This window comes from Lissotriton vulgaris, chromosome 6, assembly GCF_964263255.1.
Source record: "Lissotriton vulgaris chromosome 6, aLisVul1.2, whole genome shotgun sequence".
Taxonomy (NCBI): Eukaryota; Metazoa; Chordata; class Amphibia; order Caudata; family Salamandridae; genus Lissotriton; species Lissotriton vulgaris.
Genome location: NC_141694.1, coordinates 1,846,861,355 through 1,847,149,712, shown reverse-complemented (window position 1 = coordinate 1,847,149,712; position 288,358 = coordinate 1,846,861,355). Strand labels below are relative to the sequence as shown.

At 47.9% G+C, this 288,358-nt stretch overlaps 2 protein-coding genes across 5 annotated transcripts; one reads left to right on the top strand and one right to left on the bottom strand.

The window, feature by feature from the left end:
- Nucleotides 1–54,753: 54,753 nt before the first annotated feature.
- On the bottom strand, nucleotides 54,754–60,358 carry LOC147709634 (E3 ubiquitin-protein ligase TRIM39-like). The gene is made up of 2 exons (XM_086925526.1): nucleotides 59,961–60,358; nucleotides 54,754–55,919 (listed from the first exon to the last, which is right to left on the bottom strand). Exons 1-2 carry the CDS (start codon nucleotides 60,354–60,356, stop codon nucleotides 55,005–55,007), a joined length of 1,311 nt encoding a protein of 436 aa, XP_086781652.1. The 5' UTR covers nucleotides 60,357–60,358; the 3' UTR covers nucleotides 54,754–55,004.
- Nucleotides 60,359–61,226: 868 nt separating this feature from the next.
- Nucleotides 61,227–250,176, top strand: DNAJC5G (DnaJ heat shock protein family (Hsp40) member C5 gamma). Of its 4 annotated transcripts, none has more exons than XM_086928152.1 (6): nucleotides 61,240–61,389; nucleotides 191,550–191,668; nucleotides 214,721–214,934; nucleotides 223,630–223,780; nucleotides 236,659–236,739; nucleotides 243,620–250,176. In XM_086928152.1, exons 2-5 carry the CDS (start codon nucleotides 191,556–191,558, stop codon nucleotides 236,733–236,735), a joined length of 555 nt encoding a protein of 184 aa, XP_086784278.1. In that variant the 5' UTR covers nucleotides 61,240–61,389; nucleotides 191,550–191,555; the 3' UTR covers nucleotides 236,736–236,739; nucleotides 243,620–250,176. The 4 variants fall into 4 exon arrangements, with proteins under 4 accessions (XP_086784280.1, XP_086784278.1, XP_086784279.1 ...); XM_086928153.1 differs by lacking the exon at nucleotides 61,240–61,389 and adding an exon at nucleotides 101,399–101,434; XM_086928154.1 differs by lacking the exon at nucleotides 236,659–236,739 and having other exon boundaries at nucleotides 61,227–61,389.
- The last annotated feature ends 38,182 nt before the right edge of the window (nucleotides 250,177–288,358 follow it).

The following is a 288,358-nucleotide window of genomic DNA, read 5'->3' as shown; positions in this document are numbered from 1 at the left end:
AGGCCGTTGGTTGAGCCTATACCTGTTCACCGAAGAGACTGCGTGCAGTACCGTATTCTCTCATCTCAGAAACACTTTGAAGCCTCATTAGCGATTCAATGAAGTAATTGCTGACTCACAGACTTCGTATCCAGGAGTATTGATTTGGCTTTTGGAAGCCTTATTACGTTTGGAACATTGTTCTACTGTTTGTTTTGTCCATCACAGAACAAGTCCTTTTTTCAATCCGGATTGTCAGTCTGGGATAAGAAATCCTTTTGAGACAGTCTTGGCTCATTTCTTTTACTCAGACTTGTTTTCATCGCTTTTGGTACTATTTTTGTTTACATTGCATTGTGGAAAGGGGAATGGTGTGTATGAGTTTTCTTGTTCCTATCGTATACGAGATGTGAAAATGGGAACAGGTGGAGTTGTAATTGTCTTGTGCTTTATTGCAGGTGTTGTAACCTCATGGTGAGAGAAGGTATCTTACCAATTAGAGAGGCTTTCTTCATTAGCGAGATTATATGAGAGTAGCCAGATTGTTCATGAACCTAATTATGTTTTTTTTGTTACAGGTATCCCTTCCCAGCTGCACCTACCCTTTCCTATCCCTTGCCTGATCGCCTCAATACTCTAGTTATTTTGTAGTTAGAGTTGAGGATGTCAGGAGGTGGACCCCTTTGAGCATTGCCCAGATCCTGAGGAGTCCTTGGACATGACAGAATCACGCACCCACGAACTATACTCCTCCCGGTCTGGGTCATTCGCAAAGATGGCGTCTTTGGACAATGTATTGCAGGCTTTGTTAGTGGTGCAACAGGAGCTGGTTGCGTCCAGAGCTGAGACAGAGGCTTTTAGTGAGAGAGTGGATAGACAGGCTAGGAATCCATTTGATGCTTCCATGGCAACCCCTCATATTCAAGTGACTGTTCCGCCTCCCATACCCTTGGCTAGTCCAGAGAGGTATTCCGGCAATCCCATGAAAATCCAAAAGTTCTCTACTCAGGTAGCATTGCACTTGCCGGGCTACCACATTTAGTGCAGATAGAGAACTGTTAGAGCTTCGTCAGGGTAAAAGAGACCTGGTATCCTACATGACTGACTTTAATCGTCTGGTGGCAGAAACAGCATGGCCGGTAGAAAAGAGAAAGTCACTCTACTACCAGGAAATGGGGGACAACATGAAGGACGTTCTACCGCAAATAGACCCACGACATGCACTGACTTAATCAACCTCTCACTGAGATAAGACCACAGGTTAGCGGGGAGGGGAACATAGAAAAGGTGAGAGACCTATGGTGGGTTTGGAACAGGACAGTCGTTCTGCTGCTGCACCTACGGAATCAGGGCCAGAACCCATGGATTTGGGAGCGATTAGACCACCGCTATCTAAAATGGAAAGGGAAAGTCGTACAGCCCAGGGTCTCTGTATGTACTGCGGAAAGAGGGCTCACTATGTGAGAGACTGTCCATTGAAACCTAAGAAAAGGAACACGTATTATACCAGCAAGAAGGTGGCGATACTAGCGGTGCGGTCTTCCGATAAAGGAGTCCTTAATGAGACAGAGAACCCCATAGTCGCACCGTAAGAAAGGGAATGGAAGTTGCCGTCCCTAGCGGTCACTTAAACAAAATGCACGGAACCACACATAGTGTTGTCAATGATCCTTCGGGCAGGTCAACAAAGACACCACATATGCACCATGATTGATTCTGGAGCCACCAGCAACTTTATTGATTGTGACTTAGTACAAAGGGAATATGCTACTTACCAGTATGCATCTGTTCTTGGCATGTTCGGCTGCTGACATTCATTTCTTGTGCATAGATCGCCGCCTAGTGTTGGGTCCGGATGATTGCACTTTGTTGTCTTCGAAGAGTCTTCGAAGTATCACAAGATAGGTGACTCCTCCCTTGGACTACAGTGCGCATGGGCATCTTCTCCATCCTCAGATTGTTTTCCGCCATTGTGGCAGAGAAGGAGATAGTAAAGTAAGAGATGGCCATGCCAGAGATAATACTGCAGCTGCTACAGGCACCGGGGAGGAGGGCGAGCAATATGAATGTCAGCAGCCCTACATGCCAAGAACAGATGCATACTGGTAAGTAGCATATTCCGTTAGAGGCATGTGGGCTGCTGAATTCATATCTTGTGCATAGACTGTATAGCAGTATCTCCTCTAGCGGTGGCTACCTGTGCCAGCTGCAGCAGTTTTAAAAAAGAGTTTTGAGGACAGCTTGGCCTACCGCAGCTTGCTGTTTTGCTTGCACGTCTACACAGTAGTGTTTTGTGAACGTGTGTATGGTGATCCATGTGGTCGCTTACAGATATCTTCAAGAGGAATATTTCCCAGGAAAGCCACGGATGCCCCCATTTTCCTTGTGGGGTGTGTTCTTGGGGGGACGGTTAAAGTGCGTTTTGCCTTTTGATAGCATATTTGAATGCATTGAACTATCCATCTGGCTATTCCTGATTTTGAAATTGGATTCCCTTTGTGTTGTGGTGCAAAAGCAACAAACAGTTGTTTTGTCTTTCTAAAGGATTAGTTCTGTCCACATAATAAAGTAGAGCTCTCTTCACGTCTAATGTGTGCAGGGCTCTTTCAGCTACTGACTGTGGATTTTGAAAGAACACTGGCAGTTCTATTGATTGGTTGATATGGAAATTGGATACAACTTTAGGCATGAATTTAGGGTTTGTTCTAAGAACCACCCTGTTGGCATGTACCTGCATGAAAGGTTCTTGAATTGTTAGTGCTTGTAATTCGCTCACTCTTCTGAGTGATGTGATAGCAACCAAGAATGCAACCTTCCACGTTAAGAATTGTAATTCGCATGAATGTAGAGGTTCGAAAGGAGGCCCATGAGTCTGGTAAGCACTATATTTAGATTCCGGGAAAAGGGTGCCTAGGAGGAATCACTCTTTTTAAACCCTCTATGAAGGCTTTGATTGCTGGTACTCTAAACAGTGAAAGGTGTTGCCTGTTTTGAAGGTATGCTGCTATAGCAGCGAGGTGTAGTTGTATTGAAGAGTATGCTAAGTTACATCTATGTAGATGCAGGAGGTAACATATAATGTTTTGTATTGAAGCGTCTATGGGGTTGATTTGATTATTGTTGCAGTAAATAACAAATCTCTTCCATTTAGTTGCATAGCACGCTCGTGTGGTTGGTCTTCTTGCCTCCCTAATGATGTTCATGCAATCTAGGGGCAAGTTAAGGTATCCAAACTCTAGGACCTCAGGAGCCAGATCGCTAGGTTCATTTGATTGGAGGAGTGTATTGAAGGAGATGGGCTCCCCAGCCTGTTAGTGATGCATCCGCTGTCAGTACTAGTTGTGGAACCGGCTCTTGGAACAGTCGCCCCTTGGAAAGGTTTTGTGGGTTCCACCACTGCAGTGAGTTGTGAGTGCGGCTGTTTACCAACACTAGGTCTTTTAGTTGTCCTTGAGCTTGGTTCCATTGCCGTGCTAGGCATTCCTGTAATGGGCGCATTTGAAGTCTGGCATGGGGGACAATGAATATGCAGGAGGCCATCATGCCTATGAGCTGCATGAAGACTTGAGCCGGCAGAGAGTGTTTTGGCAGGAATTTGCGAATGAGTGTCTGCATTCTGGCTATCCTTGCTGAGTTTGGGTATGCCTTTACCACTGAGGTGTCTAAAGTGGCTCCTAGGTACTGCTGTTTGTGGGACGGTTGCAGATGTGATTTTGCGTAGTTGATTTAAAAGCCTAGGCTGTGTAGCAACTATATGGTTTGAGACGTGTGTGCTGCGCAGTTGGTACGATTTTGCTTGTATCAGCCAATCGTCCAGATAAGGGTACACATGGACGTGTTGCCTTCTGAGATGTGCTGCTACGGTCGCTAAGCATTTTGTAAACACTCTTGGAGCCGTGGTAACCCCGAAGGGAAAAACCTTGAATTGGTAGTGTTGACCTTCTATTGTGAACCTGAGGTATTTTCTGTGGGATGGATGGGTATGTGAAAATACGCATCTTTGAGGTCTAGGGTTGCTAGGAAATCTCCTTGTTGAAGCAACGGGAGCACTTGTTGTAATGTGATCATATGAAAGTGCTCCGATAGTATGTATTGATTTAGGGGTCTGAGGTCCAATATTGGTCTGAGGGAACCATCCTTCTTGGGAATAAGGAAGTATAGGGAGCACACTCCTGTCCCATGCTGTTGGAAAGGGACTTGTTCTATGGCCCCCTTTTCTATCATGCAGTTCACCTCTTGTTGTAGCAGGGTGATGTGTTCCCTGGACATTGGACGATGTCTGGGTGGTATGTTTGGTGGCGTGGAAGTCAGTTCTAGGCAATAGCCACACTGGATAATTTCTCTCACCCACCTGTCTGTGGTAATTGCGTTCCAGACAGGCAGGAACTGTTGGAGTCTGCCTCCGACCGGTGTTAGGTGGTCTGGAGCTAGCGTAAAGAAGTCACTGTTTTGTGGCCGTGGAGGCTCTGGTGTTATTGCCTCCGCGTCCTTTTCCCTTATTGTTGTTTCCCCTGTACCCTCCTGTTTGTGTTCTTGTTGAAGGAACCTTGTTTGTTACTTTTGTATGAGGCAGATGTTTGTGAGGTATTTCCTCTTGTAGTTGCTCTGTATGAGGAGCGACGAAATGAGCCTCTATGTTGCTGAAATTGCAATGCCCCCATTGATTTTGGGGTCTCTGTGTCCTTTTTCATTTTATCCAAAATGGTGTCGACAGCAGAACCAAATAGAAAATCCCGATTCACAGGCTGGTTAAGAATGGAGGATTGCACCTCGTTTTTAAAACCAGAAATACGCAGCCATGCATGTCTGTGTAGTAGGACGCTAGTGTTGATTGGCCTAGCTGCCGTGTCTGCTGCGTCAAATGCACATTTGATGGAGGAGTTTGTTATGAATTTTCCCTCTTGTATAAGATCTTGGGCTTGTGCTTTGAAAGGCTCAGGTAGGTGTTGAATTAGGCTTTCTAGTTGATCATAATGCGCCCTGTCGTAACGAGCCAGTAGGGCTTGTGTATTAGCAATCCTCCATGAGTTGGAGGCTTGTGCGGCTACCCTTTTGCCTGATGCCTCTAGTATTTTTGACTCCTTGTCAGGAGGAGGTGCTTCCCCAGTGGTTTGGGAGTTGGCTATTTTCCGTGCGTTGGCCACTACCAGGGAGTCTAGTGGTAACTGCCCTCTGATGTAGGTAGGGTCTGTAGGAGCCGCCCTATACTTCTTTTCTATTCTGGGGTTAATTACCAGTGCCCTGGCTGTATCCTTAAATATGTCAGGTGCATGTTTCAGAACTCCCTTTAACATGGGAAGTGTTTTGACACATTTTTCTGATGTAGGGAAGGTGTCAAACAAGAAGTCTTCCTCAACCGGGTCGTTATGCATATCTACGTTGTGGAATTGTGCAGCCCTGTCTATAAGTTGATTAAAGACTATAGTGTCATCAGTAGGTGACGGCTTAGTAGGATAAGAGGGTATATCAGGGATGGCATGGGTGTTGTAAGGGTCTGTTGGCTCTTCCCATGGTTCCTCTTGTTGTTCAGGATCTTGTGGGAAGTCATATTGAGGCTGTGGCTCATACCCCGGGTTACCTTCATTGTCCCCGTGTTGAGAAGGAGAATAAGGAGAGTAGGGTATAAAAGGTGTAGTAGGCATGATAGGCTGAAAAGAAATGAAGGGTCTAGAGGGAGAAGTCCCAAAGTCCTTTTTCTTTAATGGAATAGGGGACTGAGGTTCAAAATCCAAAGGCCTCTTTTTTCTATGCAGGATGGTATCTTTACCAGTCTCTGGGTTAATGTATATCTTTGCCTGGTCATCAGAGGGATCTGGGTGGAAGAGTTCTTCCTCTACAGTCCTGGGTTGATTGTTAGATTTTGGTTTTTCAACGACTTTTGGCTTAGTAACAGATTTTTTAGGCTCGGGCCTTTTTTCGGGTCGACCGGAACTTTCGGTTCGCCGCGTTTGTTGTGCTCCGTAGATTTCTTTGGAGGAGTGTCCTTTTCCGAGTCTAATGTTCTTTTTTGGATCGTCTGGTGACTTTGGCTTTTTTGGATTAGTGTCCTTTTCAGAGTCAATGGTATTCTTTGGATCGACTGGTGTTTTTGGAGCCGGTGTCTTCGGGTCGACAAGCTTTTCCGGCCTTGGCGCGGGTTTCGGTACGGCACCCTTTGCCGGGTCGACGGATTTTGGAACAGTAGACCTGTTCGGGTCGGCGACCTTTGGTTGTGTGCCTTTGTTCGACAACCTGTCTTGGGCCGACAATTTTTGGCTTTGCGGCCTTCTTGGGGTCGACAGTCTTTTTTGGCTCGACGCTCTTTGGCTATACGGCCTTTCTCGGATCGATGCCCTTCGGGTCGACGACCTGTTTTGGCTCTGGAACCTTCTTTGGAACTATGGTACTGGACCCTGGGGTCTCAGTAGGATTCGGTTTCAATTTCGTAGCCGAGCCGGATGGCGGGGCTTGCGAATTATTTTTCTGATCTTGGCTAAGGCCTTTTGGCGATGCCTTGACCGGAGCCTTTGGTAACTGGGTAGTTGGTGTTGGGGCAGGGTACTCACGATTTGCCCCGGTGGGATGTCGTCATCGGAGTCAGAGTAGTCCTCGACGGTGACGATTTCCAGGTCCGAGTCTGGAGCTTCCTGTAGATCCTGGTCATCATCGAAGATGCTGTCCGGGTCCGGTGCCTGTCGCTGCATTTCTTGATCGATCGATCGATCGAAACTGGGCACAGGCTGGACAGGTTTCTTTTTTATGGTCTGGGGAAAGGCACTTGTTGCATACTGAGTGCTTATCAGTATGTGGGAACTTTGAGTGGAATTGTGGGCACCTTTTAAACAGGCTTCTTTCCATCGATGGTCAATTCACGTGGCGTCGAAAAGGCCCAACGGCTCGCGTCGACGACCGATTCGAGATGGAAGGCTGGATCGAGTAGAGAGGTACCGAGCGAGAACAATACCGTCGATTCGAAGACCTTTTGGCCTTTAGAAAAGTTTCGTTTTTGATTCCAAAGTTGGAGTATAGGAGTTAGCATCCGAACCCAATGGCGGAAAAAAACAATCTGAGGATGGAGACGATGCCCATGCGCCCTGTAGTCCAAGGGAGGAGTCACCAATCTCGTGATACTTCGAAGACACTTCCAAGACAGCAAAGTGCAATCATCCGGACCCAACACTAGGCGGCGATCTGTGCACAAGATATGAATTCAGCAGCCCACATGCCTCGAACACTTGGATTACAGAGAGTACCTAGCGCGAAACCGGAGGTGTTGGCCGTAGACAGCACTCCATTGAAATCAGGTCCTATCACTGGAATTCGTTTTGAGGGATGATCCCCAGGATCCTGTGGAGGACATTACATAAACATTATTGAGGCACCTCAATATGACGTTATATTGGGCATGCCATGGTTGTGGCAACATAACCCAACCATGGATTGGAGACTAAAGACCATTAGCTTCCACTCAGATGAGTGTAGGATTAACTGTTTAAGAAACACCTGTGTGCACACCTTGGCACATATATACCATGTTGCGACTGCAGCATGGAAAGAAACAGTATTGCCTTCAGAGTATGCCCGATATAGGGAGGTTTTCTGTGAGGTGAAAGCAGAAGTCTTACCTCCTCACCACGACTACGACTGTTGGATAGACTTGGTTGCCGGAGCCACCATTCTGTCATGCAGAGTCTACGCCCTGTCTGAGCCCGAGACCAGACATTTGCACGAGTACTTGGATCATTTTTGTGTAATCGGCTTCATTAGACCCTCTCACTCCCCAGCCGCTTCTCTTTTCTGTACGGCGAAGGCCAATGGAGAGTTGAGAACGTGCATAGTATGCTGACTGTTAGGAATCGGATTTAAAGGCACATAGACAAACCTTGGTTTAGCCGGTATAGCGTTTCCACTCCCCATTCGAAGCCATGCAGACACTCCCTAATGAACACTCTTGTATAATCAACCAGCCCTTGCAGTCTTTTGGGGACGCTCCCTGAGACTACAAAAGACATGCCTTTGTGATGACGAATTGCTTGGTTTACTGGTTCCTGATCCGACCACGTCTCTTTCCTATGTTTCCTGTCCTTTCCAGAGTGTCTGTAGACTCCTGGCGTTCTTCGTGCAGATTACGGGTGAATACTTTCAACCTGTCTTTACTTCCCGTATTTCGAAAGTACGTGTTCCCTTTTTGATGTCAGAGATTCTGAGTGCCTCTAAAGGAGGGTTGATCGTTCAAGCTTCCTATCTGGCATTATTTTTGATTAAGACCGCGAGTGGCGATTATTGTTTTTGGGCCACTTCAGCAGTCTTCCCCTAGACGGGTTCCCGTCAGGGAAAGCTTCCGTGAGGGCACAAGTGTTCCGCTCCTTCTCCCTCTTGGAGCCGGACGACGCGCCTCACGAACGTTCCCTGTGTTTAGTTTTGAACGAGTGGTTGTTCCGCCACCCCCCTTTGGCCGGGCAACACAGTTAATTATATTTTAGCAGGAGTAGTGTACTGTTCCGCTTTCTCGCCCCCTCCCCCCCCCCCCAGGAAGCCGGACGGTCATACTCCCTGATTCCCATTTGTGTGCAGGGTGAATCCCTGTTTTCTCCTTCGTATTTGAAAGTTTGTCACTTATTCTTTGGTGGCAGCATTTTGCCAGTCCAGCCCTTCCCTTTTTTTTCTCCTCACGTTACGCCTGTCCTTTCCCGGCAGTTCTTGCTGTGAGTGAGTCAGTCCTTCACTATATTTTCTTCTTGTTATTCAATCGCTGGAGCCTCCATTCCTCCAGCTTGTCCAGAGGAGGTGTATCATTTGAGTGTCATCGCAAGTACTTTGGGGTGAGTGAAGCGCTGTTAAAGGTATATATCAAGGTGTTAGATTGTCTCCAGTTAGAGCATATGATATATGTTGTGGTGCTTCTTTTTGTCCCCCACAGTACCAGACTTCTGCGACCAGTCCAGTTCAGCTTGACTCTACAACATCAGCTGGGGAGAGTGGTGGTCACTCTGATTTATTACCCCACATTTTTAGTGAAACAATAATTTGCGAGCACGTCTTCTTCTGTCCTCCAAGTATTGTTTTTCTGGAGGTGTGTGGGGACTTTCCTCTTCGCTCCCGTGGAACCATTGGGTCCTTGACACTTACCAAAAACACTGTGAGGAATCGTGTGGCCTTTCAGAGAAACTCACGGGAACAGTTAGTGGGGTGAGACTGGGTTTTATTGACTTTCACACCCTTTTTTTTCTTATGGTGCTCCTATAATAAGGTAGGGTGAGTTCAGCTTCTTTTTTCTCCGGGGAACAGTGAAGCCCCAGTCGGTCAGGACCTCTTCTCCTCCACTCCAGTGTTGCGTGTGCCGGGATACCCAGAAAGAAAAGGAAATACCCCAATTAAGGCTTTATTCTTTGGCGTATGTAGTACAGGGAAAAGGGAGTGAGGATACACGCAGTGCTCTACGACCTGTCTCTCGAGTGACGATACAGTGCTCAGGGGGGGGGGGGGGGGCGGAGAGTGTAGGTAACGTGAGTCGAGTGTATTAAGGTGGCTCCTTCGCGCCCACGCCACGATGCGAGCCCGTACCTGGTGAAGCCACACTTCCCTTGAAGTGTGGCTCGGGGATTCACCTTGTCGTTGGCCTCCTGGATTCACTGCGCTCTCGTCAACCCGGACTGGTGCTTCTCTTTCTTCCGTCTCCTTAGCCACCTCCGCTCTCTCTCCTCCGTCGCCTGCCGGTGTAGAACACACCGGTTCCTCTTTCCTAGTGTCTTTTCCGTCCTCCATGGAAGCCACGTCATCAGAGGGGGCGTGACCTGGGTCAGTCAGCCCAGTTAAAGAAACAGTGCTCCGAAAGGCACATGTTCAGGCTCTCGTCCGAGAGTGACCGCTTCACCCCTTCATACACCACCACCCCTGGATTCTCCCGATCGGGGAGAGGTAAGCGAGATAGGAAGTCTGCGCTAGCATTGTCGGTCCTTTTCCTGTGACATACTGTAAATGAGAATGGTTGTAGGGATAAAAACCACCTCATCACTCTCGGATTCTGTGAAGCATTACGGCTCATCCACTAGAGGGGAGCATGATCCGTGTAAAGAGTAAATGGGTGACCCTCAAGGTAATACATCAGTTTGTCTAGAGCCCACTTTATCGCAAGACATTCTATTTCTATGGTGGGATACTTCACCTCCCTGGGAAACCGTTTTCTACTTCTGTAAAGTATGGGGTGCTCTATACCGTCAGTAGATTTTTGAGATAACACCGCACCCACCCCATAGTCGGAGGCGTCTGTGTGAACTATAAAAGGTTTGGAGAAATCTGGGGAAGAGAGCACGGGACTGGTGGTGATGTTTTTTTTTTTCAATGTGTTAAAGGCTTGCCACATCTCTTCAGTGGGACTTTTGTAGGAGAGGTGTTTGAAGGACTGTTTGAGTTTCGGTCAAAGGGGCTGCTATCTCGGAAAACGCTGCTATAAATAGTCGATAGTACCCAATTAGCCCAAGAAAAGCCCTCATCTCTTTTTTGCTAGTCGGGAAGGGGGTGTCTGCAATTGCCCTCACTTTTTCTATTTGGAGTTCAATCATTCCATGCCCGAGGACGTAGCCTAGAAATTCGACTTGTTGGAATCCCATCCGGGATTTTTTTGAGTTGACATGTAAGCCTGCTTTTTGTAGTGCTTCTAGAATAATGTGTAGGTGTTGTAGGTGCTCCTCCCACGATGAGCTGAAGATAATGATGTCGTCCAGATGTGCCGAACTATAGGCCAGATGGTCTCTTAAAATTTCGTTCAGTCGTTGGAACGTAGCAGGCGCCCCGTGGAGACCGAAGGGAAGAACTGTAAACTTATAAAGCCCGTCTGGTGTTGAAAAAGAAGTCTTCTTCCCGTAGTGGCACTTGCCAAAATCCTTTGGTCAAATCCAAGGTGCTTATATACTGGGCCTCTCCTAGCTTTTCTATTAATTCGTCAATTCGAGGTATTGGATAGGCGTCGAATGACGAAACGGAGTTTAGTGCGCGAAAATCCATACAAAACCGGGTACTGCCGTCCGGTTTAGGCACCATTACGATTGGCGAGGACCAATCACTCCGGGAGGGTCGGATAACCCCCAAGCGTAACATCTCTCTGACTTCTTTCTGTACTGCTGACCTTTTCGCTGCTGGAATTCAGTAGGGACGCTGTTTGACTAGAGAACCCGGTTTTGTTTCAATCCGGTGTTCTATCATATCAGTCTTTCCTGGTAAATCCGAAAAGATTGGAGAGAACGGTTCCAATACCTTAGGGAAGCCTTCTTGTTGTGGTTGTCGGAGATCTTCATTGATCACCAGGTCATTTATCGTTGAGGACCAAGAAGATGTTGTGGGTAAAGTTAGGGTGACCTCTTTTGGGGGTGGACCAATCCATTTTTTAAGTAGGTTGATGTGATATAAGAGTTTTTCTGGCTGATATCTGCACTTTATAGCTGGTTCATCCCACGGCATCTACTACTTTATATTGTCCCATCCATTCAGACTGGAATCTATTTGTAGAGGAGGGTAACAGAACAAGTGTCCAGTCACCCTTCTCTAGACGCCTCCATTTCTTCCATTTATCATAGTACGTCTTCTGTTTGGTTTGACTCTTTTCTAGATTGGAATATGCCAAGTCCATGATCTTGCCCAGGGTGTTCTTAAGGGTACTACTGTAGTCCAGTATGCTTCGGTCCTCGCCCTGTTTTTCCGCCTCCCGGGCTTCTCTGGTCATTTCTAGCAATGATCTTGGTTGGCGTCCATAAAACATTTCAAAGGAGGAACACCCCATGCTACTTTGTCTCTTTCCTCTTATTACATACAACACCATGGGAAGGAGTAAGTCCTACTCTTTTCCGTTTACAGAAGGCAACTTCTTGAGGGTGACTTTTAGAGTTCCGTTATAGCATTCAACCATTCAGTCTGTCTGAGGGTGGTATACGGACGTCTTGATTTGCCGGAGATCCAACATTTTGCAGACCTCTCGCATCAGGCGGGACACAAACGGGGTGCCTTGATCCGTAAGGATCTCCTTTGGGAACCCGACTCTAGAAAAGAGTTCGAGAAACTTTTCAGCTATCACCTTGGAGGTAGGGGACTTTATTGGGAAAGCTTCGGGAAGACGTGTGGCGTAATCCACTATAACCAGTGCATACAGGTTTCCCCTTTTGCTCTTCGGTAGGGGCCCAATCAAATCCATCCCCACCCTTTCAAACAGGGTCCCGATTATGGGGAGAGGTTGTAGGGGCACAGCTGCCGGTTTGTACAAGCTCTTCTTCTGACATACCTCACATGCCTGACAATGCGTTTTGATATCTTGGAAAATCTCTGGCCAATAGAAATAGCGTAGCACGTTTTGGGTGTTTTTTTCTGTACCTACGTGGCCTGCTAATAGGTGGGTATGGGAGTAAAACATTATCTGTTCTCTGAAAGAGACCGGGACCAACAATTGTAAAGGGTCCTCTTGTTTTCCTTGGCGATACAAGAGTCCTTCCTTAATCAAAAAACGGGGATAGTTGGGTGTAGGTTTGTCTTGGGTAGAATGGGCTAGTTCCCAGGCGTTGAATAAGGTGGCATAGTTTGCTTGGGTGAATTTGAAACTCCTATCTAAGGCCCACGGATCTGCTGTCACAAAGGCAGGGACACTAGTCTTACTTTGGGGAGGGGGCAGTTTGAGGGTTCTGGTGAAAAGGTCAAGGAACTGGGGGTTGTCGGTGCCTAGTCAGGCAGAGTCTCTAGAACTCCTACTCTGACCTCCTGGGACTTCCCGTCTGTTAACTCAAGGGGTATTTTTGCTAGGGGTATCCCCTTATGTCACCATGAACACACTTTATGTATACCAGGGTTTCTGGGATTACTTGATTGGACTGCACGAACTCCCCTTGTATTACAGACTGTTTACAGCCAGAGTCTAAGAGGGCTTTGATAGGTTTCCCATTCACCCACACTCTTACATGGTACGTGTAGGAAGGTACCTCCTGACTATGGTTGCCCCCAACTTTTTGCCCTGTGTTTTAGCTGGTTTTGGACATAGTCGACCTGGGACCCTGCCAATCAGGACCCCAGGCCTACTGCTCTCTCTTTAAAATGGATTCCATGTACCCTAGGTACATTTCCAATTGGTACTGGGCCACCCTATCAGACCCTGTAACTCAGGGCATGGGTGTACCCAGGGCTGCCAGGGGCTGCAGCATGTATTATGCCACCCCTGGCTGGCCTCCTAAATTTGACACAACTGGCTGCATGACAGCTGGGGCAAAGTCGTGTAATCACCCTTTGCTGTAGGTGTAGTATACCTATACCTAACCCTAAAATGGACACACAGATTCCTATCAGTCACTCCTATGGCAGGCCTTGACAATCCTGAAGGCAGAGTGCTTGGAATCGTGTGAGATGGTGCTCTGGCATGAGCTGAGCCCGTCTGCAGCTTGCGGAACCTAGTCCTAATAGCTGTTCCATGATATCGCATACCATATACTCTTAAGTGCATTATAATCCTCGCGGTTAAATGCTAACTTTGGTATTGCTTTATCAAAACATGTCAAGTAAGGTGTCATACGAATTGGAATACTAACCCCTCGCCAATTCTGGCGACGGGGTTAGCATTCCACCCTTCTAGAGGGACACGACATGTATGTAACTGTGAACCCCGGTTAAAGTTAACTGAAGCCTCAGCTCCACAAAATGGATGCTGCCACCACAGACACGAGTCTGACCCCTGCAGCTGGGAGTCCTTCCAGCGAGGGGAGCCTGGACAAAGGGTTTCCTGTCCGGGGCGGTGCTAGCACCGTCCCAGACATGGTTTTGTGTATCCTGGGTAGGCAGGGCTTTACAGGAAGGTGGCTGCTGAGTGGCACCCCGGTGCTCACTACGCATAGGCCGGTCAGAACCAGTTCCAGGGGCACACCAGCCCCTGGCCTGGGGAAGTCCGGCATGGCAGAGGGGTGTAACCACCCCCCTCCTAGTCCCACCCATAGGCAGGACCTAGTCACCGGGTCAGCCCCCTTTTTTAGTATAAAGATGGGAGCGGGCCCCCTGTTCAAATTAGATCATCTTTGGAATCAAGACACGACTTTCTGCGAAAGGACTTCAAGATTTCCTTCTTCAAGATTCTCCCTTGTGGCTAAGGAGTAGTCACCCTGCATCCGCAGGCACCATCCTAAAGAACACTGCGGTCTGCTGCAAGTCCTTCATCACGAATCCAACGACCCAGCTCGACGAGACCCGGCTTCCCTGGCACCTCTGACCTCTACTCACCTCTACAGCCAAGCTGAGAACCGTGAGTGCGACGAGACCTCGAGGGACCGACGATCGCCAAGACTGCACGACATCTTTACTGCAAGCCCACCGTGTCCTCCACGGGTGAGTGCTTTGGGGTCCGAGAAGCCCCGACCCTGCACAGTTCCAGCACCCAAGATCAGCCTCCCTGCATCTCCACGATCTGCGTGGGGCCCTTCTGCTGTTTGCTGTGCACCGCGTTGTTTGGCTACTAGCCGGCTGGCTTGTGGCCCTCTGAACGACACCCGACGACATCACTGCTGCTGGTCTGGTTGCTCCAGACTGGCCCTTGCTTCCTTCTTGAAGAGAGGCACCCCGGACCCTCCTGGTCCACTCCAGACGCCATTTTAGGTCCACCGCGTGGGCTTGAATTTGCCAAGGCTTTGTTGCCCAATCCTGGGTCCAGCGACGCCGACAGCTTCTATCTTCGTGGGACAGCTCGATCCTCCTTCCTGGTCGCCGACAACGCCTCCTGGTCCGTGAGATCTCCGAGCCCAGCGTCACCCACACGCCTTGTCGAGGTGGCTACCATCCGGTGCCCTCCTGGTGCCTACTGGCTAGTAGTCTCGAACTTGGTCCCCTCTGCTTTCAGGTGTCATCTTCCATCGATCCAGGCTTGGATCCACCGAACTTTCTTCACTGGTCGCCTGCCAGTAACTTCTTTCTTCCAGGCTCCTGGTCCGTCAACGAGGATTCCCGACGTCTTTTGAGTCCTATGCAGCTGCAGCCCCTGGGCTAGGTAACTTCGGCATTTCGGTGCCCCAGCATAGCCTCACTATCCAAGGGTCAGAATCTACTTTCGTTTTCTCCCTACCAGGTCGGGTTCGCCCGAGAACACTAACTTTGTCATTACTAGCTACCATAGACTTTGTCCCGCATCTCGCGTGAGAGTGCACACACTGCACCCGAGTCCCCTGGGTCTCCTAGAAGTAATCTAACGATTCTATAGTCAAGTCCTAGCGATTCCTAAGCCTATTAGTACTGTACTTACCTGCTAGTAATTTCGCATTCCACTTTTCAAGTATATGGTTTTCCGTGCCCCTCGGGCATTTGTATATACTGTGCTAACTTAAGTATTTTGTAAGAGTTTTGGTTTGTGCTTAGTACCCTGTCCTCATAAAGAGTACAGGGCTGTTGTGATTCTTAATAAATAACTGTTTATTTTCATAACACTTGTGTGGTGTCCTTTCACTTGGTGTTCAAGGGGTATATGTGGTATAACAGCTGGCTTAACACACCCTCTCGAGTCTTTAGCCTTAGACTGCTCGTATCCACGCTACTAGGATAGCTGGTCTATAAGGTTGACTTACAACCAATCATCAATAAGGGTTGCTGGACTGATACATAGTGTTCACTAGAATAGTGACCACTGCATATCAGGCCACCTTCTCACAGTACGTTCCTCCTAACTCAGCAGAGTAGAGAACCGTCTTTGGGGGATACCCTACTTCCATCTGCTCTTCTGGATGTTTCTTTTGTGGACAAAGCCGAGCAATATGTCCCCAGGCCCCACACTCGAAGCATTGAGGTCCCTTAAAACTCTGTATTTCCGGTTTAGGGGGGCGCGGAAACAATGTCTCTGCAGGAGCTCTTGGCTTCTTCCCTGCTTTCACCGGGGGTTTGGTGGGTTTATCTGGCTCCCACAGGAATAAACGTGGCTGTGCTCGTGTGAAGGTGGAAGCCATCTCGATTGCTTGAGCAGTTGTCAGGTTAGAATGCTGTCCCAACCATTTCTGTGTTGCATAAGGAAGTGATTCTAGGTATTGCTCTAAGTATATTTTGTCCATTATTTCTTCTTTTGAACTGACCGCAGGGGTCAGCCATTTATCCACGGCAGCCTTTAACCGGAAGAAAAACATTTTGGGCATTCTCTCCCGGCATACCTTTTTCTTTTCTAAAACGGACCCAGAATGCCTCTGCATCGAGTCCCAAATGGTTCAAGATAGTAGTATTGATGGTAGCATAGGGCACCTGCCCTGTTGCATTGGCTACTTGGTAGGCTGCCTGGGCCTCCCCTGTTAGGAGGGGTGCTAAAAAGAAAGGCCATTTCTCTAATGGCCAACCACTTGCCAGGGCGGCTCGCTCAAAATTTAGGGTTCTCCAGCCACATACTTTTGAAGGGATATCCCTGATGGTGTAGGATTGTGTGGAGGTCAAGGCTCCCTATTCTGGGGGTTAGCGGTGGAGTCAACCATTAGTTTCTGCAACCCCTCTATTTTAGCTGAGACAGTGTTCTGGAAGGTTCTCTGTCTGCTTTGGCCGAATTGAGTTGTTGCTCCACAACCCATCCCAATTGTTCTTGTCCTTTTACAAGGTGGTTCAGAAGGTCTTCCATCTTTGGTTCACAGATGGTTATCGAATTGCCAGCATTCTCCACCACTTGTGGCCTTTCAGAAAAACTCACGGGAACAGTTAGTGAGGTGACACTGGGTTTTATTGACTTTAACACCCTTTTCATTCTTATGGTGCTCCTATAATAAGGTAGGGCTAGTTCAGCTTCTTTTTTCTCCGGGGAACAGCAAAGCTTCCGTCGGTCAGGTCCTCCTCTCCTCCACTCCAGTGTTGCGTGTGCCGGGATACTCAGGAAAAAAAAGGAAATACCCCGATTAAGGCTTTATTCTGTGGCGTATGTAGTACAGGGAAAAGGGAGTGAGTATACACGCAGTGATCTAAGACCTGTCTCTCGAGTGACGATACAGTGCTCGGGGGGTTGGGAAGTGTAGGTAACGTGAGTCGAGTGAATTAAGGTGGCTCTGGCCCCCTCCTTCCCGCCCACGCCGCGAGCCCGTACCTGGTGAAGCCACACTTCCCTTGAAGTGTGGCTCGGGGATTCGCCTTGTCGTTGGCCTCCTGGCTTCACTGCGCTCTCATCAACCCGGTCTGGTGCTTCTCCTTCTTCCGTCTCCTTAGCCGCCTCCGCTCTCACTCCTCCTTCGCCTGCCGGTGTAGAACACACCGGTTCCTCTTTCCTCGCGCCTTTTCCGTCCTCCATGGAAGCCACGTCATCAGAGGCGGCGTGACCTGGGTCAAAGTCAGCCCAGTTAAAGAAACAGTGCTCAGTTTCTTTGTTGCCTCTGTACAGCGTTGGGATCTCCTTGCTCCACGCCCCGCCTTGCTGCATAGAGAGACGAAAGGCTCATGTTCAGGCTCTCGTCTGAGTGACCGCTTCACCCGGTCACAAATCGATACCCCCCACTTCCGCTTATTCCTGTTATTGGACCAAGTGAGGGAGGCCGCCATTTACACAAGACTTGATCTGAGAGGAGCCTATCACTTGGTACGAATACACAAAAGAGACGAGTGGAAGACGGCGTTTAAAACGCGTTTTGGGTTGGTCGAATACTTGTTTATGCCGTTCGGGTTGTGTAATGCCATTCCAGTATTTTCTCAATGATGTGCTAAAAGAATACATCAATAGAATAGCGATTGTATATATCGATGACATCTCAGGAACAACACGTCAGCCATGTGACACTGACCCACAAGAGGCTACAAAAACATAGCTTGTTTTGTAAGCTAAGCAAATGTGAATTTGGTGTGACAGAAGTTGAGTTTTTGGGTGTCATTTGGAGTCCGCAGGGCTTCAGTATGGCTGAGCGGTTCGGGAGTGGCCTATTCCCCAGAATGTGAGAGATGTGCAATGCTTTTTGGGTTCCTCCAATTACTACAGGAGATTAATTTCTCATTTTTCACATCTGGCCTCTCCGGTGACTCGTCTGTTGAGGAGCCTCACTCAGGTATAGTTCATATGGAGGAGTGTTTTTATTTCATATTATACTGTCAGAAGACGAAAGACAACAGGACTCTCGGGGTTCCGAGATGGCAACACTAATTGTTAGCTCTTGACGCTCTTTCTTTCCTTGTCTGGCCAGTTTAGGTCCTTTGGTAGCAGGGGTCCATGTTTCACTCAACAGAAGGCATCAAGGATCCGAAGGTACTCAAAAAGAAGGTAAAAGAGAACCTTGGTTACTGGCGCTACCAGGACTCCGGTCATGAAAGAAGGGGGGCGGGGAGTGAGGGGATCACCAGGGACCGTTACCACAAAGTGAAAAGTAAACTCCACAGATAAGCGCTCGTGTGTACTCAAACGGGGGGTGCGATACGGCTCACACATGCATGTCCTGTGACCACCCTCAACCACACCTGTGAGAAGTTGGCCCGATATGCAGCGTTCGCTATTCTAGCGACCACTATGTATCGTTCCAAATGACCCTTATGGTGATTGGTTGTAAGTCAACCTTAGACCAGCTATCCTAGTAGCATGGATACGAGCAGTCTTCGGGCTAAACTCTAGAGGGCGTGTTAAGCCAGCTGTTATACCATCACATACCCCTTGAACACCAAGTGAAAGGACACCACACAAGTGTTATGAAAATAAACAAGTTATTTATTAAGAATCACAACAGCCCTGTACTCCTTATGAGGACAGGGTACTAAGCACAAAACCAAAGCTCTTAGAAAATACTTCAAGTGCACAATTAAAACAAATGCCCGAGGGCACGGAAAGTTCTAATGGTCTTGGGCGGACCCGATAAGGCAAGTCGGAAGCGAGGGACTCAGGACCCTAGAGTAAGGAGGCTATGTGGACACCGGAGTGCCGAAGTTACCTAGCCACGAGGGCTGCGGCTGCACAAGTCTTACAGGCGTCGGGGTCTTCGCTGACGAGCAAGGAGCCGGAAGAAAAGGAGTTGCTGGCCGGCGACCAGTGCTGAATAGTTCGTAGAGATCCAAGCCTGGATCAGAGATCGTTGATACCTGAAAGCAGAGGGGACCAAGTTCGTACTACTAGCCAGTAGTCAGAGGGTACCAGGAAGGCACCGGATGGCCGTCACCTCGACAAGGTGAGTGGGCGACGCTAGGCTCTGCAGTCTCACGGACCAGGAGGCGTTGTCGGCGACCAGGATGGCGGTGCGAGCTGTCCCACGAAGATTGATGCTGTCGGCGTCGCTAGGCCCAGGATTGGGGCAACAAGCCTTGGCAGATTTCAGGGCCACGAGGTGGGCCTAAAATGGCGTCTTGAGTGGACCAGGAGGGTCCGAGGTGCTTCTCTCAAAGAAGGAAGCAAGGGCCAGTCTGGAGCAACCAGACCAGCAGCGTTGGTTGTCGGATGTCGTCAAAGAAGGGCACAAGCCAGCGGCTAGTGACCAGACAACGTGCTGAGCGGCGAGCAGAATGGCCCCACGCAGATCGTGGAGATGCTGGGAGGCTGCACTTCGGTGCTGGAGCGGCTCAGGGCTTCTCGGACCACAGAGCACTCACCAGAGAATTGCTTCGATGGTCGTGCTGTTTAAGAAAGCGTGCAGGTTTTGATGATGGCCGGTCCCTCGAGGTCTCGTCGCACCCACAGATCTCAGCTGAGCTGACGACGTGGGTAGAGGTCAGAGGTGCCAGGGAAGCCGGTTCTCGTTGAGCTGGGCCGTCGGATCCTTGAGGAAGGACTTGCAGCAAACCGCAGAGTTCTTAGTTGGTGCCCGCTGGTGCAGGGTGACTACTCCTTAGTCACAAGGGAGAAATCTTGAGAAGAGTCTCGAAGTCCTTTCGTAGAAAGTATTCTTGATTCAAAGATGATCTGATTTGGAAGGGTCCCCGCTCCGGCCTTTATCCTAAAGAAAGGGGTGGGTACATGACTAGGTCCTGCCCTAAGGGTGGAACCAGGAAGGGGGGTAGTTACACCCCTCTCCCCCTGCGGGACTTTCCCCAGGTCAGGGGCTGCGCGCCCCTGGAACTGGTTCTAGCCGGCAGATGCGTAGTGAGCACCGGGGTGCCACTCCGCAGTCACCTTCTCGCAAAGCCCTACCTACCCAGAATACACAAACCCTGTCTGGGACGGTGCGAACACCGCCCTTGACAGGAAACCCTTTGTCAGAGCTCTCCTCGCTGGAAGTAATCCCAGCAGCAGGAGGTCAGACTTGTCTGTGGTGGCAGCGTCCATTTTGTGGAACTGAGGCTTCAGTTAACTTTAACCGGGGTTCACAGTTACGTACATGTCGTGTCCATCTAGAAGGGCAGAATGCCAACCTCGTCGCCAGAATTGGTGAGGGGGCAACATCCCGATTCGTATGACACCTTACTCGACATGTCTTGATAACGCGATACCGAAGTTACCGATATGATACGCGTTATCATGGAACAGCCATTGGGTCTTGGTTCCGCAAGCTGCAACCGGGCTCGGCTCGTGCCGGAGCCCAATTCACACGGTTCCATGCACTCTGCCTTCAGGATTGTCAAGGCCTGCCATAGGAGTGACTGATAGGAACCCGGGTGTCCATTGTGAGGTTAGATATAGGGATACTATACCTAAAGCAACGAACGAATACGCTATGTTGCCCCAGCTGTCGTGCAGCCAGTTGTGTCAGTTTTAGATGGCCATCCAGGGGTGGCATAATACATGCTTCGGCCCCTGGTAGGCCCTGGGTACACCGATGCCCTGAGTTACAGGGTCTGACGGGGTGGCCCAGTTCCAATTGGGTAATGCACCTAAGGTACACACATCAATTTAGTGAGAGAACAGCTAGGCTGTGGGTCTGATTGGCAGGCCCACAGCCCGAGAAAGTCGTAAACCAGTGAAACAAAAGCAAAAAGTCTGGGTGATCATAGGATTGCAGACCCTACTCTCCTACATGACCCCCCCCCCCCCCCCCCAAACGTTGGGACAATAAGCTAACCTTGACCAGGTGAGTCTTCTTGTTCTAAGTGGAAATACCTGGAGAGCCCATCTGCATTGCCATGATCAGTGCCAGGTCTATGCTCCACTGTGAAGTCCATCCCCTGTAGGGAAATGGACCACCTAAGCAGTTTGGGGTTTTCACCCTTCATCTGATTTAGCCATAGGAGGGGCTTGTGGTCGGTCTGAATTTTGAAATGAGTGCCAAACATGTATGGCCTCAGTTTCTTCAGGGCCCACACCACAGCGAAGGCCTCCCTCTCTACAGCTGACCAATTTTTCTCTCTGGGGGTCAGCCGTCTGCTTATGAAAGCAATGGGCTGGTCATTACCATCGAAATTCAGTTGAGATAGAACAGCTCCCACACCCAACTCAGAAGCATCTGTTTGGACAATGAATGGTTTGGAGTAGTCTGGACTCTTGAGGATAGGTGCCGTGCACATGGCCTGTTTTAGGTCATCGAATGCTTTTTGACAGCTCGCTGTCCACTGAACCTTTTTTGGCATTTTCTTACTCGTCAGTTCATTGAGCGGAGTCACAATCGATCTTTAATTCCTGACGAACTTCCGGTAGTAACCAGTCAGGCCCAAGAAAGCTCGAACCTGAGTCTGGGTGGTTGGAGGAGCCCAGTCCCTGATTGACTGTATCTTGCTCTCCAGTGGTTGAACTTGGCCTCCACCGACAAGGTGGCCCAAGTATACAACCTGTGTCTGCCCTATCTGGCACTTGGTGGCCTTGATAGTGAGACCTGCTGCTTGCAGAGCCTCTAACACTTTCCGCAGGTGGACCAGGTGATCCTCCCAGGTGGAGCTAAAGACAGCGATATCGTCAAGATACGCCGCACAGAAGTCATCCAGCCCAGTGAGAACGTGATTCACCAACCGTTGGAAGGTGGCAGGTGCATTTTTCAAACCAAAGGGCATCACCACGAACTGATAATGCCCACCAGGGGTAGAAAATGCTGTTTTGGGCTTAGCGTCCTCAGCTAACCTGATTTGCCAATACCCAGCGGTCAGGTCAAACGTACTTAGGTAGTTGGCCGAAGCCAATCTATCAATAAGCTCGTCTGCCCTTGGTATTGGGTGGGCGTCAGTCTTAGTGACTGCATTGAGACCCCTGTAGTCTACTCAGAACCTCATCTCTTTCTTACCGCCCGGGGTGTGAGGTTTCGGCACTAGAACTACGGGACTAGCCCAGGGGCTGTCCGAGGGTTCAATGACTCCCAACTCCAACATTTTCTGCACTTCACTCTTGATGCAGTCTCTAACGTGATCAGGCTGCCGGTAGATTTTACTCTTGACGGGCAAGCTGTCGCCAGTGTCAACCTCATGGGTACACCAATTGGTCTGACTGGGTGTTAGAGAGAACATATGCCGGAAGGATTGAAGAACCTGTTTACAATCCTCCTGTTGATGTTCGGAGAGGCTGCCACAAAAGACAACACCATCTACCGATCCATCGTCAGGATTCTGAGTGAGCAGGTCGGGGAGAGGGTCACTCTCCTCCTCCTGTCCCTCATCTATGGCCATGAGCAAGCTCATGTCCTTCCTGTCGACATATGCCTTGAGCCTGTTGACATGGAGCACCCTGTGGGGGCTCCTGGGAGTTCCCAGGTCTACCAGGTAGGTGACCTCTCCCTTTTTCTCCAGGATGGTGTAGGGTCCGGACCATTTGTCCTTGAGTGCTGCTGGGGCCACTGGCTCCAACACCCACACCTTCTGTCCGGGCTGGTAAACAGTCAAGACAGCCTTTTGGTCATGCCAAGTTTTCTGGAGTTCTTGGCTGGCCTTAAGGTTTTCGGATGCCTTCTCCATGTATTCGGCCATCCGCGAGCGGAGACCAAGCACATAGTCCACTATGCTGGTTGCAGGCTTTTTGAGAGGTCTCTCCCATCCTTCCTTCACCAAACACAGGGGTCCTCTTACAGGATGCCCGTACAAAAGTTCAAAAGGGCTGTAGCCAACCCCCTTCTGTGGGACTTCTCTGTAAGCGAATAAAAGGCAGGGGATCAGGACGTCCCATCTACGCCGAAGCTTTTCAGGTAGTCCATGAATAATCCCTTTCAGGGTCCTGTTGAATCTCTCAACAAGCCCATTGCATTGTGGATGATAGGGCGTAGTGAACTTGTAGTTGACACCACACTCCTTCCACATAGCAGTTAAGTAGCTCGACATAAAGTTTGCACCTCTGTCGGAGACGACCTCCTTAGGGAAGCCCACCCTGGAGAATACTCCAACTAGGGCTCTTGCCACAACAGGCGCTGTAGTGGTCCTAAGGGGACTAGCTTCAGGATACCTGGTGGCATGATCCACTACCACCAGTATAAACTTGTGCCCTGATGCTGTGGGTGGTTCCATGGGACCGACAATGTCAATCCCCACCCGTTCAAAGGGCACCCCCACCACAGGCATTGGTATAAGGGGGGCCTTTGTCGTGCCACCTGACTTACCACTGGCTTGGCAAGTGACACAGGAGCGGCAAAACTTCTTGGTATCTTCATTCATGTGAGGCCAGTGAAAGTGTGAGACAAGCCTGTCCCACGTCTTCGTCTGGCCTAAGTGTCCTGCTAAGGGAATCTCGTGGGCCAAGGTAAGGAGGAAACCACGCTGAGACAAGGGGACGACCAGCCTCCTGGTCATGCCAGGCTTGGGGTCTCTTGCCTCAGTGTACAGGAGTCCATCTTCCCAGTATACCTTGTGGGTACCTGTGGCGTTCCCAGCAGCCTCAGCAGCAGCCTGCTGTCTGAGGGGTTCAAGAGAAGGGCAGGCTAACTGGTCCTTCCCCAGGTCCTCTCGTGTGGGTCCCCCTGAGCCCAGAAACTCAACTTGATCAAGTTCTTTAGGTTCAGTTTCCCGCAATTCCTGGAGGTCAGCCTCCTCTGAGACCTGATCCTCGACCTGGGGCAAGGGGGAAGGCGAAGCCTTAACCCGGCTGCTCTTCTTCTTGGGAGGTGTCTGGTCCGTTGTTCCAGGATCCAGCACCTGTTCAGTGGGGCATCGTCTGACCTGTGACCTGGTCACAGCAAACACGTGTGCTGGCAAGCCTAACATCTCCATGTGAGTCCGTTGCTCCACTTCTGACCATTGTGATAACTCCAAATCATTGCCCAACAAACAATCCACTGGGAGGTCTGAACTAACAACAACCTTTTTCTGGCCATTTACCCCTCCCCAGGAGAAAGCAACAATCGCCATACTATGACTGGTAGTGACGTTGCTGGCATTGGTCACCAGGAAATCTGTACCTGGCATGATCTGTCCAGGGTCCACAAAGTTAGGCGTCACCATGGTGACGCTGGCACAAGTGTCCCTATAGGCCTGAGCCATTCTTCCATTTATTAAAGGCGTCTGTCGGTATTTGCCCTGGGACTGACATCAGGGGATATGTCCACATCCCCTGTACAGACAAGGACAGCCTGAGTGAGCGTACCAGCTAAGCTGTCACACCGCTCAGAACCCAAGGTTAACCCAACTAGTCCCTTGGGAGGCGCACTACTACTGCTGGCTGTACTAGGGGGCACAGGTGCCTTAGGGGCTGCAGTAGCAGGAGTCTGCCCTCCTTTCTTGGTGCACTCACTAAACCAGTCAGTTTTACTTTTACAGTATTGGCACCACCTTTGATTGGCCTTCTTGATTCTTCTGTTTCTGGGAAGCCTGACCCCCCCCCCCCCTCTTTGGGTTGTTGGGGACCTGTCGAAGACTTCTGGTCATTTTGTTCCCCTTTCGAATCTTTACCCTTCTGGTCTGCTTTCTTCTGACCACCCTGGTTCTGGCCCTGGTTTTGCTTAACCCTTGTTCTGACCCATCTGTCTGCCTTCTTTCCCAATTCTTGGGGAGAGGTCAGATCCGAGTCGACAAGGTGCTGATGCAACAACTGGTTCTGACAATTGTTTAAAATTTGTTCTCGCATGATCAAATTATACAATCCTGTGTAATCAGTAACCTTACTGCCCAGCAACCAGCCCTCCAAAGCCTTAGTGGCACAATCAACGAAATCAGACCAGTCCTGAGACTGAGTTTTCTGGGTATCCCTGAACAGCAACCTGTACTGCTCAGTGGTTAGGCCGAACCCATCGATCAGTGTGTTCTTCAGGACCTGGTAATTGTTAGCATCCTCCACTCTTGTAGTGAGGAGCTTATCTCTACCTTTATCTTCAAAGGAGAGCCACAAGATAGCTGCCCACTGACTCTGGGGGACGCACTGTACAGTGCAGGCTCGCTCCAAAGCAGTAATCCATTTGTGGATGTCGTCCCCTACTATCTTATTCAGGTGCTTAGTGTCTAAACTCCTGGGTTCCCGTGGGGGAATGCTGCCACCAGTGGGAATTGTCCCACTCAACTCTTGCTCTCGAGCAAAGGCGAGTCTCTCTTTGGCTAGGGCAAGTTCTTCCCTTTCGATCCGCAGATTGACTTCCCTCTCCTTTGCTTCGTACACTCTCCTCTGAGGTGATGTCATCCCTCTTCGAGCAGAGCCTCGAGAGCCATTGGTTCGAGCGGATCCATTAGAGCCTCTCGACAGAGACCTAACTCGTCCGTTCCCAATGTTAAGCTGGCCCGAGAGAGGGCCCAGGGGTCTCCTAGTACCAATCTCGTGACGGCTTAAGTTGTCCTGAGATAGCTGACTAACTAAGACTGGACCTTCGTCTGCCTCTTCCCCAGATGTCTCTGGTTCCTCGTCCTCCTCTTCGCCCTCGGCGGAGAGATGGATAAGGTCAGGGTCACCTCGGGTTCCCTCGAGGGGAGGCATATCCACTTCTGGATGAGAAGGGTCGGTGTTACCCGCCCTCCTGGCATAAGTCTCCAAGAGACCAATCAGAAACGGAATGGTAGGGTTTGCACCCTGTTTTAGCTTTCGAGATGTACAGATCTGTTGCATCTCGTGGAAGCTAAGTGCAGCATATCTGGAGGTGACCTGTGGAAGGTCGACTGACACAAGGGGAGACTCAGAGTTTCCTCCTTTGTCTGACATGCTGCTTCTAGTGTGGTGTAAGTGATGCACCTACCTACACTATGGGTTTACCTACTGATCCCTTGCTAAGAGTTGTAGCCAAGGTGTGCTAAGCCTTGAGGAGCTACAACAGCTGGTTCAGTAGAACTCAGAGTATTCTAAGCTAAGTTATATGTACCTGGAGTACTTATGCGATCTTTCACAAGATATTCTTAGGATACGCGTGGTAAAACAACAGCAAGCTCAATTCCCAACCGCTGCTCACCAATGTGAGAAGTTGGCCCGATATGCAGCGTTCGCTATTCTAGCGACCACTATGTATCGTTCCAAACGACCCTTATGGTGATTGGTTGTAAGTCAACCTTAGACCAGCTATCCTAGTAGCGTGGATACGAGCAGTCTTCGGGCTAAACTCTAGAGGGCGTGTTAAGCCAGCTGTTATACCATCACATACCCCTTGAACACCAAGTGAAAGGACACCACACAAGTGTTATGAAAATAAACAAGTTATTTATTAAGAATCACAACAGCCCTGTACTCTTTATGAGGACAGGGTACTAAGCACAAAACCAAAGCTCTTAGAAAATACTTCAAGTGCACAATTAAAACAAATGCCCGAGGGCACGGAAAGTTCTAATGGTCTCGGGCGGACCCGATAAGGCAAGTCGGAAGCGAGGGACTCAGGACCCTAGAGTAAGGAGGCTATGCGGACACCGGAGTGCCGAAGTTACCTAGCCACGAGGGCTGCGGCTGCACAAGTCTTACAGGCGTCGGGGTCTTCGCTGACGAGCCAGGAGCCGGAAGAAAAGGAGTTGCTGGCCGGCGACCAGTGCTGAATAGTTCGTAGAGATCCAAGCCTGGATCAGAGATCGTTGATACCTGAAAGCAGAGGGGACCATGTTCGTACTACTAGCCAGTAGTCAGAGGGTACCAGGAAGGCACCGGATGGCCGTCACCTCAACAAGGTGAGTGGGCGACGCTAGGCTCTGCAGTCTCACGGACCAGGAGGCGTTGTCGGCGACCAGGATGGAGGTGCGAGCTGTCCCACGAAGATTGATGCTGTCGGCGTCGCTAGGCCCAGGATTGGGGCAACAAGCCTTGGCAGATTTCAGGGCCACGAGGTGGGCCTAAAATGGCGTCTTGAGTGGACCAGGAGGGTCCGAGGTGCTTCTCTCAAAGAAGGAAGCAAGGGCCAGTCTGGAGTAACCAGACCAGCAGCGTTGGTTGTCGGATGTCGTCAAAGAAGGGCACAAGCCAGCGGCTAGTGACCAGACAACGTGCTGAGCGGCAAGCAGAAGGGCCCCACGCAGATCGTGGAGATGCTGGGAGGCTGCACTTCGGTGCTGGAGCGGCTCAGGGTCGGGGCTTCTCGGACCCCAGAGCACTCACCAGAGAATTGCTTCGATGGTTGTGCTGTTTAAGAAAGCGTGCAGGTTTTTATGATGGCCGGTCCCTCGAGGTCTCGTCGCACCCACAGATCTCAGCTGAGCTGACGACGTGGGTAGAGGTCAGAGGTGCCAGGGAAGCCGGTTCTCGTCGAGCTGGGCCGTCGGATCCTTGAGGAAGGACTTGCAGCAAACCGCAGAGTTCTTAGTTGGTGCCCGCTGGTGCAGGGTGACTACTCCTTAGTCACAAGGGAGAAATCTTGAGAAGAGTCTCGAAGTCCTTTCGTAGAAAGTATTCGTGATTCAAAGATGATCTGATTTGGAAGGGTCCCCGCTCCGGCCTTTATCCTAAAGAAAGGGGCGGGTACATGACTAGGTCCTGCCCTAAGGGTGGAACCAGGAAGGGGGGTAGTTACACCCCTCTCCCCCTGCTGGACTTTCCCCAGGTCAGGGGCTGCGCGCCCCTGGAACTGGTTCTAGCCGGCAGATGCGTAGTGAGCACCGGGGTGCCACTCCGCAGTCACCTTCTTGCAAAGCCCTACCTACCCAGAATACACAAACCCTGTCTGGGACGGTGCGAACACCGCCCTTGACAGGAAACCCTTTGTCCGAGCTCTCCTCGCTGGAAGGACTCCCAGCAGCAGGAGGTCAGACTTGTGTCTGTGGTGGCAGCGTCCATTTTGTGGAACTGAGGCTTCAGTTAACTTTAACCGGGGTTCACAGTTACGTACATGTCGTGTCCCTCTAGAAGGGCGGAATGCCAACCTCGTCACCAGAATTGGTGAGGGGGCAACATCCCGATTCGTATGACACCTTACTCGACATGTCTTGATAACGCGATACCGAAGTTACCGATATGATACGCGTTATCATGGAACAGCCATTGGGTCTTGGTTCCGCAAGCTGCAACCGGGCTCGCTCGTGCCGGAGCCCAATTCACACGATTCCATGCACTCTGCCTTCAGGATTGTCAAGGCCTGCCATAGGAGTGACTGATAGGAACCCGGGTGTCCATTGTGAGGTTAGATATAGGGATACTATACCTAAAGCAACGAACGAATACGCTACGTTGCCCCAGCTGTCGTGCAGCCAGTTGTGTCAGTTTTGATGGCCATCCAGGGGTGGCATAATACATGCTTCGGCCCCTGGTAGGCCCTGGGTACACCGATGCCCTGAGTTACAGGGTCTGACGGGGTGGCCCAGTTCCAATTGGGTAATGCACCTAAGGTACACACATCAATTTAGTGAGAGAACAGCTAGGCTGTGGGTCTGATTGGCAGGCCCACAACCCGAGAAAGTCGTAAACCAGTGAAACAAAAGCAAAAAGTCTGGGTGATCATAGGATTGCAGACCCTACTCTCCTACAACACCTACCTGTTCCCTTCCTGTGAAAAGACAAGTACCCTTAATCTGGCCCGTACCTTGTGGAGCCACACTGCTCCGGATGCGTGGCGGAGCGTTGTCTCGTTGGACTCCCAGCTTTCTCTCCTCCTGGGGCGATGCAGCTTCCAGGTCCGCTCTCCTCGATTCCTGGGGCGATGCAGCTTCCGTGTCCTCTCTCTGCTGGACACCGAAGTCCTCTCGAGCTCTCTGGACGTCTCCTCCTCTCCTGTCCCGGTCTCGCTGTTCTCTTCCGGGTGCCACGCTATCAGCTTCTCCGTGGCTCCCAATTGGAGGGAGGTCGATGACGTCACCGGCGGAGTTCCCTCCTCTGGGAAGGCCCACACTGCCTTAAAGGGACCATGTCTGTCCTGTACTCGGGGCGGAAAGGAATACGGGTTAAAGTCTTCACCCTGCCCATGGCAGGCAGGGACCCCTGACACATCCCTCCCCCGGGATTTCCCCGACCGGGGGAAAGAGGGAATCGGGACAAAAAGTCAGCATTCCCCTGTTCCAGACCTTTTCGATGACGAACCTCAATCTGAAAGGGTTGCAGAGCCAGAAACCATCTGAGGATGCGATCATTGTGGCCACGGTTCCTTTGAAGCCAAGTCAGTGGGGCATGGTCCGTATACAAAACAAAAGGCCTTCCCTCCAGATAATACCCGAGTTTGTCTACACTCCAGTGGACTGCATTCTCTGGGGAACAGTTTACGGCTGATAAAAAGAACCGGTCTTTCCAACCCCTCAGTCTTCCGGAGGCATTCGTCTGGAGGATGAAGGGTTTTGTGAAGTCCGGAGAAATCAAAACAGGGGCCGTGGTAAGGAGAGTTTGTAGTGCCTGAAAAGCATTGGTTTCTTTGGGAGTAGGGGCTGGTAACCTAGGAGATGACTTTTTTTTTTTTTCAACAGATCCGTAAGAGGTCCAGCTATATCCGCGAACTGAGCAATAAACCCCCTATAGTATCCCACCAGGCCCAGGAATGCTCTTAGATCTCTTTTGGTCTTAGGATAGGGGACTTCTAGGATAGCCTTCACTTTCTCTGTTTGTGCTTCTATCATCCCATTACCTAAGACATAACCTAGATACTTCACCTTTCTGAAGGAGACTCTAGTCTTTTTGGCGTTTATGTGGAACCCTGTTGTTCTTAGACTAGTGAGTATCTTCAAGATGTTTCGTATGTTCTTCCCACATCTTACTGTAGACAACTATGTCGTCCAAGTAAGCGGAAGAATATTGTTGGTTGGAAGAGAAGATTGTATCCATTGCCCTTTGGAACGTCGCCGGAGCGCCGTGCAGTCCAAACGGGAGAACAGTGAAATGATAGTAGCCAGAGGGCGTAGAGAAAGCGGTTTTCTCTTGGTCTACAGGGTTTAGGGGAATCTGCCAATATCCCTTGGTGAGGTCTATAGTTGTGATATACCGAGCTTCACCAAGGCGTTCTAGCAGTTCGTCCACGCGAGGCAGTGGGTAAGCGTCTTGTTTGGATACCCTATTCACAGCTCTGAAGTCGATACAAAAACGAATACTACCATCTGGTTTGGGGACGAGTACTACTGGAGAACACCAGTTGCTGTGTGAGGGTACAATCACACCAGAGCGCAATATCTGGTTGATCTCGTCTTGGAAGGCACTTCTTCTGGCTTCAGGGACACAGTAGGGCTTTTGTTTAACTACCGTCCCGGGAGAAGTAGGTATGGAATGCATCGCTATGTTTGTTTTTCCCGGTTGGTCTGAAAACACATCTGAATAACGGAGCAGAAGAGATAAAACTTCTTCTTGTTGTGCTTTTGTTAAGTCTGGGTTTATAGGGGTATCATGAACAGTGTGAGTGGCAGTTGTAATGGTATGGACTGCTTGAGGAGGTTTTCTTAACCACTTTAACAAGTTTATGTGGTACATTTGTGTCTTATTACCCTTAACCCGCAGGATATACGTGGTTCTACCAATTTTCCTGAGTACCTCAAAAGGCCCTTGCCACTCTTTCCTGAGTTTATGCGTTGAGGAAGGCAACAATACTAAAGCCCAGTCACCGACGTCAAGTTCCCTCCACTTTTTTTCCTTGTCATAAAACGTTTTTTGTTCTCGGCTATGGCCAGATGGTCATGGGCCATGGTTCTAAGTTTATGGAGTCTGGTTTGTAGTTGTCGTGTATAGTCTAGTAAGGTTTCTGCCTCGTGTGCTCCTTCCCTTTCCCAACTGTCTTTGGCGATTTCCAAAAGGGTTCTTGGGGTCCGACCAAACAGCAATTCAAAAGGAGAGGTGCCTAAACTGGCTTGTTTTTGGCTCCGAAGGACAAAAAGAGCCAAGGGTAGCAGCTGATCCCAGTTCTTACCATCTCTAGACAACAGTTTCTTTAAGGTGAGCTTCAGGCTACCGTTGTATCACTCGACCAGTCCATCTGTCTGGGGATGATAGTCAGATGTTTTAATATGAGTGATTGAGTAGTTTACAGACCTGTGCCATTAAGCGCGAAACAAAAGGTGTTCCTTGGTCTGTAATGATTTCGCGAGGAGACCCCATCCTAGAGAAGACCTCGACTAGCTTTTGAGCTATGGCTGACGATGTAGCTGCCCGGAGGGGATATGCCTCTGGGTAGCGAGTGGCATAGTCTACTAAGACTAAGGCATACAGATGACCCCTAGCAGACTTAGGCAACGGGCCTATAAGGTCCATTCCCAACCTAGCAAATGGTTTACTTATGATAGGTAATGGATTCAGAGGAACCGCAGGTGGAACATAGGGGTTTCGCCGCTGACAGATCTGACTTTCTTGACAGTAGCGTTGTATTTGTGCATACACCCCCGGCCAGAAGAAGTGTTGTAAAATTACCTGCCCTGTCTGTTCTGCACCTGAATGTCCTGCAAGTAAATGTGCGTGGGCAAAACACAGTATCTGGTCCCTGAAGGCTACAGGTACCAGAAGCTGGGGAACTGCATCGGGTTTAGCCAACCTATATATCAACCCATTTTTTTCAATGAAAGTAGGATAGGTTCTATGTACAGGGTCCTGAGATGAACGGGCTATGTGCCAAGCGTTTGTGAGAGAGGCATCGTTTAGTCGTGCGGTCCTGAAGTGGGTATCCCTAGCCCATGGCTCGGAAACAAGAAGATTGTCACGTGGAGTGCATTGTAAGGCGTCAGACATAAGGGCGATGAAGCCCGGATTGTCGGTTCCTATTATCACTGGTTCAGGAAGCGTAGCCAAAACCCCAACCACTACTTCTGTTCTAGTTCCTGCGGCAGTACAGAGGCTAATGGTAGCCAACGTATACTCCCTAACGTCCCTATGTGAACACTTTCCTGGCATTAGGCAGGATGAGGGAACCAATTCTTGTCCTACTACTGAATGTCTACATCCTGAATCTAGTAAAGCACTAAACCCTCCCATAAAATGTTCACACTCACATAGAAAACTGGTCCGGTCTCCTGGCCGTATAGAAGAGAATGTGGGGCGTAGCTCACATCCATAGGTTCTTCTTTCTCCTTTTATTTTTTTCCGGCAATACCTCGCTATATGGCCCCACTCGCTGCAGTCATAACATTGAGGACCAGGGTTAGGCTGAAAGTCTGGTTTGGGTAGACATGATCGTAGAGGTTCTATCAGTAACTTTGGGTATTTCTTATCGAGCTTTCCAGGAATATTTTTACTGGTTTTCTCTGGTTCTCTTAAGGGGGGCGTCCTTGGGCCCGGGCATAGGAAGTAGCCATTTCTTTTTTTTTTTTTTTTTAAAACCTTTATTAAGCTCTTCGTACAGTACAAATACGGGCCCACAACCATCCGGCCGGCCACGACACTTCTGAAGCTTGATAGCAAAGTATACGTCCACTCGGTGGCACGGCAGCACAGAAAAGCATACGACCCATGTTACAACAATTCTACGTGCACCGAGTGGCAGGAGACATTAAGGTTAATTTTAAAATAATTTTGTATGTAAGGAGATACAGAAGCAGTACGGATCAGTGTACAGTACAGACGATCATATGATAAATGGGTAACAGCCAACAGGAGAGTCCATTAACAGTAAACACATCTAAAATGGCGGCACGATACTGTAACATCAGGATATAGATACGCAGCGAGATGTGCCTCCCAACCACTACCCTTCTAACACCAGTCCCCACCACTGACCCTGGAAAAGACATAAGAAAAAGGACGGAGAAAGAAAAAGAAGGCCCATAGAAATAAAAACTTACTGAAGAAGACCCCCCACCCTACACGCATGCCGAGGCTATGGCCTACCCCCCCCCCTAGCTACGTGTCTGTCGCCCCAGAAGAACCCGAAATGTAGAAGTAAGAAAAGAGAAGGAAAAAGGACCATAAGATCACGATTGAACCCAGGGAGAAAGAAAGAGTGCACCACCCTACTACTCCCAGGAAAAAGAAAAGCGGGGAGGAGCCCACCCAACAATCGAACTCCCGGACTCCCACGCCGCCCATATATCCTGCGCCAAGCACAATACAGTATCAAGGGACCCCCGTGAACCCGGTGGTCCCGAATCAATACCACCCAACACCTCAGCACTTCACAAATCCTCGACCCGACAGAAAAATGAAACAGGAGAGGAGATCACAGCGACATGTAGCAAAAACACAGGATATCAAAAAACTACTCAGCCAATATTGCAAAACGTGTGTCAGTCCAAGTCCCCGCCAGCCAGTCCAATCCAAGCGACAACGGTCATGTCGTCACCCCTGTCCGGACCGGCAGATGTGATGCAGGTCCGTCCATTGCTGCGAGTCTCCTCCAGCCAGGACAAAGAGGCAAGATGGCCGCTCTCGAGGAAGGGGGACAATGAAAACGTTTCGCTCCGCGGGGCCCCAAACACAGCAGTAACATGCCACCGAAGTTCCACCAGTAGGTGCAGCCAGGGTAACATCGGGCAAGTGACGTGGAAAGTCAGGTCTCGACAGGTAGCTCAGAGGCAAGGTCACAGCATTCAAAACGAAGGGTGTCTCCGCAACTGTATCCGTGTCGATAGGGTGACGCGATACAATGTAGCCAAGAGGACTCCGCACCACCATCTCTCCGCTCTGCAACAGTGTGTCACCTCCAGAAGAATGCATGGGCGGCGGGGGATCCTCCAGCCGGGGACGTCCCGTTGCAGACAGTGCCTCATCGAGTCTCCGGGTCAGCGCCCGGCCAGTACTCTGCATCTCCGCTTTTAAAGCCACGAGGGCGGCCAACACATCCCCACAGGTCGGGTCTCTCAGTGCCGAGCTACGATCCGCACGTTCCCTCTGCTCCCTCGATGCGGCAATCAGCTCCGGGGCACAAGGGCGCGCAGGCACTGCGGAACCAGGGGCAGTCCGCGTCTCAGCATGATGAGCAGGCGCCATTGTCATCTCCGATGCGGACGAATAATGGCGAGTGAAGAAGCCATGTATTCCGGAGACACTAGAATACAGTCCCCAAAAAACTCCGTGCGCCACTCGGAAAATGCACAGGGCGAGAGCGCCCCACGGTTACATGAAAGCCAGCAGTTCACCGCAAAGGACACCTCAGAATGGAGTCCGCTCGCTTCTCGTCAGGGTGGCGGAGGAGAGTTATTATTAGAGGGCTCCAGCGTCGTCTATGCCACCGTCAGCACGAGGGGGGTCCGACCCGGGTGGAAGGGTACGATAACAGTCGCACAGCCAGCGTTTTCACCCCCGCGATCACCCACAGTACTTCAGCCCAGCGCACCGTCCACAGCCCTCGGCATCCGGTGGCGACCATCTACGCGGGGACCAAGGGAAGCGTCGGAGGTCGAGGTAAACACCGAGTCTGCTACCAATCCAGCCTACCAAGGTGTCAGGAGAACGCCGGTCGCTTCATTGCCGGAAATCCACGGCGATAGAGCGGCGCAGGACAGGAGAATTGTTCAGGATTGTCGAAGAAAGCCGGACGGTCCACGGAGCCGGGAGCTCAAACGTCCGTCCCAGCCGCCATCTTGGCTCCTCCCCGGAAGTAGCCATTTCGATGGCATGTTCGAGAGTCAGCCCTGCATGTTGCTTCAGCCAACGCTTAGTCCCATAGGGAAACACCTCCAAAAACTGTTCAAGATTGATCGCATTCATCACCTCTTCCATATTCCCTTCCTGTGGCTTGAGCCACAGGTCAGCAGCTGCTTTTAGCTTGTGAAAGAGGGTCTTGGGAAGATCTCCTGGAGTTCCGCGTTCCTGTCGGAATTTAAGTCTGTGGGTCTCTTCATCCACCCTCAGACGGTCGAGGATATACTGTTTAACCACAGCATAAACAGAGGTGCCGTCCTTATTGACCATCTGGTAAGCGGCCTGTGCTCACCCGTCAAAAGAGGGGCGACGTAAAAGCCACCTGTCACCGGGCCAAGCACTGGCCCTAGCAGCTCTCTCGAAATTCAAAAAGAAAGCCAAAGGATCATCCCCTGGTGTGAACTTTTGTAGAGGGACGACCGTTCCTGGGGGAGGGGCATTTGTTCTTCCTTGTCCCAATACCACCATGAGTTGGTTTTGACCCTCGGCCAACTTCAAGAGATTTTCTGACTGAGCTTGTATGGCAGTGGTGAATGCCATACGGTCTGCTTCAGCCTGGGTGGATGTTTGTCCTATGGCCCATTCAAGTTTATCCAGGCCCTCCTTCATCTGCTGAATGAGGGTCTCCATCTTGTATCAGAGGACAGTTATGCTCCTATCTGGCTCGCCACTTGTGATGGACACACAGAGGGGCGGGGGGGGGGCGTAGATTAGAAGGAGCCTCACTCAGGTATAGTTGATATGGAGGAGTGTTTTTATTTTATACTGTCAGAAGACAAAAGAAAACAGGACTCTCGGGGTTCCGAGATGGCAAAACTAATTGTTAGCTCTTGACGCTCTTTCTTTCCTGGTCCGGCCAGTTTAAGTCCTTTGGTAGCAGGGGTCCACGTTTCGCTTAACAGAAGGCATCAAGGATCCGAAGGCACTCAAAAAGAAGGGAAAAGAGACCCTAGGTTACTGGCGCTACCGGGACTCCGGTCATGAAAGAAGGGGGACGGGGAGTGAGGGGATCACCAGGGACAGTTACCACAACGTGAAAAGTAAACTCCACAGATAAGCGCTCATGTGTACTCAAACGGGGGTGCGATACGGCTTACACACGCATGTCCCGTGACTACCCTCAACCACCCATACCGTTCCCTCCCTGTAAAAAAAGACAAGTCCCCTTAATCTGGCCCGTATCTTGTGGAACCATACTTCTCCGGAAGCGGGGCGGAGCGTGGTCTCGTTGGCCTCCCGGCTTTCTCTCCTCCTGGGGCGATGCAGCTTCCAGGTCCGCTCTCCTCGATTCCTGGGGCGATGCAGCTTCCATGTTCTCTCTCCGCTGGACATAGAAGTCCTCTCGAGGCGCTCTGGACGTCTCCTCTCCTGTCCCGGTCACGCTGTTCTCTTCCGGGTGCCGCGCTATCAGCTCCTCCGTGGCTCCCGATTGGAGGGAGGTCGAGGACGTCATCGGCGGAGTTCCCTCCTCCGGGAAGGCCCACGCTGCCTTAAAAGGGACCGTGTCTGTCCTGTACTCGGGGCGGAAAGGAATACGGGTTAAAGTCTTCGCCCGGCCCGTGGCAGGCAGGGACCCCCTGACAATATCTTTCTAGAAAATTGTTTGCAGTCGAAACCAATTATACGGTGGCCGAAAAAGAGTTGCTGTCCATTAAAAAGGCTTTTCAAGAGTGGAGACGCTACTTGTGGTGAGCACAACATTCCATCACGATGTACTTGGATCATAGAAATCTTCAGTACATGAAGATAGCTCGACACCTCTCACAGAGACAAATGAGGTGGATTCTGTTCTTCGCTCAATACCATTTCACCATCAAGTTTCGTCCAGGATCAGAAAATAGAAAAGCATATTCCTTATCCAGACAGGAAAAGAGCAATACACCCCACAAGAACTCACCGAAGCTATCATAAAGCCTGAAAGAGTGCTGTGTGTGGTTACAGTGGATCAGTTTCTCTATCAAGTTACCAAGCATCACACCATCGACCAATGGCAGCGTTGGGCAGAACAAAGCAATCACCGTACTCTTAAACATGGAGTTCCGTTGTATGAACACAAACTCTACCTACCAGGAACTCCGATTGAAAGCCTTCAAGCTGGTCATCCTGGATATAAGAAAACGTTGCTCTTGATCTAACTACATTTTTGGTGTGACAAAATGGCTAAAGACGTTGTTCTTTGGGTTTCACAATGTGAGACATGTGCTTGTGCTACCGGAGAGCAAGGAAAGAACAAGGGAACACTGAGGCAGTTGCCAACACCTTCATTACCATGGCAGACAATCAGTGTGGATTTAATCCTAGGCTTTCCAATGGACCAGGGATACAACACTATTCTGGTAGTAATAGACAGCCTTACTAAAATGGGTAATTTTATCCTTTGTAAGAACCTTCCCACTGCAGTACAAAAAGCTCAGTTACTGTTGACACAGGTAGTTCGCTTACACGGACTTTCTAGTGTCATCGTGTCAGACAGAGGACCCCAGTTCATCGCGTGGTTCTGGAGAACGTGGTGCAAGACTTTACACGTGTAAGCAGCTGTCAACAAGTTTTCATCCGCAAACCGTCGGTCAGACGAAGCGACTGAAACAGACCCTCAAGAAGTTCTTGCGGCGCTATTCCAATGAAAGAACCGAGTCATGGGTGTCCTTATTATGGTTGGCAGAATTGTCATACAACACATGGCATAGCTCAATCAAGGAAACACTGCTCAGGGCCAATACAGGATTCCATGCAACAACCCTACCTCTGGCTATACCCAGTGAGGTACAGAACCATCGTACAGTTCTGGCACAAGTTAAGACTCTCCAGAAAATGCACAGGAAAATACAGTCCAACTTGGACCGAGCCAAAAAGACCTACAAGACATGGGCAGACAAGAGGCGGCAGGAGGGTCCCACGTATCAGGTGGGGGATCGTGTTTGGCTATCTACCAAGAACATCAGTTTTCGAATGCGCAGCATATTTAATCCCAGGTTCATTGGTCCGTACCCTGTGCGACGCCAAATCAATCCGGTGGCATATAAGTTGAAATGGCCCGCTTCCTTATGGATCCACCCTGTGTTCCATAGTAGCCTGCTGAAACCCGCACTGAACGCCTGATGCAGGGCAGTGCCTCCGGTGACCAGGGCCGGTCAGCCGGAATACAAGGTGAGAGTTTATCCTAGACTCCTGATATCGCAGAGGGCAGCTTTGGTATCTTGTGTCCTGGAAGGGGTATTCGTCAGAGGACGACTCCTGGGAACCCTGCACAGGAGTTCCACCCCGCGGGCGGTTCATCTCTTTTATGTCCATAAACCTGGATGTGGAAGGCGCTTGGGAGGAGGGCGTACTGTCAGGATGTGACTAATGGCGCCTACCATGTGTGTAGCACGGAAACAATTGGGGGAAACTACATCTCCTAGAAGACCGTACTTCTGGGAGGGATTTACCAGCAGTTAAAGAACACATACATCACATAGCGCGTCGTGCGTGATTCTTTGTACTGGTTCCGGATGTCTTTTGTATCGGAACGGCGACTCTGTATCTCCGAAGAGCCCCTACCTTGGTTGGAATTAGCCGGGGCGCCTCCCTCAGATTTGGCAGGGATAAGACTTTGGAACATCCGCCTTGGAAACATCTCTCTTTGACGAGAGAGAGCATCTTGCAGCATTTTTCCTGAGTAGCGGCTGCGGCCGGAGGCCGTTGGGCAAGCCTATACCGGTTCACGGAAGAAACAGCATTCTCTCAAAGGAAAAGGACACTTAGAAGGCTCATTAGCGAATCAATGCAGTAAGTGCTGACTCAGACTTCATATCCAGGAGTATTGATTTGACTTTTGGAAGCATTATTCCGTTTGGAACATTGTTCTACTGTTTGTTTTGTCCATCACAGAACAAGTCCTTTTTTCAATCCGGATTGTCTGGGATCAGAAATCCTTGAGACAGTCTTTGCTCATTTCTTTTACTGAGACTTGTTTTCATCGCTTTTGGTACTATTTTTGTTTACATTGCATTGTGGAAAGGGGAATGGTCCTTTGTAATTACAGTTTCTTTTCTCTATAATGGATGTCTTACGTCAGCTACCGGTCACCACAGCCCCTTCTCAGATTGCATAGAAACACCACACTTTTAGAATACCTACCTTAAAAAGAGATAATACTGATAGCAAAAAATACTATATATCATAGCTCCGAGGATATGTATAGCACCACAACATCTTCAGACGAACAACGCGCATCTGCACGAGCAAGGCACCTGAGTACGAAAAGCAAAGTCTCCTGACGAACAATACGCACCTGCATGAGCAACGCACCTAAGTACGAAAAGCAACGTCTCCCGACGAACAATGCGCACCTGCGCGAGCAACACCTTCCGGTGAAAAGGAGTACATACCTCTTACACTAGGTTGAGATAACCTACCTGGAATTTGGGTACTCCTGCTTGGAGTCAGTTTCCCTTCCGTATCTACAATTACCCATTAGAGGGGAATCACCCATCCCTCTGTAAGTATTTGGTAAAAAGGGGCACAACCTTCCTCCACAAGGAATAAGGACAAAGTATATACTCCAAGGGTCTTTATTACATGATAACAGAATGACAAGGAAGAAGAAATAACTAAATATCACCATAAACATTTGTAACAATCACCAACACATACATAAAACCTGAAAATGAAAGCATGGTTAGATAAAGTTAGATATACATGGAACACCTCACCATATTCTTAGGCATCTTTGCAATCCGAAGAAGGGTCCGGCTCTCTTTCCCTCTCTGGTTGGGTCAGGACTCTGTTCCACAAACACGACTGCACCGTGATGTTTCACCAGACCACCAAACCACCATCTCACCCTCACTTGGACCCACTTTCTCTAATATAGAAAGTCTCGAAGCTTCTAGCAAACTCCGCCTACCGTTCTCACAGGATTCCTGTTCCACCTCGTACCGAGCACACAACAGCAGCTGGCCAAGCGTTTGTTATGGCTCCATCGTGAAGAGAGCACATTCCACTGATAAGAACCGGTCCTCTGGTTCACTTCTAGCGAACAACACATGGAAACTAAAACATTGCCTTTCACCTGAAGAGGCTCGGCAAGATGGTGTCGGAAAAGAACATGGCATCACTCGAGCATAGGCCTTTAGGCCTGCAAAAGAGCAAAGACAATATACATATATATGAAGACATAAGATCATGTTATGTTATGTTAGGTTATCCTGATTTATTGAGCGCACAGATGCCCCAGCAAAGGGGCGTCCTGGCGCTAGTGCAGAACAAAAAACCGGACAGGAGGTGAAAACACAACACAACAGCAACAGAACTAAGGAGCTACGGGGAAAAGAAAAGTTTTGGCATACAAGTAGGCATACAACAAAAAGGGTCTTGACTCCTAAACTCAGCAAGGCTGAGCCAATATAAAATGAAGAAACAATACACTTGCCAGTGCTGAGGATCTTACTTTTCAAATCAACTTAAAGAAAAACAGTATGCATGAATATAACATGGACACTTGCTTTATGAATTGCAACTTTTGCTTTTAATTTTCTTTTGAAGATTATTTAAGTTTTTAGTCAATTTTTGTTTTGTGCATGGGAATATAAAAAAAGGTCTATATACATTTATATACAAACAAATGCAAATGGGTATGTACAATAAATCAAACAGACTCACAAAAAACACTCTTGGCCATCCATTCATACTACTCCACATCCATACTGGTCCCGGTGTCAAAGAACCTATATCCACAAAGCTTGAAAAGTCTCCAGCTTTTTTGTCGTTATTTGCAATGGTTTGTAAAATTGAAAGAAAAGCAAACAGTCTTTCTGTAGATTGCCGTGAAAATTTCAATATAAATTCAAAGAGGTGATCCAGGACCGGGTCGGTCGACGCGTTTCAAACCCTGTTATTGCCAGGGTTCTCCTCAGGACCAAAAGTAACTAAAAAGTAAAAGGAAACCATCATAAATCTTATGTTTTAAAAAAATAAGAGAAGAACCTAGTTCGCTATCTAGCTTCCCTCAGCCTACCTCTATTCCTGGGTCATGGCTCCAACCGTAAAACCAAAACAATTGTATTCCAAATGAAGGGGAGAGGGAGGTGCTGGAACACAAGAGAAGACAAGTGCGCTTTTAAGTACTGCCATATTCGGTCCATCACTTGTTGTTTTTGCAATTGCCGCCCTAAGTGCGCTGGGGATGCCCAGACGTGGGTCCCAGGCACTCCACACCACCTGGAGTCAAGCTAGCCGGGCTGATGAGAGGTGTTACCTCGAAACCGGTCCGGTCCTCGGATGCTTGATTCCGTTCTGGGAAGGACATGGCTTTTGTAGTTCGGACTGGACCCATGGGGCAACAGGGTCAGAGCTGATTTGCATATCGCCATTGTCTAACCCAGGGTGGTGTGGAGTGCAAAAAAACGATGGATTTGGGCCCAGATCTTTTGACTGGGGGAATGTGTGACATTGATCCACATTCGGTCCATCACTTGTTGTTTTAGCAATTGCTGCCCTAAGTGCGCTGGGGATGCCCAGACGTGGGTCCCAGGCACTCCACACCACTTGGAGTCAAGCTAGCCGGGCTGATGAGAGGTGTTACTGCGAAACCGGTCCGGTCCTCGGATGCTTGATTCCGTTCTGGGAATGACATGGCTTTTGTAGTTCGGACTGGACTGTTCCCATGAGGCAACAGGGTCAGAGCTGATTTGCATATCGCCATGGTCTAACCCAGGGTGGTGTGGAGTGCAAAAAAACGATGGATTTGGGCCCAGATCTTTTGGCTGGGGGAATGTGTGACATTGATCCACATTCGGTCCATCACTTGTTGTTTTTGCAATTGAATACCTGATCTAGCAGCTCTCTCTGGCGGAGACACCAGGTGAATTGTCATGGGGTATGCGTGGGCAGGGCCAGCTCCAAACAGACTGGGGCGTGGTCTGATAGCGGTTTGGGCATATGTTCCAACAAATTCCCATGTGCAGACACCTTGAGTAGTTATCCAGAAGTCTGTTATGGGTCATGGAGATACATGTGCCTTCTCTGCGTCCTGGGTGCCATACATCTGTCATTTCATACACCTCCATACCATCTTGAAGTGCCTTAGCTGACTGTTTCCCATACTTCTCGTTACCCATGGACCTGTCCTGGGTGTAATCTAGACACGTATTGAAATCCCCCTCCCAATATTATCACGGACGTGGGGAGTGCACGCAACGTAGCCCAGATTTGTGTAAAAAAAAAAAAAGGATGGGTCACCTGTGTTCGGTCCATAGGTGGTTACTAGAGTCAGGACCGTCCCTGAAGCAGGACGTACCGCCCTTGGTCATCAGTGGACGAGCATATTAATGTGAAGGGTTGGCTGCGCCTGTATGCCTGTCAAAGGAGGATATTGAATTTGCAAAAGAAAGAATTATCCTGTCCAAATTGGGAATTATGGACTAAAATTGTTGGAAATCATATTCTTTACTGTACAAAGTGAATCATGATCAAATTGCCTCATCCTTTTGGTATGATTGTTTCTCATTTTTGACCATGTGGCAGGTGGCCATTTGAGGTGGGCAATAATCACTAGTCAAACTTGTTACTTTGTGCGACTATACTGGGTAGTGCAGAAACTTTTAAACAGCTGCCACTCAGTCTCCAGTTTTTCTGCACTTCCTGCCTACTAAACCCAAGAAGACTAAAATGACAATACCACAACTGAAGAAAGAAACTGCTTTGAAAGTTTCCTTGCAGCACAGCTGTAACGGTTTAACTGCTATCTTACAATACATGCAAGCATTCTGACTTTGCTGTGCCTCATCTCGGTCATTCATGGGGCACTTACTAATGGACAGTAGCTAGTATACCTCTCGCAGGCATGGGGAAGCGATCCTGCATTCGTCAGTTTCCTCCCGCTTGGACTGTGGTACACAGCTTGATAGTTTAAAGAAGACATCAGGGCTGCTTCCCATCTTGCGAGCTTAGTTTAATATCGATCAAGGTTTCAAACTGGTTGACAAGTGTAGTTGTGTTGAACTTCAGTTTGAGCTTTCTCAGAACCTGCTTGTAGTCCGAAACGGTTGTGTAAAACACTATCTGCTTGGTTCATTAATCAAGAGACAAGCTTAGCTCTGGGTAGAATTCAGGAATCAGGTGACCTACCATGGGGTACAACTCACCTTGGAACCTGTGGAGTACTCATATTGGCTCTTCTTTATCTTCATAGTGGAAGGCTCTGTTCTAGAACTTTGAGGTTTTTGTACTTTTAAAAAGGGACAACACCAAACAAATTGCAAACACAAACTAGTCACAGGTCATGTTTTTGCAAAATAAATTTTTATTAACTAAATGATTATATAAAATACATACTGGTTACTAAAACATAGCAATAAAAATAAAAAAAATACAGAAATGTGATGGCAAAAGAAGGTAGAATTATAGCAGCTGTTAAGAAGAAAAGGAAAGAAGTACACTGATGCAACCCACCACAATAATTGAAAGAGCAAAAGAACGGACCCAGTAGGCAAAGAAATCTTACTAATTGGTGCTGATACTGGTTTACTTCTCTCAGCAGGCTTACAGTTATCTTGGCAGATGAAACAGTGAGACCACAAAGTTACAAAAAAAAACCTGCAGGATGTGTGCAAAAATATGGAAAAGCCACCTGGGAAGTGATGGGCTAAATAAGTCACCGGACAATCAGTTGAAAAGGGAATATGGCTTCATAGGGCAAAAACAAAATCAAAGAGGACAGGGGAAGCAGATAATTCTGAAGCAAAGTATGGTGCCTGAATCATATCCTTTTACGTTGTGGCCTGGTTACTTAAATTTGAAACCTCCTGTGGAGGGGAACATTTTTGGTCATGTAGATGGCATACAAGCAGCATGGTTGGGTATTAGATATGACAACATTAGGAGGATGGGGAGGTGTTGCTCTAGGTGTTGAGCAGTATGTGATGCGAAAGTCAGATGCGGTGTATAATTACATCTCAGTAGTGACTGCTGCAGATGTTTTTGAAAAAGATGGTCACTTTCCTAATAAATTATATTTATAATTTGGAATGGCCAATGGGCTACACAGATCTTAATCTCTCGCATTCCGCAAGGAGCCGCAGGCATATGCTCGGATCACAGAGGTGCCCAGCCAAAGTTTGCTGTGCCGTACCCGCTTATGCGAAGGGGGGGTAGGAGAGCCCCCCAGACGGGGCCCCAAGAAATTATATGTTTCAGTAATAAAGGGCAAGGAATATGACAGTCAGTGCAAATGCATGCACGGTTATGGAACACTTCTGACCAGAAAAAAAAGTACTTTAAAAAAGGTGAGCAGTGGAAAGACATTAAGCAGGGAAGCAGTACTCCGGCATGGACATGGGAGAGCCAAATACAAGAAGAGAATTAAAGCCAGCATGCACTAACCAAAGAAAAGCAAGCAGATGAGCGTTATGAAGCCATTTAATGATAGGAAATGGGCGGCCTTTAAGCAAACAAAATGTCTTGTAAGCAATGGGGCATGCATTGTCTCATGCAAGAATTTAAAGCTACAGCCAAGATCTCTATAATACCACAAGACAATGACATTTGACACAGAAAGACAGCACGCGAGGCTAAAACCTATTGGGAAAGCCACTAGTTCTCTAGTAGGAGAGCCTATGTTGTACAGCAGCACGGATGAAAGTTAGGGGGGAAAAAGTACTATGACGCAGCCAGCACTGACCATCTCATATCCCTTTTTTCCACTGGCTGGACTGAAGAGAGAGCGAGTGTGGCCAACTAAGAAAACGGAGCAGTATAGAATCAAGCAACACAGAAAGGGAGATGGGACAGAATACCAAAGAGGATGGGGAGAAGAGACCGCACAAATTTAGGAAAAAGAGTTGGACAAGACCGAAAACAACTGAGGTTGGGGGGAGGGGTTGCTTCAAGCAACACTGAGTACACCATTAGGTGGTGAGGACCATGCTACAAAACAGAATGGGGCGAAAGCGTGGGTGGGGGGGGGGGGAAACAGAGCAGGACGGTAAGCCACAATACACCATGATGCAACAGACCACACTTGCAATGTCTAGAGCTCAATCAAAAAAAATGTTTTTTACGCCAGGGTATTTTAGGCACATGGTTTAGACACTGAGGCTGTAGTCGAGAGTTGGTCCCCTAATAAAATATGAACAATGATCTTTCTTTTATCTCTTGTTTTACCTCATTTCACATTTGGGTGATAGTGCTTCAACATCAGAGTTCCCCAACATTAAAATGCCACTGGTGAAGTTGGCAGATACCTACAAATTGGGTTTTGTCCATTCAGTGTGTGTCATGATAGCCTAAGTATTTCCCATCGGAGGTCAAATTAAGCTCTGGGCCACTTTTAAAATGTATAAACTCAATTTACTACCAGTGCATGAGATATCAATATCAAACAGTTTTACACTCAAGGAGGTTGACCTCTCAAAGAAAAAAAACCTGAACACTACTGGAGAAGTGCAAATATAAAGTACTGCTGGATGAGAGATGTAGACAGACAGCAAAAATGCATGAATTGACTTGTGACCCACTCTGTATTCGCTAGGGGCGCGAGGAGTGGGAATCCTGCTTCGCAACACGTTGCCCCTGGTTGTGACTAGCATCTAGGTAGACGATGCACGGTGCTGTGCCGCAGTAGCGTGTAAATGGGAGGGGTGATCGGTTATATTGTGTTCAATTTATATACCCTCGGGGTTATACAACATTCTTTGCGAAGGTCAGTTTGTTCCCAATTGCACTGCCTATGGGCATGCTAAGAGGAGGGGGTGGGGGGAAGGGGGAGGGGGGGGGATGGGTGAGACGGGACATAAACACGGTTGTGAATCCAGAACTAGACCGGTTTGGCACCCAAGTGGGACAAAAGGGAGAGCAACCTGCCAGGCTTTCTGGAGATCCTAGGCCTAGAAGATCTGTGGCAGGTATATAACCCGTCTGAACTGTAGTGTCAAGCATCATAGATCCTTCTCTAGGCTAGATCACCTCTTCACACGGAATAATAGGGTGGGAGAATTTGCAAAACCAAGGCATATGGCACAAGGCATCCCGGATCACTCACAGGTGGGGGATGACAATTAGCAGCCCGCTCCTAGACAGGGCTGCATTCCAGAGAATCGACCCCTGGCACCTGCAAGATCCAGCACTAAGACAAAATCTGAGAGAGCTCGGAGCTATACTTTCAGGAAAACGAGGAGACAAACAACTCTATGGGAAGCCTACAAGACTGGGTTGAGTGGGCAAACACAGGCATTAATTGGAGCCTAGAAGGACGATACTATACAAATCAGGTTATTAGAGCAGGAGAGAACTCCGATGGAGGCAGCGGCTTTGTGACAACACTAGAGACCCAGTCATTGACTGGCGATGTGCCCACATGACTTACAAGCCATGGCTGAAAATGAAGCGGGAGCATATGCCCTGGCAACTCAGCATTGCCTATATGATGTAGGCGACAAAGAATCAAGATTCCTAGCGTGGTTGGAAAAGCAAGTGATAGGGAACAATCATGGATGACTGAGGTGCGTGACAAAGGGGCACTGACAACAATGAGTACTGATATAGCAGATGCATTTGCGGTGAGTTTTGGAGGAGGTCTATGCACCTGTATGCACTAGATCCAAAAGTGACTTAGCAACTACATAGATACCTCCCCGTACCTACGCCAACCAAGAAGCGAGTGAGACCCTTGAGGCTGAGCTCACAGAAGAGGAATTAAGGGGGCCCTAGGGATGGCAGCGGGTCCAAATGGACTCCCTGTTGAGATCTACAAATGTCAGGCATCCATAATACCATAGCTCTCAGACATGTTGCTAGAGGCACAAGAACAGGGGCAGCTCCCACCGGATCAGCGGGAGGCTACAGTGGTAATGACACAGAAGGAAGGGAACCCACCGGACCAGTGCGCCTCCTATCGCACAATCTCTGATCAATGTAGAGGTGAAAGTGTTAGCTATGTTTCTAGCGAACAGGCTGGTGCTGGTCATCTCAGCGATTATACATGGAGACCAGAGGTATTGAATCTGTGGGGCGCGACCCCCAGGGGGGCCTTGGAGGCATGGGAAGGGGGTCATGCTATTCATTTGCTAAAGGAAATGGCCCAGGCGGTTGATTTCGTTAACATGTTTTCTCTTGAGTGTGTTTCAGGGACTCTCCTGTGCTGGGAAATCAAAGCCAGACACACAGCTAAACACATCTTTCTACCACTGTTGCTGGCCAAAAAGGTATGCAAATGTGCACAATCAGTTAATCTGCAAATGTAAAGTATTTGCAGATTAACTTGTTGTGCGCATTTGCATTTCATTCAGGCCACCAGCACACTGGCATAAAGGTGTGTTTAGCTGTTTGCCTGGCTTAGATTTCTCTGGACACGAGAGTTCTGGTGCAGTTAATTGATCAAATCACTTTTTTGAGAGGTAGTGCAGCGCTTTCTTTTAATAGTCATTGTATATACATAGTGCTCACTATTCCTGAGAATGTGTTGAAGGGACAGTTCTGTAAAACAAAAAATGCATTATATTGGGTATGGTTATTACTAGAATCTATGGGTCTCATTTCCAATGAAATGGTGTAGGGCAGCTCTGCAAGTATTTTTGCTGTGCTGCCCTACCTATGCCAATTCAAAAGTACAGGAATGGACTGTATTTATAAGATACAGTGCACCACTGTCCTTTCTGCTGGCACACAATTTGCTGCCGAGCGCCAATGCAGGAACCCTTGAACCATGGTGGAAGGGTGTTTGCATTGATGGCAGGATTGTTTGTGTAGGAAGACCAGCCTTCCTGCACAAAAACAACCCATGGAGGTCTTTTCCTTTCTGTGTGTGCTACACATAGAAAGAGGAAACAATTGAAGAGATATAAAGATAATTATCCTGGTTATGCATCCCCTGGGGTAACGTGCAGTTTTGACCCATCCCCAGGTTTACAGATCCTTACAAATCTGGGAATGTGTTAAAACGCGTTGGAAAACCCACTGCAACGCCCGTGGAACCCCCCCACACAATGTACGGCAACGCACCAACTTGCACTGCATTGCTCAGACTTGCGCTACATTGCCTTACACCATATCTAGGAGGCCATGAAAAGCCACCCAAAAGATCATTGTGAGACCTCCCAACCAACCACGATTTAATTCAGTGGCTCTCTCCTTTCACACAGACTCTTGCAATGCATTACCTAATAGAGGTTTCCTAAATTATTGTATTGCATTTTCCATTGAGTAACAACTTTTTAAAATGTATTTATTATTCATTGAAGCTGCCTGTTATTTTTTATGTAGCTACCTGACGGTGTATCAATTATGATGAATGATGTTCCGATATCTCCAGTTACATGCAGTTGTAAATGCCAAGCTGTCAGCGTCCCATGAAATATAGCATGGCTTGCCTCTGATGTCGTGCAATAAAGTTGCAGCCCATGCATTTCAGCTATTATACCAAGGGCCACTGGAAATATGTAATTGTGCGGCCACATCAATTTTATCATAATTATAGATTTGCTGCATTTGCCACATAATCCTTCATCTGGCGCATAATCTGCAAATTTTACCACAAATTATTCTTTTTACTCAAATGGTTTAAAAGTTTCTAAAAAGCAGAAACCAGTGTTGCCGCTCTGTAGAAGGCCATTTGTAAAGCTGATCTGGGCACATTTCTGGTGCTTATTGCCATAATTGGGTGTTAAACTGGTACTAATGAGGTGCAACCACAGATTGACCATTTCTCTGGAGAACATTTGTGGTTGTCAATGATAAGGACTACCAGGTTCTAGATTTTTTTTCCCAGGAGGGTGTCCTTACGCCTACAAAATTTTGATTTGGGGGGGGGGGGGGGGGGGAGGGCCTTGACATCAAAAAGTTTGAAGACCACTGATGTAGACAAATCGGGCTTCATGCCAAGTAGAAGCACTTGCCACAATCTCCGGAGGTTGTACGGAATGCTCCATATGACGCAGGAATCCGCTTTTCAGCAGACAGCATTGATGGTTTTAACACATCAATGGCTTTACATAGTGGCCCTACTTGTTCATGGTACTGCACAGGTTGGGCTTTGGCTCCAACTTTTGCAGCTGGGTGAGGCTGTTGTACAGGGAACTGTAGGCCCGTGTTAAGGTAACGTTGTCCAGACCCTTTTACCTGCAGAAAGGCTCTAGACAAGGCGGTCCTCTGTCCCCTTTGTTGTTCGCCCTTGCACTGGAGCAGCTGGCACACAGGATTCGGAGAGACCCAATGATCTGGGGCATAGAGGAGCCTGGGGGGGTGGGAGGAGAGAGTTTTGCTTTATGCAGACAAAATCCTCCTGTACCTAGCAAGACCATACCACTCCATGGCATGAGTCCTCCATATTTTTGAGTTGTTCTGGAGTTACTCAGGATATACGATCAATTGGACCAAATCAGTGGTTTCCCCCATTATCGGGCCCTCGCAAAGGACAGATGCGATGCGCAGCCCCAGTGGTGGGAGAGTGATCGGAGTACTTATGCATATATATATATATATATATTGGGAGACCACAGGAAGTTTCTGAAGAAAAACCTCGAACCCTAGATCGGCTGAGTGCCGACGTACGCCACTGGTGTACTCTCCCATTGTCTCAAAGGGGCAGTGGCCCTTTTTTAGGTTTCATGGGGGTGGCAGGGCAGAGCCTTGCTCCGCCTCTGTGAGAGATCTTGTAAATACAAGGATTTATAAAAGGGACTCCATCCAAGCCCCACCCCTCTTTTCCATTGGGTAGCGTCTGCGTTTATGTTAAGCGTGGCTTCCCAATGGCAAGGAGTGTTTTTGTGTGCCACCCTGTCCGTTTTTCGGACAGCCCCTCCGGACACCATGGCCTAGTTTGTGGCTGTCGTGAAGACTTGTATCTGCTTGTTTATTTTAACAAGCAGATAAGATCATTCTTCAGTACAGCCGTGAAGCAGACGAGCTGTTCCGAGCACTTCCCCCCCATCTCTTCTGTTGGGAAGGGTCCTTAAAGACCTGCGATGACGTCAGCAGTTGGGAAACTGCATCAGCGCTGCTGAAATGTATTACATTTCCATCCAAACTGCTGGGAAAGAAAACAAATCTAATGAAGGCTGAGGCGAGGGGCAGTGGATGAGGGGGGGCATTAGTCAGTGCCCGGCCGGGGCGAGGTTGTACAAATGAACGCAGCCTCTGCCAACTCCGGGGATTTCTGCCTCAATTAGCCAAGGATCCATGTCCACGCGCTGTCCTCGGATGACGTGCACACACGGACCGCCGGGGGGGGGGGGGGGGGGGGGGGGGGGACTGAGGACGTTGCGACTAAAGCTTATTAGCTGCAGCGGACACCTGACCACGTGCAATGAGAGGCCTGGAGGAGCTCCGAGCACAGAGGCAGAGACTGCACCTAAGCCCGCCCGTAGGGCAGGCTCCAATTTCATGGGCGATTCTTCTCAGTAAAAATAATAAGATGACATTTTATTAAACACTAGCGGGGGCAGGCTACGTGTAAAGCTCCGAAGGGATTGCTTGCATGGCAAGAAGGGAATCCAGTGTGCATTCAGCCCTTGACCTCTCCGCTGGAAGGATGGGACCATGCCCATTCAGTGCATAGCCACTCTGCTGGAAAGATAAGGCCTTGCTCCGTGCATAATCAGTTACTAGCCTCTGCATACAGGGTGCAAGCCCTTTAAATACTTGGCCTTTGTTTAATGTGGTGCCCTATGCAGGCGAAAGGAGTGGAGTCTGCTTGCCCATTCAGTCAATGTCCTCTTGACTGGGAGTGTGGGGGAAGAAAGTGCCAGATTACACTGAGATCTATCCTTTTAAATCAAGCCGGCACGGTATTGCGTACAGTGGATCTGAAAGCTGCTTTCTTTGTACGTGTATTTCAGGATTTGTGTCGGATCAGTGTTGGATCCTCGGTTTTGACCTGCACAGCGCTGCGGGGTGAGACCCTCTGTTAAGGCGCTCCGCTAACCAAAGCCCACAGATGGTCATCTAAGCACTCGAGACACAGGACTGGTCAATGTCTTCTACCTTTCAGTGCAGGCTTTGTTTACACAATCCGGAGTGAGGCTGGCACCGCCCACATCCTTGCTGATTGGCCACTGGCATTGTTGATAAACACTCTGCCGATCCTGACGAGAAGGTAGCACTATGGGAATTTGCACCAAGCGGTCACAATAGTGCATTCCCCCTGCAATGGTTTCTGAATGTTACTAGGATCTGAGTGAAAACTAGTTTAACGCTATAGAATAGATACAATAATAAATGCGGTTAAATAAGCGCAGTGTGTACTTGTGCTACACATGGTCATTTCTTATTTGTAGCATCCAGTGCCGGCCTGATGTGGCCCAGCGAGCTGCGGTGTCCCACCTGGCTCCAGGCACATCCAGCCCGACGTGAAAATACAAACACGGTGCCGGCTGTACACCCGTCTAACTGAACATGCATGACGGACTAACGGCCCGTGTCAGAACGCCTGGCACTTCTTGATCTTAAATCCAGACTGTCACCAGCGGGGGCTCGCGAGCCACTGGCCTCAATCCGGATGCAATTGCATGCGTTTATTGTACTGCCTTGTTTTGAGTATTTCATGGGTGCCTCAAGTGGTCGGCGAGCGTGAATATCAATTTTTGTTGTCAAGAATATAACAATAGAGCACCAATCGAAAACAGTGCATGGGGTGAAAAAGTCATGAGGTACAATATTTAACTTTTGCATCCTCCAACTTCCACAAACTCTTAGCCCCGCCACTGGGCTTTGCAATACACTCTACTGAAAGGTGTCGGCAGTGATGGTTTATGAACGGCGAGCAGTTCACACAGGCTCTGGTTGCAACGTTTCTTGGTCCGAGCCTTGAGCCCCTCACGGTGGAGGAGGCTTTAGGACAATCCTGATTGGCTGAGAAGCCCAGCCCCTGCCCGAGCACGCCGGCCACAACCGCCCCCGTAATGTTAGAATTTGAAGAAAAATGGTGGTAATCCATTTGAATCCTCAGTTCTCAGAAACAGAATGAAGCAAGACATTGCAGTGTTTAGGCGACAGATATTTACCTTTCCGTCTTTTGACAGCCTAGCACCTCACGCTTTGTTGTGGATAAGATGTGAAAGTTTAATTATTTTAACCCACCAGACGAACACAAAACACTAGCATCATTTGCTAAAAAAAAAACCTGCTGTCGGATCGGCGTCGCAGCTTTATGCAAAGACTCCTCGTGGGAAATGCTGAATCCGCGCGCGCATCCCCCTCCTCGGCTCCTGTAAAATCTCACCCTGCGCACCTTCTCGCTGACTGGATCTGAGCACCACCCATCTCCCTCCCCAGTCTGCCCCATCACCCCTGTGTCTCCAGATCTCCAAAAACTATTGCTGGTCCCTTAGTTTGACCCCTCCTCACCTTGAACCCCTGCACGGGTTCACAGCCTCTCTCCCTGCAGCACCTCTCGCCTCACCGTAACCCGAGCCTGTGTGGTCTCTCCCTCTCTCATCACGAACCGTCTCGCCCACCGACACTCCCTCCCTGCAGTTCGACAGCCTCACATCCTTCCCGTGTGCAGCCTGCCCCCTCAACCACCCAACTTCAACTCCTCCGTCACCCACCCTGTCATACCTCCCATCGCCCCCTCCCACCTCACCCGTCAGCCCCTGCATGCTCTCACTCTCCCCTCATAGTCTCGCGCCCTTTCCATTGCATCTCTCCCCTGCCTCACCCCACCCTGCATCTCAACCCCTCATAGCCTGCATCACACTCCTAGCGGCTGACCCCATTCACGCTGACAGCTAGCAGTGATTGACCCCTTCGAGCCCTGCCTGTCGGTGCTGCTGGGCGCCATGCCTGCCCTCCTCCGGAGCAGATACCTCACTCTGCCCTACACATCTACCCTTTGGGACTGCCCTTGTACTCAGCACCACTGCCCTGCACCTTCCCACAGGGGGCAGCAGCACCCCCGACGCCCGAAGAGCCCTCGGGAGGGTAAATTGACCAGAGAGAAACTTTTCATTGGAGGAGGGAGGTGAGTTTAAAGGGCCGAGCATGACGTCACGTGGGAAGCTGCGGAAGGAGAGAGGGGTGCCGGTGGAGTACAAGAGCCAAGTCAAGGGTGACTGCCACCCCACTTGGGGTAGGTGTGTGTGTTTGAGGCCTAGGGAAGGGGGGGGGGGGGAGCTGTGGTGTCCATGAGCAGGAAGAGGCAGACATCCATATGCTGCGAGGTCCACACACCCCTCTCAGTGCATCTCCCCCCTGCTGCCAGAGACTGAGGCCTTATACACCTCTCTGTGCATTACAACCCCCAGCTGCCAGAGAACTGTGGTCTACACAGCTCTGTTAGTGCATCTCAAGCACTCTACTGCCAGAGTCTGAGGTCTACACCTTTCTCTCAGTGCATCTCCTCCTGCTGCCACAGACTGAGGCCTTATACACCTCTCTGTGCATTACAACCCCCTGCTGCCAGAGAACTGTGGCCTACACAGCTCTGTTAGTGTATCTCAAGCACTCTACTGCCAGAGTCTGAGGTCTACACCTTTCTCTCAGTGCATCTCCTCCTGCTGCCACAGACTGAGGCCTTATACACCTCTCTGTGCATTACAACCCCCTGCTGCCAGAGAACTGTGGCCTACACAGCTCTGTTAGTGCAACTCAAGCACTCTACTGCCAGAGTCTGAGGTCTACACCTTTCTCTCAGTGCATCTCCCCCTGCTGCCAGAGACTGAGGCCTTATACACCTCTCTGTGCATTACAACCCCCTGCTGCCAGAGAACTGTGGCCTACACAGCTCTGTTAGTGCATCTCAAGCACTCTACTGCCAGAGACTGAGGTCTACACCTCTCTCTCAGTGCATCTCCCCCTGCTGCCAGAGACTGAGACCTTATACACCTCTCTGTGTACAACCCCCTGCTGCCAGAGAACTGAAGCCTACATATCTCTCTTAGGGCGTCTCAAGTTGCAACACCTATTGCATTGTAACCCGTGTACCAAGGTGTGCATATTAATGCACATCTTGTAGGTTTTGTAAACACAAAGTTAAAGCACTGTAATTACAATGAAAATAGCTCTCAACATCTTGGAAATAAAATATTTATTACAGTTACATAAATGTATGCCATTGCATTAGAAATCCATTATATTTATGTTAAAAAAAATTAAAAATAATCACATTAATAAAAGCCATTACCAATAGATCACACTCGTGTAAATGCAATAGATTTTGCATTTACAAAACTTTTAGCTATTAGCATTTTAAATTACAAAGCCTTTTATTGATAAAGAGAAACACTGGGTGAGGAGTAAGATGTGTAGGCTATGTCTTGATATAAGAGTGGAGGTGGAATGTTGAACGGGGTATTTCGCTTTCTGCCTGTGGATGTAGTGTGGTCAACCTACCTGTGCCTTTAAAGCTACTGAAAGTATGTCCCTCCCTGCCGGTCACTTATGGAATAGCTGTGATGTCGGGGCTGCACCATGTAAAAGACTGCATGTGATCGATGTAAAGTATGGTCTTTTTTTGTTTGAACAATGTTAATAAAAAGATTATTATTATATTTTTCAAACGCATGAATTCTCATGGAGTGCTTACTACTAAAGAACAAAATAGTGCTTTGAAGGCAAGCAATGGAACCAGAGATGCATGCCAATCAAAGCGCTGGTAAAGGAGGAACGGCCCATGTGATGCCCAAGTACAAGTTTGACAAGCTGGGGCACCAATAAGAAGCAGGCGAATGACTGACGCAATGATAGCCGAACAAGGATAACTATAGGCGAACTCCCTACCCTTCTTCAAGCGCCTTGAGACCCTCTGGGTATGTAGCGCGCTATACAAATCTTTTGACTTGACTTGACATCTATGTTCACACTTAGCTCCAATACAGCTCGCAACAGACAATATACGCATTGTCTAGACACTGGACGAAAAAGCTTCACATATGAACTCAAAACACAATGGCAGCATCTTTGATGCTCACGATAAACTTCTTGTGTGAATTTACAGGGTTACTGAAAATACTTTTTTGGGAAATAAGGTCAATTTGTTGATACTCGTGCGTAACCACTTTCCACTGAGGGACCCAACTAAAGTGTCACATTGATAACGGCATACTCTCCAAAAGAACATTTTCAAATGTTTATTAGATACATAAAACCATGGTCTACTGCAACATACAATGCATTAGCTCCAATATGATTTTAATCAATCATCTATACACCTTAATACTCACGTAGATTCCCAAAAGAACAGAGCCCAGGAAAAAACGCGCCCTTATATGGGGACTGTTTGCATAGCAGGTGTTACCCAACAACAAAGTCCACCGAGCACACGTAGGTACGAACTCGGGTCAATGGACGGAAAGTATCCTTTCACCCCCTTATTTTCTCTGTGTACTTAAATGCTATAAAAGAAAAAAAGTACAATAACAATTCATTCAAGAGATTAACGAGCCAGATATACATGAACATTAAATAAGAGATAAAGCCACAGAAAGGGGCTGCACTGTCTCTATACAAGGCGCAGATCAGCATCGTCACCTGTAAGGAAGAACGGGAAGACCGTGCCTGCAAAGGAGGCATCGAAGAACGTGTAGAGGTGCTCCATGGTGTCAGGATTGAATACAGAAAGTCTGCCTTGCATGTAGTCTAGATACACTCCCAGCTTCCTTGGATTACTGCGCAGGGACAAATCTGTTATTTTAGGGTAAGTGTGAGCCAAGTAGTCCCCGTTATCTTTACCAACAACCCAGACTCCTTTTTCAGGTGGCCATGTAAATCCTTCCTCCCTGCTCACAGACTCCTCCATTAGCCCAACAAGCCACCCACTTCCATCCTGCAGCACTTCCACCTCCCAGTAATGCCTCCCTGATGTGAACCCTTTGACCCCGAGCACGCAGGGGTAACAGATGAATCTCTTGGGTGTGTTTGGTATGGGCAGTTCTTGTGTGATACCTCTCACCCGCTTCCGTCCCTCCGACAGCACAAGGCAGCGATTGGCGGTGCGGGCATCAAAGGTGACCGCGCCTTTGTAACACTTGACCTCCAGTTTCAGATTCTGAAACACCACCTCCCTGCACCGCTTCAGGGTTCCTTCAATGTCCCTCAGGAGTTCCCATGCTGGCTCTTTACACTTCTTTTCCAGCTCCGAAATCAGGGTACTGAGGGAGGCAGCCCCATTAGACAGCTTCACCATGTCTGTACTCTCTACCTGGGTTAGAACTCGGTCTATGTCTGCCATGATACACTGTAGTTTCTGCTCTTTGTCTTTCAGGAGGAAACGGAGGCCCTCAATCTCAGACACGATGTCCAGCTTGCTGACTTCCAGCTTCTTCATCTGCGCTTTATATTGTTCGCCGTTGCGTTTGGCCTCCAGCAGGCCTTCCATCTCTTCTGACAGAGGGCCCAACCATCTTTCAAATGTTTCCTTGTAGAAAAGTAAACACAGTTAAATAGTGTACACACTTTACCCAAGAGAATGTAGCAGATGCGCCCCTTTAGTACAGTTCAGCGATCCACTTTTTAGTCGGTGTAGTACCAATGGGACCATTGGCGCTCTTCTGCTGCACAACATTTTCAATAATTCTAGTACTTTAAATAATTACATGCAATAAAGGGTAAAAATACCCGGTTGACAACAGGTGCACTGCTCGTGAATATTTAAATAAGAAATAAAAACAGCATTATAAGGAGGCGGATCACATCTAAGGGCAAAGTAGTCGAATTTAATACACTATATTGTTTGTGTGGAGCCATAGCCCAAATGCATATCAAATAGCTCGAATCGGACTTCCAGTACGAAGAATGCCAGCAAACGTCAAAAGACAGAACCCCAGCGATAAGAATGCTGCACTGGAACCTAGTAGAAGTCTTACAAGCGCCACCCCATTTCCAATTAGCCAAGAAATGAAAGCGGCGAGATACACTACATGTCAGATAAAGCACTAAATCTAAGACTGCATTAAAGATGTGACAAGTGGTCTGCAAAAGAAAAAGATACATATAAAAATGTTAACTGGTATGTTACTGGAGGATTTATCAACAAGGAGTAAACTAGAGTCGATATAAAGTCACTAACTATCTCTAAGGAAACATACTGTAAAAAATGAAAGTTAATACTGTATAGCTCATGAATCAAATGCCCCAGCTTACAGCTCACCATATTGTATAAAAACAACTCCTGATTATATTCTACGAAAAGAATGAATGTCGTGAAGCATTATTACTGCTTGAAGTTAAAAACCACTTCACTAATGAAAGATGTTAAAATTTAGTCATTTGCAGTTTTAATTACACTGTAGGACTAGACCATTGGCTGGTTATCAGATTATATGAAGATCTGAGCTTTTATTTATCCAAAGTACTGTAATGAAAAGAGCTGACCAAAAGCATTGCTATGTATATATTTAAACTGGATTTTTTTATGGGAGGGCCGAGGTTACAGGACGATGAACAGACCGCTTAAAAGGTATCTAGGTGAGTCTTCAAAATAGTGTTTGGTCCTTCCATAGCAAGAGAATAATTGGTGGCAAGTAACATTTTAAATAAAATGTGCCCAAATTAAATTCTCTTTCACTACTGTAATTTCGTATGCAACATAAGTTGTTAAATACCTACATAGCTCACAGAACGTGTTGCCTATTTTCCATTGGATATATATATATATATATATATATATATATACATACACACACACACACATATATACACATACTAAACTGCAGTCTAATTCTAGTGGGTATGACAGCCGTTAACTACATCAGAAAAAGTATTTGCAATGCAATCGGTCTAGTCTTCAGGACCTTATATGCATTTAGCTATGCAGCACATTAGCCCGGGTGCTGAAACATCTACTGCTATTTAAAATGGGGAGAAAGTAAGCACCAAACTGCAGAACACGCAGGTATGGGAACACATTTAGAGAAATACTGCTTATTAGCAGGAAATTGTAATGTCCAAAGTTCTATTTTTAAAATAAAAATCAGCCCCTCGGTGGTCACATCACTGAAAATACAAGATTTGGAGAAAGAAAATAATGTATTGTCTACTGGTGCTCATTGAATACAAGTTTCTATGGCCTGGAATCTAGGAAATGCTAAAGCGATTCTGGTATTTTACCAACCCCTACTGGTCGTTGTCTATCAAGACCGTTAAATAAAAGCAGTTGAACAGTAAAAAAAAAATAAGCTACGGTAGAAGCAGACCAGTCCTAGGGTTAATCTCCAGATGCCACAAAGTACATACAACAGCTCTTCCAAACAGTGCAAGCGCTGTCTATGCTTGACCTAAAAAGGGGATACCCTATGTGAAAAATAGATGGCTCGCCGAGAATTTGGTAACAAAATAATTCAACAAAAAAATCCTCTTGACCTATACTTCTTTCTAGCAATATATGTAGTCAAATGCCTACTGAGAAATCGGATTCTAAAAGTCAACCAGGTAAAGCATGCGCTCAACTTCATGTACTGACGTAACGCTGCGAAAATACCTTTTCTGCTATCTCGTTCAATTTTATTGGCTGCTCATCATAAGCGCATTGCTCATATTTTTAGTGTTAGTGTTTTGAATTACGGTTCTCCAGTGCATTCATTTTAATGTTTTATAAAACAATTAAAACCAGAGATTGAAGAAAATCTAAAATACTTTAAACTGCATCCTGTCTTCCAAAATGTTCTTAGAAAAAACAAACCACCTCGCCTGTCCCATAGCAGTACTTTAGTTTAAATATCCCACTTTCAAAAGATAAGGAACATTTAGCTTCGATGGAAAATCAAGTGGAATCCCAATTAAAACTATGTAAAGTGATAATGGATAGTAACTTAACTATAAAAAAAAAAGTACTTTGTTTGCTCCATAGGCATTTACTGCAAGTCTTTATGAAGCACAGAAAACAGTCTTGTGTGAATTCTTTTCTCGTGTCATTTGCCATGTTAAAAGGGGCTCCTAAAGTGCACGAATTTATGGTCTAACATCTTCATGAACTGCATGAGACAACTTTCTCGTGACCGTGTCGAATCATTCTATAGTTGGTGGGCCATTACAGAGAAGAGTGGATTACTGGAAGTAACTGTATCTGGACCTGCATGATCTTATGCCTCATCTGAAATACAAGCACCGGCTCCCAGTCAGGCAAGGATTCCCTTTTAAACTCTTTTAGGTCGAGTCTCCTACACGGGTTTGAGCAAAACCATAGAGTGTATTGGAGCCCACCGACGACTCCCCTTTGGTCTGCTTTCTTGGTCACTCCTTTTCCCGCTTCTTTAGTGCCCTAGCTCGTCAATCTTGGGCTGTCCCTCCCATGGAACATTGCCTCTTTACCATCAATCTGACTGGCATTTCTGCTTTACCTACTTGCTTTTCACGCTGAACTTTGTGCAAAGCACCCCATGAGGGCGGCTTTCTGCCGTTTCAAACCAGCATGTCTCTCCTCCCAAAGTCCACCCTTCTGCGCTCGCCTGTGCAAGACTCCACTGTATTTCTCTCCATTCTCTCGCGCGGACTGTAATGTTGTTCCCTTCCGTTACTTGGCGGGACAACCCCTGTTTTCGCCTTCCCACCCGTGTTGTTGGCACGTTACCCAATGTGCCACCCAGTCCCCCATTGCATACATTTCCCTCTCGCAAGCTTTTCCTTCTTTTATTTAAATTCGGATCGGTAACAAAAAAGCTAGCATGCAGAGTAGCCGGGAGGGGGGGGGGATTATATATTCGTTGTGTTAGTTTATAGGAGTGATGCGAGCGCCTACGAAATAACGGGGATGTATTCAAGTAAGGGGCATCGCCACAGCTGATCAGAATGGCTAATCGGTTAGAATGGCGAGGCCCATTGAGTCAGTGCTTGTGCCGTTTTTGGCCAGTCAGTCTGACTGGTCCCATGTATATTCAGCACATTTCTGCTGCATCAACGCTCTATACTTCTCTCTCTCCAACAGCTAACAGTACACATGTTCCGCTCCATGGTAGTTGAAAAGAGTACCTTCTCCCCACTTGTAAGTGTGTATGCCATTTGCGAATCGGGGGTGTCACAAAGGTCTAGGGACCTTTTCTCGTTTGAAACTCCTGTATATTATTCCCATAAGATCTCACATTGTTTACATGTATAGTCGCTTCCTCGAAAGGATTGCAGTCACCTTGAACCTACAAGTGCTGGAGGCAGACAGAAGACATGGATCTTTTGGTGCGGCAGGGAGGGCTATCCATGCACAGGATAACAAGCGTCCACGGTTGCGATTAGGACCAGGAATACGAATATTTTGTCGTTTTACTCCGCTTCTACTGCAGAGCAATCACGCACATCATTTTGGCACGTACGCCAATAGTTTATTTAAATGCTACATTTCCATTACCTCTTTACAAGATCAATCTAAACAAACAATGCGGTAGGGCATTCCTTTGAGGAGCCCGGCCGGCCTACAGCCCTCTCATGCCTGCACTGGACCCCTCTGGCCCGACACGACCACCCTCATTACCTTGTAGGCCCTGGCCGCCTCGCCCGCGGGGCGCACGCAGTGGGACCGGTGCTCCCTGCACCGTACGCACCCGGCGCAGACCAGCGCCTGGTCCTCCTCGCAGAAGAGCTGCAGCGGCTGCCCGTGCTTCTCGCAGCGGGCCTCCTCGGACACGCAGCGCCGCTTCACCATGTTCACGATGTTCCCGAGCTCCCAGTTGGGCCGCAGGTCCCTCTTGTAGGAGGCCCGCCGGCAGCGGGGGCAGGGGAGGCACCCGCCGGGGCCCTCCTCGCACACCTCCACGCAGGAGCGGCAGAAGTTGTGCCCGCAGTCCACGGACACCGGGTCCCGGAAGAAGTCCAGGCAGATGCAGCAGGTGACCTCGGCCTTCAGGTCCGGGAAGCCGTTGGACGACATTGTGGCAGGACCAGGTCACAGATCCACCGGTGCCCGCTCTGAGGCACTTAATACTCGTGGGTCTCGCGCCCTTTGTTTATAAAGTGGAGCTGCGAAGTCCTGCTCTCGCGAGAGGCTAGCGGGCAAACAAGCGCAACTTCTCTTGAAAAAAAGATTGACCGTTCCTTTAACACCCCCACCCAATCGTGTTCCACTTGATGTGCAGGTCTTTCCCTCTGTATAAATGCATTTCCTGTAAGAAACAGCATACATAAACACGCCTCTGATTGTTTAAGACGTTGTTCACCCACAGCATATGTTAATTAGTAACTTGTTCCAGTTTGTGGGCAATAGAATTGATTGGGTTGACTTTTCAAGTTGTAGGCGTTTCTTCAATGTTGAGGAAAGGATTTTAATATTCCGTCAAAAATATTTAAAAGCTCATAGCAGAAATGTTACCCAACCGACGAAGCAGCGTTCTTCTCCGTGAAGGGTTTAAGGGGTGGTAAAAACGTCATCTACAAGCCATGATGCGAGGCGTGTACGCGTGTCAGTCCTCTTTTTATCTCTATTTGTTCCTTCTTTGCCGTCACCTTTTATCAGGCTGCACGCACCACGGTCCCTTTTATGCGTTCATGGTTTCTTGCTTAACTACCAAGGTGAGGTGCGCAATGGTAGTCGGGAGCGTGAGCCAGTCCTCCCTCGACGTCTAGCGCACCCTGCCTGACTTTCAAAGGCCGCTCTATTTCCTCAGTCCCTTCTTTAGTTCATGCTGAGCAGGTGGACTGTGCGCAGGCGTAGTGAGCGCACCCTGCCTGGCCCATGGTGTCAACCTGTATGTGCGCAGCCGTAGTAAGCGTCCCCGCCTGACTTACGTGCCCTGTTATACTTCCGCAGTCCCTTCTTTAGCTCATGCCGGCCTGAGGGACCTGTCAGTGTGCGCAGGCGCGGTAAGCCTGTGCCGGAGCTCGCCGCACTCTCGTTCCTTTCACCCGTGTCCGGGCGGAGCAGCCTTTGGGGAGGAAGGAGCCGAGGGTCCGCCGAGAGCACCGAGGTGAGTGTGGGGGCCGGGACGGCAGCGGCAGTGGGAACACTCGGCCAGGTCCTGGAGCTGGGCTCGGGGCGGCTCTGCTTGGGTAGTTTCCAGGGGGTGGAGGGTCCTCCTGTCAGCATCTCGGGGGTGCTCGTGGGTAGGCCGGAGCTGGGAAGGGGCAGTCGTGACGGGTCTGTCCACGGGTGGCAGCCCCTCTCTGCCTCGGTGGAGGGTGACAGTCGGTTCCGTGTGCGTTGTGCAATGAGTTCCCAGGAAGTGTGTGCTCTGGGCTCTCCCTTTGACTGGCTAGTATTGTAATTGCATTTATCGCTTATTGACGCAAGAGATTCAGGAAGCCTGTAAGGGATTAGTGGTGAATTAATATGGTGAAATGTGAAGTTATTTCAGTGGTGGATATTAGTCAGTTATTTGGAGTGAGAAGGATAGTGGAGGGATAAAAGGGAAGAAAGGTTTGCATTCATATAGCACTTGTTACCCCTGATGGGTGTTGAAGCGCTTTTCTGGCTAGTAGCACGCTACTCCGGAACCCATAAAGGATTAGTGTTGAAAATGAGTATAGTGAAATATGAAGTAATTTGAGTAGTGGATATGTTAGTCAATTATTTGGGTAGAGAAGGGTAGGTGGCGGGATAGAAGAGGGGAAAGGTTTTTATTTAGAGCTCACATGTATTATTATTTCCTTTGACTTGGAGAAGGGAAAGTAGTCTCTCCTCCCTGGTGAAATGTTTCTCGACCTTTCAAGCGCTGGCTACTATCTTCTCTCTTTAATTATCTTAATTAATGTTGGGGCCCAGGGAAAGATCTATTTTAGGGCCAACTGTTCAGAACATATTTGAATTTTGCTACACATTTTATGCTAATCAAAGCCCACATGATGCCAAACATTAAGGGATTATACTTTCAGAAATGGAATCATTCTAAAATAGCTAAAGTACTTCTTGCACTGGGTCACACAAATCTTTAGAATTACACTGTGTATAGGGAGGAAGAGTGAGAGGTAGATGTTAGCAGAAGAGGGAGAGTGTTTGTGAAAAGGCCAGGGCTTGAGTTTGGGTACCACGCAGGTGGAGGTAGATGTTAGCAGAAGAGGGAGAGTGTTTGTGAAAAGGCCAGGGCTCGAGTTGGGGTACCACGCAGGTGGACTGCGTCCCCCCACTTATTTTACAGGGAGCTCGATAACTGGAGCCACACATTCACTGTTTTGCCTCTCTGGGGCAAGATCGAAGCTCATTCAGAAAGCTGCTCACGCGCTGGCTACTCTGATGCAATCGCATCTAAGGGGTTGAGCAAAGGGAGGCAATGAGTCTGATGGTGCAAGCCACCTTTCGTAACGTCACTTCCTGTTGTGACGTCAGCATCCCCCCACTTCTTTTTTTAGGGCTTGTGCCCTAGGATGAGGCAATAGACAGGTGAGGTAGAGAAAAAGATCACTTTCCCATGGTGCCCTTTGGATGGCGGGGCTCCTGTTCCTTTTGTATTTGGGTTATTTCTTGACTTCCCCCTCGTTTTGTGCTCTGGCTGCTTGCCAGGCCCTTCCTCCTTTCTGCTCTCTAATCGTTGTGAGTCTGCCTCTAGAGTGATTTGACTGCTCCCCCTGTTCCGAGATTGCCTTTTCCGGACCATTGTACCCTTCCTCTCATGGCTTTCAGTCCAGGTGTTGGGTAGAAAGATGGAGGATGTGTCCTGTATTTACTCCAGGTTTAGTCTGGGCTAGAACCTCTCTTAAATATGTTTTTTTCGATTTTCCCCCACTGGACTCCTTGGCCCAAGCAGCAGTGATGTGCTTCACTGGTGTGGGAAAGCTTATAAATCCAAATCTCCACTTTCTCCTTACTTTAAGAAAATAAAGAAGGGCATTCCCAAGTTCCGTTTATACGTGTGACTATATTCTTTTAAACAGTCCTTGTCAGCAAAAATGGCCATATGATTTCCCGACGCATTCAGGAAAACATCGAATTTTCCTGTAACGTGCATTAAAACAAAATAAAGTTTCTATAGCTGTTCCAAGTACAATTGCCTATTAGGAAGCACCTTTACTGAGCTATTAAAAGTATATGCACTGGTTATTTTTTTATTTTATATTGCAAGCTTATGGTTGTCACATTTAGGCTGCAGCTTCTATATATTTTTTTGTGGCATGCATTTGTAACAAAAATAATTAAAACCTTGCACCAACTTGCATGGCCAGACCTTTTAACCACTGTTTGTATTAGTGTGGCTTCGCATAGAGTAAGACCTGCAGTAGAAAGGCAGAGTCACAGTGCCGCAAGTGGCAGGCATATGTGACCATCATGGACCAACAGGCTGGTTCTTATTTGTGCTAATACCTGCGGCAGTGAGCCTCAGGGTTGGGTATGTGTCTCCCATGAGGTGCAGGTTGAGCCAGTTGAACTGATCCAGTGTAAAGCTATTTAGACAAGATTGTATCTTTATGTATAGTTTCACTTCTGTATGTGTTCACCTTTTTGGCCAGTGTTGTGCTGTCCCTTTAAAATGTTGTTGTATTTGTTTTAGGAATTTCTGTATGTCTAGCATGCACACGCACACAGGTGTGTTATCCAGTGCTTAGAGGAGAGGGATCCCCAGACTCTTCTTGGTATCATGACTTTGTCGACCAGGGAGTTTATGTCCAGTTGGGTCCCTGTTTGATAAACAATGTAGTAATTGTTAGGTGCTACCCAGATGTGATCCAGCGACTCCATACACAAGTGTGATTCTGTTTACTAGGTCCAGATAGCTTACAAGTGTAGTGATTTTCCAGAAAGCAAAGAGAGAAGTAGTTGTAATTGTGTAAGATATGCCTATAACAAACCTCAATAGGGTACTGCAGTGAGTAGACGGCATAGCAGTTTTACTACTGTCTGACCATGGCAGAGAAACATTTTCTAGTGTGATATTTTGTGGGTATTTCTGAGTTGTGCTGGTCTCCTAGACTCCAAACTCTGATAGCTGTGGCTGGTGGTTTAGTCTGCTGTCGGACCACAGGCAGTTTGTCTGTTCTGGATGGAATACTCGCCCAATATGAGGATTTCTTTCTAGGTGTTAAGTTCCAGTCATTTGATTCCTGTCCATCTCTTGATAGTTTGGCATGCAATGCCCTGATAACCCTTCCTCGACCCTTACTTGGAAGTAGAATGTAACATTATCAGAGTATATTTGGAAGTTGATGTTGAGTCTGCAGCTTTGTATGTTAAGTTGTAGATGTTCCATCGGTGCTAGATTCTTTTATAGTGCCTTCTTGAAGATCACAGATCTGTTTCAGCATGACATGGGTGTACCTTCTTTCTTATAAACAATTTTCTGTTACAGTTGTAGTTACAGGTGATGACTTTTTTCCATTTCTGTTAGTTGGGGATCGTTTGAGGCACTTACTCTGAAAGTGGGCACCTTTTATTCTTCCTAATACCATTTCCTTTGCATCTTAAATATGGAATCTCTCAGCGCAGAGGTTTGAAGTTTGTTCTTTTTTTTTCTTTATTCCCCATGTGCTGCTCTGGCTGTTTGTCATCAGCAGTATTTGAATCTTAGCTCTTGTGCGATTCTTTCAACATCTTTTAGACAATCAGAACACAGTCGATGGAGAGCGATTATTTTAAATTGAAAACTAAAAGGCTTATTGTAAGCAAGGATCTTTAAGACATCTGGCATGTCAGTCTTGATATTCACTAAACTGAAAACATAAGTACAATCTCCATCTCTCCATGTAGTCAATGTGTAGGTTCCTTAATTTAAACACCAACCTTTTAGGCCTTCAAAAGGATATAACAATCCATTTAAATGACTGCAGAGTTTAATCAGTCATTTGTAAGTCAAGTCAAGTCAAAGGATTTATATAGCGCGCTACATACCCGGAGGGTCTCAAGGCGCTTGTAGAAGGGTGGGGAATTACTTGTCGAAGATCCAAGTTTTAAGTTGCTTTCTGAATGCTAGGTGGTTCTGAGTGAGACGAAGGTGAGTGGGGAGTGAGTTCCAGGTTTTAGCTGCGAGGTATGAGAAGGATCTACCTCCCATGGTGGTTTAAGGCCGGTCTTGAGCTTCTTTCTAAAGTCTGCCAGGGAAGGTGATGATCGGAGGTGAAGGGGCAGGTCTTGGCAGCGATGTAGGAGAATATGGCCCGGTACGGCCTAGATCCCCTCTTCCTTTGATCTGCAAAACCCCAGTGGTTTGGGGAGGTCTAGCATGAGTCTGGCTGTAGTGTTCAGTATGACATGGAGTCTTAATTCATAAATTGTGTCAGTGCTGTGTAGACGAGAAAAGCGGCTCATACTTTCACAAAACACTGAAAATAAGTTTAAAGCTATTCTCTGAACTCTAGGATGTAGTGTAAATGTGTTCTGTTAACTTTACACGCAGTAAAGTACTGTAGTCTTCTCTTTGCTGATTTATTTTGGTACTTTTGTCTGCAGAACGGACTGTTGTGGTATTTCTGAGAAATCCACCTATATGACTAAGCATTGCTTAAAAACACATGTGCTGTAAGCCATCGTCATCATGTAGTCCCTCTGGAACCATTCGCCATGATCTCAGCTCTTTCAGCTTCCTCCCTTCTGAACGTTTTCCCTTGGCCCCTTATTTGATGCCTGATCGTGGCCTTGTGTTGTCCAACAGACATCTGTAACATTTAAACTTCCTGTTGTGCTCTGATGGTGTGTATTTAGAAATAATGGTTCAGTTATTATTTAATACTTCTTATTTTCTTTGGCTTCTTACAGGAGTTGCATAGAAGGGTCAAGTCAAGTCAAAGGATTTATATAGCGCACTACATACCCGTAGGGTTTCAAGGCGCTTAGGAAGGGGAGGAGAATTACTTGTCAAAAATCCATGTTTTAAGTAGCTTTCTGAATGCTAGGTGGTTCTGGGTAAGGCGAAGGTAAGCGGGGAGAGAGTTCCATGTTTTAGCAGCCAGGTATGAAAAGGATCTGCCTCCCATGGTGGTCTTGTTGATGCGAGGTACAGTGGTGAGGGCTTGGCTGGAAGAACGTAGTTGGCGGGAGGGGGTGTAGAAGGACAGTCGTGAGTTGAGGCATTCTGGACCGATGTCGTAGAGTGATTTTGTGTGCGTGGGTAAGCAGTCGGAAAGTGATCCTCTTATTGACGGGTAGCCAGTGGAGGTCTTTAAGGTGACCAGAGATGTGATCGTTGCGTGGGATGTCTAATATGAGTCTGGCTGAGGCGTTTTGGATTCGTTGGAGTTTCTTCTGGAGTTTTGCGGTAGTACCTGCGTAGAGGGTGTTTCCGTAGTCCAGTCGGCTCGTGACCAGAGCGTGGGTGACTATTTTCCTTGTTTCGGAGGGGATCCAGCGAAATGTTTTTCTGAGCATGCGAAGAATGTTGAAGCAGGAAGAGGATACGGCGCTGACTTGTCTGTTCATTGAGAGTGAAGAATCCAGGATGACGCCTAGGTTCCGTGCGTGGTCTGTCGGGATGGGTGCTTTTCCGAGGGCTTCCGGCCACCAGGAGTCGTCCCATGCAGAGGGGGATGTACCTAAGATGAGGACTTCTGTTTTGTCCGAGTTCAGTTTCAGACGGCTTTGTTTCATCCATTCGGCAACTTCTTTCATTCCTTCGTGTAGGTTGGTTTTGGCGGTGCTGGGGTCATTGGTGAGGGAAAGGATCAGTTGAGTGTCATCCGCGTACGAGATGATGTTGAGGTTGTGATGGCGTGCGATGGCCGCGAGGGGGCTCATGTATACATTGAAGAGGGTGGGACTGAGTGAGGATCCTTGTGGTACGCCGCAGATGACTTCAGAGGCCTTGGATTTGAATGGTGGAAGGCGGACTCTCTGGGTTCTTCCGGTGAGGAACAAGGTGATCCATTCAAGTGCTTTTCCTTGGATTCCGATGTTTCTGAGGCGCTGTAGAAGGGTGCTGTGGCAGACTGTGTCGAAGGCTGCGGAGAGGTCGAGGAGGATGAGGGCGACTGTGTCTCCATTGTCCAGTAGAGTTCGAATGTCGTCTGTTGCTGCGATGAGGGCGGTCTCAGTGCTGTGTTTTGCTCGGAAGCCAGATTGTGAGGGGTCGAGGGATTTGTTGGCTTCGAGGAAGGCGGCGAGCTGGTTGTTGACAGCTTTCTCGATGACTTTGGCCGGGAATGGGAGAAGTGAGATGGGGCGGTAATTTTTGAGTTCGGTGGGGTCCGCTGTGGGTTTTTTCAGAAGGGCGGTGAGTTCAGCGTGTTTCCAGTCTTCCGGGAAGGTGGCGGAGTTGAAGGAGCAGTTGATGACGTCTCGGAGGTGCGGTGCTATGACGAAGTCTGCTTTGTTGAAGATGTGGTGAGGACATGGGTCTGTGGGGGATCCTGAATGGATGGAGTTCATCAGGCGGATGGTGTCCTCAGTGGAGATTGGGTTCCAGTCGTTAAGGGTGTTCACGGGGGGAAGATGATCAGCAAATGGTAGGGTGGGTTGGTTTCCGGGTTGGTTGTCAAAGCTGTTGTGGATGTCTGCAATCTTGTTGTGGAAAAATGAGGCTAGGGAGTCGCAGAGGGTTTGAGAGGGGGTGATGTCGTTGGAGTTGGCCGAGGGATTGGAAAATTCCTTGACGATGTTTAAAAGTTCCTTGCTGTTGTGGGCGTTGTTGTCAAGTCGATCCTTGAATGCTGTTTTCTTGGCTTTTCGGATTAGTTGGTGGTGAGTGTTGGTGGTCACACGTGGGTAAAGGACACATATTGCTCAAGAACCGCAGTAGGTGTGACTACAAATCTGTCTCTTTGGTTCTAAAGCGGACATCTTAGTAACTAAACATCAACAGCTTGTGTTCACTTTTCACAGTGGCCTTTGATAAAGCACTGCTCGTCACTTTGAATCGAGGCACAATGACCACAACTTGGTAATGTGGGAGAGCCAGGTCTTGAGGGTTAAATGGGTAGTCTCTTGGCCATAAACGAGGCCTGATGTCAAAATAAATCTGTTTCCATGTGTACGCCTTTGATGCGTATTACATGCATATTGTTTAATAACATGATTTTCCCCTAAGTTAACTCGGTGAGCTAGATGTGAATGTCACAAGGCTAATCTGCACAGGAGCTCAAAGCCTTTTTGCGATTTTTGGTTCACCTTCAATAAAGTAAAATGCATTGTGCTTTCAAGTAATCGCACCTTCTGTTAAAGCAAGGAGAGAATATTTTATTGTTACTGTCTACCTTGTGTGTAATCGTTACTATTTTTGATGGATCGGAAGGTGTGCTTTCCATCACCCAATCCAAGTTCTGTATTGTTCCTGACGTTTTTTGCTGTTGCATATTTCACAATGTTTTATTAATTGCTCTGCTGTTGAGAAAGAATACAGAGGTAACAGGCGCAGTTGCCTTTATTACTTGAGGTTTGCTTGTATTTGGTTCATTTTGCCTGTATCACCTGAACCAAAGATCGGTATAAAACACAAGCATTTGCAATGGAATAGGGCTCGCATTAGTAAAGTTAGAGGTATTAGTATTGTAAATGACACATTTTTTATTAATGTTTTTGTTTTGAAAATAGCGAAATTAATAACTTTGTCATTTACAATGCCAATAGTGTTAACTTTTGCAAACGTGACACCTATAGCATTTGTAATGCAATGTGTTGTATTTACATAACTTAGATGTATTAATATTAAAAATAACAATGGGTTGTATTTTTTCAATGTTTAATACTTAAATAAAAGTTATTGTAATTTATAATGGCAATAGCTTAAACTTTTGCAAATAACTTTTTGGAAGATTGTTTAGTGTATTTTATTGTGATGAAAATACAAGAACAGAAGTGAAATATTAACATTTTTTTTGTGACATTTTGTAATAAAGTTTGAAACATTGAGAGAACATATTTGAATCAGTAGTTGTTGAATGGTTGCACAGATTGATGCTGTGGCGGCGACGAGTGATGCTGTGGCGTTCAGTGATGCTGTGGTAGAGCATAGTGATGTTGTGGTGCCCCTGAGTGATGCTGTGGTGATGCGATAGATAGATAGAGGGAGGGCGAGAGATAGAGGCAGGGCAAGAGGGCGAGGGATGGATTGTGGGGCGGGGGAGGGATGGATTGTGGGGCGGGGGAGGGATGGATTGTGGGGCGGGGGAGGGATGGATTGTGGGGCGGGGGAGGGATGGATTGTGGGGCGGGGGAGGGATGGAGTGTGGGGCTGGGGAGGGATGGGGTGTGGGGCGGAGGAGGGATGGATGGAGTCGGGGGGAATGGATGGATGGATGGCGTGCGGGGATGGATGGATGGAGTGGGGGGGATGGATGGATGGATGGAGTGGGGGATGTAGTGCCTTAAAACGGATCTTCATTTGTGATGCGTGGTGTGAGCATAAGACAAGCAAACATGCGCAAAAGTAGTCTGGATGGATGGAGTGGGGGGGATGGATGGGGTGGGGGGATGGATGGGGTGGGGGGATGGATGGAGTGAGGGGGGGATGGATGGAGTGAGGGGGGGATGGATGGAGTGAGGGGGGGATGGATGGAGTGAGGGGGGGATGGATGGAGTGGAGGGGGGGATGGATGGAGTGGAGTGAGGGGGATGGATGGAGTGGAGGGGGGGATGGATGGAGTGGAGTGAGGGGGATGGATGGAGTGGAGGGGGGGATGGATGGAGTGGAGGGGGGGATGGATGGAGTGGAGGGGGGGATGGATGGATGGATGGATGGAGTGGAGGGGGGATGGATGGATGGAGTGGAGGGGGGATGGATGGATGGATGGAGTGGAGGGGGGATGGATGGATGGATGGAGTGGAGGGGGGATGGATGGATGGATGGAGTGGAGGGGGGATGGATGGATGGATGGAGTGGAGGGGGGATGGATGGAGTGGAGGGGGGATGGATGGATGGAGTGGAGGGGGGATGGATGGATGGATGGAGTGGGGGGGATGGATGGATGGAGTGGGGGATGTAGTACCTTAAAATGGATCTTCATTTGTGATGCGTGATGTGAGCATAAGACAAGCAAACATTATGCGCAAAAGTAGTCTGGCATGAGAAACACAATGTTTTAGCTTCAGAGCGCAGTAGGTGATGTAAGAGGAGCCAAAAAGAAAGCTGTCTGTGCTGCAGAGGAAGATGTGGCTCGCATTTTAACTCCCATTTTAAAATTATTTCCAACCTTGTGACCTCCAACTGGAAACTTGAATGGACCAGATGCATTTTTATTTGCGACGCTTAAAAGACAAGCAAACCTTTTAAATCTAGATGCAGCAGTGAAGTAATGCACGGTACTGGAAAATACAATTAAGTGACCGCTCTTTGCATAACGGCAGGACAGTGGGGGATGTAGTGTCTCCTCTCCTTATCATTCAACTCACTCTGGGGTCAAAGGTCCAGAGCCAGCTGTCAACAAGGAATGTAACAAGCTCTTGTCATTGCTGTTGGGAGGGGGGGGAGGAGAAATGCGAGACACTGCCTAGTGGCAGTGAAAAGTGTGACGCAGGGGGCGGGGGAGCCCTTTGAAGTGAAGCTCTTGGTGGCAGGCGGCTCAGGCAGGCCAATGTGATACTATGAGGACCTACAAACACTGGAGACGAGTGCCTGCTCCCTAACCAAATGCGGGGATCCCCTGGAGTGCACAGAGCGAAGATCCTCCACACAGCGATGAACAGAGTGACTACGAATTTCAATAGTGTAGTGTTGGACCTGTCCAGGCCTGGCTTCAATCCCCACTTGGAATCACACATCAGCTTTGCATGTTACAGCTAGGCAACCCTTGTACATGGTGCGTGAGGGTCATGCAAGCTGAAGTCTGAAGTGACTTCTCGGTGTAATGCACTCCTATCATCTGCCATATACATTCCACCGTCCGACTGAATTCGGACTGCAGGTAGTGACTACCGCTCTTGAGCCATGTCAGCCTCTCCCGAAACATACGCTGTACAGTTTTCCTAATCAATATTGTATCTGCCATTCACGTGAGTCTCTCCAGCATAAACTCATGTTACAGAGTTTCAGCAGACTCGTACTCCGATTCAGTAAAAAGTAATCTAAATAAAGACTAATAAAAAAAAAACACAGCTTCAACATTATGTTTATTGTGAGTTATACAGTATGCTAACTCAACTAGGGATATTACCCCAGTTCACCTTCCAAGATAAGCCTTGACTGTCACCTTAGCCTCTCCCTAAAAGTCAAAGCCAAAAGAGATGATTATTGGTCATTCGGTGATAACAGCAATACTCATTACAGGGCCACGAGAACTGATCTCAACTTCTGTTATGCTACAAGTGTCAAATCATCACTTACCACACAACGCTGCTGAATTTCCCGAACAATGCCAATATGTCACTGCGTTCTTGAACAATTTGCATAAGCAGAATATCAGTCTAAACATAATGTATAAATGTTTTTGTGCCCCACTGACAGCACTGCTGGGTTACACTAAACAAATTCTAAATCCAGTGAGACGTCTGCTTGGAGTGCTACTGTTATATCCGAAAGAGAACCACCAGTAGCGGGAAAACAAGGTGCCGGTCCAGGAAGTGTGCGATCATCGTGGTGAGATCGGACTGCGCCATCTTGGCAGAAAAGAAAGGTTCAACATGGGAAAACTTTATTAAAGACTGAAAGAGGGACAAAGGCGTGTGAGTAAGGCAGCCGGGAAGTGTCAATATTGTTAGGTAGGCGGGGACTAGAGTAGTCAGTGGAAATAGAAGGGCTGACTTCTCTCGGATGATCGGGAAGAAGAGGGGAGACAAACTAGACAGCCACACTACGAGACTGAAGCCCGAAAAATGTGCCTTGACTGTTGCACACGCCTGCTTGAGTAGGGCTGCCACCGGACAGGTTTTCTACTGCTGTTCAGTCGGTCGATGTTCCCCTTATCTAGACGCTGCGTTGGCTCAGGTGCGCGTGCGTACGATGATGCGCCTGCCTACTGATGTGTCTTGGAAAACCTGTTTCTTAGCTCCTCTCGTGTGTGCCAGTCAACCGTCTTGTAAATCACTTCACCAAATTAACTTCAGCTTTGCGTGTTTTGATTCTGAGAAGCGTGTTTTAAAGATGGAATGCAAAAGAAAATGATACAGATGAAAACAATACGGAATGTAGTGAGGAGCGAGACTGAGGAATGGAAAAGAATGATGTAACAGTGAAATAATAAAACAAGCCCTCGGCATTCCTGTGGTGGGGAGGGGGGGGGGCGGGGAGAGGGAAGAATAGGGGAGAGTAAGGGTGACGAGACGCACGGGTAGCAGCAGCCTTTGATGTGCCGGCCGTGGGCAGTGAATAATTAGGGGAGGAGAAATGCCAGAGCGCACGCTGGGGGAAGCTTGTGGGAGGGAGGCTGGTGGCTTTGATGCGTGCACGCGCTTTTTTCACGGGCACAGCATCAAATCGCCCGTTTGGTTAAGCTCTCGTTAAGCCCCAATATGTCTCGACATCTGCACGCGCATTGGCAGAGGTCGAGCCCTAAAAACCTCTACAAAGTGAATTTTTTTTTGCGTACTTTAATCTAGTCTTGTTTTATGTGAAGAACTCTGGGCCCTTGTGACTAGATACATGCATACCTTTTTTTGAATTCAAAATAATATCGCCAACGTCTCCTCTCCCCAAAACTAAATATATCTTTCCTGAAGGAGTGAATGTGGACTTCTTTGGTTACTCGTGTGAATGGGTTTGTATAGTGCATCTGTATTCATTGAATCACTTGAAGGCACTTTAGATTAAGAGCATCGTATTTATGGAGCTGACAGAAAATGTAGGACTTTTTTTTTTTTTTGAAGAAGTACTCTTGGAGCTGCTTAATGAATACATTTGTGGCAGGGATAGTGAATCATTCAGTGTTGCCAGCTTTGTTCCTTGGAGCATCTAAAAATGCCAGTCTTTTTGTGGCCTTCAAGCACGTGTGGATGTGAGATCTAGTATGTCCACCACCAGTGCAGATTGCAATTTACATGAAGTGATGCTCTGGGTAGTTTAAGAATGGAGAGGCTACAAAACCAGGAGCCGCAAGTAGGGAGCTCTGTTCAGATTCAAGCTGTTCACGGGTGCTCCTTGGTGTGGCTGTTTGGGTTGAATTAATATTAGTATCAGCAATTGCTGTAACTTTGAGGAGTCGGGCATTGAATCTGTAGGCTGCACCAAGCTGTTTTTGCTCTTAGTTTGAGAAACTGTTCAGTGAGATGCAGACACACTTTATTGTTGTAAATCACTGGAGAGGCCATCATTGTAGTACAACTGTACACGGAGGTGCTTTCCTGCCAACCTGACCCCATGGTGTCCATTGAAATTGCCATATCATGTGCCTTATTGATAACTCCTAACAGTGAAATCTACTTATTTTTTACTAAAAACCCAGTTGTGTTGAAACCTTGGAGGTAATCGTATGATCATACATTTGTTTGCACTTTGTGCAAAAGTAATGTCAAAAAATGTCTCTTCCTTTGTATCTGCTGCACTTAACAACAAGTTTTGAAATGCTGACTCTGAGGCGTCCAAGTTTGGTCCAGGAAGGCTGGATCCTTGGCTGGTGTTGGGATAAGCACAGACTGTGTAATGTGTTCCATTTCAGACTCTGTGGATGTGCATTTATCTCGTACCCATCACCGTAAAATGTCTGCATGACTATGGACCTTTAGTTTAAGTGTTGCCTGTTGTCAATATTGGGACGTACTGGTAGCACAGTCGTGCTCTGTCTGGCATGCATGTTGCCCCATAGGTGGCTGAAGCGGAGCCAGGCGGGGGTGTGGAGCCTACTTGAGTGTGGCTAGCAGTGACTTCTTTTGGCGATCCGATCGTGTAGAGCACGAGGTCCATTGAAACTCACTCATCCAGACCTGATCAGAGAGAGTGTGAGTGCTAATTACTTCCGGCATTGATTTCTGCAGAGGACCAGAGGGAGCTGTTGAGCCCTTGGGAGCAGCTGTGCCCGCTGCCTGTCCAGGGCCTGTATCCGGAATGTCATTGTAGCCGCTGCTTGACCTCTGTGGTAAAGGCCGCTCAGTGTCGCCCCCTGCCGGAAGAGCATACAGTCTTTGGGTTGAAGTGAGCCCTGATCTGAAGCAGGAGTGAACACAGCCATTGAAGCTGTTCGACATGAGAAACAATAGTGTCAACAGCCCGCCTCCCCTTCCCCCCCCCCCCCCCCCCCCCTTGAGGGGCGTGGGACACAATAGGGTGAGGGATCCTTAATAACGATGGTTCAAATGTAATTTATCTGACGCCAGTAAACCTGCTTCAAAGGGTGTGACTGGGCCCTGAAACCTCTCGGAGCTGATAGCAGAGGTACACAGCTGCCCGCTCCGACCCTTTGCTGGCCTGAGGAGCACCCCTTGTCTGCTTCCCCTCTGGGGTTGGTCTGACTATCAGAAATGAGAGCCGTTTGGTTGAATCTGTGAACCCCCAAGCGCGGTTTAAGGCGACTTCTATACAGCATGGGTACATTCACGTGTAGTTCTGTGTTTGGAATACTGTTGGATCCGATTGTCTGTTGCTTTATTGGGCGAGTATATGGTGTTTGGCGATACACAAAACGGGCCCTTTATTGGCAATGTATGGTTTGCTTAGAAAGGGCGACATTGAGAGGCGACGCTGTGAAACTAAAATGTAAAGCAAAGTCCTCAGTAGTGTGGGAGGGAGGGTGCAACGAGTGGCCGCCCGTGTCCCCATCTCCTCGTTTGGTACTCAAATCCGCTCTAACTGGGGTATAGGAGGCTACTAGGACCCGGTGCCCCTGCACCTGCTGCACCATCGACAGCCACGCCCCTGGTTTAAAGCATAAACCGTTCATCCGCAGTAGAAGACAAAGTACGAATGCGACTATTGCTTTTCGAATAAGTGTTTGAGCAGTTGAATGGATGCAACTGTCGAGGAGAACACAGCATGTGTCCTGGAGGCGCTGTGAAGTCCTCGTACGTCTTTTCCTAGTTGTAAAGCGGCGGGGGTGGGTCGATGGCTCTCTGCTCATTGGGTACTCTGGGTGAAGAGGAGGTTGAGGTCAGCCTCGGGGATGGGGTGCTCTGTAGGAATCTTTAATGGAAAACTCTACTGAAGGGTGGGTGCTTCCTGGGACGTCTGTTAGCTCTGAGCCGCTGATCCCTTTAGGTTAGCTTTGGGCTGTAGGGGTGGGATCCATAAATAACTTGACAGGCTCTGAGTGCCTGGGTAAAGCCGCGCAGGTCAGCAGGACTTTGTCCTCTCATCAGATCTGTTTCAACGAGCCGGACAAACTGTTTCCGGTGCTCCTTCATGCGGGAAGTCCCGCCTCCGAGCATGGCAGCCCCAGACTCGGTTACCAAAGTTTCTCCCCAGACTTTTAACACCGGGCTTTGTGGATGTGCGTCTGGGAGGAGAGGGTAGCTCACGCCGGAAACCCTTCAATGCACCTCTCAGCCCCCTGCAGCTTTCTCCGAATCCCTGTAATAGGATTACGGCGCTCTTGTTCCTCGGCCAACCCAGGCAAAGTGTCCTCACCATTAATAGACTCGAGAGTCCATTTGAGCCCGTGCACACATGTTCACACGGTGGCTGGGCCGCCTTTGTTTTCTTGAACTCGTTTCTGATGGGTGCTAACTTCCAGATCACACGGTTGAGTGTTGCGGCGCTGTGAACTCTTGGGGTGCAGGACCAGGTACTGATTAGCATGCTGCGGCCAGACCTACGTGTGTCCACTCCCTGCTAGAGTCCGGCAACCGAGGAAGACCAGGGCGTGTGTGGACATCAGAATAAAACCATGCAAGATAAGCCTCTGACTGTGGACACACTGCCTGTTAGCACGGGTCTGTTGTGGGGCCAGTACATCGGCGTGTCTTGGGGGCAATAATGGGGACGCCGGCGTACGGACCCACACACACACTCGCACTCTCTCTGAGGGCCTACAGGGCGGGTGGGCTGCCCCTCCCCTGCTCCTTTGTGCCCTGAGCAGCGGGCCCTGAACTCCACTCCCTGGTCATCATTACCATTGACATACAGGCGGCTTTATTTGCTAAATACCAAAAAGGGTCAAGGCAGCAGACCAGGTCAAGCACTACTAGTTCTGTGTTTCAAAGTTCTGGGTGGTGCAAACTTCTTCCTACACCTGCTACCAATAGGTGTTTAGGTCAAAGATACAAACGCAAAAGTGGAAGGTGCACACAATTAGAGTCCAAAGGAAAGAAAATGTATTGTTTATCTTCTTCTTTATTAGCAGTTTTTTTCAAATACAGTCACAGCCAACGCGTTTCGTTCCATTAACCTTGTGGAACTTCGTCAGGGCGAATTGATTCAGTTTTGGGATTGGCATAAATTCAAAAAGAAGAGGTCACCGGGACGCCGCCACGAGACGTTACACGAAATTGGAGCACCCGACTGCAGGTGCTCAGTGGTTATTACCACGAACACTGAGTTTTACCACGGACCGGTGACCTCTTCTTTTTGAATTTATGCCCGTATTGGAGCCTGACACTAGAGGGAATAGCAGGAAACTATCGTTGCGAATATTAGGTTGCATGCCTTTGAAAACCCAGAATCTGCTATTGTGTGATCCACAAGGTGGGTCTGAATAAATTCCAATCCCAAAACTGAATCAATTCGCCCTGACGAAGTTCCACAAGGTTAATGGAACGAAACGCGTTGGCTGTGCCTGTATTTGAAAAAAACTGCTAATAAAGAAGAAGATAAACAATACATTTTCTTTCCTTTGGACTCTAATTGTGTGCACCTTCCACTTTTGCGTTTGTGGCTTTATTTGCTAAGGCGGGGCCGGTGCGGGTGCACACCATTGTGTAGATCTGTTTGCATTTCAGAGGTGCCGGCTTCCCGATCGGTTTTGCTTTTAGCCAGTCCTGAAGGTCGAGAGAGACTGAGAGGGCCACAGAGAGATGGAGGTTGAGAGTGTGAGAGAACCGAGACAGGCCGACTGAGCCCTGTGTGCAGTGCACGGGCGGGTACCTACACGGGGTGTCTGTAGATGTTAAGCAGTACACTACTCTCTTCCTGCCCTGTGTGCAGTGCACGGGCGGGTACCTGCACGGGGTGTCTGTAGATGTTAAGCAGTACACTACTCTCTTCCTGCCCTGTTTGTAGTGTATGTGAGGGAACCTGCACGGGGTGTCTGTAGATGTTAAGCAGTACACTACTCTCTTCCTTCCCTGTTTGTAGTGTATGTGAGGGAACCTGCACGGGGTGTCTGTAGATGTTAAGCAGTACACTACTCTCTTCCTGCCCTGTGTGCAGTGTATGTGAGGGAACCTGCACGGGGTGTCTGTAGATGTTAAGCAGTACACTACTCTCTTCCTGCCCTGTGTGCAGTGTATGTGAGGGAACCTGCACGGGGTGTCTGTAGATGTTAAGCAGTACACTACTCTCTTCCTGCCGTGTGTGCAGTGCACGGGCGGGTACCTGCACGGGGTGTCTGTAGATGTTAAGCAGTACACTACTCTCTTCCTGCCCTGTGTGCAGTGCACGGGCAGGTACCTGCACGGGGTGTCCGTAGATGTTAAGCAGTACACTACTCTCTTCCTGCCCTGTGTGCAGTGCACGGGCGGGTACCTGCACGGGGTGTCTGTAGATGTTAAGCAGTACACTACTCTCTTCCTGCCCTGTGTGCAGTGCACGGGCGGGTATCTGCACGGGGTGTCTGTAGATGTTAAGAAGTACACTACTCTCTTCCTGCCCTGTGTGCAGTGCACGGGCGGGTACATGCACGGGGTGTCCGTAGATGTTAAGCAGTACACTACTCTCGTCCTGCCCTGTGTGCAGTGCACGGGCGGGTACCTGCACAGGGTGTCCATAGATGTTAAGCAGTACACTACTCTCGTCCTGCCCTGTGTGCAGTGTATGTGAGGGAACCTGCACGGGGTGTCTGTAGATGTTAATCAGTACACTACTCTCTTCCTGCCCTGTGTGCAGTGCACGGGCGGGTACATGCACGGGGTGTCCATAGATGTTAAGCAGTACACTACTCTCTTCCTGCCCTGTGTGCAGTGCACGGGCGGGTACCTGCACAGGGTGTCCATAGATGTTAAGCAGTACACTACTCTCGTCCTGCCCTGTGTGCAGTGCACGGGCTGGTACCTGCACGGGGTGTCTGTAGATAAGCAGTACACTACCCTCGTCCTGCCCTGTGTGCAGTGCACGGGCGGGTACCTGCACGGGGTGTCTGTAGATGTTAAGCAGTACACTACTCTCGTCCTGCCCTGTGTGCAGTGCACGGGCGGGTACCTGCACGGGGTGTCTGTAGATGTTAAGCAGTACACTACTCTCGTCCTGCCCTGTGTGCAGTGCACGGGCAGGTACCAGCACGGGGTGTCCATAGATGTTAAGCAGTAAACTACTCTCTTCCTGCCCTGTGTGCAGTGCACGGGCGGGTACCTGCACGGGGTGTCTGTAGATGTTAAGCAGTACACTACTCTCGTCCTGCCCTGTGTGCAGTGCACGGGCAGGTACCAGCACGGGGTGTCCATAGATGTTAAGCAGTAAACTACTCTCTTCCTGCCCTGTGTGCAGTGCACGGGCGGGTACCTGCACGGGGTGTCTGTAGATAAGCAGTACACTACCCTCGTCCTGCCCTGTGTGCAGTGCACGGGCGGGTACCTGCACGGGGTGTCTGTAGATAAGCAGTACACTACCCTCGTCCTGCCCTGTGTGCAGTGCACGGGCGGGTATCTGCACGGGGTGTCTGTAGATGTTAAGCAGTACACTACTCTCTTCCTGGCCTGTGTGCAGTGCACGGGCAGGTACCTGCACGGGGTGTCTGTAGATGTTAAGCAGTACACTACTCTCGTCCTGCCCTGTGTGCAGTGTATGTGAGGGAACCTGCACGGGGTGTCTGCAGATGTTAAGCAGTACACTACTCTCTTCCTGCCCTGTGTGCAGTGCATGGGCGGGTACCTGCACAGGGTGTCCATAGATGTTAAGCAGTACACTACTCTCGTCCTGCCCTGTGTGCAGTGCATGGGCGGGTACCTGCATGGGGTGTCCATAGATGTTAAGCAGTACACTACTCTCTTCCTGCCCTGTGTGCAGTGCACGGGCAGGTACCTGCATGGGGTGTCCATAGATGTTAAGCAGTACACTACTCTCGTCCTGCCCTGTGTGCAGTGCATGGGCGGGTACCTGCATGGGGTGTCCGTAGATGTTAAGCAGTACACTACTCTCTTCCTGCCCTGTGTGCAGTGCACGGGCGGGTACCTGCATGGGGTGTCCGTAGATGTTAAGCAGTACACTACTCTCTTCCTGACCTGTGTGCAGTGCACGGGCAGGTACCTGCATGGGGTGTCCATAGATGTTAAGCAGTACACTACTCTCGTCCTGCCCTGTGTGCAGTGCATGGGCGGGTACCTGCACGGGGTGTCTGTAGATGTTAAGCAGTACACTACCCTCGTCCTGCCCTGTGTGCAGTGCACGGGCGGGTACCTGCACAGGGTGTCCATAGATGTTAAGCAGTACACTACTCTCTTCCTGCCCTGTGTGCAGTGCACTGGCAGGTACCTGCATGGGGTGTCCATAGATGTTAAGCAGTACACTACCCTCGTCCTGCCCTGTGTGCAGTGCACGGGCGGGTACCTGCACGGGGTGTATGTAGATGTTAAGCAGTACACTACTCTCGTCCTGCCCTGTGTGCAGTGCACGGGCGGGTACCTGCACGGGGTGTCTGTAGATAAGCAGTACACTACCCTCGTCCTGCCCTGTGTGCAGTGCACGGGCGGGTATCTGCACGGGGTGTCTGTAGATGTTAAGCAGTACACTACTCTCTTCCTGGCCTGTGTGCAGTGCACGGGCAGGTACCTGCACGGGGTGTCTGTAGATGTTAAGCAGTACACTACTCTCGTCCTGCCCTGTGTGCAGTGTATGTGAGGGAACCTGCACGGGGTGTCTGTAGATGTTAATCAGTACACTACTCTCTTCCTGCCCTGTGTGCAGTGCATGGGCGGGTACCTGCATGGGGTGTCCGTAGATGTTAAGCAGTACACTACTCTCTTCCTGCCCTGTGTGCAGTGCATGGGCAGGTACCTGCATGGGGTGTCCATAGATGTTAAGCAGTACACTACTCTCTTCCTGCCCTGTGTGCAGTGCACGGGCGGGTACCTGCACGGGGTGTCCGTAGTGTTAAGCAGTAAACTACTCTCTTCCTGCCCTGTGTGCAGTGCACGGGCAGAAACCTGCACGGGGTGTCTGTAGATGTTAAGCAGTAAACTACTCTCGTCCTGCCCTGTGTGCAGTGCACGGGCAGGTACCTGCACCGGTGTGTCTGTAGATGTTAAGCAGAAATTTACTCTCTTCCTGCCCTGTGTGCAGTGCACCCAGGACACCCCCCACGCCGCACGGCTCGCCAGCGGTGCCCCTCACTGCTGCTCGGTCTCCCTGTTCCGTTTTTGCGGGCCGATCCTCGTGCTCACTGTAAACATTTCTTATTGTGTGGTGTTCTTCTGCCTTTGTAATTTGTGTAATATTTGTATTTTTCCTGTTCTTGTGTTTTTTTTTAACTTCTGCCTTTCCTTCACTTGTGCCTGATTTTAGCGTGCCTCGCCACTCCCTCGGGTGCCCTCACCCGCTCCCCGCCGCTGCTCCATCGCGGCCCGCCCCCTTTCTTCTTCTGTACCCGATTGGCCCCCACTCCCTCCTTCCAGCTGCTCCGCCCTCCCACTTCGCCTCATATGGAGCCCACGCGTACGCGCAGCAGTCACGCGCCATGGGCGCGCCGATTGTGCGCCAAAGGCAAGCTCGTCTGCGCCCGTCCGCGCCTGGACCGCGCCCACCGCCAGGACCCCTGGCCCCCGTGGACGTCAGCCCACAGACAAACCTATGACGCCGCCACCCTCTACGCACTCAAACCTGGCCGGAACCCGCCTGCTACCGAGCCACCCCGAAACGCACCCATGGACCCTTGCCTGCATCCGGACCTGCACCGCACCCGCCCAGCCGAGCACCAGCAACAACCACCTCAAGTGCATCCTGCTCAATACCCGCTCCGGCAACAGACACGCCGTCGAACTCTGGAACCTACTCGACATAACATCACCAGACGTCGCCTTCCTTACAGGATGAACGCCTCCTCAGCGCCTGACATCTCCATTGCCCTTCCCGGACTGATACAAAATCACCCGGAAGGACCGCGCCAACCAGTCTGGAGGAGGCATCGCCATCGTACACAAGAACACCATCCACATCACGACCAACCCCGACGACACCTTCACCTCCGCCGAACACCTCCACTTCCAGATACACACCAATCCCAAGACCCCCGGGACCACGCACACAATTCAGCGAAGACATCATCAGCCCGTACGCACTCCCCTCCGCTGACTACATCCTCCTAGGGGACCTCAACTTCCACCTGGAAAACCACAAGGACAGCAACACCACCACCCTACTGGACAACCTTGCCAACATCTGACTCCAGCAACTGGTGAACACCCCCACCCACTAAGCCGGCCACACGCTTGACCCAGTCTTCTCCTCCAGCAAGCACATCTCCTTCAGCCACGCCACCGGACTCCACTGGACTGACCACAGCTGCATCCACTTCAGCTTCAGAAGAAAAACGACCCACCACCACCCGCAACAGATTCCTCGCAGAAGATGGAGCAAGATCACCACCGAGCAGCTCACCACCTCCCTCCGACAAAACCCTCCCGGCAGCACAACTGACCCCAACGAAGCAGCCAACAATCTCACACAGTGGCTCACCAACTGCGCAAATGACCTCGCACCACTGAAGAACCCTCCAAGCAGACCCGGCAGCAAGAAAGCCTCCTGGTTCACCAACTAACTCAAAAACTCCAAGAAGAACTGCAGCACCCTCAAAGCCTGGCGCCACGACCAGACCACTGACAACATGACTGCCCTCAAGCACGACACCCGCAAACACTACCAGCTGATCCGCACAACCAAGAAGACAGCATTGACAGAACGACTGGACAAGCACGCCCACAACAGCAAGGAACTCTTCAGGGTCATCAAAGAGTTCTCCAACCCCAGCGCCGAAAACGACATCACCTCTCGCCAGACCTCTGCGACTCACACGCCTCGTTCTTCCACCGCAAGATCGCGATATACACAACCGCTTCGGTGCACCTACCACGCACCCAACCACCGAACCAACGCCCCCCACCACCACCCTTTACGCCTGGACCCCGGTCAGCACCGAAGACACCACCCGCACAATGAACACCATCCACTCCGGATCACCAACCGACCCCCACCACGTCTTCAACAAGGCAGACTCCATCATCGCACCCCAACTCTGCGACGTCATCAACACCACCTTCAACACGGCCACCTTACCAGAGACCTGGAAGCACGCCGAGCTCAGCGCCCTCCTGAAGAAACCAACTGCAGATCCCACCGACCTCAAGAACTACCGCCCCATCTCGCTCCTCCCTTTTCCTTCCAAAGTCATTGAGACGACCGTCAAGTCAGCTTGCCGCTTTCCTCGAGACGAACGGATCCCTCGACCCCTCGCAGTCCGGTTTCCGAGCCAACCACAGCACCGAGACGCCCTCATCACAGCCACTGACTACATCAGATCCCTGCTCGACAACGGGGAAGCAGCGGCCCTCATCCTCCTGGACCTCTCTGCAGCGCTAGACGCTGTCTGCCACCGCACCCTAGTGCAGCGCCTCAGCAACATCTGAGTCCAAGAGAAGGCACTAGAGTGGATCATCTCGTTCCTCGCTGGAAGAACCCAGAGAGTCCGCCTCCCCCGTTCAGATCCGAGGCCACTGTAGTCATCTGCGGCGTACCACAAGGATCATCACTCAGCCCAACCCTCTTCAACGTCTACATGAGCCCTCTCGCAGCCATCGCACGCAAACACAACCTCAACATCATCTCCTACGCCGACGACACCCAGCTGATCCTCTCCCTCACCAACGACCCCCGCCACCGGCAGAACCAGCCTGCACGAAGGGATGAAAGACTTCGCCGAGTGGATGAAGAACAGCCGCCTGAAACTGAACTCCGACAAGACGGAAGTCCTCCTCCTGGGATCATCGCCCTCCGCCTGGGACGACTCCTGGTGGCCCCCTGCCCTGGGCACCGCTCCCAAACCAACGGGCCACGCACGCAACCTGGGCTTCATCCTGGACTCCTCCCTCTCGATGACCAGACAAGTCAACGCCGTCTCATCTTTATGCTTCAACACCCTGCGCATGATCCTTAAAATCTTCCGATGTATCCCCACTGAAACCAGAAAGACGGTCACTCAAGCACTCGTCACCAGCCGTCTGGACTACGGAAACACCCTCTACGCCGGAACCACAGCCAAACTTCAGAAAAGACTCCAGCGCATCCAGAATGCCTCCGCACGACTCATCCTGGACGTCTCCGGACACAGCCACATCTCCGGCCACCTGAGAGACCTGCACTGGCTCCCCGTCAGCAAGAGGATCGCGTTCAGGCTCCTCACCCACGCACCCAAGACCCTCCACGACCTGGGCCCCAAGTACCTCAACAACCACCTGGCTTTCTACGCGCCCACCCGCCAGCTACAATCAACCAGCCTCGCCGCCGTTCCACGCATCAGCAAAGCCACAGCCGGGGGAAGATCCTTCCCCTACCTGGCAGCCAAGACATGGAACTCCCTCCCCATCCACCTTTGACTGACCCAGGATCACCTTTCCTTCAGGAAGGCCCCCCCCCCCCCCCCCCCCCCCCCCCCAGCGCCTTGAGACCCGACCGGGTGAGTAGCGCGCTATACAAATGCCCATGATTGATTGATTGAACCTGCACAGGGTGTCCGTAGATGTTAAGCAGTAAACTACTCTCGTCCTTCCCTGTGTGCAGTGCACGGCGGGTACCTGCACCGGTGTGTCTGTAGGTGCTAAGCAGGTGTTAACGGCTAGGGCGCTCGACCTCGACCTCTGAGCTGGGGAACTGGGTTGAAGGACTGGGTTATTTAAGACCCAGCGGTGCCAGGGGACAACACCTGAAACCTTCGTGGGTAACCTCTTCCGGCGTACAAATGACAGACACGGGACACTTCCTTCTGCGTCAAAGATTCGAGGTTTATTTACTGCAGGAAACACAGAAGTCACGTGAAGTACACAGCCGGTATGTTCGCGGGATCTGATTCCATTTACTACTGTGGATCGCTCCTTTTTATACAGTTTTCTCCCATACGTTAACATGATACACAAAGGTTTACAACTTAGTTCCCATCGTTATCCCCAAAAGGGGTCGCTTTGATGTATTCAAGGTCCGGAACATAAGTACAGAAACATTCGGTGGTTCCCAACTGTAAAAACCCATCTTCCCACCATTAGTACATTCCAATCGGCAGTAAACAGATCGAAGAAGGAACAAGGACAGGTGCAGAGGAAGGCAGAAACAGTGGGGAGATCGGAAAGGGTGTAAAAGGGGTGGTATCGGGAAACACTAGCTGCAGGCATCAAAAGGACGTGCCTAATGAGATGCACGGCTGAGACAATAGACCGGCACGGCAAGATGTGCCTCGAGCGGGGCCATCTGCCTTACTGTATCATCCCCCTCATCATAAAGACACTTTCAAAGGAAACGTGTCTTCCGCAAAAGTCTTGGGAATCCCAGGGTCGCGAAGCGGACAGCGTCCGTTCGCTGGCTACTTGAGGGCAAGAGACAAAATGGATGCCATATCTAAGATGGAACCCGTGGGTACAGATAGATAAACCCACGAAACAAACGAACGGTTCAGGTTAGCACAACGAAACTGCGCACACCCACTAAACTCGTCATTTGCGGTTCATAGATACCAGACTCGACCATATTCGTGCGAGTTGAAAACACCACTTACGATCCTCACGGAACCTCAGACTCTCCTTTTGCCCTCATGTAGGCAAGCACTAGTCAGACTCATATTCGATATTCATCAGACCATCTAGATGTTGCTGCAACATAACTCTGTCCAACTGAGCTCCTTTGGTAACTGGCGGTTGTCTTATACACGTCTTAGCACAGAGACCACATAAGACAGGACCACACTGCACACAAAGGCAACACGTGAACAGAAACGCCACAACAATTCCGATAATCATCAGAATCTTCCAACCCAAGGTCGACATCAGGCCCCAAAACCACCCAAGTAGCGTCCAATCCCCTACGTCCACGTGTATGGACTCAGATCTTATGCAACTTTGAGATGGCTTGATAAACAGTCGGAGCGTTATCTGGAATGAAAATGCAGCAGCTCGAATGGATCACCTTACATACTCCACCTCGATCTGCTAAGACCACGTCTAAAACCATACGGTTTTGTAACATCATAAGCCTATCCGCCTGAAGTTCTGTGGTGATATTACCAAGGGCACTGGCAGTGATATTAGCTGTCGATTCCACCACTCGAGTCAATTGTCTCAGGTTCCTACTATTAATCATAGGTCCCTAAAACGGGAGGAAACCCTTGAAAAAGTCTCCTGCCTCTTGACCGGCAGTGTCCTCTTCGCTAATCACGCCTCTCACAACTCTAGTCTTGTGATAGTCTGCATCAACAGTGAACGTCGGAGGCAACAGATTTGCGATATAACATGAGCCCACAAAGTCGGAGGGCAACCACGTATACGCACGATCATGGCAGACAAAGTATGTACCCTTGGCAGCCAGAAACACAGGGGACGAGACCATCGGCAGGATATAAGTCTCGGAGCAAGCACTCTCTCCAAGACGAGCTCTCTATCTTCGGCCACGACCCAATAGACAGAAGTTACCACGGTGGGGTACGACCCATATCGGAGGCGAGCTCCTAAGCTGCTTTTCACCAGTGAGCGCACTATACTCGACCTTACTCAGGACCCTATAGGCTTGTACCTCTTCTTCTGGAATGAGCGACGGTTCATAGATATCCCTATCTAAATCATCTATCGCTATAGCCAAAGGCTTGTGATACGAACCAGGACCAGAGTAGGAAGAACGTGGCTCTCGATTGGGGTAGGAATCTAGTGCGCTTCGAAACATTGTTTGGAATGCTCGAGCTGAACCCTGGGAACTATAAGGAAGAACCAGATATGGAATTCCCTTATCCGTGGTATGTGGCATTAACCCGCACACCCAACAATTTGTAGTATTAACCACTAACTGATGCTGATGAAGGAGCTGAATAAAGGAATTATTTCTGAATTCCGCACGTCTAGCCTGTTCGTGTTCGGGTAAGATATGGAAAGAATGAGGGGATGCAGTGGAGGTAGATTTAGGTTCAGGAGTAGGATTAGGTAAAGCAGAGGGTAGGAAGTACAGTATCATATAATACACCCCACCCGCCAATAACGAAGACAGAACCATAAACAGAAGGAAACATTGAAACACAAAACATTTGGTACGAGTTATCTGCTGTAGTTTGAATCTTTGCGCCTGAGCTTCTTCCAAGTCCATCAGCTTTGAAAACGCCATCCCCTAAGACCGTCCGCAACGTTTCTTGACGCACTTCGTTCTGTGTAGCAGTAGTCAATCCCTAGGAGTTCCCAGGAACTGACGGTCTTTGACCTAGTGTCAAGACCTACTAACCAGAAGGAAGTACACGCGCGGCCCTACAGTACACCTGGATGCAAGGGATCTTTATTCACAAATATTTATAAAGTCTCTTAGCTGTGGAAGTAAAAACACACATATATATATATATATATATATATATATATATATATATATATATATATATATATATATATATATATATATATGGAACGAAACTCAATATTTACAAAAATAATCACAATTATACGGGTGTTTAGACTGATCGTGGCAAATGGGATAATGCAGATGTCGAGGGACGGGACAAGAATTTATTAGTCTTTGGTGCTGGATCGCAAAAAGTATCGAGTTTTCCCAGGACGTATCTGTTCATCAAACAATGGATCCGATGAGGGAACAGAGTTTTGTTGATCAGTCGATTTGTTCAGATCTTGAGTCTTTTGATGACGAATGTTCAACAATGTCTTTCTGCTGCACTGAGGATTCTCCAGCAGGTTCAGCGTCGCTAAAAGGTACAAAAGTCTGGAATTTCTCCGTTTCAGATGAAGCAATGCCTTTCCTCACCCACGAGTCCGCCGGTAAAGGTATAGGTACCTTCTTCGTATGGGTTGGGTGCACCCAATTTTTGCGTCCTTCCAAGTGACAGCGGTTCTCGTGGCAAGGAGGACGTGAAAAGGTCCAGTAAAACGAGGTTCAAGATTCTTCTTGCGAGCAAAATTGCGAGTAACCACCCAATCTCCTGGTTGGAGCTGGTGGCCTGGACCCTCAGTCTGCGTCGGCAGTGCTTTGTAAACCTGTTGGTGAATTAACCTCCGTTTAGCAGTCAGATCATGAAGATAATCAATCAACATTGGGTATTCAAGATTAGAAAACACACTTGGTCTAGGGACCCCCCAAACATTCGCAGGACGGCCGAACACTATTTCATAGGGACTGAGCCCTACTCGGGAGTGTACGGTCACCCTTGTTGACAACAAAGCTAGAGGCAAAGCGTCAGGCCACGAAAGACCAGTCGTAGCCTGAATCTTAGCCAGTTTGAGTTTAAGGGTGCCATTATACCCCTCAACCAAACCTGCTGACTGGGGATGATTGGCGCTATGGAATTTTTGATTAATTCCAAGGCCCTTACACACACTCTTCATCACACTCCCCACAAACTCACTTCCGTTATCAGACCATACAATTCGGGGCATTCCATACCGAGGAAAGTATTCCTTCAGCAGGATTTTCGCAGTAGACAGGGCTGTATTGTCTTTAAGAGGATAGGCTTCAATCCATCGGGAGAATGCGCAAACCACAACTAAAACGTATTTCATGTTATTGCATCGCTCCATATGGATGAAGTCTAGCTGGATCACTTCAAAGGGATTTGAAGGGGGAGCAAAATGGCCGGGAGGTGTAGGGGTTCCCTTACCAGGATTGTACAACATACATATCATGCAATTCTTGACCAATCTCTCAGCACATTTCGTAATACCATCATTCTTCCACACAGGAGACAACAGCTTACAAATACCTTTCGCACTAATATGTGCTAACCCGTGTGCCATCGTCACAACAACCAGCACATACGCATCTGGCAACATCCACCTCTTATGCTCCGACAAATCGACCCAACAACCATTCGCATCCAACTTTCCCGTACTCTTTCCACTTCGTCTTTTCAGTATCAGTGGCCTCATTCTGAATCGCTTTCACACTTTGGATAGTATCCTCACACATACTAGTCTCTGTAGGCTACCTAACCGAACTCGTCACATACATTCTAGTGCTAAGGTTCCGGGCAGTCTCCTTAGCAGTCTCATCCGCAAACGCATTACCACGACCAACATCATCAGTCACCTTACGATGCGCACTACATTTAACAATCGCTACCTGCTTAGGCAACGTAAGTGCATCCAAAAGATCATTCACAAGCTGTCCATGCTGAATCTTTGTACCATGCGACGTCATAAAACCTCTCTCTCTCCACAACCGTCCAAAACTATGCGCGACGCCAAAAGCGTATTGGCTGTCGGTAAACACATTCACTCGTTTCCCTTTCGCCAACACACACGCTCTAGTTAAAGCAATCAGCTCTGCAGCCTGGGCAGAGTTCTGATTCAATCTCGCAGCTTCCACAACAGTGTTCAACGTTACCACAGCATACACAGTAGTCACATCACCATTTGGCAATTTTTAAAACATGAACCATCCACATACAAAGTTCCATCGGGATCTTCCAAAGGAGTGTTTTTAAGGTCCACTCGACCTTTTGTTTCCTCCTCAGTCCTTAAGTAACAGTCATGCGCTGCTACTTCATCTGACTCTGCACTAATTGGCAATAAGGTCGCCGGGTTTAGAACATTACAACGTTTTATCTGAATATGACTTGTCAACAGCGTCAATTCGTACCCTGACAACCTCGCACTCGTCAAGTGTTGGGTTTTCGTACGATTCAAAAGAGTGTCAACTGCATGTGGCACCATCACCGTAAGCATATTACCCATGACCAATCCTGCTGATTGTCGGATGGACACCGCAGCTGCCGCTGTTGCTCTCAAACAACTCGGCAATGCTCTAGCTACCGGGTCCAAGGTCGAGGAAAAATATGCACATGGACGTTGCTTATCGCCGAAGGGTTGCGTTAAGACACTCAATGCACAACCTTCCCTCTCGTGAACGTATAGTGTAAACGGCTTGCTGTAGTCAGGGGTACCTAACACAGGGGCCGAACACAATGCGTCACGCAGTTCAGAAAAACTTTTCTGACATTCTTCCGTCCATGGTAAAGGAGTTGGTACATCTTTGCACGTAAGAGCCACCAATGGTTTCGCTAGCAATGAAAAATTTGGAATCCACTGTCTGCAGTATGACGTGATACCTAGAAAGGCACGCACATCTCTTTGGGTGGTTGGCACAGATATTCGCGCAATCGCTGCAATTCTCTCTGGGGTCAACCGTCTTCCCTCCTTTGACAATAAGTGACCTAGATAGGTTACTTCTTGACAACAATATTGAAGTTTAGAAGGTGACACCATGTGATGTAAGTCTCAAAGATGTTGCAACAATGACACCGTAGCAATTTTACAGATGTCCTGAGTATCTGCAGCCACCAATAAGTCGTCGACGTATTGGATTAAGGCTGCACCAGCCGGTAACACAAAGGCATTGAGTTAGCCCTTCAAGGCTTGACTGTATATCGATGGACTCTCACAGTAGCCCTGAGGAGCACGTTTAAACCGGAAGCTACGACCACCAAGAGAGAAACCGAAAAGGTCTCTGCTTTCTTCAGCAATCGGAATACTGAAGAACGTATTCTTCAGATCGATCACTGAAAACCATGACGCCGAGGCTGGAATCAGAGTCAGTAGCGCCGTGATGTCAGGCACAACCGGGAACTGAGGAATCACAATTTTATTTACCTCCCGTAAATCGATAACAAAACGATAAACAGGTGGTTTGGAAGGATCGGTACGTTTCAAAATAGGCAGTACAGGGCTGTTGCACACGTTTCCCCGGGTCTCCTCAATAACATCTTTCTCGATCAGATCATAGATGATCGCCAACAGTGCTCGTTCACCGTCAAGAGATATTCGGTACTGGGGAATACGTGGCAACCGTACATTAGATTTCAAGTGAACAACATAAGGGGAGATGTCGAGCAGGCCCACGTCATTGGGACCTGTTGCCCACAAAGATGCAGGAAGAGAACTCAATTCCGGTGGAAGTTTATCGAGAGATAAGTACATTGGAGAGAGAACTCTCTCACCCAAAGTAAGCTTTACTCCCGCAGGAGAACAGTACAGAGTCGCATAGAAACGTTTTAGCAAATCCAGACCCAAAAGATTTTCACCACAACCAGTGGTCAAAATCAACGGAGCTTGCAGCTCACGAGGCCCAATTGTAAGTGGCAAAGGGCACGAAACCGGATTGCTAACAGGGGCGCCAGAGAATCCAACGGAAACATTTGTTAAGCCAGACAAAGGTGCGCCAGGGAGTTTCGAATGCATGATGGAACTTTTCGCTGCACCAGTGTCCAACAGAAAAGGCTCAACGACGCCCGATGTGGCAACTGCGACGTAAGGCCCTCTCTGATCAACCGGAACTGATACTACTCCCTCTCCTTGTCTATGGCTGTCCTAGTAATTACCGTCGTCAGTTCCCTGATCGACGTAATAGTCATCTACATTATACTGCTCAGATCGTCCTTGCGATGATCCACGTTGATCAAAACAATTGTTGGAATTTGACGAATTGTCTGAACGATCATTTTGAGCACCACGACCCCTACCACGTGATGTCTGCTGAGCACCACCACGACCTCCTCTAGACGAATTACCACTGTTACGCTCATTTAGGACTGGACAGTTGAATTTTAAATGTCCCTCCTGTCTACAATAGGCACACTGATTGTACCCTAACGAAGATCTCTGCGAAGAAGAGCCATTTCGCGATTGCGACCTATTAGATTGCGACTGTGATCTATTACGTTGCTGCGAATCATTCTGAGTCGAACGCTGAGGATACGCTTGCTGCAACAACACTTTAGTTTTGAGTTTTTTCGTCTTTTTATCAGCGCGGTCATTCTCTTCTTTCTCCCTATTCTCATAATATTGTGCCGTAGCCAATATTTGAGCAGATGTAGAGACAGCCCACGCACTCTCTCAGAATTTTTCAATTTATTGCTCAAGTCGGGCAATAGGTTAGAGACAAATGTATCCACAAACAACCGCTGACCACCCTCAGTACTCATATCCTGACCACTGTGATCGATGAATGCCTCCTCAAATCTCGTAAAGAAGTCAGAGACACTCTCGTCCTTCTTCTGTCTACAAGCTGACAACTTGTCCCAGTTCACCCTCATAGCTGGCATAAGCGTTTTCATCAGGGTAATAATTCTCTGAGGGAGAGCAGCAATAAGCTGTTCAGGCTTAGCCCCACCAGTTTGTCGCGTATCTGCCGCAGTAAGGGCAGCCCAATCACCACCTAATTCATTTGCGTGATCTTCCTGACGAATCTTGGCCCATACCGGTTGCGGTACGACATTGCCAAACAGCATATCGATATCGGCAAGATTCATTATCGTCGCATCTACGAGCTGCGACAACTCCTTATAATACCCTGCAGGATTTTTGCGAGGGTCAGGCAAAGATTGCTTCACCTGTAAAACTTCTGATCGTTTCCATGGGAGATGTATCCATACTCTCTGGAAATGTGGCAGGATAATAGGAACAGCAGCAGCATCACCTGGCATCCACACTGGTGGAACTTCACGCATGGGAAACTGACCAGACGCATCTAACTGTCTCTCAACATCCTCAACGAACAATGCTTGAGGCATCATAGAGGGGCGAAGAGCCAATAAGTTCTCGACAGCACGTCGAACATTAGTACCCACCACCATTCCGCTCGAAAACTGGAGCTGTAGATTGGTTAAAGCAGTTAATACATCGTCCGATGCATCTGCCGATATTTGATCACGCAAAGCCTTGCACTTTTCCTCAAAAACATATCATTGTGTCGGTATATTGAATTGACTAAACGTATTAAATACCGAACGTGGTGGATTCCTATAGGGGTGCAGCATCCATGACATCGCCATATTGTACAACGCAGCACGTTCCCTATTACCGGGAAGCTGACTACGTCTTTGTGGACCGTCCGAACCAGCGGACTCAGAAATAGGTCCAAGAGAATTAGCAAAATTAGCAGCAACTAAAGGAGTACGACGTCGGGTAGATGGGAGAAGTATACGATAGAGTGGAAACAAGAGAAGAATCGGGAACAGAAGAAACAACAGGAGTAAGTAAAACAGGAGCAGTAGCGGGAACAGGAGTATGAGGAAGTACAGGCGGGGGAGCAGTAGGAACAGAAGCGGGCAAAGGAATAGGAACAGTCGGAGGAGCAGGTTGAGGAGCAGGTACAGGAGGAACCACGGGAGCTGTGGTACCCTGTGCGTACGGAGGTGGTGACTTCATAAGATAGGACATTAAGGGATCCTCAACTAATTCCTCCTTCTTATCCGACTCCGTTGGCAAAGCGGGATAACATTTATCTATAGTCATACGTTGAGGCCTATCAAAAACTTCCTTTTCCTTTTCCTCCTTATCACGCTGAAACTGCTCTGCTTTCTTTACAATGGTAGCAACACCATCTCTATGATTACGTTTTGTCTGTCTGATCTCTTTCTGTCTGGCTTCTTTGCGCCATAACCGAAAGGCATCAAACATGGCCGGCCTTGACTTTTTCTTAAACAATTTAGCCTCAAGGTTATCTAAAATCGGGGTCTCGAAACTACCATGAGGTGGCCAACTAAGGACACCATCTTTTTTGGTATAACGGATCCAATATTCATTAAAGGTAATCGGACCTAAACCATGCTTGCTGTAAAGCTCATAAGTGGGAGTTCCAACCGGAGGTATCGGACACGAGTCCTCCAGCCGGGAATCCGTACCACAACGTCTGAAACAACTAAACAAAGTACTGCCACCAGGCATCGTGCACACTAGCCGAGTTTCACAAACTTCAAGGGTTACGGGATTTACCAAGTCCCTGCAAAGAGCAAAAACACTCGGTTTTTGGCGGCTGCAGTCGTCAAATATCACAACAAAGAACCAAGTACGAAGAACCACAAATGCAATGGAACCATGCAACCACTAAGCAACCACAACCAAGGACTCTGGGAGCGACCCACAAATACTTAACTCAAAGATCGATGGCGTCACCAGGAAGGCCCGTCCATCGTCTCGCTGTACCAAGGTCTACGCCAAGCGCCAAAACAGGTCTACAGTCAGGGCAGCAGTCCGTCGCAGCCGTCAGGAGGCGGGAATCTTCGCGGGAAAAGTCGTCGGGCCACTTATTTCGACAACAGGATCGATGAAGCGGGGTGCACCTTCCCTCGGAGATTTCACATGAAGTTCCTCACGATCGTCGGGCTTGGACCGGTACCACTGATGCAGCCCCACGTGGGGCGCCAACTGAAGGACTGGGTTATTTAAGACCCAGCGGTGCCAGGGGACAACACCTGAAACCTTCGTGGGTAACCTGTTCCGGCGTACAAATGACAGACACGGGACACTTCCTTCGGCGTCAAAGATTCGAGGTTTATTTACTGCAGGGAACACAGAAGTCACGTGAAGTACACAGCCGGTATGTTCGCGGGATCTGATTCCATTTACTACTGTGGATCGCTCCTTTTTATACAGTTTTCTCCCATACGTTAACATGATACACAAAGGTTTACAACTTAGTTCCCATCGTTATCCCCAAAAGGGGTCGCTTTGATGTATTCAAGGTCCGGAACATAAGTACAGAAACATTCGGTGGTTCCCAACTGTAAAAACCCATCTTCCCACCATTAGTACATTCCAATCGGCAGTAAACAGATCGAAGAAGGAACAAGGACAGGTGCAGAGGAAGGCAGAAACAGTGGGGAGATCGGAAAGGGTGTAAAAGGGGTGGTATCGGGAAACACGAGCTGCAGGCATCAAAAGGACGTGCCTAATGAGATGCACGGCTGAGACAATAGACCGGCACGGCAAGATGTGCCTCGAGCGGGGCCATCTGCCTTACTGTATCATCCCCCTCATCATAAAGACACTTTCAAAGGAAACGTGTCTTCCGCAAAAGTCTTGGGAATCCCAGGGTCGCGAAGCGGACAGCGTCCGTTCGCTGGCTACTTGAGGGCAAGAGACAAAATGGATGCCATATCTAAGATGGAACCCGTGGGTACAGATAGATAAACCCACGAAACAAACGAACGGTTCTAGTTAGCACAACGAAACTGCGCACACCCACTAAACTCGTCATTTGCGGTTCATAGATACCAGACTCGACCATATTCGTGCGAGTTGAAAACACCACTTACGATCGTCACGGAACCTCAGGGTTCGAGTCTCGGTAATGTTGCTTAAACCTGCTGTGATTCTGGGCACATCACTTATTCTCCCCGTGCCTAACAAAAATGAAGGTGTCCTCATGTAATACAACTGATGCTATGTAAAGCGCTCTGATACCCAATTCGGGTTAAGTTTGCGCTATATAAAACTCTGCAAAAAAAAAAAAACTACTCGCTACCTGTCCTGTGTGCAGTGCACGGGCTGATACCTACACTTGGGTGTCCGTAGGTGTTGTGCAGTAACCATTAAACTACTCACTACTTCCCTGTGTGCATTGCATGGGCAGGTACCTGCCCCGGGTGTTCATAGGTGTTGACCTGTAGCCAGTGAATGCCCCCTACCGGTCACCCCACTTTGCCCTGTGTGAAGTGCATGGGCAGGTACCTGCCCCGGGTTGTCCTTAGGCCTTGAGCAGAAGCAATTAAATGGGCGCATCCCGCCGTCTCGCCGCCCTGTTAAACATTTGTCTTCTTTGGGCCTTGCTGTGGAGTCCCAGGGCTGTCCAGGTTACTGGGCTCAGGTTGTTTCAATCTGAGTCTTGGAGCCTTTTAATATAGGTGTCCTGGGCCGGCTTCTTACTGCGGCATCCCAAACTGAGCCCTTTAGCACTTCATCCTCCGGTTTGTGAGTCTGGGAGCTGGTGTGAGGTTGGAGAACAAGATCTCCATAAACAACCAATACCAGTTAATAATTTAATGTCTAGCCAATGCGTATTCTTTCAAAACATTAACATTATTTTACATGATCCGTGCACACTGAAATACTGCACATAGTGTTCCAGAAGCAAACGATTCTACCCAGGAGTACGAATACCCTTCAGTAACTACTGGGGGCCCTGCCTTTTTGGATCCTGTAACACAACCTCATGGGGTACAGTACTCTGTGTGTGTGTGTGTGAGAGAGATCAGGTTTCGGAGCCTCCCTTGGAGGGCTCTATTATCTGAGTGCAACCGTTTTGTTGGTCATGACGTTGAATATTTGCCCTCCTAGTTAGAGATCATTTCTCTCTCCAGCCCCCACTTTAGATTTCTCCTGAATGTGCACAGTACTTTTTCTGTTGTCTCTCAATGGGTGAAGCAACCGTAGATCCATTGTGCTTGGGGTCCGTGATGCTCCATGAGGTGTCCACTGCATGACTCGTGAGCGGGAGAAGCTGTGATTCCACCTGGTGCATGAGCCCCGCACCTAGGTCACAACTGTCCACTGCATGACTCGTTAGCGGGAGAAGCTGTGATTCCAACTGGTGCATGAGCCCCGCACCAGGTCACAACCTGTCCAATGCATGACTGGTGAGCGGGAGAAGCTGTGATTCCAACTGCTGCATGAGCCCCGCACCAGTTCACAACCCGTCACAAATATTCCTTTTTGCACATGCATGATCATTGTGTCTATGTCTTTGGTGTGATTTACTCATAACATGGAATTTACACCGCTATTAGAGGGGACTGGATGGCTCAAAGCACAGCCATCAAACTTCTTATCGATTTTAAAACGATTTGACTTACAACCCTTAGACACCGGCGAGTTCCATTCCACTTCTGGGGCCTGATGGAAGAAGAATTATTAAGACGGCAGCAAATGGGTGTAATTGAGCAGGTATCTGGCTATTCACCGTCGGTTGGGGGGTGGCCTCTTTCTATGAGAAGGACTCCTCATAGTGCTGCAAACATTGTTAAAGTGGGTCATTTAGCTTGCACGCTAAGGGCACCAAGAAGTTGCCAAGACTAAGGCCCATCTCAGGGTAATGGTGTGTTTTTCCCAGGGATGGATGATGCAGTTGCTGAGGCAGTAATAACTTGCCATGCCTGCCAGGTGGAAGGAGGGGCAGCCCAGCCTGCTCCTGTTGTGCCGGAAGAGCCATGCCAAACACCCTGGAGCAGTATGGATTTCAGAAGCTTCCCAAAGGCTGAATGAGGGGCATTCCTAGTTCCCAGTTGTGGAAATTGTCTCTTCCATAGTGTTCCAGAAGGTACACCCTTTGTTTAAAAAGACACTTGCCACATTTGGGCTACCGGTAGAGCTCAAAACAGATAGATAAATGACCTCCAAAGTCAGGAAACTGAATTCAAGGGCTACCAAGACCGCCTAGGAATCGAGCACTGGAAAAGAACGATGTAGTGGCCATAAGCCCCTAGGGAGGTGGAATGGTTTGAGGACTTTATACCAGGCCCTCTGCATTGGTGAGGAGCTAGGACTAGATCTTGATTGGTGTTTACAGTATTTCCTGAGAGTCTGTCGTAACGGCCCACAGCTTTACCCAATGGTCTCCCATGGCCCCCCTGGTTAAGTAATCCTGTGGGGAGCGTCGATTCAACGCTCCACTCCCAGATGCGCTGCATGACGTGGATCGCTGGTCCAACCAATAATTCTCCATTTAACCAAGTTCAAAATGAATCTTGTTTTGTCCATAATTCAAAAGCTGGTTAAGTGACCCCACCGGGCAGGTTTCCAACTGGACCCACGTGGCCCATTGTGGGCCTAGATGTCACCAAGACCCCAACAAGAACTCGAAAGGCCTGTGCAACCCAACTTCAAGTGGGGGACCAGGTGGTTTTAAGACCGAAACCCAGAGTGGAAATTTCATAGTCTCTTTGAGAGCAAACCATTTTGTATTTATTTTTATTTATTGCAGTTTTGATGGCACGAACTCGACCCAGGGGCATCGAAGTGCTTTTCAGGAGTACCAGTTACGATTACACGAGGTCAAACCTTGACAGGTGCGGTACATTTACAAAAGTAAGTCAGTCTGTCCTCGGTCCGTCGACCTCGGGGCCTGAAGGGCGGCGCTCGCAGTCCCTTTAGCGGGGTGACTCGTGGGATCCGATGCTGCATACCCGATGCCCATGTATACCCGATGCTGGGTCCCGAACTAGGAGCTAGGGGCGCAGGTGGCGTTGTTTGGGGTCGGGCTCGGGGCCCCCAGAATCTGCCCTTTTCGGGGGGAGCGGCGAGGCGGGTGGGACTAGCCTGGGGTTGGGGGTAGTAGAACCCGCCTGTGGTCTAACACTAGATAGATGGACGTAATTTTGCCAACTCCACCGCCAAAGAAATGAATTGACAACAGGGAGAAGTGGCATCAAAGCTGGTGGCTGACTTTATTTGTCAAAGGCACCCCGTTAAAGATGGCTCAGTGGGTGACGGCACCTGCTGCACACATGTGTATCCGGCAGGGCTCGGAGCTTCATACTGGTAACATGGCTTGGGTGCTCGGTGAAGGGGTCTGTGTGTGAGATCTCGCCGTAGCCTTGAAAATAATGAAATAGATGGGGGGGAGAAGGGGGGGGGAGAGAGGGGCATGACGTGAAACATGCATGACTCCATTCCAGTGATGTTGTCAGTGTGCGGCGATCGGCGTGAGTGTAACCTGCAGGCTCGCACGTTCACTGACTGGTAAAACAACTCCTTGAACCCGTGCATGCATCCGTGCGCCTCGAGGCGCCCCTGGCCAGCTGCTCACGCTTTGTCTCATTACTTCATTGTTCTGTGGGTAGGAGGCCTGCATGTGAATGGTGTGGTAATGACGCATCCAATTTGCAAAGTTTGATTAGTGGGCGGGTAGCTTCCAGCTGCTGGGGTCGTGCATGCATTACATTGCATACCTTGAATATACACAGAGAGCTGGAGAATGAATGCAAATAGCGCCTGCCTCGGTCAGCAGTTAAATGTAAAGCAGCGGGCGGGGTCCTTGCTCCCCCCCTAATGCACCCCTGAGTGTGGGGAGGGGCGAGGCGGGTCCGGCTTTGTTTCCAGTGACCCCTGGCACTGCTCTGATAACAGGATTACTCATTGCTTTCTTATCGGGTTTTGGGAGGGGGTGGGGGGGGGGGCAGGTGGGGTGGGGGAAGAGATCCTGCTGCGGCAGAGGGCACATTTCAGGTGATAGGGTGTTGTGCCTCAGCGCCGCTGGGACGGGTCCAGCCTGTCCGGTCTGCGTGTGCGAATGCTAGTATCTGAAACCTAACGTAAAACCAGCATTTGCAATGCAATGGCTCTCGCATTAGTTCCACTTTGCGGTATTAGCGCTGTAAATAGCAATGTTTCTTTATATACAAGTTGGCAATTAACCAGTGGCGGAGGTCAACGCTAATGCCTGCCAGACAAAGTAAACTGCGGCAGCTTGTCGACTCTTAAGAGGGGGGGGGGAGAGAGAGGGGGTCTTTGAAACCAGCCTCGATGCCCCAGAGCCAGCGAGCTTTGGGGTGCGGGCAGATGGGGCAACGATGCAGTGCTGTGATGGTTCAATGCGCCCTGGCACCACGTGGTTGTAGATGGGGTCCTGGTACAATGGGGGTGTTGGGAGGTGGGGGGAGCAGGGAGGTGATGGTTTTTAACTGCGCTGGGCGGCCGAGCAGCAGCGCTCATTGAGCTGGCTTTAGCCCCGTGGCGTGAATACATGAATGCAAGCTGGACGTGCTTACAAGAACATGCCTGCCGGTGTGCCCCTACTCCAGCCAAGGAAGCGAGCACAGGGTGGACTGCGTTGGAAAGTAGAGGGAGGGGGGGGGGGGCGCGTTTCGGCAACCTTGGCCAAAGGACTTCCAAGAGTGGACGGGGCTGCCCGCGAGGCAATGCAAAGCAAACTTGGCATGCGCGTGCGCGGCCTTCCTCAGTTGCTGAATGATGGATGAATGACTGGGTGAATTGAACCCGCTATGCCCTTTATGTCCCATTTGCAGGCTTGAGCCACGACTCGAGAATGGATGCATGCATAAATGAGCGAACACGTGGATAGGCTGAATAATGAATCGACGGATTAACTGAATCGTTGAATGAATGAGTGTACTTGTGGACGAAAGAATGCATGCATGCATGCATGGATGGATGGATGGATGGAATCAATACAAGAATGCGAGGCTACCATGAATGAATGAACACATGGCTAGGGGTTTGATACATGCATTCAACGGATGAGCGCGTTGGCCCCCTGAAAGCTGAGGCTCTCACAAATGAACCAACGCAGAAATGAGGGCATCAATGAATGGATTAATTGAACCTATTCATACCCTTGCCTAATGGAAGTTGAGGATACTGGCCATGAATGAATGAATCAATCAATGAATAACTGTTGTCCCACAGTAGCTGCATCTAGGGAGATGAAACGTTCTGTCATTGTTGGTCCTGTTGGCGAGGCTGGTCAATTTGATTGTAAAGCTGGCTTGGTGAATCAAATGATCGCCAATGGCACCTAAACGCCACGGCTCATACTTCAGGCAATACCAGCTCCGCGCTTCATCCTTCTAAGGTGGACGAATCCAATACCATTACATTTGGTGGCAGTAGCACATAACAGAAGAGACTTGTTATAAGGTGCAATTTAACGTCGAATTGTTAGAACTGCTGTGAACGATCCGCAGAATTTTAAGCAGGGGCGTAGCGCCAGGAGTGGCCCCAACCTTAAAGAGGCCCCGTTAAAAAACATGGAGTTGGCTTAAGGAGGGGTAAAAGGGCACACGAGTGTGGCAGAACGGGGGACTGCCAGGAGTGGAATGCGCAGCCGAGGCGCACTTGATGACTGATTTTCCAGCTACTATTTACATGTGGAAACACCAAGTGCCTATATTGACATTTATGCGGTACACTTTGCATGCCTGCGGTGCCCAAAAGGCTTTCCTCCCCCTCCTCGTTTTATATATTTAAATAACCTATTTATATTATATTACATGCTTGCAGCACTCCAAATACTCTTATGGTGATGTTTTTTTTATGACTGGCGATTAGTGCCCTAGTCGTTGGGTTTACACTCCCAGTTTGATTATGAATCCCATCTGTCGGGCAAGTGACTGTTATTACTTTGCGTTACTCAACACCGTATTTCGTTGTAGTCATGACATGCTCCAAGTACCCGACTTGGAGGTACTACATCTGTGGATACTCTTCTTTATACCACTAATACATTATTATTATTATATATTTTTTTTTAAATAAGCTCTTTTAATTTCAACTAGAGACCGCTTTTGGCTGTCTGTTGTCGATGACCTTTTGTTTACACGGGCAATACTTGCAGTGGGCGATGGGTCAGCCCATTCCTTACCATTGGTTGGCTCCTTGGCAGTCAGTGTTGCTTGCTTCTTATTTGGTGGCTTTCCTTCGTTGTCTTTTGCTTCCCCCTCCCTTGGCGCAGAGCTTCTTTACCGTTCTTTTGAATGGGCGAGCTGCATCCTACCACAGCTCCATATTCGAGATTTCTTGTTCTTCTTTCAGCATTCTATGGTAGTGAATAGTTTTTGTTTTTTCCCTTGTATACCGCTTCCCTGCGCTCTGTGTGGGTTCCTCCACCCCCACCACAATTCTGCTTGGTAATTTTTTTTCTTTTATTCACCTCCCCTCCTCCCCCCCCTCCAACGCACACACACACTCCCCATACTGTGTTGCCGGCTCCCTCTTGTTGCAAACACACAATTGTGTGCGAACTCCCTGCCAAGCGTCCTTCCTCCACCACATTGTGTTCTCTCTCACTCCCTGAGTTTTGCTCTCCCTCGTGCGTTGCTTTTCTCCTTCCTCTTCCCAGTTTTCCCGCCTGTCGTTTAAAAAAAAAATGTACGGGGGCGGTAGTCCAGTGAGGAAATTGCTCTTTCATACTGCTGCTTTTTAAAAATGTTATTCATGGATCCTGCTCGCATCGGTGAATTATAGTCATCCATGTCATTTCGTAAGCGCACACGTTTACCTTTGGGCATGCTGTACAAAGCATCGCTATATGCATTGGCTGAGGCAGTTGGTTACAAAGGAAAGACCGGTTGACTTTGCCAGTGCTTGTTTTTAATTCTGCTGATGCTGTTCAGCATTATCAATAATTTTTTCTGTTCTTGCAGTTGCTGAACAGGATTGACAGAAAGCAAAGCTGAAAGGTGAGGCCTGTGTTTTGTTTGGTTATAATGGGGTCTATCAGACAGCTGCTCTTCCAAGCTGGTCTAAAAACACGTCTGAAATAAACCTAGTGTGCTTTGCCTCTGTTCACAGGAGTTTCTTTTACACCTTATACAATTGACTGGTGAATCATTCCGTCTGCCTGGGAGTGCTTCCCCTGCAATGCATCAGTGACCGGTGTAAATCTCAAAAGTACACTGAATCCTCACACCCTTTTTAGGTTTCGCCTAGCGGAAGCTGCGCTCTGCGCAGCTTTTCCGCGCAGGCGAAATCCTGTTGAGAAGAGTAGTGTGGCTTTTGTTCGGCCCTCGTCCTTGATTGGCTGGCTCCGTAAACGGAGCCTTGCCATTGGACGAGGGGCCTGTCCGTCAATGCCGGACCAGACACGGGGGCGTTCCCGACATTCTTTGGCTTTTGCCGACGTCACGGGACGCCGGGAACGCCCCCGTGTCTGGTCCTGGCATTGCCGGCACTCGAACGGGAAGGCGGCAATTAGCGGTGTTAAAAGTAGCAGCGCCCGAGAGCCGGCCGGCTCCGGGCGGAGGCTGCCAGCGGGAGCGGCAGGTAATTGGAATGATTCCGAGCACGGACTGCTCACACTTTTCCTCGTGGCCCGCCTCACGCATCCATTTACAGCTATCCGCGCCAGGGGCCGCACCCACTTTCCTGAAACGAGAGCTGCAACCGGTTTCGCAACACTGAGTCTTGCTGTTCCTGTGAGAGCCAGGGACTGCGCTGCACAGGCCCGCCGAGTACAGAACAGGGCATCGCGGAACGCATACAGGTAACGAGCGGCAGGAGCACCGTGCACCAGCCGCCGGGAAAACAAACAACGCCATCTTACTGCTTGGAAGTGTGCGAGGCGCCCCCCTCCGTTAAAATGGCGACGGCCGCGGGGGCGCAACTTGTGTTCCATGCCCAATGAGCTTTGTGAATGGGGTATCATCCCGGACAGAGGGAGGTTGTTTACTCCATGTGTAGTGTTTTGGATGTGTTTCTTCCTCACCGCAGCTTACCTAACACGACTTGGCTGTTGAAAAACAAACGACGCCATCTTACTGCTTGGAAGTGTGCGAGGCGCCCCCCTCCGTTAAAATGGCGACGGCCGCGGGGGCGCAACTTGTGTTCCATGCCCAATGAGCTTTGTGAAGAAAGACCCGAGCTTGTGGTTTGTCTGGCAACATTTCATCTCAAACGATGAAACTTAAAAGAACAGATCTACTTTCATAACCAAGCGAACGTGTTAATGTAATCTTCATTCATAGTAAAACCTACACGTGCTCGTACACAACACCCTGAAAAGCAAGACGCCGGTTGCATATTCATGTAGCGGCGGGGATCGCCCTTTTTACGCATCGGCAGAAAGGTCGTGGCAGAGGTCATCCTCCGAGGGTCATTGCGTAGAGGGGGCAGAGGGACCAGCGGGGGCTGCCGGCCGATCAATGGCTGTCACTCACCAGCAGATCTCTGCGGTAGGCAACCTCGGGCGCGCCTGCAACTGGGGCAGCGCCGGCCGAGGGAGCAAGTGGCACAACTGGTAAACGGAAGGGGGGCCCCAGGGGAAGTAATTATGAGACTCAGACAGACGCTGTGGGGAGGGGGTGGGGGGCTTCGGAGGATCCCGTGGCGAGGGCTCAGTGACACGCCTTGAGCACGGAGACTAAACCCCCAGTGCAAATAGATTTAACAAAACACAGAAAACAAAGAACAATGTGAGTTGAAACAAATAGACCTCCGTGGGGCAGGAATACTTTTTTATTACTAGTTCAATAAAGCTTAGCAAATAACCCAAGTTCAATTTTTAAAATATACATTGCAACAGAAGGTGGGCAATCTACATGTAGCTCGCCCATGTCACTAAATATAACTGAGGCACGCCCGATGCCCGCCCAAGGAATGGCCAATGGCCTGGTCCATGCAACATATTTTGTCTGTCCATGCTGATTAATCTATATACAGTGAATCTACATAATGTGACTATGGTGAGAACTTGTCAAGGATCAGAATCAACCTTGAGCATTCAACGAAAAAATCTTCAAGAAGGGAAGATGCGCTAGAGATGCCCGATGAGACAGATCTAGCAGATGTGGAGTGTGAACGTTCTATGACGTAAAAAAAACAAATGTGATGATGAGCAGGTCAAGTTTTTGCTTTACGTTGTTAGAAGGCAGAACAATGGGATACGCGGCGAGCCGGGTATTTTTAGGGACGTCACGCCGTTCGTGGCAGGTGACATGCGCCGAGATGTAATCTGCTGCAAGGGTTGGAGCCCTTTTGTGTTTATTTAGCAATGCGCAGCGATGACGTCATTGTTACACGCGTCACTATATCTGAGGTGACCTAGGGAATACGAGCACTTGTACAGGACTCGGTGTACTGTTGTGTCATTAGAGGACACCGTGTACCTTTAAGTACGGTTATTACTTTGACAAATAAATAGAATAAGTGCTGGGGCCCAACGCATTTTTTTAGTAGTCTGCTGCTGGTGCCGAGGACTGAAAAGATTGCCAACTTGTTTTTTTTCACACCACCTTCCACCTGGCCCCTCGCTTTTGATGGTGTATAATGCCAGGTTAGCCTCTTCCAGGTCTCCGTCTACCAGCTAAAAGTTAAAATAGAGCCCTTTCCTTATCGGGTGACAAATTAATTAAACAAAAAAAAGATTACATATTTTTACACTGGTGTAATACTAGAAGCAGACAGCGATGCAGCAGCATCAGTGGAAACCCTCTAATACTCTTTATCGCATCTTACGCCCACTAATAAGGGCCATGTTCCCAAGAAAACTATTACTGGCTGTTTGACTCGTTGAAAAGACTGAAGGGTCACATCACAGGTCTGAAAAGATTAAACCAGCTTTGTTCCTACCCATTGACTTGATGAGTCTCACTTCTTGCCTAGTGCTACTTTTAGCTGACTTGGGTATCCATGGAAATACAACTTGTATAGGCAACTTCAAGATTGTTTTCGTGCCTCTGTTGCCTGCTTGTGACCCTGTTGCTTGCTTGGGACCCTGTTGCTTGCTTGGGACCCTGTTGCTTGCTTGTGACCCTGTTTTCGTGCCTCTGTTGCCTGCGGGGGGGCTCGCAGCGAGCCCACAGTGTGTGGGGTGGGGCTCGCAGTGTGTGGGGGGCTCTGTGTGGGTGTGTGTGTGGGGGGCCTCTGTGTGGGTGTGTGTGGGGGGCTTTGTGTGGCTGTGTGTGGGGGGGCTCTGTGTGGGTGTGTGTGTGTGGGGGGGGGTTTGTGTGTGTTGGGGGGGCTCTCTGTGGGTGTTGGTGTGTGTCATTTGCAAGAGATAAAGCTAGTGGCATTGTAAATGACAATGCCATTTATTTATGTTAAAAAAAAACATAAATAAAAATAATGTCAAGAGCAATGCCAATCGCTCTAACTTTAACAAAGGCGAAACCATTGCATTGTAAATGCTTGTTTGTTGTTGTTGTTTTCAAAAATGCATTATAAACAGTAAACCACCATTTTGTTTAATAGAAGCAATCTGGTAGGTTTTTAAAAATTTTATTTTTAGGTTTAAATTTTTTTGTATTTTTATTTTTTTTATCCAGCAGTTTTAATATGGCAACTAGGCATGCAGAATTGCTTTTTGCCCACTTTCGCGTATTAAAACCTGACCTATTGGCTTTGCCAATCCTCATTCTTTTTTGGTCTCCACATCGAAGTTCAGTAAACTGTTCCTGTCTGCAGCAATAGCTGTTAAAGTGCTGGCACTTGCCTCACTATGTATCCAAACACACACTTACCTTCTACAAGGATGCTGCCTTTCTATGCCAAGAGAAGGCGAGAGGACTTAATTAGTTACCTAGAGTCTTAAAGCAGTGGCCTGGAAATCTCGCTCCGTCTGGCCAGTAGCCCAGAATTCCGTAGCTGTTGGAAACTATTGCATGTAAACAAGCTGCATATTTTAAATATCTTGGTAATTCTAGCCTGGGGTCCACTTTTACCAGCTTAATATGGTGATATTACTTGCAGCAGTAGTGTTGTTTCGCTCAGCGCATCAACTTGTTCGCAGCTGGTTGTCGTATACCCTCTCTGGCCCACGCCAGCACATTAAGTGAGATTGAAGTCCATACTGTGAAGTAGGTACAACTGGTGTGAGCTTCTGCACACCGTGCAGCTCCTTTTCCATTTCCGGAGGTGGTTTGGCATTGGTCCACATAGGTTGGCCGTGTGTACTGTGCTGGCGCCTCGTTCCTTTTCCTTTCCTAAGGTTATCCGCTAAGCTGCTTAGCCTCCATGGTTGGTCACATGGCTCTTGTAGCTTCCACTGTTTGATGCAGGAGTCCTGGGATACTTGGCGTGCATCCAGCCTGTGCCTTCATGCAGTCTACGAATGTAGGCCACAATCTGTTGGGTCAGTGTTGGTGCACTGCATGTATAGTTGACTGCCGAAGAATTAAAGAGCACTTCTGGCACTCTGAAATAACAGGATTTCAAAAGGATTTTGTTCAGAGCGCCTCATTTTAAGCACAAAATGTATTCAGCAAAAACTCACATGTAGCAAAATATAAATGTAAATCTTTGAAAGATGTAGGTTTGTGAGTTAGAGCTAGGTATATGTAAAGATGGTAATTTGAGCAATAGGTTTACATTTTTTACAATTGGGTATTTTTCAGTGCCTTTAATTCAGTGCACGACTGGAAAACCTTTGTATTTTTGGTGTCTTTTATCATAACGCTACCAGGTCGTTACTTCAGGGCAGCTTTTTCCAAAGAAAAGCAGCCAATGCTTGTGGCCTTAGAAAGCTGTTGCAATGGCAAGCTTTCTTTTTTTATTGCAAGTGATTGGCCTCCAGGTGAAAATGCCAACACGTTTCAACCTTTGTAATAGGACCAAACATTGGTTAGATTGAAGGTCTTCATCAGGGTGGAAACGAGTTCTTGTAGGACACTGCAGTTTTCCTAAAGCGAAAATAATAAAAACAAGCATTGGCATAGCCAATAGGTCTCGCCTTCGGGACCTTATAAGTGTTTAGTTATCCAGCACAATATCCTTGGTGCAACAACATCAAGTGTTGCATGGCTAAACACTTATAAGGTCCCAAAGGCGAGACCTATTGGCTATGCCAATTCTTGTTTTGAGTGATTGGCTCTTGCAGGTATGTCACTGTGAGGTAGAGATGCTGCGAGTGCTTTTGCAGGAGCCCCTGTGACAGGAGCCTGTTCAAAATGTATCTTGGGTCTGGTGAAATACTTGTAGCCCCTATTCCCGCACCCAATACATCCTTAAATGTAACCACCGCTATCCAACCTCGACACACAGGTTATCCGAGCGCTGTACAACAAAGCCAGCTGGTAGGCTGGTACAGGAGGACGTAATAGATAGCTAAGCTTATGCAGTAGAAGAACAATGGAGATGAAGTAGAGATGTAAACAGTTAACTAGATGAAGATTGCATAGTAGACAAGGGAATACAGGATTGTAGGTCAACACCATTAGTTTGTAAGGCTACAGAACTATTGTCACCTGTACCTATTTCAGTGCAAACCTTTGACTTCTTTTCTAAATGCATAGGTCAAGGGATTCATTCTGATTTCTGGCGGGAATCTATCAATTATTATCCATTAAGTGTTTTTAGTTTTAGTGAGTGGTATGTGGTAGATGTGCAAAATGGGTGAATGTTTGCTTGATGTTGGACTGAGTGTGGGAATGACGTGAAATGCAATTATTTGTAAGACACATCATGAGGCTGAGTTATTGCAGGTTCTGCTCGCAGTTCCTTCCAGGTCCAAACAGGCTGTCTTCACCCCTACGTGGGGTTGCCGGAGTGGTGGGGTGTCCTGAAGAATTGACTTGAGTAGAGAGGAGAAAGTAAATGACCGATGGAAACCCGTGATATTACTTTATGTAGAAATGGAGGCTGAGAAATGAGTGATGCCAGTTGCCTAGAGATAGAAGATTTATCTGAATGATTGTTCAGTGATCGTATAAGTGCTTGGTCTAGGAGTGCATCACTGAGTTCTATGGCTGCCTTGTATCCTGATGTATGAATGCCAAACAACCATCCTAGTCAACGTGTGGGACCAAATTGCAGGCGAGTCTCCATTGATAGACCTCCTGCCACTGAAAGAGTTCTAATGCATCCCAATCTATTAGAGGACAAAAAAGTAATAATGAATAGTGCCTTTATCTCTGCCATTTGTCTTCTTTTTCTCACAACGGCAGTGTACTTGTACAATGCAATACAAAATTGGAATTAGAGACCACTAGGTTTTGTTGCAGAAGGACGTAGGGTAGTGAGGACAGTTGTTCGCTCCTGGTGTGTGAAAGGCGGTGATCAGTGGCTTGTGTGAGTGTAGTAGATTGCACTGGGAGTTTGGGTAGGTGCCTCCAAACACTTTTAGTTGCCCTACCTGACCTAACATGGCCACTCCTGGACCTCCCACTGTAGTTCTCTTTTCTACACATGCTTTGTTCAGACCTCCTTCTGTAATCGTTGACTTGGAGGAAATCATTTTTAGAGCTTTTGGACATCTAGCCCAAATTTTCAGAGAATCAAGCCATTGTCTGCGATTTAAAATAAAAAAAATATATAATCTAAAGGTATGCAGATTAATTTCACAAAATTGAATGAGTGTTGCTTCCCCCTCAAATGAAAAGAATATCTATTGCTGCTGAAAGGAACTATCATCGCTCAATACGACCCACCAGGGTAAAGGATTTTTTGCTATCCTTCTGAAATCTGAGCCAAGCACAAGAAACCTATTCCTCTTTCATATTTGCAGAGGCATGTACCTGCAAATACCTACCTCTACTTCCATGTCTGTCCACAAACAAATTGGAAGTATTTGCAGCCTTCTCCTCCGCTCACACCACACAGTGGCAAATCCTGAGGTATTTGTCCCATCCACCATTGAAACCGAGTAGACCTGTTAATGACTTTGTGCTTCCCATCAGCTGCCTGATCTTTTGCCCGAGGGCTCTTCATGCTGTTGCGCTTATGCTACTTTACCACCTTCAGCAGGAGCACAATACTCCATTCTGGCCCTCGAAGACTGAATCCAATTGAGAATGCAATTCCTACGTTGAAATGAAGCGTTGTGAGAAAAAATTGCTTAGATTTGATCTTCTAATATACTGATGTGGTGTAGTCATTGTATACTGTTTCTGAGTACCCATGTGATGGAGGATTTTATGACACCATATTTTGGCTAGAGTAGCGTGTTAAAAAACAAGTGTGCAGAGGGTCAAAAGGGGAAATAATTTAACGACCTGTCTACTCATGCCCATATACTGATACAAAACACAGAAAGAGGAGACCAGGTCAGTTAGTGGTGTGCTGTCCTACATAGAGAACAGGAATCGCGAGGATACCCGTGTGGAAAAGTGTATTGGGTCACACTGGGCTAGAAAAATCCCATCAGACCACCCTCGTGGCAGCATATCATCATGTGGGGGTGGGCAGTCGCTCCATGTACCGCCCATTTGGCCGTGCGGAGTTGGAAAACGGCGTATTTCGCCACAGTTGTGCCCAAAGTATAGTGCAGAAAAAAGTGCAGTGCTATGAAGAAGGTGCTTATTACTGTGGCAATCCACCTATTGTATAATCATTGAAAAGGGGTTTGATTTAGCCCCTACATCTAACACAGGTGCAGCCTAGCATCGTTACCCTGCTGAGACTGGATGCTCTTCACAATTTTTAATTGTAATACCATCGTTGTCCCCAAACAGCCTCACGCATGCGCGAAGATGTAGTGCTCTCTGAAATTGCTGTCTTGAGCACTTCTGCGCATGCGCGCTGGGATCAGCGCCGGATCCTATTCCCTCGGGCTCATTTCCTGATAACGCAGGTGAGCTTGCTTTGTTGTTTGAGCCATACAGACTTATTTGGATTCGCAATCAAACGGTCTCAACATTGGTCACTATTGACTGAAGGGACAGGAAGCCCCGTTATTTAAATCTAACGGGTGGTTCCGTCGGTGCCTTCCCTCCCGCTCGGCTTCGAGCGCCAGGCACCGACGGACAGGTTAGTATGGAGAGGTTGCAGGGTTTGCTTCCGGGCAAACAGTATGTGTATAGGCAGTGCTGAGAGTGAATAGTCTCCACTAATTTGGAGATTAGTGTCCATTGTTTAAGTGAAATGGTTTTTGACTGGTTTCCCCAGTCGTTTAGTTCGATACTAGCAGTGCCATTTAGGACAATTCCTTTAAACTTGGGCAGTAATTCGGGTCAGCAGCATTCTTTGGCAGCCACCCTTGAGTGTTTTTTACAACATGAGTTAAGGGGCCACCAACGGTCACTACCGGCATGACCATCACCCTAGGTGCAGGGTTATTTATTTTCCTTATATAATCTATGTTGGCTCAGTGGCAGAGTTGGGTAATGATAGGGTAGTCAAGAGTCTACCACACGTCCATTGGGTTTTTGTGTATAGCGATTGGGCTGGACACATTTGAGTTGTGCGCTAACTGTGTCCTTTCTTTACACATCGGAGCGGGGCCTGAATTTCCCGAGCGGTTGCCGGGTGAGGCGAGGTTTTCACCCACATAAAGCTGGGCGAGTATCACTGCGAGGAAATGCCTCTTTGTGATGAAGCTAATATGCTTATTTGTAATGCGGAACGTAAATTGTTCTCGTAGGTGTGTTCTGTTCTGTTGGTGAATGTGGGGTTATGTGGATTCCAGTGTGTAAATGCATACATGGTATTTTTTGTTTTTTCGACAGGTAGAAGAGTCCTTTCCTGTCTTAAGTGGACATAGAGGTTCCAAGTCTTGGGGTGATACTTGTCTTCCTTAAAGTACACTGCACAATTTTGATGTAACTTATGTTTTTTCATATTTGTACACCCTTTACACCTTGTTGCAGTAGCTTACCATCTCCAAGGTCCTGATGAAAGCTGGAGTAATACTCCATCTAGCTGAAACTAGTTGACCATTCTGCACAGCGCCATAATGTAGTTTTACTTACTTACTACCAGGCGTGTTATTAATCTTGACACCTACACTTATCCCGGTAAGCAATCACTTTGGTCTAGGTAGTCATTTTTAATAAGCACCTTCTTCATAGCACTGTACTTTTTTCTGCACTATACTTTGGGCACAACTGTGGCGAAATACGCTGTTTTCCAATCCCGCACGGCCAAATGGGCGGTACATGGAGCGACTGCCCACCCCCACATGATGATATGCTGCCACGAGGGTGGTCTGATGGGATTTTTCTAGCCCAGTGTGACCCAATACACTTTTCCACACGGGTATCCTCGCGATTCCTGTTCTCTAGAGTAGCGTGTTCCCATGGACTCTAGATTAGAGTCTCGAGTCTCGTGGAGGTTTTTTAATTAGCTTGAGTTCATTAACTTGCTTTTATTTGGTTTGAGATCCATTTTTAATGAGCAAAGAAACTACAACATTGTGTACTTCAGTGCAATGTGACTAAATCTTTCTTGGTGTTTAGCCACAGGCGATGTCGGCTTATGGTTCTGGCCTGAAGCAGCTTTGTATAAGAAAATGTTGTTTAAAGCTTCTGCAAGATCTGAAAAAACAAAAGCCTGATGGCGGGATGGTGTCCCAATATAACATCCTCTATCCTTAATTGAGGCCCACATTTTCGTTTGTCTGATTTAAATGTTATTTTCCAGCTTCTTGAAAAACATTGGATGTCATTATTGCATTTTCGCTCTGTGATTCATTGTTCCCATTTACTGCAGATGCTTATCTGGTTTTGATTGCTGGAGTGGGTGAAGCAAAGAATTTTGAAATTAGGCATTGTCTTGTTGGCCGCCCAGTCACACTCCTGGTGAGGTTAAGCCTGGCGCTGTTTACTTCCAATATTATCTATGCTAGTCTGTGGTATTACGGCACACCAAACGCAAGAGTGGCCACAATAAATGGCAGACGCCAAGCTCCTGTCAAGCCTGCTGTGTATCAGGACTGCCAGGGAACATAGAAGCCTCATCGTTGTCGGGATCCTGCCATGTGATACACCATCATCTGCTGCTCAGCCAAATAGTGAAGACCGCCCCGGTGTCCTGATATCGTCATATGGCACAGCTATCTAGACCAGAAGTTCAGGTCAACAAGACTTGTGGCAGCCTGGATCTACTTAGAACTTTTCCGTATTTTGTGTTTGTTCACTTTTCTTGGCACTAGTCCTGAATCCACCTCTCTTCTTGCATTACAAAATTGTATTTATTTGCCACAACAACAAGAAACATGTTCCTTTTGAGAATGAGTATTTATGAGATTTCCAGGAAAGGGATGTGTCTTTTTCACCTGTGATATTTAATGCCTGTCCGTTTCCGTCCTAATCCACTTCTTCCCTCGAAAGGTGGACTGTGTTATGCACCTCCAATCTTTTGGGGGTACTCTGTTTTTCTGTTACTTCGCAGAACAGAACCAGTGTTGAATATGATATCTTCTTCTACCCAAAGTGTTTCAAGGATGATTTGTCTATGCAGGTCCCCAACACTAGGACTGTAAATTTGATTATCTAGAACTCAAATGGAAATTTATTTATTTTTAGAAAATTTGTTAGGCGCACAAATACCCGAGGGTGTCTCGGCGCTGAGTGTCCACTATGCTGTCCATGAAGTGATTACTGTTTAAAAAGCCAGGTTTTTATCTGTTGGCGAAAGGAAAGGAGAGAAGTGCAGGTTTTGATTTGTCTAGGAAGACTATTCCAAAGTTTGGTGGCGGTCACTATAAAGGACCGGTCACCCCAGGAGACTTTCTTAGTTCTTGGGACCTATACAAGACCGGCAGTAGATGAGCGGAGGGATCTGGCAGGGGTATAAGGGCAAAAAGCATCTTTTAAGAAAGCAGGTCCCAAGGAGTGAGTTGCTTTATAGGCAATGCAGAGTGCCTTAAATTTAGTTCTTTTCTTTACTGGCAACCAGTGAAGTTGTTCAATAGTGCTGGAAATGGGGGTGAACTTGGGGGTCGCAGTGATCAGTCTGGCCGCAGCATTCTGCACCAATTGTTTTTTTTTTTTATGACTCCTTCCTGTGCATTGACTAAGAGCGCGTTACAATGATCAATGCGAGATGACTAATGCACTGACCAGTGAAAAAGTGAGATTGAAAGTGTTTTGCTCAACTCAAATCAGGAAGCTCATGTTGTAGGATTCCTTGGAAGTTGTATATTGCAACTCTGCAATGTGAGATGTTGACACACCCCATTGAGTATGATGAGGTGTCCATCAAATACAGCCGTAGATTTGGTTTGAGGTGGTTGCATCCATTCCAAACTATTCTTTGATGCTCGTCCATTGTAACCCTTGCAGTTAGGCCCACAAACACCCAGAGGAAAATGCCCAAACCTACAACCACAACAGTAAATTTGAGCCGGACGTAGGATGGTGAAAATCTTCTGTTCTACCCAGTGTAAAGCTGTAGATTTGGAATTCGGAGTAAAAGCCCATCTCATTATGTCTCCAGCTGAACGCAAAAAGACGGAGGTTATGATCTTCGGTAAACAAGCAGAACTCTGGGGCGACTCGTGGTGGCCTTCTGAGCTTGGTCCCACCCCGACTCCGGTTCCCGAGTTAAAAAATCTCGGGGTGTGGTTAGATCCCACTCTCAGCTTCGTCGGCCACACCAAGCGCTCTGCTGCCTGCTGCTTTGGCGTCCTGCGCAGCTTAAGACCGGTGTTAAAAATTTTCGATCCATCGACCAGGCAGCTTATTGTGCAGGCGACGGTGATCTCTCGGCTTGACTATGCCAGCTCCCTTTTTGTAGGGTTAAATCAGGCTGAAATCACTCGTCTTCAACGCGTGCAAAATGCGGCCGCTAGAGCAGTTGTGGGGTTGCCCAGGTTCTGCCCTGTCGCGAACACCTTGCGTTCTCTCCATTGGCTGCCGATTAAGCAGAGGATCCATTTCAAAGTACTTTGCATATCTTGCAAGATCCTCAAGGGTTCCCCGGCTCAGATTCTTCTGAATCTTCTGTCTCCTTATGTCCCAGCCCGCTGTCTACGCTCTTCAGATCTGGAACTGGCAGTTGTCCCCCGGTTCAAGCGCAGCCGTGCGGGCGGCCGCTCCTTTCGAGTACGTGCCGCGGCTTTGTGGAATTCCCTTCCTGTAGAGATACGCACCCTGGGCGTCCTGTTTGCGTTTCGTAGAGCCGTTAAGACTTTCTTATTCCCCTAATCTGTTTTTCCTCTGGTTCTTCCTTTTTTAGCTGTGTTATGTTGGTATCTTGTCAGGCGCCAGGACGCTCCTTTGCTGGAGCAGCTGTGCGCGTAATAAATAATTATAACATAACATAACATTATCTCATGTTTTCTAAATTGGCCATATAAGGTACTTTTTTGTAGAGTGAAGGGTTTATTAAAGGGTGAAATGTGGGACTGTAACAGTCGACCTTATGTATAAAGGAATTAGTAATGCTTCTGCTTAAACGTACACGGGATAAAAACGTTTCTTGTTGTCTTACTGTTCCTTAAATGTGAACTATCCATGTCTTCACCTAGTCACGGAAAGGTTGTTACCATTGGAACTCCTGCATTTGACTGCCCCCTCCTCCCCTCCATGAATGATTAGCTTCATTCTCTAGCTGAAGCCCCCCTTGGGCATTAACAGTGGTCAGAGTTCAACAGTTCGAAGGAGATCTTAATTGTTAACTAAGCTCAAGTTTACACAAGCGTATAGGTTATTTGGCCACACAGATACCTTCTAACCTTAAAGAATCTATTTCCAAGTAAGCCGTTTCAGAGGGATGCAAGACAAGTGAGATTACTAAAATTGCTGACTTGCATTTCGGCTGTGGTGGAAATGGAGAATGCCTTCCCCTCTTCAATGATGCTCCAGTTTTAAAGCCTTAACTGAGCTAGCTCGTTACTCGTTGTGGATCTGGCTAATTGCAGGGGTAATGTGGATGAGCTGCTGCAGGTGCATTCAGAGCCTTCTGACCTAAGGTGACTTATCTATTGAGGTAGGAGATGATAGAAAGAAACAAGTTAAACACCTTAAAAAGGACCCCAGAACTGGCTTTTGGGTGGCTGTGGACTCTGAATACAACTGAAGCAGGGAAAACTGGTTTTGATCCAAAACTATTGTGGGAAAAGACTCAACTGGTGAGAGCACACAGGGGTAGAGGCATGTTGTATGCAGTTCTGGTGCACACATCTCTGAATACCATTTACATTTTTTTCTCTGCTCATTTGACTCCTTTAGAACACTATAGATGATACTCATTGGATACTTCCATGTGCAAATATTTTTGGGAATTGAATACAAGAGTCTCCAATCTTTTGATTCACATGCTTGAATCTTCCCAGGCGTCTTTGTGTGAGCCCTACAGTAATCCTAACAAGCTGTGTGAATTTAATGCATTGCACAGCAAGCCTAAACAAGAGACATTGTTATCCAATTCGCATCATTTAAAAAAGAGCCAAACCTCAGCTAGTCAGTAAACCCCTCATGAAGAACTCCGCCCCATCTAGGCCCATCATACCTCAGAATTCTAACCGCATGTCATGTGAAGGGCTTCTCCCTGAGCTCTGGTCAGTTTATCTGTTATACAGCTAATATTTGTAAATGTTTGACCACTTTCTTCAGTTTCATTTGGATACACCCCAGGTACAAGTTACATCTAGTCAGTGTAAATTCTGATAGAAAAACAATGTCTGATACTAAAAGAAAAAAAGGGTTTTAGACCTTGTGGATCATGTGGTAGGGTTAAACTCTAGTCCCAAAATGTCTGTATTGATTATCTTCTGCATATATCTGAAGACTATAAATACTGTTCTTACTGTCTCACTGAAAACTCTTCAAAGACAGAGAACGCAGGCTCTTGTCTTGGCTTCAGAATGAAAAATCTAAGGAAGATCCAAATCAAAGGACCCACATTTCAGGGAACCTCTCGTAAAAGGGCTCAGAAGAGGAAGCGAAACAGAGCGAATTTGATCAGAAACCCTCAAAGAATATCAAAAACTATAAAGATAAGAAAGCCCTGAGCCCTGCCTCCGGAGTAGAAAGGCAGGGAACAAGAGACCACTCTTCTTCCTCAGTAAGAACAGAAGAAAACCGATCAGGGCCTCCTGCACGTTTTAATGAAGATATCAACGTCTGAGGTAGAAAGGACGTCGACGGACCCCCTCTACTAGGAAGCATGTGCTGACAAAGAAATAGTTGACGGACCGCCGCTGACTGCGTTAACATTAGCGGCAGTAACAATGAAGTCCATATAGTCATGGAGTACATCAATGGATGTCTAGTCTAAGGAAAAGGTACCATTGGTGATGAAGAAGACTGCATTGACAATGCAGATTTCTGAAGTTTCATTGGAGGAACCATCCACATTCTTTTAGCACTGCAGATTAAAAAGATTTAGTTTTGATCACTGACCTGTTCCTATTTTACCAGAGCAAACCTCACCCAATAAGGTCTTTCTTCTGCTACCCTCACACTTTATTCGCAACAAGTAGTGGAAGACAAGCATGAGATCATCAACAATGTACATACAAAGCATACAAAGAGTCAGGTGTAGTGCAGTGCAGCGGCATACAGAGAATGTCCAGGTTGCATATGCAGTAGGTGAAACACAGCGGGCAGAAATGGAGTTATGGCAACAGCAGTGGCCTGTGGCGCAATACATCATTACTAAGCAAATAAACAGATCAATAACATGAATAACAAGCAAATATCGCTCAGGAGAGGAGAGCTGCGGCAGGGCCGCAGGTACGTATTCACAGTGCAATAGTCCCCGATGTGAGGCCCCATAAGCAACACCACCAGAGAGAGGGCTGTAAATCCCCGCTCCCCCCGCCGGTGGCCACAGCATATTCCCCGTATGAAAAGAAGCAGCAGTGTAAATAGAGGAATCCACACATCGTGTAAACGGAACGAGTGGCAGAGAGGCTTGTAAGTCCAGCAAATGAAGCCCCATTAACCTACCCCAACCCGATCAGCACTGTCCGAGTCAGAATCCTGCACAGCCCTGGTAAGGAGGTACACCTGCAGCGGGCTCCAAAAGTCTCTGGGTCTACAGCGCACAGGCATCATCTCTGCGTAAACATTATATTGGTCCTGACAATAAATGACATCCTTCAACCAGTCATCGAACTGCGGTATCCTGCCTCTCCCCCAGCAACAGGCCACCCGCCTCTTAGCTAGAAGCAGAGTTACATCCACAAACCTACGATATAGCGCCGGCACCGCCTTGGTATAACCCAACAACAGGACCATAGGGTCAAGTGGTACTCCATTGTCGGTCATAATCTGAAGGGCATCATGGACCTGCACCCAGTACTCCGAAACCACCCTACACTCCCACGCCAGATGAAGAAAATCGGCACCTGGCATATGACAACGAGCACACCTATCATCCTCCGCTAGCCGGAACTTGAGTTTCCGAGCCGGGGTGTAGTAAAAACGCTGTATGAACTTGTAGTGTATGATCTTTAGGCGGCAGCTAGAGGAAATGTTGGCGGTCACACCACAACAATACTTCCACTGATCATCGGTGATGGAAATGCCAAGCTCAGCATCCCACTGGGCCCGCGCCCGTCCAGGCAAAACAGCACGTTGTTTCCTGATGGCACCATATAACCTAGACACCAAGTGACGTCCATCAGAAAGTAATAGCACATGAAGCGGAAGAGTCACACCCGGCTCCTCAGGGAACTCAGGCAACAACGATCTCAGGCCCTGTCGCAGCCGGACATAGTAAAACATTTCAAGCGGGGAGTACGCCCCACTCCCGAAGAACTGCTCCAGGGTACGGAAGGTGCCCTCATGAAACAGGTCACCCCAGGTGAGTATCGCAAGACGACCACACAGGCGCTGGAACCCAGTTTCCTGCAGAAGAGACAGAGCAGGGTGATAAACCAGAGGCAGCGCAGGCGAGTAAAGAAAATCAACATCCAGCGCCTTTGCAATACGCTTCCATGCATCAACAGTGCAGGTAACCGTCGTATGATGTGTGTCAATGTCCCCAGCATTACCCAGGACCATGCCCTCCAATGGGAGAGGATGAGCAACCCACTGTTCAGCGGCCACCTGAGGCATAAACGGCGTGGGGCGCATCCAGTGGTAGGCGTAGTGCGCTTGAGCACTGACATAATACAGTTCAAAGTCTGGGACGTCGAAGCCCCCGTCGACATAAGGCAGCGTCAGCGTAGCCCATGCCACTCGTGGCTGCTTGCCCCCCCAGAACAGCCGAAGCAACTCCGAACGGAGACGTGCAAAAAAGTAAGCCCCAGGATAATACGGAATGTTTTGAAACATATATAAGAAGCGGGGTAAGACCACCATTTTAATGAGAGAGGCTCTGCCTGCCATGGACAATGGCAAAGACCTCCACCTCGTGATGCTATCTGCTAACTTAGTTATAGCCACACCGTAATTAAGCCTCAGCGTCTCCTCTTTGAGCAAGGATACAACAATACCCAAATACCGCAGTTCCGAGTCACACCACTCCAGGGGGTAGTCAAGTGGGAAGCGATGAACCGCTGCAGTGAGTGGAAAGAATTGGGATTTCTGCCAATTGATATGAACTCCAGATATACCGCCAAAGACAACAAATTCTCGTAACAACGCATTAAGATTCAACTGCGGATCCTTCACGTAAAGGGTAACATCATCAGCATAGAGGGATATGCCAATCTGCCGCTGAAGACAATTAAACGCGCTTTGTTGATGCAATTGCCGAATTCTACATGCAAGGGGCTCTATAGCAATGGCGAACAAGAGGGGAGAGAGCGGACATCCCTGCCTGGTCCCTCTCGTGATCGGGAACGGGGAGGACAACACACCATTCACAATAACTCTGGCCATAGGGTCAGTATAAAGTAATTTGACCCATGAAATAAATATTCTGGGAAAGCCCATCCTGCACAGAACGTCTATTAAATAACCCCATTCCACAGAGTCAAACGCTTTTGTCGCGTCTAGAAAAACAGCAGCCACAGGGAGCTCCGGGGATATGGTTGGAATCAAGGAAAATAACGTACGAAGGTTATGGGACGTCGCTCGTCCAGGCACAAAACCTGACTGGTCAGGTAGCACTATAACGGGCATAAGTTCAGAGAGACGAGTCGCCAACACCTTGGCCAGAATTTTAACATCGCAGTTGAGTAATGAAAGTGGCCTATAGGAGCCCACGTCTAGGGGATCTTTTCCGGGTTTAAGCAAAGAGGTGATAGCAACTTCCCTCATAGACCTTGGCAGGCGCCCTACCTCAAGGGATTCCTCGAAGACTTCCCGCAACACCGGAGCCATAATATCCACGTAACATTTATAAAATTCGGCGGGGAGACCATCAAGGCCTGTAGCTTTACCATTATTAAGAGACATGATGGCACTCCTGACCTCGTCGACCTCCAGGGGCCTACCCAGAAAAGCCCTATGATCGTCAGAGAGCCAGCAGAGCGACAACTCATCCAAAAACCCCCCATATCTCACATCTCCTGAGTGCTGGGAAGTGTATAAGTGTGTGTAGTGTTGCAGAAAGGTGTCCCGAATGGTCGTCGTGTCCGTACAGCGCGCACCATCAGCCAGGACCAGTTCCAAGACATCAGAGCTATGCCTCTGGTGTCTCGTAAGAGCGGCCAGCACCTTCCCCGGTCTTTCACCTTCACAATACCGTCTAGCCACCCAGTATTTTCCCCTATGTTTCGCTTCCCTGGCCGCTTCTTCCTCGTATTCCGAAAGTTTACCTCTAAACTGGTGTAGGAGATCAGGGTCAGAGCCAGCAAGCAGTTCACGCTCCAGGCGTCGTAGGTCGGTTTCTAAGTCAGCAAGTGTACGAACAATAGTCCTGAGTACCCCACAACTTTTGGAGATTGTGACCCCCCGGATCGTAACTTTGAAAGCCTCCCATATCACCTCCACACTGTCCACGGACCCCCTATTTCTCGGAAAGAAAGCCTCAATTTCCTCGCCTAGCTCTGCCTTAAAGACGGGGTCCAGAAGGGCCGATAGGAAGAGCCTCCAAGGCGGGCGCGGTCGGTGCAATCCAGGCACCGATACCACAACCCGGACTGGACAGTGATCAGAGTATGTCCTGGGGAGATGTTGCACCCCATGCAGTCCAGCCACCAGTCCTCTAGAAAGGAAAACATAATCCAGTCTCGCCCAGGTACGGGACTGAGTCGTGAAATGCGTGCCCTCCTTAACAGTGGGGTGTACATAACGCCAGCTATCTACCAGCCCCGCCTCCTCCACAATGCCTCGCATGACATCCCTGGCCTGAATGTTGTACTGATGACTCTCCTCCGATCTGTCCTCATGAGCCCCCATTGCCAGATTAAAATCTCCCCCCCACACAATATGGGAAGCGTCTACAGCAAGTACATGCCCCCACAGTGCAAGGAAAAAAGCAGGAGTATCGACATTCGGTGCATAGCAATTCACAAAAAGCACAGTGATTTGCCCAACCCTCCCCCACAACAGTACATATCTCCCGTCAGAGTCTAAGTATGATCCCATCTCCTGTAGGGCAAGTGATTTTTTAATCAATATTGCAACCCCCCTTGCATAAGAGGAGTACGATGAAAATTTCCTCACAGTGGCCCACCTCCCTCCAAACGCATGTGCCGGTGACCGGCGCAGATGTGTTTCCTGCAGAAGCGCCACCTGTATGGCATGTCGGTCAAGGTACTGCAGCACATTGCGACATTTCCTGGCATCATTGAGCCCACGCACATTCCAAGAAAGAATCGATATCCTATCCAACACTTCGACCGACATTACTCACAAGGAATATGCGCCAATAAACCCCGAAATCCCGCAGCAGGCACACCACACGAGCCAACACAGTAGGCCGTTGCCGCCACACACTCACTCCACCTAGTGACACGAAAAACACAACCATACACGCCGTCTTCCAAACCCAGAACCAAGCCCCCCCTCCCAGAACCAAACAGAGCACAACCGTGCAACAGGCACGCCGCGCCACACGTGAACATTCCGACCGCAGCACATCCAGCAAGTGAATGTAAGATCACCAAAGTGTCCCAGCCTCCCATCACCCACCTGACCAACCCCAACCTGTCAGGGCCCCCTACCACCCCCCCTCCCCACACCCCAGGCAGCCATCCATCCGCACAGAAAAACAGTCGTACAACAAAGTAAAGCGTAAACATAAAAGGGGGGTATTCCCGTTGGGGGTGCCCACCAGAGGTGCACTTCACCACCCTCTCACACAATGCCGCCCTTCCAGCCGATTAGGCAAAGAAACGAGGCAGGCACCGTGCTGGGGGTGGGTGCCCGGAGCTAAGAATAAAAGAGTCCACCCATCGCCACTCCAATAGTCACAACATACAGCCTCTCGGAGCGGTCCGGAGGTCCACCTATCCGCCCACAGTAGTACATATCTATGGAAAAAAACAGCTGTTAGCGGCAGGTGCCTCAGTATCAATATGAAGTATTCAACACAGTCAACATGTCATCAAAAACCTGATCAGGAGTCCTCCTCCTCTCCCGCCGATTGGCGATCATCCTGATCCAGTCCATCCTGGCGGCCAGCAGCAGCCCGTTCCCTCTTCAGCCGCTTCACAAAGTCTTCCGCCTGCTGCGGGTTCGTAAAAAAAGTTTGCTTCGCCTGATGAGTAATCCTTAGTTTTGCAGGGTAGAGCAAGGCGTAGTCCACCTGGAGGTCCCTAAGCTTTTTCTTAACCGCTAAAAATTTACGCCGTTGTTCCTGCACCATCGGAGTGAAGTCCGGGTATATGGTGAAATTAACCCCCTCGAAGGAGAGTGAGCGGGACGTGCGAGCCGCACGAAGAGCCGCATCACGATCCCGATAGTTCAGGAGGCGAGCAATGATAGGGCGCGGAGCCGCACCGGGGGCCGGTCGCGGTCCGAGCGAGCGGTGTGCCCGTTCCACAATAAACTGGGTAGAAAAGGCTTCCGCCCCAACTGCCCCAACCAAGAGCCTCTCCACATACGTTTCCATCTTTCCAACATTCGTCGTCTCTGGCACACCTACTACGCGAATGTTGTTGCGCCGACTTCTCGCCTCCAACTCCTCATTCTTGGCGGCTATCACTCGCAGGATATTGTCCATCCTCGCCAATTGAGTGGTATGAGTGGTCGCAGTGTCGTCGTGATCCGAGATTCGCTGTTCCGCCGTAGTCAGGCGCTCTTCGTGGACATCCAGTTTCTGCACCACCGCGTCCATGCGGGAGGATAGCTTGTCCACCTTGTCCACTATGGTGGCGAAGCCCTGTCGCATCTCCAGCATCATCTGCTGGAAATCAGGGGTGGCTGGCTGCGAGACAGCATCAGCGGCAGGCGGAGGCGGAGATCGTGAGGCCCCAGTCTCCTGTACCAGGCGTGCGCCCCTTCTAGAAGCCGCCGAATCAAAGGAGAGTTTAGGCTGCTTATTGTCAGGTTTGCCCATGGTGATACACACTCAGCCTGCACTACTGGCGTGAATAGGGAGGCAAGGGGGTCGATCTCCAGGAACAAGTCCACGGTCAACCCAGTAGTGTACTCAACAGGAGATGCGACGCAAACAACGTCAAAAGTGGGTCGCAGAATGCACACCTCCTCACAGCACCGCCAGCACCCCCAGCGCGGGCACAGCAAGCTGACACTGCCAACAGGGCAGCCGCCCTGAAGAAGATAGGACGCAGTACAGTAGGGCACAGTAATGACCCCGTCCACCTCACCACAAGGTAGAGAGGATAGTGCCACTTACAGCCCTCGGACAGGGACAGCGTGCAGGAGTCAGCTCCAATAACGAAACGTAGGGTCCAGGGTGATGCAACCCAGGATCACCGGGCAGAGCGGGCACAGCAGGGGTCAACCGTGGGCTATAGCAGGCGCATGGCGCCAGTGTCGCGGCATCTAATGGAGGGTCTCGCCGTGAGCATCGACATGGCAGGCTCCACAAGACAGCGGCTGTTGCAATGAAAAATGGCGCCAAATAGGAAAAAGCCTAGGTCCGCTGTGCCACGCTACGCAGCATCATCTGTAGTTCCCAGTGGACACACCAAGCTGCAGCTTCCAGGAAGGCAAGTACATTAACATCAAGCAAGGGGGGGTGCTGAATGAGGATAGCCGCGGACCGCCACGGCACAGCACAGCACAGCCAAGCAAAGGTAGCGCTGCTTACCGGGTATGACGGGATTAATGCGCAGGCCTTAGCAGCTATGTCGGTCACCTAGAAGCAAAGCTGCACAATCCGAGACAGAATCACCACAGGGGGTGCCGGTGGGTAGGGCAGGCGGAGGGGTCCGGCACTACGATAGTCAGCATAGCGTCCCGCTGCAAGCCTTCACTCAGCAGGCTCCGCCACACAGCAGCCTCCGCAGCGGTTATGGCGCCAAACGAAGCAAAAAAAGGGCTCCCAGTAACGCGACCAGCAGGACCTCCCTTAGACCGTACCTTCAGTCACGGTCCGCCTCCGGTCCCAACAAGCAGCGCCAAAGCGTCCAGGGATGTATCTCCGACTGGGGGCACGAGCAGGCAGACTTGCCCCGCCACTCCCGTCCGTGCAGCAGTAATGTCCCAGCCCCGGGGGTGAGATCGGTGCCCCCGCCGCAGCTATGCCTCCGCTGCACAGGGTAGCCTCAGTATCGACGTTGTGCTCTCACTGCCCCTGAGCACTGGCCACCGGAACAGCAGTCGAGTAGGTCCGTAGAGTCCCTGAGGGGGGAGGGGGATCAGGCCTCCACCCCACGTGTGAGGCAGCGGTCCACAGTAGTCAGAGTCGCCGGGTCGCAGCGCGCCTGCCCTCCAGAGCGCCTGCCGGTGAACACTCCGGACCTCCTAACTCCGGATAGGAACCACCAATCAGTCCAGGAGTTAGACCGAGTGTAGTGCGCAGCCCTCCTAGAAAGATGCCAGGGTCAGACTAGGGATCGGCGAAGGTCAACAGGATAAATGACCGGATGAACGCTCCGGGCAGCAGGAGCCTCACGGCAGTGCGGCCATGCTGCAGTGCGCCCTCTAGCGCCCCCCTGCTACCCTCACACTTACTGGATGTTGGAGTCCGACAACTATGGTCCTTTTTGGACCTCCATATAGTCCCACTCAACTCCATGTCAAATGTTAGGACATTGATGATGCTGATGAGACACATTTGGAGGGTGAATACTCTTTTCAAGACTGACCTGAATAACCAAGATCCAAAGAGGCTTATTCAGAGCAATGTGCCTCTGATGCTTATGATTGCCAAGACCAGAAGCCAGTGATGTCGGAACAAACAAAACTGGTCACAGATCTTTGACAAATGCTGGACGATTACTATATGAGATTTTTCAGAATAAGATAGCACTCCGCAGCTGACCACCAACTCCTGCTCCTAAACATACTGTTTTGCCCTTTACTCCTCTCTTGGTTCACAACTTAGGAAGTATTAGTTCTCCTGCTGCGCAGGTGTCCCCTGCCCAGAGCACTCACCCATTTCCATAAATGACTATACTGATGAAGATGGCCCCGAAGAGGATGATGTAACTCAAGACACACCTACTATTGCTGGTAAAGAATAGGATAGTTGTGTACAGTTATCTGACCCACCTATTCCACCAACAGCTAGTTCTCCTCCTGATGACCTAGGAGCATTTCATGCTCTTTTGAAGTGAGCTTCTAAAATATGTTCTCTTCCTAACCCTATAACGTAGTTGGACTGTTTCCTTTATGGCTTTAAAGAACCAGTGTGAAGACCAGTAAAGGCTACAGAGATTGTAGACTACATATGGGCAGAGGGTTAGAAGCAAATTAAAACATAGCGACGATATCTGCTGTCGTGCCATGTCTAGATAAAAATATATATATATATATATATATATAAGGCCTGTGTGATTCACTAGCGTGCCTGATATGACATCTGCGGCCAGATTTGGTGGTTATGCACACTGCCAGGATGACACATAGGAACACATCCACACCTTGTTCCACTTATTGGCAATGCAGTGACCAATGTAAGAGCATCTAGTGCCCTAGCCATGTTGGGGTGATATGATAGACAGATGTGGTTAATGTAGGAGCCTAACTTGAATTTGTGCTAGCAGATAAGAGGCTTGAAGCAAGGGTGATTATTTAAGAGGGGCAAAACACGTCTGCTGAAGTTTTAGATGTATGCAAAAGGAACAGATGATGGACGGAATGCTGAACAAATCAAACGTTCATCCCCAGTCACATATCTGGGTTTAATCCTTTATTTTTCTGCTCACCACGTCACTCTGGTTTGGACCCAGCCATAAGCAAATTCGTGTTGACCCTGCTTCACATGGGAAAAGCCAAGCCTGAACTGTTAAGCCATGTCCTCCCTGGGCCAGAAACACACATCACAGGACCGGTTTCGGGGTATCGCCACTCATCAGCCAGGCTAGCTTGCATCCAGTGGCTTGGGGAGCAAAGGACCGAAGTCTGGGCATACCCTTTCCGCTTAGGGCAACACTCATTTCTGTGTTTTATTGCTTTCCCACTATACCACTGGATTCAAGCTAGCCTGGCTGATATGGGGTGATACCCTGAAACTGGGCCCACGGTGCATGTTTCCTGCTCCAGGAAGGACATTTCCTGACAGTTCGGGTTGGACTGTTCCCATGAGGTGCAGGGTCAAAACTGATTTTTCATATGGCCAGATACAAACTGGGGTGGCGAAGTGAGCAAAAAAATGATGGATTTAACCCAGATCTGTGACTGGGGGTGAATGGTTGATTTTGTTCTGCATTCCGTCCATCATTTGTGTGTTTTTTGCTTTGAAGTTACTGATATGGTCCTGGATTGTCGTTATTACTGATTAGTGCCAGCTAGGCGGACCGGTCATCTTTAAGAATACAAAAATGGTTTAAAGCGACCTCCTTTAGACCTGAAGTGCAGACAAAACTTTGATAATTTTATAAAACAATGGTTCGGAGTAGGCCTTATGTGGTCCTTAAAGGAGAACAAAGGGTATTAGCGAGTATTTAATAAGTCGCTAGGGAGCATTGGTAGTAGGAAAAATTTGGAATTTTTTATTTTTACTCTTTTCTCATAGCAAGACACAAAATTATATATATATATATATACACAGTATTTCAGGTGCTCAGGTGAATAGTACGGTGCAGGACGTGACATAGGTGATCAAAGTGAACGAACTGTCACACACAACAAGGATAAACACACACAACAATTATATACAATGGTACAAGTGAAATTCCTTGGGTAGGTCGACGGCGTTTCGATCTATATTATTTTAGATCTTCATCAGGACAGTTGAGCCTCCTGAAACTTGCCAGTGGGGAGGGCAAGGATGGTCATTCGCGTAATACTGTCGGGCGGATGCCGCAGCTTTTCACGGAATACAAGATTGGTTAGAATCCAGGCATTAAATGGGGGGTTCAGACAGCGCATTCGTCGTTTTTGTAGAAGGAGCGACCTGAAATTATTTTTAGCAGGTCGGTGCGGCAAGCAGGGGGTCCGAGTTCCTCTTCCTAGAAGCTCACGGTGAGCGAATGCGCTGTCTGAACCCACAATAATTGTTTTCAGACAACCTTCCCTACCATAGCGACGACTGCGCCTTGGCAGTGATACTGATCATGTTTTAACCTTAATTTTCTCAAGTATTTTCCCCACATTGAAGTAAACAGCCACTACCTGAATCCCCATTTAATGCCTGGATTCTAACCAATCTTGTATTCCGTGAAAAGCTGCGGCATCCGCCCGACAGTATTACGCGAATGACCATCCTTGCCCTCCCCACTGGCAAGTTTCAGGAGGCTCAACTGTCCTGATGAAGATCTAAAATAATATAGATCGAAACGCCGTCGACCTACCCAAGGAATTTCACTTGTACCATTGTATATAATTGTTGTGTGTGTTTATCCTTGTTGTGTGTGACAGTTCCTTCACTTTGATCACCTATGTCACGTCCTGCACCGTACTATTCACCTGAGCACCTGAAATACTGTGTATATATATATATATAATTTTGTGTCTTGCTATGAGAAAAGAGTAAAAATAAAAAATTCCAAATTTTTCCTACTACCAATGCTCCCTAGCGACTTATTAAATACTCGCTAATACCCTTTGTTCTCCTTTAAGGACCACATAAGGCCTACTCCGAACCATTGTTTTATAAAATTATCATTCTACCCCAGGTTCTACTGTATGGGGTCCCCTTGTATATAACAAACAGACAAAACTTTGGGCATGCCATACTGGTGAGCCTCATTTCGCAAACACATGCACGCGCCTTTCAGTTTATAAAATCTGAGACTGTAAGATGTTTGAGTGTTTTTCAACAGCGCTGGTTTTAGTCCTTTTGTGGTTTGAGGAAGAGGGAAATTGCCATATTAACGAAATGTCCAGCTATATAGATATCAGGCGTACTCTCAACAGGGTTACAGTTAAGATAACTTACAACAGCAGTAAAATGAACTACCACTGGTAGTTTATTAAAGGCATCCTCCATGCAAAAAAAGTACAGTCGCACAGAGGATAAGACTTGTCTAGGCGTTGGTGGCCCATTCCCAGCACTGATCGCCTTAATTCCCCAACAGCATGTGGGCGGACAAATCTCTCCAATTACATAGATGGCTGGATAGCTATCACAACATATCATTGGGTTTTGGATCTTATTAAGTATGGCCACTACTTTGAATTTCTCCAAAACCCTTCTCGAAATCCACCTCTGAAGAGGTTTTATAAACATCTGTTAAATTTGGAGATTTTTTCACTCCTCCAGAAACAATTCGTAGAGGAGGTTCCTTCCCATCAACGCAACTCAGGCGTCTACTCTGGTTTCTTCCTGATCAAGAAGAAATCTGCTAAATGGAGGCAAATAGTCTGTCTTTGGCAGCTGAAAATAATATTTCAGCAAATAAAGTTGTTCCGGAGGTATAAGCCAGGTATATTTCATGATATCACTAGATTGCCAAGATCCTTATTTTCATATTACTCAAGTCCATGCCTCGTATTTTAACCAGAATCATGGCTCTTGTTGCAGCTTATCTGAGGAGAAAAGGTCCTCATGGTTTCCCCGTATCTAGATGAGTCTTCTAAAAGGTTCTTCGTTCCGTGTCTTGGAGAGCTTGACGAAAATAGTTCTTAAATTGTTCAGATATCTAGGTTTAACTCTTAAGGGAAATTCTTGCCTTCTACCCAGCAAGACAATAGCATTTCTAGGAGCCCTGCTAGATACAGTCTCATGCAAGGCCTTCCCTTCAGAGCAAAAGATACAAAAAATAATAAAACTAGCCACTTACCTTTTCCAAAAAAATACAGTTTTAGTTTGCATGTACGAATCATTACTGAAAATGATGTCAATCCCCAGCACTCGCCACTAAATCAGGCCACTTCAAGAGGAGATATTCAGAGTGGATTCCTAGCCAGGGTTCTTTCAGGGCCGACTTGCGGATCACTTCCAGTATGTAAACCGCCATGACAGGGTTGATGCACAGTCCCAATACATTGTCTAATTTTTCTCAATTCACCACCCAATTTTAATAACCACATATGCACGGCTAACAGAATGGGTAGCAACTTTACAAGAACTAAAGATTCAGGGAAAATGGTCACAGCAGAAAACCAAACTGCACAAACCTTCATCAGTTAAGGGCAGTTACCTTGGCGCTCCAAACCTTTCTACCAAGGAAAAGCTCTTATTCAGTGCTTGTTTACAGGCAATAGGAGAATAGGGCAGAACAAGGTCACTGCTGTTGTCAGTACAAGCCCAAAAGATATGCAAATGTTTTTGCATCAGCCGTTCATATTGAAAGTAGAACACGTGCATAGAAAAATCATAGTGGGCAGACTATTTGAGCAGAACACCAAAAGACTTGTCATAATTGAGAATTAGACAACGGTCAGCTAACTGTCTTTTTTCGGACCTGGCGTATCCTAAATTTTCTGAATACTACTGTGCTGTCATTAAGTATTTGGAAAAATTGGATCCTGTGCCTTCCATATTTTCCCTGGTGTAAAATTACGAAACTATTCATAGTTCTCATGTTTTGAATAAGTGATAATGTGCAATTGGAATCATCGCAGCTTTACAGTTGGTAGCAGTGGGTTATTTCATCCACACACCTGTCGAATGTAAGGCAGTACAGGAAAGAGCACAAGATGCAGTGGTAAAGAAACTTTATGTATATGGGTGGTACGCCAAACTGCACCCTTGCTACTTACAGATTGCACCACGAGGGTGGGCGTCCTATAAATTCCAGGTCCGAGCCACAGCAGTTGTGACCTTGTTACTGCAAGTCCGCCCAAATTCTGTGTGGGGCAAACCGTACTCAAACTACTCCTTGGAACTACAGCATAAAGCATTTCATCAACTCGCCCTAATTGAGATTGACAACTTGAATTTCATAATTTCTTCTTAAATGTCCATTTGTGAGACAGTCTTGAAAAAATTGCGTAGACGAAACGCGTGTTGGCTGTTTTTAGGTCGAGGGACCTATAATCTCCGCAAAGCGCAGCTTCCGGTCCGGAGATTTAATGTTTCTTTGTAGGGCTTTAGAACCCGCCTCCCTGCCCTGTCTCTCCTTCATTGGCTGGCTTCCTAAACGGAGGCCAGCGATTGGAGGAGAGATGCGTCACTCCGATTTAGCCCCGTCTTTTTCGGATTTGGGGGCGTAAGTTTTGCTGTTCTTTAGACAGTGACGTCGTCCGTCACTCAGGACAGCAAAACACGCCCCCAAATCCGAAAAATGTTGTGTGGTTGAGGCCGCCATTTTGCTGCTGGTCAGGTTGAGGTAGGCTGCTCTCGCTCTCGTTGTCTTCCGATCAATGGTTTTTCTTGGTTGCTGAGACAGATGTGCTGCTAAGCCCCATTAATGGTCTTTTGCTCCAAGCTCCTATTGCGAAGCCCTCTGCTGCCTTCGGGTAAAGTCTGCGCCACACAAACACGCATAAATAAATAATTGCTGCGCATCTAGTAGAGTAATGTGCAACATCTAACCGGCCAACCCTCGCAATGAGCTGGGCGTCCGTGGAATTCCCCCTGCTGACCCTCTCATCGGCCAGGCCGTCCTAGAGCTAGACATGCTGCACAGTAGTCGCCCATCTCTACAGCCCCCGGCCTGTCTCACCCAGGGGAGGCCTCCCCGCCACCCCTCTCTCCGATCTTCCAGGCCACACCCTGTGCAACCGTGCCTCGCCATCCCTGCAACCGCAACCCTCGACCAGCTCACCCACCACTCGAATCCGGCCCCCCTTCTCAAGCTCTTATTGCTGCGTACTTCGCACCTACCCTTCCTTTGATCGCCCTTCTCCCCTCTGCCACTGTTGGCACCTCAGACACTTACAACAAATAAGAGTACGTTCTTGCACCAAATCACACTGACAGTGGCCCAAAGAAGGCATTGCGACAGCGCCTGACCCCGCATTGACCCCCCCAGCGCTCGCAGCACTGAACCCCATCCCAATCTGCCCCGGAAGGTTGAAGGGCCTGTGCACGACACCCCCCCCCCTCCGCAAACCCCCCCCCTGCAACCTTCTCCCCGCCCCCCCACACCCCCTCAACCACTGCTCCTGGGCATAGTAGACTCTGCACCCCGTTGGCAGCTCCACTCTCAGATCTGCCCTCCCCCTACTGCCTTAGGTTTCACTAGACACCCTAGCAGCCCTGATCCATCTTGAGCGACGTCCTTTCATGAGCCCTCCTTAGGCATCCTCCTATACTAGCTCTGCCTGGACCCATCCCCATTTAGACCTCCGAGGCCCCCATTCCACTGTTATCCGTCTTCCACCCATTATACATTCTTGACTCCGTGGATGCCCGGAGCCGTGGACTGTAAATCACCTGTTGACAGCCGCCTGCTCCAGTCCATTCTTCCGACCAGACCAGATATCGCTTCCCCCTGGGCCCCCATCCTCATTTGTGTGCGGCACGAGACCCTAGTAGAGCAATGAAGCGTTGAGGCCGCCAGCGGTGTGCCATGCTTGCCCAACCTCTCTCTACCCACTCTTGTGCTCACTTTAACTGCCCATCTTTGTCCCCCCGCCCCCGTGAGCACATTGCTCGTGCCATTGTCCTAAATGCCCCCAAACACTCTTCCTGGCAACACTGCTTCCGAGTTTTCGCTTACTGCGCTCGCCCCGCCGATGCCAGGAGTGGGATCTTCACTCTATTGAGAGGCCGAGGTCTGTCACTAACAATTCCCACATGAACCTCCTAACTAACCACTTGTTCTGTAGCCATCCGTATCCCTGAAGCAGGCTCCGCCCCCCTCCCCCCCAATTCGCCAGCTCTTAGTACCATCGGCGGCCCTCCCTGTTCTCCTCATCTTACAAATTCCTTTCATTTGAAGACTCCCTCTTTCCTGTCACTAACCCCTTACGCTGTGTCTTCCCTGGCTGCCTGCGTTGGTGCCCCATTACGCCCCCTACCTTTTGGCGCCCTTACCGTCTACCGCCCCCCTGTTCGCTTTTGCGCCCTGCCAGCCTACCTTCCCCCCAACCCAAACCCACATGAATTTCACCGGGACCGCGCCTGACATTCTAAGCATCCTTCGTTCAATTTATTGTTCTCCCTTCATGGCCAAGTAAAACTTGTTCCTGTTCACTCTGCTAGGAGCCCCCTAATGGCCACCAAGTTCCATGTTGACACAATCTATGCCTAATTCTTGTAGTATACCTTTAGTGCCTATTCACCACGAGTGCCCTCCAAACAATATATGCTGTTGCTACACATGTATAACTCTTCTTACTTCTGCTCCCTTTGCATCGGAGGCCTATTCTCCGAATGGCACCAAACTGTGCCTCCCTAGCCCGCGCCCCTAACCCTATTTCCCTACATTCCTTCTCCTGGTCGGCCTCCTCCCACCACCCCATCCCTCCCTCACCCTGCAATCCTTGAATGCACGTTCTTGCGCATCCCATAATCACTCCGCACCTTCCTTATCTACCTTACTGTTCATTATACTGAAGAGGTGACATCGCCCTCTTACTCGAATGACGCTACCTCTCTGTGTAACTGCAACCAAGACCTCTGCAGGCAGCTCTTGCATACCCATCCCGATCCCTTGATTTGTAAGCACTTTAGTATTAATTCAGGCAGGGAAGTTCCTAGTACCTTATTCCAGTGCCGGGTTCAGATAAGGCCCATAAATAAACTGAGTAACGTAGTCTACCTATGCAATATGCTTCTGAGGAGCGCATTTCCAGTTGCTAGTAACATATTAAAGCAGTGTCCCCGTGCCATTTGGACACAGAAGAAGGAAGCAGCCGCAAAATCAATCTGTGGGCGGAGTGCCAGCCTTGTGAACTGCATAGTTCTGAGTCAATCAAGGGCTGTGTCAGCCTCTCCTCTTTCTGAGGTCGATAAAACAAGTATCCTAGTGTAAAAGTCTCCCATTCAAGGACCTAGCTATAATTCAGTTTGTGACTAAATCAGTAGATATGACTTATAGTTATTAATATTTGAAAAGCCAAAAACATGGCATGTTTTTAAATAAAGCTGCAGTGATACTTTCTGATGGGCAAATATGTAGAGGACGAATCTGCATAACCATATAGATATTGGTGTTTATATAGATCTTTGATTGTGTGGGTGGCTCTATGTGAATGACTATGTGTGGGTGGCTCTGTATGTGTGTGTGGGTAGTTTTGTGTGTGTGGCTCTGTGTGGGTGCAAATGCAATAGGTCTTGCATTTGCGAGCGATTAAGCTATCGTTTTCTTGCCTTCTGCCCCCTGATTGCACTCGTTTTACTTGCCTTCTGCCCCCTGATTGCACTCGTTTTTCTTGTTTTGTAGGTGTCTCTGTGTGGGTGGCTCTGTCTGTGTGTGGGTGGCTCTGTGTAGGTGGCTTTGTGTGTGTGTGGGTGGCTCTGTGAATGACTGTGTGGGTGGCTCTGTATGTGTGTGTGTGTGTGTGTGTGGGTGTGGGTGTAAATGCAATAGGTCATGCATTTGCGAGCGAGTAAGCTATTGGCATTGCAAATGACAATGCCATTTATTTAACGATTAAGCTATTGGCAGTGTAAATGACAATGCCATTTATTTATGATTTAAAAAAAAGTCATGAGCAATGCCAATAGCTCTACTTTTAATAATGCCGAGACCATTGCATTGTAAATGCTTGTTTCCTTTTAGCATGCATTCTACTGTTTACACATTTAGTCTCAGAACTGTAAACGGTATATTGAGAAGTCTTCCGTTGCATCCTGTCGCTGTATTATATTTCTGGCTGTGCTTCTAAGTGAACTCTACATGTATATACATCTACACTAGCTATGGACACTGGGTTTATTTGAAAACTCGATTTCTTGAAGATGTGACTAGAAAGTTAAACTTGTACAAGATTTGGGCAGTTAATAAGTTACTGATACCGCCACTTTGGACTCTGAGTTATCACACCTGATTTCCTGGTATTTTTCACTTCTTCCGACTAGTTTTACTCTTGTAAATGTCTTGGAAACATGTGTTAATTTGTCACATCTTGTAATATCTAGACAGCCTTATCCCGACGTCGCCCCCCTCTCTCTCTCTCAGGAGGATTTGATAGCTCTTGCCTTGTAGTTTCTTTATTAACATGTCACTCAATGGTGAGGACAATGCTTTGATAGTGTATTTGAAATAAATGTTAGTTTTGAGCTGGGATGAACACTCCATTGCAGCAGAACGGAACATACTTGAAAGTAGCACCCTGCTGTTCCAGAAGCAGCTCTCCGTTGTCAGACAGACCTCTTTGTTTTATGTACTTTGCATGGAAACTAAGTCTTTGTGTGCATAGCATTAAGCCTGGTTTGGGAGTCAATTCACTTTTACTAATGTGCTGTATCCGTAGGGGGAGGGTTCACCATTTTAACAGAACAACGAGGGCTAATGCGAATCCCCCTTCGACTTCCAAATTCCAGGTGCCAAAGAGACTATAAAATGCAAACCTGATGGGTGTAATGCTTTCAAAAGTCTCAGCCCCTGAGAGTCACTATGCCTGCATCCCAATCCATGTTTCTTTGCCCACTACGCCATTTTAGTCCGGCACCAGCTGGACATGGACCAGTAGGAACAGCCCAGGCTGACATGCTGTACCAGGTCTCATCTGTATGGGAACACCAATACCCCCGACTGGTATTGGTCTTGTTGGACCTAATCGGTGAGGTCAGATGCATCTTGAATCTTTTAGCACACCCTCTCCATAAAATATATTGGGTGGAATACTTGTGAAAGTGTCTGCCACTGGTGACTGTTTAGGGATGTGTAAATTCCATCCTTGGAAAAGGACCAAGAAAGATTTACACACTGTTGGAGTCTGTGCCCAGACTTGTATAATGAACAAAAACATGGACTAGAATGCAGCCAAAACATCTAGGGACTTTTCAATAGCTACTGGGAATCTCCTATATGAAGGGATAAAATTATGTTCTTGTTCTAGCCCTTTGACTGCTGCCTCCACCCTTCATTCTCTTGCATAATGGCTTTGATTTCTAAAGCTTATCAGCACAGGGCTGTTCACTGGAGGAGGGAAGCTTAAAAGAGCTTTGTTTCCAAGGGCATTGTGCAGTTAAGGTCAGTAACCAAGGAACAGGGGAGAAATATGATCCCTGGTTGCTAATGTTCGATCTCATACGTTGCCATAACCTGTTACCACTGAGGTTTCTGGGGAGGTGGCATCCTTTCTGGATTTCTGGCATAACTACTGGCTGCGTGAAGGAGTTTTATTAAATGTAAATATATCCTACATGGATATTCTGAATGTCTAGCGTGCATCTAAAGCTTTATTGCACACCCTTATTTCACAGTAAATTCACCCCGGTTCGTTTAATATTTTAGTTCCCTTTATATGGCCTGGCTTGACAGCGCAGCTGTTGCCAGACAATTATGTGAGCATCACAAAGAGAGGCTTTGGCTCTGCCTACATGTTTGAAGCCAGGAGTACGTTTTGATTGGGCAGAAGTTGTGCATCCACAAAAAAAGTACTTGTCCTCCACACAGCTGATATCATTTTGCTTATTTATCCGGCTGCCTGAGCTTTGACTTTCAGGGCACACACATGACATTGTAATGCTAATAAAGTGGCCTAGACAACTAGATGTGGTATGGTGTTTTACTTCCCATCTGCAGCACAGATGGGAGGAAGGCAGTCCTTGATCTACCTGGATTTTTAAGTCCGGCTTGACAGTGTAACTGTCAAGTGACCTTTGAATGTACACCATTGTTGTTCTATAGTTCTTTGCTTTTATACAAATATATATTTATTCTCCTACAATATGTGGGAAATGCTTAACATTACCATATTGCTTTTCTTTAAAGTCTGACCTATTGTTGCCATTGCTTGTTAAACGGAGATCTGGGAAACTTCAGTGTTCTTCCTAGCGTGTGTTGCCTCAGGGTGCAGATCTGGACGCAGCATACATCTTTTCAGCCAGAAGACTGTATTCTGCTGCTTTTGGGCAGAGTTGGGCTGTCAGAGTCGGGGAGATGCCTTGTATCTGAGTCGGAAGCAAGCCCCATGGGCACTTCTGGAGGCTGTGGACAGCAGCTCTGCGAAACGTTTTACGAATTCTGAAGGAGCCGTTTGAGGAAGTAAGCACGGTCTGCTCTCTGGGAGGCCACACAATGTTTTGCATGTCTTCAACAGTGTTATATGCAACATTCCAGCAGTGAGAGCGTTATTAGATGCATCTGCCCTCTTCAGTCACCTCTTGCACTTCAGCGGCTTGAGGCACATCAAATGCAAAAACAGTTGATGGACAGAATGCAGGACAATGTCATACATTCACCCCAGAACAGAGATCTGGGCCTAAATCCATCGTTTTTTTGCTCACCATGCCCCGAAACCGGTCCTAGGATGCTTGTTTCCAGTCGAGGGAGGACCTGGCTTGGCAGTTCGGGCTCGACTGTTCCCAAGAGGCACAGGGTCAAGCCTGATTTGCACATGGCCTGGTCTAAACTGGGGTGGCATGGTGAGCAAATGAATGATGGATTTAACCCAGATCTCTTGACTGGGGGTGAATTTTTTGATTTGTTCTGCATTCCGTCCATCAATTGTGTGTCTTTTGCTAGAGGCATATCAACCTTCATTGAAGATCTACTCTGCAACTGTGGAAGTGATTTGTTAAACTTGCACCCCTCCAACCCATTATGCATTGTAGGCCTGTTCTAAGACCAAATAAATCCACACAGCAGAATCTTAAAGTAGTGCATAGTAAAGCTGCAAGCCTGGGGCAGCTGAATTTCCAAATGCACAAAAACCCACCTTTCACTTGAGTAGGACTTTAGTGGAGGGGTTGATTGAGTTGTACTGGGTTTGGAATGCTGTGATTGGCTTGCCAGGCGGAAATGCTTAGAGGCTGAGCTGAACTGCTGTTTGCTAGCATGACTAACTGAAAGTGTGAAGTGGGGGATATAGAGCAGATCGGCCCAGTTGGCCTGTGTTGGGTAAATGTATGAGGACCATGGTTATCAATTTGACTTAGCAGATGCTTGCTTTTTGATACTCTTGGACAGCCCTGATTGCCCCTGTGCTCATGAAGGCTATGGCACAGAAAGTAAACATCCCTCTAGCTGCCAGCATTGTGTTTTGTAGTTTTTGTTGATTCCTTTTTGTTCGCTCCTTGGCAGCAAGTAAGAGTCAGTGTAGTTGCTTAGAATGCGACACATGTTCAAACCTGGATGTCATGGCGGATCAACATGTGCATGGTGTCACTACCCCTATGCGTGTCATTTTGAGGAATTGGCTTTCATAGGAAAGGCTTCAGCTTGATCCATAATTACTTAATGGGCACTTAACCACGATTAACTCCCTCTGTAGAGGGACTATTACGTCATGAACATTGGACAGTAACACAGATATTGTGATTTTAGTTCAATTTAGAAAACCATATTGGGGGAGAGGATGTAGCCTTACTGCTAGAGCAGTCGATGTCGAAGCTGGGGAACCGGGATCGAGACTCTGTAACGACGCTCAACATCCTGTGATTCTGGGCAAATCACTTAATCTCCCCGTGCCTAACAAAAATGAATGCGTCCATCTGTAACAAAACTGGCGCTCATGTAAAGCGCTGTGATACCAGATTTCTCGGGTCTAGTCAACGCTATATGAAACTAAAAAAAATAAATGCAGAATTATGAGCCCAGAAACACATTTTTATTCAACTTTTCTCAGATCTTGCCCTTCCTTCTGCTTTCATTGCATTGGATTCTTCTCTGTTGTGTGGAGAAGTAAAGCCAATACTCGTATAACAGACTCCGCTGCGCACTAGTGTTAGAATTTTTTTACCCAGAAGGGATGAGATAGTCAGTCAGTACTGCTAATCGAATCTAACAGCCAGACTCAAATGGACTCTGCTCAGAAAAGCGCTCCGGTACCCGCAAGGGTCAAGTTTGCACAATAAAAACAATCAAAAACAATAAACTACTTTTGGAATCTTAACCCCTTCCATGTGGCCGCGATTCCCCTGGTGTGCTGTAAACAGCACGAACAGGGGCGGGCCGTGACGAACCCCAGCCGTCATCAGCACACGAGCACCGTAGTGCATGACGGCTGGGGTTCGTCATCAGCATGGAAGGGGTTAACGACCAATCTCAAGAGATAAACTTCATTCAGCCGGAAAGCCCCGACTTTTACGGATACCGATCCCAGGACATGTTTTATTAACTGAAGGCCAGACTCCAACAGATACACTCCACTAAGTAGTAGTTTTACAATCTAAAGCCCCAGACTAGACCAGATGGCCTCCACTCAGTACTAGTGTTAGAATCTAAAGCCCCAGACTAGACCAGGTGGCCTCCACTCAGCACTAGTGTTAGAATCTAAAGCCCCAGACTAGACCAGATGGCCTCCACTCAGCACTAGTGTTAGAATCTAAAGCCCCAGACTAGACCAGATGGCCTCCACTCAGTACTAGTGTTAGAATCTAAAACCCCAGACTAGACCAGATGGCCTCCACTCAGTACTAGTGTTAGAATCTAAAACCCCAGACTAGACCAGATGGCCTCCACTCAGTACTAGTGTTAGAATCTAAAACCCCAGACTAGACCAGATGGACTCCACTCAGTACTAGTGTTAGAATCTAAAGCCCCAGACTAGACCAGATGGCCTCCACTCAGTACTAGTGTTAGAATCTAAAACCCCAGACTAGACCAGATGGCCTCCACTCAGTACTAGTGTTAGAATCTAAAACCCCAGACTAGACCAGATGGACTCCACTCAGTACTAGTGTTAGAATCTAAAACCCCAGACTAGACCAGATGGACTCCACTCAGTACTAGTGTTAGAATCTAAAACCCCAGACTAGACCAGATGGCCTCCACTCAGTACTAGCGTTGGAATCTAAAACCCCAGACTAGACCAGATGGACTCCACTCAGTACTAGTGTTAGAATCTAAAACCCAAGACTAGACCAGATGGACTCCACTCAGTACTAGTGTTAGAATAACAAGCCCCAGACTAGACCAGATGGACTCCACTCAGTACTAGTGTTAGAATCTAAAACCCCAGACTAGACCAGATGGCCTCCACTCAGTACTAGCGTTAGAATCTAAAACCCCAGACTAGACCAGATGGCCTCCACTCAGTACTAGTGTTAGAATCTAAAACCCCAGACTAGACCAGATGGACTCCACTCAGTACTAGCGTTAGAATCTAAAACCCCAGACTAGACCAGATGGCCTCCACTCAGTACTAGCGTTAGAATCTAAAGTCCCCAGACTAGACGGACTCCATTCAGTGCTAGGGTTACAATCTAAAGCCCCAGATAAATTCCATCCAGTACTAGTGTTAGACTGTAAACTCCACTCAGTACTAGGTTGATTGTAAAGTGCACTCAGTACCAGTGTTAGAATCTAATCCAAATGCTTCACTAAGTGCTTCTCTTTACATTTTGCATCACACAAACATCAGCATCAACTCTAGGCAAAACAAGCTCCTCCTTTTGCTACCTAGTGTTGTGTAGTTTGTTATAAGCTTCTTTGTTCAACCAGGAGTATATTTTAGCCTGGTTCCTTTTCTTTTCAGGACTTTTTTCATTATTGCGAGGAAAGCCAGTATTTCTGGGCACAATCTATTTATTTGTGAGAGTTGGACAGGTCGTGTCATTGCTGGTGTGTGGAGAACTCATGTCTGTTTTTCTGTAGTACGCAGGTTTGAGTGATGGGGTCACATTTTCTTAAAGATGTGAAGTCTGGTTGTTCCAAGACCCGTTTAGGGAATAGGTAATGTGTGATCTTACTTTTGAGTCACTAGATCTTGCCTCGCACTGTGTAACCACTATTAATTGCCTGCTCATTTGTGTTGCTGTACACAGACGTGTTACATTTCCGTGTGAAAACCTGAGGTGAGCCACTTGGATTCTTAGGACACGTAACATAGTTCTTAGGCTTGTGTTATTAGTGAGCTTGATGGAACCGGAACAAGAGGGGTGTGGTGCTTTCTAGTTTGCTTGTTTAAGGAACAAGCCTCTTGCACAGTCACATTTTTGTTTGTATCTCTTGGAGCTCTGATTAATGTGACCTCCGCGTATGTATAGATATAGTTCTTTTTTCAAACACTGTATTTAGGTGTTAAATCCAGGACCGTTTGCTTACGTTATCATGCTCCAATACAACAGGGCAACAATCAAGCATCCACAAACAAATGTGTCCGAGTATAGATCGATAATACAAACATTTGTACGCTCTCACATTATAGCACCCCACTGATTCTCTTAATTATTGTGTATGAGAACCTTGTTTTCATTCTCCTCGTTCTCTCATGACGACAACACCCCGATACGAGAAATACAGAGTGTCTGGCATTTCATGGGCTGACTGCTCTTTCACTCTTGACACGTCTTGAATTGCAACCATATTTTATCAAACTTAAACATGTTATCCGATATTCTGGCAGAAACGCTTTCCATTACAATCATATGCCATACTTTAGTCCACCAAAATGAGATTCCAGGAGGGAGATGCCCTTTGCAGGACTCGGCAATAGTAAGTCCTGCTGCCACCAGAAAGTGGGTCAACAATTTACCTCTAGGTGTGATGAACGGGTATTGGCTCCCCATAATTTGTTGTTGTTTGTTTTATAAAGCATAAACATGACTGGGGGGGGGGGTTGTTATCAGAACCCTGTACATAACTACCAGATCCTGTTTCACAACATTAATCATAAGCTTGATAGATCTTGTTTCATTTCAAACCAAGTTCTTGCAAAGTAAGTAATCCACTCATAACGATCACATTTTTGTGCCAACCCTTATGGCCGACATGATAGCTCACGCTAGCTGAAATAACAGAGCATGAGGGTCCCCTGTGGGTGAGGAGAGCCTAGACCAGAAACTTGTTACAGGAATCTGTTAAGCAAAATCCTTTTGACCGCTTTCTTGAATGTGAATGTGGATGTCGATGGGCTTGATCTGATCTCTGAAGAGAGGGCATTCCAAATTCGCAGTGTAGATCTGGGGGAAGATGTGGGCATAGGTCTTAGACTGGAACCTTCCAGATCCCGGGAAAATAAATGAATCCGTTTTCACTCTTAAGGAGCCGCTGCCCCCTAATATGAGATTATTTGTTGGGTATCTGTGTGTATCTTGGTGAAAGTCTTTGTGTGTCAGGCACACTTTTGTGAATTAGATCCTAGCTTCTAGTGGGAGCCACTGGAGAGAATTTAGGGTGGGGATGTGGTTGAATCCCTTCTTTCCTGTTCTTAATCTCCCTGCAGCTTTAAGGGTTGCCTTTAATGGTGCTGTGTGTGATTGTGGTGGTGGTGGGCCAGTTAAGGTTGCACTCCTGTAGTCTAGTCTGGATGCTACCAGGAATTGAACTGCGATCTTCAAGTTTTGTGGCAGTACGAAAGCTTTCACCTTCTTGAAACACACTGCTTGTGGATAAGCTGATGTGTCCTTTAATATCAAAGTGTGTACGTAGTGTTTATCTCAATTGATTTTGTAGATTGGCAGTATGGTGGCCATCCCCAGCCTCTCATCTGAACACTCCCAAAATGTTGGCAGAGGATACAACTGAAGAAGCTGCAATTTAGTGCTGGGTTACCTGGTTCGGAAGAATGTGTCTTTGTTGCTGTAGTACCTCTCCCCCAAGTGAAACCTCAAGAACATTCATTGATACCAATCTAGAACCTTTAAGATTAAGGGCACCAGTTCAAAATAAAAAAATAATTTTCACAGAATGACAGCCATGTTTTATTTTAGTGCTGAGTTTGAATATTCAGTTTCTGTAAAACACATGGACATATACCAGTTGGATAGATCTCGGTGCTTCTCAAAACTATTGAATATTTCAGCAGGGAAAGTTAACCTGACATTTTTCTGTTGGTTTTCTTGTTTGTACGTTTTCTTTTATGTATGTATGTGCTACTTTTATCGCACAAACCTAGCTGAAAAAGAATCCGAGACACTGGCAGCCCTAAGGCAAGCATGAGCAGGGGATGGTAATTGCTTTGTGAAGCAGTGTTCTTTAAAGTGGAGGGTCTTCAAATCTTCCCTAAACTGGAGAAGTGTTGGGGTGGTCCTGATGAAACAGAGATTTATCCTGGATACGTATGTGGGTGTAGAAGGCCTGGATATGCAAGAGGGGTAAATATTTTTAGACCTAGGTTTTACTTCCCTTTCATTTAATGAAACCAAACACTACGTTTGATCGATAACCATATGACTAAAGGATCCTGTAGGCCACCCGCTAACTAACCTTCTGCGTATGCATCAACTCTGTATCTTACTCCTCATCCTAAACTAGCTCTCGATAGAATCTGGTATAATGGCTCTATTTATTTGTTTTTAATCATTTTGTAATCTTTATTTTGTTGTCGATGTGAATGCTCTTTGTGACACCGGTTAAAAAGTGAAGATCCCTGTGCCAACAATTGTTTGTTGCCAGGAGTAATGTGACAGCCATATGCTAATCTTTCCTGACATTAACATTTGGAAAAGAAAGATGGAAAGAAATATTATCCGGGAGTAAAGCAATACTGCAACTTTATTTCTAAAATCTGTCGCTTTTCCGAAATGTCGATTTTTATAGTAAAGGACTCATTAGGAATAGTAGCTATAAGCCCAACTATTTTTCTACTTAATAAGCTAAAATGTGGGGTTCATACCATCCAGAAATCTGACCTATAATATCAGGACAGTGTTAGGAACCATCTAACATGTCAAACAGGACGTACCGGCGGTGGTGCTTTTCCTGGACATGGAAAAGGCGTTTGACTCCGTGGAATGGCCGCTCCTCCTACAGGTGCTGCGACGTATGGGACTTGGCGAACTCTTCATACAAATGGTGGGCGCTCTTTACGAGGGTCCTTCGGGTGGGTGCGTGTGGGCAATGCGATCTCCCACCCCCTTTACATAGGCAGGGGTACCCGTCAGGGGTGCCGATTATTTCCCCCCCCCCCCCTTGCTATATGCGCTAGCAGCAGAGCCCCTGGCCTGTGCGCTTAGAGAATATCATAGCCACGAAGGTATACGCTTCCCCACGTACAAAATAGTGGTGTCCATGTATGCGGATGATACGCTATTATAGGCACATGACCCCGCTACAACGCTCCCCCCACTTCTGAGAGAGGTGGTACGATTTGGAGCGCTATCAGGCCTCAAAGTTAACTGGGCAAAATCTGTGGTGTTGCCCCTGACTCCGGTGACCAAACAGGTGGAGACAGAGTTCCCTATCCAGTGGACTGAGGACCCGATCAGGTACTTGGGGATTCAGATCCACACAGACCCGGACCTGCTCATCAGCCAGAACTACGGTAGAGCGGTCAGTAGGTTGGGGGACGATAGAGATCTGGAGTAAACTGCCTCTTACACTAATGGGCCGTATAGCCATTATGAAGATGATAGTGCTTCCGAGGTTCCTGTTTCTTTTTAACGCTCTGCCTGTAGTACTCACCAAGGCCTTCTTTCAACGCCTGACGAGCCTCATGATAAACCTGGCGTGGGCGGGGAAACAGCCGAGAATCAAATAGACAACGCTCACCCTACCGTACAGCATGGGGGGCTTAGCAGCTCCGGACCTTGAACTGTACTACAGGGCGGCCCAGGCATCCCACCTCCACACCTGGATCCATGGCAACAGACTAATCCCACATGTCCGAATGGAATGTTTATTTACGCATCCGCTGCCACTCCCGGCGACTGTCTGCAAGCCGCAGGACCGGCGAATGGGAATTCTGGATTCCATCTCCTCTACCAATCACGCTTGGCATTCTCTCCTGCTTCGTCAGGGAGGGGCGACACTATATTCGCCGGAGATGCCGATGGAATGGATGCTTTGGCTCCCACCCATGGCTGAAAGGGCGGTCATACAGGAACTAGCGAAACTAGGGCTCAGTAAAGTGGGCGATCTATTTCACGACTGTATAGTCAAGACTTGGGAACAGGTGCGAGGGGATGGAAGTGACCCTCCGCTGCTCCAACGCTTTCACTTTCATAGAACCCGGAGTGCCCTCATGGAGATTTTGGGCCCGGACATGGCGGAACCTCTGGATGTCCCTGAATTGTCATATGTCATTAAACTCCAGGAGCCCAAGAAGCTCCTAACAAACATTTACAGAGTGGCCTGGTCACACGGTGAACACCAACTCATGAAAGCCAGATTGGCCTGGCAAAGAGACCTAGACGTCACTCTGGATGATGCAACATGGCGCTATTGCTGTGAGAACACGAAGCGAATCTCCCTTAATGGGAAAACCTAGGCTAATACACTACAAATTCCTGCAACGGATGTACTACACCCCGGAGAGGCTTCACAGATATGGTCTACGACCAGAGACGAACTGCGAACGTTGCCATGTGGCTGACACAGACTTCCTGCATCTAGCGTGGGCCTACCCGGGGGTACAGGCATTCTGGCGCGCAGTCTTTGTTTAAATGAGCAAAATACTGGAGGTTGATTTGGACATGGATCCAGGCATTGCACTCATTGGCAACTCCAGGGGGCTCCCGGTCGCGATCCGTAGGCTCACGGACATGGAGATGCTAATGGCCAAGAGGGTGGTAGCCCAGTGTTGGATGAGAGGTCCTTTACCAACTAAGACTAGATGGGCTCGGGATATGCTGTACTGTAGTACACAGACGGAGACGTACAGCGAATTACTACCCCCAAAAAGCCGCCCGAAAAACTTCTGGGCCTTATACCAGACATACCTACAGGGATAGCAGACGGAGACTACAAGCATCACAGATAATGAATCTCAGGGATAGGAGATACATGACAAAATTGACACTACAAAGTGTCTGCTAGATGGAGTGTTGTGAAGGGAGTGGAGATGGGAATGCCTCTATTGGGGAGGGCAGTTAAGGGGTACGAACTGAGTGAGGGGCGGCACAGCGGGATGACACTATTAGGAACATAACACACACACAGCCAGGTTGAGACTCTACCTTGGGTATAGGCAGATAGACAAGCCGAACGCAGTTGAGATACGATCCCTTAGGTGTAACACATGAGTGGGAGAGGGTGGTCGGGAGTCAGGTTAGGCTAACACAACATTGGACACATTGGAATAGCATAGTAGGTCCTTCTGAGGCAAAGAGTGGGAGGGGGGTGGAATATTGACTGTACTGATGGGTTGACGTCAGTTTGTTTTAAAACGAGCTTTCAGGCCTTGTTGCTAGACCGATATCAGTAACGGGAGGGTAAAGAGAAATACAGAGGGTGAAAAGCTAAAAAAAAATGCACAGGAATAAATGCAACTGGCAATGCTGGAAAATACATTTGATTTTTGGTTCACCATCATCTGGAAAACGCCGCCGGACTCCCGGGTTGTCGACCGACGGGCTGTGTAATATAAGATCTAAGACCTGCCCGATATGCTTATGATGCGGCCGGCCCGTGAGGTTGTAGGCCTGAAGCCGTGTGAATTGAGTTTTGTGCAATAAAAAAAAATTCGCTAAAATTACTGAATAGTCTCTGTACAGGATTGTGGCAAATGCTCCAGGTTCGAGATGTAGTGAGAGTATTTACTCCCTATATTAAAAAAAAGCTTACATTTTATTTTAAATATGTAATAGTTTGCTAGTGGTGCAAACTCTACTTATAAAAAACTATTTTAAATTAGTTTAAAATGCTTTGTTTGCTCTTGTACACCATTGAACCTTTTTGAAAATAAATCTGTGCACCTTTGCATTTTATGGGTACTGTGCAGCCACAGAACCGACAGTTGTCACTGAGCTGCCCTTGTCTAGAATTTAAAGAGCTGCACCTTGAAGCCCAAAACCCCCTGATCGTGGCAGTCCAATAGTAATGTATAGATCTGGTTTAGAATATGGAATCCAGTTTTTTAGATGCCTTCTGCAAAATGCATATGTTTTGTTGCTTTTTTGCACAGATCATTCTGGTGACTCCTAAGAAGACTGGGGCTATGGCTGTCACTCGCCATTTGGTGACTAGTTAATACAAGCATTAGAAATGCAATAGGTCTCGCAGCATTAGAGTTAGTGCTTTTAGAATTGTTTATGGGTTTTTTTGTAAATCTTTAGCATGAGGTTGAGGGTGAGTGAGGGTGAGGGTGAGTGAGGGTGAGGGTGAGTGAGGGTGAGGGGTTGAGGGTGAGTGAGGGTGAGTGAGGGTGGGTGAGGGGTTGAGGGTGAGGGTGAGTGAGGGTGAGGGTGGGTGAGGGTGAGTGAGGGTGAGGGTGAGTGAGGGTGAGTGAGGGTGAGGGTGAGGGTGAGTGAGGGTGAGGGTGAGTGAGGGTGAGGGTGAGTGAGGGTGAGGGTGAGTGAGGGTGAGGGTGAGTGAGGGTGAGGGTGAGTGCGGGTGAGGGTGAGTGCGGGTGAGTGAGGGTGAGGGGTTGAGGGTGAGTGAGGGTGAGGGTGAGTGCGGATGAGTGAGGGTGAGGGGTTGAGGGTGAGTGAGGGTGAGTGCGGGTGAGTGAGGGTGAGGGGTTGAGGGTGAGTGAGGGTGAGTGCGGGTGAGTGAGGGTGAGGGGTTGAGGGTGAGTGAGGGTGAGGGTGAGTGCGGGTGAGTGAGGGTGAGGGGTTGAGGGTGAGTGAGGGTGAGGGTGAGTGAGGGTGAGGGGTTGAGGGTGAGTGAGGGTGAGGGGTTGAGGGTGAGTGAGGGTGAGTGAGGGTGGGTGAGTGAGGGTGGGTGAGTGAGGGTGGGTGAGGGTGGGTGAGGGTGGGTGAGGGTGGGTGAGTGAGGGTGGGTGAGGGTGGGTGAGGGTGGGTGAGTGAGGGTGGGTGAGGGTGAGGGGTTGAGGGTGAGTGAGGGTGAGGGGTTGAGGGTGAGTGAGGGTGAGTGAGGGTGAGGAGTTGAGGGTGGGTTAGGGTGAGGGGGTGAGGAGTTGAGGGTGGGTTAGGGTGAGGGGGTGAGTGTGGGTGAGGGTGAGGGTGAGTGAGGGTGAGTGAGGGTGGGTGAGTGAGTGGGGGTGAGTGTGGGTGAGGGTGAGTGAGGGTGGGTGAGGGTGGGTGAGTGAGTGGGGGTGAGTGAGGGTGAGTGAGGGTGAGGGGTTGAGAGTGAGTGAGGGTGAGGGGTTGAGGGTGAGTGAGGGTGAGTTAGGGTGAGGGGTTGAGGGTGAGTTAGGGTGAGGGGTTGAGGGTGGGTGAGGGTGAGTTAGGGTGAGGGGTTGAGGGTGGGTGAGGGTGAGTGAGGATGAGTGAGAGTGAGGGTGAGTGAGGGTGAGGGGTTGAGGGTGAGTTAGGGTGAGGGGTTGAGGGTGGGTGAGGGTGAGTGAGGATGAGTGAGAGAGGGTGAGTGAGGGTGAGGGGTTGAGGGTGAGTGAGGGTGAGGGGTTGAGGGTGAGTGAGGGTGAGTTAGGGTGAGGGGTTGAGGGTGGGTGAGGGTGAGTGAGGGTGAGTGAGGGTGAGTGAGGGTGAGTGAGGGTGAGTGAGGGTGAGTGAGGGTGAGTGAGGGTGAGTGAGGGTGAGTGAGGGTGAGTGAGTGAGGGTGAGTGAGGGTGAGGGAGGGAGGGTGAGGGAGGGTGAGGGAGGGTGAGGGAGGGAGGGTGAGGGAGGGAGGGTGAGGGAGGGAGGGTGAGGGAGGGAGGGTGAGGGAGGGAGGGTGAGGGAGGGTGAGGGAGGGTGAGGGAGGGTGAGGGAGGGGTTGAGGTTGAGGGTGAGGTGTTGAAGGTGGGTGAGGGTGAGTGAGGGTGAGGGGTTTTGGGTGAGTGAGGGTGAGGGGGAGTAGTTGAGGCTGAGTGAGGGTGAGTGAGGGTGAGTGAGGGGTTGAGGGTGAGTGAGTGAGGGTGAGTGAGGGGTTGAGGGTGAGGGGTTGAGGGTGAGGGGTTGAGGGTGAGTGAGGGTGAGGGTGAGTGAGGGTGAGGGGTTGAGGGTGAGTGAGGGTGAGGGTGAGGAGTTGAGGGTGAGTGAGGGTGAGGAGTTGAGGGTGAGTGAGGGTGAGTGAGGGTGAGGGGTTGAGGGTGAGTGAGGGTGAGGAGTTGAGGGTGAGTGAGGGTGAGTGAGGGTGAGGGGTTGAGGGTGAGTGAGGGTGAGTGAGGGTGAGGAGTTGAGGGTGAGTGAGGGTGAGTGAGGGTGAGGGTGAGTGAGGGTGAGGGGTTGAGGGTGAGGGTGAGTGAGGGGTTGAGGGTGAGTGAGGGTGAGGGGTTGAGGGTGAGGGTGAGTGAGGGGTTGAGGGTGAGTGAGGGTGAGGGGTTGAGGGTGAGGGTGAGGGGTTGAGGGTGAGGGTGAGTGAGGGGTTGAGGGTGAGTGAGGGTGAGGGTGAGTGAGGGTGAGGGGTTGAGGGTGAGTGAGGGTGAGGGTGAGGGGTTGAGGGTGAGGGTGAGTGAGGGTGAGGGGTTGAGGGTGAGTGAGGGTGAGGGTGAGTGAGGGTGAGGGGTTGAGGGTGAGTGAGGGTGAGGGTGAGTGAGGGTGAGGGGTTGAGGGTGAGGGTGAGTGAGGGTGAGGGGTTGAGGGTGAGTGAGGGTGAGGGTGAGTGAGGGTGAGGGGTTGAGGGTGAGTGAGGGGTTGAGGGTGAGGGGTTGAGGCGAGACCTAAAAACCTGACGATCGTAGGGTTTAGCAAGATTTTGGGGGTGAATGTAAAGAGGCTTGATGTGTGCATAAGTGCCTCTCAGGCAATACTTAGCATGAGCCCCTTCCCCTCCAAGAACACACCCCCACAGAGTTATTTTAAGTTTGCACAGCTGCATTTCATGTCCAGATGAATACTGAGAATGATAATTTTTCATCACTGAATAGAACTGATGTAGCTTATGAAAATAACACACAGTATTGCAACCCTGCATATGTAAAATGAGAAACAGTGTTGCAAGAATGTATCTGTGACTTTGAGACTTGAACCCGTTTTTTTTTTTTAAATATACTTTTTGGGTTGTTAAGAAATGAGCATAACAAAAAGACAACTGTTTGGCAGGGTTATGACGTCACTTCCTTAAGCTCACTAGAGCAGTCCAGGCAACCAGAACAAAACAGTGTGTTTTTCAGGCGATATGAGAAGGGCGACACATAACGAGAGGCACATGTCCGCGCTGATTGGGCGGAGGTTTCCGCCCATCACGTGCCACCGCAACATCCGAACACAGGGCTTGCAGTGCTTGGCGCGCGGCCGGACATGGTGTCAAGCAAAGGGCGGGCTGGAGCTGCGCAGGGAGAGTGCAGAAAAAAACATAACCCTGCAGGTTTATTTTTTTTATTTAAACTGATGTTGTGGAGCTATATTTCAGCTCCTGCGTCCAAAAATCTTCTGGCACGCGGCCAGCTGTAATGAGGAGCAGTTGTGCGCTTTGAGCCTGCATGTTAAAACTCCTCGTTAACAGACACCACAAATGTCGAGCAAACAGAGTGTTTTGCAACCTCCGGATCAGCTTTTCTTACATCGGTGAGCTTGTCGTGCAGGCAGGCTCCTCCCCAAAAAAAGTAGTTAAAACCATAATGTGTTTACCAGAACACAGCTGAGAGAAAAAGTGCTGAATAGCAGGGCTGGGGAATGACATGGCTGAGAGTTAGTATACACAACACTTTAAAAAACAAGCCTTTCACCGTAACACGGCGGGCAGGGGAGGGGGCGGAGAGGGGAGAGGTGCGACACGGCAGGCAGGCAGGGGAGGAGAGTAGGAGGAGGAGGGGGGAGGAGAGTAGGGGAGGCACGGCCTAGCGGCAGGCAGGCAGGGGAGGAGAGGAGGAGGGGGGAGGAGAGTAGGGGAGGCACGGCCTAGCGGCCGTGCAATCAAGTAGTGAGGGGGCGGAGCTGGGGGAGGCTGTGAGAGAGAGTAGGCAAGGCTAGCGGCAGGCAGGCAGGGCAGGGGAGGAGAGGAGAGGAGGAGGGGGGAGGAGAGTAGGGGAGGCACGGCCTAGCGGCCGTGCAATCCAGTAGTGAGGGGGCGGAGCTGGGGGAGGCTGTGAGAGAGAGTAGGCAAGGCAGGCGGCTGGGGGCATGTGCACGCGCATTTAAGCTCAATGCGCATGCGCATTGAGCTTAAATTTCTCGTGCACTGCAAGGAATCGCCACGATTCCTTGCAGTGTGGATAAAGAGCGGATAAGTGCCAATACTCTCGCCTTGCTCGATGCGCATGCGCATCGACAGGCGAGACCTAAAAATTGGTAACTAGCATCCATCAGAAAGATTAACTTGGGTTTGAAACATTTCCATGATGGCAGGAGTTTTTATTTTAAGAGTTAGCCAGTGCTAAATGTAACCTACCTTCTTCTGCACTCTAGTTATTACATATTTGCCCGACTGGACTGGTTGATTAAGATTTATATGCTGTGGTCGAGGATGGTGTTGTGTAGCGCATTCTACGATGTTGTCTTTTTTATATCCTGCCCTCCAAGGGATCTGTGTTGTGAGTGGTGTGTAATGCAGGAGGTTGGAACTATAGTAGAAGGGTGTTGTGGTCTGCAAGGTGAAAGCTCTCCAGAAGATGATGTTCTGGTGGGTACTGAGCGAGTGGTAGCTTCGTTGGAGCTTAAGGTTCAGGTCTGCATTGTTCTACAAGGGTGGTCAAAAGCATTAGTGTCCCAACGCAGAATTGTGAAGGCTGAATCATTGCCATGATATCATAATATTCACATAACCCAAATTAAAATATTGTAAATGGGTCAAATGTAACTTGTTCATTGTTGTCCTGGTAATTTGGTAGCGATCCAGCCCTCATCGACCTGCAATGGACGCCCCTGGTCTGAGGTGCTTAGATATTTGCTGCGATGGTTCTTGGCTGTTCGGGGCTTGTTTCACTCTCTGCTTGCTCCTTGCACTGAGGTGATCGTATTGTGAATCTTCTGCACCTCTGCTCGTGCATCAGATTCTTCGCCAAATGTGGCCCTCCATTCTGAGACTTCTGAAAAACAGGATTCGGTCAGCAGCTGGAGGTTAACTTCATTTCATTTGTTGAAAAGACCATACATAACGGTTCTCAAACGTTTTTCCATCCTAATGGTGACCTTAAAGCATCATGTTTGAAGCGCCCACGATGCACATGGCTTCAAGACTAACTGGATGCATAATATACCAGAGTGCACCCCAGCGATGGACATTCATGGCATTGGCCACTAAATCCGCACTTACTATTAGTATTAGTAGTATTAGTATTATTAATATTATTAGTATTCGTATTATTATTTTTCCTCAACGCACTTGGATTTTTTTGTAGGCCATTGATCATCATTACTCCGGGAATTGACTTTTCTTTGAACTGTACACTGTTTCTAATTGGAAGTTATCTTGTCATAGAAGATACATAAACGTATATCTTTAGATTTATATTGTACACGGTTATGCTCCCTACAGTGATGTGTGAAGCTTAATCTATACTTCTTAAATGGAAAGAGGTTGATAAAGGATGTCTCGTTGGGACACTACTGCTTAAAAAGATGTTTTTTGTTTTTGGAAGAGAAGGTATGTTTGACAGGACAGAGGCTTCTGGCATATGTAGGTAGGAGCTGCCTTGCCTAGGTATTTTGAGCAATGACTTCAGAAGCTTTTGTGGAGGAGCAGAGAACCTGTAATTTTATCCTGTGGACGATTTAAAGGTTGTGATCACGTGTTCTTTTCTTTCGATTTAAGCACCTCCTCGCGGCTTTGTTTGTAGCCTCTCACTCCTGGATCTGGGGTTTTTAACAGGTTTGTGTCCATCATAATTCAGTAATCTGCTCTCTAGAGGATTGATGTGTTCATAACCATTGTATCTGGTCCGTGATCTGGGTAGTGCACTTCTTTGTCCTCCACATACGGTTGGTTTGGGGTCTAATTTGGCTTAAGTGATGGGCGGCTTCACGGAAGCGCTGTGGGTCTATGCACTGCACTGGCTGATGGCCTCAGTGGTATGTGTGGTGGCTCTTCAGAGAGCTATTGTGCTGAGCCTGTGTCTCATCACTTGCTGTGTTGCAGTTTGTTGGTGATGGCAGTGCTCAGGCTGGTTCCTTCAAGTTGTGTTTGGGCTGTTGCCAGGCTGCGGCACGTGTGGTGTGCTTTAAGGCTTTTTTTGTCTCCATTCTTGGTTGGCTTGTTTCATGTCCTGACTGGTAGGGTGTTGATTTTTAGAGGCGAACAAGCCCGGACAGGCACAGAAAGGTATACAATTTAGATGTGATTAGTACTGCCAGAACTGACATGTCTAGACTTGATAATTTTTGTGCATGTTATGCTACTCAACCGATACAGAGAACTCTTAATATATTATTTTTCTTTCTTTGGGTATTTAATAAAACTCCATAAAATACAAATGCAATTCATGATTTAATATACAGTGTTTCCATCATGATTGTGTAGATTGTTCCTTACCCCATCTTAAAGGCGAAATGCAGTATTTTCTGTTCTATTGTAGTGTAGGTATTTTATTGTTCATCTCACTGTTGATTTAACCATCTCTGTGGACCTAACGTGCATGTGTATTCTGACCATCAGTGCTGAGCACTTTCGCTTATCACCCGTACCTACTTACTTGTTGAAGTTATATACCTTGGTTGTTGTAGTGTGGTGCTTCTGTAGAACTTGTGTGCAGTGCAGACTGATAGTATTTTATTTCAGGTTTTAATTGCTTTTCTGTGGACTTTGGGTGTGACACTGTCTTGGTGTTCCTTTTCATACAGCTTGATGTGAGCCATATGGGTCAATTATGCTGTCCAACAGTCTTGAAATTCTGGGAGACTTGTTGCAAAAGCGACTCCTTCCCTGTTCAGGCCCCACAACTTTGGCACACTTTCCCTTATTAGAGTAAACCAAAATAAAATACATTTCTACCCTAAACCACTTTCGCCCAATTTACTCCTGGCTCCCAACATTTACTCCTGGCTCCCAACATGGGGACGCAGCTCAAGCCTCTCTCTAGTGATCCTCTCATAATTGTCTGTCGACAGACAATTGCAAGTTGTGCAACTCCTGAAATTCTGTGAGACCCGCTGCAAAGCCAAACCATCCCATGAAGGAGTGCTTCAGATGTTTCAAAAACAAACATTAACTATTCACACCAGACTTACCCAACCTATGAACCATTCGGATGGGAAGACCTGTTCAAAGCAGCCCTTACTTTGTAGGCTATCTTTAAAAATAATCAACTGTAATTCTATTTCAGCCTCATCACTGCCTATTGTTTGAGCCACTCCTACAAGTCAAAGGAACTTCTTGGGACAGCAGCTCCTCTTTAGTAGTTGACTTTCTGATAAAGCGTAAGATTGCAAACTTCAGTGTGGTTACCAAGATTGACTGTATTTGAAGTTCAGTGTGGATTAGCTCAGCTGTCCTCCTTGGACTTATTACCCGATCACAAAGCTTCTTTAGAACTACCAATCAACTCAATTGAACAGTCCCGTCAAATACATGTCAATACAGGTATGGCAGAGGGAGCAGTATTCTTAGGTTTGAAGGTACATTTGGAATTCGTCATTTTTTACGGACACGAAACCTGCTTTTGTTTTGTTTTTTCTTTTTTTTTTTTCTTCTTGGACTTTCGCCTTGTTGTTTATGCATCCAGCCGGGAAATCTCTCATTGACCAACCACAGAGTTTGCTCTATAAAACGGCTACTAAACATCACACAGGAATTCCTGGGGGCGAAGCATAGTAAACCCTGCACAAACCGAGTAGAGGGTGGGTAATGCGTCCAAATGTGTGCTGCCTTCTAGAATGAAAACTTGTTTGACACTTGTGACTAGACTTTCTGTATTTCATTTACTACCAAAAGCTCCCAAATCATCAATAACTGCAGAATTCAATATTTTTAGATCTGCGATAATTGACGAGTGTACAATTTCTGACGGTCTCCTCATGCAGCAACTCTACTGGATGTAGTGTGCGCGCTTCGGCAGTAGCAGTCCGGCTCCAGGGTGGGTCCAGCAGGCTGCTGTGTAGAGCTATCCGGTTCCAGTGGAGGGACTAAAATAAGGCTGGATGTTCCAAGCAGGGCTTTATTTCACAGATGTCGAAGAGTGCTGGCAAAAGCAAGTCTCCTCCTGATCAGATGGCTCTGGGGACTGCTCTCAAGAGTGCTCGGACATGTGGTCTTGCTCTGATTTCCCATGAAGGTCAGTGTTTGAGATTGAGATGCCTTTTGTTTAAATTGTCAATTTTAGCTTCTTAAAGTTTCTCTGTGATTCAATTTTTTGAAAACACAGAAGGGATAATGTAAGAGTTTTTCAGTACACTGATTTCTCAAAGGTCTCCCGGGCTACACGGGTCCATATGTATTTCTTGAAGGGCGGCACTGAATCTGTTCCCACCAGAGATCAGAAGCTGGCAGTGGAATGACATTAGCTGGCCAGTGATTTAACGCACTTTCCCCTTTCTCCTCCGGATTTCTGCAGACTGAGGGCGATTGGTGAATGATGAGAGAGACCCTCCCATCCGCTTCCAGTGTCTCGCTTTGTGGGTCAGTGCAGGCCTGTGGCATATGGTCTTTCTAGTTTTTCTCTGTGAATGCAGCAACTCTGACAGAAAAGCTGCCTGCGAATCTGAAAGCCCAGCCCTCTGGGTGAGCGAGAGAGGAAAAGCTGAAGGGAGTGGACTGAAAGTGGCAGGCACCAGGATTTGTGTGTATGAGAAGTGGGTGGAGCCTGAGGACAGTGGGGTAGGGGGTAGGGTACAGGAGGGCATGTGTGTGTGGATTCTTCATGATCCCTCCATCTGCACAGCTCATCCAGGGGATCAGCCTGAGGGAGGGATTAAGGGGATTCTATCAGTGTAGCATGGCAGCTGTCCGTAACTGGGAGGGTTCCACCTTTCCATTACAAATGATCGCTCTACCTTCGTTCTCTTTGTCTATGATGCCTCTGGATTTCTTTGAATGTGTACATAGGTATGTACATCTGCAGAGGACCGCTAATACCAGCTGTGTGCATTAGTTAAATCCTCCTATGTATGTGTTGTGTTCCACTTACAATACTTAATAACCGCCCACCTCTTCGAAGAGCAGCCTAGATGGTTGCCAAACCTGACCACGAAGCCTGTGAAGATGAATGCTATGCATTACATCTGTAGGGTATTGCAGGTACAAGAGAAATGGATGAGATCTTTAAATAAAGCGCAAGGGGGATGGAAGCATACTGCAGTAGGTGTCATTCTAGGATCCAGAACGATATAAGACCTGTTGCAGCAAAGTCCTGGAGGGAAAAGGATTTCACAGAAGGAGTGGTAATATTTGGAACTACTTTCCAGGTTAGGATATTGTTATTGGCCGAAGAACATCTGCCACTCGCTTCTGGGGCCCACAACTCCGACCGATCATCCAACCAGGACACTAGTCTGTAGAGTTGAATAAAACACTCACTGGGGTGGAGATAACGCTCGAATTGCAGCTCTGATAGTGCTCAATCATGCATTTGCTATCAAGCAGTATGACTTCTGGCTAACATATCGCCAGCTGTTTATGCCCATTTCCTGTGGCTCGTTAGTGAATTGTTACTTTCTCCCTAGTGTTTGATGATAGCTGTAATCCCTGCTCCCATTCACCGGTGCTGGATAATATTTGGATAAAGTACCTCAAAAGTAATGACGTACCACCAGTGCATAATTGATGTTACCACTGTTGAAATGATTGTAACTAGCATATGTAGCCTATACATTGTGCATTAAGCATGCCCTCATTCAAAATGGCTGCATGCTTTCATAGGCGAGGTGTGGCCTGTTGGCTTTGCCAGTGCTTGTTGTTGATGCATCCCCTCACTGGTAGCCTCTTTCATTAATAATGGTTTTCTTTGATTGCTTTGTAATCAACACCTTACAGTCTCCGATCTAGTGTAAAGAGATAGAATAAAGATGCGGTGGGGGGGAGCCTTGGCAGAGTAAAGTATTGCCCCACCAGCCCTGCACCGAACGAAGTGCACTCCTTTCTAGGTAGTCCTATGGGTGAACATGACGGACCCACTGCCCCGGGCTTTAGGGGATTCGAGCAACATGTGGAAGACACTTGTAGATCAGTGGATGGAGAGGGGCGACCACAGACTCGTGTGTGTAAAAGTATGTTTTCTTGTTAACAACATTTTAGAAAACATGAGCTAGTAAGGAGACATCTGAAGAAATCCCTGGGCCAGTTGGCCAGGCCTGGTTTCCCGTCATCGAAGCCCGTTGTCTCTCTTTAATGCACAGTTGCAGACCTGCTATGGCTTTTTTTCCAGTTCCAGTGAGTCCATGTTTTTCGCCTCCCTCTGACACGTGCTTGGCCGTCCCGTGATTTTGCTTTTCTGGAGCAGCACTGACTAAACTTCCTTCTCCGGCCCCGTAAACCTCAGCTGCTCCAGAAACTGGTTGTGCGGACTTACCTCCGAGTTCTCTCAGTACCGGAGGTATTCAGTCACCTGCCCCTCCTTGCTCTGCTGCAGTTTCTTTGTTTATCTGTTCCATGTCTTTGTTCTTTCCAATTGCTGAACCTCCGCCCACGTATTGATTCAGTTCAGGTTTTTCCTGGTCTTCTGGCACGTCCCCTACCTCCAGAGTCCTGATCTTGTCACGGGCAGAACGTTTTGCGCATTTGCTTTGGTTTCATGTGTGGCTTGTCTCACTTTCACTTCTGTCAAATATGCGCACTTCTCGTTCTCCTGCTGTGATCACTTCTCTCATTAGAGTCCTGTCATTTTAGCTGCAATCGCTTCACTGTGACTGTAGGTTGCCTTTTTTACTTTTCATTTGTAATGTGTCTTTAGGTTCCAACAAGGGCTTCTTTTATTTTTTCCTCATACGAAGATGCGATTTGGTCCGCTGCATCTTTGGGCCGTTTCACCTGTGAAGTATATCTAAATACACATTAGAAATCACCTTTTTTAAACCATAACTCTTACAAGGCAAATGCTCGAATAGTTAATTTTATAAAACGAAGGACATCTATTCATATCTTGCTGCGTTGCTACTGGTTGCGTCTTAAGCTGCCAGTTATTTTGCAGGTTAGCCTCAGGTCTGTATGTGTTGCTTTTATCAAATAATTAACTCGTTCTGTTCTACAAACAATTGAACTCCTCAGTTGCAGTGTTTTTGGCTTATACCTTGATGTTTCATTTACTTTCCGAACTCTGCCGAAATGTAAATGATTCAAATCAAATCAAAATGACTTTATTTCGGATATATTGCAATCCATAAAAGTACGATACATTATACATTTCATTTAAAAACATCACAAAATTACAGAGTCAATATAAAATAAGTACATAAGACATATGATTTTCTTGACAGAGTGAGTAGACAAGATCGGTACAAAAAAAGTGCAAGTGCAAGTCGAGCCCATATGCAATAATGCAAAAAAGTACTTCAGGCAGAAAATCAGTTATTCATCTAAACATTTTCTTATTCTCACAGATAATTTTAAATATTCTAACACCTGGAGAACACAATCAGAATGCAGTAGCTGTAAATATACAAGGGCGGGTCTGATTTGTTTAAAATTTAATTTTCTTAAAAGAGTAACAAGATACCGCCTACGGGGGTACTCATAAAATGTGCATAAAAATATAAAATGCAGCATGTCCTGTGGAGACTTCCCGTCGCAGCCACAGGGTGCTGCAGATTTTTTAAAAATGTCCAACTTTGGTCTGATTAAAATGTGGTGGAAGATGTTGAATCTAAATCGAGTCAGCAAAAACTTGTCATGGGAGGTAAAGGAGCCTGTTAGGTACATTTCCATAGTGTCACATGTTCTCAACATGATGTACTTTCTGACATTTGGTTTCAAGAGCTCAACTTCATCTCTTAGGGCACTACGATACATAAAAAAAGCCCTCTTAATTACTGCAACATCACCCTTGACTATATCCCCCGGATTTTCAAACATATTTAGGCGCCCAAGCTTCAAAAATTGGGACTTCAAATATTTGAGCCAGGGTACACACATGGCATGATCCATTGAAACAAGATCTTCCAATATCTGGTGGGTTAAGGGAATATCCTGGCTTAGCCATAATTTGATCCAGCATAACAGTGGTTTCAAACCAACAATGTCTGAAACATACTGACAGCCAAGCTCTTCATGTGCAGCTAAATTCGGTGTACTACCTGGGACACACAACAAGCGCTTTAAGAAGTTATTTTCGGCTATTTGTATTTGTTCACCATTTGTGTAGCCCCATATCTCGCTGCCGTACACTGCGGTAGATATGGATTTAGCACTATATAGTTGCATCATAGCCACCATCGGCTTTTTCCCCAATTTACTGGCAAAATTAAAAATCGAGGCATTCACTCTGGTCATTTCACCCTTCTTTCTGGCCAGATGCGGAGCCCAACTGAGCTTAGTGTCAAATAAAACACCCAAATATGAAAATGTATTAGTAACAGGGATCACAACATCATTTAATTTAAAAACGAACTTCTTTTTTGGTTGACGGCCAACATGCATAATGTAGGATTTCGAATTATTGACCATGAGGTCCCTATCAGACATAAAATTATTAAAAGCATTCAGCAATGCTTGGAGACCCTTCTCTGTTCGTGATATTAAAACCGCGTCATCCGCGTATAAAAGCAAGGGAATGCCCCTCTCTCCAGCTCTTGGACAATCAGATTTTATCTCTTGCAATTCAGACTCTAGGTCATTTATATAAAAGTTAAAAAGAAATGGGGCCAGGATACACCCCTGCCGTACTCCTTTGTTAGTACTAAACTTGCCTGTGGTTTCCCCATTCACTGAGAACCTCACATTGGCTCTTGTGTCATTATGTAGGTCCGCAAGGAAATCCACAATCCCCCTGTCAACGCCTTTGTCCCTCATGGTCTGCCACAGCCTCCCCCTGTTGACACAGTCGAAGGCTGACGACAGATCCATGAAGGCTAAGTGAATTACTCCTTTTTGAACAACAGTGTATTTATTCAAAATAAGAAACAAATTAAGGCACTGAGTTATGGTAGAGCGGCCTTCACAGAAACCATATTGGCAAGTCGACAAAATATTATTATCAGTCGCCCAGCTTACTAAACGTTGAAGTAAAACTCTTCCCATAATTTTAACCAGTGAGTCGATAAGGGATATTGGTCGATAACAAAGAGGACTTCCCCTGTCACCTTTCTTGAAGATAGGGACTATGGTTGATAATCCCCAAGTTTCCGGACAGCCTACTCTGGCTGCAGCATTAAATACAGTAGCCAGAATTGGAGCCCAGAAAGCTGGATCATATTTATAAAGGTCCGGCGGAATTCCATCAGGACCAGGCGCTTTATTTGCTGTAAGGCCCAAGATGGCAACCCGGACCTCGCTTATTTCAAATGTTATATTACTGCTCCCCACAAGGGGGGCAGCAGCACTAGTTCCAACACCCTCTAGAAAGTACAGACTTTTAAAGTGGCTTTCCCATTCTGCTTTTGTTATGCAGCAAGCAAGTTCATTACACGGGTGATCGGTCAAAAAAGGTTTTTTAACCAGTGCCCAGAACTTGGTGCTGCTCTTCAGGGTGGAGGGATCAAGTAATTCCTGCCAAGCCTCCTTCCTAAGGAGCTCCTTACGCGCGACAGTAATAGCCTTATATTCTTTCCTGCAAGCTTTTACCTCCTCCTGGTTCCTCGGTGAGGCTGACAAAGCGATCCTTAAATTGCGAGCTGCTTTGGTACAGTCATGGCTGAACCATTTCGGGCCTGTTCTAGCCTGATTTTTGTTAGGGACAGTAAGAAGCGCTGACACCTTCTCCGACACATTTTGATAGGATTCTAGCACTAGCCTGGGGTCACCCCAAACCATCATGCAAACTTTGATGTCCTCTGTACAACTTTCAACAATATTTTTGTAGAGGATATCTGCATATTCCAATGACCATTTTAACCTCCTCCTCCCGTCAGTTGTTCCCAAACTACCTTGAATAATGGTCTTATTTCCCTTCTTTGCCCAGGGGCATTTCAAGCAGATTGTTAAGGGATTATGGTCACTGAACTCGCTCGGGACAATGCAAAAAGAGTCTAAAAAAATTTGCATCGTCCGAGAGGCCAGTATATGGTCTATAAAGGTACCCCTACCATGTCCCTTAAAAGTTGGGATATCAAAACAATACAAAGGGTCTTTAAAAGACATCGCCAAAGAGAGGTCAAGATCATCCATTAGATTGTTACACAATTCCCCCTCCTTAGTGTGTTCCATATGGAGAAAACATGCACGTTCACAAAACATTTCTGGTAAGCATTTATGTAAAGGATCTATACAGGGATGTAAATTAAAATCCCCCATAATCAACAAGTTATGACCTAGGTCTTTCATATTATTAGAAACAAAAGAATGTAGGATAAAAATGTCATTCCTAGCCTCACTGTCATAAATAGCATTGTAGAAATTCACCAAACCCACACTGACATTTCCTCCAGATAAGACCAAGCCCAATACACCTGTGTGCTTGGCTTCAACTCTGCGTACTCCGCAAGGTATTAATATTGAAATAAAAATTACGAGGCCCCCCTTCGGCCTACCCCTTAAAGATGGCAAAGCGGGTACATAAAATGCCTTGTAACCTTCCAAGAAGAGGTTACAGCCCACCTCCCAGGTTTCTTGTAAACAGATGATCGAAAACTGTTTGATGTAGGTCACCCAATTTTCATCACACATTTTCGCCGCAAGACCTGCAATATTCCAAGAAACAGCCTGGCATGCTGGGTTAGTAACCTCCGGGATATCTAAGTTTATATTTGTAAGTTCACCTGTAGCCACAGTATCCTGAGCCGCAGGTGCCATCCGTCAGTCGCACATTTCAAGGCCAGATAATGCTTCATACCTGTTCTGTGTAGTTAGATCCGTGCCATACCGATAAGTGCCAACACTATTACTCCTGTTATAAACATCAATGGGTCCAACTGACCTACAAGGATTCATGATGTTATAAAAGAATTGAGAATCTTGAACAGGGGTGTATGGTTCAAACGCCCGCCTGGTTAAGCTCTGTTGTGGTGTAGGTTTACAGAGATGCGCATAAAAGTAGCCTAGCGGGCGTACACCGATACTATTTTCATTATAGACCAGTGAAGAAGCTCTCAAGAGAACAGTCGCCACATGCTGAGGGTGTTTGAAATTAATGACTATACAGTCTCCAGAGCTAGATTTTCTAGAGGGTCCCACCCAATTCACGCGTCTAACTACCATTATCTGGTCAGAATATGCTATGGGAAAACCACAATTTTTGTTAAGCCACGCTACAGTCTTGTTTTTCAAGGAACTGTGGGACTCATCATAAGGAGATGCAGGATGTGTGCCGCAAGGAGGGACATTAGTTAGTACTGCCACATATGTGGCACAGTCAGGTGGTAAGTTTAAGTAGCGACTGTGCCTTGGGTGACTAAGGGTTCTACTGTTTTGAGATGTTATAGATGGTTGTGACTGCGGGGCTGGTGCCACTGGGGTATCCAATGTATTAGGTCTATCAGGCTCCGCTGGTGCCACTATAACAGTATTCCCCCTATCCTTATTCTGTGTGTCATTGGCTTTATCAGATTCTTTCCCTTTCCCCCCACAGTGAACTAAACCACCAAATGCTGCAGTCTTATGTGATGATAACAGACCACCCAGCCTTGTAACTTCCTTTGCTAAGTTGTCAATCTTATTAGTTAAAGGCTTGATAAGCTCTTCAATTTTTGATGTTAATAAAACTTCAAGATTTTTTATTAAAGAGGCAAGCAAGTCAGAATTGTGATGACCCCCATTACCATTAATGCCCGTAAAGACAAAAGGGGTTATAGCAGCAGGGCCACTAGTCGTTTTACCATCCTTTTTTTTAGCCTTGGAGTTATCTTTTTGAGATACTGTTCTACAGGTTCTCATGGGCCTAATTTCAGGTTGGGTTACAGTTTGGGTCTCATTCAATACATCGGTATCATCAATTAGCTGTACTGGTGGGTCAGCATAGACCTCAACACTCACTGAAATGGGCACAGGGGGGTCAATAGAAATGAGATCAGTAATATTAGCAACAAAGTCTATGGGCGGGGTAATATCAGGGGGTGTTTCTAGTAAGTCCCCTGTCATGTTGGCCTTCCCCAACGATGCACGTCTGTTATTGTTTATTTGGTTTACTTTCCTAACCAAGAAATTATCCATAGACGCTGGGCCTACCTTAACCTTATCAGTTTTGGGTTTGGACATCATAAGCAGTGAGGCTATCAACTTACAAACAGATACACACTAGTGTACTCACTCACAGTCAAGTAAAAACAACAATAGTAACAATTTATGGAGGTTAAGTCTTACGTGCACACAGCACGATGACAGTCAGATTGAGGCGCTACAGGGTCCCTGGCCCAGTCCAGTCTCTTCAGGCCTCTGAGGGCCACAGAGGGCCCGCCCTTTGCCCGGGCTTGGCCCCGGGCGCTCCCGCGCGCGACTCGCGTTGCGAGAGGTGTTCCCTGCTTTTCAGGCGCCTCCTGGCGCGAAGGTAGCGTCAGGGACGCGACTCGGCCGCCGGGGCACCTGGGGGTTGGAGTTCTTTCACCCCGGTGGAAGTGCTCAGCTTTGCGGTTCAGCCGTTCCCCTCACGGCGCTGGATGATGCTGGACAAGCCGTTGCCCTCACGGCAGGTAAGTAGAGAAATGCAGCGTCCCCCTGAGCGCTCGGCGCTCCCTGCTTTTCAGGCGCCTCCTGGCGCGAAGGTAGCGTCAGGGACGCGACTCGGCCGCCGGGGCACCTGGGGGTTGGAGTTCTTTCACCCCGGTGGAAGTGCTCAGCTTTGCGGTTCAGCCGTTACCCTCACGGCGCTGGATGATGCTGGACAAGCCGTTGCCCTCACGGCAGGTAAGTAGAGAAATGCAGCGTCCCCGGGAAATGTTCAGAAGCTTTTATAGACAGAAGTCTCATCCGGCAGCAATAGTTCAAGCCAGCCTTGATAGCTTTGATTTAGAGCTATTTCTTGATTCCTAAATAGAGGTTCCTAACCCCAGCACATCTGCACCATCACTTCCCCGAGACACAGAATGTCCTCGCTGATGGACTCCAGATGGGATGCTTGTATACATATCCAACCTTTTCCTAATGAGCAATGACTTTGGCCAAAAACCAGTGCGCACCGTCTTATCTCCAAAAAACGCGTAAACCAAAGACGTAAGATATTCTTCAATTCCCTATACTCAAGAGTTTCCCACACTGTCTCCTCGCAGCTCCATGTAAATGATTATTTTTCAGGGCTACCTGCTGAAGCCGGGTGGCTAATGGTCATTTGCTTATTCAGTGGGCCTGGTCCTTTGTGACTTCCAACTTACCTTCAGTGTGCAAATCACTTTACAGCGCTTTGGGTACATATACGGGTGTACCCATGCTTAGGTGGCCAGTATTGTGTGCACATCGTGGGTAGGGTCATATTCATCCCAGTTGAGCGCACATTTACCCTACCAAAAGACAATATTTGTTCGCATTGCTTTTGTTGTAGTTACTCCCGTAGTAAGCCTGAGATACCAACCGCCTGCTTTGTACTCATTGAACTGGTGGCTTCCACAGTGTCTCTATGTATTGACCTTTACAGGGTTTCTTCTTTATATCTGTTGAAACACGCATGTAGGTACCACGATTCTTTGTTCATGCGCATTCTTTAATGTACAGCACTCTTGTCGGCAATGACTTGGGCCGCTGTACATTCAACTTTAAAAATAAATCATTTTTAATTGACTGATAAAGCCAAATCAATTTGCACCTGCTATAAGACTGCCTATGGGAAATACAAAATAAAATGTCCTCGTCATCCAATAAACGAGGTTGCTATTGCATCTGAGTGTTGCCCCACCTTTATTAAGTGTGCATTTGAAGGGACAGGCTATACCTGTCTCCGTGTAGATTGCAAGATATATACGGTTTATTACTGATTTGTTCTTGGGTGTCTGTGACGTGTATGCTTTTTGTAGAAAGATCAAAAGTTGTCCCCTGCACATGTGAGTTGTTATGCTGGCTTCCCTATTGTGTAAAAGTTTGAGATTATAGTAACGAGTGGTCAGAACTTTGCAGAGTGCTGTCCTCAAAAAGTACTCTAATAAAGTAGTTTGTGTGCCAAAGACATCTTAAAATGTGCTGGTTATATATGCGTAGTGATGCATCTTTAGTTGCCATTCTAGTGTGAAGTTTGAGGGTAGAGATCATTTAGATAAAGGAGCATACTTCTAGATGGCACCATGACAGCCTGTGGCGTATACTGCATCTATTCCATACCACAGCAAATTGTTCTCCTCATGGAGAACTTCTGTGATAACTCTACCTACAAGGTGGGAGGTAGGGATGAGTGATGCCAGCATTGCTCTTCAACCTGGCTATCGACTGGGTCATGCACCGCATAACTGATGATTAAGCCAGAGACCAGAGATGGACCTTATTCTCTACACTGGAGGAGCTGGACTGTGCGAATGACCTATCCTTGTTCTCTCTCACCAGCATACATCGGAACAAACACCTAGCCTCACCATCTATGTATAGCAAGTGGGCTGAAGATGGACATGAAAAAATCAGAAGTCATGCCGATCACTGCCTCAAAGTCTTCAATCAAGGTGGATGGAGGGAAGTTAGCCTTGACTTAGTACTGCCTAGGTAGGTCACCTCCTATCAGACATGTTGAGGGGCAGGTAGTGACATCATGAGCAGACTGAACAAGGCCAGGAATTCCTTCAGGATGCGACCAGCGTGTGGATGTCATCTCGGTACTGCTCCAACACGGAGCTTGGGGTTTGCCAGAGCTGCGTTCCATACACACTCTAGCATGGACCGGAATGCTGGCGGGTGACAAAAAATGGTATCACCAGACTGTCCGCTACCACACCAATAGCCTTCAAAAGAATCTTGCGCATTTTCTCGGCGCGAACCATCACCAACCCAGAAAATTATCACCAGATGCAAGCCAGAGAGAATGGACACCATCATGGAGAAAAAAGATGGAGACGGGCAGGACACGCCATCAGAAGCAAACAAGACTCCATCCGAAAAACCGCTCTCCATTGGATCCCGGTACGCAAACGGAAGATAGACCGGCCAAAGAACACATGGAGGCGAACTCTGGAAACCGAAATGAAAACCCCGAACAGCAGCTGGGGGTCTGTAGGGAGTCTTGCCCAAGGCAAACTAAAGTGGGCATCCTGCTTTGTCGCCCTACATGCCAGTCGGCATAAGGGGCAATAAGTAACTATTGCTCAGGCAGCCTGTACCCAAGAACACACTGTCCATGCCTCCTGATCTCATGTTTGCACCATTCCTCATCCTAGAGATGCGACTGCAGCAGATCCACATCCATTGCGTGTGGGAACGGTGCAGTATCGCTCCTGGGGTGTCCTGTATGTTTTGAGCTTAACCCTAGTGATTTAATTGCGATTTATTTTGTATATATTCCTTATAAATTTTGATAATACACATAAAGCACATTTTGATCACATAGTCTAGTCTTTCACAAAACTATTTGACAAAAAATAACAAACACCAGTATACTTTACACCATGTCTCTTTAAATTGTTCCCTTTCCTACCCCATGGGCTTTCACCTTTTTTCATGTATAGATATTCATTCCACTCCTTTTTAGGTCGAGCAGACCTACCCTCAATGCGTGAGCATTGACGGTGTCTGCTTCAGACCTATTGTGGCCCGTTAGTGAGAATGCTGGGGAATGAGGACACCAATCTGTTACGAGCTCGCAGTTTTCCCCGCGGGAGCGCGCGTCTGACCCGCGCTTGCGCAGATCAACTCACAGCCCCTGCTCGCACACAGCCAGCCCCCACCCCTCTGCATGCACGCATCCACAGGCGCGCGTGCGCACACACACACACACACACACACACAGGCGCGCGCATGCACACGCAGGCATACGACACACATACAGGCTCAATCACACACAGTCACGCACGCGCGCACACACACACACTCCCCCCCTCCCCTCCCAGGCATACACACAGGCACGCCCGCACTTCACTTCAGCCCTGGGCCCCACTCACCGACTGCGCTCTTCCGGCGGGCTCCTCACGGCGCGGCGCGGCTCATCTCCTCTTCTCAATCGGGCTCGCGGACCTCGGGAGGCGGGACTTCCGGTCGGCCGCGACCTGATTCGCCGGCCGGCCAAGAGCTTCCGGGTCGCCGCGGGCAGCGCGGCGGCACTCCGATGCGCAGTCCCTTTTTTTTTTAATCGACTGAAAGAAACTGACATGGCTCATTTGTTACCAAGAAACTAAGGCAGGAGGCAGCCAAATCATATACAACTTGTTGCGTCATGTTATTTGATGTAACTTCTGTCCCTTTGCCTGGCTGTGAGAAAACAAAACCTAGTTAATGAGGAGTTTCAAAGGCAGCGGAGCACACTGTAAGTTACTACCTTTGTATAATATTTAGCATTGCTCATGTTATAAAAATGTAGCTGCTAGTGCTTCTGGTGTTCTCTCGACCCAGTAAAGTTGATTGCATCTTCATTTTTTTCATATCTTAATGTTAATTGTCCTATTTTACATTTTTGTTCTTAATCCCTTCTGCTTAGCAGTAATATTTCGTACCTAAATGTTGAATTTGTGTTTATTAACTGTTATGAGTGATCTGGTTCTAGCACCTTCCGCCTCTTAAAGTATGCTTTTGCTACTATACCTTGTTTTATCTGATTAGAATCTGGATTCTTAACCATGGTGTAGATAGAGCAGTGGACGAGGTCCCACAACATTAAGTAAACTGCCTTTTAAATAAAAGCCGGTTTCAATTAGAAATCTTGTTCTTACCCTTGGTAAATGCAGCTCAAATCGATAAGCTTCTCTCAGAGAAAATGTGCGTAAATATTTTAGCAGCAAAAAAATAGCATTCAGGTCAGGACATTATAAATGCATTGATTTAAAACCACCTAAACATCAAATTGCTTAAGGAAATCGGAAGTTAACATTTTCAAAGAAAAGGCGATTTTAGGGAAAACAAGGGTGACTTCAAAAGACCTCTTTAGATGTACTTTTCTAAATAGCCACTGAGGTGCAGTAGTGTGTTCGTTTTTAGGTCTCGCCTGTCGATGCGCATGCGCATCGAGCAAGGCGAGAGTATTGCGAGTTATCCACTCTTTATCTACACTGCAAGGAATCGTGGCGATTCCTTGCAGTGCCCGTGACTTTTAAGGTCAATGCGCATGCGCATTAAGCTTATGCGCATGCGCATTGACCTTAAAAGTCACGGGCGCGTGCATGTCCCCTCTCCGCCCCCTCCCCCGTTCCGCCCCCTCCCCGCCGTGTCGCATTTCTCCTCCCCCCTCCCCTCTCTTCCCTCCGGCTTGTTTGTTGATTTGACCCGCTCCGCCCCCTTCCCTTCCCGCCGTCTCGCATTTCTCCTCCCCCCTCCCCTCTCTTCCCTCCGGCTTCTTTTTTTGTCGCACCTCTCCCCTCTCCGCCCCCTCCCCTGCCCGCCGTGTTACGGTGAAAGGCTTGTTTCAACTCTTTACCCGTCTTTTGATCTTTTACACCCAGTCAGTAGGCATTGTTTAAAGGGAAACTGTTATAAATGGAACCCTGCCACATACTGTCTTTCGTAACATGTCTCAGTCTATCAAGGGGCGGAAGCAGGGGGACAGTCCTTCTGAAGCCAACGACACCAGTCAGTCACTGAGCTCCAGAGACGGTTGCGGCCGTGAGACTGAACGCACGTTACTAGCTCTATTCCCTGACTGTCACATTTTGTAATAAACCTAATATCGCACAAGTGGCTTTCGAGAGAAACTCACAGCAGACAAAACACGCCCCATTGTCTTTATATCCACAGGGACCCTAATGTTCCCTTCCCAGCTGTATAAAGCGAGGGGGCGCTCGCTGCACGTTTGTTTGACGTGATTACAGATCACAATTACAAGTACGATAAAATCAATGCAGGCTTTCATCTTAGCGAGAGCCATACATTGGAAATGGATATTAGTCCTATCTGCTAAATACAGCGCCTAGAAGCCGTAGCTCTGCGCGCAACGTGTACATTGAAGAATGCCGCCCTTGATGGATGTTAATGAAAGAACCGCCTCACACTGAATTTTTTAATTGTACAGCGAGGCGAGGTACAACAGTTATGTTTCCGAGCAGAGGCGACCCATGTAGCTAAGCCCAGAGTACGTTTGCAGTATTCTGAATATTGCAGCTACTTTTTTAAGAGGGTGGTATAAAATTGATACACATGGGAGCCGTTTCTAAGAATGAACAAACCCTAACTGACATTTCTTTTCATTATCTTAAACAAGGGAGTGATTATGCTTAGGTCGAAAAGATACACCGAGAGAATATTTCGACTTTCATCACCCCTCTCCCTCCGACCAAGTGACACTACTACAGACATTTAAAATGTCATGCACGCCCTAAATGACAGAAACGGCGCAATAAACACCTTCATCGGCCCGTTCTTTTATGGAAGGACGTGCGTGGCATCCCTAAGAACACTTCTTGTCTACAGAAGTTTGGGGCCGCAATAATTACTTACCCCACTAAATTGGATGTGTATCATTGCCTCATTTGGTCCATATTCATACGAGGTGCTCCACTGGTGGCTGGCACGAGCTACACTTTGAAGCAGAAGTAATTAAAACGCAGCATAATCCAGCCAAAAGACGCTCAATTCATTTTTTTATAATCCCACAGTTCCATTTTATTCACTACTAAATATGTTTAATTTCGTCAACGGGGCATTTTTAAAGAGTAAAGTGTATTATTAATCATTTTGCTCCCTATTTCAACTTTTTATTTAAGGAGTACCTTCTGGAAGAATGTTTACCATTGGGGCGAGGAAAGCAGATGTATTCGTTGTCCCTATTTACAAGCGTCCACGACCTCGAACTCACTTCCCTTAAATATTCGGATATTTTTCAGGTCTGGTTTTTGCTAAGACCGTTTGAATTCATGTTACTAAAAGTATCTGTGTAAATATGCTTATTGGGACTTTCAGCTATCCTTCTTCATCCATTACTCAGTTGTTCTGTCAACACTTTTTTTTGTCTTCATCTCGCAGCAACGTAGAGTATGTGGCAATGGGTCAGCCCACTTCAGTCATTGGGCAGCACTGTGAGTAATGTCATTCTTCCATATAAAGTTTTTAAAAAGGGGGCATAGCAACACGCAAAAAAGTAACTTAATTGCCAAGGACTATTACGACAATGTGCATTTTGTAAACAAAAAAACATTTTTGCTTTTAGTAATTTATTTTGTTATTGGCGATGGTCCGTCAGCTCCCGTAGCAGTACAGATTTACAAAAACCATGACAAAACTATCATTGAGAAAGCTAAACGATTGGCAGCCAATGCTTGTTTTTCCCCTTTCACACGGACTGTGTAAATCGTGTGCCCCGTGAAACTGCAGGGTGTTCCGTCGTCAGTTAGCACCTCTGCAACTGAGCATTTTCATCATTAATGAGCTTGTGCTATCTTCATCCTAAGCGCTGCGCACACCCCCTTTCCCGTCAGCTGTGCAAGAATTTCTAAGCCCGTTCTTCAGAGAGCAAATATTCGAACTCACCCAACTCGGACTAGTATGTGGATTCCCTCTTGGTGACCCCATAAATGACACATTAGGTAACGCACATAATGATACTGGTAACAAGGAGACCAGCAACCCTGCAAATGCCAGCTTCGAAGCACAGATGTGGTGGTGACCAGTACGGAACGGAGGGAGGGCGCTCTCATTACTCTGAGTCGGTATCACACAACTTGCAGGTTTCATACCGAACCCAGGTTCACTTTGTTTCCTTTACCTGGGCAAAGCAATCTGCTCATTCCAGCATAATATTCTCAACCTTTAATACTTGTCTATATTCTCCGCCCTCCCCCTCCGAATCAAGCTGTGACGACCCCTTTATGGCTCTCATCCACGTCCTTCATCCATGGGGGTGCTCGTTGTGCCCTCTGCCTCGCATTCTCATGTCCGCTTTCTTCCTAATCTTACTCCTCTGATCACACGCGCCCTTTTAACCTTTGTCCTTCCTTCCCTCCCCCTCTCAACACGTCTTCCTTCCCTCGCCCGCCTCATCTTCCCCACCCCCCTGCTCGCCACCCGGGCCCTTCCAAAATACCAAGGGCTGCCCTGACCGGCCAGGCAGTGCTCATTTCCGGGTTACAGTGAGTAATTAGGTTTTCACTTTTGAAACGCGGTGGTCACGCAGGGAGTGGGCATATTTCGGAGATGAATGTTCTTCTCCCAGGGTTTAACAATATTACAGGGTTAGCTTTAAATTTAATTTTATGTCAACAAATATTTCTGCAGTCCCAGACAGTCCCCTGGGCTAATGATCTGGTGTGAAACAGGCAGGCCCAAGCTGTAAACTCGACTTCTCAAGATCACGGAATGGTGGATCCTGATAACAAACTCTCTCTCCCTGTGCTTCTGTACTTTTGTTTGCACGGATTAATGGGACTTAACAATAGGATGCTCTATGAAATAATGGACGTTTACATGGACAGTTTAAACCCCCTATTGATTCAGTATGTGTGCTCACGACCCAACTTCTGCACCGTATGATACTTATTGTATAGTAAGCCGCAGCAGTACATTGTTTTGGATTACTAAAAAGCATTTTGATTTCGTAAACTTTGAACGTTAACTGGTAAGGATGTCTGGTAATTCACTCACTCTCACTCACCCTCACTCTCACTCACCCTCACTCACCCTCACTCTCACTCACCCTCACTCTCACTCACCCTCACTCTCACTCTCACTCACCCTCACTCTCACTCACCCTCACTCTCACTCACCCTCACTCACACTCACCCACCTTCACCCTCACTCACCCTCAACCCCTCACCCACCCTCAACCCCTCACCCTCACTCACCCCCACTCACCCTCAACCCCTCACCCTCAACCCCTCACCCTCCCTCACTCACCCTCAACCCCTCACCCTCACTCACCCTCAACCCCTCACCCTCAATCCCTCACCCACACTCACCCACACTCACTCACACTCACACTCACCCACCCTCACCCACCCTCACCCACCCTCACCCACCCTCACCCTCACTCACCCTCACTCACCCTCACTCACCCTCACTCACCCTCACTCACCCTCACTCACCCTCACTCACCCTCACTCACCCTCACTCACCCTCACTCACCCTCACTCACCCTCACTCACCCTCACTCACCCTCACTCACCCTCACTCACCCTCACTCACCCTCACTCACCCTCACTCACCCTCACTCACCCTCACTCACCCTCACTCACCCTCACTCACCCTCACTCACCCTCACTCACCCTCACTCACCCTCACTCACCCTCACTCACCCTCACTCACCCTCACTCACCCTCACTCACCCTCACTCACCCTCACTCACCCTCACTCACCCTCACTCACCCTCACTCACCCTCACTCACCCTCACTCACCCTCACTCACCCTCACTCACCCTCACCCTCACTCACCCTCAACCCCTCACCCTCACTCTCAACCCCTCACCCACCCTCAACCCCTCACCCTCAACCCCTCACCCTCAACCCCTCACTCACCCTCACTCACCCTCACCCCCTCAGCCTCACCCTCACTCACCCTCAACCCCTCACCCACCCTCACTCACCCTCAACCCCTCACTCACCCTCACTCACCCTCACTCACCCTCAACCCCTCACCCTCACCCACCCTCAACCCCTCACCCACCCTCAACCCCTCACCCTCACTCACCCTCAACCCCTCACTCACCCTCAACCCCTCACTCACCCTCACTCACCCTCAACCCCTCACTCACCCTCACTCACCCTCACCCTCAACCCCTCAGACTCACCCTCAACCCCTCACCCTCACTCACCCTCACTCACCCTCAACCTCATGCTAAAGATTTACAAAAAAACCCATAAACAATTCTAAAAGCACTAACTCTAATGCTGCGAGACCTATTGCATTTCTAATGCTTGTTATAACTGACACAATCTAGTCCTGAGAAAATGGTCCTAAAACTGTTAAGCTTTTGAATATTTTCCAATCCAAAAACAGTCTAATTTGCTCCAGCAAATGTATTTTTCTAAAGACTGGTGAAAACAGAACTTGAAGTGAAAAATCTTAAAGCACCAAATGTTGCTAAACTATCATTCACTCTTATGGATCTCAAGCCATGGATTCCAAGAAGAGGCAGACTTAACGGCCTTACTGCTTCAGAGCCAGAGATAAACGACCGGTCCTAACTCGACATAAGACTCCATATCTGCGCGGAGGTTTAATATTAAAAAAAATATTAAAAGTGCTCCAAATATATAACTTTACTATGAAATCTGTTTTTGTTACAAAAAAACAATTTACTACGAAATTTGTTCTTGTTGCAAAAAAAACAATGTGGTTATGAGCCTTTGCAAAGAGTAATGCTTCTTTAGCCATTACAGTAAGTAGGACAACTAAATTCGGTTTCTGTGGCGATATGGCAGTTGCTTGCCATGTCACTCTTCTACACATGCTTTTAACATATCAACGGTTTATTTTGACATGTTGAAGCTTGACCTACCGCTGTTCAGTGCTGCTTATGGAGCACCCAGGAAATGTTTTTAAAGTCTAATTTGGGGTGTGTGAAGCCATAATGTGGCCAATGTGAAAGACTTGGCTTTGTGATTTGCACAATCTTTGTGCATTTTTATTATGGCCTTGTTTAAAAGTCAGATGGTCTAATAAAGGTTAACCAATTAACCAGGCTGTTTTAAGTGGCAGAAAATATTTGGAGGGCATTCACTCGTCATTCCCTATAGAGAAACTCACTTCCAAGATTTCTTCTCAGTCATATCTCCAGGAGAGAGCTGTTTTGAATTTGTTTGGCCCGGTCGCTCTTGAAGTCACTGAAGCGAGCATTTTAGCAGTAATATCTTGGATTTCGTTAGACTCCTGCCTTCCTTGGCCGCTAAAGGATGCTGCTCTTTTGCTTAAGAAATTACTTCAATGATTTATTCAATAATTTTTTTCCCATATCGTTCTTCGCTATGGGAACCGAGCACTCGTGCTCTCGTTACATGAAAAAACAGGGCAGCTATTTCTAACTTTTTTTTTTTTTAGGCGAGTTTTAAATAGCGCAAACTAGACCCGAGGGTATCTGAGCGCTTTATATGAGAACCAATTTTGTTACAGATGGACACATTCATTTTTTGGTTTTTAGGTCTCGCCCTGGCGATTACAGCGCAAAGCGACTCTGCTTCCCAGGATACAGGAGATGGGCACGCGCAGCATGCCGGAATCTGATCAGGTTGCGCGCGTGAACACGCACTCAGATTCTGGCATACTGTTCCCAGTCGCAATGGATCAGGACGCGCGCATGCACAGACACACATGCGCCATTAAAGTCCAGTTCCTCACTAATATTACTGCATGGTCCTCCATCGTCTTACCGCAGATTACTTTCTAAACTCCACACACACACCACACATACAACTACACACACACACACACAACCACACCCACAACCACACCCACACACAACCACACCACCACACACAACCACACCACCACACACAACCCCACCACCACACACAACCCCACCACCACACACAACCCCACATGCACACAACCCCACATGCACACAACCCCACATGCACACAACCCCACATGCACACAACCCCACATGCACACAACCCCACGCGCGCACAACCCCACGCGCGCACAACCCCACGCGCGCACAACCCCACGCGCGCACAACCCCACGCGCGCACAACCCCACGCGCGCACAACCCCACGCGCGCACAACCCCACGCGCGCACAACCCCACGCGCGCACAACCCCACGCGCGCACAACCCCACGCGCGCACAACCCCACGCGCGCACAACCCCACGCGCGCACAACCAACCGCGCGCACAACCAACCGCGCGCACAACCAACCGCGCGCACAACCAATCACGCGCACACAACCACACAGTCAGTGCACACTTTCACCAGACACAGACACCATCAGTCGTCGGTCCACGCTTTCACCGGGCACAAACACCACCAGATGTCAGTGCACACTTTCACTAAGCACACACACACACCACCAGCCGCCAGTGCACTCTTTCACCAGACACACACACACCACCAGCCGTCAGTGCACTCTTTCACCAGACACACACACACCACCAGCCGTCAGTGCATGCTTCCACCAGGCACACACACCACCAGCCGCCAGTGCACGCTTTCACCAGGCACACACACACACACCAGCTGTCAGTGCACGATTTCACCAGGCACACACCACCAGCCGTCAGTGCACGCTTCCACCAGGAACACACACACCACCAGCGGGCAGTGCACACTTCCACCAGGCACACACACAACCAACCATCAGTGTGTAATTGCTACAGGCACACACACCAGCAGCTATCAATGCACACATCAATTGTTAACTCATCCACAATTAACTATTGTAGCAATCGCAGTATGGCACACTTTACTTTTAAAAACATATTCATCTAAAGCGCAGCATCCCACCATTGCTACAAAAATAAATACACCTTTCTTTGGCCTACAATTTATAGACTTTTGTTGCAATTGGTGTTGCAATATTTTGCAATGCCAATAGCTCAAACTTAATTAATGCGAGACCTATTGCATTGCAAATGCTTGTTACTTTAGTTCCTCTAATGCTTCATTGCTACTTTCTAAATATACTTTCTCAGAATTGTTAAAACTGTAAGGCGCACCAGTACTGACAGGCCTAACTGGGGCACTTGACAAGAACTGGAAATAATTCTGTTCACTGTACCCACTTGCCCTCTTGTTCAAATGAAACGTCTGTGATTCCACGCTTTTATTTACAGTTGGCAGGCATAATAGGTGTTTACCACAAGGAAGCTCTTCTGGCCTTGGCACATGTATAATGCTTGTCACATTTTGAGCATTCCTGCCAGAAACCATGGTGTCCGTCCGCACCTGATGTATTACTACTGACACTAGCCTCATGCTGCCAATGGGTTTGAAATTCGGAAAGTCCTACGCATTTTTGGTTACAGATTATTGGCGAGTATGATCGGCTGCAGATCAAACGTACCACATATGATGCAGGGTGTGTGGTAGTCTTCAGTGGATTTTGTTTGCCTTTTTATTTCATGATAATGAATACTGGTTGTTTATTTCAGAGTGAAGTCTTTGGTAGTCATGAAACTTGCCCAGTGAGTCCAAATTAAGGGACACAGATTGAGCTCAGAGTGGTCCAATTTGGATCCTGTTTGGCCACGAAGGTAGTTCCTGTGGCCTGAGGTTGGATTTCTATTCAGGTTTCTATTTTGAAGCACAGCAGCTGCTGTAGATTGCCCCCTTTACACTTTCTGGGCCTGTCTATTGTTGTGGAAAGCTGTAGTTGACTTGTTATCCTGTTACATACAGAAAGCTGGATGTGAAGGAGGAGTGTCCACAATACTGGACAGTGATGAGAGGTTGTTGTATTATGCTCTTTAACCAGGGGCGGCTAGTGACATTTGAAAGTGGTGGGCCGTAAACTAATTTGCATATTGCACCGCAGCGAGCGCAGCAAGCGAGCCGGATCCACCTTGCATCCATCCATACATCATTCATGCATCCACCCATCCATCCACCCACCCAGCATCCATACATCATTCATTCATGCATCCACCCATCCATCCACCCATCCATACATCATTCATTCATGCATTCACCCATCCATCCATCATCCTGCATCCATTCATGCATCCACCCATCCATCCTGCATCCATCATTCATGCATCCACCCACCCATCCTGCATCCATCATTCATGCATCCACCCACCCTGCATCCATCCTGCATTCATCATTCATTCATCCACCCACCCACCCATCCATCCTGCATCCATCTTTCATGCATGCATCCACCCACCCATCCATCCTGCATCCATCATTCATTCATGCATCCACCCACCCATCCTGCATCCATCATTCATTCATGCATCCATCCTGCATCCATCCTGCATCCATCATTCATTCATGCATCCACCCATGCATCCATCCACTCATTCAACCTGCATCCATCATTCATAAAGGGGTGGGGATCGTGGGGAATAAACATTGCAGGTAACACTGACAAACACAAATGTTGCAGAAGGACAGCAAAACGAGTGTAAACGAGGGCAGCAAAACGAGTCTAATTGACGGCAGAAGGGCAGCAAAACGAGTTGCAGAAGGGCAGCAAAACGAGTGTAAATGAGGGCAGAAGGGCAGCAAAACGAGTGTAAATAAGGGCAGCAAAACGAGTTGCAGAAGGGCAGCAAAACGAGTTGCAGAAGGGCAGCAAAACGAGTGTAAATGAGGGCAGAAGGGCCAGCAAAACGAGTGTAAATGAGGGCAGAAGGGCCAGCAAAACGAGTCTAAATGAGGGCAGAAGGGCCAGCAAAACGAGTCTAAATAAGGGCAGCAAAACGAGTCATTAGCAGTTAGATGGCCGACAAAGCTACACTCATTTGTAGCAGCGCGCCAAAAACCGCCATTCCAAGCGCGTGCATAACGACGTTACTTCCTATAGTGTTTCTTTAATGAGTTAATCAGGTATTTACTTTTCTATCACCACATTTCATAAGCAAACCTGTGCTGCCTAACTGGCGATTGCTACTGCGGCATAATTTAATAAATAAAAATCACTCGGCATCTATATTTCTCAAGGTCAGATTTCACTTTCCGTGTACACTACACTACTACAGTGAACCCGTTTAGTAAACAATGTTCCTTCATAGCACTCTGATTATTGACCAGCCAATCCTGGCGCTGTATGGTGCCCCCCCAGCCAGGATTGGCTGGGGGGGCACCATAACTGCTCGCCCAGTTACCCTGTACAACCCCGGGGGCTGCCGCCCGCCCCCATGTCCTCTCTTCAAAGGGAAAACCAGGGGGGAAACCATGTTTGTGCCCAAAAGTCGACCTGCGCAGCTTTAGCAGGCCCATCAGGCCCCCACCCCCCCTGCGCACTCCGGGAAAGTCGGGTGTCTCCCGGATTCCCGGCCGACAGGTAGCGCGATTTTTTAAAAAATGTGTATGTGGTTTAGTGGCGACGCGGTGGGTCCATGGGGCTTAGTGGGGCTACGCCCCTACGCCCCAATGGACGCACCGCGCCTGTCTTTAACCCTGGAACGTGGTACTCGCTATATAAATATCCCTTGTAAATGAATGAAATCCACTTTATTCCAGTGACCTCTGTGGGTACAATGGATGTAGCACTACCCGGCACAGGAAATCAATGGGCAGTGTGACCCATATTGTGTGCATCACATTAAACAATTTTCAGTCTGAAGCGCTTTCGTGCTCTGACGTCTCTAAACTAAAGCACACTTTCTGCATGCGCTGGCATTTCCAATCTGAAACTATTTTTACCCCAGGCATATTTTTGGTAGGTAATTGGAGAAAGAGAAAGGTTGACAGAGGGAATATTTGTGGTAAGCTTCATAGTACACAGAATATGCCTCCGCAGACCTCAAACTTGGAACGGGTGCTAATTTCACCCTTTGGCAACAGCGGAAGTGGTGGCATCTGATTTGAGTGAAATTAATATGTGGTAAATTCAGCCTCCTTGTAACGTAGACTTACCCAGGGGTTTGATGTTAATAAGATTCATAACTCGTTTTTTTTAACAAATGTATAAAGGGGTTGAGGCTGAAAAGCCCAGTTCTTAAAGCACATTTTCCGTCACAATATGGTGCTTTGTAGAACAATGTTAAACTTCCTCTTCGAACAATGATTTTTAAACTTACTTTTTGCAAAAAACAAATGCAGAGTAATATAATCCAGTTTGTGCTACACCAACAGTGATCGTTTGTTTGTGGTGCTTTTCTTAGCATAAGATCACCTGATGATCTCCGCAGAACCCTTTGTTACAATTTAGCCTGTGGTGTGTGCTGATTTTGTGTGTTTTGTTGGAGTTTTAATTTTCTATGCAAAGCAGTCATAAGAAAGTGCTTCCGGCATTGGAGATCTGTGTCTGTACGGGGTACTGGTGGACGTTTCAGAGTGGAGGTGCAGTGATGAAGATAGCCAGCTGTTAGACAGAAGAGGGTCTAGTCTGGTGTTTTGGAGGGGCTGGTCCAATAAGAGGTTCTTTGGTTTTTTTTTGTTTGTAGCAATCAATTCTATTGGCATAAATTAGGTACCGAAAAATAGCAGTGAATACAGTGACATGCAAGTCCACCATGGACCCATATTATGATAGAATTGTTGATGGCGATACATGCACCAATAACAACTCGAGAAGAGCGGGGAAAGAAAATAAGCTGGAGAATAGTAAAGAAAAGGTCAGAGAAAAGAAGGGAGGGAAGACCAAACTACAAAGCATGAAATAGAAGGCCAGTGGTGCTTGTGATGGCATGCAATTGAATATGGGCTAGGGTCTTGGTTCAAGTATGACCTCCAATCCAGAGGAAGACTTTTGAACGGAGTATATTGTATTGGTAGTAATGGTGTTTTCTCAGGGGTGAGATGTGTTCTTGATAGCCTAGATTAGCTATGGTGGCTGTTCCTGTTTTTGCACCAATGACCAGTGAATCACTGCTAGTGAGAGGTCTCTGAATAGGCAGAATTAGCATACTTGATCTGATCTCGGAGACCAGTATTAAACTTGAACCTTACAATTTTTGTTATCACTTAACAATAATGTATTACATGAATGAAAGCGGACTACACATGCCTGTATGTAGTCCATTTATCACTAATGCTTTAAAAATCCAGTGGCCTTAGCACTTAAAATCCTTCATGATTCTACAACCACAGAGTAGGATGACTTCTGCTTGGATGCTACAACACAAGAAATGCCGTGATGAGGTTTCCAAGTAGAGCTCTCAGAGCTGTGAATCCTGCCATGCAGTATCTATGTATCCTAGGACTCCTGTGCGGCAGCTAGTTAGCGAACTTGTTCATCTGTGCATGACATAACCTGCAAACTGCTGCAAAAGGCAAAAAATGCTAATTATAAATTTGTGGCACTCTATAAAACTATTGAAATGTAAACCTATGAGTTTGTGTGGCACTCTCCTGGTGTAATCTTTAATTGGTCAGTCTATATCCACCATTGATCCACTGGCTCAAAAGAGTCGGTCAGATCAGCTTCTTTAATAGGGGTGCTGGGTAATGTTGGCCAACATTTGTGCTGTATGGTGCCTACAATATTGCTTCATTCCGAACCCAAAGGCAACATGCTGCTTGTACAAAGCTCTCATATCCACTGTTTGACATGTTTCAGCGACATCTACTATTCCCCAAAGCAGACTAAATTTCCCAGTCATTCGTGCTACCTCACTGTACACCTTTCAATCTCAGCGCCGTGATATCCTTTTGGGATGACTGTTGCGCTTTATAAGCATTATTAACATTAACATCTGCAAGCTGTACAAATGGAGTAGCTTAAAAGGTGGTGCTGTGTAACACTTCAGCCATACTTGTGCTATCTATTTCTATGCGATACTGTATTCTGGCTGTTCTTACACAGTATAGATCCTAAATTATTGCTTCTACCGTCACTCGCCCGCCAGTCCATTCAAGTAATCCTTCCTTAGATGTACATAATGGCAACCTGATGCTCACACAAGCTCTTAGTATTTTTTAACATGGTTGACTTTAATGAAGCTAAAGATAACGAAACCAAATCCCGTTTGAAGTGAGCTAAAGAGTAACCACAAGTCCCCGACTCATCTATAAAAGAAAAAGCCAACCAAATCCTAGCACTGAATTTCTTCCTAAAAATGCAGTCCACAACATTGTGCGAAGGACCAAAACAAACACTGACTGACTTAAACTTAAAATCTTGGATATCAGGGAAGAGTTTATTGAACGAATTACAAGTATCAGAAACTGAAACCAGAATAGGTATACTCGAAGATGGTTCCTACTTGGGGAAAAATCTACTTGCAGCTTTGGTAGCCTTCAATGAGGGGTCATAGATTAGTGTAGGTGGGGCAATTCTGCATCTTTGGCCTCCTGAAGGTGGTAGAAGGGCAAGAACAAACATGCAAATCTGGATCCCAAGTCCATTAGTAGTTCGTTTTCGAAAGACTTTGAAATTGACTGAAATTCTTTGTTTGCACATGTGTGCCCTTTAAATTTAAATGTTTCTGCCTCCCTTGGACCTCTGATATTCAAACACTAAGGGACCAACATACTGAGGTAATTTTGTCCATATGAGGAAATCAAGCATGTGACTTTGAAAGAAGCCAAAATATAAATTTCTCTCGATTTATATCCAAGAGATGGTTACAAGAGGGAAGGCTTCTTCGTCTTGACCTAACCACCGTGGCAGTACAGCATTTCTTTTAGTCCTCATTTAAGAGCCATTTATAACAACAAAACTCATAAAACCGGCACATCAAGACACTTTTATCGCCAATATATTAGTCCTAACTGGGCACAGATTCATGACCTTCCTAACTTGTTTTAATCAAACCTACTGTTGTACTGGCTTACCAATCTGTCTATTTTACTAACTCCACTATTCAGCTCCAATCACTCCCTAACCTGTTAACTCTGGTGCTTTTGGTCCCACTCAGTCCACGGTGGGTAATATTACTCTACTACTGCTTTTCCATTATCCAACCGTCACCTTTTTCAGCTGCAGCGCTATATCACCTCTGTTTAGTACAGCTTGCTTTGGTGCTGCACAAGTTCAACCTCTCTAACCTCAAACTACCAGTGTATTTTAAAGCATTTAAGAAGGCTGTATACATGTACGGCCCCTCAATGTCATTCTTTCTCTGTTACTGCTGTTAATCCTACACCTTTTGGGTTGTCGAAAAGCTTATGACTATCATGCTACCTTACTTTTAAGATGTTACATCGATCTGTCCAACAGACTGGGTGTATCCTGGGCAGGAGTGTGATGTTCAATAAATACATCAGCTGGTGCACAGTATGCATTCCCATGGCAACATCGGAGACCTTTTTTTATTCAATGTTGTAACCTGTTATGAAGCTGCTATTAAGTAAAAGAATTGGTTATTAATCTTATTCCAAAAGTTCTAGACTTTCTGTAATTATGACTAAAGCTGGCGGAAGATGTCTAATCACTAGGTTGCAGAAGAATGGCCATGGGATATCATGGGATATCATGGGATATCTAGATGTCGTTGACATCTATACCCCGAATGCTTACACTAAGATTTATAATGCAAGCTAAATTAAAGAGAAAATTGTGAGACTCGCTCAGAATGCTAAAATCCTATTTGCAAGCGATTTTCAATATCCCTATGGACACTATAATAGATAAACTGCCATCTTTCAAGTTTCACCCCCCTGGCTCGCACAAACCGTTATCCAAACTATGTAGTATAGTATAGTATAGTATAGTATAATTCATTTTATAGCGCGCTCCGTTACTGGAGAGTATCCTGGCGCGGTAGAGTGCACGCGTTCGATGATTCTTGGTTACAAGAAGGGAATTCACTTCTCAACACAGTTATTCTTGAATTGATGATCTCCTACGAGATGCCGCTCAACTACTATACATATCTGCTCCTCCCATAGAACTGATCACCATCTTGGAGTATGCATGCGTACCAGTAACCATTAAACTGTATCCTACCCCATTAAGAAATGGCGGTTGGTGTATGAACTTGGAGCTTCTGGCTAATAATGAAGACCTTGACTCTACTAGAATACCTCGGCAGGTATTAAATCATTGCGTTGGCTACCAGTGCAGCAGCAGGTTGATTTCAAGGCCTTGTGCCTGGTTCATAAGGCACTCTATGGAGGGGTTGCCGATGAAGTCTCAAAACTATTCACGCCTTATGTTCCCTCACGACTTCTGAGATCCACTAATCTAGGGCTTCTCAAGACTATCGGGGTTAAACGAGCCAGATGGGGAGGTAGGACGCTATCCAACAGGGCAGCACACCTTTGGAACAGACTACCTCTGGACATGAGATTCCAACCAGATAGGAGGCCGTTTAAGAAGCGCCTGAAGACGCTGCTTTTTGTAACTTAGGCTGGCACATGCTATGGTTTTTCGGGATCCGGATTCACACACTAGCGCCAAGACACAACGGCAATAGAGCGCTTTACAAACATTAGAAATAGAATAGATGCCTACTGTTCTTCTAGGAAAGCATACACTGGTGTAGCTTCCCTGTTGTCTTATGAGATGGCCTAAATGCCACTCCATGTGGTACCATGATCATTCTTACGGCCATCAAAATAGGTTGATCAAGGAAAGACTAAATGTAATAGAAGCTGAAGTGAAATGCTTAGATTCTCTTCACTAGATTGCATTAGTCTTCCAATTGGGAGTATGCCTTCGGCATGCTAAAGTACAAATATAACAAAATGCTGAGCAAAAGAGCACATATGTGGGTCCAAACTCAAAAAGTTAATATGTGGAGAAGTGTGGCTCAGGGGTTAGAGGCGGCAGACCCGGAAGCTGAGATCTGTCCTGGACCAGGGTTCAATTCCCCGCCTCGGCGGGTCTTGGGCTAAAAAATACCACGGACTCGATAATTCTCGTTCCGGTGCCTACTCGACTCACGGGTTCACACTCTGCGACTCTGGGCAATAGCTTGCTTAATCTCCACTACGGCCCCTCGCGGCGGGATGCCTGGCTTTCACCTTGTGGATACCCTGCTGGGGTTATCTCACAGGGGAATACCAGGACGGGTTCCCAAGGCAAGCGCCTTGATGCCTTCGGGTGATACGTGCGCTATATAAATCGCAATACATTTACATTTACAATATATTATCAATCATAAATGTGGCTTGCAGAATGGTAACTTCCTGCCTAAAAATGAATAGAGTAGCTCCTTAATAGCAGCTTTTAGAGACCAGCCCAGAAAGCTACAATCGAATACCGCCTCCATTAGCGTGACTTTTAATGAATTCAATGGTCAATTATATGCAGCTAATAACATCACAGCTGAGAAAGCAGCTACTTTCCATACAACAAAATTACCAGCAACAAATGAAGTCCACAGGATAATCTGAATAAACCTGCAGCTCAATTTGAGATCTTAAGAACCATTTCCACAATCTCCAATTGAAGGGCCCTGGGGCCGGACGGGTCCCAATTGCACTTTATTAATCTTTCTACTGTACTATTATTGACCTTTCCCCCGCCCGAGGTCTCTGTTTAATCACTTCAGATTCTGGTATTCTCAATGGCCCTGTAGCTGCAGCCACTATTGTGGCAATTGCCAAGGAGGACAAAGACTATACTTTAACAAAGAATTACATATCTATATCGGTGAGAAATATGGAAGCAGATATATGCGTTTTTTTAGCTGGAAAGTTATAAAGTTATCACCAAATGGGTCCACTCCACACAATCTAGCTTTGTCAAAAGCCAACACTTAATTGTTGTATCTGAAAGAAACACGTTAGTGTTAGATTCCTTACCTTAGAATATCCCCAGGCGTCAGTCTGGATCCGGAAACTTTTGCGTAGCAGTACCCCTGCGCGTCGGTAGGCGTCGTCTGCAGGCGTCCCCTGCGGCTCCGCGTCCGTCGTCGGCGTCGTGCGCCGTGATGACGTCGCTGGAGTATATAGACGCCGCCTCCGCGCGCTGACGTCAGTTCTTCTTTTTTCCGCGCCAGTGGACGCAGATCTGAAGAGCAGTACTCCGGTCTTTGACCAAGTTTTTCGATAGTTATTTCTCTCTTTGTGCCTGATAGGATGCCTGGGTCCAAGCACTGTGATGACTGTGAGCGCACGATGTCGGTCACAGACCATCACCGCCTCTGTCTCCGGTGTCTGGGCCCCGACCACGACGTGGACTCCTGCGTCGACTGCCGGGCCCTCACCAACAAGGCTAGGCGGGAGTGGTCCCGCAAGCTACTGGAGCTCCGGGTGTCGGCCCCACGTCGGGACCGGGAGCGGTCCCGGTGCGGCCGGAGGTCAAGAGAGCGTTCGAGGGAGCGGTCGCGGAGCCGCGCCGAGCGTTCCGGAAGTCGACACCACTCGTCAGGCTCATCAGGTAAGAAGCACAAGAAGCCCCTCCCCCCCCCCCCTCCCCCGCTCCCCCCCCCCCTCCCCCCCCCCCCCCTCTCCCCCCCCCCTCTCCCCCCCCCCCCCCCCCCTCTCCCCCCCCCTCTCCCCCCCCCCTCTCCCCCCCCCCCCCCCCCTCCCCTCTGACGCTCGCGCGATGCGGCCGGGGGCTCGGGTGACCCCAACCCCGCGGCTCCGCGAGAGTCGCCGGCGCGGCCTGCCTCATACCCTCCGGTCCCTGGGCACGGCGCGACGCCTGAGGAGATCGAGGGCGCTCGCTTCTCCGACGGGGCCTACGGCGCCTTCGGGCCCAGTGCTACCGTCTGGGGGCCCTGGCGGTTCGGGTGTCCCTGCCTCGGCGCCGGCTGGTCTTCCGGCCTCTCCGGCGCCGTTACCATCGGGGTTACCCCCGACGCCGCCCCCGCGCGGCGCCGGTTCTCCGGTGCCGGCTCCGGGCGGCGCCGTTCCCCTACCTTCCCCGACGCCGGACGCGGAGCCGGACCGGCGTCGCTCGACGCCGGGACCGGCGCCGATGGGGCCCATGAACCCCGAGGAGCCGGTCTACATCGTTGACTCCGAATACGGAGAGGATGAAGAGTTCGGTGAAGGTTGGGAGGGGTCAGAGGACCCTCTGTCACGCGAGTGCCAGTATGACCCGGACTGGACAGGTGACTTGGGGGATGCCAGTGGTCTGGACGACTCTCCTAACCCTGGTTTGATCTCTCCTCCAACCGTGGCATCGGTGGAGGGAGCTGCATATTCAGTGGTGCTGATGAGGGCTGCCAAGGCCTTACACCTTGAGCTCCCCGTCGCGGCCGTGAGGCCTAACATCCTCACTGAGGTCTTCAAACCGCAGTCATGCCCACAGGAGCCACTGCTGCCGTTTAATGAAGCCTTGTCAGACGTTCTGTTGGGCACGTGGTCCAGGCCCGCTTCAGGTGCACCTGTTGATCGGAACGTGGCCAGGCGCCACCGTCCTTGTCCGGACGACCCCAAGTTCCTGTCTACCCACCCCACTCCTGAGAGTCTGGTGATCCAGGCCTCGACCTCCCAGTCCGCATTCCCGTCGACCACGCGCTGGAACGCTTCAAGGACTCCATGGTCACGGCCAAGTCCTTGGGTCTCTCGACCCAGCGTCAGCAAACGGGTTCGTTTCGTCCCTTTCGTGGCCAAGGAAGGGGCGCCCCCACACGTGCTGCCAGCCACGCGCGGCAACAATCCTTTCAACGCAGTGGCGGCCGTGGAAACCGCCGTGGCGGCGGTCGGGGACAACGGCGGCGTCAGACCACACCTCCCCCCCGCAGCATCTGCCTCAAAATCCTCCTAGTCCGTGCTTTCGGCCCCATGTGACGCCAGTGGGTGGCAGGGTTCTCCATCACCACGCTCACTGGCGCACGATCACTTCGGACAGGTGGGTGCTGCAAATCGTCCGAAGGGGCTACTCCCTCCCCTTCGAGACCACTCCTCCAGCCATGCCACCGCAGAACCACTGTGTGTCGGGGGACCACTTGACACTTCTGCAGGAGGAAGTTACGGCCCTCTTGGCCAAGGGGGCCATCGAGCGCGTTCCTGGGCCAGAAGTAGGGCGTGGTTGTTATTCCCACTACTTTCTGGTACCCAAGAAGGACAAGGGGGGCCTACGTCCTATCTTGGATCTAAGGAACGTCAACGGCTTCCTCCGGAAGGAGAAGTTCAAGATGTTGACGTTAGCTCAGGTCTTGGCTGCTCTAGACCCACAAGACTGGATGGTAGCGTTGGACTTGCAGGATGCCTATTTTCACATCCCCGTCCTGCCGCCCCACCGGCGTTACCTGCGGTTCACGGTAGGCCAGGAGCACTTTCAGTTTATCGTGCTTCCCTTCGGCCTTACCAGCGCCCCACGGGTGTTCACAAAGGTGATGGCGGTGGTCGCAGCCCATCTGCGCAGGTTGGGGGTTTCAGTCTTCCCCTACCTAGACGACTGGTTGTTGAAGGCGGGCTCGCCCCAAACAGTCATCCACCACCTTCAGATGACGGCAGACCTCTTGCACGACCTGGGGTTCTCCATCAATGTGCCGAAATCACACCTGTGTCCCTCTCAAAAGCTCCTTTTCATCGGAGCGGTTCTGGACTCGGCGCAGTTTCGGGTTTATCCTCCGGAACGGCGGGTCCGGGATATTCAGGGTTTGATTCCCATCTTTCAGCCGCTATCCCGGGTTTCGGTCAGGTTGACGCTGCGGCTGCTGGGACTGATGGCTTCCTGCATCCTTCTGGTGCATCACGCCCGGTGGCGGATGCGGGCTCTGCAGTGGGACCTGAAGTTTCAGTGGGCCCAGCATCAGGGCAACTTGTCCGACCACGTCTTGATCTCGGAGGGCACTGCGAGACAACTGCAGTGGTGGCTTACGGACCGCGATTGGGTCAGAGGCAGATCCCTCTCCCTTCCCCAACCGGAGCACGTTGTCGTGACGGACGCGTCCCTCCAGGGCTGGGGGGGCCACTTGGGAGAGGCAGAGATCAGAGGCATCTGGTCTCCGGCGGAGTCCCGGCTCCATATCAACCTGTTGGAGCTGCGGGCGATTCGTCTGGCACTGAAGGCATTCCTCCCCTTTGTCAACGGGAGTGTAGTGCAGGTGTTCACCGACAACACCACCGCCATGTGGTACTGCAACAAACAGGGCGGAGTGGGGTCGTGGACCCTTTGCCAGGAGGCTCTGCGCCTCTGGCAATGGCTGGAACGTCAGGGCGTGACTCTGACGGTTCAACACCTGTCAGGTTCCCTGAACGCCAGGGCGGACGAACTCAGCCGTCGGTGCTCGATGGATCACGAATGGCGTCTGAACTCGGACGTGGCGCGAGGCATCTTTCTGCAATGGGGAGAGCCTTGGTTAGATCTATTCGCCACAGAAGAGAACGCGCAATGTCATCAGTTCTGCGCGTTGGAGTTTCCAAGACGGCACTCGCACGGCGACGCCTTTCGGCGCGAGTGGAGTTGCGGTCTGTTATACGCCTTTCCGCCTATACCACTTCTGCCCAGAGTGCTGAAGAAGATCAGGCGCGACCGGGCCCAAGTTATCCTTGTGGCTCCGGACTGGGCTCGAAGGTACTGGTATCCCGAGCTACTCAGCATGTCAGTCGGTCCCCCGATCCGCCTGCCTCTTCAGGAGGACCTTCTGTCGCAGCAGCAGGGGACGGTCCTCCACCCGAACCTGTCCAGTCTCCACCTCCATGCTTGGAGATTGAGCGGCGGCAGTTGAGGCCATTTGACTTGCCTCCTGAAGTCTGTGATGTAATTCTGGCAGCCAGGCGTCCCTCCACTAAGTCGGTATACGCCTGTCGGTGGAACAGATTTGTGGCATGGTGCACAGCAAAGGCTGTGGATCCACTCTCTGCCCCTCTTTCCGAGGTTCTTCTGTTTCTTCTCTCTCTTGCCCAGCAGGGCTCTGCTCTGGGCACTATCAAGGGCTACCTTTCTGCCCTTTCAGCCTTTTTAAGGCTTCCTGATCAGCCTTCTTTGTTCAAATCCCCGATTGTAACTCGATTCTTGAAGGGCATCACTCACATGTTTCCACCTGTTCCGTTTGTGATGCCTCAGTGGAATTTGAACCTGGTTCTGACCTTTCTGATGTGTGCTCCCTTTGAGCCCCTTCATTCTTGCCCTCTCCGTCTCCTGACTTTAAAGACGGCTTTCCTGGTTGCCATCACCTCTGCCAGGAGGGTGAGTGAGCTCCAGGCTCTTTCTGTCAAACCTCCTTTCTTGTCCATTCATCCTGACAAGGTGGTTCTGAGGACTAGACCCTCTTTCCTGCCCAAGGTTGTTTCGGCCTTTCACATCGGGCAGTCCATCACCCTCCCTTCCTTCTTCCCGCCTCCGCATCCTTCAAAGGATGAAGAGCGGCTCCATCGTCTGGACCCAAAACGTGCGCTTTCATTTTATATGGATCGCACACGCCAGTTCCGGGTGGATGACCAACTGTTTGTTGGCTACGTGGGTGCGAAGAAGGGACGGGCGGTCCATAAACGGACCATCTCTCGATGGGTCGTTCTCTGCATCAAAGCGTGCTACTCTTTGGCTCAGAAGGAGCCTCCTGTTGGGCTGAGGGCCCATTCCACTCGGGCCACGGCGGCTACTACTGCCTTGGGCCGGGGAGTCCCTTTGCAGGACATTTGCCGGGCGGCTACGTGGGCCTCGCTGCACACTTTCGCGAGGCACTACTGCCTGGACAGTCAAGTCCGGAGGGATGGCTTCTTTGGCCGTTCTGTCCTCCAGGACTTTCTGGTGTAGGAATGTATTGGTTCGCAGACCCACCACCGGGGTTGGTATTGCTGGGGTATCTATTCTAAGGTAAGGAATCTAACACTAACGTGTTTCTTTCAGATGAACAAGTTACTTACCTTCGGTAACGATATATCTGTAAGAAACATTAGTTAGTGTTAGATTCCTTACCGAACCCACCCATCCTCCCCGTTCTGCGAACTGATACCTAGGGTTAAGGACATCCTTTTCAGGGCCCTAGTTTTACATGGCACCAGTGTTGGTTCTCTCATGGCTCTGCGTCTCCTGGCGCGGAAAAGCTGTGTACAAAGAACTGACGTCAGCGCGCGGAGGCGGCGTCTATATACTCCAGCGACGTCATCACGGCGCACGACGCCGACGACGGACGCGGAGCCGCAGGGGACGCCTGCAGACGACGCCTACCGACGCGCAGGGGTACTGCTACACAAAAGTTTCCGGATCCAGACTGACGCCTGGGGATATTCTAAGGTAAGGAATCTAACACTAACTAATGTTTCTTACAGATATATCGTTACCGAAGGTAAGTAACTTGTTCGTCACGTAATTGAAAAATCTCATACCTTTCCGAGTCCGATGTAGATGTCCCTTTAAATGCAGAAAAAAGCCTTTGACAAAGTGACATGGCTCTACCTAATGAAGTTTTACTCATTTTTTTTTTTTAATTAAGCAGCCACTTAAGTAAACGTGCAAGGTTTAAGAGCAACTGCGTGCTATGTGAGGTATTCCACCTAGGCCAAGGTATCCAGCAGGGTTCCCCTCTATTTCCAACTCCTCCTTTTCTTTCTAGCTATTGACCCTCTTGTACAGTGAATCAGTAATCGCCCTGGGATTGCAGCAGTTTTTTAAATCCACCCCATCAAGACTGTAGCATAAACGGACAATATTCTAGTTTTTACATCTGATGTAAACCTTCCTAGACCTTGTTCAGGAATGTTTTGAGGCCTCATACTATCATCTGGACAAACACAGAAGGGAACTTCTTTCTGTTAGCATTTTATTTACCGTAGGCTTATTCAAACCCCATGGCATCCAGTTGCAACTCAGATTTGTCAAGTGCCTTAGTAAATGCCTTCCACTGGTCTAAATGACTTGGTAAAAGACAATGAGTTCAAAACATTAGATAAAGTAAGAGTGTCTAGACACCTGGTCTTTTGGTGAGGAAGGTAAGAAGCCCTGGGAATGATGACCGCACAGGTTTTTAATTTCCTATCTTATATAATGCCAGTTGGACTTTTGCTGACAATCTACAACACGCTGGATAAGCTATGCTCTTTTTTTGTGGAAAACAAAAAAAAAGCCATTATTGGTAAGAGAAAAGACTGTTGTAACTATCAGACCGGTGGATGTCATCTTCAGAAAGTGGTTAAAATATCAATCTGCATTCTAAGTGCATCAATGAGCTCTATAGTTGTCTGAACAAAGTAAGCCAATCTGGCCAACCGGGCTCTAAACTCTATAAAATTCTCAACTCAAATATATCTAAAAAAAAAAGTACCCGATCATAAAATAATGGAATAAATGTCTGCTGATGACAAACAGAACTCCCCTGCCTAGTGAAGCATAGGCAGCAAGCTATCTACACGAACACAAGCAGAAATACAATACTGCCATCCCTTTCGTAATACAAGCTTTTCCTGTTTCACCCAGCATACTGGCCACCCTCCAAGTTAGCTAGCGTAGTAACGTCTGTTTGCTGGAATTTTAAGAAAGATACTGGTATATTTAAACATATCTGCGATCTGCGATCGGCCACCCGATGACAACATCCCGGGTGGTAGGATCGCTGGCTGCTCGCTGTTTCCGCCCGCAACAGACGTCAGAATGGGGTCAGAAATGTGCCCCTCCCCACCCCCCCTCACTGACCACGCTGCCTCGCGCAAAAGGTGCCTGACTCCAAGATGGCGCCCTGGGGGACACTCTTCCGATGACCGGCGGACACAGGAGACACAGGCTCCAGGGACACGAACGCATGCCAGGGGAAATGTTTGCCTAAACCTAACTTTGTTGCCTTCCATTTCTGCCTGGGCGCCGGGGGTCTTTCTCCCCTGACCCTCCTCTGGTCTCCGGATTGAACTCCCCTGCCCAGCTCCTCTTGATCTATGTGGCTGCGACTTTGCTGCGGACTGCCTGTCCCCCCCCCTGGACCTGCTGGCTATGCTAGCCCTCTCTCTGAACCTTCGGACTCAGACCTTCACGCTCCCCCGCCATTATCTCTATAGGACGTGCCTCTTCTACCAACGTTTTTCGTCCACCATTTTAGTGACCTCTCACTGTCCTTCTGACTTTCCTACTGTCTCTCTTATTGCCTCTGACCAGTATAGGCCTAGAGTATATCCATTTGTATCTCCCCCTCTTGTGATTCTACCTCTTGTACATTTGCAATTTTTCTCTTTCTATTTGCACCTTTCGTATGGGCCTAGAGTATATCCATTTGTATCTCCTCCTCTTGTGATTCTATCTCTTGTACATTTGCAATTTTTTTCTTTTCCATTTGCACCTTTTGTAACGCGTGTGATCCTAGGTCAGCTGAAATTCCTGGAGCCTAGTCCCGACAGCTCGACGACTTTCGGAGGGCTGGATGAGGTCCCCCGCTACACGGCGGAGGAGGGCACTGGACATCGAATGCTGTCTTATGTAAACCGCTCTGATAACATAAACGGGTCAAGATCCTGAAATGTGCAATGTAACTGATTCTATGTAAACTGCTGTGACAATATGTAACGGAACTGGTGCTATGTAAAGCGCTCTGATAACCTTATCGGTTCAAGTTCGCGCTATAGAAAACTCTAAAAATAAATAAATAAATGCTCTGTAGTTGTAAACGCACACATCCCTTTTGGACTGGGCAACCCACATCTCTGGCATTTTCCAAATGTAAATAACCCTTCATTTCATCATGGCTACACTAGGAATACACGCTGCCCCTGAGGTGCCCCACCTACTCACTCAGTTAGCCCTTATTGACCTGATGCTCACAGCCAGCAGCAAACACTTCCTCCTCTGAAGGAAAATCCCCAGAACGAATCTCCATACACACACTGTGATGTGTTCTTCCGCGGTGCCCTGCTACCACTGCAGCCATAGCAAGGCACCACAAAGCCCTGCCCACACATATGTGATAGATTTGATGCTGGCCTTCAGAAGGTTGGCCACACCCCTTAACTCTCAAAACCTTTAACCTATGTACTACCCTTTTTTAGTCCTTATACACACCGTGCAGCTGGATGATCTGACACTAGATTTGCACTGTAAGCGAGGGACTCCTACCGCTGACATGATCTCACGCTGCCATAAACTCTTCTTTCATTTCCATCCCCACCTCTCAACTGTGTAGCTACCTGTGCTTGCTTATTCCTTTTTCTTTTCAGGCTGATCCTACGTACTCTACTACCTGCTAGCTTTTACAGTTACCTGTGCTCCTGTATGTATTCATTTGCCAGTATGTAACCAGTCGGTTTCATTGTTGAAGTAGTACATTGCTTCTAAACAGGTTAAAGTCCCCATATTATGACTCCCGTTTTACTTGGAAATGTACCTGTAATTTTCTTTTCATTCGATCCAATCTAACGTTTGTTGGTCAGATTTGTTTGCCTGTTTTTGTACTTCTGAACTCAATAAACACATTGACTAGATACAAAAAAATCTAAATGTCCTTTCCATATTGTGCCATGCCTTTTACCAGAATGCTAGCTAACACCCTTTGCTAAACTATTGTTATGTGCTCTAGGTGGTCCATCCAAAAAGGTAATTGGCAAGACTTTTTGCAGTGAAATTGTATGTTTTCTGGGGCAGCCATTCATAACTAGGTCTCTTTTTCTGAAGTCTTGACAGTTCATATCTGCGTCTACCACGGTGCATATTAAAGCGATCTATGCAGAACATCACACTGGGTATGGAATTCGGTGCCCCTGCTAGAAAAACTCAAAAGCATGACTTCTTAAAACAGTATTGTGTTCTGAATCTTAGTTACACCTAGTAGTATGCCAGTTCCGGCAGATGAGAGGAGCCGAGAGCGTGATCCTTGTCCTCCGGTCCCACAATATGTAATCACCTCTCACTTGAGCTACTGCTGGCAACCGATTTAAGATTACAAGAGAAATGTTTCAATACTTCTCACATCTGAACCTTGCTGCTAGTCCTCCAATCTCTTCTTCAGCATCAGACAACCTTCTGGTAACAGATGTTTAAACAATCAGAACATCATTTATGTGAGATCACTCGCATGTGCTGGGTGCCTGGCACACGTGCTTTTCCTGGAAATTCATGTTTTTCGAAAGCAAAGAACATACAAAAATAAGATGCATGTGGATGAAGGTAGCAGAAAAGAGCCTTCAAAGGGTTTATTTTGGATTAGTGGAAGACAATCTCTTTTGTGAGTGTTTAAAATGTGGTCTTGACCAGGTGGTCTAAACTCTCTCCTTATGAGCAGGATTCAAATGTCTGTGGAGGTGTCATTGGAAACCTGCACCAGACGCGATGATCAACCATGCTTTCACACTTGTCATTTGAGACATTCATTGGGATGGATATGAGGAGACATCTCACTACCATCTATTCACAATGTATTTTTTACTAATGGGAAAGGTGGAAGGACCCAATTCTGTTTAAAGCTTCTATACTTTAACCTTCGAACCACCAAAGATGTCGCGCAAAATCCCCTCTGTGCACTTCTACCAAGCCTGTGCTTGCTGCTTTTTCTGCTTTGGTCGGTCCCAGCTTGCAGGAAACCTGCTAATATTTGGCCACTGTTAAGAATGCAGCCAAGCCATATTAGTAAACATTATTTTCTTTGTTTCTAACCGCATCACAGGTTTACTCAATCAGGTTGGGTTGTTGGAGAGCTTATCCTATGCTTTGTTGATTTTACTTGAAATATTCTACGTACGTTTAGCTAATCCTACTTGTTTGTCCCATTATTGGCCATTCTGTTTGCTAAGACATTATTATTTGACTCGTCCTCACAGAGCAAGATGGCCGAGCCCCCGAAACCCACGCGAAAGATGTCCCGGACAGGGGAAAGTCTCTACAAAGTACTAGGACTGGAGAAAGGTGCTTCTGCAGATGACATCAAGAAGTCTTACAGGTAAAGCTTAGGATGTGACGTATTCCCATTGGTGGAAGTGGATTTCCTGTTGCCACTTCTCTTAATTAGTACACTCTATGGTAGTTGGCGTAAGACTAGGGGTTGAGGCAGGTGGGACCCGCGCTCTCAGATCTCACTAAGGTACTCTGGGGAAAGTCTCTCCTGCGATATGTCCTCTTTTGAGGGGAGGGAAACCTGGAACTAATCTTGCGCGGCATGGGAACACTTAACCAGTCCTGGGAGTTTGTCAAAGGTTTCTGCTTTAGATTTGAGCTAGACTTACTAAGCTAATGGAGCAAATGTTTAACTAAGCTGTGTTTTTTATTGAGTTAAGTAGGCACAGAAATGATTGAAGAACTACTGCAGTCCACCCAGTCCAGAATTCAATAGTGACATAGAGGGGGTCACATGAATCCTGTAAAAAGAAGAATGAGATTCATCCCACCAAACCAGACTTCAGAACCATGGCACCCTTTTTCAATTGGAATGAGGCGCCATTCAGAGCAGTGACCCAGCATCGAAAGAAGCGACATGTATACATATATACTCTGGTCATATTGGCTCCATCTCTAGATGTATACATCCCTAGATGTATACATCTCAAGCAAGCCTGGCTGAAGACGGCTGTAATGCCAGAAACCGGTCCTATGAAGCTTGTTTCCGGTCCAGGGATGGCATGACTTGGCAGTTCGGGCTGGACTGTTCCCATGAGGCACAGGGTCAGACTGATTTGCCTATGGTCATGTCTGAACTGGGGTAGCAGAGTGGGCTAAAGAACGGTGATGGATTAAACCCAGATCTGTTGACTGGGTTTTAGTGTTTGATTGGTTCAGATGCTCCGTCCATCACCACCCCCTTTTGTACCACTACTATAGTTTGAGCCTACTGCCTCCACTGTGTGAGGGGCATGTAACGCAGCATGTGTTGGCGGTTCATCACGTTTTATACCCAAATAGGTCTTGACAGCTTTCACTTAGGCCTTGGTTTACCTTAAGGCCCACACCTGTTGGGTAATGGTTTCCAGTCTGCAAGGGCACCCTTATGAAAAAGATCAATCATGGTGATCCCAAACTCCTCCCAGATCGTTCCTTCTAATGGTTCCTGTATGGTTTTGGAGGCTTCTAAATGTTGTTGAGTGGGGGATATTGTCTAGCGGAACAGCCAGAAGGCCTGTTGCAGGCAGGCAAGCACATACGGTTAGGACAAGTGTGGGAGAGTCCTTCGAGGGTTTTCTTTCAGGGAAGCAGATTATTCATATCCTTCCCTTCTGCCATTAGGTTATCGAGGATCCCGCTTCGGACAGGTTGAGTTGCGCCAATCAATTGGGCCACTGATTGCAGCTGCGCCGCAATGTAGTAATCTTCAAAATCTGGGGAACCTGAACCCCCTTTATATGTCAGTAACTGTAGTTTCTGTAAGGCTACCGCATGCCTATCTGACCACTGTATCAAACTGCCTAAAAGGTCATTTATTTCACAGAAGGTTCTCCTAAGGAGAATAGGGAGGTTAGCAACCTAGTAAAGGAGACACGGCAACACCACCATCCTCACCTTTGCTTCTCTACCCACAAGTGAAAGTGAAGACAAGAATATTACTTGTAACTGCAGGAAGTGAATAGCCACTCCTATATTCCTGTCCAGTAAGTTAGTATCTGATTTTAATACCCATACATCAAAACATATGATATTCACAGCGCAGCTCTCCACAGAGCAGCCCTCCATGGATCAGTGCATGGGGCATTGGCTCCAGTGCTGCGCTTAGAGGGAAGATCTTCCGGGAGGCCAACTGGGCACTAGATAAATTGGTATTTGCTACTTAAACCTATATCAAGATGCCATCAGCGTATAATATAGTGGTGTGGGTAATGCCTCTAATTATGAGACCCTAAGCTTCACCAATATCCCTGATCATAGCTGCTACAGGTTCTGATTAAAGCAAAGGACCGGTGTGGGCGTAACAGGTACTCCTGCCGTGTCTCAGTGCTAATGTGGATCGAATCTAAGGTAATGTGTCCTAAGCACTTCACAAACCTCCTTAGGACTGTAAGAATATATCACCAGTTTACATTATCAAAGACCCTTTCCAAGGTTTAGGGTGAGGCACCTTGTATTGCGGAGCTGCTTCTAGATTACCAAACAGTTGTCATAGATGAAATAGGGAGCTATGTCCAGGGAGTAGGGGTAGGAGTCTATTTGCTAATAGTTTATGAAGTATTTTGCATTCAGGACTGAGATCATCCTATCAGGAGGGATACGCTTCGAGTCTCCACCTGGTTTGGGGATTGACATTTTAATGGCCCCATTAATTATGGGTGGTTAGTGGCCTGCCTGTTGTGAAAAATAGACTATCCAGTCGAGGACTTAATAATGTAGCATAGATTTTATAAACTCAATGGGAAGACCATTGTAGCCAAGGGGGGTCTTCCTCATTGCAAATTGTAGGAGGAGGTTCCCTAATGAGTTGTTCCTAAACTTCAACCCGTGGACAGCCCAACAACGTTGGAAGTCTACTTTTGTGAGTTTTGGCACAATAAAAATGGTAGTCCATGCACTTCACCTGCTGAAGCAATCCCGAGTGGTGTTTTGTTTTTGCTTACATTAGTGCTGCCTGCCCCTCTACAGTTCTAGCACCTTCTTGTTCTACTTGTAAATGCAAATTCTGTATCTTGTCGACTCTGTTTTCAATTGTCTTGCAAACATCAGCTGTGACTTGAATGCTAGTCCCCTTTGCGTTTCTTACTTAATCAAAAAAGAATGCAGCAGTTAGGTCTATTTCTATGGGAAATCTTTTTTTACTTTTCTAAAAATGTCCTGAAAACTGGATCCTCCAACTGCACAGGTTGCAATTTCCATGTGGGACTCAGGGTGGAGAGCTTGCCCCAATTTACGCTGAGCTCCAACAGGCTATGGTCAGAAGTTCTTTTCTATGTTTGCAACTTGTGTAACCTAACCCTGCATGTTTGCCAAGAATGTGATCAAGCCTGCCATATGTTAGCTAAAATAGAACAAGTAATGTCTTGCGGTTGGATTCATAACTCACCAGGAGTCGGGCCGGCCTTCACGCTGGGGGCACCTGGTACAACAATCTTTGATACCTCCCATGACCTCTTTCTCCACAGATTCCTTCACTACCACCCTCCAACGGTGCCCCTCATGTCTGTATAGCTCCTCTCAAAAGGATTTCTTTTATCTTGTAGTACTACTCATGCCAGTGTAGGGTTTCAGAGCACTTTACATTGCACGTACAATATACAGAGACAATGAATCATACACATGTAAACCAGCCAATGGGAAATGTTTCCTACAATTTGTAGTCCTCATTGTTGTATGTATCACTTGTCATCCATACTAGTAGGCCGGATATTTTAAGTGTTTGGTCTGGGGAAGCATAAACTCAGGATTTAAAAAGTACCACAGTGCTTGGGCTTGGCTTTTTGAAAAAAAAAATTAAAAATAAGGAATATATTTCTACCTAGAAATTTTTTTTTTAGAAACCTGGATAATTGAAGACTGGGGGGTGCAGACACAATGTTCTAACCTATATCATTCCGTTTGCATGCAGCTCTTTTACGGTTCATAGGTCACTGTTCTATCTTAGGATTGTAACTTATGAACTGCAAGTAACAAAAAGGTGTATTTGACCAAAGCAGTAACCCACTAAACTATACACTCAAAATACTGTTCTGTGGTCTGCATGGTACATGTTCTCTGCAGCAGGCATATTAACGCTGTGCGCTACTATAAGTAAAAACTGCCACTAGACAAGACTACATTCTCTCTCCAGCAGGAACATTATTCACCATGGTTATCTTGACATTTGTGTTGTTGCCTTAAACTGCTGGACACACTAGGATCAGCCGCAGCTTTTATTTATAAACAGTGTCCTTCAAGCTCTACTGCCATAGAGCCGGCCATGCCAGAAGTCTACCAACGACCACTGTTATTGACCGTTTGCTAAACATTTTGTTTTGCATATAACCAAGGAGTTGTAATACCCCCTCGCCCCCACCCAAAAAAAATCCAAAAGATGACTACCCAATCTGAGCGAGACCTGAAATGCCTGCTGTTCACATTGGAGGCATAAATGCAACCCATCTATTGCACTCCTAACCAGAGTAAATCGACCATTGGTGTCCAAAAAGACTGTTAGCCACAAAGTGCTCACCAAATTCTCCTCCTTTTATAGCTTAGCTCACCTAGTCGTATTTAAATGTACTTCCTATAAAAGCCAACATATGATCTCTGTGGCTCTTGAGTGTGGAGTATATCAAGTACTGTTTACTTTATTTTTTACCATAATCTTTATTGATTTTCTAAAGACTCCAATCTGTGCCCAGTATGAGGATCGGGTGGGGCAAGCCCACAGCATTTGCATCGGGTCTGCATCCTGTTCAGGAAATCTGGGTCATGTTGGAGAAACAGTAGGCAATATGATGTGGAGTTTGTGGAGTAAGATATGTGCATTGCAAAATAGAAAACTGTAGAAGTTGGAATGAGTTGCAGTTTTGTTTTTTTTGCAAATTCAAGGAAAAAGGTCTATTCCTTGTCTCGGAATTATCGGGCCATCAAGGTAGCCAGGGATGTCCACTGTTGGGCGCGAAGTCCTCTGTACAGCCAGCGTATGCAATACCTGCCCTGACCCATAGATGTAGTGACTGTATGAATTTGTGTGTTGTTGGTTCCACCCCACCTGGGGCCCAGTGTTGTCTGACATATCGTACAATACACGCATGTGTGAGGAACAATGAGGGTGCACAAGGGCAGAGCAATTTGTGCAATTTTCCCAGTGTAATCGTGCATTGCATGTAATCTATCGCATGATAGTTGCTTCTGGCCAGCCAATAGGAGAGCCGCAGCAGCTTGCCTGAAAAGCAATAAGATTTAAAGTCTGGTGCTCCCAACCCTCTGCATGCTGATGCCAGCTGCCGCTTAGCAAGACTGATGCACCTCCTGCCGGACCCCCACACCAAGTCTATTCGGGTATTCAGGAACTTAAAATATTGGTCCGGTATCACTACTGTTACATTTACGAGCAAATAGAGTAGGCTTGGAAGCCTCACCATTTTGGGGATGGCCAGGCGGCCAGTCACAGAGAGCAGGAGCAAAGTCCAAAAGGCAACCTGAGAATGGAGGGAGATGATCGCCTTCTGAAGATTCCCTTCTAGAAGAGCCTGTGTCTCTCTGTATACTTGAATCCCCAAATATCTGAATTTAGGGGATGGCACCTGGATTGGTTTTCAAAGGGGACAGTCTGGTTAATGGGCATCAGGCTTTTGGGACTTCCTTTCCACTTCCGGTGTTATTTGAAAAACAGGAAGTTTTCTTTAGATAACCCTCACCCACTAGGGTGTCCCCTTGGTGGCATGCTTCATCATTGGGGTATTTCTGTTCTGCTCTGGAGCAGGGAATGCTGCGACCTACGAGTTATGTGGGAGCACTTTTTTGATGTCTATAATAAATGAAAAGACAAATTGAGAGGGGGGGATAGTGGAAGATTAAAAATACCTGGCTAGTAGGAAAAATATTTTATTTGTACAGTCTATCTGGTATGGTTAAAAATGGGGAAAGTTGAAACTCATGGACTTGTATTCCTACAGTCTACTTGTTTCAAACCCTACCCCAAGGCTATTCATCAGGACCAAGGATTGCCACCTTTATAGACCATGGGGCCACGCCTTGGACTACGTTGTCTCTGTTGATGGTGTAGCGTCTGCCTGGCCCGCAGCCACTACCAGCCTCTGACTCGCAAAATGGCTTCCATGTCTGCTCCCCCACGGTGTCCAGATCGGGTCAAATTCGGCTAGAGCAGGCGACAACAGGCCCAGCCCAGACAGCCCCCAGGGGTGCCCAGTACCACAAGATGCTCCCAGCAATGTCGGGCCCACCATGCGGCCATCGGGGCTGCAGCCTCAGTGTTCCGTTCGGACTCACTACCAGACCACCGTAAGCGACTGGAGGCCGCAGCTGCCATCAGACGTCCACTGGACATGTTAACATGGGGAGATGACATCCCAATGTCTGCAGGATATCGTATTTGCTCATTTCGGGCCCGGGAGCTCTCCACTCAAGTGGCCGCCATCTTCTGCGGTTAGCCCCCCCCCCACCCACCGCCAGTACCGCTTACTAGGGGAGCTCATTTCCCGAATAATCCAGGTCAGAATCTGAAAATTGCTATAAGGATGTATGAGCAATATTATGCTGAAGAACAATCAGCTGCGCTTTACCTCATCAGATAACTGAGTAAACTTTGTAGTGGACCCTAAGTGGGGGGTATGCTCAACACGTTCTGCCCCCTCAACAACAATAAAAAGAACAATTAACCCACCAACCACCTCCAAATTCTATACAGATTGTGAGGATAAGACTGTCCAATCAACAATGAAAGAATCTAAGGAAGGCACCTCATTGCAATAGATGGGGGTTTCACCTCCTAGAGTTGTCATTTGGCGGTGATGGGAGACACTAAGCCTTATCACTAATGTTGTGCTCCACTTTCACTGCCAGATGATCACAACTATGTTGAGCCAGATGCAGCTACATTTGTGTATCTAATCAGTGATGGGGATCTCCTCCTGCTACAAAACCCCAGGGGAAGCAAAATTACTATGCAGAAGAAGAGGGGGCGGGCTGTTTAGGACTACACCCCCCCCCCCCAATCCGAGTAAGCCACTCTGAGGTGGCCCACTCTTTTAAGGTTATCTGGTTCCTCAACTGCATATCTAAGCTAATGCATTAATCTGATCGTCTGATAATAACTAGGATTGATCTACATTGAGAGAAAAGCATTTCAGAAAAAAAGGATCTATCCGCTGTAAGGCTTGTAGTAAGTCGTCGGTCTGCGTTGTGATCACTGGCAGGGAACACTAATTGCTGAATGCCAAAGACTACATGGACTCTGCATCGGATGTTAAATCTGCTGCTTCATTTAAGTTACGGATGTTGTTGACCCTAAGTGTTCCAGCCACCTTTCATTCCACCCAAGACTGCCTTAATGAGGGTGTCCCTCGAGGGGTTGTTTTGTTGGTGTGCAGATCAGCAGTTCTAGCGAGATGCCTGTGGGAGGAGCAATGAGATGACTGTTGACTATACGACCCTTCTCCAAAGCTGTAGTATTCCATCCAAGTCCAAGTGTCTTGATCCATGAAGTAAAGAGCATGTTGATCGGTGACTATTTTAGGTTTTGTGGGAAAGATGAGGGTGTATTTGAGTCCTAGGGCCCTTAACATCTTTTACATTAATGAAGGAGGCCCTCTGATGTGTTACTGCCAAGTTGTAATCAGGGAAAATTATTACTTCAGATGCTTAAAAGAAGATAGTACAGAGTCTGCCCATAAGTTCAGTACTTTCACCATAAAGGGTTTAAATGGGGCCACTGTCCCCCCATTCACAGTGAAGTAGGCAGACACTGAAGAAAGACTTAGGTTTTGAGCAAACATTCTATGAATGTTACTGTCTTCAGCCCGCTCTTCTAGGAACCACATCCATTCAGTTAGGTCTTGCATTTGCCAGAACAGATCGATAGCCTGTGGAATTGCATCCTATAGGACACTATTGTTAGGCTGGCCATGTAAAAAAAATGTATGCTAATCTTTCTAAAGCCGAAGAAGGTCTAGAACTACATCAGTCCTACTCTTAAGAGAGATTCTTGTATCAGCAGATAGAACCTTGCTGAGTTTGCCCAAGGCAACTCCATCCGGGCTGATTGTGAAATCCACGGAACGCTTGCCCAGAATACATTCAGCAATCGCAAGTAGTTTGAACTTTATTTTAGCCCCCTGAGCCATCTTGCCCAGTTCCTTGAAGTGCACTCTTGTAGATGTGACGATTGTGGTGACAACATAGGTGATGCCAATCAATGACCAAACCAATGAGAACTTAAGTTTCTCAGTCTCCTCATTAATCCCCCAAAACAATTCTAGGAAGAGTCCTATGGCGCAACCTCAATCTGTGTACTAGCTTTAGTTTCAGAGCCTCAAAAAATCTGTCCATGTTGTGGCTGTCAGGAAAAAGGCCTCATGCTAGAGCAAGGAAATACAGTTTCCAACATGCCATACAACGTATGGGCACATGATGGGGATTGCCAGCAAGGTATGTGTAGGCATCAGCAGCCTGATGAAACAAAGAGGGGGAAGCCTCAACACTGTTGAAAGGTCAGTCAATTAGAACTGCTCAGGAGTGTCACAATATGTCCTGCCCAGGCATCCTAGATGGTGGGCGCACTCTAAGTGAGCTCTGTGCCGGACCACCTTGAAATGTTGCCATCATGCTAAACGCTGCCCCGGGTGACTTGATTGCTGGGGATACCCCAATGACCTGTTGGGGTGATTACAAGTGGCAGCAGGGCACAGGGGGAATAAGGCTGGCATACATGCCAACATAGAAGAACAGAAAAGTGGGAGATTTTGGTAACTAAATCAGGGGAATGTATTTTGCCCATTGACTTTTATTTGAAGCTGGGGCAATTTCAGGTGGGGTAGGGCTAAAATAAATTTTAAAAATTGTCTTAAAGTTTATCATGAGTCTCCCACCTAAATCAACTCTGTTGGGATGTATAGGCCGAGCAAATGGTGGTCTGGCCAGAGAGAGGTCTGTGCAGCAGGTGCTTCACTCCGAAGTCCTGATCAGGTACAGCCCATTCTCCCCTTGAACCATGCAGTGAGGTGGTGGGTTGTCTTTCAAGAGGCGTCTAGTGACCTGATCAAACATACTCATTTCTCAGGTGGAGTCAGTGAGGGAGATGCAGTATTCCAGCCTGGTCTCATACTGGTAACTGGACAGGTTTCCTAACCTGCCCCCCAGGGGTACTGAGGTATGTGACCACATAGTCACAAAATGTCCAATATCCCCAGGGCTCAAACTTAGTCTCAATCTTCGAAACCGGTTCCAGCCAAGTTCTGATGTAGCCCAAGTTCCCCAGTCTATCAGCGACACTACAAAAGATCAAAGAATTCAGGAATGCTTAGTTGTGGATCTTTGGTATACTACTGGATTCCTCTTCAGTGCCATTCGGTCCTAGGGATCAGAGAGGACCTCAAGTCAAACGGAGCCATCCCTGACTGACTGTGGCCCACAAACCTGGTATGGGGGTTGTGAGAAAGTGCCATCTTTCTTGCATTGGTATGCCCCCACTTTTTTCTGAACTGCTGATGTGCTTTGACTGAGTGTGCCCTGGGCTCCTGTCAACCCGGTCCCCAGGGCCTGTGTTCCTTCCCTAAAACTGTGTTACAACTAAAACCCAATTGGCATCTCTGGCCACCTGTCAGCCCCTAGTAAATGGTACCCTAGGTACCCAGGGTATGGTGACCAGAGAAAAGCCCTTAGGGCTGCAGCACTTATTGTGCCACCCTCTGGGGCCCTCTACCCTTACAACAACATACTGCCTTTGCAGGTGAAGTGTCTAAGTACAGAACTAAACAAAGAGTCGACATGACACACAACCCTGTGTGGCATGCCCACAGCACCCACTGCCCTGGCATACTTCAGTCACCCCTTTAGCTGGGTGCCCTATGCCAGAGGTGTGGTGCACAGATGCATGAGCCCTGTGCCCCTACAGTACCCAGGGCCATTCCTGGGCACTGTAAGTGCAGTGATGCCATTAAGAGTATATGGCGCTGGGAGGTTGTCATTACGAACTCCCCAGCACCATAATGGCTACACTGAAGACTGACAAGTTTGGTACCAAACTTCTCAGCACATTAAACCCGCACTGATGCCAGTGTGGGATTTAATGTCAAATGCACCAGAGGGCATCTTAGAGATGCCCCCTGAAAACCTTACCTACAATCCACGTCTGGGCTGAGTGCTGCAGAGGCTGCCACACAGCAGACCTGTTGCTGGACCCCTGGGTGGAGAGCCCCCTGCTCTCCTGGACCTGCAACAATGTACATCCTGGGCGAGGTGCTAGGTCTCCTCCCCCAGGATGGGCAGGGGAAGCTTCAAAGGCATCCCACCTCTGTGAGCTTCTCCAGACCATGTTCTGTACCCAGCAGCTGGGCCTCACCAGTCCTGACCCCCACTCTGGCGAGAAGACTGGCGGGAAAAACTACGTCAGGAAGGGGGTGTGCCAGCCTGTGCCAACCCCACCCCTCAGGTGGGGGAGACGAGGTGAAGCACGGCCCGGGCTCCGGCCATCTTGAAGATGGGGAGCCCTGCCTAATCATAGCTAGGCTCCTGCCTCCCTCCCGTAGGAGAGGAGCAGGCTAGGGGGTGTACCCACCCCAGGACAGAGACCTATCCTACCTGCCCTACCTGTAACGCCCCTAAATGCAGTATTTAGGGGCTCCCTGAACCTTCCTTCCTCAGATCCCAATAAGAAAAGAAGAAAGAAGATCAAGAAGACGAAGACCCGCCGTGCTGCTGCTAACAGGACGACCACAACTGACTTGGCCCCAGCCCTACCGTCCTGTCGATCCTGGAACCTGTTCCTGCCTAATCCAGGCGACTCCTGCGGACAGCAATCTTGGGACACCCAGAGGACCTGCCTGCCTTGACTCTCTTAAAGATTGGGACTCCCATCAGCAGAGGCTCTGCTGCAACAACACCCCTGGTGCCAGCCAGGAAGCTCCGGACCAACCCACTCTGCATCGCCGAGCCCGACCCGTGCCTGAGTGATCCAAGACTACGAGGACGTCCCCCCGGCGACTGGGACCTGAAGTCAGTGCCCGAAGACCCTCCTTGACGAACCAGACGACGCCTGCAGACTCAGAACCAGGGGCACCCCAACCGAGACCAGCTGAGGGTAAGCTTTTCCGACACCCAAAGACACCCCTGCACCCTACAGCCCCCTGTGCCTTCCTTTGGGGTACCTACCTGTGATCCAAGATCCCAACTTACCGCTCGAAGTGCTGGTCGCCCCTGGAGAGACTTCATGCCGGAGCCTGCAGCCTTTGTTCACCTTTTACCTTTCCCATTGAATAACATTGAGCTCCCGACGGCTCATAAGCACCCTGCACCCAGGTGCCAGAGTGCCGCTGGCGGTGCCACCTTTGTCCTATCCTACTTCCCCCTTTGCCCTGAGCAAGTGACCAGGAGCCGAGCTCCAGCAGCCACCAACCCGAGGCCCCCTTTCCCTCATTGGATAACATTGGGCCTAACTACCTCTGCACCCGGCTGCCCCTGTGCCGCTGAGGGTGAGCCAACTGTACTTACCTGACCCTGGGGGACCCCTGAGTCTATGCCCAGAACCCTAACTTCACCAGCCAAGTACTCACCTGGAAACCGATAACTCACATGCTATTGGATAACATTGACTGGTTTGACTCAAAAAATCTTCTAAGTGTGAAGTTTTGGAAACTAAAAATATTCATATAACATCACCTGAATTCCAAAGTACTCACCTGTGATCAGGGGAGAAGCCAGTACTGTACCTTGTAGCCCAGTACTGAACCTTAAAAGTTATCCTTACCGAGTTTACTAGTAATCGGTATTTTCTCCGTGGGAATCCATTGTCTGCTTTTCTATGAAATTTCTTCTAATTGTCTACTTTTGAAAACTTGAAATATTCTTTAAAAATCATACGAAATGCTGAAACGCAATTACTTACCTGTTTTAAGTTGAGACCCCAGCGCTGGACCCAGGAGCCCAGTACTGGATTACAAAAGTAACGAGATCGTACTTTACCTGCAACCTGCTTCTCCCATTGGATAACATTGCTAGATTTTCATTGAAAAATTTCTACGTGTGAACTTTTAAAACCGCTTTATATTCCTGAAAAATCCCTACAATAACTAAAACGATTTTACTAAATTGGTTTCAGCTTAGCCCCCAGGACTGAACCTAGGATCCAGTTCTAGAAATACCAAAGTAATTGACCAAGTAATCAACTGTACTTTTATAGGACAACCCATTGAGCTCAATGCTATAGTGTGTTTAGAATTGTGTTGCCTGCTGCAACCCCTGTATCTATTGTGTTCACAAAGTTTATTGCCTCTATGCAAAGTAATTACATGAGTATGAGGTTTGAGGTTTGAGGTTTTTTATTAGTTTAGCACAGTTACTTTAAACTATTGCTATAAAAGACCGCATTAGCACATGTATAAAAATCAGCGTTAACACATTTGTCATGTTTAAAAGAAAAAGAAAAATGACAAACACAAGGCTGAGAAACTGCTCTCAAAGCTTAGTGACCGTTGTGCTTCTAAATAAACAGTCATATAATTGCCGATATGAACATTTAGCTACGCTAAACCAAAGTAAAAAATTATAAAAACGAAAAATGCTAAACCACGGGGGAAAGTCTGTAATGAGTTTTTGAGGGGATTACATGAGTACTCATTTCGAGAAAAGTATATTTTTATACCTGTTGGTTCTAAAAATAAAACAACTATATCTGTTGATATAAAAACAATTGGCCTGGAGTTCAGTCTGAGTGTGTGAAACCTTTTGCTGACTGAGTGTGTACAACAAATGCTTTACACTGTCCTCCGGTACTGCCTTACTGCTCGACCAAGCTACCACTTTTGAGAGTAAGGTCAGCCTTGACTTTAACATCTGTTATACCTCTGGGGTTGGTGGACTCTATACACACTGTACCTTATTCTGGTCCAGTATATATAGAGCCACTCTCTCACAGGGGTCAGATCCAACTCTGGAGCTTGGCGCCAATCCCAGTGCTCCCTGTCGCACCAGGACAGACTCTGGAACCCTGAGAGTCATCGTTGGGTGGGTATCCCAATAGTTCTTTCAGACTTTGAAGCAAAACTGTTGCAACCTCCACCAAAGCTACAACCCTCATTTTCCTCTAGCATACTCTTATTCAGAAGCGCTTCTGCTCCATTATGATGTGTCTAAACACAATTATAAAGACAGTCCTATTTATGATGATTAAAACCTTTTTCCGGACATGCAAAGTGCCTTTGGGCTTGCTACGTTTCCGGACACAGGCTTATATTCTCCTACTCCAGCCACCTAAGAGTCTGCCTCTTTCTAAATGGTGATGAGAAGGGCAGCGGAGGTCCTTCACTTACACACACACCCCTGAAGTCCTGCAATAAGGACAGACAAAGAAACCTGTTCCAGGATATCTTGTCCTTCTCCTCCAATACCCTACACCAGAAACCCTGGTAGTTCAGGCATCTATGAAAAGGCAGAACCTAAATGTTTTCCCAACCATGCTCCAGGCTCAGTTGAAATGCTTAGAAACATTCAAAAAGCACATGTTCTCCTCTGCTAGCCTTGCCCTCTGTTCAGTGAACTAGTTTGCCCTCTGGGTAGATAGCAGGAAGCATTGAGACATGGTGGCAAAGATCCTGGCAGCAGTCCCATTAGACCTCCGAGCCAATCCTACAGCATGTTCTTCAAGGTGATCGGGACGCTTCAAATTATTGGGCCTGAACACTCCTGACTACTTGGGTAGAGCATTCGGGAAAAGTGTGGTGCTTCAGCCCTTCAACAGGATTTTCCAGGTGCATCCATCAATCCCTGATGGACATTCCATTTGAATGGCACACATCTCTTCAAAGACCAGGCAGTCTGCTTTGGAGCACTTCAGGGAGAAGCAAAAAAGCCATTCCCTTGGTCTTGCATTGCATGTACAGCAGTATCCCCAAGCATTTTTCCCCTTTTGAGGCTTCGGAAGGGTATTTCAGCAGAGGCAGTGTCCCACATTGCAGCAGTAGCAACAGGCCTCCCAAGCCTTTCGAGCCAGAAGCAATAATCTAGGTCCCGAAGGGACAATAAACTATCCAAACCCCAGGCCTCCAGTCCGTGGCCGCTGCAAGACTGTTTTAATTTGCCCCTTGTGGTGCACGATAGCCAGGTTGAAGGTCTCGTCACCTTTGATCTCCACTGGTGGTAGAGCATCACCTCAGAACAGTCAGAGCTCCAAATTGTCCAGAATGGATACGCCCTCCCCTTCCTTTCCACACCTTCGATATGCATCCCACACCACAACACATATTGGAGGTCTGCCCTGGATCCAGGAGACTTGATGGTAGTATTCTGGCTGCAGGACGCCTATTTCCAGAGAAGTTGACCTAACGGCTAGGTCGGTCGACCTTGATTCTGGGGAACCGGTTCGGCAAGGACGCGCAACATACTGTGATTCTGGGCAAATCACTTTATCTCCCTGTGCCTAACAAAAATTAATGTGTTTTCATGTAATGCGACTGGTGCTAGTGTAAAGCGCTCTGATACCCGATACATTTGGGTCAAGTTTGTGCTATATAAACCTCCATAAAATGTATTTATTTTTTAAATCCCTGTCCTGAAGTTCCACAGGCTCTACATGCTTACCTTTGCCTCGGGTGTTGATGAAAGTGATGGTGGTGGTCTTTGCCCATCTTCGTAGGTTGAAAATACCAGTCTTCCCATATTTTGACGGCTGCCTGTGGTGGGCCACCTCCAGATGACAACCAACCAGTTGACATCACAAGGATTTTCCATCACTGTGCTGACATCACACCTGATTCTTAGACACTTCTCTTCATTTGAGCCATCCTGGACATGGCGCTATTCTAAGCCTTCCCTCCACTTCACTGAGTCCAAGACATTCCAGATGTTTCAACCCTTAAACCTGGGTTTCAGTGAGAGCTGTTCTGAGGCATCTAGGCCTCTTGACCTCCTGCGTACTACTCGTGGACCACACCAAGTGTCCCATTCGGGCTCTCCAGTGGAATCTGAAGTCTGTGGGGTCAGCACCAACAGAACATTTTCAGATTCCATCCAGGTGTCAGAGGAGACTCCAAAGGCTCTGCAGTAGTGGTGGTAGACCCTTCTCCCTACCCCACTCAGAGCTAATGGTTGTGACTGATGCATCATTGCTGAGTTGGAGAGATTATCTGGGGTAGATGGAGATCAGAGGGATCTGAACTCCGGTTGAAGCCCGCTTCTGTATCAACTTGTGTGAGTTGTTTGCAGATCGTTTGTAACTGCAAGCGTTCCTCCTGTCTATCAACGGGCAATGGCTGCAGGTTCTCATGGATAGCACTGCATCCTTGTGGTACTGCAACAAATAGGGCAAAGTGGCATTGTGTGTTCTGTGTCAAGAGGCTGTTCACCTTTTGGAAGTGTCTAAATCGCCGGGCCATCTCTGTTCATACAGCACCTGGCAAGATCTTGAAACGCTAGGGTGGACAAAGTTGCTGACGTTGCTTAGTGAATTACGAATGGCGGTTGCACTAGGAGGTGACACAGGGCATTCGTTGGGAGAACCCTAGCTTGATCTTTATGCTAGTGTAGAGAATGTGCAGCGTCCAAGCTTTTGCATGTTTGCATTCCCAAGGTTGATCTCACTGAGAGACCCCTTTTGCTTCATTTGGAGTTTGGGACTCCTGTATGCCTTCCCACAACTAGCTCTTCTGCCCTAAGGTCTAAAGGTCAGAAATGACCGGGCCCAAGTCATCATAGCGGCTCCATTTTGGGGGAGAGGCGATCCTCTAACCCAGATTTTGTATCCATAATTGTTTCTCCTCTCATTAGGCTGCCCCTTCAGGAGACCCTGATATTGCAGCAGCAGGGCACAGTTCTGCACCCAAGCCTGCAAAGTCTACTCCTCCATGCTTGGAGACTAAGCAGCGGCAGATGACTGCTTTCGAACTCCCACCCAAAGTAGTGTGTCGTTTTGACAGCCAAGTGTCCCTCCACCAAACAAATCCACCCAGAGTACTGGTAGAAGCTTGTTGTAATAACTGTGCCTATAAAGGCTGGATAGTTTAGAAAGAACGCCTGAAATATCCAGCCTTTACAGGCACAGTTGTCTGACTACCTTCTATTTTCATATTTAGCCTAGCAATGCCTTGCTGTGGCAGCAGTTGAGGGTTAATTGTTCACTCTTTCAGCCTCCTTATATTTACCTGATCAGCCGCCTTTCTTTAAATTACCTGTTGTGATGTGTTTTCTCAAAGAAAGCATTCACGTGTTCCTGCTAACCTGATTTGTGATGCCCCAGTTGGACCTCAATCTTGTTCTCGCTTTCCTCATATGCACACCATTTGAGCCAGTCCACAGCTGCTCTCTAAAAGCTCTCCCTGGAAACTTCATTCCTCATAGCAATGACCTCCGTGCTCCACTTGAGTGAATAGCACACAATATCCATGCAGCAACCGTACACCAGTTTCTTTCCGGACCAGCTGCAGCTTAGAATACAAGCAGCATCCCTCAAAGGTTGTCACGCCTTTCCACATAGGGCAGTATCACCCTCCCAGCTTTCTTCACTCCACCTTATCCATCCAAACAGGAAGCAAGACTATTGTTTAGATCCTAAGAGATTTCAGAGCTTATACATTGATCACACCAAGGAACATTGGGTGGATCATCAGATCTTTGTAGGGTTCTCTGAGGGCGAAGAAGGGAAAAGCTGTGCAGAACCTGATAATCTTTAGATGGATTGTTCTATGCATCAAAATCTGCTGAGGATTGGACGAGAAACAGCTGCCAGAAGCCCAACGGGGATTAATCCATTTGTGCAAAGGCTGCTTCTACTTCCAGTGCCAGTGTTGGACATCTGAAGGCGGCTACGTGGGCCATAACACGTTCACGAAGAATTACTAGTTTGAACGCCACATGTGGTGGCAAGGGCCCTTTGCCCATTCTGCCCTGCAGGTTTTCCTGGTCCGTCATTCCACAGACCCCCCCCCCCCACCTGGGGAAGTACTGCTTTGATAGCCATTCAGAAGGTGAAGAATCCGTGGTTAGAAGTATCCATCAGAGCAACAAGTTACTTACCTTTTGGTATTGGTCTTTTTGGTGGGTATTATGTCCAACTTCAAATTCCTCACCAACCCACCCTCCTGCTCGTTTTATAGATGGAGTTAGGTAGTCCATACTAATAATAATAAGATTCTGATTTAGAGATCTGCAGACTGGCACAATCTGGTTACCCAGGCTTCACATGCTGAGAAGGTATTGAAAAGAAGCGGACATCCATACATGGAGGTGGGGGCCAAATTCACATTCGGGCAGGACAGACGTGAGGCGGAGCTGCAAAAAGCTGCCTACTGACATACAAGGGAACTGCTGAGAAAATTCTCTAAATCAAGTCTAGCGCCTAATGGTATTCACCAGATGATTCATCTGCTGCTAGTAGGTCTATCTACCAGAAAGAGCGTTATGGAAGGTAAGTAGCTTGTTCTTTTGTGGCTTCTCGTTGACGCCTATGTTCTATTCAGTATTGGGGTCTCCTTTGCTTGTTTTATTTTTTGTTTTAGATCAAAATGGTCACGCTACCTATCATGATCTTCTTGTCTCATCACAACTTCTATGAGCAGACCGAGATTATCTCGTTTGTGCTACTAATCCTCTCTTGCTTGATTGTATGATCTCTCACTTTAGTAGATAGTTTTCTTTGTTCCCGTTAACATCTGAATTCTCTGGTAGCTTTGGTTTCTCTTGGAACTTCCCAGTGCTGATTTTTCAGGCAATGAAGGGATGTGGATGTACTTTCACAGGAGGTGTCTGGGCCCTGGTCCTCGTCACTGTGGCTGTTGAACTGTAGAACCATTTAGATTTTAAGAAATCAGTGAAAGCTTGAATATTCTGCTACTAGGAGACTGGAAACTTCTGCAGCACTTGAACATATCTCAGCAGCTCACTTACAAACCTCGGAGCCAAAACAGTGTGTTACCTGCATTTATAATTGAGTGGAAATAGCTTGCAACATTTTCCGCTTTATGTTTACATTCATACTAATTGTACTCCTGCATTCTTTGGGTTCCTGCTGTTGGTGAAAGGCGTTGATAGTAGTTCAGACACACTGGTTTTGCTTTCCTTCTAGTTCCTCATGCAGGGAGTTTCTGGGTTAGTGCAAACCGGTATCTGTTTGGACTGCTTGGCACGCGATAAAGGCTATTTCTCCTACCTGGAAAGTCCCAGTGTGTAAAATCTTATCAGCTATGTCAACTGTTCCTCAAAGTGTCCTTGGAAAAAGCACTCTTTTCCAGTAAATGTTGTTACTTTGATATTTGAAGTTCCTTTTCTCCCCTGGGCTGGCATACAGTTTCCACAGTCATACGGACATTCGAATCCTCATCGCTGTCCCCCCAGTCCTCTCTGAGGTGAGGCTCCTGGCCTCCAGGGTTAATCCGCATAGACACTTCAATACACATGCTTCACCCCTCCTGCTGAATGCTGGGTTCATGTACATAATCCTAGACACCAACCATTACTATACGTTATCTGAGATTAATACTGGAATTGAAAAACACAAAGAACTGTCCATCAGACAAAACCTTTATTACTCAGTAGATTTACTTAATCAGGCCTGTATCTGAATATTGAGACTTTAAAGACTTTGGTGTGGCCCTGCATATTCCTGTTCTGATCTACAGACCTGTGAATCAATCAATCAAAGCATTTCTAAAGCGTGCTACATACCCGTGAGGGTCTCAAGGCGCAGGGGCGGGGGCGCTGCTACTGATCGAAGAACCAGGTCTTGAGCAGTCTGCTGAAGGCCAGCAGGTCCTGGGTCTGTCGTAGGCTGGTAGGGAGAGCGTTCCATGTCTTGGTGGCGGGGTAGAAGGACCTGCCACCGGCGGTGGTTTTCCAGATACGAGGGACTGTGGCGAGGGAGAGGTTGGCAGAGCGGAGGCTGCGGGTGGGGGTGTGGAAGCTGAGTCGGTCGTTGAGGTATGTTGGTCCGGAGTTGTGTAGTGCTTTGTGTGCGTGGATGAGGAGTTTGAAGGTGATCCTCTTGTGGACCGGGAGCCAGTGCAGGCCTCTCAGGTGGGGTGTGATGTGGCTGCGTCGGGGACGTCGAGGATCTGTTGTGCCGAGGCGTTCTGGATTCGTTGCAGTCGTCTCAGGAGCTTGATTGTTGTTCCTGCATAGAGGGCGTTCCCATAGTAGTCTGCTAGTGATGAGGGCCTAGGTAACGGTTTTTCTCTCGTCGGAGGGGATACGTTTGAAGATCCTGCGGAGCATTCGGAGGGTGTTGAAGCAGGACGCGGAGACGGCGTTGACTTGCTTGGTCATGGAGAGGGTGGAGTCAAGGATGAACCCCAGGTTGCGTGCGTTGTCGGTGGGTTCCGGGGCTGTGCCCAACTATGTGGGCCACCAGGAGTCGTCCCAGGCTGATGGGGTGGGCCAGAGGATGAGGACCTCTGTCTTGTCTGAATTTAGCTTCAGTCTGCTGTCCTTCATCCAGTCGGCGACGGCCTTCATTCCTCTGTGGAGGTTGGCTTTGGTGGTGTGGGGGTCTTCGGTGAGGGATATGATCAGCTGGGTGTCGTCGGCGTAGGAGATGTTGAGGTTATGTTGTCATGCGACGTGGGCGAGAGGTTCCATGTAGATGTTGAACAGCGTCGCCGCAGATGAACTCGGGGGTTTTCGAGCGGAAGGGGGGGAGGCGGACGCTCTGGGTTCTCCCGGAGAGGAAGGATGTGGTCCAGGCCAGGGTCTTCTCTTGGATTCCAGCGTCATGGAGGCGTGCTGATAGGGTGCGGTGGCAGACCGCGTCGAAGGCTGCTGATAGGTCCATGAGGATGAGGGCGGCTGTTTCTCCTTTGTCCATCAGGATCCTGGTGTCGTCGGTGGCGGTTATGAGGGCAGTCTCGGTGATGTGGTTGCTGTGGAAGCCGGATTGTGAGGGGTCCAGGATGTTGTTGTCTTCGGGGTAGCGGGTTAGCTGTTTGTTGACTATCTTCTCTGTCACTTTTGGCGGGAACGGGAGCAGGGAGATGGGTCGGAAGTTCTTTAGGTCCTTAGGGTCCGCCTTGGGTTTCTTCAGTAAGGCTTTGATCTCGGCGTGCTTCCAGCTTTCCGGGAAGGTTGCTGTCTCGAAGGAGATGTTGATTGTTTTCCGTAGGTGGGGTGCGATGGTACTGCTGGAGATGTTGATTGTTTTCCGTAGGTGGGGTGCGATGGTAGTGCTGGCTTTGTTGAAAACGTGGTGGGGGCAGGGTCGGAAGGGGATCCGGAGTGGATGGAGTTCATGCTCTTGATGGTGTCTTAGTCGCTGACGTTGGACCAGGCGGTCAGGCGATTGGTGCGGGTCGCAGGGGTGGTCTCGGTGGTGGGTGTGGGGGTGTCTGAGTTGAAGCGGTCTTGGATGTTGGTGATCTTGCGATGAAAGAAGGTGGCCAGGGAGTCGCACAGGTCCTGTGATGGTGGAATGTCGTTGGTGTTGGAGCAGGGGTTGGAGAGTTCTTTCACGATGCTGAAGAGCTCTTTGGTGTTGTGTGCGTTGTTGTCTAGGCGGTCCTTGAAGGTGGTCCTGATGAGTTGGTGGTGTCTGCGTGTCGTTCTTGTGGTCTGTGTGGCTGTCTGGTGTTCGGTCGTGGAGCCATTTCTTCTCCAGTTTCCGGCAGGTGCTCTTGGAAGGTCCAGAGGTCTTCGGTGAACCAGGCGGCTTTCTTGTTGGTGTGGTTGGTAGTGGGTATCTTGAGAGGGGCGAGGGTGTTGGCGCAGCCGTTGATCCACTGTTTGAGGTTGGTGGCGGCGGTGTCGGGATCGGCAGGTGGTCTCAGGGCAAGGGTGGTAGTCAGTTGGTCCTTGGTGACCTTGCCCCAGCAGCGGTGTGGCAGCTGTTGGGTGTGGTGGTGTGTGGTAGGTTTTCTGAAGGTGAAGTGGACACATCTGTGGTCTGTCCATTGGGGTTCGGTGGTGTGGTTGAAGGAGACGTGAGGGCTTGCGGAGAAGATGGGTTCCAGCGTGTGTCCAGCGGCATGGGTGGGTGTCGTCACCAGCATTTTGAGTCTGAGGTTGGTGAGATTGTCGATCAGGGCGGTGGAGTTGGCGTCGTCGTTGTTGTTCTGGAGGTGGAAGTTCAGGTCCCAGAGGAGGATGTAGTATGTGGAGGCGAGGGCGTGGGTGCTGACTAGGTCGGCGATGGTGTCGCTGAACTGTGGTCGTGGTCGGTGGTCTGTAGACGAGAGTTCCTTAGGGTCGTGTTTGGGTCGGTGTGGATCTGGAAATGCATGTGCTTGGCGGTGGTGAGGGTGTCGTCGGTGTTGGCCGAGACACTGAGGGTGTCTTTGTGGACGATGGTGATTCCCCCTCCAACTCCGTTGGTGCGGTCTCTGCGGGAGATCTTGTAGCCCTCAGGGATGGCTATGGCGATGTCTGGTGCTGAGGTGGCGTTCAGCCAGGTCTCAGTCAGGAAGATGAGCCCAGTGCAGGACTGCTTGAGTGACAGACAGATGTGTGAAGGGCCAAAGGGATCCACAGAGTCCGGTCACGCAAGCCCCAGCAACCTTCTTGGGAAAGATCTGGTGCCCACGTTCACCCATGCTCATAGTAACCACCAGTCTTCATCTGGTGATCCGCTCATGCAGACGGCCTGTGTCTTAAAGTCTGCTGCCTGGGGTGACTAGGAGCACCTCTATCTTGTATATCTTTCCACCGCACAAAAAATCATCATTGAAACCTTTTAAAGACCCTTAGCAGAAGCCAAGTCATGCCCGAGATTCCTACTTCAATATAAGTAGGATACTAATTAGCCATGCTGCCTTCACTCACTCCCTCCCTCCTGAACGATAATAAAGGCTACACAAGTTGCTCTTGTCTTTAAAACGAAAATAGCTAACATGTCTCGACATTCTCCCAATTTTCAGTGACTTGTGGTCCGCATTCCTTCTGGCTGTGGCAGAAACCGTGTTGCTATACTAATTAATTTGATTTACTGGGCGTTACGCTCATAATTCCTTGTAGCGTTATTACCGAGGAACTCTGCGAGATTATACGGAATTATGTGAGGAGTAATTCTGTGTTTAGCCCTATTTCTTAGAGCAAAAATGTCACCTCGCGTACAAAATGGGTGCGAGGATTTATTTTACGCTATGAAATAGCCCTAAATGCAACAGAACACACATCGCTTGCAGCTGTTCGAGAATGGTAAATGTGCTCGTGGGGCAGAACTGCTCCCGACCTTTAGCACTATTTTCTTAGCGCCCAATGCACTTTTGCATCCCAAATTGATGCGAGGAGGGTTTGCATCCCTTCCTGTGCCCTTTGCAGCTGTGACCCGAGGAGTCTGGGCTCACGTTGGCGTCATTAATCCGCGCCTTTTAAGACTGGGACAGGCTGTTGGTGAACGACGGTTCCCGTTCCTGTCGCTAGGTGGCGGAGTAGGACCAGATTTTGGTCTTGGTTTGTTCCCGCTTTCTTTTTATGCACGAGTCTTTACAGAGGCTGCTTCACTTTACCGCCCCTGAAGTCCAGCTTCTTGCGTTACTTTTAAACCCCCCCCCCCCCCCCCCCTCCACCTTCCCTGTGCCTGTGATACACAGCGACGCAGAGCATGGAGCATAAGATACTTTTCACCCCTCTTCGTTTTCCTTCTCAAATCTCCTTATAAGTCTGGCCATTTATTGCTTAACTTTCTCACAAGAGACTACGGTTCTGATCCAAGTTAATCATGTGGGGGACTTGCCCCCCCCCCCCGTGTTTCAATTTGTAAGTCTTCATAATGTGATGTCATTGTTTGAATGTTCTTTATAGATAAGGTGTGCATTGCGCCGTCTAGTGTCCAGTTCCTTGTTTGCATCTCACCCTCGCTTTGGACACTGGTTTCTGCCGCTGGATCCCTCTCACAGGGCTCTTGTGTCCCCCACCCCACCCTCGTGTCATGTTCTCCTGCTTCTCTCAGCAGTGCACCGGCCGCTGCTCAGGCTCACACTTTATGAGACATTGTATTAAATAAACAAAAACTGTACCCAGCAGTGGCAGCTACCAAGGATTTTCGGTTGATAGCAAACCAGGACTCTGCTGCCCCTTTCCCTTTTGTCTCGAGGTTGAGTGTACCGGAATTTAGCAGAAACTCTAGCATTAGAGGGATCTGTGGTTCATGTCAATCCAGCTCATCCTGCGAGCCAGATGGCCCCTGCTTGGGTGCGTGGTCACAGGCCGTCTGGCTTCTCAGGTGCCCAGTTCTGAGCCTGTCTGCAAGGGTCCTATCTCATCTCTGCATTACTCCAGCTGCCTCTTTCCATGAAAAGCCCCCTTGCAGGTTTCTCCTGCTGGTGCCCCGTGTGGGAGTCTGCCAAGACTGTCTTTCGGGCTGCACATCTCATGGTTCACCATTTACTCCCATAGGTCCCTGGAGGGTATTCCGCGCACATGTGGATGAGTTCAAATAAAGTGTGGCATTGACAGTCCATTGCTTGGTTTTGTTTTTGTGTAGGAAGCTGGCGCTCAAGTACCACCCGGACAAAAACCCAGACAACCCCGAAGCAGCCGATATGTTCAAGGAAATCAACAATGCCAACTCCACCCTGAACGACGAGACCAAGAGGAAGATCTACGACGAGTACGGCTCCATGGGGCTCTACGTGTCCGAGCAGTTCGGCGAGGAGAGCGTCAAGTACTACTTCCTCATGTCCAAGTGCTGGTTCAAGGTGAGGCTCAGACGCGCACAGGTCCAAAGCTGTGGGCACCACTGGGTTCATGGAGCAGGGAAGAAAGGTTTCTATGTGGGTCCTGATTTCAGAGGGATTCTTGGCACCTAGACACCTGCTCGATAATCGTTTAATTTTAGTTTGGCTGCATCAGGTTTTCACTAGTCCCCATATGATATGTCCACTCATGTTCTAGGACACTGATACTCGTCGTACGGCCCAGGGGCTACATGCGGCTCACTGGGCCCTTTTCCGAGGCCCTCCTTGTGAGCATGCCATTGCTGTCTGAAGCCTGAGCCAGTGAAAGCAGCCACTTTCATGTCCGTGCTTCCCTGTTTTATTATCAAAATGCAAACATACAATTTAATACACATGAGGGGTACTGCAGAAGCATACGAAAGAGGCCATTAACACATTTCGAAGGCACTGTAGTATATATCGTATTAGTGTTTTAAAATGTAAATCATTCACTTATTTCAGGATTGCTTTTCTAGTTCAACTTTTCTCAGCTGATTTTCTCAGGTTTGTAAAACACACAAATAAAAGAAGGAAATAACAATACACTGAAGTGTATGCTTTAGGTAGATTTCATAAGAAAGCATACATTTGTTGTTTTCAATTTTACTTTGCATCTACAATTTCCCTCCCGCCCACCTTCCCACATCAAGGCGGCCTTTGACAAACCCTAAAACTTTACCTGTGTCCCCTTAGGGAATATTTGCGACTACCCCTGTTCTTGGCCTGACAGTGATAGACAAAATAGCATTTTGCTGTTGATGTGCCTCGTTCGCTCATTAAAAAGTCAATTGAGTGTCTTCTTTATAATTTGGTGCCACCCAGTGGAGGTTTCCTCGTGTGCTTCCTTATTTTACTTTAAGGAAGCGGAGGCTCTGTACTCTCCTTGTTTGGTCGAGTCTGGTAAGATGCAGATCTTAGTGATTGTGCAACTTAAACAGCAATGTAAAACAGAACATCTGACAGATAAATCAAAAAGCAAACTAGAACTGCGACAAAATGGTGCAGGTGGAGAGTCGGAATGCTTAGTTTAACACTACTAACCATGCATGGGAGAGGGATTGACAAAGGTAGAGAGCCAGATTATTATTATTATTGGAGTTTTCTATAGAGCGAACTAGACCCGAAAGTATCAGAGCCCTTTACACGAGCACCAGTTACGTTACAGACGGACACATTAATTTTTGTTAGGCACGGGGGGATTAAGTGATTTGCCCAGAATCACAGAATGTTGAGCGTCCCTGCTGAGCCTGAACCCGGTTCCCCTATCTCCGAGGTCGACCGTCCTAGCCTTTAGGCCACATATGCAGGTCTCCCCGAATCAGCGACTGTACTCAAAAGTATCTATCGATCAAAGGTAATCAAATAATTGATGGTAAAAAATCTCTTATTGGCCTTTCTCACTTAGAGACAGGCTGTGCATTTGTTTTGGTGACCGAGTTAGGCCTGCTTTGTTTCCAGGTGCCATGATGGAGAGTTAAAGATGCAACATGCCTTCTCACCAGGGTGCCAGCTGCCTCAAAGAAATATAAATGTTTGCAATTGGTTAGTCACCAAATATAGAGGTTGCTTTGGAGCCAGTCTAGACTTTAATTGATAAATCACTTAACTTCAAGGTGAGAAAATATTTATTCTTTCCTCATTCCAAAAGTGTATGTTTTTGAAGCACTTGTGTTATCTTAAACACTACATTTTGGGGCAGGCTATTTTATTCTGTGTAAAAGAATTCTAAAATGACGTTCAGGATGCTTTCTGTCACAGACTCTGACATCAAAGCACTGTAAATAAACACATCCTTGTTCGCCACTGCACCAGTCAGGATTTAGTTCTGCGTCTCTCTGGTCATGCACAACGACATCTGTAGTGATCCATTCATCCATCTGGGCTTTCATAACTTCAAATATTACATTTCCCATCCATTAGTTAAACTTGCATGTATTTTTCATTTAAGATGTGTTCTGTTATTTCATGTACAGTTAACCGAAAGTGAAAGACAAAATACTGAATATTTTGGTCTTTTAAGCCGCCTTTTTGCCCCCGTCGCCACACTCACTTAGTACTGCAGCCACTGTAAATGAAGACCAGCCAACAACACACCTGTGGCTCTTCCAGGCTATTTTCATTTCCAAGTAAATAGAGGCATTAGCGACCCTCCCTCCCTCCCCTCACCTGAGATCCACAATCCATCACTGTGGTCTTGGTTAAACTGGCTTGCCAGTCTATCTTGTCTCCTATCCATCTCCATTGCTCCTCTTGGATCCTGTGACCCCTGTCGTCCTCTGCCACTGGGGCAGCAGAACCTGTATGGTCATCACCGCCCACTGTGCTGATTCCTGCGCACACACCACAATGCTGCCCATCGGCCCAGAGCAGGGGTGTGGAATTTAATAAAATATCTACTTGTCCATGGGACAGGTTGCTTTATAAATCAACTTGTCCTGTAACTAAATCCACTTGTCCCTTTGGTGCCATGTAGTGCACCGTCAAATAATGGCAGCATTCTCATTATAGAGAGCTCGGATAATAGCCTCTCTGGTTATGTCAGGCTCAGATTATAGAAGGTTTCTAATACTAGTGATTTCTTTATATCTACCCATTCATCTTTTCATTCACCTACTGATATCTAGCATTTCACCTTTACATTGGTATACATTAATTCTTTCATCAGACTTTCCCCATTCTGTTTGTCCATCCATCCATCCATCCATCCGCCCATCCATATTCAAACCTACTCATCCATCCCCAACCATATCCATCCATCTCAGCAATCGACCCATCCTTCCGTTCATTCATCAATGTACCCTTTCACTCATCCATTCTTCCACTCATCCATCAATTTACCCTTTCACTCATCCATCAATACACCCTGCAACCATCTATCTTTTCACCCTTTCCTTCATCATCACATCCATCCACCATCCCCATCACTCATCCATCCTTTCACTCATTCCTCCATTTAGTAAGCCAGTTAGTCACTCATCCATCCATCCATTCATCCACTCACTCTCCGTTACACATTAATTATGGGCCTTTGACTGCTGAGCTGCAGACAGATGAGGCCCATCAAAAGCTCCACCCCCACTGTAGCTGCTAAAGAGAGGGGTTCACAATGCCCCGGTCCAAACCTATCCTTCCAGCTCTAGATCTATCATTTTAAATTCATTCATCCCTCCTTCCTTCCACTCATCCATCCATCCATCCATCCTTTAGCTCATCCATCCACTTTCACCCCCTCTATCCACCCTTTCACTTATCCCTCCATCCTTTTGCTCTTCCATCTTTCACCCCCATCCTTTTCCCTCATATCCATTCACCTTTTCACTCATCCCTCCATCCGTCCTTTTGCTCTTCCATCTTTCACCCCAACCATCCTCTTTTTTTCCTCCTATCCATCCACCCTTTCATTCATCCCTACATTCACCACCCTTCTACCCATCAATCTATCCATCCTTCCACCCAGCCATCCATACACCCACTCCACCATCCATTTATCCACTCTCTCATCCATCAAGCCACGCTTTCATTTAACCATTCATCCGTCCACTCATCCATCCACTTTCACCCCATCCATTCATTCACCCTTGCACCCATCCATCCATCTACTCATCCATCCTTACATCCATCCTTTAACTCATTCATCCATGTATATATCCTTTCACGTCAATTATGAACCTTTGTCTGGACCTGCAGAAAGAAGAGGCCCATGAAGAACCCTACAGCTGCTGTAGGGTGTTCAGATGCCCCTGTTGCACGCATGAAGTGAGACGAGAGGCCCAGTGCAAGGACAGACATGAGGGTGTGCCTGAAGACTGCATGAATTCCCCATGGGGAAACTATTGAGCGTTATTGTAAGCCCTGGATGATGCAGGATATGAGAGGCCAATGGGGCGGGTCAGGGGAGTCAGAGGGGGGTAACAGAGGGGGGTGGGATTAGCTAATTCAGGCACTGGGTGAAACATAAGGTGCACAGTAAAGGCAAAGTGCAAAGGAGGGTTGAGCATGATGATAAGGAAAAGCATGTGCTTTACTGCAGGCCCACGGAGGCGAGGGTGAGGAGCGATCCTGGGTTCCGATTGAGGCCCAAGGGTGAAGCACAGAATAAAAGGCAGCGGGTCACAAGGTTCAAGTCTGAGCAGGAGCCAAGAGGCCGATAACATTACCTTCCAGTTATGTGAGTGTTCTGGCGCTGCAGAAGCTCCGTGTTCGTTTTGTGCTCTAAGAAAATGAAAGGACTAGGGGAGGGCCTGAAAGCCACAAATGAGCCTCTGGGAGAAAGCAAAAAGACTCCAGTGCTGTGGAAGTATTATACGGAGCTGCAACCTTGAGCTCAGCAGAGCTTCATCATGTTGTGCTTCTGCTATTGGGAAATTAAAATGCAGACCCCAGCTTTTACATTTACCCTTTCACTGACAATAAACTTTGCAGAGCTACTTATTAACTGGCTGTGACCAACAGGGTTTAACAGCTGTGTATCAGATTACCGTAAGACTGTCTACTTGTCCTTTGGACAAAATAGAAATGAAAACCTCTTGCCCTTGTAAGAAATCTTGATGTCTCGGGCGTCGGGAGCTGGGAATTCCCCACCCCTGCCAGAGACTTAGGAGAGGGGGCCACCAAGAAGAATCCGGCTGCTGTGAGACCCTTGAAAGCTCACAGGTTGGTATACCTGACCCAAAGTCACTTAAGCCGACTTTTCCTTGATTTCGGTAGGATCCATGGTTCATCTGTAAATGTTGCAACCAGATGATCTTCAAGCTGGTCCGGACTAAGCAGCCAATTGGGCTTGGCTTGCTATGACCCCTACTCCACCCACACCTACCCTAGATTCCTCATTTTAGATAACTCTGTGATCAGACTGCTGAAACCACTAATACTCCTTCTTTTAACTTTGATGTCAGCAAATCTAAGAGCGGCTATTCCTTAGTGGCGACTGGTGACATGGTGAGACGTAAACGTTGGGCATGACTTTTATACAGCGAGCGACGTGTACAGGTTCAATGAACAGGCCCGGGATCCAGGGTGGGTCCCTCTCCTGAGAAAGAAATGAAAAAAGATTGCCAAATGGCAGGTGTCAAAGCAAATGAATGCAGCCGTAAAGCAAGGCTTATAAAGCAGTGGGAAAGTATAATCTTGAAATATTAAAACGTTGAAAACGTCCCCATATCTTACTGCATTATTATGTTGAGCAGTTAATGTAATGTGTAAATTGTACAGCGTGTAAAATGTATGCTTGCCCACTGTCTTGCACTGCGTGCAGCATTAAAACATGGTCTAACCACCAGGCTTCGGGAAGCAACCACAGCTGCTGGCTGCAACCAGGCATATAGAAATATGTGCAGACCGGTCTTTGAGTGAGATGAAAAAAGTAAGGGGTCTCTATAAAGGAACATGTCAAACACATTTCTTTGATTCCCATAGTGAGCCAACCAACCAGTATTTTGGTTTACTGGTTTCTCTCTGAGATGTAATTGCATCCAGATAAATGACATAACAACTGATCTACACCTAAAACCTTTCACTACGATTGGCTTTGTCAACGGGTGTTGGCTGTTTAAAATAAATGAGTAACAACAATGTTTTGTTAGAAATGATTAACATTGGAAATGTTTCAATTCTGAAATAGTGAGTCTGTGAATTAAATAGCATTGAGGCCTGTGGAAGGAGTTTTGGCCTTCAGTTATGTGTGCTTTGTTAGATATGTATCCTCTTTTTCTCTGCGTATCTTTTTCATCTGCACATCTTCAATCCCCTCTTTCCTCTTCAACATCCTCTTTACACTCTTCCCTGAACGCACTTCTTTGCATCTGTCACTTTACTGCCCCAAAGCATGCACTGCACTCCCTTAAATGCAAGCACTTTATTTTCTCTTACTTTTGCCTTGCAAATATTTTGACATGTGTACCTCCCTCACATCCACAGAATTGCAGTTGCAAATGGAATACATACACATTGTTCTATGTGCTCCACAGAAAAGCCAACCCACTGACGCACACTTTGTTTGGCTTCAGCCTTAGCGCCTGCGCGCTCAATCAAAGCCCCTCATAAACACCTAGTTTGGCTCAAGCTTCTAAGTATGCACAGAAAAAAATACAGATAAACAACCACATTATAAAACTGCTCACTCTTGGGGAATGCAAGATTAAGTAAAGTATGAGAAATAAGAGCGGAACTAAATCACTGAAATGTATTGTCTAAACGTTTTTAACATTGTTTGCAGGTCAATCCATGTTTTGTCATCAGTGTTAACTTGAGGGCATAAAGACACAGGCAGATTTAATGTCACACATCAGAGCACAGATCTGTCCACTGTAAGCACATATTTCTCGACTTGCTTAACTCCGATATTCGGATCAACTTCGTAAGGGAACAAGAACGAACGCTGCTCGTTATTTGGATCCATTTCACGGTGGAACAAATGCTGCAGCTCCACTTCTAAAGGTGCCATCAACATGCAGTCAGGGCCTCGGCTGTCACAGTGGGGATGGTTCGCGTGATGAGGGGTCTCAGCATAATCTACAGAACACAACATAAGCTTGCAAACACCTACCATTACAGAGAACAAAGCACCAGGTCAGACGTGCTTGCATCCACTCTCACGTATGACGAAAAGAGTGGGATCTACGCCTTTGAATGTCAGACATCACAGTAACGCAGAGATGAAGTCTGACGCCCAAAACCATGACGCTAATTGTGTCACTGGCCCACAGAGTGCATGCAGCCATAGACCCGATGGCAATGAAGGTCTTTTAAGCAGAAAGCCCTGCGTCCTGCATCACAGTTCTGAAAATTGATTTACTGCCTGGCTTCCGTCTGCTGCTTCAGAGCGAGGTGGGACAGGCAGCCTGGAACAGACCGCCCAGCCCAGACTTCAATACATTGATTTACTTAGAGATACAATTGTATCTCTTAATCTATTTATTTAATATGTTATGTAAATGTTTAGGAATTTCAGAGGGGTGCAGTCCCACAGCCCTAATGGAGAAACCGCCCCTGCTATTCCTCCTTCCTTTCCACCAACCAGAAACTTCACCACATTGGCATGGTTTTGATGGGGTTTCAACTTGTTAGCAGTTGGATGACCTTGTATGAGGCTTTAGATGGGAGTGATGATTGGGGAAGTAGATGCTTTAGGTGTAGATTTTGTACATGACCCTACTGTGCTATTCATCCTCTTTTGACTGAAGGTAAAGTTGAAGCCACGCATGGTTGGATCTGGATATGAAGAAGATGATATTCTATTTGCAATGATTTCTCTGTTATGTCTATACTGTAAGTGACTTCATAACACAGCCCTGGCTACGGTGGATTAAAGAGCACAAAAATGAGGGCTAGGGAGACGGGACATGTGGGGTCTGTGAACTCCAAAGCCTTTGTTTTTCTGCCTCAGGCACGTATAGACAGGCCCTTGTTGAATCTGTGTCTGGAGTGCCAGACCTCACCTGCCGGATTTTGCTTCCTGAATCTTGATCACATGACTGCTAAAGATCCTGTGGCCCCAGTTGTATAAAAATACCTTAGTCCTTCATTCAACAACACGCTGTGAAGAAGGCACAGCACCCAATAGTCTTGACCACTGACTGCTAGCGGGCCCAGACTAGTGCCTGTGAAATGCTTTCCAAGGTTGTAAATCTGCTACTGCTTATAAAACAAAACAGAACAGTGGAGCAGACTGACCACCTGCCTTCAGATCATTGTGGGTTATGCTTCTAGTCCTGGACTTTTGTGCAATAGCCTAATGCATTCTGGGTAATGTAGACTTCCATTATACTAAACCAACTAATACACCTAAAATAATAATTTGTAAGTGAAAAGTTCAAGACTGGAGGCAGTGACTGTAACAAACTCAGTGAATTGGTTTTCCTAGCTTGGAGGCAGTTTACCAGACTCTTCCTCCGGCCGCCTTCCTAACACCCTTTAGATCATGGCCTTCTATCGTAAACCTGCAATAAGAAGCCAAACTGCAAAAAAATAAATTGGAGAAAGCTGATTTGCTTACGGAGTAAAACTCAATCTTGTGATCATTTCTGCATGGGTTAGGCCGAAAGTATCCCTCTTTCCCCCTCTAGGCTCTGCCTTTTCTGGGGTAATCCACAACCTGCATATGGCACTTGCTCAGATTAGTTGCCCAACCACCTCTTCGAGTTCTCACTACCTGAAAAAATATAACCGGCTGCACATCAAACCCTCCTGCAAAATTAAGAAGCCAAGGAATTTGTAGGCAGTCTGCTATGGAGGAAACCGTTTATTAGCACTAAAGCTCACTTCTTCAGAAAGCAGCAGACTGTTTGACATTGTAGATGGAGCAAAGTTTGACAGCCTCAGCAGTAAGTAAAAGTGGGAAGAGGAGCTGCATTTCAGCTGCAGCAATGAGTACCTGCATCTATTATTGATCTTTATCTCTACAGAAGTTTTTGACATAACATCATGGGCTGAATAAGAGATGGGCCCCACCTCTTACATTTATGACCAGTTTTACTGTCTTCCGCTATTTCCCTATCTGCTATCTGTTGTTTAAATCCTCTCTCACTGTGGCAATCTCTCTCACTGTGGCAATCTGTTCCAATCTAGGTCTGACCTGGGAATGTTGAAGTGAAGCATCTCATGCCAGGATCTCCTGTGCCGTGATCTGTAGCTGCGTGCGTGTGCGCAACGTTCATTAAGTTGTATGTCTTTGTTGCAGACCCTGGTGGTGTGCTGCGGTATCTTCACAGGCTGTTGCTGCTGCTGTTGCTGCTGTTTCTGCTGTGGGCGATGCAAGGGTCCTGAGGAGGACGAATCCTACAAATATGTTAATCCAGAGGACTTGGAGGCGCAGATAAGAGCTGAGGAAGGTGAGTGATGCCCATGTGTTGAGCAATGAAGTGGCAAAGAGTGTTGTCATCTATTGTGCACATACCCCACTGCAGATTGATTTGTGTTCCACAAGAAACCTGTAAAAAAAAAAACGTAATTTCTGGAAATGCAATGAAAAGATTTTTTGATAGACTTCTAAGTGCAGATTCCTCGCATTTTGAATAGTCTCACCAAATCTATAAAATCTTTAGAGGTACACGTGCATGCCTGCACGTGGCACAGATGGCTCCACATCAACTTTGATCTGTGCAGCTATGAGGCACGAGGCCCTATATATGCGCCATCCATGCATGTTGACATCAGTTCGGGTTTCTGGGCCAACAGATGTGGGTCTGGAGCTAGCCCTGTTCTCTTTTTTCTCTTTTTTTAAATGTATTTATTTTATTTTTTTATTTTATGCTTTTACAAAAGAATTCTACCAAAAAACAGTGTGCATCTACAGGATTTAAACCTTGTGGGGAATGTCACAAAAAATGTCTGACTGACCCACATGAGGTTGCCTGTGGTGCAAGGCCTGCAGGGATTGTGTCTAGATTCACCCTTGGGCCTTTCGAGACCAGGAAGCAGAGTTCTTTGTGGTGAAGCACCGCAAGACCCTGCAATGGGATTAGTCGAAGTGAAAGGGTTCCCCATCCTAAGCGGCCTTCTGCAGGAAGTCTTCTTCACAATCCAGGTCCTCGGACAAATCCAAAAAGAAGTGCAAGTGGGACTCTGACCCTGTCTCTGACCCTGTCTCTGCCACTCTGCCACCAAGAAGGTTGAGGGTGTCATTGTGTTTCCAGACCATGCTCCTGAAGTCTCTACTTACGAGTCGATTCCAGACACTGCAGCAAATTCAGGATGTCAGCGAAGGCTTGCTGTAGCATTTTGGAACATAACTGGTTCCTTCTAGCACACTGGCGTGCCGCCAAGGAGTTGAGGCCACCCAGTTGAGCTTCCACCACCGTTTCCTCTTTCTGCGCCAGTTTGGTTCTTTGTATTCACACAGGAGTCCGGACTGACTTTGGTACTGGTTCACTTCCCAGCGCCACAACCTAAGCTTTAACGATATCCGCTGCTGCCAAAGCCATTGACTCTGAACAACAATGGCCAACCCATAGTGCTGTCCGATGCGCAGGCCCTTTTGTTAAGGCACATGTTTTTCACGAGTTGCTTGGCACATACTCCGCTAATGGGGCTATGATGCAGGGGGATGACATTGCGCACCCTTACCTAAAGGACAACTGGTACGGGGACCACCAAGATGCCACTGATCTGTATAATTCCCCAGACACTTTTCTGTATCAAGAAACTAAATAAATCCCAGTGATACAAGAACTGTCATGACTTATTGTTACATGCATATATCAATAATAATATTTTTTTTGTCACAACAATATAATATCCAAAATCCTAATACACATTATTTTAAAATACAATTGTCAAGTTGTATAGGATTTATTTAGTCTCTTGGTATGGAAAAGTGTGCAGTAAGATATCAATAATAGATAAGGTTTCTTTCTTAAGGTGTGATAAAGGTTTTGACATTTTTTAATTTTGAAGTGTATTTTACGGTATTGAATAGGATTTAACTTTTAGATAGCTTCTAAGGGAACAATAAATGGAGATATTGAAATTTATATGGTTGTATCAGAGGACAACTGTTTTCACACAAGCGGGTTTCATTGCATGAGTGACCGGGTTAAGACAGTTGAGTAAATGAGTCTTGGGGCATAACAGAATTGACGCATGACAGATCATAGATGGGATACACAAGAGGGACCTAATTTTGTTGCTAAGCCTATATAGGTCCACACATGTTATATCTGACACTGATGCGGAGCCGTCTGCATTGCCTGCCGGTACACATAGGTACTGTTAAAGATTTTCTAGATCCAATCCGACACCTAGGGGAATATTTAAAAGGTGAGGAATCTGTGGGTCTATAGTCTCCCTCAGAAGGAGGGTTACCGAAGGTAAGTATCTTGTTCATGTTTAAAAATGTGTGCTTATTTTATTTGAGACACCTAGTAAAACCTTTTTGTTTTTAAGCTTTTTTTTTTTACAGCTTATGATAGGAGATCAAGTATGGACTGCAGGAGTATTGTTATCATTCATCCTGTAGCCTACACAAGCGCTTGTCTTCAATGAGCCTCGATAACAGCAAAACAATTTGTGGCTACACCTCCACCATATCTGCTTATTCTCTCCTATATTGATCCTTTTTATTGTGCTCTGGCTCGCGATGAACCTTTGTGCGCTCTCTTTCGCTTCCTTTTTATTTCTCTCTTACACCCTCTCTCTTGCTTTCACTATCGTTTTTATTTAGTTATTTTTTCAGCGTTATTTCAGGCTATTTTGGTCTTTTGCAGCCTTCATGCACTCCCTGGTTTATGCTGCAGAAGATCGGAATCAATTGCTGTGTACCTTGCAGGCAGTAAATCCCAAGATGATCACATACATGCTCTTGCTAAGGTTACTAACACCAGCTCCATTCTGTGCCCTTCATCTGCGCAGTAGTTGTCTTCACCACTGAAAATGCTCTGTTTCATAGTACCCAAGTGGCAGCTGAGCCTCATTTCTTAAGTGGATTCTTTTTTATAGCGCCAAATTGGGTACTTGGTGTGGAAAGGTAAATTGAGGCTCCAGACCATCCTTTCCGCTTTAGGTTAGCCTAGTTGAGCAGTTAGGGCCTCGTTCATGAGAGGTGGTTTGGAAGGTTGAGCCAGGTACTGTATAACGCATTTAGTGTCGCACTATATACTGATCCTCAGTGATGGTTGGTACTTTAGTAAGAAGATGCCCGTTAATAAATGCTGTTAAATTGTAGACCAGTAATATTTAGATAAACTGTGAAGTCACAGGTTTCTAGTCCTAACTTTTTAAAGAAACGAACCCTGACGTTGGGTCTTCTCTGCTGATGGCGGACCGGGGCAGTCTTCTGTTCTGCGATTCATATCTCTTGTTTGTTTTGGTGGATGATATCTATTAGGATATGCTTGGCTAATGTTATCGTAACGGTGAGAGGTCAGCACCATGGGTAGCTCCGAAGCTGTAGAGTGCTGAAAGTTTTTAATGCTGGCATGGACGGAGGTATCTTTGAGGAGACGTTCTCCGTATTCACAAGCAGCAACATCTGGTACTACCCTAGGGTGCATACTGTCAAGTTGTCCCTAAATATAAGTATATTTTTGGGTTAATGTGTGGTATAATCCAACGTCCAGTAATTAAGTATTAAAGTATTGTCACTAGTTTGTTCTCCATCATTGCTGGCGAGCTGATCGTATGTCTGGGGGGCTTCCGCTGGGGCTCTGTGTGCTCAATGAAGGTTTACAAAGACCGTTCTCGAACAGGCAAGCAGGTCAGTAGACCCACTGTCATATCATCTTCAGACCGAATACCAGGCTAGGAGCGATGAGCAGCGTGGTGCTCTGTGCATCTAGCAGTTCCACAGAGGACAGGTCGGGTTTAGTACTGTGTTTTTGTTTTTGTTTAGGAGTTGGACTTCAGTTTATATTCACAGTTTGGGGCAGTTTACTGCCTTCGCTTTCCTTTGGTTTTTGAATGCCAGCCAGACCATTCAGTGGGCATCTTAAAATGTTTGTCCCACTCTGGGGTCTCGGGAGCTTCATGGGATGGATATACTGTGTATTCTGTGATAAAGAGAGATATGCGTAAAACATTTGTTATATGGAGTTCCTTTCGCTTAGGGCAGAGCAGCCGTCTTGGCTTCTTCCCTCACTCTTTTCGTACTTCCTTTGTAGGGCGTTTTAAGTATCCTCCATAGATGGACTATGCTCTGTATTAAAGTGCACGTTGATAGGTGCCACAGACTGAAATCCATTTCCATTCAGGATCTTTATTCCGATATGAGTATGTACATAAAAGATAGACAAATATTTAAAAACATTCATGCACTTGTGTATCATCATCATTATTATAGAGATAATCAATAAAAGTCTCCATGTCACTCCCTCATTAAAAACCTCAAAAAGTGGTCATTGTAAGCCGAGCCTGCACAGCGATTTTCAGAAACAGTTCGACATTGAAGATACATTCCTCATTGTTCAACTAGAGCAAAATATTGTAAGCTTGTCTAAAATCAGTGATACATTGACTCTTAATTAATGGTAATAAAATACTTTTAGTGTACAGTGAATAAAAATCACAGAATGATAGTGTAGCGTTGATTGGCCCAATCTCCCATTACACGGACAGGAGTTTAAATTTGTTTGAAAACTTAATGGGAAGCTTAACAGATATTTATCCGTGTCTTCCCTGAGACTGAACAGCAAACTACGCTCCCATTACCCCATCAGACTTTTCAGATACTTTTGAATTGGAGTGCGCTTGACATAGTTTATGTTCAGATAGGCTATCTCTTTTGACTCCTTCTGCAATCTCTCTGCATGTGTGAATTTTAATCAGGCGGCCTGCAGCTGTTTTTTTTTTTTTTTTTTACTAATAGCTTGAGGGCCTCCTGGATTCTCAAACCGCTGTTGACATCCTACCTTGCGCATGCATGTTTCCACCTATGCCAACCAGTGGATGTCTCTGCCTTTATCGTATGAGTGGCAGTCTTTAATAATGTCTCTAGTGAGACCTCCCTCCTTATTTCTCTAAATTGCAATCCATATCAGTGATGGGCGGGCACCAATATAATCCTCAACAAATGGGATAATCCGTTCACAGTGACATACAAAATGCAAACATGAAATCGGTGCCCCCAAACCTTTCTGCAAAATCTGTTCTTCAAGTTGTATTTGGTGACAATTATCAATACCCCAAACTTTGGCCCCATATGTGGCAATTGGGAGACATTGTGTAAGAGAACTACGACCCCAACCCCCTTCCCTAGGATGAGGTAAATTAAATAGGGAGATGGTTCTGGAAATTTTGCCCCCACTGTATGCTAATTGTACTTTCCATGAGCCATTATCGGCAAAGATCATTCCCATGTAAGGAAAAGTACTTGTGCATTTTAAACTTGATTCACTCACTTTTAAGGTAGCCAAGTTGTACTTCTTTGGGCCGCAAGACATAATAAAAGATTTGTTAAAATTGGTGCGCAGATCTAATGATGCCATAAAATGTACAAAACCACGTATTAATTGACAGAGTGCCTTCGGGCTACGAACCACTAGCACGGCGGCGTCTGCATATAATAAGGCTGATCAGGAAGAGCCTTTAATCTTGGGGCAACTGGGATAGTGGTGAGTAAAATGGGGTGACAGTCATTTATATACAAAACAAAAGTAGGACTAAGACCCATCCTTGTCTCAGACCTATGAGGATACCTCCCCTTGAATAATAATTCTTATTTTTGCTTTCATGCCCCTGCGCAAATATGTGAAAAAGTGCACCAGTGCGTCATCCGTTCCCAAAGATATCAGAATAGCTTTGAGCGGTTTACACTGCCAAATGCAGTGGTCAAATTCATAAAAGCTAGATCTATTGGGATGTTTTTGGCTGTGGTGTATTTGCCTATTAGCAGATTGAGGTTGAGGCACTGCTCCACCATGCCAACCTTAGATCTGAAGCCATACTGACTGGGATAAAGTATTAACTTCTCTTTTGCCCAGTGTTGCATGCGGTTGTATAAGGCCCTACCTAAAATTTTTAATGTGGTGTCAATTAGTAATATAGGCCTGTAACAGATGGGCTGAGAGCGATCCCCCTTTTTAAAAATAGGCTCTATTATAGAGGTTGAACATGTATCTGGTGGGGGGGCAAAGCCAGTCTATTAAAAGCATTCAATAATAAAGGTGCCCGGAAACCGTGATTGTATTTGAGATCATCTATTGGGACCCCATTGGTGCGGGGGCCTTTCCCCAATGCTCTGGTTTAGTGCCACCTCTTCCTCCAAGGACAGTTGTACTAAAGCAAAATTTGGGTCTGGCAGAGTATCACTAATGGGGCGGTCCAGGGCGTATACACTAGTGAAGTGTGCCTCCCAGGCCTGGCTTGTAATATTGCAGCTAATCTTTGTCACTTTCTGTTTGGATCTCTTTTACAGCAGCCCAGAAGAATTTGCTATTCTTATCATTCGTTGTCGTGGCTAAAGAGTCCCATTGCTGATTTAAAAGTTCCGCTTTCCTGGCTGTAATAACCCGCTTATACTGCATACAGGATTCCGCCACAGTTCGGGGGTTCTTTGGGGATGCCTTAAGTGCTCCACGCAGCTGATGTTTAGCGACGCAACACTCCCAGTTAGACCATTTAGGCCCATCAGGTAATGGGTTAGTCGGAACCATGACCTATTTTTTAAGTCGCAGCGATGAGCAAAAGCTACGGCTGCTGAATTAACGAGGTTGACCTCTTCATAATCACTTTCTGAAATAATTGGGCAGGTGATACAGCTCTCCATTTCAATCTCAGACCATCAAATGAGGGGTCTAGGTGCCGACCCCCCCAATCTCCCTATTACATAGGGATTTGTGTGCCATAATAAATGTTACTTCAATAGAACTGTGATCGCTGTAATTAGAGTGGGGGGTCACTCGACTATGTAGCAAGAAATCTACATGGTTAGAGGGTATGAAAATATAATCAGTTATAGATGTTTGGCCTCGACCCCCAGCTGTCAGAAGTGTTCAGTGCCACTATATGCGATGTCCATAACATTTTCCAGGTAGTGGGTTGCCAGGAGGTGTGCCAGCTCGCATCCTTTAGCATCGGAGCTATTTAGCTCATTAGGAAGATCTATAATATTGGGGTTAAAATCCCTTACATTTGCTAGCGAAGGGTTGCTAAGACTTAGTCTTGTGTTAAAATATCCCCATGTATAGAAACCTGCAGACTGGCCACTATCCCTCATGGTTTTCTGTAGGGAGAATATGTGTTCAAATAAAGTTCTACAAAATTTGTATTGGGCACATTATTAAAAACATTATTGTAGAAATTAACTAGATGTATAGGTAGGCCTTTTTTTATACCTCTCTGTAAAGAAGTTGGCGTAGTATATCTCTAAGGCCTTCACTCTGCCTCCTGCTTTGATATATTCACCCCAATCGCCAATCCCCCATATCGCAGGCCCCAGCGCTTGATGGAGTTTGCTGGGTTGTGACAAAATACAAATCCGCTTGTGAGCGTCCTTCGTCAGCCAGGTCTACTGCAGCATCAGCACATCATACTTGCTAATAAAAGAAAGAGAATCAGAGCATGACAGTTTAGATTGTAGCCCGGCTATGTTCCAACTCAGGATTTTTCATATGTAATCATTAGGGTTTCCTGTTGTGCATGAGCCGGGCATAACCTGTAGAACCTGTTCAGGAATCAGCTTATTGGGTGCAAAACTTTGCCTGCCAGGGGGCGTAGATCTCAGTCAATCCGGCCCCTTCGAAACCCTCTAGAAAGATAGCAAATCTATTCCCTTGAGTGGGGTTAAATGAAGGAATTAAAAGCATCCTTGTTGACTGTTTGTAAAAGTAGCCTTGACTGAATTAAAAATGGCCTTTTTAAGCTATGAAATCCTTCAACATTGTTTATCACAGTTCTCATGTGTTTACAAATGTACAGCTCATGAAGTTATTCGAAATTTGAAATTTAGTCAAAGATCTGAAAAGTTATACCCAAAAAACGAGTGTAAACTAGTGTCGACCATCATATTGGTACAATAATAGTTCTATGCATATGAAGGAGTATAAATAACTGGTCACTGTGTAATCTAGTCTTGTAAGGCCACTTCTGACGTATTGACCAGAAAGAGTGCGAGTGGTTTGTAAATGTTCCCTGAACTCTGACAAGCTGTCTTTTCTGTATTTTTACATTCTATGTTTTCTGAAGCAGTGAAATGCAAGTTGAAAGTGGCATAACCGTGAATAGTGCTAGTGCTGCATAATAGTGTCCTCTGCAAATTTGTAGGTTTGTCGTTGGTTTTAATCTAGAATTTCTCAGAATAATGCCTTTTCTGCAAATTCACGGATACATCGTCATCCCTGTGAACTTTGGGTTTTGAAAACATTGTTAAGAGTTTTATGAGCAGACAAACTGCTCCTCTTTTTTTCATCAGTGTATCTCTGCTGGGTTGGATTTTTTCGTGGGATTTTGGTGGATAAAACAGGGAATGCAGGGGTTAGCCAAAGGCCAGCTCATGAGGCGATGAAATCTAGATGCTTTTAGTGTTCCATGAGCACTGTAGTCTCCTGTTTGCATAGAGGTCTTTTGGGTGTTACTTTGTAGGTTTTGTTTTTAGGGTGCCATTTGAAGAAGGCTTCACATTGCTTTGACCAGCCATTGTTTAAAAAGATAGGTCCACTAACACATTCACAAATTCAGGGTTTCCAAATATAGCAGCACAACACATTGGAATTTGCAACACTCCATGTATGCGCCTTGATGATGGAACATAGTGGAGAAAATAAGTGTTTGTTCAGTTCTTCTCATCTTCTACTTTGCATGCCTGGAAGAGTACTTTTAGGTTAGTGCAGTTTAGACTCCCCTGCTGTGCATCATTGCCAGGGTCATTAAAGTGATGCAGCAGCCAGCGCCAAGATGCGTGTTAAGCTCAGGAGAGCTGCAGCTGATGTTTCGTATCTTCCAAGCTGTCCATGGACTGCTGTCTGGACCTCTTGTGGTGTAATTATTTGGAACCAGACCTTCCCTTCCCGCGTGGAATCCCTGTATGTTCTTTTTTTATGGCTTGTATTTTTCCTCCAGTGAATTTCCCAGTAGTGGAGGTACCTCCCATTTTCTGGTCTGAGCGTCGCTCTGCTGACCTGAGTCACTCAAAGTAAATCTCAAACTAAACCCAAGGGTAGTTACTGCGTGTTCATTGCAGGCTACGAAGTGACTGGCGTTGATGGCAGCATGATTATAATCCAGAAACTGAGGCGTTTTACCTGAAATCTAATGTTGAGATTACCTTTTGGCTGTCCCTCTTCATGGTCCATCAGATCTCCCATAAGTGAGGTCTGTTACCGTTACTCAAGTGTCTAGTGTAATGTCTGGATAGTCTTTGGTATGTGTTTTACTGTAACTGTTTGGATGTTGATGTTCATTTGGGACAATCGGAACAAGCTGAAGATCTCTCTGTAGATTTCCTTTGTCCAGGTTGGACACAACAGCCATGCAGGTCCCTGTGTCCTCTACCTAAAACTAAAACCATCCATTTTAGCGTGGAGGCTTCCCTCCCCCTCCATTTTTTCAGTGTTGGTTTTCCCCGCTAGAGTGAAACCTGCCCCATGCTCTGCCTGTGTGGCTGGCTGCTAAATCACAGCAGTGGCCTGCTGGGACTCTGTCTGGCCCAGATTAACAAAATATCTTGACCAGATCTGACAGTGAACTTCTTGCTCTGAAAGCTAGGGGGATGCCTTTCTTCGTGATTGAGAAATAATTTTCAATTTGAAAGCAAGCAGATCTTCAAATGGATCTGCTTTCCCTTCTGGGCATTAAGAGTTTAACGCTGGCCTCTTGAGTCAGTAACTAGAACTCCAAGTGGCCTTCAAGATGAGCCTGTGCAGCAGTTGCTGTTGTATGTCCTACCTCAGGCCAAACCTAGATTCCTGATGACTTTTTCACTGTAACTTTGAAGTTACACTTGGGCTGCCCTGCGAGGATAGGAACTTCCGACTCCTGCAGAATCTATTCTGTATCCAGCTTCCTGAAGCACCTTAGTTGAGGACACCTAAGTGTACAGAGACCTCAGAATTGCCCTCCGATTCCTATAGCCCATCTGGGAAAAACAACACAAAGATGAACACGCAGACCAGCACAGAGCATCCACCGGGTCGTGGAGCCATAGAGAATTTGCCCTGCAAAATAACTGATGAGCTTGTGCTTTGTCCACTACTGTATAGCCCAGCACATAGACCCTTGTCAGATACTATGCTACTTGTTACACCTCCAAATGTCACATTTGACTTACACTTCCTTATGGCTGCACCTTGCAGAATTGCGGCTTAACTTCAGAACTGCAAGCATCAGTCACTTTTTCAAATACCTGTTGTTAAGGGTTTTATGGAAGGGTTGAAAAGAATAATTCCACAATGTACACTACTGGTACCCTCTTAAAATGTAAACGTTGTTCTTACACAGTTAACGGCCACACCTTTTGAGCCGTTGCATGATTAACCCCTACAGTTCCTCTCTTGGAAGGTTTCTTTGCCATTAGCGATCACCTCCCTAGGAACAATTAGTGACATCCATGATCTTACCATAGAAATACATATTTTCCAGGTTTTTTAAGATAAAGTACAGCTGAGGACAAATCCCAAATGTATTCCAACGGTCGTTTCTCCTTTCCATTTAAACCAAACACTGGATTTACCTGTTGTCTTCCCTAAGCCAAACACTGTTGCAGAGAAAGCACTTCATACAGTATAAGTTAAAAGGGCATCAATGTACTATATTGAGAGAATTTGGAAAACACCACAACTTTTTGTGGCTTTCTTAGATCCCAAAAAGGGGCAAATCAGTTTCTAAAACTGATATTTCACAGTGAATTGTGAAATATTTTCAAATTAACTACTCTAAAGCCAAATATAATTTACCAACAGTTGCACATACACATTCTACTAGAAAGAAGGGTGCTTCGTTGGCTTTCTTAGGCAGCATCCATTTAGCTGATAATTTGTAAAGCAGCTACTTGGTCGAATCAACACACGTTCAAAAAACACTATTGGGTGGATGTCCAGGCAAGGTAGCAATCTTTTGTGGGACACACAATCGTGCAGACCCTTTGCAAACATCTGCACCAGCTACTGCCTAGAGCCTCTGCGAGAGGAATACTGCTTTTCTGTCTATGCGTAGCATGTTTACCTGCAGTCAAAACATGCTACGAATGGAGTGTTATTTACCCTATAAGCATCTATTCGTAGTGTAGTGCTGCAGATTCACATGAACCCTCTCGCCTACCCGGCAGCCATACGTTGGTGTCAGATTTAAATGTATTATACATTGTAGGTACAAATATGTAAATTTTATTTTAGTTTATTACACAAATATTTCTGCTTTTAGAGTACCATCTCTAGCTCCATCCTCACTCGCCATTATGGCGGAAAACAATTATCAATCTATCAATGGAGCCGTTGAACATGCACATTCTCTCGAAGAGGAGGAGACTCAATGTCCCTTCGATAATGAAAAGATTTCTTTGAAGAAAAACAAGCTGTAGAGTCCGAGCCCAACACTAGATTGCAGGAGTGTGCGCATAACATTTGAATCTGCAGCACTACACACTGCGAATAGATGGTTACGAGGTAAGTAACCTCCTCTTTTTATGGGCTTTCAGTTAACTACACGTACTCTGCAATCTTTCTTCTCAACCCAGTTTTCCTCAAGGTGCTCTCAGATTGCCCTCTCTATTCCACTGCTTACATTGTGAAAAACATATTGATTACCTCCATAATTTTCAGTTATCAGTATGGCTTGCTGAGACCGCATGGTTGTTCATTTGTATTTATTAAGGGAATGCAAGACAAACCAGGGAGATTTCTGGCCCAGGTTCCACCGACTTCATGTTTCTTTAGTGTGCAACGTAAACAGTGATCTTTGTTTAGTTTTCCAAATGTGTGCATTGGACAAACCTGTGTCTGGAAGCACGTTTCTGAAAAACAATCTTTTTAGTGAAGTAGTGTGGCTCACTGGTTAGAGGCGGCAGACCCGAGAGCAGAGGACGGCCCGGGACCAGGGTTCGATTCCCGGCGCGGCAGGTTTCTGGACCAGGGTCAGCGGACTCGATAATTCTCTCGCCTCGGTGCCCACTCTGATCAGCGATCACACTCGGCAACTCTGGGCATTAGCTTGCCTCATCTTCACTAACGGCCCCACCAGACCGCCGGGGATGCCTGGTCTCACCCTGGAGATACCCAATAAGGGACCATCTCTCAGGGAAGCCAGGAAGGGTTTCGCAGCGGTCGAAGCGCCTTGGGACCCTACGGGTAAGTAGTGCGCTATATAAATGCCAATACATTTACATTTACATTTACATTTACCTATCGGTCTTGCACAGAAAAGAGCACAAGATATCCAGAGCTAAACTCTCTCCAGTGTGTGCTGAACTGAGACCTTACCACGTTCTCTACAGGCCACTTAAAGCGTCCACCTGCGGTGTTTTGTGATCACTATAATGTTCCACTGGAACACAATCCTCCCCACAAATGGGAATTGTTTTTTAACTTTCTTTTGAAGCTGGTTTCAGTTTCCCTGCAATACTTTCAGAGGATGGTCTTCTGCCACGTGATAGACACATTTTCTGAATGCATTTATTTTTATATAGGGTTATGTATGACCACGGTTTTCTCCTATACCGTGCAATCATACCTGCCCTTGTGATTGATTTCCAACATCCAGTTCAATAGCTTGTCTTCAGTGGCTTGTTAAGTGCTGCTCAGACTGTGATGGATATGATTTATGCAAGAAAGTGAGTGCCAGTATCTGGTGTACAGTAGCAAATGAGCATAGCTTATTCAGAAAAAGTGACGCGAACTCAGGTCGCTGCTTTCTAACATTAAAGTTGTGGTGGATGTCCAGAAGGGCTTTATACTCCGGATAATCACTGACCATGGAAATATGTTCTATTTAGAGTCTCTGTACGTACATTTCTTTTGTGAATATCTTAACTCTGTCACAGATCCAGCCCTCCTGACCCTACATTCCAGACCGTTCACAATGGCCTTTAGAGGTAATGTAGATGACACTGCCCCAGGGTACGTAGAGGTCCCCTCACTTTTCTATGTAGGTGAAACCATGCATGCTTAAGAACCGCTTTTAGATTTCAGTAGGATCCCGTATATGGAAGAAGATTTTACAGGTAAGTAAACTTTGTCCTTTTATGCTAAAGGGTGTTTCTGGTCTCCTCCTCGCTCTTTTGTTCTAAGTGCACAGGTTGTTGTGGTGTTTCACTCTATTCTGATTTCACCTTTCTTTCCCCCTCTAGGTAATGGACCAATAAGAGCTCAGCCTACCCCTAGTCCGTCCGTGCACCCCAAAGACGACACGCAGAAGCGGTCCTAACATTGTAAGAAACCCAGACCACGGGCGGCAGGGCATGAGTCTGCATGTGTTTTGCACGAATGAGTCTTTTCAACTCCTATCGTAGCAGTTATTCCATGTGCTGCTCAACCACACATGTGCTGACATACATACATGCATGATCGTGGGAGAAAGCTATGAGTGCTTTTTAATTTTCTACCTTGAGATTTCTAGCATATATATATATTTATCGGATATGCCGGTGAAAGACAACCTGAAGGCCAATCTCCACTCTCTCCTGCACTTACGTATGATGAGTTGGTTGCTTGCTTTCTTTACCTCGCGTTTCTCCCTGTCTGCAGTGCGTCTCCTGTTGCGTGGCTCGTTTAGAGATTTGAATTGCTTGCAGACCTGCTCAAAAACCTGTGCTGTATTGGTGTTGGATAAAGGTCTCCTTTGTGGCAACCTTAAGCAGGCATGCTAGAATTAAACTATCAGCTACCTTTCTGTAGATCATTGTTCATGTTTTTCCTTTTCCTTCTTGATGGTAGGTCGGTGCATAAGGCTTGCGCTGTTGATATCCCGTGCTCAACACTGATTCGTTTCAGCTAAAAGATGGAATTTACTTTATCACAATAAAAAGCTAAACTGGTTAAATGTTGACACAGTAGCACTGCGCACCGTGGGCTGAAACTGTTGAAGAGCAGTCCCACCATTTAGCCGTTTCAAATATCATTGCTTGGGAGAGCCAGAGAGCCGAGTGGCACCTCCCTCAATTTCTCAACCCTCCGATTGAGACCTAGAATCGCCCTCAGTTTCCGATCACTGATGGGCATCCGTCTTAAACGAACTGCTTTGTAGTCTAACACTATTGGCTTCATGACTCGTGGTTGACCCTGGTCGTCAAATACTTGTTCGAGTCTCTGAATTCAAAACCATTTTATAGGTAGGTGATAGTCTGTCGGCGCCCCGCCTAACTTGGCCTATCATGTGGGATGCTGCTTGTTACCTTCTGAAAGTGACTACTTGTTGGTTCCATATTCTTAGAGCCAGTGCAGTAGTTTCTACGCCAAGGCTGTTCGGCTTGTTTATGCATCATCTTTGTAGAAGAGGACGTAGGTACCTAGGTTGGAGAAGGTCACACATCCTTTGATTCTCTGGTCACCAAGTGCAAACGTTATGTTAGATTTCCTTACATTACATTATTGAAGTGAAACCACGCAGTGGATGGCCCACTGTTTCGAAGTTAGCAGGCTGTCCTTTAATTTTTAAAAAGTGTGGCCAGATCAGCCTCTTAGCTAACTCCAGACCTAAAAAAGGAAGCAGCAAAGACCTTTTCATTTTACTATAATTATATCTATAACATTGTTATAGGGGCTTTCAACCATCCCTCTCCACCCATTGATGTGTTGTGTAATTCACGTTTTGCTTTCACTTGCTAAGCATGTGGCCATGGGTCCTCCCACTTCTGCCACCGATTAACGTCACTGTGAGTGACTGCATTCTGCCTTTTCAGAGGGAGCGAATCCACATACAATGTAGTTACCTTTAGTGCCAGGAAGTACTAAAGTACTATGACAATATATTCTGTTTGCCTAAAATGTGAATTTGTTTTAAAAAAAATTTGTTACACTGATGAGGACCAAGCAGCTTCTTCATCAATAACGTTTTGCAAAAAAACATAAAACAAGCATGAAACAAAACAGGCTGGTGGCCAACGCCAGACCTATTTGCTTTGCCAGTGCTTGTTAGGAAGTGGGGATAGATCTACTTTTCTCTTTTCCTCTAGTTCAATGTCTCACCCTCACAAAGTTGAAGGTGAGCTGATAGCGGTGAGACAGGCCCCAAAGACTTGTTTCATACCCTGTGGTAATCCCATCCAGCTGCATTTACAGACAGACTTGGGATTTGTATTTTTGTAAATGGTCTGCTTGAACCTCTTCGATTTGCTCTTAGCAGCTCATCTTTTTGCAGGTGCTGTCCTTTTCTGTCAGGAATATTGTCGATGCATTTGAGCTGCAGTCCCACCTCTTCCTAAGATCTATTGCACCCCTGCTTCCTTCAACTTGATGATATCCCCTCTGTACCTTCTTCTTGAACAAAGCCACCTAAAATGGGTTTGTCTACTTGCTTCACAGAATTGATCTTTCGCTGGCCTTTTCAATGCTGATTGCATCACTTGGTCGTGCTTTTTGTTGGTCAAAAAGCACAGCTTTTCTCTTATTTGCATGGTTTGCTTTAAGCAAGGATTTGCATACTGACCAGTCCTACTACGCATATGAGACCGCGGTACCTTCTGAATGCATTTACTTGTGGTTTGAGAATGTCCTGTCCTCTGGTGCCATTTTCCAATGCTTCCTAGTTGTAAATTCCCTCCTCGCTATCCGAGGTGTTTCAGAACTCATATTTTATTTATCAGGCCTTCAAATAATTATTATGCCAGGTTGTCTAACCTCTGAAGGTATTCCACCTTTGTGTGATCGGCCTCAGCCTTTGCATGGCAGACCTTAGTCTTTGGAGTGCTTGGTTTACCCTATACTTCCATGGACTGCCTGAGTATTGTGTGAAATATGCACTCCTGTGCCTCAGACGTTGAAGTACACGTGTTGCTGTACTACTTTGTGTAATACTCCTTTGTGTGGTAGGCTCAGGCAGGCGAGTGCAGTTTCCATACTTCATTGTGTAGTATTACCCAGGCCAAGGAGGGCACAGTTTGTGTGGTTCACTTTTGAGTGGCAGGGCTCAGTCTGTATAGTGCAGAGTTTGCTGTACTACATTTGTGGTCTGCCTTTGTGTGGAAGGTCTCATTCTGAGGAGTGCAGAGTTTGCCAAACTTTCGTTTGTGTTCTCTTTGTGTGGCAGGCCTCAGTCTGTGCAGTTCATAGTTTGCCACGTTTCTGTGTGTGGTCGGTCTCTGTGTGGCAGTGCAGAGTTTAGCATAATTTCTTGTCTGGTTCACCTTTGTGTGGTACCCCTTTGGCGGTGAGTGCAGAATCTCTGGATGTCTTTGACGCATCTGTTTTGGGTGCAGGTTACTTGGGTACTGTAGTCAAAGCCCTCGGATTTGATTCTAGAGCAGTTTCTTTACTAGTTTTATGTTTGCCCTGGTGAACTCCATACATTGACAATTGAGGCCGGGCCCTCTTTACTGCAGGTGGATTTGAGATAGCAAGGTGTTGGGTTCAGTAAGTATTGACGTTTACACAGGTTGGGAGTGTATCATAGGGTTAGCCGCAGCAGGCCTATTTCAGCACTAGATCCACTTGGTAGGGCTGGGGGGCAAACTGCGGATAAGTTGGGTGTCCCTTTCTAACGGATTTGTCAAGGTGGCCTTTGTTCTGTCTCTTTGGATGTGGTTTGTGTAAGAGGATGTTGTGTAATGTGCTTTTTTTGCCTTCCTCTGTCTTGAATTGTCCCCCCCACCTCTTCCCCCACCACCGACCCAACATGGGTTTCTGTCTTCAAGCTGCTGATTGAATCTTTTGTGTGGGCTTTTGGCGTTTCCATTGTTTGTGGGTATGTACCTATATCTTTTAGCGTTGTTTCTAGTGTATGATTTGTTTGTTGGACTTTTGTCAAAGTCAAAAGATAACTTTATTTCGATTGAATTTACAATCATAAAAAGTACATTTTAAAAACATTACAACATTATAAAAATTCAATGTGCTCATTGGCTTCTAAGGAAGGCATTTTACAGGTAAACACTAACACTCTATATACAAGTATAATAGCACAATAGTCAGTATAAATTCAGTTTGCTCATTTTGCTGCTAAGGAAGGCAGGTATTTTACAAGTAATCTCTAACACTCTTTATACAAGAATAGTTGGACTTTTGACATCCTTTGTTTTGAATTAGTGGTTGGGCTTATATTTGGGTTCTGGGCTGGAATTACTGCAAACCTGGGAGAGTAAACTAACGGCCCCACCAGACCGCCGGGGATGCCTGGTCTCACCCTGGAGATACCCATTAAGGGACCATCTCTCAGGGAAGCCAGGAAGGGTTTCGCAGCGGTCGAAGCGCGGAGATACTCCTCCGGGAGTCGATCCTAGCGCTATATAAACCTGCAATTAATTAATTAATTAGGTTGGTGATGCAAGGATGATTCAGCCATATGAGATTGTTGCAGGCAGAATGCCATATTAAGATGACCTCTCCTGCGGGAGCTTGGGGGGGGGGGATGTGACTTGCGTGGAAGCGCGAACGCCCCCTTTAGAGTCTGGAAATCGGTTATTTTAGTACAAAATGTAGGTCACTTGTTTGAATCCCACCCCAATCCAGAGACAGCAGTGGAGGATGAGGCAGTCTCCACCTAAAAGTTTAATGTAGCGGGCAATCCCTGTAGGTCACTGGCCTGCGGTGTGCTCCCACTTTAGTGTTGCCGATATAGTGCTTGCAGTGGAAGGGGCCTAGCGGCTAATGGTGTTAGTGGCCTGTGGCACCTTGGTGAGATATGGCATCTGGATGCCTTAGATGCCAGTGTTGATGCTCCCGCTCCTCGTGTATCGTGCTCTCCAAGTTCCAGTGAAACCGATTCAGCAGCAGGCACCAGATTGTTTCCCTCCCAGTGTTCCCCAAGTAGTTACTAGTCTTCTGGGCACTCAACTTTCTGCACCAATTTAAGTTTCTCTTTGATGTTGTACAAGTTCTTCACTTATGCTCTGCTCTACATGGTTATGCCATGGTGGGGGTACATGTATTTTCTCAGTTACACATTCTTTGTCACCTTATCACACACTATTTGTACAAGACAATTGCTGCGCATTTCTTTAATATGCCCAGACCCATGAGGAAAGCAGAGTCCTATCTAGTGGAACGGATTCAAAGCGCGTGCACATGGGCCAAGAGTGTGGTTTTGGGGATGGAGAGATTAGTAGCACTGGAAAAGAAAGTGACACTACATTGAATTGCAGAGGGCATCAGGAATAAATCAGGACATCTAGAGAGCAGCTGTCTCAGCATGAAGCTGACAGCCTTCTCAGTTGTTTTTTTCCTTATATGGTGACTACGATTTGATTGTTTTTACATTGATTGCATTGTTGGGTATTAATTCAACTGACAAACACTGAAATGCATGTCGAATGAGTCCATAGTGCACTACTGTGTTGGGATATATAGCACTTGGCCCCTGTTCCTACCTGCCATACTTGGTTCCTTCCTCCTTTAAAACTCCAGAAGTACTGAGTAAGCTACATCATGGGTAGGACACACAAGAACCCTCCAGGGAGCAAGGTGAAGGATAGAGAAAGCCAACATTGGGCATCCGAAAAGGAATATGGAAACTGGGAGCTCCTAGGCAGTACAGAGAAAAGGGCAGGGAAAGTGGGCAGTAGGAGCTAGGAGGAACACAGTGGCTGGGCGGTGCGGGGGTCAAAGTGAGCAAGGGCATCAAGGAAGAAAGGAAAAGAATTTCTAAACGAGCGATGTGTTGTGACCACCACAAAGGGGGATACCGAGGGCCGTTAATTTAGGGGTAATGAGACGCCATCACCCTTATGTGACACGGGTGACCAAAAAATAGAGAAAGTGAATAGAGCCGACAGGAGGACATTTGAAGGAAGGCGGAGGCCCCAAAACATGGGGAACTAACATGCTAACTCGAAGGAGCTAGTGTAAATATTGCTGGACAGGAAACAGATATGCAAGTGGAAACATGTTAGTAAGCCCTCTTTTTGGTTAGTGCAGCACGTGAAGACCTGGCTCTTCTTGGCCCCCGATGCACTCGGTTTTCCCTCATTTAGTTCTCTCCTACTTTCCACTTATCTTCCCTTTCTTCTGAGTTACTAGATTCAACCTTAACGCCAGGGTGCTCCATTGCGTGTGGCAGTGAGCTTTTTTTAAGTGCGAAATTAATTCATTCAAAAGTAGATTCAAATGACGCTGAGGAGGAAAAAAACGTCAGAAATCCAGGCTAAACCTTTATGCTTCCTCCAAATATGGGAATTTTCGAAGGTCTTAAATCATGATTTCAACAATGTAGTGAATATTACATTTTTTATCTGGTACAAGTTATCCCACTCCAATCTGGTAATGTGATACATCTTCTAAACTGTTTTTCCCATCTTTAGTTTAGCAATGTAATAAAGTGTAACAGACTAGTACAATATGACATTTTTTACCTAAAGCAATTCAGGTGAGATATTGGGAAAGACATCTGTTGCATTTCAAACCTAGAATGAAACACATGAATGAGGTTGATGAAAGGTATGCATGGCAAAATTGTTTAATGCAGAAAATGCTTACTAATATGAAAACATTTTGGCACAATCAAGAAAACGAGACCAGGCCCTTCACAGACAGCCGGCGCTACTTGTGGAGAATGCCCCCAGAGCGTAGGCGCAAACACTGCCTGACAATAGTAAAAACATTTTCCCTTACATTAATGGCAGAGCTACTTTCTTTTCTATTTCTGGCACTAAAGATAGAAAAGAGACTAGGGGAAAACTGCCCAGTGCAGAAGAACAGCAGTTCACTGGCATTGCATGTTAGAAGAATATGGCGTAGGCAGGAAATACATTTGATGAAAGTAGGGAAAGGCCAAAAAGATGGATTCTGTATGATCTCCCCTATTGAAGAAAATATGTGGGTAAAAAGCTGGCATTTTGTATATTTGTCGATTATAGTATTAGTCAACTTTGATTTGTCAGTGCCACCAAATTTGACCTTAAAATACTGTGCAACAGTCATTGAAGTTTTACTGTTGGCACATAATCCCACATGGTGCATTTTCAAGCTCACGTGTTCTAAACTTGTAACATAACCTGTATCGGATGAAGAGTGTAGTTGCATGGTGATTATTCTGCCACATAGCAGGACATCTGAGGTGATGTTCCATCAGAGTCCTTTCCCCTTCCCTTTTACAGAGTGTAGTCGCTGCAACCTTGATCGATCCTGGTAACTTAATGTCATTGTTCTTTCTTTTTGTAGGTTCCGATGCACCCGTTTTAGATCAGCCACAGCCTGCTACAGAACGGACCCGCCTCTCCTTCGTATAGAAGGCCATAGTTCAGGCCTCATCATGAGGGGTGATGGAGATCCGCTAATCCCACCGGATCTGAAGCGAGCCACACCAGTCATCAGCACCATTCCCACTTGGAACTGTTCAGCTCACCTGTGGCCTTGCATCTCCTCAAGTAGGAGGACGAAGCAGAACTCATCCTGTGACTGCTGCAGTTGCGCCTTGCCTGTGCATCTCACCTGGACTCCCCTGCCATGTCTCGCGTTTGGGATCCGCTGTGGTAGCATCTCTTCTCACAGGATGGAATGAGAAGATGCACAAAACATAGTTTTATTCTTTTCACATCACAGTCTCTCGAATGCTGCCAAACCTCAAGTAGGCATAGGAACGCCGCCTTCTAAGTGGGAGGCCTGTTCAATGCATGCCTTTCTTGAAGGCTGGGGATGGCACCAGAAGGCGAACTGCACCACATTCTTCCATGCGCGATTTAGTCTTTTGGGACCAACAACTGTCACTCATGTTATTGGCTTGTTCCCTTTGTTTTTAAAGCAGCATGAAGACATGCAAGGCTGTTCTCCTCATACAGGGTCATGGAGCTCTGCTTGAATTATGTCTGGGCAAGCAATACGCCTGCTCCCCGGGGTTCAGGGCGCAGCAATGTGGATCATCCTTGCAACTTTGCACACAAGTGTGGACTGCACCCACCACTGGAGCAGTTGCTGGAATAGCCCACTGGAAGTGTTTCTCTCTCTCCTCTTCCTTCCCTTCTTTCTTGTACTGTCTTCACTGCTCCCCAGCTTTAAAAAGTGCCCATATTCTGGATTTGTCAGCTTTGTCTTTGTGTGTGAACCCTGGCTGTCCTGCTCCCGAACAGTAAGTGTAATATCTAGTGAGGGACTAGATAGTCAACCAGCATTAACACAGTCCCGCCCGCACCTCCCCAACGTCCTGCACTTACATGAGTGGCACAATTGCAGGGACCTGGTGGCAGCTCTCTGCGTGGTTATTGAGCTGTAAGTTGTGCCCAAGCACCTAATGTGAATTATTTTAATGTTTAGAAGTGCAAGGAGGACTTGATATGTATAGAAGCATACTGCTATAAATTTGAATAAAATCTTAGAAACTAGAAATTGTACTTAATGTAGCCAACTTCTGAGGGCAAGTTCCTCAGCAGTAAATACTTGTAGCAGCACTTTCCCCGCCTCTTATGTTTGCAAGTCAAGGCCTTCACCTGTTTGGCATGTGGCCAAAGACTGGTGTCATGTGTTTGTTTTGGAGGAGTAAGTAGCTCATCTGCTTTGCTAGCCTCCATTTTAAGAGGGTGCGAGTAGCAGATAGGATTTCAAAAGTATTTTCTTTAAAAGTTTAGCTTGTTTTTGCACACATGTAATCAAAGCATTTAAAAATATTTTTCTAGTTCTGTTGCTTGCCAAGGTTATGCAGGTAGACCTTCATGGTGCAGCGTTGTACTGGTCTATGTTACTTGTGTATGTTGTATATCCCGAGAGGTGTCTGCATGCCATCAGAGCTAAGAACACTGTGGGTGCTGCCGCTTTGGGCCTTGCATTCCAATGAAGTACTCAAATAGATTGAAGGCCTCTACTGTACTTACATTCATGCTGGATTGTGCACTGTGAACAATTAACATTGAAATCAAGAAACGGGAAAGAGGCCGCATACCCCTTTTGGTGTCCAATAAACCTCTATGTATTATGGTTCTACTTGCACAAACCTAGATCAGGCGGTAAATAATGGCTGTTTATTACCTTTTGTAAATCTGTTATTAGGTCTCTCACCAGCGAATACATTTGAAATATTCCACTGCATCTAGTTAAGGACATTCCATCTGCACAGGCCGAAGGACACAACAGTGACAGGCCCATTCCATATGTTGAACAGATGTGCGGTCATGTCTTCAATATCCTCTCAGTGCCAGTGTTTCCTTCTTCAGCACTGTGCACAAGGCCGGTGCACACACTGATGAGACTAACCAATAGAAGCAATGAGAGAGGAGTAGGAAATGGCCCCAGGCAAGACAGAAGCTCATAGTGCCTGGTTTCATTAGTTGCCACAGTGCTGCGTTATTCTCATTTGGCAGGTCCATATTTCACTCTGTTGCCCAAGAATCTTCTGATGGCCTTCTCTTTAGGGAGGTTTCAAAATTTGCTGCTACCTGAAGTTGTGCTTAACTCTTGCCCATATAAATTGCTAATTGGGAGGGGTCCCATTGGCATCCGTAGAACTGTGTATGGCCAATGACCATGCTAGGTTCCCAGCTCTGAGTGAGCATTCTAATGTTTGTCTTCTTTCAGGTTAACAAGGTAAAACAAGCTTTTTATTGAAATTAGGAAACTGTAGACTTTTTAAATTCAGTTTACCAGAACATGATATTGTTTTGGGACAGAGAGCATCTTCATAGGAACTGCACGCCCATGTTTCTGGCCCACCAAGGAAATGTCCTGTATCAAACGGGAATCCATTCTTTTATTCAACAAGTGCATAGCTACTTTGGAAGCTCAAGGAAGTGACAGAATTACCTAAAGTTGAGTAAGCTGTATGGAAAATGCTCTTGAGGGTCTCACTTTAAACTTGTTGATGGGTGAAACTGATTTAGAGTGAACAATTTAGATTGTCAGAATTTTTAAATGTTCCGTGAGGAGCAGAAACCAGTGGAATGGAATGCGGCAGGTGTAATTACTAGAGGTTGTGATATTCCATCTCACAGGTTTTGATGTCCTAAGTATGTTAAGGTTGATTTCTTTCTGCTCTAGCAGTATCCGCAAAGTCTGTCGCGAATACTTAATGCCAAACGTCTACTTTTATGTAAGCTGCAGTTTCCTCATTCAGGCAGTGCTCACTAAAGCTTTTGCTTCCTTATCACAGCTTTTTGCTGTCATTTCTCCTGTTGCCCCGTCTCGAACCACTTTACAGCACCAATATCTCTGAGACTGAGGTCCCATCACTCTTATACGTTGTGCGAATATTCTAGACTAGAGGCATTGAGCATGGGAGTTCTTCGAAGGGTCGAAGACAGAGTTCATCTTAATAACTAAGGTTTTCTATGACCTATTTTGCACTGTGATTCATTAGTAGCCGCTGGGATTCTATATTTGCTTTCATATTTGCTTTCATGTTCTATGCAAGAATGCTGGCTATAGCTTTACACTTTAACAGCTAGGAAGGAGGTAGCTTTCAAGAACTCTTCACCAATCCAGCTTCTTTTATAAGATTTATGTTTTTTTTAAAGCTCTGTGCATGGTCCTCCTGTTATTCCTGAGAGAAGCGCTTTACTGTATATGTTCAGCTTGGTGAAATGGGCATACTGAGCAGCTATTGCCCTGTAAACATCAACAGGCTGTCCTGCTTAGAAAGCAGTCAGAGTCCTGAACCTGCCCCTACACCTCTCTGCTTCATGTGACCGTTAGTGTTCCAGGCCATGTCACGATAGTCGCCAGCCAAGTGTTGAGAAAATGAACTTCAATGAAGTATGTTAGTAGCCTTGTAGGAAGGACTGATTTACATTGTGTTGTGTCCTGGACCATAGGCTAGCATCTGTGCATCAGGGCCAGGGTGCCACTCTGACCACTAGCCCAGTCCACAACCAACATCAGTTTGTGGGTCTGACTTTATCGCTATGTTTGTACTTCCCTCACTTTTTATGTTGCCAGGCACGGGCTGTTACTTTTGAGTGCTTTAAAACCATAATTATTTAAGCATTGAGGTCTCTTTACTCTTGAGTATTTCTGTATACTGTTCAGGGTTTTGGCTAATGAGAAATTAAACTTTCTATTGGAAGTTGTTGAATGTTTAAGGCACTATGTATCTGTCACTTCACCCTTCATAAACCTTGTCTGCCCTTTCTGCCACACCTAATCCCCTCCTATTTTACTGCCAGAATCCTCCATTCCGCCAGCCTCCTCTACCCGCCACAATCTCATTTTCCAACATGGCTGACAAGCTTTGGACCTTCCTTTCTCCTTATTTCTTATCTCGTGACCTCCTGGGAAATATTTAACTCCTGGCTCGTCACTGGTTAGATTCTGCCTTAACTCAGTCGCTTTTCAGTGCTAGGTCATGTTAGCGTATTAGTGAGCTATCAATATGTTTCTCATTTATTCAGTCCATGTTTTACCACCAGTCTGTTGGGTCCGCTATGGTTACTAGACTAGAGAGAAGTTTCAATTTGATGTGTTGAAGAAACATATTTCTACGTTAATATTCACTTGAATTGCTTGGTAAAATTATTGTTAATGTTTAAACAACAGCATTTTGATTATTTAATTTTTAAATTTCAATTACAAAATTTGCATTGCTTTTACAGTCTGGGACAGTACCACTCATTCGCACCAGCACTTTCCAGCATAACCTGTAAATACAGCAACTCAAACCTTTGAGCAATACCAACTTTCATCCTTTAGAAAAATCAGACAGTCCTTTGATTTTTTTTTTTTTTAAAGGTGTCTATATCGAAGCTATGTAATAATTTTTACTGCAAGAGGTTTTTTTTGTCTTTGAAAAGATATATTGTTTATATGTTGAAATAATGTTTAAAAATGGCTCCCTCGGTTGATTGAGTTCTCCTCTCCCTCTAAAGATTGCAAAGTTCTTCTTCTATACAGGAAATATAATCTGGTTCAGTGTAGGAGTCTTACTCTGGTCTTGTGAGTTGGATACCACTGAATCAGAAGAAAGTGCTTAGCTTACATGTAGCAGAAAACCTATGTTTTTTGTCAAAAATTCCTATCCTGAGGGAGGAGAGGTTAGCTGTGTACCTGGTTCAACCTCATTCACAGCATAAACATCCTCCTGCTCTTGTTGGTGAACATTACGTTACTCACTGTTGTGTGGAGAACATGTTTACGTCTTTCTGTTAGAACCTTGGAAGTGAGCACCATAGCTCAAAGACTCTTCTGGTTCGCCATGCTGCCATTGGCCTCCTATGGCACTGTGAGCCTATTCTGATCAAAGTCATTGGCCTGATTGAAAAGTATGTATTTATGTAGCAGTTGGCTTGACCTTATGTTTCCGCCCTCTACAGCGGCCCAAAAAGGAGATGGTACATCCATCCCTAGGTTTTCTCCTTTCTCACTGTTTGGAATAGATCTCTTGACGTGATGGCCAGGTTTGTAAGTGTATGCTGCTAGCCTGCCGTGGTCATAGAGGGTTGATATTCACCATATTGGAAGTAAACCTCACCAGATAAACAACGCGTTGGCCCTTTTTCCTGTAGTACCAGGCCAGAAATCCCAGCAGATAAACTGGAACTAATTGATATACAGAGCTCCACCCAAGCATCCACATGCACTATCTTACTTGTACTTCAATATCACTGGAAACATTGGTGACGTTCAAAAAGGCATTCTTCTGTTGTTGTGCTTCATCTGATAATGGACCTTTTGATGGACAACCTGTGTATTTATTCACGGCAACCACAAGCTCTAAAGAAAGCACAGACTCCGGTAAAGTATATGCTTTTTTTAATTAAAAATATATTTTTGCCTGCATAAAAATAGTCTCATCCTATCTTTTTACTCCCTAAAAAATATTCTATCAACCGCCAAAAGTAGGGAGTACCTATCACTGGTTTATTATTATTATCACTCTCTCAAATATTTTCTGCATCCCGGAGTAGCTCTAACCCTCTTTTAGTAGGATCATGCCATGATGAAACAGATTCCCACTTCTTTAGTCCACTAGAATGACTACAGTCGCCATTTTCAAGACTGATTTTCCTCTATATCGCTCTGTAGTATGCTTCACTTTGGACTTATTGCTTACTGCTAATGAACATACTGCTTCTTTACTGATTATGTTTTATTTATTTTCTTCCCTTATGTTCCGATCTACCAGTTGTAGTTCATCACGGATGCTTCTGGGAGTTATGGAAATCTGTAAGGGATTTCAAAGCCCTTCCAAACACCTGTGTTGTATCTAGGTGAACAAACTGAAAAGCACGGATTTCCTTCCTGTGTTTGGGGAAAAGTTGTGTTTTCAGACCGAATGTTTTTGCCTAGCTTAACTCCGAGTTCATCCATAATTTGAGAGCTGGTTTCGCCAAGGTTTTTCATTCCTTATCCAGATGAACTGTGGTTGTTCTGATCCATCCATCACAGTGTCTCCTCTTTCCAAAGTCGGCGATCCCTTAGCAAAGCACATATTCCGAAAGTTCCTTGCCGCATCTACAGTGTCCCAGTGCAGCCACCTGTATTTCCATTACTTTGTTTTAGATGGAACACCCACGCTATCAATGGGACAGATCTGCCCGAACACATCATCAATTCTTCTAAACCATGTTAAGAAAGCTTAAAAATAGGTCTGAGCGATTTACCGCCACATAAGTCAACGCCAAACCTTTTGTGTTGTCTTTCAACTCTGTGTGAAGTTTTTCAATTTAGTTATTGGGGGGGGGGATGACTTGTACATTTGTTTTTAATTTCTGAAAGGATGAAATGCCAACATGATGGGCACTGAAGGGGAGAGTAAATATGTTGGGATACCATTAATAAAACAAATCTAATATAAGAAAGGCCTTTGTGGTGTGTAATGTTCATATATATTCAATGCACATAATATTGAATTTTACTTTCTCAGCATGAATGTCAGTTGTGGCTTGTGTTGGCATGGTTGACAATGGATTGGCCATGTGAAAACAAAGTTCCCTTGAACTTAACTCCGATAAAATGACACAAACAATCCATACCTAATTAAAAATAGTTCAATACCACAAACTAATAAGAAAAAAGAATCACAATTTATTATGTATACATACAATAAAATACAGTGGGTACTAGACAAACTAATCTATGATCTAAATAAAAACATTTCATAATAAATCATAACATTCAATTATGACCCGCATAATTGGTACACAGAAACAGTAGGACATAAAAATTGTACTATACTAATTGTATATTCGAACTCCTGATTTCTAACATCGGTGTTATGTACACTAAAAATCAATGCGTCGACAACGATAACAGAGTCTTGAATTATACAAGACCAGAAAGCGTTGACGCGTTTCGGTGGATTTCCAAGATTATGACCACCTTTATCAAGACTTTGCACAATGTCTGTCGTGACCAGGGGGTCGTTAAAATTTCCCTAGAATAGATATATAATAGATTAGAAAGAGTCCCTAGATCTTACACATACCATATTTGTTAACCACAATTTGCATTTAATTAAAACATACTATATGTGACCTTTCTTGCATGAAGATTAAAAAACACAGAAATAGCACATTCCTCAGATATATTTAAATCAAAACAATCCTTTATAGTTGTGATTCAGAGAGAAGCCCAATATGGACCCAATTAGCCTATACACATAGTGTCTGTGCTTTCTTAAAACAGCATTCATTTTAATTCAAGCCTACTAGGTTATACAAATCTGTCTAGGACCATGTTAGGCTAACCCTGATTTCAGGAATACATGCTTAAGTATTTGAACCAGGCCTCTGTTGGTGAGGATCAAATGTTCATAGACGTACTGTTTTAATTTATTTGTCTAATGCTGAAGAAATGTATCTTACCCTTGTGTAAGCAGCTATGGTAATTGAGTGGACTCCCAATACGTCCCTCTATCTGTGGGTATACAGCGCAATGCCTGGAATCAGAGTATCTGACCTGAGATGGAGGACATGAGGGGATAAATACCTTAATGTGGTCGAAGATGTTGCATGTAGATTGCTGTTTTAAAGTGACGTCGCCACACACAGACAATGGATTGGACAGCAGGAACATGTGCTGTTATGGTTGGCATATGACAGGGCAGCAGTGGCCACTGCAGGCTTAGTCGACATCTGATTGGACAGTAGTGACAAGCGGAGGAATGATTAACCGTCTCATTGGTTTCTTCAATATCCCCTATTCTTTTGTAGGTCAAAGGTTGAGATCCTTTTGGTGCCACCTATTTTTTGGATTTGTAGAGTCAGCCACAAGCACAATTCAGTGCTTCAAATCTATCAGACTTTGATTTATGGATTGGTTAGGGACTTTTTATAGGGCCACAGAGGGTAATTCAAAGCACATTTGTTGTGGAATGAACATGATCAAGGAGGACATCTATACACTTCTACTTGGGTGGACTGTAGATGGAAGGATAAGCAGAGCATAGGATGGTGGGTTAGTGGATGTTTATCTGAGAGAGACTATTCCAACTTCTTATTCTGATGGACACTTTGTGAATCTCCCCACATGCCACGTTGGATCTGGAACCTCTTGCTATCTCTTCTCTGCCACATCCTCTATCAACCCTCCATCCCACCTGTAAATGTGACGACTCAGAGGCACCACCCATGTGCACGGACGGCTTTTTCCATGCTATTCACAGATCCACATCTCAATGACTACCGATTTTAGTTATTTTTACTGAAAACATTTGCAGGAATGTCACAAGGATGACAGAAGGTTTCAAACATGTTGAAAACTAACGTCTGTTACAGACCTGAACATAATCTGCCTGGGTATGAAAGCGACATCACAGTTCCTATGCAAATGCTCTCTGATGCACCCTGAAGCATAGAGGAGCTAGAAGCCAAATTCTGTTGCCGTGCCCCAGAAGTGACGTGGGAGTATCATGTGGTTGCTCCCTGCAATGATTCAGATTTCCCTCGACAAGTAAGGTGAAATTGAGGGACAAGTCGAAGGCGCACAACATAAGCATGAGTAGCGCTTCGATGTCCATGCACTCCCTCTCGCGTAGTCTATTTAAAAAAAAAAAAAAAACTAGACTCCAAGATTGCTTTCCTCCTCAGACCCGTTGCCAAATCCGGAGCTGCTCCCCCTCCTTTACTGATTATGCAGCAAATTTCAGCCTTCACTGATATCATTCAGTGGATTTTTAACTTCATTCCAACTCCTTCCACCATGCCTTCCGGCCTCATGAAACTTTTTGAGTCTGCAGTTGAACTTCCGCAGATGGTCAGTTTGCACTCCACCATCGGGGAATTGTTGAAATGGGCAAGAACGTCATTTCATTTGGCACTCTTGTGCTGCTTTTCTTAAATGCAGTCAGCCTTTTGTGACTCTATATCTAGTCCCTGTGGGACATGGCATGAGTGATTTTCTGCCATACTGCCTGAAGACCTGTATAATACTTTTGCCTGAACAGTTCAAGATCAGTAGGATGCAGCCAAGCAAGTGATTCAGTAGCTTGTGCCTTGGGCGCCAGTTGCCTTCCTAGGTGTCCTGTCTGGATGTGCCTCTCTGTGTTTTCTCATTGCTATTCTGTGATGTCTCAGCAAGTGTCTGTCCTTATCAGTTCAGGCTCTGTGTAGTCCTTTTTAGGTCTCTTAGGCGTTAGCCGCGCGAAGCTCGGTCTCGCCAGAGACCCTATTGTCAGAGTCTTCTTTCCAGGAGAGGAGACAGGAGCTGGCCGCGCGCTCGGAATTGAGTGGGCCACGCGCACGTGAACGCGCTCGCTGTGGCCAGCTCCTGTCTCCTCTCCTTGAAAGCTGTACCACACAGCCACACCTCCCCGCGCACACACAGACAAACACACGAGCGCACCTACACGCACGCACACATAGGCCCCCGCTGCCGCCACACACAGGCGCACCTCCCCCTACAACTAAGTACCTGTACCAGTTCTGAGGCTACAGCCCCTGGCCCAGGCTGTCGTTGCCTCCTCTCTGTAGGCCACCTCCTGCAGTAAGGGGTTAAGTTCAGTCCCGCACACCGTCTCCAGCCCTCCCTGCAGGCGCCCTCTCTTCGCCGGGGCCTGGGAGCCTCCAGGGTGCCCCCACCGCTTCTCGTTCACCCTGTCAAGGCTTCCCTTGCTGTGGTCACAACCGACGCTCAAGAGGAATATACAACCCTTCCTTTTATTCACAACTCATCTACCCAAGGTCTCCACTACCTCCACATGCTGTAGGATACTTTCACTTTCCTTCCTGTGTACGACGTGTTGACTCTGTAACACCGCCTCTTTCCTCTCCAATTGGCTACATAGCGCGAGCTCCTCCCCCTCTCGTCATCACTGGTGCCCTTGTCTGATTTGTTGAGTACTTTAAGGCCGCCCACTTCCTCTATCGCCGATTGGCTGGTCGTGTCCTTCCCCTTTGATATTCCTGCCCTTTTATTGACTCCCTGTGAAGTCTGTCTCCTCCCTGACAGGTGGGTTTAGGGGTAAAATAGTTGCAGTGCATGCCTGCTGAAACAGGTATCCCATTCTAGCTCACACGGCAGCACTGCCACTGAGGAGGTGTCAATCAATCAATCAATCAATCAATGACACTTGTAAAGCGCGCTACATACCCGTAGGGTCTCAAGGCGCTGGGGGGGGGGGGGGGGGGGGGGGAGGGGGTGCCGCTACTGCTCGAACAGCCAGGTCTTCAGCTTCTTCCTGAAGGAGAGGTGGTCTTGGGTCAGGCGCAGGTCGGTCGGTCGGGAGTTCCAGGTCTTGGCAGCCAGGTAGGAGAAGGACCTTCCTCCTGTAGTCGCTCTTTGGATGCGGGGGACGGCGGCGAGGGCGTGGTTGGCTGATCGGAGGTGGCGTTTGGGAGCGTAGAAGTTGACTCTGCTGTTGAGGTAGCTCGGGCCTTGGTCGTGTAGGGCTTTGTGTGCGTGGGTGAGGAGGCGGAAGGTGATTCTTTTGCTGACAGGGAGCCAGTGAAGGTCTCTCAGGTGTCCGGAGATGTGACTGGTTCGTGGGATGTCGAGGATGAGTCTGGCTGAGGCGTTCTGGATCCGCTGGAGTCTCTTCTGGAGCTTGGCGGTGGTACCGGCGTAGAGGGCGTTGCCGTAGTCCAGTCGGCTGGTGACGAGGGCCTGGGTGACGGTCTTCCTGGTCTCGGTGGGGATCCACCAGAAGATCTTCCGTAGCATGCGTAGGATGTTGAAGCACGTCGAGGAGACGTTGTTGACTTGCCTGGTCATGGAAAGGGAGGAGTCCAGGATGAAGCCCAGGTTGCGTGCATGGTCTGTCGGTTTGGGTGCGGTGCCCAGGGCGGGAGGCCACCAGGAGTCGTCCCAGGCGGAGGGTGAGGGGCCCAGGATGAGGACCTCCGTCTTGTCTGAGTTCAGTTTTAGGCGGCTGGTCGTCATCCACTCGGCTACCTCTTTCATCCCTTCGTGCAGGTTGGCTCTGGCGGCGGTGGGGTCGTTGGTCAGGGAGAGGATCAGCTGGGTGTCGTCGGCGTAGGAGATTATGCTGAGGTTGTGTTTGCGTACGATGGCCGCGAGGGGGCTCATGTAGACGTTGAAGAGGGTGGGGCTCAGAGATGATCCTTGAGGGACGCCGCAGATGACTTCGGAGGCCTCTGACTTGTACGGTGGTAGGCGGACTCTCTGTGTTCTTCCGTCGAGGAAGGAGATGATCCATTCCAGCGCCTTGTCCTGGATTCCGATGTTGCTGAGGCGCCGTACTAGGGTGCGGTGGCAGACCGTGTCGAAAGCCGCGGAGAGGTCTAGGAGGATGAGGGCCGCTGTTTCTCCATTGTCCATCAGGGCTCGGATGTCGTCGGTGGCGGCGATGAGGGCGGTCTCAGTGCTGTGATTGGCTCGGAAGCCGGACTGTGAGGGGTCGAGGGATCCGTTCGTCTCGAGGAAGGCGGCCATCTGCTTGTTGACGGTCTTCTCGATGACTTTGGCTGGAAACGGGAGGAGCGAGATGGGGCGGTAGTTCTTGAGGTCGGTGGGGTCCGCTGTTGGTTTCTTGAGTAGGGCGCTGAGTTCGGCGTGTTTCCAGCTGTCAGGGAAGATGGTGGTGTCGAAGGATGTGTTGATGATGTCTCGCAGGTGGGGTGCGATGACAGCGTCGGCCTTGTTGAAGACGTGGTGAGGGCATGGGTCGGTCGGTGATCCGGAGTGGATGGAGTTCATTGTGCGGATGGTGTCTTCGGTGCTGATCGGGGTCCAGGCGTGGAGGGTGGTGGTGGGGGGTGGTTGTTCGGTCATGGTGTGCGTTGGTTGGTTGTTGAAGCTGTTGTGTATGTCCGCGATCTTGTTGTGGAAGTATGAAGCAAGGGAGTTGCAGAGGTCTTGCGATGGGGTGATGTCGTTGTTTCCTGCGCTGGGGTTGGAAAGCTCTTTCACGATGTTGAAGAGTTCCTTGCAGTTGTGTGCGTTGTTGTCCAACCTGTCCTTGAATGCTGTTTTCTTGGCGGCGCGGATCAGCTGGTGGTGTTTCCGGGTAGCAAGCTTGAAGGAGGTCCTGTTGTCCGGTGTCCGATCCCTTCTCCAGACTTTCTCGAGGGCTCTGCAGTTCTTCTTGGAGCTCTTGAGTACGTCGGTGAACCAAGGGGCCTTCTTGCTGCCGGGTCTGCTAGGCGGGGTCCTCAGTGGGGCGAGTTCGTCCGCGCAGTTGCTGATCCACTTCGTGAGGTTGTTGGCGGCCTGGCTGGGGTCCGCTGAGCTAGCAGGAGGGTGCTGGCTCAGGGAGGTGGTGAGCTGGTCTGCTGTGATCTTGTTCCAGCTTCTGCGGGCGGCCTGTTGTTTGTGGTGGTGGGTCGTCGTTCTCTTGAAGGTGAAGTGGACGCAGCTGTGGTCCGTCCATTGAAGCTCTGTGGCGTGGCTGAAGTCGATGTCTGTGCTGGAAGAGAAGACTGCGTCGAGTGTGTGTCCGGCGAGGTGGGTGGGGGTGGACACCAGTTGCTTGAGTCCCAGGTTGGCGAGGTTGTCGAGCAGGGTGCTGGTGTTGCGGTCGTTGTTGTTCTCCAGATGGAAGTTGAGGTCTCCCAGGAGGATGTAGTCAGCGGAGGGGAGGGCATGCAGGCTGACTAAGTCGGCGATGTCCTCGCTGAATTGTGTGCGTGGTCCAGGGGGTCGGTAGATCAGGGTGCCTCTGAGGGTGGTGTTCGGGTTGGTGTGGATCTGGAAATGCAGGTGTTCGGCGCTGGTCAGGGTGTTGTCGGTGCTGGTCGTGAGACGGATGGTGTTCCTGTGGATGATGGCGATGCCTCCTCCCATCTGGTTGGCGTTTCGGTCCCTCCGGACGATCTTGTAGCCCTCTGGGATAGCGATGGCGATGTCGGGAGCTGAAGAGGCGTTCATCCAGGTCTCCGTGAGGAAGGCAACGTCAGGGGCTGTGGCGTCTAGGAGGTTCCAGAGTTCGATGGCGTGTCTGTGGACGGAGCGGGTGTTGAGCAGGATGCACTTGAGGTGGGTGCTGCTGGTGTTCGGCTTGGCGGGTGCTGGTGCGAGGCTGGTCCGGGTGCAGGAGAACTTGCAGGCGTGGCAGCTGAAAGGTCCGTGGGTACGTCGCGGGGTGGCTTGATGGCATTCTGGGAGTCGGTCGGTGTTGAGTGCGGTGAGGGTGGCGGCGGAGTACGTCAGGCGGGTCGGTCGGGCTCCTCGTGGGCCAGGGGTCCTGGCACTGGGCGCGGTCCAGGCGCGGACGGGCGTAGACGGGCTTACCTTTGGCGCGCCTTCGGCGCACAATCGGCGCGCCCGCTGCGCGTTCGCACGGTCGCCATTTAAGGCGAAGTGCGCGGGTGGGCGGAGCAGCTGGGAGGCGGGAGCGGGGAGGGAACAGAAGAGAAAGGGGCTGGGCTTATGGCGGTGGCGGGAAGCGGGGAGGGAGATCGGCGAGGTAGGCGGGCAAGCAGGAAGGAGACAGGCACAATGGAGGTCAAAACACGAGGAGAACACGGCACAGCAACAAAACAGGCAACAATTTAGGTCAAAAACGGGGGAAAAGCAGTGAGAAAACGATCTAAGGCACAGAAGGAAAACAAGCACAAATTACAGTCAAAAACGGGCAAAAACCAAGGGGAGCGCTCAAGGCGGCAGCGAGGCCGGCGCTGAGTCAGAGGCAGGCACTGGGGGCACACGCAGCAGCTGGTGGCCGTGCGGCGCGGGGGTGTCCCACAAGTGGGTCACACCTGCGTCGCACGGTCGCCATTTAAGGCCAAGTGCGCGGGTGGGCGGAGCAGCTGGGAGGCGGGAGCGGGGAGGGAACAGAAGAGAAAGGGGCGGGGCTTATGGCGGTGGCGGGAAGCGGGGAGGGAGATCGGCGAGGTAGGCGGGCAAGCAGGAAGGAGACAGGCACAATGGAGGTCAAAACACGAGGAGAACACGGCACAGCAACAAAACAGGCAACAATTTAGGTCAAAAACGGGGGAAAAGCAGTGAGAAAACGATCTAAGGCACAGAAGGAAAACAAGCACAAATTACAGTCAAAAACGGGCAAAAACCAAGGGGAGCGCTCAAGGCGGCAGCGAGGCCGGCGCTGAGTCAGAGGCAGGCACTGGGGGCACACGCAGCAGCTGGTGGCCGTGCGGCGCGGGGGTGTCCCACAAGTGGGTCACACTCACCTGCGTCGCACGGTCGCCATTTAAGGCCAAGTGCGCGGGTGGGCGGAGCAGCTGGGAGGCGGGGAGGGAACAGAAGAGAAAGGGGCGGGGCTGTGTCAGACAAGGTAACGAGGCAATTGGATCGTGGCTGTGCCAAACTCTAGCTCACTATTGAAACTCACACTTACCTGGCTACCATGTGGTGTTTTGGACTCCATGGGACTAAGCAACCCGGTGTTTGATGAGCCCTCCCACAGTATTGTGACTGATCCGACCTGTTTTGTTGTTGTTTGTGTTGTGCCTCTTTTTTGTGTTTTTCGAAGACTGTTAACATTATCTTATAACGTTACTCATTGTTTAAGCAGTGCTGGACATGTATTCAAGAGTTTTGACTTGGCCAACAGTCCTCTGCCAGGCACCCGCCCGAATGAGATGGAGAACAACTGGCAATGCTGCCACCATCTATAGTATTTTTCCAGGGGGGGCTACAATTTAGGTGTCTGTTGTGTCCAGTGATGCCCTGGTTACTTACTGGTAATCTCCATTACCCTTTGTCAAATTCGTACTCAATCAGTCATTGCTACATGCATGTCAACATTGGGAAAGAATAAAGAGGGATATTTAAACAAAAATATTGGGGTTGGGGGTGGTTTTATTTTCCGCATGCCCCGTGCGTGAGGTGCATCATCAGAGCTGTGTGAATAATAACTGCGTCAGCCCGGTGCATAAGGTGCATCATCAGAGCTGTGTGAATAATAACAGCTGTGAGCCCGTGCGTGAGGTGCATCATCAGAGCTGTGTGAATAACAGCTGTGAGCCTGTGCCGGAGATGCATCATCAGAGCTGTGTGAATAATAACTGCGTCAGCCCAGTGCGTGAGGTGCATCATCAGAGCTGTGTGAATAATAACTGCGTCAGCCCGGTGCGTAAGGTGCATCATCAGAGCTGTGTGAATATTTACAGCTGTGAGCCCGGTGCATAAGGTGCATCATCAGAGCTGTGTGAATAATAACTGCGTCAGCCCGGTGCATAAGGTGCCTCATCAGAGCTGTGTGAATAATAACAGCTGTGAGCCCGTGCGTGAGGTGCATCATCAGAGCTGTGTGAATAACAGCAGCTGTGAGCCCGTGCCTGAGGTGCATCATCAGAGCTGTGTGAATAACAGCAGCTGTGAGCCCGTGCCTGAGGTGCATCATCAGAGCTGTGTGAATAATAACAGCTGTGAGCCTGTGCATGAGCATCATCAGAGCTGTGTGAATAATAACAGCTGTGAGCCCGTGCGTGAGGTGCATCATCAGAGCTGTGTGAATAATAACTGGGTCAGCCCGGTGCGTAAGGTGCATCATCAGAGCTGTGTGAATAATAACAGCTGTGAGCCTGTGCCGGAGATGCATCATCAGAGCTGTGTGAATAATAACTGCGTCAACCCCATGCGTGAGGTGCATCATCAGAGGTGTGTGAATAATAACAGCTGTGAGCAACAGCATACTTTTCTTTCCCCAGATGTCAGACCCCATTTGGGAAGAGGGTTAAAGCGCAGGCGGAGACTACTGAGCCTTAACCTTGGGGGAGGTTGAGGTAGTTTGCCTCTGGTGTCCTGAGGTCTGTCGTACTGTGGCTACACAAACTGGGCCAAGTACAACAGTTTCCATACTTGATTCTCTGGGTAGAAGTTGCGAGCAGTCACAGAATTCTTGCGCAGATACTGTGGGAGGATTCGAGCTCAGCTCACCAATCAACCAACTTAACAAAGGACGTGAATGTCCCGCTCATTGCTAATCTTGCAATAAGGGAAGTACTTTAGTCACAGTTGCCATCTGTGCTCCACATTGCAGTAATCAACAAGTCATTGTCTGTGTTCTAGTTGGCAGGGCCAGCACCCACTCCACTACCTCTGTTGTTCCCCCGCACACCCCCATTATCAGTTTCTCTACCCTGGCTTTGAACTCTTGCCTTCTCTCTAGGGACACTTCAGGAGTAGCGTGAATAAGGCTTAGGTGGTGTTATGCCCAAATTCATGTGTGCTCTCAGTCTCATGTCTTTGTAGTGTTACCCCCTTCACAGAAGGAGTAAGTTCTCTGCGAATCGTTTAAGGAGAAGTCATCAGGGGAGTTTCTTCAGTGCTGGGTGCAGCGTAGTCTACTAAAGATCGGCAGTCCTGAGATAGCACAGTCCCAGCTGGACTGTCCATAGTTGTAGATCGACAGGAGTCTTTGCTATCAGAGGTTGTAGCCAGGCCAGGGCTGACTCGGGAATTGCCCCCAGCAGGGCCTTCGGCACTTTGGTAGATGGAGCCACTCACAGCAATTCAGAAGATGCAGCCTGCGTTGTCTGTTCAGCAACACTTAATTAAAACCCCAACAGGCTTTGACAGTCTCACTGTCACAGAGTTGCGGTTCCTGCCTGGAACTGAAAGGAGAATTGGGCTGGGTGTCTCTAACTCTAGGTTCCTCCTGATTGCTGGACTCTCCAAATCTGTTTAAGGCTGCCTGGAACCACCAATATGCTGGACACTGCTCCTTCCTGGACAGTCTCTCCAGGGGCGGCACTAGGCGCATGGCGGCCCTGGGCAGGGAGCATAGGTAGGGGGCCCTGGAAGAGGGGGTCTGGGCGGGGCAGAGCGCAGAGGCCAGTGAAGAGGGGGGGGGGGGTGTCAGGGTGTTTGGAAGTGGAACAGAGCCGGAGGCTGCCAAATCCCTGCCCGGGGCAGCCACGCAAATATGTATCCATCCTCAGAGGATTATTATATTAAGGATACATATTGGTGTGGTGGCCCCTGGGGTTTGGTGGCCCTGTGCAGGTGCACAGCTTGCACATGCCTAAGGCCGCCCCTGGTCTCTCCTCCTGCAAGGCGAGCTAGCTCCTTTTCTCTCTCTGCACACTTAGAGATGCTTCAGGATGGGTACCTAGCTCCCCCAGCAAGAGATCCACCCTTTGGGAGACATCCCCTTACATGTGATAGACTCTACAGCAGTCCTCTGAGTACTCTGCTGTGCACCTTCCTTGGACATGGACTTGGGACTGGAAAAGATGGGAAGTTTGGATCCTACTTTTATGTACAACTGGCAAGCAGTTCCAGATCCACTCTCTCAAACTGTAGAACCAGTTTGTATGGTTCTTCTTTCAAGTGACCTTTCCAGGCTGTTCTCCAGACACTGCCTTTGTATAGAGGGATGCTATTCACAGCAGGGCTGTTTCCATTCTGGAGCACCCACAGCAGAGGTACAAAGAGGTGTGAGCTTTATGCACCTGTCTGCCACCAGCCTGACTGAAGGAGCAAGTGGAAAAAAACAAAAGGGCAGATCTCACAGAAAGGTTTCCTCACCTTTCATAGCAGAGCCGTCGGGCTCAGCCCCTTACCCCTACTATCCACCAAATGGCAGTGTTTAGGAAGACTAATCAACAGCTCCTTGCTAACTAAAAGGCTTCGAAGAATCTTTAAAGGAGCCTCTTGCCCATCCCCATCACTTCAGTGGCTAGGTCTTGTCCCTCCAGCTACAGGAATGTGAGCAATACACTTCCACTCTTTGGGAGCACAGACTTAAATCTCCAGAAGGCCAGACTCTATATCATGAGCAGGCTGAGACTCCATTTTCTCAATTTTTGCAGAATCCTTGACATCTGTGCCTTTAACGAAGATGACTTTTGCCTTCATCTTTCCAGGAACCTGTGCGAGTGAAGTCATTCAGACCATGCCATTGATAAAGCACCTGATGCGTAGACAATGACCTCGATAAGAGACATAAGTCTGGAACTAGTGCCTTGTTATCTCTATTTCAAGGTCAGACAATAACAAACTGTGTAGTCTGAATTTATCTTTTTTTACTTTACTTGTTTTATAAGAATGCACCCAAGACCAGCATCTTGATGCACATAGGTTATGTCAGACATTCCTACGGTTATGTCAGAAATTTCAGTCTCCGATAAGATCTAGTGTAAAAGGCTCTCCAATCAACCACTTAGGAGGAGAGGTTCTTTCCCCCAGATTATTGCACAAGAAACTGACAGAAGATCATCAGTATGCTGTAATGCTGCTGCATCTTGTTCTACTCTGAAAGCTGATACCGAGCCAAGTACGGGATGAGAGAAGCAACAGCTGATGAGTGGTTTCCTCATGAGGAAGCACTGGCTGCAGTGGTTTACTGTAAAAGGTAGACATTGCATTTATTCTCCCCAAGAGAATCTAGATGTAAATTATGCTGTTCTATGCTCTCCTTGTGTAATGCTTAGAAATAAGTGTTCGAGGCATGTGTGCTGTAGGTACACATGATTTGCATACTCCTGCCATCTAATGTTTGGTCAGGATGTTGTTTTTCTTTGAATATGTCTTTCCGAGTCACAAGGTAAGGGTGACTCCTTTCGTTGATAGTGCGCATGGGCATCAACTCCATTGTTAGATTGTTTTCTTTCCACCATCGGGTTCGGACTTGTAGTTCTGTGCTCCAGTTCGAAACCGTCCTTCGGATTCCCCTGGGAGCACAATCCACTGTACCCTTGATGGTACTGTTATCGTACGCGTTTCCCTATTCTCTGCATAGCAATTCGATTAGGCCTTCTTTGTTCGAAAACATTGTGGGTCGCATCGGGCCTAGCCACTTCGGTCTAGCCTTCTGCCGATGGAACAGACTATTTCAATTCTGTCCTCGGTGCCACTCCAAGTACTCTTGCACCGACCAACATAAAGTCTGAAATTTGTGCCTCTCACCAGAGCACAAGGAAGAACATTGTGAGGCTTGTCTGTCGTTCCAATAAAACAAAAGATGTTTCGGGATCGTCTGGCTCAACGATAAGAAATGCAGCGCCAAAGCATCCTGATTACTTCAAATATCTTCGTGGAAGAATCAGAGCAGGAAGAGGTCGAAGCAATAGCAGTGGAAGAAGGAGCCTTCTCTGTCCCTGAATAGGACTCTGAGCTAGAAATCAAGTTGTAGTCCAAGGACCTTCCACCGGGACTAAAGCCCCTTTACTCCATAAACTCTCTTCCACCAATCATAAGGCTTTGGCACCACCTCTGCCTTCTAGCCTTGGTCGGCACAGAGTCGATGTTTGCAACGACCCACCCTCTGGCCCGGCACCAATACACAGTCAAGCCTTCTGGCTCGAGTTGAGGCAGATCACCTTCGGATCCAAAACCTTTAGGTCCGAAATACAAGGCCGGTTCAGAACCAAAACCTTCCGCTTCCAAGCACATAAAGGACAATTTGATAGACCTTCCAAAGCCATCCGAACCAATCCAGGGCGTTATGAAAGAAGGAGTAGACTTTCAGCAGAAGAAGCTATACATCATTCCAGATACTGGACACATTTTAGCTAAAACACCTTCCAAAGGGAAATTCAGATCAGAGGACACTGGTTAGAAGATTCCTCTCATGAAGAAAGACATGGCTACAAGTCCTAGTCACCCAGCCTTGCCATCACCTCCACCATCTTTACCATTACCACTGCCAGGCTCAGATCCACTACGCATAACACCTCGGGGCGGGGTGGGGTCTCTTCATACACAGCCTGATTTAGGAGATTAGACAATGGTCATTTACAAGAGGAGCCATAGGATGAATATAATATTGACCCACCCTTGGGTAATGATCCAGATTTATACCCTGCACAGCCATCACCTCCAGATGATAATGTAGCTTTTCAAGAGCGGATTTCAAGGGCAGCAGCTTTTCAAGGAGTTACACTACATAAAGAGTCTTTGGATGAAGACTTTTTATGTGAGACACTAGGGTCTACACATATGATAAGTCAGAGTCTTCCTATGTTAAAGGGCATGATGAGACATGGTGATGAAATGTTTAACCCCTTCACTGCGGGGCTGATTCCCCTGCTGTGCTGGGGGGAGGGGGGCGCGCACAGCACCCCCATGCTCATGACTAGCTGAGCTCGTCATGAGCCACGGTACTGTTGTGCTCATGACGAGCTGAGCTCGTTCTGACCACGCCCGTTCCTTAGAACGCCCTGCACAGCAGGGGCATTAGCCCCGCGTGTGAGCGTTCTAACGGTCATGACAAGCTCAGCTCGTCATGAGCACACGAGAACTGTGGCTCATGACTAGCTCAGCTCGTCATGAGCGTGGGAGGGGTTAAGGGCCCGATTCACAGAACGAACTAAAGACAAAATCCTAAACTAACTACCATTTTGGTATTCACAGAAGGCACTTACTCATTTCGGTATTCACAGAAGTTAGGACTCCTAACTTTAGGCATCCTAAATGCCTTCTGTGAGTAGCGAAAGTCTTAAAATTTGGATTTTTCTCAGTTTAGTAGTAGTGAAGTTAGGACTCATAAGTTTACTACTCCTAAACTGAGAAAAATCCTAATTTTAAGACTTTCGCTATTCACAGAAGGCGTTTAGGAGTCCTAAAGTTAGGACTCCTAACTTCTGTGAATACCAAAATGAGTAAGTGCCTTCAGTGAATAACAAATGATAGTAAGTTTAGGATTTTGTCTTAAGTTAGTTTTGTGAATCGGGACCTTAGGGCCCAGTACCTGCCCGGATTCTAACACCAAGGGTTGACAAAAAATACAAACCCCCACCATCTGTTCCTATTTTTATTAAAGGACAGCTACCTGTAGACTCACTAGTAGTCTCTAATGTGCATAAGAGAGAACTCAGACCTCTGCAGATGCACCTCCCCCGCAAAAAGAGTCTAAATTGATCAACTCATCCGGTGAAAGGGTGGCTGCTCAAGCAGGTAACCACTGGCGTATTGCCAACATGCAGGGCCTAGTAGCTAGGTATGACCGGGCAGACTGGAAGGAAGGCCTGCTTCAATACCTCCCAGAAGAGCCCAAAAACAAAGTACAAGAGTTACTTCAAGAAGGCAAACTTCTATCTAATTCCTCCGTTAGCTGTGCTCTAGATGCTGCTGACACTGCAGCGAGGGGAGTAACCACCAGCATTCTCCTATGTCTACATACTTGGCTTAAAATTTCAGTTTTTAAACCTGAGGTCCAGCAGACTATTTTAAATACCCCTTTTATTAAGCAACATCTTTTCGGACCTCTAGTAGAGGAAGCTTTAGAAAAGATTAAAAAAGACAGACGTGGCGAAATCCATGGGAGCGCTTCAGTCCCTATCAAACAGAGGCTCCTTATGCCGCTCGTTTTATAGGGGAGTGTCCAAAAGTACCCCCCATTTGGCAATCCATAACCTCCGACAAATGGGCACTAGACATTATCCAACATGGTTATTGCCTGGAGCTCACCAGCAATCCTCCCAATATTCCACCTTGCACTTACAAACTCTTGTCAGAGCACCTACAGCTCCTCAAACATGAAGTACAGGCTCTTTTGAAAAAAGGAGCCATAGAACTAGTTCCATTACAATTCCAAGGTTCAGGGGTTTACTCTCTACTTTTTTATCCCCAAAAATGATGGCTCCTTAATACCAATTTTGGATCTAAGGACATTAAATCTGTACATACTGTCAGAGCATTTGCACATGGTCACGGTTCAACAAGTGCTTCCACTTCTACAGCAAGTCGATTTTATGTCAACACTATACTTAAAACGACACATACCTTCACATTCCGATTCACCCAGCACATCGCAAATATCTCAGATTTGTGAACTACTGCTCCCAAAGTGTTCACAAAATGTCTAGCAGTAGTGGTATCACATCTCAGAAGACAACAGATTCATGTCTTTCCATACGTAGACGACTGGCTCATCAAAGCCAACACACACCAACATTGTTTACAACTCACACCGTGAATCCAATTGGGAGTCACAGTCAATGCGCAGAAGTCTCATCCTCAGCCTTCAGAAATGCAGTCTTATCTGAGAGCGACTCTAGACACTCGCAAGACTCTAGTCTCTCCCAATGCAGCCGGAATTTGAAATGTTCAAACTCTGCTATTACAGTTTCAGACCAATCAATAATTATCAGTCAGGAATTTCATGCAACTATTAGGAATGATGGCATCATACATTGCAATAGTGCCTCATGCAAGGTTACACATGCGTCCTCTACAAGAATGCTAAGCACAACAGTGGAATCAGTCTCCGGGTCAATTAACAGATCTAGTGGTGGTAGACAACCACACCCATCACTCTCTGCAGTGGTGGAACACACAAAACTTATTAAAAGGGAGGCCCTTCATCGACCCTGTTCTACAGATCATGCTGACAGCAGTTGGGGCGCCCATCTCCACAATTTGACAATTCAGGGTCTATGGGACGACAATTATAAAAGTCTTCACATCAGCTATCTAGAGCTTCCAGCTGGGCATCTAGCACTCAGAGCTTTTCAGTCTCACCTCATAGGGAAAGTTGTCCTAGTCCACACAGACAATATGACAGCTATGTACAAAAACAGGCAGGTGCACACACTCTGCAACTGTCACACCTCTCTCAAACCATTTGTCATCGGGCAATCCATCACAGAATTCATCTTCTGGCAGAGCACCTCCCCAGGAATGAACAATCAAATTGCCGACCTCCTCATGAGGATGCCGCAACATATGCACAAGTGGGAACTTCATCCCCAGGTTCTCCTTCCCTACTTTCAATAATGGGGATACCCACAAATAGATCTGTTAGCCACAGTGGACAACTCAATGCCGAAACTTTGCCTCCAGGTTCCCACACCCTCTATCCAAAAGCAATGCCCTATGGATGAATTGTAGAACAGAGAAGGTTTTGGATCCAACACCTACCCAGCCCGGATCTCAACAACAAGGAAAACAGAACAAAGTGGCTGGACAGGGAAATTTTTAACAAAAACAAATTACAATCACGTAGTCAATATATACCACGTGACCACCGGGTAAGAATCCCAAAGTAAATTTATTTTTCTTTTTGACTTAATTTCAGAATTCAAAAGCACGGGCACAAACAAAACAAATGTAACGACAGTGAATTCATGATAACATTATCTACAAATATACAAAATTTACAAATGTACAACACTTACAAAGATACATCAAGCAAGACAAGTGAACAGGACACACCAAAACGATACACAATTCAATAAACAACATCAATTGCCATTATATACAATGAAAAAACTTTCAGGTGAAAAGCAAATATGTGACCAGTCCATAAGAATATGAGACCATGGGACAGGCGGAGGAGATGGAATGAAATGCCTGCCTGTCAACCAATCCTGTGGTTAATTGTTTATAACGGGTTTGCACAACTAGGATCCAGAGTGATTGATGAAATTCTATACTAGGGGCACCCTTGGGATTTGCCACAGGGTGGGAGTGTCGACGCGTTTCGAACCAGCGTTATTACAGGTTCTCTTCAGGACAGGGACTGGGGGCTGTTATTCTGTAAAAGACATACAGAATGGGTGTCAGATGTTTCTATCATGGTACTGTTACAAAATACTCTGACTCCAGGGAACAAGAAAACAGTAATTACCTGCGCAATGGCATAGAAATAGTCGTGGTGTCGGTTGGACTCAACCAGGGAAAATTTTTTCTGAAAAAACAAGTAAAAGTGGGCTCAGCGCGGTGGCAAACCAAGGGAGACGGGTTATGCAGACATGGTGGTGGCACGCAGTATGTGCTGTTATTAGGGTCCTACCTGTGCTTCAACCAGGACTGAGGTTGGGGTGCAGTGCCCGCGACGCGGTGCACGAGCGGAGTCGGAGATAGCTCACATGTTGAACCGTCTCTGTGTGGGATCTGGGGGGTCATAGAAAACATAAAGTCCAGGGTCAATGTTGCTAGAACGAGTTTGCGCTCCCACAAGTTAAACTAATGTACCCATGGGGAACACCACGTACCTGAAGTCCCAACCAATCGGGGAAGACTACTCCGCGCCAGCAAGCGGTTAATGATTTGAGCTGGTACCTGTCAGGGAAAGTGCGAGCTTGCATTAGTAACAGGCTCGAGTTTTTTACACATGGCGAAAACAAGGACAGACGCGTCCCAAGGGCACGAGGCACTTACTCTGTACAGGGGAATGAATCCGGCGTTCTGAGCGGCAGTGCGGTCAATCGGTAACGCGCCGCGCTCAAACACAGTACTAAAGAACCCGCCCGGTCGGACGGCCGGTGGGTGTGGCTTAGGGGCGGCGCTCACCGGGAATGCTGGTTACTGTAGTTGTAACGGCTCGACTGTTGAGAATCAACGTGGGGGGGAGGGAAATAGTGGAAGCGAGTATCTTTTTGGATATGGTGCAACAATTGTGGTGAATGCGAGCATTTTTACACATTGGACATATTGCCACAAATGCGGATAAATTCCGCTACAATTTTGTAAACAGCACAGCAGGAAGAATATCACAACAAATCATTTTACATATTGCAACAATTATGAAGTATGAAAACAGGGAATGTTTGATCTCATACACAGTGAACAATCTACACATCAATCCCAGGGATCCCAAGAGTACGTATGATGATATTTAAAACAGGGTCTCATAGACAACAGCACGCAGACCTAGGTAGTGCGTCAGATGATATTTACAGGTCCAAAGAAAGACTTTGACACATCTAATTCTGGCCTGAACGAAATGACTGAATCTACCAGCCTATGAACTGAATCTTTTGGCTGAGCTTGGCTGTGCGCTCATTTTCAACCTCTTACTTTGTTTGTTTTCTCATTTTCTCCTGTTTGGCGCGTTGAGGCAACCGAGGGTGGGTGGGCAGAAGTCTGCAATGTAGTTCTATGGTTTTGTCCAAGACGGATGTCTTTCTTTGGACCTGTAAATATCATCTGACGCACTACCTAGGTCTGCGTGCTGTTGTCTATGAGACCCTGTTTTAAATATCATCATACGTACTCTTGGGATCCCTGGGATTGATGTGTAGATTGTTCACTGTGTATGAGATCAAACATTCCCTGTTTTCATACTTCATAATTGTTGCAATATGTAAAATGATTTGTTGTGATATTCTTCCTGCTGTGCTGTTTACAAAATTGTAGCGGAATTTATCCGCATTTGTGGCAATATGTCCAATGTGTAAAAATGCTCGCATTCACCACAATTGTTGCACCATATCCAAAAAGATACTCGCTTCCACTATTTCCCTCCCCCCCCACGTTGATTCTCAACAGTCGAGCCGTTACAACTACAGTAACCAGCATTCCCGGTGAGCGCCGCCCCTAAGCCACACCCACCGGCCGTCCGACCGGGCGGGTTCTTTAGTACTGTGTTTGAGCGCGGCGCGTTACCGATTGACCGCACTGCCGATCAGAACGCCGGATTCATTCCCCTGTACAGAGTAAGTGCCTCGTTCCCTTGGGACGCGTCTGTCCTTGTTTTCGCCATGTGTAAAAAACTCGAGCCTGTTACTAATGCAAGCTCGCACTTTCCCTGACAGGTACCAGCTCAAATCATTAACCGCTTGCTGGCGCGGAGTAGTCTTCCCCATCTGAAAGAGACACGTTAGTGATAGATTCCTTACCTTAGAATATCCCCAGGCGTCAGACTGGATCCGGAAATTTTTGCGTAGCAATACCCTTGCGCGCTGGTAGGCGTCGTCTGCGGCTCCGCGTCCGTCGTCGGCGTCGTGAGCGCCGGGATGACGTCGTCTGAGTATATAGACGGCGCCCATGCGCGCTGACGTCAGTTCTTCTTTTTTCCGCGCCAGCTAGCGCAGATCCGGAAGAAGCTCTACCCCCAGTCACTTTTTGACTGAAAACTTTTTTGATCTTTTTGATCCTCTATTTAGTCGATTCTCGACTATCGGTGCCAGGGATGCCCGGGTTCAAGCCTTGCTCGAAATGCGGCCGACTCATGTCGGTCACGGACCCCCATCGCCGGTGCCTGAAGTGCTTAGGCCTCGACCACGACGATCGAACCTGCTCCGACTGCCGGGCCCTGACGTCGAAGGCTAGGCGGGAGCGGTCCCGCAAGCGTCTCGAGCTGAGGCAGTCGGCCCCGCGCCGCTCCAGGTCCCGGTCCCACGGGAGGTCGAGGGACAGGTCGCGAGGTCGGAGTCATCGACGTTCCGGGAGTGGACACCGATCGTCTGGTTCCAAGTCCTCAGGTAAGAGGCATGAGAGGTCGGAGCGACGCCATCGATCCTCCGACCCGCCCCGTCGCTCACACGATGCGACCGGGGACTCGGGCGACACCGCCCACGCGGCTCCGCGGGAGTCGCAAGCGTCGCCGCCTGCCCCACACCTTCGGGTCCCTGGGCACGGCGCGTCGCAGGAGGAGGTCGAGAGGTACCTCATGGCCATGAGGGCCCTCCCTCCTCAGTCGGTTCCCGTGGCGCCTTCGGGCCGATCGGCTCCGTCTGGAGGTCCTTCCGGGTCGGGCGCTTCGGCCCCGACGACGTCGGGTACTTCGGGCCCGGCGCCGCTGGCGACTTCGGTCCCGGCGCCGCACGACCTCGCTGGATCCGGCTCCGGATCCGGGACCTCGCCGGTCGACCCTACGACCTCGCCGGCGCCGTCCCTTCAGGTGTCGTCCCCGGCGGCCGATGTGGTTGCCGCCCCAATGTTTCCTACGGTCCTCCTCAGGAGTCGGAGGGGCGCCGCTGGGCGCCGATTCCGTCGGCCTTCGGAGATTTCTATCTCCACGAGGAGGCCCTGGCTGTTAATCCTGGTCTCCAGGAGCCAGGTGACGAGGAGCAATGGGAGCAGTGCTTAATTTGGGCCGGTGCTTTCCGGTGCTTAGCACCGGCACCTAAATGTCAGGGCCGGGTCTACTGCGCGCACACCCACATAGATGATTAGGTTTTGTAAAAATAAATATATGGTATCGGTATATACCTTTATTCTCTTGTACTTGTACTATCTGCAGCCCCAAGCCCGGCCGGCGGCCGCAGCGTGTTTTTTTCATGTGTCATAGCAGTGTTATTCTGTCATCACCGGCGTCACGTCAGGGCAGTGGTGTTTTCGTTTTTGCGAGTGCGAGTTAGTTGCGCGAGTCGAGTCAGTGCCGTGCCCTCCCCCCGTCTCACATTTCTTCTGCACGTGAGGTAGCACTAGCAGCCTGCTGCCCCTGCCCAGGCTAAGAGAGCCGAATAATAGTATAAATATAAAATATGCGCCAGGCAGCAGTCAAGTTTCGTTTTATCATGGCGAACGCAACTTGTTGACAGTTTCTGTTTGAGTTTGCGAGTGGGTGGGTGTGGGCGGGCCACGGAAGTTCAGAACGCGCACAAATGTATTTGGGCGGGCTGGAGGTTCTGATGGGGGTAGGCAGAGGCTGTGCGCGCAGACTTTTTTTTCACTTTGGCTCAGGAGTCAGGCACAGGCTGCCACCAGTTGCCACGCCCCAGCACAAACTGCGCAGTTACATTCGGCAAATCGGGCGGCAGCTTCCCACGCCACGGACGGACGGCCCACGCAACATCTACTGCAGTGCACATTAAGTTAGCCCGGTGTGCCAGTGGCCTCGGCCCGACGCGACCAACTACGAGAGCTGCCTGGGCTGTCCTGGCTGTAACTGTGCCTGGTGGTGGTCGTCTGGTGTGGTGTGGCAGCCAGGCAGCCTAGTGTACACCAGTGTCACACAGCCTCCCTCTGGTCAGGACGGTCTGGCACTGCAGACTGCGGCGGCGGCCTGATAGCAAGCACGCACGACATGCATAAGTACCACTGAGCGTGAACAGTCAGTGCAGTGAGCCAGTGTGACAGTGCAGCAGCGCTAGCTAAGCTAGCAGCAGTGTGTGTCCTGCCAACCGGCCCACCACGAATAACGGTAAGAGGTGGAGATAGAAATTAAGTTATGCAAAGCACCTAAAGTTTAGTTAAGATCTGCAGCAGTAATTGAAATAATTGTAATTTGTATGTAAACTAACTAACTAGGTAAGCAAAGCTAAGGGATGCCGCAGCCGCAGCCAATTTATGCCGAATGCCGTCACCATCCAGACACCGAACCGGAAGCATAAGGTCACGGTGCGGCCGGGGAGAGTCATGTATTAGAATACAAAGGTGTGGGCAGGCCTTATGAATTGCCGTTTCAAAGAGCGTGATCAGCTGGGTGGTTTCTTCCTGAGGTTCTATCACGATTGGCAGTGCTTATGCCCATTCCGTGCCGAGATCGGGAGAAACAAAACGTTTTGTGTGGAAAATATCATGTTCCTCAAGGAAGGCCGTGGTCGTATTGAAGGATCCTGATCCAATATCTCATCTATTCATAGTAAACATGAAGGGCACTGCGCGCAAGGAAAAGTGCTTATTGGCTCGGTATTTAAATGACCAGGAAATGCTGGGTGAGCGTCTGTTATTCTGGACTCAAGACGTTCGTGGCAGCTCTGTGTTGTGGTTTTTCAAGAGAGACTGTTTCGGGATAACGACATGATCCGATTCAGGAGTCTGAAATAAGTTGCCTAATTCGTTCAGTTAAAGTCTATTCTCTAGGTGGTCGTGGGTCAGTCAAGAGTGATTTTCCTAATGAGGAAGAATTAATTCACACACACGTGGCATTTATGGATCATTACAATATCAAAAAATACCCGGGCCAGCAGTAGCACAGTCAGACCGTGGCAGTGGCAATGAGGTGCCAGCGCCACACCGGAGAAGGGCGCTGGCCTGTGTGTGATATCAGAGTCAGACATGAAAGGCAGGGAGGGCACTGGCGGATGTCACTTAGAGGTTTACCACGGGCCCCTCGGGGCCTAATTAATCCAACAATAGTGGTTTGGGCTCGTTTCAGTTTCATGTCAGGGCTCTCTGTGTATTCTAGGGCTTCGTGTCTGCTTCACACAGGCTTCGTGGCACCCTAGTGGAACTGCACTAGCAGCGCTTTAGGCATTGAATGACGTTTAAAATGGCGTCCCCGGCCACCAAGCACTGTCTCTTATAGGTGAACAAAATCTAAAACCATTGTTCTGCATACTTAGGTCCGAGAGGCCTTGAAAGAAACAGACAGCCTCAGACTCTGTTTGAGCCTTCCTTGGCAGGGCCCAGCAGGTTCCAGTGCAATAATACTAGCTGAGTCAACCTTGAAATAATGTGTGAAAAGTGATGGTAGGGCATGGAAGCATCATGAAGGGTGACAAGATAAGCTTCTTCACCTGCATTAACTAAATCACTCATTAGCTGCATCTGTGATGCCTCACAAGGTGACAGGAGTGAGTGTTCGATTCACTGGCACTGACTCCATAGAACATTCTCACTTTCTTTCCCACACAACAGATGTTTGTTATTCACTAATGTTATGAAGCCTAATAGTGGTCCCTCAAACCCCTCCCGTGTGAGTCATGTCCACCCACCGTCCCACACCCAGAGTCCCGCTCAGTAACTACTTACTGCTGGTACGGGTGACGGTCCCATACTTAGTCAAGAAAACAGTGTGTTGCGGGCAGTGGGGGTCACGGTCTATGTGAGCCAAGAGAAAAAACTGCCCAAGGCCCAACCATCTAAGGGGCCCCAGAGAAAATGAACTTGGTCTCAATTTTACTTATGTCTATTTCTCCGTCTTAATCTTTAACATAATAATCAATAGTATTTTGCATTGTGTTGCTTGAATTATCAGAAAATAGGTAACACAATTCAAAATTGTTCGGATCAGAACCCTCAAAAAACTTCTTGCCCGTGGCTCCCAAAATACTTAAGATGACACTGTGAGGGTGCAAATTTAGACAGACACTCAAGACATTCAAGATTTCGGAGTGAAGGTGCTTATCATTGTGAAATATAAGTTAATATTAGCTATGATTTACAGTACGGTTTGAGTATTTAAAAATAAAGCAAGTACTCGGATATATAATTGCACAAAGATGGCATTTGTACCGCTGAGCAAGAAATAAGCCAGTACTGAAAATGCCAAGATGAGATCGTGATTTTGTTTTGTTTATGCAAATGATGATGTATCACATACCAATGTTTATAGATAATATTTTTTTTCAGAAGTTTAAGTGCATATGGTTTATACAATTATCTAAATACTTTGTTTGATTCATTACTGAAAATCCAAATGTTTGCTTGATTAGTACACTGTAAATATGTGATACTATTTTTTTCTGACTATTTTCTTGCCTTTAGGACTTGGTTTTAACCAATAAGTAATGTGAGGGTCCTCACAAAATACATTGGGACATTTTAAATTTCTGTGCAATTGAAGTATTTTAGATTTCTCAAAGGATTACAGAATCGAATAAGGTTTTTGGATTATGGAGAAGTATATAACAGTGGGAATTTGTTAACAGATACTTGGAATCTATATTAGTCCTGTTGCTGTGTCGAAGGGGACATAGGTCCAGAGGTCTTGCTCTAAAGTGTAATTGATGATGCAATATGGGAAGCATTCAGTATTTCTGACTGCTGCTATGAACATGAGTTCAAGATTAATGTGTAATGATGCATATCTGAACATGCACCAAGGTTTAATGATAGAGGCAGATTACTGTGTAGTAGGACAAATCTAAACATATAGTTATGATTAAAGAGGGATGTGAAGATCTGAACATGCACTAATGATTAGTGATTGATGGGGCAAATCAGAACATGCATAACAGTGGTATTTCCAGACATGTATTGAGTATTATTGGCACAACTCTGTCCACTCCTGCATAAGAGTTGCCTGAATTAATGTGACAATAATTCTTTGCACATTATTGGCATACTTGACTTGATGGTGCTCACCCCTGGTGTAACGCATGTACTGGTATTAGATTGGTAATTTTTGGCACTTTTATAAAATTAACACTGCTGACCGGGGCCTAAGTCTGTAAGATTTGTGTAACCTGTGTGCAGTGGGTCCGCCCGCTGCCAGCACTGGACTCTAGACAGGAGCTCCGTCCTTCGCATGGCTCTCTAAGTTCTACCCACTGTCTGGTACCTGCAGGGGTTTTGCAAATCAGACCCTGACAGCCTGTGCATACTGTAGGGGGCCTTGATGGGCTTCATGTGGGCCAGGGACATGGAGGTGAGACGTCCTGGGAGTGTGATGCTCAGTCTTCCACCTCTCTGTGTGGATGTGTGGCGTTTTCAGATGTACACCCCTTGTGGGTGACAGGAACCTCCCCAGGATCTTGCTGTGCCGCAGTTTGGCTCATCTGTGCCCCGATCACACGTGGCTAGTAACTGACCCTCAGCCACAGGTGCACAGTACAAGGTATAGACTGTCCTCTTGTGAATCCTTATGGCAATGCACATGGCTCATTTCATGACCTTTCAACCTGGAGATTTCGGTTCTAACCATTGTTATGGCACGTTCAGCAATACTAGTTCTGGATGTGAGTAGAGCCAATAGAGGAAGTGGGTGGGGCCAGTGGAGTGAGTGGGTGGAGCCAGGGGCTGTGGCCTCCTTAAAAAATTTGAGCACCTGCACTTAATATTTTACAAATTAAGCACTGAATGGGAGGGGTCCGAGGACCCTCTGGCACGTGATTGCCAGTCGCATCAGGACTGGACATATGAGCTTGGGGAGGCCAGTGGTATTGACACCTCGCCAGACACTGGATTTACGTCGCCCCCGACTGTGGCTTCGGAGGCGGGTTCTGCTTACAGTGTAGTGTTGACGAAGGCAGCTAAGGCCTTAAACCTTCAGCTCCCCGTCGCGGCCGTGAGGACTAATCTCCTCACTGAGGTCCTCAAACAGCAGTCCGGCTCCGCGGAGCCCCTCCTGCCGTTCAATGAGGCCTTGTGTGACGTTCTTCTGGGCACTTGGTCCAAGCCCGCCACAGGCCCCCCTGTGGACAGGAACGTGGCCAGACGCTACCGCCCGGCACCGGGCGACCCTTGCTTTTTGTCCACCCACCCCACCCCCGAGAGTCTGGTCATCCAGGCCTCCAACTCCCAGACCGCATTCCCGTCGGCCCCGCCCGACAGGGAATCCAAGAGATATGAGCAGTTCGGGAAGAAGGTCTTCTCGTCTGTGAGCCTAGGGCTACGGTCAGTGAACACCAACTGTCTCTTGGGCCGCTACACCCACACTCTGTGGGACACGGTTGCGGAGGTGCTGCCACAATGCCCTGAGGAGGTCAGGGCTAAACTCAGCCAAACCCTTGCGGACGGCCGAGATGCGGCACGCTTTTCTATCCGGTGTGGGCTGGATACCACGGACTCACTGGGCAGGGCGATGGCAACGACAGTGGCGGTTCGACGCCACGCCTGGTTGAGGTCCGCCAACTTCTCGGCCGATGTCCAGGCCACCCTCCTGGACATGCCGTTTGATGGCCGTCGCCTCTTCGGCGACAAGGCAGACCATGCGCTGGAACGTTTCAAGGACTCCAGGGCCACGGCCAAGTCCTTGGGCCTTACGGCCCCACGCCAGCAATCGGGTGCCTTTCGCTCCTTTCGTGGCCACGGAAGGGGCGCCCCACCACGGACCGCCAGCCACACGCCGCAAAATGTCCAGCAGCGCGGTGGCGGACGTGGGAACCGCCGCGGCGGTGGTCGGGGTCAGCGGCGAGGCCAGTCCACACCTCCCTCAGCAGCCCCCGCCTCAAAACCTTCCGAGTTTTCAGGCCCATGTGACGCCTGTGGGAGGCAGGGTTCGCCATCACCTCTCCCACTGGCATACAGTCACTTCGGACAGGTGGGTGCTGCAAATTGTCCGAAGGGGTTTCTCCCTCCCCTTCGAGTCTTCCCCTCCATCCATGCCACCTCAATACCACCGTGTGTCGGGGGATCACTTGCAACTTCTGCAAGAGGAGGTTTCGGCCCTCTTGGCCAAGAGGGCCATCGAGCGCGTTCCTGGGCCAGAAGTAGGACGTGGTTGTTACTCCCACTACTTTCTGGTACCCAAGAAGGGCAAAGGGGGCCTACGCCCTATCTTGGATCTGCGGAACGTCAACGGCTTCCTCCGGACGGAGAAGTTCAAGATGCTCACTTTGGCTCAGGTCCTGGCTGCCCTGGACCCAGGAGACTGGATGGTAGCGTTGGACTTGCAGGACGCCTATTTCCACATCCCCGTCCTGCCGGCCCACCGGCGTTACCTGCGGTTCACGGTAGGCCTAGAGCACTTTCAGTTTACCGTGCTCCCCTTCGGCCTTACAAGCGCCCCACGGGTGTTCACGAAGGTGATGGCGGTGGTCGCAGCCCATCTGCGCAGGCAAGGGGTGTCAGTCTTCCCCTACCTCGACGACTGGTTGTTGAAGGCGGGCTCGCCCCAGACAGTCGTCAGCCACCTCCAGACTACGGCCGACCTCCTGCACTTGCTGGGGTTCTCCATCAATGTGCCGAAGTCACACCTGTGTCCCTCTCAGAAGCTCCTTTTCATCGGAGCGGTTCTCGACTCGGCGCAGTTTCGGGTTTACCCACCCGAGCAGCGGGTTCGGGATATTCAGGCTCTGATTCCTGTCTTCAGGCCGTTGTCCCGGGTCTCGGTCAGGTTGACGCTGCGGCTTCTGGGACTGATGGCCTCCTGCATCCTTCTGGTGCGTCACGCCAGGTGGCGGATGCGGGCTCTGCAGTGGGACCTGAAGTTTCAGTGGGCCCAGCATCAGGGCAACCTGTCCGATCATGTCCTGATCTCGGAGGGCACTGCGAAGCAACTGCAGTGGTGGCTCACGGACCGCGACTGGGTCAGTGGCAGACCCCTCTCCCTACCCCAGCCGGAGCACGTAGTTGTGACGGACGCGTCCCTCCAGGGCTGGGGAGGCCACTTGGGAGAGGCGGAGATCAGAGGCCTCTGGTCTCCGGCGGAGTCCCAGCTCCACATCAACCTTCTGGAGCTGCGGGCGATTCGTCTTGCACTGAAGGCATTCCTCCCCTCTGTCGGGGGGAGCATGGTGCAAATGTTCACCGACAACACCACCGCCATGTGGTACTGCAACAAACAGGGCGGTGTGGGGTCGTGGACCCTTTGCCAGGAGGCTCTGCGCCTCTGGCAGTGGCTGGAACATCAGGGCGTGACCCTGGTGGTTCAACACCTGGCAGGCTCTCTGAATGCCAGGGCGGACGAACTCAGCCGCCGGTGCATGATGGATCACGAATGGCGTCTGAACTCGGACGTGGCGCAAGGTCTCTTTCGTCAGTGGGGAGAGCCTTGGTTAGATCTATTCGCCACAGAAGAGAACGCGCAATGTCAGCAGTTCTGCGCGTTGGAGTTTCCAAGGCGGCACTCGCTCGGAGACGCTTTTCGTCGCGAGTGGAGCTGCGGTCTGTTGTACGCCTTTCCGCCTATACCACTTCTGCCCAGAGTGCTGAAGAAGATCAGGCACGACCGGGCCCAGGTCGTCCTTGTGGCTCCGGACTGGGCACGAAGATACTGGTATCCCGAGCTACTCAGCATGTCAGTCGATCCCCCGATTCGTCTGCCTCTTCGGGAGGACCTTCTGTCGCAGCAGCAGGGGACGGTCCTGCACCCGAACCTGTCCAGTCTCCACCTACAAGCTTGGAGATTGAGCGGCGGCAGTTGAGGCCATTTGACTTGCCTCCCGAAGTCTGTGACATCATTCTGGCAGCCAGGCGTCCCTCCACGAAGTCGGTATACGCCTGCCGGTGGAACAGATTTGTGGCATGGTGCGCAGCAAAGGCTGTGGATCCCCTCTCTGCACCCCTTTCGGAAGTGCTGCTCTTTCTTCTTTCCCTTGCCCAGCAGGGCTCTGCTCTGGGCACTCTTAAAGGGTACCTTTCTGCTCTTTCAGCCTTCTTGAGGCTACCAGATCAGCCTTCTTTATTCAAGTCCCCTATTGTGAGTAGATTTCTGAAGGGCATCACGCACATGTTTCCTCCTGTTCCCTTCGTGATGCCCCAGTGGGACTTGAATCTGGTTCTCACCTATCTGATGTGTGCTCCCTTTGAGCCACTTCATAACTGCCCTCTTCGTCTCCTTACTCTAAAGACGGCCTTCCTGGTTGCCATCACCTCTGCCAGGATGGTGAGTGAGCTCCAGGCTCTTTCTTCTTCTCCACCTTTCCTGTCTGTTCATCCTGATAAGGTGGTGTTGCGTACACGACCTTCCTTTCTGCCCAAGGTTGTCACGGCCTTCCACATCGGGCAGTCCATCACTTTGCCCACCTTCTTTCCGCCTCCGCATCCCTCGAAAGAGGAGGAGAGGCTCCACCGTCTGGATCCAAAACGTGCGCTCTCCTACTACCTAGATCGCACTCGCCAATTCCGGGTGGATGACCAACTCTTCGTTGGTTACGTGGGCGCGAAGAAGGGAAAGGCTGTACACAAGAGGACCATCTCCAGGTGGATCATCTTGTGCATCCAAGCATGCTATTCCATGGCGAGGAAGGAGCCCCCGGCTGGATTGCGGGCTCACTCCACTCGGGCCACGGCAACGACAACTGCCCTGGGCCGCGGTGTCCCCCTGCAGGACATCTGTCAGGCAGCCACGTGGGCCTCGCTGCACACGTTCGCAAGACACTACTGCCTGGACAGTCAAGTCCGGAGGGATGGCTTCTTTGGCCGTTCCGTCCTCCAGGACTTTCTGGTGTGATATTGGTTCGCAGACCCACCACCGGGGTTGGTATTGCTGGGGTATCTATTCTAAGGTAAGGAATCTATCACTAACGTGTCTCTTTCAGATGCACAAGTTACTACTTGTGTAACGATATATCTGTAAGAGACATTAGTTAGTGATAGATTCCTTACCGCCCTCCCATCCTCCCCGTTCTGCGAACCGATATTTAGGGTTAAGGTCATCCCCTTTCAGGGCCCTAGTTTCATGGCACCAGTGTTAGTTCTATCATGGCTCTGCGTATCTGGCGCGGAAAAGCTGTGTTATCAGAACTGACGTCAGCGCGCATGGGCGCCGTCTATATACTCCGATGACGTCATCCCGGCGCTCACGACGCCGACGACGGACGCGGAGCCGCAGACGACGCCTACCAGTGCGCAGGGGTATTGCTACGCAAAAATTTCCGGATCCAGTCTGACGCCTGGGGATATTCTAAGGTAAGGAATCTATCACTAACTAATGTCTCTTACAGATATATCGTTACACAAGTAGTAACTTGTGCGATTGGTTGGGACTTCAGGTACGTGGTGTTCCCCATGGGTACATTAGTTTAACTTGTGGGAGCGCAAACTCGTTCCAGCAACATTGACCCTGGACTTTGTTTTCTATGACCCCCCAGATCCCACACAGAGACGGTTCAACATGTGAGCTATCTCCAACTCCGCTCGTGCACCGCGTCGCGGGCACTGCACCCCAACCTCAGTCCTGGTTGAAGCACAGGTAGGACCCTAATAACAGCACATACTGCGTGCCACCACCATGTCTGCATCACCCGTCTCCCTTGGTTTGCCACCGCGCTGAGCCCACTTTTACTTGTTTTTTCAGAAAAAATTTTCCCTGGTTGAGTCCAACCGACACCACGACTATTTCTATGCCATTGCGCAGGTAATTACTGTTTTCTTGTTCCCTGGAGTCAGAGTATTTTGTAACAGTACCATGATAGAAACATCTGACACCCATTCTGTATGTCTTTTACAGAATAACAGCCCCCAGTCCCTGTCCTGAAGAGAACCTGTAATAACGCTGGTTCGAAACGCGTCGACACTCCCACCCTGTGGCAAATCCCAAGGGTGCCCCTAGGATAGAATTTCATCAATCACTCTGGATCCTAGTTGTGCAAACCCGTTATAAACAATTAACCACAGGATTGGTTGACAGGCAGGCATTTCATTCCATCTCCTCCGCCTGTCCCATGGTCTCATATTCTTATGGACTGGTCACATATTTGCTTTTCACCTGAAAGTTTTTTCATTGTATATAATGGCAATTGATGTTGTTTATTGAATTGTGTATCGTTTTGGTGTGTCCTGTTCACTTTTCTTGCTTGATGTATCTTTGTAAGTGTTGTACATTTGTAAATTTTGTATATTTGTAGATAATGTTATCATGAATTCACTGTCGTTACATTTGTTTTGTTTGTGCCCGTGCTTTTGAATTCTGAACTTAAGTCAAAAAGAAAAATAAATTTACTTTGGGATTCTTACCCGGTGGTCACGTGGTATATATTGACTACGTGATTGTAATTTGTTTTTGTTAAAAAATTTCCCTATGGATGAATTGGTCAGGGATATTTACCTACGCTTTTCCGCCTCTCCCTCCTTCCATTTATGGTTTGGAGGCTCAGGCAAACATCCATTGCACTGATTCTAGTGGCTCCCATTTGGGCCCGTCAACCATGGTTCAACACACTCTTGGAACTATCAGCAGTTCCACATCAAAAGCTGCAACTCAATTCCTGCCTTCTCACCCAGAACCATAGAGAAGTCAGACACCCAAACCCTTAAGCCCTCAATCTAGCAATTTGGCTGCTGAAGTCATAGAATTTGGATACTTACATTTGCCTATCAACAAAGGGGGGGAACCGTATTGGACTATTTTTAACGGGGTCCAGTGTACAAGTCCAACCAACTAGTAACACAAAGAGGGTACAAAGTTCCCCAGTAGGAATAATAGGACAGAGTGGAAGTGCAACGTAGAAAAAGGAAAAAAGGGGGGAAATTCCCTTTTTGGAACTAAAACCCTCACACACCCAGTGAGCTAGGTGTCATGCTTCATCATATGGGTTCTGCTCCTTGTCAGGCTGGCGCTGCAATGTCTGACGGGCACCCGTAAAGGGGCTCTTAATCGGAGATCTTTTGTTCCAGCCATATGGTACATGTGTGTGAGAGGGCGGGGAAGTGTAGTCGTGAGGTGAAGGTGAGTTTAAAAAAAGGTGAGTCAGTCCACAATATACTTTATTAAGGTGGTAGACTCCCTTAGTTAAAAAGGGGTGGGAGGGGAGATATAAACTGGGAAAAGCTCACAGTAAATTATCTGCAACCCTCCGGTCAGGTCAACATGTTTCTTGCCATCATGGCAATTCTTCAGGACCCAAGTGCTACGTACTACACAGTGTAAAAAAAGGAAAAAGCAATTACAGCCTCATCCAGTGGGTCAGTAACGGGCAGGCCAAAAGGTCCTACTATGATCAAGCGACCTAAAAATGTAAAAGCAATAGAAGAATACGGTCAGTGTGAGGCTCTATTGCTTATTAGTTCGCTAATACTTCTACGTGTTACACACACACACACACAATTAAAAAGAAGGATGCTGAAAGCATCATAACAGTTAAGAGAAGCTCAATAGAGACTGAGGATGAAGGTATTGCAGAGATACACAGCTCTATCCTTACCCTAAGGGGTGTCCAAGGGTGCCTCGCAGTCTGCTCCCTTGGGACTTGCACAGAGATTAGTAAGGTACCTAGGGAAAAGAATATGCCAGGTAGGATGCCGGTAATGGGGAGGGTCAAGAGGACAACAACAAAGAAGCTGATCACAAGGGGCTCGTTGGCAACAGCACGGGCAGGTGACCGTCTCTTAGATAACCCCAAGACCTGCACTGTGTGAGCTACGTGGTAGCCCCATAGGCGCACTGTGATAGTTGGAGCCATGAGTACTTATAGACGCCACCAACCCGCCGAATCAGAACGCCCCGCGAACACCCGACCCCCGTCGGGGTAAACTGCGCGAACACCCGACCCCCGTCGGGGTAAACTGCTGAGGGAAAGGCGGATGTGGAACGGCCAACCCCACAGGCCGGCAGCACCCACCAGCAAACATCCGTGTGCTTTACACGGATAGTGGCATCAATGTAGTGCTGATCACGACAGTGGAGGTACGGGCACAATCTGGGAGGGAATGGTACACGTTGCCCGATCGTTAACCGCGTGATCCAAGGAGCGGCAGAATGGGCCACCAACACTCAGCTTACCTCAATGGCGTGCGGTCATTACCGTCTACACCTACCCCCATGAACAGCGCCGGGTCGAAGCGTAGAGCAGCTGGTGGTGTACTCCGTAACGGTACGGCGAATATGAAGACCACTTTCCCCCGCCATGTCAGTGCTGAAGGTGGGTGTGGCGGATAGCATCTGACTGCGCATGCGCCACATCGGATACCGGATGCCGGATAACCAGTAGACCGTGTAAAGGTCTGAGCGGTAGACGTGGCAGCCACTTGGGTGTGAAAATGGTCTGCAAAGTAAAGGAAGACATCCGTAAAGGAGAGAGTAGGCAAGCCAAACCACTGTTAGTAAGGTACGGGCATTGTTAATTAAAAGATAAGCTCAATATATTGATTAATTAACTTGGTCAAATATCCAGTTTCAAAGGTAACCGAACCGATAGTCAGGAGCGGAAAACTATAACGGTAGGCAATAGAGTACTTGCCAAAGTTTAGTAGAGGCATTGCTCAAGGGGAGCGCGGTGGTTCATTAATTGGATGCTGATGTTATAATGTGACAGCCAAAAGCGAATGGGTGCTAACATTCCCTACGGGTATGGGACCTCATTATTAGGATAGACCCACTATGACTGATGTGACAGGGGCGCAACCATTGGTGATGTAGCAATGGTACAGTAAAAGTGGACGATTGGGGGCTGATGCCAGACACTACTGTATCGGGGTAGCTAGAAAGAATCATCATTGGTGTGGGCATCTCAAAAACAAGGGTTTTTTTTTTAATTTTTTTTTTTTATTGCAGATACTCAGATAAGATACGGTCAACATTAGCATAGTTATGCAAATAAAACAGTATTACACATTAGGATAGAGACCATGGAGCCCCAAGTGTCTCTTCAGCGCATAGTCCACAAGTCAATCTGGCCGTATCAATGGTGCGCTCTCCGTACACCATCCACCTAGCATAAGAGGTATCCATGTAAGCCATCTAGGCATCCGCTTTTTCTGTTATTTTACCCCCCCCCCCTCCCCTCCCATAACAAACATTACTGTGAATGAAAGATCAGCTTAATAACACTTATTTAAAAACTTAACTGTACAGTCATGGTATTGGCATCATACATTTCCATCGACCCCCCGCCCCCCATCCCTCCCCTCACGCCCGGTAAACAATTAGTACAAGTGAAGCTTGTCCATCAGAGTAGTTCTGTTGCATCAAGTTCCTCTCCGGACGAGCACTCCAGCTCCACCTCGACCCTCCCTCTAACATTCGGTGCAGTCATGTACTACCCACCCCCAGCCCACCATCTAACCCATGATAATGTCTCCACTTTCACCAGACTTTTTTAAACTTTCTCGGGCAGCCTCTTGATTTATACGTCACCCGCTCTGCCGCCATGTACAGGTCCAACCCTCTTCTCCACTCCTCCACAGTGGGGATGGTCACTGCCCCCCAATATTTTGCAATGTCACGTTTCGCCACTACCACTACCAGGGCCAGGGTCAGGAACACCAGCAAGGGTCGGGGGAGGTCAACATCATTAGTCATTCCCAGGATGGCCAATTTGGGTTCCTGTTCAAGCGGTACAGCAAGACCTCTCTCAGCTCTTTAAAGATGAGGGTCCAGAAGGATTGTACTCTATCGCATGCCCATAGTATATGGAAAAAACCCCCTCTCTCCAGCTGACATCGTAGGCACTTATCATCTAATGTTTTCCCCATTTTGAATAATCGCACCCTATCGAAGTATGTTCTATGAAGCACGTTGTATTGAATGAGGCGGAGCCGGGATTTAATAGCCACCTCCCTCGGGTGCATTAGGACTATGTCCCAGTCGATGTCTTCAAGCGTTCCCACTTCCTTCTCCAAGGCGTCCCTAAGCTTCGCCAGGTCTCCCAGCATGTTGTTAGCAAGGGTTTTATATGTGAGTGAGACAGCCTTGTTTGGTATCCGTTCCTGCAATAGTCTACCTTCTAGTGGGGCATATTCAGGAAGACCCTCCAAAGTCAAAGCCTGTACACTCCAAGCATGGCGCAGTTGGATGTATTTTAAAAACTGCGTGCGATGGAGCCCATATTCTGCCTGCAAGGTCGCAAAGGGTTTCAGTTCTCCCTTGGCGATGACATCCCCTATCGTGGACATTCCAATATCATCCCACCTTTTAAAGCCGGTAATCTTGTGCAGCTCGGGGAGCCATGTGCATTGCCAGAGTGGAGTCTGTCGGGTGGGCTTCTTATCCCATCCTGTGCGTCTCGTGGCCTGTCTCCAGGCCCGGAGTGTGATGCTTGTGGCCGGGAGCAATGACTTCTTCGCCGGCCTGCCGTATAGATATGACCGCAGATTATGCGGGGATAGTTTGTAACGCTCTAGTGCATACTTAGGGTGGTCCGCCGGAGCATGGAGCCAGTCATTAATGGGGGACATGTGCTCCGCCCAATAGTAGGCTTCAAGATTTGGGAGTGAGATTCCACCACTACATTGATGGCGTTGGAGGGTGGTCAGCGCGATTCTCGGCTGCTTACCCAGCCATAGAAAAGCTCGAAGATCAGCGTGAATTTTGCTTATTAGGCTGTCTGGGATTGGATAATATTCATTTTGCATGGCGTACAAAAACTTGGGTAATACTACCATTTTATACAGTGCCGCTCTGCCCAGGAGTGTCAAAGGGAGCTGGCGCCAGCGGTCCATATCAGATGTGGAGTTCACAAGTATTCTCTCCACATTTTTGTGGCGCGACAGTTGCCTGTCCAGCGTGATGTATACCCCCAAATATTGGAAGCCTTCCGTGGATACCACCAGCCTGTCCGGAAGAGCTTCCCCACTCGTATTCCCTCTAGGGTCGAAAAGGACGGACTTGTGCCAGTTTATCGCATATCCGGAGTAACTGCCGTAGCAGTTCAGCTCCCGGAACAATTCAGGTACAGTGGTCTTTGGGTCAGTGAGGTAGAGTAGGACATTGTCCGCGTATAGGGACAATTTCTCCTGCGTCTCGTCTGCGTCAGCGGCCCGAAATCCGGAGATCTTATGGTTTTGCCTAATCCTGGCCGCCAGTACTTCAATCGTTAACGTGAAAAGAAGCGGCGATAGAGGGCAGCCCTGACGGGTGCCTCTTTGGATCGAAATTTCGCGGGAGAGCCTCCCGTTTACTCTTACTTTGGCTCTCGGGTTGGCATAGAGAAGGCGCACCCACGTTCGGAATTTTGGGCCGAAGCCAAATTTTTGTAGGGCGGCCTCTAGGAACGACCAATGCACCGAGTCAAAGGCCTTTTCGGCATCTAAAGAAAGAAACCAATGTGGCGGTACACTATCCCTCACCTCCTGCAGCCAGTTGTGTGTGCGCCTGAGGTTGAATTTCGTGGCCCTGTCTGGCAGGAAGTCAGTTTGGTTTAAATGTATCAGGTCGGGTATTACCGTTCTCAGTCGTCGCGCCAAGACCGTGGCAAGGAGCTTCACCTCCGTATTCAACAGGGAGATGGGTCGATATGAGGCACAATCCTCCCGCGGTTTGCCCTCTTTGTGTATGGGAATTATGGTCGCCATGGTGAGGTCGGCGGGCAGGCCTCCCTCCTTGTACGCTTCAAGAAAAAGATTCTTGAGATGAGGAGCTAGTACATCAGCCGTGCCCTTAAAGAATTCCGGAGGGAACCCGTTTGGTCGCCCCCCTCAAGCTAATCAGAACCAAGCGCCCTCACGACGCACATCGCTGGTTCTCTGACAACCTTAAATCTTTAAAACTTGGTCTCCGCCAAGCCGAGCGTCGCTGGCGTAGAAGTTATGATCCCTTAGAAAAACCACCTTTTCTAAAACTACTGGGAGAATATAAACGAGCAATCTCAGCCGCCAAAACCACCTACTTTTCGACCAAAATCCTCAACTCTGCGCAAAAATCTAAAGACATCTTCGCCATTGTAGAAGAACTCTCACATCCAGATAGGGTGACCATCAAACCCCTTCCATCTCGGGCACTCTGCGATTCCCTCAACTGCTTCTTCAAAGAAAAAATTTGCAAAATCAAAAATAGTATCTCCTCCATACCCCTGACTATACCCCTCACTGAGGCTGCTCCCTCCACTAACTCTCACTCTCTGACTCAGTTCCCCCCTTATCAGAAGACTTTTTCATCACCTTGCTTAACAAAGTTACCTCTGGCTCCCCCACAGATTGTTGCCCTCCCGCAATTCTCCAGGCTGCTTTCTCAGCCTGCCCCACTTCTCCTCTGGCCCTCCTGAACAGTTCTCTTCTGCTCGGAGAGGTCCCCAGCCAATTTAAGAACGCAGAGGTAGTTCCCATTCTAAAGAAACCCACTGCCGACCCTACGGTTATGGGCAACTTCCGCCCCATCTCCCGTCTTCCCTACCTAAGCAAGGTACTCGAGACGTATGTTACTAGTATCCTCAGCTCTTTTATTGAGGACTCCAACTTCTTGGACCCCCAGCAGGCCGGGTTCAGACCCGCCCATTCGGCAGAGGCGGTCATTCTCTCTGTAATGGAGGAAATCCGCAGAGGCGCCGATTCTAACACCCACCAAGCCTTGATTCTTCTGGACCTGTCAGCGGCCTTTGACACGGTCGACCACACCATCTTGGTCGACCGTGTCAAAGAGGCTGGTATCGGAGGGACGGCCATTGATTGGGTCCGCTCATTCCTGACGAACCGCCACCAATCTGTCCGACTCTCCCATTTTTCGGCTGACAGGATGAAACTCACCTGCGGTGTGCCACAGGGTTCGTCTTTGTCCCCTCTTCTTTTTAATTTGTACCTTACCCCCCTGATCCGCTCCCTCCGGGGAAGGAATGTCACTGCATTTAACTATGCAGATGACATTCAGCTCATCTTCAATCTTGACTCCTCGCAGGATGCGGCTCAGGATTTCCAATCCACCCTCTGTCATATCAGCAATTGGATGGGCACTCACCATCTCAAACTCAATCCCGACAAGACGGAGCTTGTTCTTGTCGGAGGCCCATCCAACCCCTGGAACTCCACCTTCTGGTCCCCTGCCCTTGGCCCCTCCCCCCGCCCTGCTGACAAGGTCAAAAGCTTGGGGGTCTACATTTCTCATGATCTCTCCATGCAACATCAGGTCAGTGCTACGGTGTCTTCCTGCTTCCACCAGCTCAGAAAAATTCGCAAAATAGCCCATTTTCTGACCACCGAAGCCCTCACCCTGACGTTGCTGGCATTAGTCATCTCTCGGGTTGACTATGCCAATGCCTTGTACGCAGGTATCCCGCAATACCAAATCAAAAGACTTCAGATGATACAAAATCAGGCAGCACGCCTCATTTACCACCAACCTAAACATCACCACGTCCGTCCCCTACTTAAAGCCCTTCACTGGCTTCCTGTATCAGAGCGTTGTCAATTCAAACTGGGCTGCTTGACCCACAAATCCCTGGCCGGCATCGGCCCCTCTTTCATCTTGTCGCTTCTGCACCCGTACGTCCCTTCCAGACCCCTCCGATCTTCCCACCACGCTGTCCTTCGGACGCCCAGGTTCAGGCGCAAAAAGCACGGAGGCCTCATTCTCTTTTCTGGCCCCCTCACTCTGGAACTCTCTCCCCCCGGAACTTAGACTTTCCTCCTCCTACCCCCACTTCAGGTCTCTCCTAAAGACTCACCTCTTCCGCAGCGCTTACACATAAGCTCCCTTGCCCTCCCTTCTTTGTCTCCTCCTGATTTAGTGAACAGCGCCAAGAAACCGACCGGTGTATGTTGCGCTTTATAAATTGTTTTTACATTACATTACATTACACTTTGCCCGGCTTCAGTCCGGCAATGGCAGCCTTTACCTCCTCCAAGGAGATATCGGCCTCCAGCGCGGGTAGGGCCTCAGCGTCCACTGCAGGCAGAGCGACCCGTGACATATAGTGGAGAGAATCCTCGCACGTGCCCAATTGTCTGGCTTCATAGAAGCGTTCATAATAAGTCGCGAACGCATCCGCAATGTGGGGGTCTGAGCGCACAGTCCTCCCCTTCTCATCTATG

Bases quoted from the DNA above. Each gene is read 5' to 3' on its own strand.
- LOC147709634 (XM_086925526.1), bottom strand. From the start codon at position 60,356: ATGTCGTCCAACGGCTTCCCGGACCTGAAGGCCGAGGTCACCTGCTGC. The intron at 55,920-59,960 runs GTAATGAGGGTG...CTTTTCTACAAG, and splicing joins AGGCGGCCAGGGCCTACAAG to GAAACATTTGAAAGATGGTT.
- DNAJC5G (XM_086928152.1), top strand. From the start codon at position 191,556: ATGGCCGAGCCCCCGAAACCCACGCGAAAGATGTCCCGGACAGGGGAA. The intron at 214,935-223,629 runs GTGAGGCTCAGA...TCTTTGTTGCAG, and splicing joins TGTCCAAGTGCTGGTTCAAG to ACCCTGGTGGTGTGCTGCGG. The intron at 223,781-236,658 runs GTGAGTGATGCC...TTCCCCCTCTAG, and splicing joins GCAGATAAGAGCTGAGGAAG to GTAATGGACCAATAAGAGCT.